Source organism: Hirundo rustica, chromosome 1, assembly GCF_015227805.2.
Source record: "Hirundo rustica isolate bHirRus1 chromosome 1, bHirRus1.pri.v3, whole genome shotgun sequence".
Lineage (NCBI taxonomy): Eukaryota > Metazoa > Chordata > Aves > Passeriformes > Hirundinidae > Hirundo > Hirundo rustica.
In genome coordinates, this window is record NC_053450.1 from 47,587,027 (window position 1) to 47,872,363 (window position 285,337).

Consider the following 285,337-nt stretch of genomic DNA (forward strand, 5'->3'; position numbering starts at 1 on the left):
GATTTCTGATATTTCAAGGCATGTCAGTTTGAGATTTCACCGCAGCAATGGGCTGTAGCGAGTTGCTGAGAGATTGCTGGGTTTACAATTTACCTGATGGCATGGTTGTTTCAGGCAACTTTAAGCGTGGGTGTTGCATTCGGTGTGGAAGGATGGATGCCTAAACTTCAGGGGCATATTAGAAATAGCAAACCAAGCAGTTTCCTAATCATCACAACCTCAGTTTAAGCATGTAATACCTGTGTCCCAGCATCTCTTTTACTACAACTGTATACTATTCAGCCTGTAAGCATCTCCAAAGTACTTTGAGCTTTTTTTATGACTGAAAGCACTACAGAGATAGAAGGTAATATAGAGAGAGATATATACGAAAATTTCATTGTGAGGCAGAGAGTTATGGCACAGGGAAGTCCAGAGCAAAGCACACTGCTGGCTGTGACTGCCCAATGAACTGCGAGGGCAGGTTGCATGATGGTGCACGCTTTCCTTCTGGCACATGGCAAGGAATACACACGCTGCACCTTCTTAGTCATCTCCCCCTCTCTTGAGTGCCTATTCTCATTAAAAAATGAGAACAACTCTTGTTATCCCTTGTAACGCCTTCAGAAACTGTATCTTAAGGGTTATTTCACTATTAAACATACAAACACGTCGTAAGACTTTGAAACTCTAGTTCTTCTTCCAAGACGCTAAAAATTCATTTGTACGCTTTCTGTATTGCCTAAAGTCAGTGCACCTTTAAGCTTTCAAAATCCCTTTCAAATTGCACTTTCTTTCCCGTTCTCCTCCCACCAAGAGAGAATACAATTAAAATAACTGAGGCTTCAGGAAAGTCCCCTCTTTTAACAAAGCTTTGATCAAACAGATACCAAGCATCTATCAAGTACAACAGTTGGGCGTATCTGTTACTCCCTTATCCTCCAACGAATATGTACATGTTTCTTCCAAAGGGAACGTATATTTCCACTAATACTTTTTCAGAAGTTTATTGTTATCTTTCTTGTGACTGGCACAAAACGTGTGTAGTAATCTTGTGCTATGCTAGGAAAGAACAGCACGATCCTCGCTGCCCTCTGCGCTTATACTCCCTGTCGGAGTCCCAAGGAGCCTCTGGCTTCCTCCCACAAGCAATGCACGGCACAAACGATAAGCCCCACATTTAGTGCTTCTAAAATACCACAGAATACTTGACTAAAGCCAGGACTCCTTTCGCGCCGCCTGCAGAGCGATGCCCGCTGTCCAGCCAGCGGCGGCCGGAGAAGTTCCATCCCATCCACTCCCTCAAGCTCGCTGCTTTGCCCTGAGCAGCATCTCGCTGTTCACCGCAGACCACGGGCCACAAAACACCCCCTCGGGCACCCCCTGAGGCACTTCCAGGTGCCCGACGGGACGAGCAGCTCCCACACGGCCGGGAGCAGCCGCAGCCCCGTGGCACCGCGGCCGAGGGGCGGTGTGTGGGCGTGTGGCTCCAGGAGCTGCCGGGACACCTGAGGGCAGGTGCGCGGGCAGAGGAGCCGCTGCCCGCTTCCATCCATCCATCCATCCTGCCCGGCGCTTCCCGGTCTGGGCTCCCGGCGCTCCACGCTCCCCTTGCATGCCCGCGGCACACGCCCAGCCAGGAGGAAACGAGACCGCGCACAGCAAGGTCGCGTCAGACCCCCCCAGAGGACACCCACAGCCCCGCGGGACGGGGAGGCGCTGCGCGGGGAAGGGGTCCCGGCCGCCCGGTTACCTGGATGGCGCGGCCCAGCGGGGCGGCGGCCGGGCCCCCCACCAGCTTGCAGAAGAGCTGCGGCCGCCCGCCGCCGCCCGCCGCCTCCCCGCAGGTGGCCGTGGCCCAGATGCGGGCGGCGGCCGCCAGGTTGAAGTAGGGCGGGTGGAGGCTGAGCCCCGTCCCGCGGGAGGCGCCGGGGCCCGGCTGCGCGGCGCAGAGGGCGAGCAGCGGCGGCAGCAGCGCCCAGAGCGCCGGGCGGCCCGGCGGCGCGGCCATCCTGCGCCCGGCTCTGCCCCGGCCGCCCCGGGCGGCAGCGGGGCAGGAGAAGGATCGGCAGCTGAGAAGGAGGAGAAGGAGCAGGCTGGGGGCTGCCTGCACCTCTCTCACGCCCTGCCGGCGCTGCGCGGCGCGGCGCGGGCTGGGGCGGGACGAGGCGCAGCCCCGGCCCCCGGGGCGTGCGGGTGCGCTGGACGGGGCGGGACGGGACGGGACGGGGGAAGGGTCTCGGGGCTGGCGGGGCTGCCCCAGGTGTGTGCCCGGGCGCCCAGCTCCGCGGGCTTGCCCGGAGGTGCCGCCCCCGGATCAGCTGGAGCTCTCTGAGCCTCCTCTTCCCCGCTAAGTGCGCGGCGAGTATTTTTGACAGACCGTGGAGAAGTCTCGGAGCATGCCGCCCTCAAAATCTGCGCGTTACGATGCGATGCCCCATTCCTGGTAGTGTTTATGGCCAGGCTGGATGTGACCCTGTCCAGGAGAGGGCGGTTGGAAAACTAGATGATCATAAAGGCTCCTTCCAACCCAAACTATTCTGTGATTCTCTGATAACTCCTGACCTGCCATGTCACGTACAGGGAGTAAAGTTAAGGTGTCCAAGCTTTCTCCACGAGCAGGGGCATCCCCGCACAAGGTATGCCCTGCTGCTCTCTGCAGGTCCTTAGGAAGACCCTGTGTGACTGTGCTGCAGAAACCGCAGTTCCTCTTGCCATATTCAGCGCTCTGAGGCTGCTGGAAACGGTGCAGCCTGGTCCACATTCCTGCAATGCACATCCAGTGCTCGCAGCTCCTTGTGGAATGTGTGTTCCTGCTCATCCAGGGCGGACAATGAGTCTCCTGTATTTTTGAAGCTATTTGGTACAGACTTTGGGTAACACAGGAACTGGGGGGGGGGGGGGGGGGGGGGGGGTTAGGGGGAAGGTTGGGGGGGGGGAGAAGGAGGCCTAAGAACCATGCCATCTGTATCAGGATTTGCACTGATTAATGGCATTGCTATCCTAAGTTTTGTACCTGTACACATTTCCAATCCTACAAACGCTCACACATCCACTGTTCGTTCCTCCTAACTAAATTTGAAGGATTCAGACAAAAGATATGGGTAGATACAAATGCTTACAATAGTTTAGGAGTGATTCATGTGAGTTGCAAACTATTTCATAACTTTATGAAAGCTTAGCTACATGCCACTCACCAGTGGCAAGAGAGATTCCTGGTGTACTGTTTCAGGAAGCACCAGCCGCAAGCTATTGATTCTGCCTAAAAGAAAATCTCACCACCCTTGTTTGTTTGGCTATGGCTTTAGCACACCATAGAGACATATCTGTGAGAGACAATTTTTGTGTCCTCCATAGTAAAAGTTGTCTTTCATAAATATAGCATGCTGTCAATTCACATATATCAAATTTCATAAGGCTTTTGGCTTCTAGAGCACCTTAAAGCACCCTTTTCCAGCTGTGAAATTTTATTGCATATGTAGATCATTTCACGTCATCAAATAGATTGCACTTTATAAGAAATAGGAGAGGTTTGAATACAAACAAATGTTCCACTAACCAAAATGCCGTGCTATCAGAGAGGACAGTCACTGGTCATTTCAAACTGTTTATTGAAAAACTGCTAAATTCAAAGTATATCCTGGAGTCTATTAGTTTTTATAAATGGAGATCTGGAAGAATCTGACAGAAGTCCAGAGCAAGCAAGCTCTTAGAAAGGCCTGCCCATTTTTTGGGTTTCTTACCTGAAACCTAGCTTCAGGAGATTCTTTGCAATCTCACTTTGAAGAGAACATTCTTGTGAGCTTTGGGTTGCTCACGAGAGATGCCCATTCTCAAACAGAGAGTATTAATTTATTGGTAAGCATCACATGAGGAAACACAACTTATATGGGCAAAAACCTGACAGTTTAGTAAAATAATGACATGTTCTTGGATCTGGTTCCCCAGAAGTTAAAAACAGGGATGAAACTTTGTAAACATTCACAAAATTAGCCTATGAGATAGAAAAAGAGAGGGAGACATTTTCCTGTTCTTTCCCTCATAAAATAGTGTGCATTTTCCTTAATGTATACGTAGATTTAAAAACATCTTGTTGGTCTCCTAGGTGATTTTTCTGTCCTTTTGTAAATCACTTGTGCCAAACAAGTGTTGTTTTTTGGTTTTGGTTGGTTGGTTGGCTTGTGGTTTTTTGTTGTTGTTTTTTGGGGTTTTTTAAAATTCAGTGTGTTTTCTAGAAATAGAGATCAAAGTGCCTAACCTTTTAGATTTTCTTGAAAAATCTCTAGAGACCTCTCTAAATATGTGGGCAGATAATATGACAAATGCAAAGACAATTTTTGCCTTTCACTCAAAAGTGGTTGGAAAAAATGTTTATAGGGGTGTTCCCAGCAGAGGTACTCGACAACTTGATTCCTATAAAAAGTGACCAAAAATTTTATGTAGAGACCCTGCAGCTAAGCAGAGCCAGAGATAATAATTTGTGTGAAGAAACAGAGCAGTAGTGTGGGTGTGTACATGGAAGTGATGATAACAGCATGGCCTGTTGCTAGCAGGTGGAAAACTGAAATTCTTCTGTGACTTCACTGAGTTTTGTCTCACCTTAACTAATGTAGAACTTCATCCTCTAAAAAGGTCACTATCAATAATTCATAGAATAATACTTCATCTTCCCCACATGTCTTTTTTTTTTTTGTAATTACTGGTTCCAGAAACACAGGTAAGAATTCATTAGCTGGCAGCTCTCTGTAATCAGCATTTGTGAGACAGTGCCCCTCTGCAGAAAACACTCTTCTTCAGCTATCTGCCCTTTTTTCCTCCCATTAAAGCCTTTACTCCTTTTTCCTTCAGCTTTTATAAGGTTTGCTTTCCTTATTTCTTCCTGTCTGCAAGGAATAAACTTTGTTAGTTGACTGATGTTGAGGACTTTATTGAATAAATGTGGGCAATTGAAAATGTTACTGGGTCAGTATTGTTATAACATAAGCAGATTACATTGCATTATTAGGCATTTACACTACTATGAATATAGATAATTCTTTCTGTTTTAAAATATGTTAATTTAAAATTTCAAGCCAAGAATGTTTGTTGAAAATTAGCCTTGCTGATGTAACATCTGTTTAACTCTCTTACTGATATGTGCAGTACAGCATATCTCATCTCATACTGCTGTTTCATATATGTTATGTTATGTTATGTACCTCCAGTGAAAATGAAACCATCAATAGATAGTCCCAGTGAGTAATATTTTTTTATTGCTCACTGAGTAATTAGTGGTAATATTTAGCTCCTACTTTACAATACCACATTGCCACACGTGGTGTTATGGGAATTTGCTCTTTATTTTTGCGATAATGATGAATCAATATCCTACCAGGTAGCCAGAAAGTCTCTCCGATTAGATAGTCCTCAGTCTCTACTGAATGATCATTAAAGATTAAATTGTGCATCTTGTTCCCCCATTAATGTTTCCTATCTGGCATTTATGTTTAAGCCAGTCTTCATAATTTTGAGGAGAGGCTCAATACTTTTCAAGAAGGCTCTTCCACAGACAAAATCTTTATCTTGTAAGCATGTTCGTAGCCTAGAGTGTAAATACCCAACCAGAAGCTCAAAAAACGATTCCTACTTTTATCATGGAAATAAGTCATTTATCGCATCCTGTCATAAATGCTTATGCATGACTAATATTCAGTTTGTGTCTATATGTAAACTTTCACTCATTTTAATAACAGCTTTTTGCAGTCAACCTAGAGTAAAATAAGGTTATTTGCAGGCACTCTGCTGTAATAGTAAAATGGTGCAGTGTGCTGTCAAGACCAGTGTCCTCACAGAATATCATTAAATAAGATGCATTCTGTTTAAGATAATTTTAGTCTCTGATTTTCTGACAAAAGTAGCTGTTTAATCTCTCAGAAATTCCTTTAGTATTTGAGGACCCTGCCATGTCACATTGAAAAAATAAATTCTCTTCTTTGTAACTGGAATAGAGGCATACAGAAGGTAGGGCTGAGGTCTAAAATGTAGTTCTATCAGCAGAAAATGTTTAGATGACTACTTAGTGTAGTCCCAACCTCAGTCATTCAGAACTGCACTTTTGTTCTGAGTTTGGTTTGAGTTCATTTTTTCTTTCTGGAAAGAAACAGACTAGGATTACACCATCCTCTTTCATAGACGTTTTCCGAATGTCCTTGTACTACGCCTGCTAGATCTTGTTATCCATCCAATTGGAGCCTCTCTGTCTCTCAATTGCCTGTCCTATCATCTCATATGATTCAGGTATTTCAGCTGATGCTTTTTGAACTTTTTTGTAATTAGATGGCTGCATAATGTTGCTGTACCATGCAACTGTGCTTGTTGCATGGTAGTTCAGTTGCTACCATTTACTTAGCATTGTTCTACAGCCTAATACGAGGTCTTTCTTTCCTTCTGCCAAACAGCAATCTCATGTGCTAAGGTTTTCCTGTACATTCTGCTTCCTAAGCTTACATGACATAGTCTTAACAGAAACCCACTGTGAATACTCTCAGTTTCTAAGGGCCCTCAAGTTAAATTGCAACATCTGAAGAGCATTCTCATCATAGCTCTTATAATTTTTCCTATCTTCTGTCTTTCTTTCCTATCTCCTGTCTTTCTTGAAATGTCCTGGTTACAAACAACTAACTAGTAAGCACTCATGGCTTGATGGGATTGTGGAGCAAGAAAGTTTAAAATGGCTTTGTGGTAGATTGGTATTTCATGCTCTTTCACTGCAGAGAAGTGCTAAGCCAAAAGAGGAGGGAAGGTGAATGTTTGCTACTTTACAACACTTTCCCCATTCATGGGAAGGCAAATTGCATTTTCCTGAGAAGGGAAATTACACTTTCAAGGCAAAAACATGACCTCTCATCTCTAGCCAGTGTGTAGAACTCATGACAGCCCATCCCAGTTTTGATCTTTTTATGTTTACTCAGTGAGTATCCTGGGGCTAGCGCAATCCTGGAAATGAGACACAACTTCTTTGCCATCCAGTTCCAATGAGTAAGTCCAGAGGAACACTCTGGGCTATGTAGTTAAAGATATAGCTAAGACTCCCTAAGCAAACTACACTTGACCATAACTCATGTTAACTACAGAGACTGATGGGTGTTTGTTTGTTTGTTTGTTTGTTTTTTCTTGAATAAACTTTTTAATGGACAACATTAAAATCCATCCACTTCATTGTTTTGTTTCTTAATGGGTTTCCTCTTTATTCTTGGCTTCCTGTACTTTTTAAGATAGTTTCTTATGGACTCAAAAGTACAAAAAGAAGAAAACAAGTCTTGGTCATAAAATGATGATGTTTTGTGAAGAGGCACATGCTCCCTTTGGTCAGTACCCGATGACTTGTCAGTCAAACATCTGGGGAAAACTAAAATGTCAGCTCTTGTATTTTTCACATCCTGTTTTTCTATTCACTGACATTGGTGCTATTATTGCTACTTTGGTCATCATAATAAGGGAAAAGAGCACACCACAGACTCTCTGCCACAGTACACCAAGCAGCTACTCATGGAAACCACTTCTTTGTAGACTGCTTTTCCTAAGAGGCTTTTTTAGCCATTGGTTAAATTAGATTGGCATTTGAATTTCATATTTTTCTCTGCCTGAATTGTCTTTGATCTGATTTCTAGTAATGAAACAGTGTTTTTCTGGCATCTGTTTCCCAAAAAGGTTTGAGGTAGTGTTGCTTTTACAAAATGCCTCAGGTTTACTTCAGTCTCAGCTCTAGCCTGACCATAGTGTCATCAAGTGCTTAATTTTTAAATAGAAGCTTATGTTTAAATGTGATAGGAAGCCAGACTTTCAGCAGTATAAACTGAGGAGACTCCAGTGCTGTATCAGTTTATTCCCACTGAGGATCAGGCAAAAAATGTAAGAGAAAATTCAAACAGATGTAGTTTAAGAGTACTGATTTATTTATTTTAATTTTTGTAACTTGGAAAATATAGTGAATTTAAAACTAATCCCTTGTGAAAGTGCCAAAAATTCAGTAGAGAATATTTTGCTATTTTTTTGAACACAATTACAGATTTCTGTAACACAGACATAATGCATCACAAAAATTCTCCATGGAAGAGAATTTATCTTGTTGTTGTTGTTTGTTTTGTTTTGGTTTGGTTTGGTTTTGTTAGTAGTAATTGGCTTCAGTCGTGTTAATTACCAGGAGCTTCATTAGGAGATGTGATTGTGCTTGGTAACTCTACTGTGGTATTATTTTGTCATTTGGGTATTTTATCATACAATTGTATGTGTATGTTCTTTAGCCAAATCCTTTCTTTTCAATTAGTGCACTGATTTTCTGACCAGCAGAGCATAAGACAGAGAAACTGAACTGACTGAGCTGTAACCAGTAACTCAAATTTTTTACCTGGCAAGACAAGTACTTTCCCTCTCGCATAGAGTTGACTCCCATTGAACTTGCTTGTGCCATGTCATCCATACCCTCAGCCCAAGGTCTCACTCCCTTCCTTTGAGGACCTCCACTCTCCCCAAGTGAGGATGAAATTAATCTACCAGGTCAGCTTCACGGGGTGGGGTGAGCTCTGAGGTCCCAGGGAGGCATCTCAGAATCTGGACTCTAAAAGTAATGCTCCACAACAGCTTCTGTTGTCCTCATACAGAGTTTTTGGGACAGAGAAGAAATAGCCAAACACACACAGTTCAGCTGGTCAGAATGGCTCATGTGAACGAGACAATGAGAATCTTACACTTCCATGCTAAATACAGAGCAGTTTTGTGGTTCCTGTGCAGGCCTAATGAGGTGTGTCCCCCTTTAAAAAATCTGTTTACTTAGGCTTAGGAGGATAACTAGAGTTTGGCCTGATTTCTTACACTGAGGTTTTTCTATCTTAGTAAATTTACATAAATCTTCCATTTACAAGAAATTTGTTTTATTCTGTGTGGAAAAAAAAAAATGGCAAGTCTGGGATAATCTGCTGTTTTTCCTACCTGTGGTAGCATATTGGATATTTCATGCATTGTTCTCACACTCATGTGACACCTATGTTTTCAGATCCACAACACTTCTCACAGGGAATTTATATACAATAGTATACAAACAATGTCTGGTAAAAATGGACGTGATGTCATTTGATTTGAATATGCCTTTCTGTTTATAGAACTCTACTAGCCATCAAGTATAGATTGTTCATGGACTCAATCAGTTTCATCTACGTGCAGCACTATCCATTAGCATTTAAGCGGCAGGTGCAGGGTTAGAAAGATTGCAAACTTGAACACAGCCTCACGTGCTTCTCTCTGGCTGAGCAGATGGAAAATAGGTAAACAATTAATTTCAGACTGAGTCATAAAATCAGCATATACAGAGAGTAAGTAGGGAAAGCAAAAGGAAATGACAGATGAAGAAAACATACAGTCACAACCTGTACACAACCTATATTGCTGTCTTAAAGCAATATAACTTGAAGAGAGCAAAATTCCAAGACTGGGAGGAGAAGGATTAAAAGGAAAAAAAAAGAAAAGAAAAGAAAAAAAAAATAGTGTGATGTACCTGTACAGGTGGTAATATAGAGATGTTTAAGCTGAGCTGTTTAAAGGTTGGAAGGCATTTGTACTTCAGTAAAGATGGCATGCTGGTGCTTATACTGGACTAGAAGCTGGTCTTACATGGTAGTTGCTGTCCTTGCATCAATTTCCTTGACCTGTCTCTTCATATCTGTAACAAAACTCATCAATTTGCTGTAAAAGAGGAAGGAAAAGAGCAAACACATTGAAAAATTCAAGTGGCAATTTGTGGAATTTGTTCTCTACTACTTATTCAAGTGCAGTGCTAGCTTCTCTCTGACTCCCTGGTCATTAGCCCAGGCATCAGTTCGCAGGTTCACCTGAAGGAAGTAAAAAACACTCTTGTGGTGCCCAGCAGCTATGTGTCCTTACAACAGCTTATACCAGGAAATTTGGTAGGAAGTTGGATGTCATAGGAGGCCTCAGCAAAAAGGCAGTGTAGTAAAAAGAAAGTTTCAAGGTAAGACTTCCTTAGAAGGATGAATGAATACAGTTTCCAACATGTTGGATAAACTATTTCTGTTAATACATAAACTTTTCCATTTTAAGGTCCACTTTTGTAAATCCCCCATGCTATTTTAAAAAGTTTATGGGACACATAAATACTTAGTACAGTTTTCCTGATAAGTCTGCAAGATTTATTTTCAAAGTAACTTTTACTGTTTCTAATATTTTCCCTGTTCATTTCCAGGACTACCTGCCAAAATAAAGAGTAACTCAAAGTACTTTCTTCATGTACTAGTTTTTGTAAAATAGACCTGCATTTTTTTTTATATTATGGAAACAAGGAACAGGCTATGTAACTATTTATTCTACAGTTTAGCTAGGGAAAGAATAATGGAAATGGTAGACCAGATGGAAAATCTTTTTGTTTATAGACTGTTTTATCAAAGTTGTTGCTGATGATTTAAATGCATTTTCTTCAACATGAAGAATTTAAATTAACAGTCAAAAAATATTTAAAAGTGCAATATACAACTTGAAGACTGAAATGTTCCTGATAATTGCAAAAGTGAAGTCAATCTATTAGCTTAGTTTTCCTTAAGTTTTGCAATATTCCATCCTCAAATTAAAGTAGGTCCTACAGCAAGGAAATCAGCAAAACCAGGTCATGTTCCTTAAAGAACCACACAAAAGTGCTTCCCAAATCCTGAAATCAGGCTCACAACACAGGGTGAAAATGTACTGGAAAGGCATGACAGCATGAATTAACTTGATGCAATCCTATGAATTAATACTCGGAGTTGTCACTGTGTCGTAGGATGCACTGATTTCAGTGTTTCAAGTAGCAGATCTCCCTAATGCTAAGTTATTGAAATCTTAGTCTGTGGAGTTCCAAAAGGAGTAAGATTTTTGGCTTGAAATGAGCAGCATCTTTCTTGTTCATCAAGAGAAAAATTTAGGGGATTAGATACCACCTCAGCAGCAAGGCTGTGTGTATTTCTGTGGACTTTCATAGTGTCACATTCATGGATCTGCTCTGGTGCTTTCCTGTTTTAAAACTCCTTGTGCATGCCAGGGAAGGCTGGAAGTAAAATGCTAGTTTGTTAGAAATGCCTCTCATTTCTGTCACTATTCCTCTTTTTAACCAAAAGACAGTTTGAATAGCAGTAATACATTGCACTCAAATTAATATCCACCTCATAATGTCCTAGCATTTTGCGTGCAAACGCTGGCTAAGTACATAAGCAATGATCAACCCGAGACATGCAGGAGGTTTTCACTGTGGCTGTTCAAGTGTTTCAACATGAGATGAGCAGTGCCACTCCCACTGAAAGATGGAAACCCAGCTACTCAACCCTAAGTGCTGTGAAGGAGCCAAAGGGCATCAAACCCAGAAGCAGACAAGGATTCCTTTTGGGCTGAAGAATTATTACTTTGGGCTGAAGAATATTACAGGTGGTATAGCCTGCTGGATTAGGAATGATTAATACTCCCAGCAAGCCCAAGCACTCCAGGGTGTATCACTCTTGTTGGACATGTACAAGCTGATGAGACAAGCTGTTGTCAGTAGACACAGCATGCTTAGAAAGTATCACATTTATTGTGGATGTTATGTACCATGAATTTGCATTGTGCACCCTGAAAAAGGTCAGGCTCACCATGTCCTTGAAATGGGTTGATGAAGCACACGTACATGAACCCCACAGTAAACTGCAGTGGACAGGCCTAGGATTTCCTGATGGTTTGTGTCTCATTTGTAGGTGCTGCAGAACATCTATAAATCCTGGGCAAATAGTGAGACTTCCCAGATTCTCACTGGATGAGAGAGCACACACAGGGCAAAGGGAAGGAGCCATGGCACAAGACTTTGGCTACTTTTCAGGCAGGAGAGGGGGGCCAACATGGCTGTAGACAGGCATGGCACGTAGCAGGTACCTTATTATAATGCACTTTTTCTGTTTCAAAGATTGCACAGCAATTTAGAGATGTCTAAGCTAGCTGTAGTAGTAATAGCACAACAAAGGCTGTCTACATTTGCAAATACTGCAGCCCCACAGGAGTGAATCTGTAGAGCAAACGGTGCTGAGGACCTAAAGCCTACATTGAACCCATTTCATGTTGAGTTAGTTTTAATTCAGATTAGCTCTCCTTCAATCCCAGTTGGCAGCTGCAACCCACTGAGTCTGCTCCCAGAGGAGTTCTTTGAGGTTTGCATGGTACAGGATCCCTTCACAGTAAGAAAAGAGCACCATAAGGGAAGACAATCAGGAGATTCTCTTCAGCTGGATTCATCCAGACTAGAGTACTGAAGTGGCTGTCCCAGAGAGGTCAGCATGAACTGATTTTGCCAGCCAAGCAGTTGGACTTGCTGGTCTATGCAGATGTCCATGCTGGCACAGCAGAACTGCTGGTGGTGTCGGAGATTGCCAGCTCAGTTCATTCCACAGCACAGGGCAGAATTTAGCCAAGATGGAGAATTATTTTAGCAACATAAAAAGTCCAAAGATGGGAAAGAGACAAAAGTTTTAGAGCTGCTCTCTTACTCTGTGCTGGTATTGAAACTTGCTGACAAAAACTGATGTGCAAAAACCTTAGGCTGATGGTTTCAAAAGTAGTCTTTGTCTTGGTGTCATCATTTTGAGTTACAAGGCAAAAGGACGTAAGGAAGCCAAACTGAGAAGTTATTTTTAAAGATTTTGGCACAAAAGGCTTGCCCAGGCCCACACAGGAGGTCACAGGCAGAAACATACACAGTCATCTAAGAGGCGGTGATCCAGGATTTTGAAATCATGCAGAGAAAAGTAGAGTAGTAAAGAGGGTTTCTACCTTTAGTAAAGTAGAAATAGAATTTGCTATTCGTGGTAGCCAGGCTTATTACTGTTGTTGTCTGGGTAAAATCAGGTTTCAAAATTTGTAACTGAAACTGCTGAAGATTGCTTCATTATGCATTTTAAATTGCCTTTTTTTTTTTTTTTCATACTTTGGATAAAGTAATTTATTTCTAGAAAAACATAGAAACCTATATGCATTTTAAAAATATTTAAATAACTAAATATTAATGGGAACAAATGTCCAAGGAAAGAAGACAATGCAGATACAGCTGAAATCAATAACATTATACTAAGATCTCCACCATTTGCAAAGCTTCAGAAAAAAACTTAAGTTACAATCAGAGAATAAATGCCACAGACCTTCATCAATGATCTTTATACAGGGGATATTGAAAGCAAAAGGATCACATTATTGACATGCAGTCATATGGGAAATGACAAAATGTATTTGTCAATACAATATCTTCTGAGTTACACAGATGCAGTTGTGTGGCACGCCCTGCAGTAAAGAGCCCCAGAGTCGGGAAGATGGCAGGCAAATTTAACAAGGTTTTTGAGATGGGGGCAGAATCTCATGTCAGAGTTCACTGAAGTTACAAAACACACATTGACCATCTTGTCTGCTGAAATGTATTTATCCATTTCCATACTAAGCTGACAAAGTTATATTGCTCTCAAAGTTATATTCACATTTCTAAATACCTATTTGTTTATTGCTGTTTTTGAAAGCAGATAGAAATTAATGTCATCTTTGCATTAAAAATTGTAGAGGTTCAGATCACAATCTCTGAAGGAATATTTTTTCTAACCCAAAATTTGTGCTACTTCTCTTAATCATCCATATATAGGTGTGCTTGAACTATTCTGGCTCAGGTAAGGTTTTTCTGTGACTTACACAGAATGGTTGGATCAGCTTTTAAACGCAGTAATTTAATTTGTTTGTGCAATTCATCTTAGGTAGCCTTCAGATTTGAACAAAACAACATGACTTAGGATATTTGAAATAATTGCTGTGATGAAATACTAGGTGAGAGGAATGCAGCCTGCTGCCCTGCAGATGAATTCTGCCAAGGAGCTAACAAATCCCAGCCAGTCTGAGTATCTTGCAATCTTAAATAGCCTGCCAAGACTAAAGAATAGGGGAGAAGTGTAGCCCTAAAACACAGTATTCCCATGATAGTAACAGGCATTGAGTTTGCAGGGCCTCAGGACTAAGCCTTGCCAGGTTTGCTCTCTTTAACCTTTTCTTGACCTCCCCCAGTTTTGTTTTACATGGCTTATCTCTAACAGCAGCTTTTCTAATTGAAATGAGAATTAGTTTGGTTGTAATATGGAGCTGCAGACCAGTGAAAATAGAGTCAGAGGTAAAAGCGTGTTAGCAAATGTATAAAACGGAATTATACAGATCCTAGAGGGAAGAAGAAGAAGAAGAAGCCATTAACATGAACATCGTAGTGCCTGCAATGGCCAATTCCAGATGCTACAGCCCACCATAACATCCCAAACCACCACCACCAGAATGAAACCACCAACTCTGGAGATCTAGCAGAGCAGGGGAAAGGTGAGGATAACATCCAGAAAAGGAGTGAAAACTAGGAAGTGTATATAAGTTTTAACTGTAATGTTATTAATACGGATTTTTTTTTTTCTCTGTATAGACTTTTTTCTTTTTCTGCTATAATTGCATCTGATCTAGTAATGGTTCTTATGTTAGACTGTAAAGTTTCAGTTATTATAATTATAAATTCTTGGTTTTATATATATATATGAGGTGCGTGTCCTCTTTGTCCATAAACAAGTGTAACAATAGGCAGAGGTCTGCATCAAAAAACATTGTTTCTACATGCTTTCTGGGATAAACCTTCAAAGGATCACTAAAAAGGAACATACCTTATATATGTATTTCTGTATTCAGCTGTTCTGACAAATTACTGTACCTAAATATGAAAACAGAAAAGTCACAGGAGACCATGTGCAACTGAAAATGGATGCAATTTCAGATTTCGTGGGTATATTAAGAAAAACACTTTAAATTTTCTTTCCCTGACACCTAAGATAAATACAGACACCCACACCCCCCCCCCCCCAAAAAAAAAAAAAATTATATTGCTTTCATCTCCTTTTTTTGTTGTTCATCCAGAAAATTCATTGGGGATTTTCTGGTCATAAAATTTAATATTTGGGCTGAATATTTGGACGAATGTGAAAAGTTTGGCATGCTATTCACAATAGATTGAATAAACACAGGGATTTTCCAAGGGTGAGGTAGGGAGTGTGTACAGATCAGTAATATTTTCCTCTTTCAGCGGACAATCATCACTGTGCAACTGGATCAGAGCAAGGATGACTCTCAGCTATGCAATCGGCTGAGTTTATTCGGTATTTTTAAGTCTAAGAAGCAATCTGAGTGATCATCCAGGATTGTATGATCTCAGTAATTAAGGTTCACACCAGGCCATGCATCCTGAGATGAGCTGGCGCTATTAGCAGCTTTCATCTGCTTGCCTCCCGTTTGTTTTACTGTATGCACAGATGCACAGATGAACATTGCCTCAGGGAAAAGATGTGCAGAAACCCCTTCACTTGCAGATTTGTAGAATAAGCTATTTGGATCGCAGCACAAGTATTTTCTTTCAATGCACACGCATAATTTTCCCGTGAATGGGATTTATGTGTGCACATCAAAAGAGGAAAATCCCTAAGGGCTCAGTTTAAACCAACAATAGCAAAGAAATTCAGGAATCTCTCACCAGAGCATGCCCTGCTTTGCCTACTTTATATCACAAAGACTTTGAATGAAATTTGTGGCAGCCAGGCAAAACAGGACATGAATTGGCTTTATGGTTGTTCATTTTTAAAGGCTTAAAATTAAGCCCTTAAGAACTTACTGGCTTCCTAATGAGAGCACATCAGCCGTGGGAGATAGTATTGGCGATAGCTGGATTCTTGCAAGGTGAAGGAATGCTCACCCCCAGCAAAGGTTTGGGTGGCAGCACCGTAGGTGTACTCACAACAGTATCTCCTAACAGGATTTTCCTAGATATGAAGGGAAGAGGTTGTGAAATACAAAAGCGGTGCTGTGCAGGTGGCATTAGCACCGTGATGAGCCTGGGGCTGGGGTGAGGGTGCTTGGCGTTTGGACCATTTCAGTGCTGTTCCCGAGCTGCAGAGGCCTCATCTGTCGGTGTGAACCAGAGGCTGAGTGGTGTGAGTCCCGCCACCCTGGGGGCTGGCTTCTCAGGATGCTGCTGAAGCAGGGGCCCATTTTAAATACCACTACTACTACTACTACAACGACCAATTAACAATAGCAGCAACAACCATTGAACGATAACAATTAAAAGCAACAAAAACAGCGAGAACATATAATTTTCTGTAATTGCATAAAATTGTATGCCGATATGATTAGCATGCGTTTGAACAGAATTCATCCTATTCGGCTAAATAACAAGAGCAGTAATAAATAATAATAGTAATAATAGTAATAATAATAGTAGTAGTAGTAATAATAATAATAATAATAATAATAATGATAATAATAATAATTTTTTTAAAAAAACAACCAAATATTCCCTTCCCGCCCCAAGAAGAACCTTTAAAGAGCCACAGTAGTCAGAACCCCGTGAGCACCGAGTGGCGCGGGAGGGAGGGAGGGAGGGAGGCGCCGGCCCCGCGCCCCGCCCCGGCCCCGCAGCCCCGGGCGCGGAGCGGTGCGGGCCGAGCTGCGCGGGCGGGCGCGGAGCGGAGCGCGGCGGAGGCGGAGCGCTGCGATGTGCAGGATGTCGTTCAAGGTGAGCCGGGCGCCTCAAGGGGAGAGGGGCGGGGGGATGCGCCTTCGGCTTCCCGCTTTGCGCTTGTCATGCCGGCAGCCCGTGGAGTGCGCTGTCGTATCCGTGGGTTTGGGGATTGAGTTGTTATAATTTTTTTTTTTCCCCCCTTTTAGGAAAAACGAGGGTAGTGTAGGGCGGAAGGAAAGAAAAGAGTCCTTCCCGGGCTTTGGGGTGCCCGGGGAGTTCTGCGGCGGCAGGTGATGGAGCGGGCGCTTTTCACAGCTGACTGCCCCAAAAGGGTGCGTGCCTTGTGTTACATAAAGTGCCAGCCTCCGTGGAGCTTCACGCTGGCTCCGGCGTGGCCGGGCTCCGTTTTATAGGTTTTGGTGCAGTCCGGAGCCTCCTCCTGACTTTTCCGACCATCTCCGCTGGCGCTGGTTGTGTAATAGTTAGCAGGCAGTCTTTATCCGTGCTCTTCCTTTCAGGCTGTGGTGGCCACTGAAGCCTGGCTGGTTTGTTCCCTTTGCCAGCTGTGATTCCTGTCACTTTTTTGTACTTCTTCCATCCAAACCCACGCGAGAGCTGTCATTTCAAAAGATTGCCTTAAGGAAGTTTTTTAATCTAAGGACAGGATTAATAAGGTTATTCGGCAAAGAGGGAAGCAAGCAGCAATTTACTAATGGTGTTAACAGATAAAATTTATGATGGATGTACATCTCCTCTGTTAGGCACTTCCTGGATGCTGTGCTTGCCCTTCTCTTATTGATCAGCAGCTCAGTGCCAGTCCTTTGCCACATTGCTTGTGTTGCATTTTTTGATCTGGTGGATTATTCCCTGTACTTGCCTCACTCCTGTCGGGGTATTTCCCCCCTGGAATGCTGGTGCTTCAGCGGCACCATATCAGTTCAATGCTGGTGCAGCAGGTGGTTCTCACCTGCAGCTAAAGCCTTCCCGTGGCAGGGGGCAGAGAGCCTTTGCTCCAAGGGCAGCTCAGTCTTACACTTGGTGGTGAAATCATAGAATGCCTTGGGTTGGAAGGGACCCTAGAGATCATCATATTCCAGCCCCCTGCCATAAGCAGGGACACCTCCTGCTAGACCAGGTTGCTCAAAGCCCCATCCAGCCTGACCGTGGACACTTCTAGGGGTGGGGCATCCACAGCTTCTCTTGGCAACCTGTTCCAGAGCCTCACCACCCACACAGTAAAGAATGTCTTCCTATTATCCACTCTAAACCTACCCCCTTTCAGTTTAAAGCCATTTGTCCTTGTCCTGTCACTACAAGCCGTTATAAAATGTCCCTCTCCATCTCTCTTGCAGGCCCCATTTAGCCACTGGAAGGCTGCTCTAAGGTCTCCTAGGAGCCTTCTCTTCTCCAGCCTGAACAACCTCAATTCCCTCAGCTTGTCTTCATAGGAGAGGTGCTCTAGCCCTCTGATCATCTTCATGGTCCTCTTCTGGATTTGCTCCAGCAGGTCGACATCCTTATGTTGGGGGCTCCAGAGCTGCATAGTACTCCACGTGTGGTCTTACCAGAGCAGAATTGAGGGAGAGAATCACTTTCCTCGACCTGCTGGTCTAGATTCTTTTGACGTAGCCCAGGATACATTTGGCTTTATGGGCTGCAGTCTCTTGTGGTCATCCCCTTTTGGTCTTGCATTGGTTGTTCACCTAGTTACTTTTTTTTCTTAGTTTTTCTGTCCCTTCATTCTGTCTCTGTGAGTTTTTTCCCACCTTCATTACTCACAAGCATCACCCTTACAGCCCCATGTTCCTGGTGATGCCAGTTTCTTCTTGCTTTCTTATCCTTTTTTGGCCTCCTTGTTTATTTAACTTGTTCTTCAGGTCTTACTTTCTCTTCTGTCCCTATCAGCTCTTTTTCTGTGCCCTATTTCTCACACTGCATTCCCTCAAGTATTCCTGTTCAAAGTAGCTCACTGCTTTCCCCTCCCTCTGAAGAATGGCAGACCAAACCTCTGTTTGCTCTCCCTTTTCTGTGACATTTTGTTTGGCATTTTCTCTTTCTCTCAGAAGATCATGAACTTGGATTCTTACTATCTGTTTGCCACTGACTGTCCACATTTTCCATCTTATTATCCTACTTACCCATGGCATAGCGTTAATCTTTCTTTCTCACACAAATATCCACTCTTCTACCACATTTTGCCTGACTAACCCTTTATATATCAAACTACCTTCCTTTTTATCAGTTCCTTCATGTAGGATATATTGCTATCAAATAAAGAACTCTGCTCCTAAGTTGCAGTAGCCTTTTCCATCATGCTTGAGCCTGATTTCCAGTTCTTCTTAAAACTTTTTACTCAATTCCTTCTTCCCATTAGGACTGGTTTGAAAGAAAAGGGAATTTTCTTGTATTTTGCCAGCACAAGGAACAAGCCAGTGGGCAAACTAGCATTCTCTTTCTCCTTTCTTTTCTTTCTCTTTGCCTCTTTTCTTTCATCCGCAAGATTCCTGTTTAAGAAATGTACTCTTCCACCTCCTCAGTGGTCACCCCACTGTCACCTGCCCTTTCTCTGCAAACAGCAAGTCAGAGGTAGGGCAGGGAGCAGGAGCTGGTGGTCACAGCATATAAATTATACTTTCCCCCTCAATATTCCTGAAATGACACAGACACATTAGCACAATTCATTTTTTTCTGTATTGCTGCAAAGAAATGGCTTTGTCAGATATATAATATATATTTTCCTCTAGGCCATTTCTGAAAAAGTATTTTTTCTAATGTCAATACAGCATGAATATAATGCCAGCTTTTCATCTTTGGGCTTTCATAAAAGCATACAGACAATCAAAATTATTAGCACAGCCAGATTTTAAAATAAAACTTTAGAGAACTTGATAAAGTGAAGGAACTTTTACCTTGAAAGTTGCTGATGCTGGCACAAGTGACATAATGAAACAAGTAATTTTCATGGAAGCTATTAGCTAATAATTTTCAAATCTTTATTACATTCTGCTCCCAGACTGTCAGTTGTTTACTTAGAGGATGCTTTGGGAGCAGACTAGCCTTATGATAAGAATTACATGAATATTTTGTCCAATTAATCTCTTAAAATTCAACATTACCTCTCCCTAGGAAGTATCTGATGAGACAAGGCTGAGTTCATAGCCGACCGACAGCAGTCACATCCTGCAGCTATAAACCCATTTATTCCTCAAAAGTAATTCAGTTAATTGGATTATTAACCCCAAAGCACTGTCTTACGTTTTGCCTACCAGTGATGTCAGTGTTGCTGATGAAAATGAAGAGAACAGAGCTATAGATCCAGAGATATAAAATGCCACATGGTACACAATGAGGCTGTTCTTGTAAGGTGCCCAGATCATCTGAATGATTTTGCACTTTCATTCACCTTAGCAGGTAAAATAGCTCAGATTTGCATCTGGAGTTTTTAATCTAATTGCTGAGTCGTTGATGCTCTGAGTGTGCTGTATACTCTACTTTTATACAAGGAATCCCAAGCAACGCAGGGGCACAAAGAGAAATAAAATAACAAGAGTCTTAATAAGAGTCAGTACAAATGGGAAAAAACTTAGTTTTGTGTCCTTGGTGCACTGAAGAATTCTTCCATTCCTTGGGTCTGATCCAAACTCTAAGGACAGCTCTGCTGGAGAGCTACTGTAGGACTTACAGGGGAGAAAAAAGAGGTAGGAATTTATGACTCATAAGGCCAAAGACTTTGAACTTCTACTTCCCATCCAGGGTCACACTGGACATTTAGTTCTTTTCTCTTCTCACGTGAACTGGTGAAGGCAGGTAAGGAATTCCTGAATATGGATTCCAGTTCTTGCCTACCTGACCAGTGAAACTAGTGGTGTATGATGAGCCGTAATAAAATTCAGTCTCCTACTGTGCCCTTGTAGTGAGAACTGGGGTGGATTAAGTAAATCTTTACCTTTATGGATGTATTGCCATACTTCTAAACTTTCTAAAAATTCAAGGGATAGTTTGGGACAATAAAAGTTAAGGAATTTGATTGTCCATTCTGTAAGGTCTAAACATGATTCTTTTGCAATACTTTTCCAGGTAATTTCATAACAACAAAGCCGATAAGACAATATTCCTAACTGCCAGCTCTATAAATGAATATCTAGCTAATAAATCAGAGCAGAAAGGGCAATATGAACTTCTGTGTGTTTAAGTCAATTGTTTGCTTTTACATAAAAATTTATTGGTTCTAAGGGTAAAGATAGGAAGGCACTACGGTGCTGGCAGCAAGGAGGGTATAAACTGCTGTCTCTACTTTAATCAACATTATCTACAGATTCTCCAGGGAAATGCAATAGCTCTGAAAGGAAGATAGAATTTAGCTCATTGTGCTTGCTAAAATTTTCAGACTCCTGCCCCTGCGTGTGCTGGTACAAGAAATACCACTATCAATTTATAGGAAGTGACTTATAATTTGTAGAATGTTTGGAATATCTCATCTGAAACAGCTGCCAATTTTCTAACCTATTAAACGCAACCCATGGAAAGTGCTCACTATGACAGAAATGAGATAGATTCAGATTCATGATTTCTGTCTGCTGGTTTCAGCGAAGTTTATTGTCTTCATGTCAGTGAAGGAAGCAATTTAAACTGTGCTGTATATGTGCATTTTAATTATAAAGCATAAAACTATTGAATCCTGATTCCCTGCCACATTACATGTGCACATTGACATTTAGACAAGAAGTGCCTATGTCATTTCTGAAGCTGAATGATTGACTTTTATATCCACTTTGCACTCTGTTTGGGTTATCCTGAAGTCAGGGTTCGCTGGAAAGCAATGCCCCTGGGTGTTTTTGGCTCTGCTTTGGTATGGCTATTGGTGAAGTAATGCTTTACTCCTTTGTAGGTGGTTTGGGCCCTTATTAAAACATCAGCAGCATGAGCCTGCTCTAGGATATAAAAGTATCATTGCCATCACAGTGTTTCCCCCTACACTTCAGCCTTGACAGTGCTTACCTGTCAAGGCAGAATATTGGCAGCTGTCTGCATTGATTATATAAAGAGAGTAGGAGCAAAGTCCATGTCTTTTTCTCTGTCCTTTTCCCATGCTGGAGCAGTCATCATTCACTCCTACCCAGGAGATATTGCACATGCCCACAGTCACAGGGTGTTAATTCCAGGCAGGAGGTAGAACAAGCAGTCTGGGAGATGCATGAGCAACACTTTTCCTGTATTGGAACTTTGTGTGCAGAAAAGGAGGAGATGACAGGGAGCTAATCTGAAGCCCAAGGGGATGTCCTGCAGTAGGACGTAGCAGCAGGATGCTTCAGCCAGCTGTGGGCAGCCCCACCACAGAGGCAGACAATACAGGCATCCCCAAGTATATTGTTTTCTGTGATGCTTCCCTGTGGATCTGGCCTAGCATCATCATTTCTCATTACAGAGCAATCTAAGAGATACAGGCTGCCATGGACACAAGGAAGACTTGAAATAACATGAGGAAGAACAGGAAGACTGGTCTCTTTAATTGCAAAAGGAAATTAAATTAGCTTCCTTTCCATGCTCTGGGTTTGAAAGACCAGCACACTAAGCTGAAACTTTACTCACTTGAATCCAGAATGTATGTGGTGTGTATGCTTGCCCATACAAATGTGTATTTTCCAAAGTGATTTATTTCTGCTTTCTTTTTTTTTTGTTGTCTTCCCTTTTTTCCACCAGAAAGAAACACCACTTGCCAATGCTGCATTTTGGGCTGCAAGGAAAGGAAACCTGGCTCTCCTCCAGCTGCTGCTGAACAGTGGGCGAGTAGATGTGGACTGCAAAGACAGCGTATGCATCTACAGCCACAGCACTCATTTTGCATCACTTTCCATGGCTCACAGTGCAGAGGGTGTAGTAGGGATCTAACATGAAACATATGAATGTCTTATGGTACTTCAGGATGATTTAAAACCTTCTCCTGTCAGTAATCAAGCTTGAAACGTAGGACAAAATAGCATGATGATTTACATCAGTGGCAAGGGGTTAAGAATTCGCCAGCACTCAAAAATGTGTCTTACATAGTTATTTGTGGTGCTGACATTAAAAACAGAGATCCTAGCACCTCAGGCTTCTCTTTGCAAAGAAATGTCATTGTAGTAATAGATCACAGTGAAGAGTTGGCTCAATTGGGCCCAGGTAGCAATGATTCTGTCAGCTAGCAGACCTTCTCATAATTAGACCAACTGCTGGCCTCCTAAATTCTTCCTCCTCCACCTACTCTTTGGACTGGGCACCAATATGAAAGCACAAGATTGCCAAGCAAGAGAAGCCCAGACACACAACAGATTTCATGGGAATTTCCTTACTGTAATAGACATGGGTTGAACTTAGTTTTGAGATTAGAAATGGGTTGATAACACAGTTAATGAATAGGTCTTTCTATTCTGCCTACAACACATGGTGAGATACTTAATTTTGCTGAGCTGTGTCAAAGAACAAGGGGAAAAGGAGGTTGAGAAGTTCCAGGTTTCTTCTGTTTGGCATTGGGACTGAATGACATGGAGTCATGCTGGTGTTGGCAAGGCTTAATGCCACTTCCAGCCTGAAACATGAACTTGCTGCAGCTTCTCTCACTTTAAATACCTTCAAAGTGTAGGAGATTTTACAAGCCCATTGACTTTAACCTGTCTTTTCATTTTCATTTCATTTTGCCCCATAGGCAAGTATTTGTCCTACTACTGCTCTGGAGCTGGTGCTATGACTGTCCTTCTGACAGGGGAGGGAAGGTTGTTCAAATGGAGGCTTGTAGTAAACAGGAGAGAGATCAGTGTGAAAAAATTAAGTCACTACTGTTCATTTTTTCTCAAAAGAAGGCTAACTTTGGACAAGAGCTTTCACACTGCGCTGCATTAATAACTGTATCAGACATACACACTTTCTACACTAAATGATATTTGTATAATTGAGACCGCGTGTTTCTTTTTTGTAATGTCACCCATTCCTTCTTTAAATTGATCTGTTGTGGGAGAATGGTTTTGAAGGATGTGTTTCATCCTTATGCGTGTGGTTTTGGCATATTGTCCATGCGCTGCATACACATAAATCCTTCTTCATTCAATGGAAGTGACCTTATAGTGTCCTGAGGGAGCTGAACAGATTTTCTGTACAGAAAGATTTTCTGAACAGAGATTTCTGTACAGAAGGTTCTCCCTTACAATGTGAAGAGTCACTGAGTGAGTTTGCTCTCATTATTTGGATAGGGAATTACCGTTTAAATCACCCAGCTCCTTCTCCTGGACTATGACTCAGAGTTCTAAGTGACTCAGCTGAGTCATTCAGCTCCTGTGTCTGAGGTTATTCTTCTGGAAATGATGCAAAGAATTTTGGGATTCTCTGATTAAAAAGAGGGGGAAAAGGCTGTTTAGAAACAAAGCTCGTTCTTTTTATACTTGTTGCACTTATTTTGGGACAATAAGGTATCACAAGCTCCCTCCAGCTTTTTGGCAGAGATGCTGTCTCATCCAGACAGCCTGATTCATTGCTGTAGGTGTCTGTTGAAGGTACTGACTTGTTTCTCCTTACTCCCAGCTTGGCACAACAGCTCTGATGGTAGCATCTTACTATGGCCACATAGATTGTGTACGGGAATTGGTGTTGCAAGGAGCAGATATCAATCTGCAGAGAGAGGTAGGATTCAAACAGGGCTTGATTAAGTGACTGTTGGTTTGTTACAAATAATAAGAGTGTTGTCTGCTGATTGTTGCCAGTTGTTTCTTTGTCACTTGCTGTATAGTGTATTTATAACATGTATACTAGGCTCTGTTCTGAGGACATCAGGGAATCAGGTATCTGGAGTTTACAAGAGAAAACCAGATGCCAGAGGTACATTTATAATAACTCATAAAACATTTTCAGCAGATCTGGTTGGTGAGGGCCAGTTACATCTGAGATGTAAGCCCCAGGGTTATGTCATTTATGTATTTGCAGTTTTACTTTTTGGCACAACAATTTACAGATCTCCAGATGGGATAGATAAGAAGAAGACCTTTACCTTTTAACTTGCAGCCTGGTTATTAAAATGGAGTGGATGCCATTGCTAGCACAGGGATTATTTTTGACTCTGTATGTTTTGGAGTTTCTGCCTTTTAGTCTGAGCCAACTCATCTCTAGCAGTCACACAGCTTTTTCACCCGTACCCTTCCCTGCATCTCTGCTTGGCATTCAAGGCATGTCTTGCACCATGACATCAGCAACCGATTTTTTTGGGTAATTGCCTTTCACTCATACTCCATGCAGATGGTTGTAAGGATTGCAGTTGCTGGGGTCTGTACTGGCTGTGTGAAGAACAGAATTGCTCTGGGACAACCACTGGTTTTAAGAGAAGAGCAGTTTAAGGAGAGCATGAAGTTACATGGGATAGTGGCAGGTCATGCAGGATAGCAGTGTGCTCATTGCTCCAACAGTACCAGCCAATGTTTCTTACTTTCCTTGGTTACCTGGAACCAGAGCATTAATCTCATGCTGACATCTGCAAGTTACTGAGTCAGTGAATGCCGTGTTAGATGATGTAGGTGTCTTTGCACTTACTGGCCTAAACTTGCTCTAACCATGATTGTCCGTGTCTTTCAGTGGGGTCCTGTTCTAACAAAACATGGATTTAAACATGTCCCTTCCCTTAGGTAAACATTGCTTGGAAAGAAGCAACAAAAGAAAAAGTTAAGAACAGTTTTATGGAGCTGCTCTTGATTATCACTCAGGAAACACTGATTCAACAGGCCAACTAAAAGAAAAACACTGAAAGCCTCCAAAATCTCTCTGTTGCAGAAAGGAAGCAAAACAGATGAAGTTTAAGCGCTAAAGACCAATGGCACTGTTCTGTAACTAAATGCAGTTATTCTAACCAGTGCTCTTGTTCTCTGAAGTTGTTGTGAAGCTTGGGAAGTGAGAGTCCCATAAATTTGCCCAGGAGAGCAGGCTCTGAAATAGTCTAAAGGGGGCCTTTATTATTGTAAAGGCTCTGGGCACTGGAATGAATTTTATGTGTAGCTCTTATTTCCTGTACTTTCTACATGGGATGAGAGAGTCCAAAGTCAGGAAAGCCTGCATCTTCCTCCTTTCATTTAAGTGTCAGTTCCGGTAAGGAAGGGAAGGAAGGGAAGGGAAGGTGAAGGGAAGGGAAGGGGAAGGGAAGTGAAGGACGGTAAGGGAAGGGAAGGGGGACGGAAGGGTAATTTTAATTTTTCTTTCCTTTCCTTTCCTTTCCTTTCCTTTCCTTTCCTTTCCTGTCCTTTCCTTCCTTCCCTCCTTCCTTCCCTCCCTCTCTCTCAAATGGATGATGCTGGGCAGATTTTTCAGTGCAATGGGAAGAAGACTGAGTTAAGATACCTGGTGTCCTCTGGAGTCTTCAAATTCATCATGTCTTTTCAACTGATATTCAACTGATTTAGCTTAATACTTTTTAATTTGAGATGTCTATACTGTGGTCAAGTGTGTTATGTGTTTATTATTCTTTTAATCCTTTTTTCCTTTACAGTCAGGTGCAACTTCTCTGTTCTTTGCTGCACAGCAAGGCCACAATGATGTGGTGAAGTATCTCTTTTCATTTGGAGCCTCCACTGAATTTAAGAATAAAGTAAGATGATTGGTCTATCTTTGCATGCTGATACATTCTGACAGTCAAGGCTGGGTCTTTTGTATTCACGTGAAACATGACAGGGCAGAGTTAAGATGATGCAATTTCCTCACATGAACATTTTTTGAGTAGTGTGAGTAATGCAACATGTTGTGAAATATTAACTTTGGACTAGCTTTGCCTACCTAGACTTAGTGGCATAAGTTCATCAAGGTGCCTTGAAAAAGATATCAGTCTTTACTCATAAGCCATCCTCCAACACAAGATCAAAGGGTCTTTTTGTACATTCCAGGTAGGATCCTGATTTAGGTGTTTATGTACTCGGGTTGCATAAAACTTACATTTCATCAACGTTGGGATGTCTCTGCATGCCACAATAGGATACTGTCGGGCACTTTCCCCGACATTCAGGTGGTTTCAGGGTCCTTGGCTCCCCTGCACAGCTCTGAGCCAAGCGGAAGGAAGAGACGGAGTTCTCAGGTTTAGATTTTTCAAGGTTGCATACTTCGTTTATTTTTTCTTATCTTACAATTTTCTCGGAGTCCGACAAGATGTTTGCAGCTGCATGGATTCCTCACGTCTCCCCCCGAGCTGGGTTGTCCTTATCTTTTATACTAATTACTACGTATTTCTTGTTTACTATTTCTTACCAATGTCTATCACTATTACTAAAAAGGTCATCTTTACTCTGACCCAATCCTCACTAACTACTTTGTGCCACGTCAATGCAGCAATGGAGTGAGGGAAGGAGAAGGAGAAGAAGAAGGAGACAACGCCCCAGATTCTCCATCTTGTCCCCATTCACTTCAATGCTAGGAACCTAAAATTACTATTTTCTCACCCTGTGATAAGCTAAACTACTATTTTTTCACATTCTTGTGGCCTGTAAACCTTCTCTCAGTGTAGGAAGTTTTTCCCATGGACTGAAATCAAAGCCAGTGTCTCTCTGAGCTCTGGGCTGGGGTCCCAGACCCCCCTGCCCAGGTCCCTGACCCTCCAGGCAACCAAAGGAATGCCCTGGACTCCAACAGGATACATAAGAGTATAATGCTTTCAGTCCTCCCTAAATTCCCACTTTCCCATCTGGGACAAGAAGATGAAATGCACCTCAGAGGTTTTTTTTTCTTTGTTCAGGCAGGTTCTTTGCCAAAATCTTCTTAGAATAGCCAGAAGCACAGGTGGTAGGGCCTGGGTTCCCCACCCCTCACGGGGTCAACAGCAGTAAGATGAGCAGTTCATCACTGACAGCAGTATATCAAACCAGTTTCTTTGGCCCAGGCAGTATTAGCACCTCTGCTTTAAGCAAACAGGAGAAAACAACGTATTTTCATTAAAGATACTTACCCTTGACATGCTGGCTACATTTTGAAGCATTTCCATAATCTGGGGAGGAGGACACTTGCTTGTCACTTACCCTGGGATCCCAAGTGATGTCTTTGAAGAAGCAATAGTTCTTTACCCCACAATAATCAATTTCTCAAGATGTTTTAGTCTGTGATTTGAATGATTCTTTCAGTCCATACCTGTTTTCTGGAGTCCCTGGAAAGACAGGGTTTTAATCCTACGGGAACTGGTGGAACATCAAAAACTCAGCTCCTTATGCTCCAGGGGCTAAAAATCCTGATGTTTTGTGGCCAGAGTTCACACATGCCCCTAGAGTAGTATTCTGATACCCCAGGGAGCTGTGCTTGTGGTAAGCCACTCTCTGCCCACAGCAGCAATCAGTAATAAAAGCATGAATGAAATTGTGGCTGTTTAACACAACATGGAGTGCAGCTGTGAAAGTTGGCGATGCAGGAGGTGGCAGTGTTAAATACAACAGCTGTATCTTAAAGTACTGGACAATCTCATGTGGGACAAACGTATCGGGTAAGGTTGCACATTAAAATAAATGTTGCTTCTCTGCCTTTTATTTCAGGGTATGGGTGGGGGTTAGCAAGATTCAGAGGGGTCATTTTCTCTCACATTCAGCTGGCAAGTCAGAGGCTCAGTACCTTATTCTGTCTAGAGGGACAGTTACATCTTCACTCAAACTTTCCACAGCCTGTGAGCTATGAGTTTGTGAAGAGGTCAAGATTTGATCTAGGAGGTGAACAGCAGGCTTGAAATTGTCAGATCCTTCATGACAATATACAATCTTTTATGAAGCTTGCAGAATATATTGATGTGAAACACTAGGACACATAAAAGGGAGCAAAGATCTAAATTATAAAAGAATATTCCTGCTCAGCTGCTCCAAATGGCTTCCATCTTTGAACAAATGCAGAATTGGGGTCTACTGTTGCTCACTTTGAGACTTTAATTCCAGCCCCTTTTTCCTGCCTGCCTCTGCTTCTGAGCCCAGATCTGACTTGGCCCATATGCCAGTCCCAGTATATTTTATAAGCTGCTGGTTGCTCTTCCTCTCCAGGCCACAGTGTTCTGCTATGTCCAGACAAGCTGGTTGAAAGATAACACCAGCTCTCAGTGGATGTAACAATGGGAAGCTGGTGTGTGATGTGCATGTGAGATGGTTTTCCAGCACCGTCGCCCAGCATGTGCCTGAGCAGGAGGCACCAGTCAGGTGTAGTGCATGGACAGTCCACATCTTCCACTGGCCCACTAGTGTGGCTTTGTATCAGTTCAATCTTCTGATTTAGTAATGTGGTTTTCATAGCTTGGAAGGATTCCATTGTTCTGTTAACCGGTGACCAAGGTGACAGGCTCCTCCATCCCTCACAAACCCCAGAAACAATATAGTTGATAAAATACACCTTTTCAGATTAGGGACAAGGCATTTTCTCACTAAGAGACTCATCTGGGAGCAGCACTGGAAATGATACGGCTGATCCCGTTTTTAAAGGGCAGTGCAAAATTAACCCATTTGCAAAGAATATATATATTTTTCTATTATAAATTATGACATGGATTTGGAATGAGCACACAAATTCAATGTATCCTAGAAAACAGAGGCTTTAGCTAAGGGAATGCAAAGCCCAACATCTTTTTCATGCACTTATCAATAATTTGGGATTACTACATTTGTTACTCATATATGAGAATTCTGGAGAGCTATCTTAATAAAGGCATGCAATTCTTGTTAAGCCTTGCATCATTAGAATTGATATTTGCTATGGTAGGCAAGTAAAACTATTCTAAAATAGTGTAATAAAGTAATTAGCAATAAATGCTGATGTTCTAAATAGAATAAATAGTACTATTGACAAGTAATTATTGCATAATCATTACATATAATATTAGTCATTAATATTATTCTGCGTTGTCCCAGTCTGACATCCATAGAAATATTTAACACAGGTTGAAATTTTTTTCTTTTATTCTGATAGATGTGATAATCATGTGAGTTCTTCAAAAACCTGGTGGCACATTTTCCAAGCAGTACTGCAGGTTGAGCAGCATGTCAGAGGCTGTTTTTCAGCAGGCAGTGATTGCAGAAGATCACTTCTCCTCTGTACCATATTTAAGAGATGCTAAAAACAACGTACAATTCTAAGCTACTTTCAGGTGATGATGACAGAGGAAAGGGGTTGGCAAATAGACAGGGAAGTCAGCACTTAGCGTGGTCTTACCCAGTGCTGCTGTTCCAAGTATTTTCACTGCAGATCAGCAGCTGCTGTTATGTGCTGGCAGTGAGGAGAACAGCCTTTGGGGAGGGCAGAAAAAATGGTTTCAGGGGAAGAATTGCGGAGGTAGCTGAGAAAAGTCCAGCTCCTGTCTGAGCTGGAAGTATTTGCAGTGAAGGATTAATAGAAGCTTCATTGTGTCAGGAAAACAGGATATGAGCAAGAAGGGAGCCCAAGGCAATGTGCCATCTCTGAGAGGTGGCACTGTGGCCTCCTGCCCACTGCAGAAGGGGGGACAGCCCCAGGAGCACCTCAGTGCTTGCTCACGTGTCCAGGTCCCACTTGCTGCCCTGCTCAGAGTTTCCAAGAGGCTTGCCAGTACCAAAGACGCTGCTTCAGCTTTTTTCTTATCTCAGCTGAAGCCAAAAAGGAAAGAGGTAATCACGTGGCTAAAAAGGATGTTAAAACTCTGTCATTTACTTCTTCTTCTTTTCTATTTTTTTTTTTTTAATCCCCCACAATTTATCTGCTTTTCCTATGGTCTGTAAAACATTGGAGTCTTCAGCAAGAGCTTGCTGGAGTAAAGTGTAAGAGAAAACCAGATGGAAGCTCAATGGGGGCAAGAGGGGGACTGAGTTTTCTCCTTCTCATAAACAGTGGACCTTCACACTGTTTGACAATTCCTTGATTTAATTAAGTGCTGTCTTATCACATGGTCAGTGGAAAAGTTTCCTTCCCCCAGCTTCCCTTTCTTATACAAAGATGTATATCAGATTTTTCACAGTGGTGCCCCCAACTCAGAGCAGGCAGAGAAATCCCAAAACCTTCTGTTGAGTGTATTCAGCTTCATATGTCAGACAGAGAGCAGAGCAGGTCTCAGACCTCAGTTGTCTTCCTGATCAGGGACAAGATCTTTGAGCCCAGGAATTGTTACCCAGTTCTCTCTGCCGCAGTAAATATTTGATTCACTAGTGGACAGATGGAATTGGGGACCATCCAGTGCTCCTCTTCTAACCCCTGGACCCTGATCACATTGATTTAGGAAAACTTGATCTCTTTAGTCTGAAGGATCCAAATGGTGTATTTTGGAATTGTATTTGGAATCTTTCAAAAAAATCCTTCCAAAAAATGCATCTGTCTAAAATTGTTCACTGGGTTGAACCAAACACTTGGTCAGAAACTCCTCTTTGAATTAATTAGACATGTCTTGAGAGAGTGTTGCCATTCTAAAACCCCAGGCTGTCACATCTCCCAAGGTGGGATCACACATTGGGATTCCAAGTGTTGGACTTCAGCTCTGCTGTGCCAACTGTGGTTAGCTTTGCAGGCCTGTCTTTTATTTGGGACCTGTCACTTGGTTCCTTACAGGAATTATGATAATAACCAAACAGTCTTCTAAAAATAACAGGAGTTTGTGGAGAACACAAGAATTTTAGAAAACAAATGCCAGACCATAAAGCAATAAACAAACTTTCCCATATGCAACCAACTGAGCATGTCTATTTACCCTCCATACAGAGAACTTTAATATTTTAAATCTTCCTAAAACTTTTCTTTGCCTGCCTCTTCACAGAGAACTTTCAGTCTGGATAGCATAGTTTCTCTTTTTAATTCACTAACCTTTGTCTCAACTTTGTTCAGGGAAAAAGTCTTTGAAAATTTCTCTGATTTTTTTCTTGCTGTTGTTTGTAGCCCTTTGATCTGGTAAGTCACCACTTGAGCAAAGTGGCTTTCACCTGTTTGGAGAGAGGAAATAGGCTTAATGAAGCTATTAGCTTTTCCATTGTCTTTTGAGTGTGTATATGGTGTCTTTTAATCCAAGAACAATTGTGATTGCTTTTGTGTTTTGTTCAAGCAGTTCCCATTAAATTACGGTAGTTTAATTTGTCAGGAAAGTCTAATTTCTCATAAGAGAAACTTAACTCCACTGACCTAATTACACACTGTATTTACTGAAATAATCCAGAATTAATAGGCAATTCTTAGACTGTCACACAACAGCCTCACATCTCTGGCTTTGCTGACACCTTTTCTTTTCAGTGTTGTAGGCAGGAAGGGTGAATATGAGGTTTTGGGGGTAGCTATAAACAGTGCCTCTGGGTTAGCTCAGTCATATCAGAGCTTGAGTTTTCACAAGGCTATTACAGCCATTAAATTGCACCATTGATTAATAAATCTGATTTATACTTCTCATTATAAAAGATCCATTTGGTCACTCATGCTGTAACTTTTTTGTGGATATCTGTCTGTGTGGAAAATTTCAGACAACTTTGGAGTTGTTTCAGAGAGCAAGTCTAGGCCAAAGCACAGTCCACACTAATAACAGCTCTAGAAACCATTTATCTGAAATATTTTAGATATCTTATCTTGTGGAGGAGAGGCTTGAGACTAGGAGAAGGCAGGGGAAGAGAGAGAAGACCTGTGGTGGGGACATTTTGGGGTGTGCATCATCCTTGCACGATGGCGTGGTGCCATCCCAGGCAGAAGATAACTTCCTCTCCATAGCTGTGTCTGAAATACTGGTAATTTTTGAGCGGGGCACAGCACATTTAAGATGGCAAGACCCACGTTTGCTGTCTCAGTTGTTTCAGCTGGTTTGGAGTCAATCACCGGTGACGCTGAGGTGTTTCCCTTCTCCGCTGCCTCCCAAGAGAATGTTTCTACAAGCATGGATTGGTGTATGTGCCTAGGTCTCCCTTTAGTGGTGATGTGCTGCAACTCTGACTGCCTGGGATTGATCCTACCTGCAGGGATCGCTTCTCAAGCAGAAGTAATGCCACTTTTCACTGGTGGTCATGCCTTTGGTCAGACTCACACTTCCACAGTCAGCTAGCACCCTTTAAAATGCTTCCTCTCTACTCAGCTTCAGGCCAACAATCCACTGATGAGAGGCAGGACAAAACAGGGCACAAGGTTCTGGCCACAGAAGAGCAGATGATCAATAGACTCTGGAGCAGTGGAAAGGTGTGCTGTCCATCCATCGGTGGAGGAGTTTGGCAGGCATGAGGAATTTGGCTGTAAAAGGAAGAGTCGTGGAGGAGCTTGGAGTTGTGAAGGGAACAAATCTTCTAATGGCAAGGCGGGAGATGAAGAACAAAAACCAGAATTTTCTTAGTTCCTTTCCCTCCCTAAAAAAACTCAGAAGAAAAAATTTATGTAGTGACTGAGCCAAGCTGAAAGATGTACATGTCAACACTTGGCATTAAAGTTATGAAAGATTCAGTAGCGACTCATTACAGGACTGCTGTGAGCCAAATTCTGAAAAGCCTTAGAGTTTGTCTCTTTTTTTTTTTATGGTGATGTTCAGCCCAGCGCCTGGCCTCTCACGTGACTGTCCCCATTCTTTGCTTTTTCACAGGACGGAGGTACAGCTCTCCTGGCTGCCTGTCAGTACGGGCATGCGAAAGTAGTGGAAACTCTGCTGAAGCACGGCGCCAACATTCACGATCAACTCTATGTGAGTTATTTGACACACGCAGTATTGACAATGGTGGTGGTGGTGGAACAAATGTGCTGTTGCTTGGACAACAGCAGACACCCTGGCTCCAGCACAGACAGGCATTTGCCAAACGCTGCTGTTTTATAGTACTCTGTTCCTCTAAGATGTAGATTTTGTTAACTGTCTGCTTTTTATGATGTTGAGAGAAGTAGCACAGAATCAGAAAATGTTCTTTGGCTGCCTTTTGGCTCATGATCTGTATGGAAGATATGTGGCAAATCTGGAACAGACTTGTGCTATCCATTAGCCTTGGACAAAAGAGCATATCTTGTTCTACCGCGATTCACAGAAGAATGAGTAGCTCTACAGCCTCTGAAATACATTGGTTTTCTGCCAGAAAGAATAGTAAAAATTAAAATTTTTAAATACTTCAAAGCATTTTTTAAATTATCAGTTAAAATTTTATTATTTGGTATTTGTGAATCTCCAGTTTGCCAGTGTTTTGGGCAAAGTAAGGTTAAAATGGCTGAACTGATGTTGTTTAGTTGACTTTTCAGAAAGTTGGATTGAACCAATGAACTCTGGATTTAATTTACTCCAGTGAAGACACAGATAAGTTGAGCTTTTCAGCATTCAACAGAAACAAGTAACAGATTTTGCCTCTGCTTCCCACCACTCTTTCCTACCCCAGGGCACTCAAGACTGACAAAGAGGAAGTTGTTTCTCCAAGATATATGAGTTTTTTCAGCTGTTTCCATTGGCTTTGAATCTGCAGGATGCTGTTGCACTCCCAGTTCTTACTGGCTTGCCGGGGAGCTGAGAGCTGGTGACTGCAGAAGTGGTCATAGAGGGATCCCCACCTCAGAGCTGCCTCACCCCTCATTTATAAAGGTTGTTCCACCCTTGCTGTTGTGCAAATAGGAATTGTCTTTCTGATCTGAGGGCAGTGATTCATCCCTTTGCAGGGTAATCCCAGGGGCTGCCACTCAGTTTAAAAATAGCTATGCTGCCACACCTGCAGACTCTTACCCAGAGGTCAAGGCAGTAAAATAACTTCCTTGTTGTCTCTCCTGGAAATGAGCAATATTTGCAATTGGATTTTAAAATGTACTTTTATTGCTCTCAGACATTGGGCAAAGCCAGTCAGAAACAGTTGTGTAATAAAACAAGAATACAATCTCTTGGGAAAAAGTGTTGTCTAGTTCTTTTTGTGGGCCAAGCTGCATTTGGTACCTGGATGGCAGTTTCACTGGCAGCCAGATGAGAGGGATTTTGAGCATACATTTGGATACTCCTCCCAAAATCATCAAGATCAATGTTTTAATCTAAAATTGACTCATGTGAGGGGTCAGGAGAGAAACTAAACCGTAACTAAATAGCATTTCTTGCGGAAGTGCGTTATAGCCTCAAAACAGCATTCTCGTTACAGCATCAATTCAAATCAAATAGGTATCAGTGATGCAAGGTTCTCCATCTTGATTGATCCTACAATAAAGACCTTTTCTTAATATTACACAACCTTGTTTACTTTCTAAATTGAAATGTTCTCTGTCTCTGGAGGAAGCCTGCAAAGGCTCTGGCACTGCCAGAGGTTTTTTTTTTTCATATACTCACACAGCAACCAGAGAAAACAGCCCATCAGAGGGCCCAGGGACAGGCATTTATAGTTCCAGCAGACACCTCTTTTGTTTACCAGGACATTTGTCTTGAGATCAATGTCAAACATAGCATTTCAGTCCCTGGGGCACTATATTCAGCTCACACTTCACCAGGTCTGTGCTGCCTTTTTCAGTTAGAGGAGTAGCTGAGCACACTCCCTCTGCAGACAGCAGCATTCAGTTCCAACATAGTGATATATGCCAACAAGGTCAACAGCAGGCTTTCACTAAAATGCACTGTATTTTGTGATAAGCACCTGTCTGAGTTGGCATGAGAGGTGTACTTGCACATCTGAGATGCAGTAAAGGGGTTAATTCCTGTCTCTATTTAAACTGAAAGATTCTCACCTCCCGGGAAAACTTGCCCTAGCACATCCTGTCCTTATTGCCATGGATGTAGGATGGGTAAACACCTGTCCCACCCTCAATACAGATTTCTACTTATAGTTGGTTAGATGGATTACAATGCTGTTTGAAAATTTTCCATCAAAAACTTAATGAAATATGACTTTAATTTTTTTTTCCTAATAGAAGAAGTTTCTCTGAAGTAAAATTCTGAGAACATCTGCACGTGAAAGACATGTCAAAGAAAAATAAAACCCTGTATTTGTTCACAATTTATTCTTTCTCAAGCAGGAAAATTTTGGTTTCTGATATGGCTACGAAGTACTTTTAAATTGCTACATTACGAGTGAAGTCTTTTCTGCAAGATGTGCCAGAGCAGAAGCATGGTGGTTTCTGGGGTGGCACAGTAGTGTGGCACAGGCCTTACTCCTTCAGCCTCAAGGGCAGACTTCAGCTCCGGGGTTTGCAATCTTGCAAAGTGCCTGACACGTTTCCACCATGTATCCACGTTGCAGAACACTTCAGCATGAACATACAAAAACGAAATGAACCTATATTGCTTTACAGGAACTAATTTCTAGTTATGTAGCTCAATGTCTTAATGAACTAGACTCTTAGTATTCCAGACACAGGATTTAATGCTGAATTTGATGTATGATGGGAGCCTGTATTTGAACACACTGAATGAAAATGCTGCCACAGTTTATTATGAACTACACTTTGCATCTTGGTAGTTATTCCTTGGGCATGGCTGTATATCTGCTGTTACAAAGCATAATGACTAAAGACTGAGAACTTAATTCAGTTTGATTTGTTTCTGTGTGGGAAAAGGGCATCACTTCAAGGCAGTGTAAGACAGATGTGTTTGTTTTTAGGATGGAGCTTCTGCAATTTTCCTGGCGGCACAAGGAGGATATTTGGATGTCATCCGATTGCTGCTTTCTTCAGGAGCAAAGGTTAACCAGCCACGACAGGTATGATCAACATTTCAGGGCAGAGCTGGGTTCTAATTTTATAGTTATGAAAATTAGCACTGGAATTTTCTCCAGGCATTGGGTTCCTGTGGAGGTGTTTCATTGGAAGGCAATTACTGGCTGTGACAGCGTTTTGGGTTTTAGTTGAGATTGGTAACGTGATTTTGAAGTCAATACCTCAGACATTTCCAAAAGAATTGAAACTGAGAGCTCTGCTCTAGATCTACACATTACACCCTATGAGCCACCATCCCTGGAGGTTTTTAAAAGACGGTGTAGATGGGGCACTTGGGCACATGGTTTAGTGGTGGACTGGGCAGTGCTGGCTAAACAGTTGGACTCAGAGGTCTTCTCCAGCTTAAATGATTCTATGATTCTAGAGCTGATCAAACCACTGACTGCTCCTTTAAACAGGTCTGAACCACATGCATGTTTGGGTCAGGCACTAAACTGAATCAAAATAAAACCCTCCAGCTGTATGAAATGCTGATGTAAGAGTCTTGCACTACCTCTTGCAACTACAGATCTGTTTGTGTTGTACCACATTACTTTTGAGCCTATAACATCCCTGAGTTTTTTTGAAAACTGTTTGAAGAGCTTTTGAAAATTTGGGAGCTCTAGGAGGCAATACTAAATTCTATTTTTTGAAGTCTCCAGACCTTCAGACGTGGCTTTGGTGTCAAAGTTTATCTTTGACAAATGTTTTTATATTTAGTTTTACTTGTTTGTTTGTTTGTTTTACTTTGTGTTATTCCTGTGCACTCTGAAATTCAAGCATGAGTATTGCCTTCATCTCTGGAAGTTCTTGATTGATATGGAAAGCTTTTCTCCCCATTTCCAGCTAGTCACCCTAGTGGGCCTGATATTGCAAATACGTACAACCAGCAGCAGCTGTAAGCATGAAATTAGTTCCTCTGCAAGCAGCAGAGCTGCTGTTCGATCATTAAATGGGAAGTGTGAGCTAGATTTGTGGCTGGTTCAGAGATCCCTGCTAGGGGGTTAGGGGCTGGATCTGCTGTGCATCGCTGGATGCTGGAGTTAGGTAAGGGTACAAGAGGCTTTCTAGGTTTTAAACTAACTATGGGATAGGTACGTGGTATATAGAGACATGTATGAAAGCTCTCTTGCTTTCCAAATAAAAGAGTTTCTCAATTGTTTCGCTGTTTCTAAACAGCGACTCTGACTCTAAAATCAGTGCCTAAACAGCCAGAGGTGGAGTTGCACAGCTAGCTTTACACTCAGCACATAGAAATGTCTGGTTTTTCCACCTGCTTTGAGAGACCCTCGCCTGTGGTCTGCTGAAGCCCTGCAGGCAAGGTAGCTATCCTGGGTCTTTACTGCACATTTGAAATTGATGGGATGCGGTCTTGTCCTTGTAATTAGTCACGCATGTCAGCCAGGTGGCTGTGATCACTGACTGCAGCAAGTGAAAGAGCAGCAGGCAAGAGCAAAGGAGTGTGAAAACTCTAAATAACAGTGGACAACGTGGCATGAGACAAGCTCTGCCAGGTATTCTCAGTATTTCCTTTCATCTGCACCAAAAGCCTGACAAATCATAGCCTGGCAACAGACACTGATCTATATGCTTCTGCTGCATGTGTAGGTCTGTGTACCCTCCTAGCTGTGGTTTAAGGAAAGAGGATTAGTGTTTTAAGTGCCTTAACAGTTTTCCTGCTGCCCCTAGCCCCACCTCTGAGCACCAGAGCTGTGCTGGCAGCTACCTCCTGGATTGATGCCTTAGCTGCTCCTAGGTTGCCTCCACACTGTCTCCCTAGAAAAAGCTTAAGAAATGTTAAAAGCTGTTAATTAAATCTAAAGTTTCAATGCAGAAGGAGAGACCAAGGTAAGCATTAATGCCTTTTAAGTAAGTCATAATAGGGTTGAGGAGCTTTAGATCTGGCTGAACCCTGTTGCCATCAAAACTGCATTTGGCTATCTGTAATTATAATGCAGCTAATTCTTTCTGACACTATTTTTTTAGCTCTCTAATCCAATTTCTACAACACAACTTTTCACGAGGCATTTTTAGATCTTAGTTGAGGCAAAGACTTGTCTGTGAATGTTCCTCCTGGCTCCTCTGTTTCATCTCCAGCAGGATAGACCTTCTTTGCTTGAGGGTACCTCCGATCCCTGCTAAGATTATGCCTGGATAAGTGCGTGGCATTTGTATTTGGGCCCACTGTAATCTGAAACATTTCCTTAACAAATGGAACATTTTTAGTGTTTAATTAGTCAAGTAATGGTTGGATGGACTTCAGTCTCTTTCATACTAACAAATGGATTTGTATTCTGTTAGAAGGTGGTGTGTTGGTCATGAGGAATGTAGCTCCAGAAGGGGCAGTTTCGATGCCAGACAACCCTCACTCTCATTTACAAGCTACATTGCTCTCACTCTGGTAGAAAACTTCCAGACAGTGTTACCTCAAATACAGGGCTGCAGAATGCCAGGTGTGGGTTCATCTTCTCCTTCCTCATGGTGTCCAAGTTTTCCTCTCTACCTTGGGAATTTGGTGGCTTAATCCATGGACCTGCACACATGCGTCTGCCTTCTACATCTGCTGCTGTAGTGGGTACCAGTTCCCCCTCAGTCTGGTGTCCCACCTCCCATCCCATGGGGGTATTTCTGACACCACAGAGCGTTTTGGATGGTCCTGGCTGTTCATGCTCAAGCCCTTCAGCTCAGCTCTCACAAGACCAAAAAGTGAAGCTTCCTGGAAAATTTCTTCCCTGGCAATGTCCTTTCTCTTGGGTTGTATTTGCCTTCTGCTCTTGCCAATATTGAGGAGCTGGGCAGGAATTCTTTTGTCATCTTTATGTCTAGACAGAGCTGGGGGCAATGTCTGAAGCCTGCTACAGGAGATGTTTCTATGCTTCTTCAACTTACAAAACAAAGCTGTAAGATTCTTTGCCAATGCTGTTTTGGCAGTCTGTGTCACAACAGGCTTTATTCTGGCTGGCTAAGCAGATTCAAAGTAATCTGAAAATTAATTACTTTTTTTCTTAGTACGATATGCAATTACACATACATGTAACCCAGTAAATCTCTATATGGTGCACTTCAGCAAGCAAGCAATTTGCTATTGGCAAATTGGGTGTAGTAGTGCAAGTGGACTAATGGGCAGAGCAGTGGAGGAGATGACACTGAGTAGCCTGAGAGTAGGGGTTGTCTGCCCCTGGAAATACCTACTGGAAATTTGAGGGGCCTTTCACATCCCACCCTAATCTGGCCTTTTCTAAAGCTTCAAGCCATAAGCAAAAGCTGAGATTCAAAGCTGCAAGATGAAGTCATTAGTTAAAGGGTAAGAGAAAGAACATTAATAATCTCAGTCAGAGTATATTTGGAACTTCTGGCTGCTGGATATAATAAGGTGTTGTCCATATATACTAGCTTGTAAGCAAATGTGGAAAAAAGAAAACCTTACAAACTTATGGGGTATTTAAAATTATTCTAGGAATGTAGTGCTCTACAGTCTGCTGGGGGGTGGATGAACTAAGAAAGGAGAGTAGCTTTTGAACTGCATCTTTCCCTGTTCTCACTTTCTTCCTGACTCATCTCCAAGCCCTAATATCTAGGGGTTTACACATGAATTCTCATGTGAACTCTTAGTAAACTGTAACACCTGCTTTGCATCATTCACCAACATGAAAATGGCCAGAAATCTCATCTTCTCCATATACATATTACAGATGTTTGCATAAACCTGAGTGCTGGATGCTGTTTGCTTAAGAGAAAGAAGCTGACCATAGTCAATGCGAGCCCATCATTATCTTCACTATATTTCTTCCCTTCAGGCTAGGTCCTTCAATACAGACACTCCTCCTCACAATGTACTTCTGTCTCTATCCTATAGCTGAGGCGCTGAGGATAATGTCTGACAGCAGTGATATTACCCAACATTTGCATTTCCTTTTGCTCCTTTTCATTTACACCTGAAAACAGGGCTTGTTCCTACAAACTTCATTGTGAGTAAACGAAAGCTGCTTTGTTTCCTATGCTGAGCTTGTGTTTTCATTGCTTGTGTAAATACAAGTGTGGATTTGCACAGCATTGGTTCTTCACGCAGATTAAATTGTGTAGGCTATTGTGTAAATTGTATAAAATTTTCCAAGTTTTACAGGCTTTTTCAATGCACCTATTGCTGTTTTCTAGAGCCCTCTGCTGGGGGGAGATTAGAAAAATATGAAGTGTCAGCTTGATGGTAGGGAAAACACTAAGATAAATAAATTGAAGAAGGACAGTTTTTGCCATCAAACTAACATCACATACTCTGTATACAAGACAGCCTTAGTTATTTTTGAATCACAAAGAACACTGGTATTAAAAGGATATATACCAGAGTGAGTTCAGTCACTAATTTCCATGAGTTAATTTATAGAGAAATTATACAGGGGTGGGGAAAGATCATGTTCCTCACCATTTGAGAATATTGAAAATCTCAGGATGTGCATTTGTTCCTCCTCAGAATCAGAAAAAGGGAAGCTCAGATTATTATATCAAAGGAGGAAATAACTTTTCTGTTTCTTTGAAAGGATTAATTCACTAGTCCATGGAAAGCAGAGAACTGATTCAACATTGGGTTTCTGGGTTGCATGGCAAGTCATAGGAAGCTCCACCTGGCACTAGGAAGCAAGACAATTTCTTTGATGAAGGTGGCAATATCTTATTTAAAGTAAAAAGTTGATTTCTCCCGAAACTTCTTATTAAGGCTGTTTTTGAAGTCTCAGTTTAGTTTGTCTTCCTCTTTCAAGCCAAGTCTTCAGGCTGTGGGGGGTGGTGAGGGGAACTGGCAAGCCCTAAAAGGCAGAAGCAGGCCTTCTGCTTTGTGGGGCCTCTCTTCTGTGTTGAAGTCCATACAGGCAAAGCCTTTTTTAAAGGCTCACGAGAATCAGTTTGGCACCACATAACTGCTGGAGTCCTCCTACAGTCCGGAGAATCAGGCCATCTGGAATCAAAAAGAAGAAAAGACACACAACTAAATTCTACTTGCAATGAGAAATACTTCTAGTGCTTCAACTCACTTTTGCCCTTGGGAGGGAAATCCGTCACAAAGTTTAGCTTATTCTGCAAAAATATGCATTTTATTTTTTGAGGTCTTGTGCTCAAATAATGATTGCATAGGACAACTTTTCCAGAGCAGATTGTTTCATGCTTGATCCCTTGATAATTGCCTTGTTTTCTGGTGGAGTTTTGAAGATAAAATTTGTGAAATACTCACCTTCACTGTAAGGCAGGATGTTTTTACCAGATTCCCTGATGGTGGATTGTCACTGAGACACACAAAGCAGTCACACGCAGACAAGAGATTTTCGCAAGGCAGAGGTCCTTCCGATCCAGCTCCCAGCTGAGAGAGCAGAGAGAAGAAGACCCCTTTGTTTATTTCTTACTTTTTATACATTTGTGGGTCTAGCAGAAGATTGGCTTTTTGGGGTTTCCACCCCTCAGCCTCAGTGGCCAGACCAATTGTCAGTTACAATTGTTTTCAGGTTAGAAATATGCAAACAAAGGACAGAGAATGAAAAACAAAGGATCTGATTATGTTACATCTGTGGGAAAAGGTAGAAAACTGCTCTTAATATTGTACAATAACTAAAAAGATCTGACTCCATTTAAGAAAATCAAAAGGCTCAGAAAAACCAGGGTAACAGTGGGTAATGTAATTTAATACTGAAAGTTAGTGGTGACCTTACATTGCTCCCTAGCTTCTGTAAACAACTTTCACTCCCTATGTGCAGGCACCCAGCTGCAAAATCTGCTTGTGCATGCTGAGGTCTATCTGGGTCCTCTGTCCCATCTAATCACCTAGAGTTCAAAGTACACACGGTACTTTCAGCCCTTATGTTCCAAACTTCACTGAGTATTTTAGGCATGGCTGGTGCCTTACTGGGCTTTAATTGCACAGAGCAATGCACATTTCTGGCAAATTATGCAAGAGAAGACAGTAAAGGCGTCTCTACTCCACAAACCAAAGCAGTTCTAACTTGATGCACCAACATACCTCATGAGTTTGGACACAGCTTTGCATTTGTCCCTGTAGGATTTGACTGAGTAATTGAAGTACATCAGTTCCAGTTGGCTTGGGCAGTAAAACATCAGAGGGCACAGAACACTGAGGTGAAGCCATCAGCAGTCATGCTTTGTTTGCAGGACGGGACAGCTCCCTTGTGGATCGCCTCACAGATGGGTCACAGCGAAGTGGTGCGAGTGATGCTGCTCCGGGGAGCGGAGCGAGACGCCGCACGGGATGTGAGTAGCGCTTCCTCCTCTGTCTGCAGCTTAATGCCTCATCTGGGGGGCTGTAAGTCGGCCTGGAAGGAGGCTTGCTGCCTCCAGAGTCCATCCTGTTTGTCAGGTTGCAAAGTCCCATCACAGGTTTCCTTTTTCCCGTTGTGTCTGAGACAGCTTGCTGGAGGGACCTTCTGGAATAAGGGAATGGAAATGTCCACATAGTTGAGAGACAAAGATGGTGTCACTGGTTCTTTTTATCCTGAAGTTTCCACCCTCCAAAGGAACAGTCCTCCAGGTACCCTAAAACCAGCAGCACGTGCTGTGGAGGTGCCCCCTCAAAGGACATGAGCAGGGAAGACTCCTCTCAGATGCGTGGGGAGAGCTGGCGTTTCCCTCCAGCTTTTTCTTCCCTTCCAGCTTCCCCTGCAAGGGGAATGCAGGCAAGGCATTTATGACATTCCTCTTTTTTTAAAGGATGGTACAACTGCTTTACTGAAAGCTGCCATTAAAGGCTACAACAATGTGATAGAAGAGTTGCTGAAATTCTCTCCCACACTTGGCCTGCTGAAGGTTAGTAGTGAAACACAGATTTTTTTTTTTAGGCAGAACACAAGAAGACAAAGGGTCTGATGAAAGACGTGCCATTTATGATGACTCCAGTGGAAGATGATAGGAGTTTGAGCCAAAAAAGTCAAGACAAAAATAAAATTATCTTTTTTAGCCTTAATGTCACTCACAAATATTTTTAAACAAAACTGTGAATTTAATTCTTGGAATGAGGAAGCACATTGTGTCATAGAAGAAACTCTGCTTTTTGCCACTTGATTTTATTTCTACTGTAAATAGATTACTCTTGACTACAGGTTTAACATTATACCCAGCCTTCTATTGCATTTAGTCAGAAAAATAGTGTCCTAAAAGATCTGTTGTGAGCACATTCTCTACTTGATTTTGTTTTCCTCTGAATTCATAAAGTGGCTTGAAAAATAGCTATTTGGAAGCTGGTTTTTAATGGTTGACCTAATTTTATGTGGTCATAAATCACATACTTTCATAGCCTCTGTGCATGCAAATGATTGGCAAACTTAATGTACTCGAAAATGTAGGTGGCATCAACTTAGTTATCAATTTTGAGTATGAGATAGCTTCTACACATATTTGAACTGTCAGTTTGCAACCACAAACAAAAGGCCAGCCATAAAAACCCCCACCAATCAGCTGCCTGACACTGAGGCCATTAATCATCAGAGAGAGAAGATAAAATGCACAGATGGCTTCCATTACTGCTCGTGGTTCTGTTTCACTTGTTAATGACTGGTTTTGCCAGGCAGAAACAAGTGCTGTGTTCATGTCACCTCTGATCTATTGACAAGGGGGATTATTAAAAGGAAATACTGCTGTGGTAAAGTGAACTTGACTCTCATTTTTATTAAAGGATTTAAAATCACCTTCTTCACATCACACTAGGCTGCCAGCACCCTAAATCAGACCCTGTGCCACTGACGACCTAATCTCTTTCGTGCTACTTCTTTCTCACTCGTCTGTTCTTCGTGTGTTCACGGCCTTTTGCTTTTCTTCCCATGCATGGTACAAACACCTCCACTGGCATTTCCTAGAATGGGACCTCTGCTCTCCACGCAGCCGTCCTGAGTGGCAACGTGAGGACGGTGGCGCTGCTCCTGGAGGCAGGAGCGGATCCATGCCTGAGGAACAAGGTGGGTCCTGGCACACCATCCTCCCAGGCGAGGAGCGCGGGCGGAGCGCTCAGTGGTAGAGCCCTGTGTGCCATCGAGAGGGGCAGCCCACGTTGCTGTGTAGAATTCAGGGCATTACTAATACAAAAAAACCCCAAAAAACAAAAACCAACCAAACAAATCAATCCCAAATTACACACGTCTTTCCCGTATCTTACGTGGATCTGTTAGATTTTTGAATTAGTTTTGTATTTTTTCGATAACGGCAATTTTTCTATAGAAAACTTACCATGGTTTTATCCCGTGAAGTGTTTTAACACTACATGTTTGGTAATTTCTGAGACTATGTCTTCTCCTGACATGTTTCTGAAGTGTTTGCTGCTGGTTTTGATAAGGGTTTGTTAAGCTGTAAATGAATGGTCTGGCACTGGCTTCTGGTTTATGACTGGGTGAGTGAAAGTTTGTAAAACAACTAATCCAGCACATATCTTGTAAATACTTTGGTCATTTAATATAAGATCTATGGCTGTTAATTTCTGTATCAGTCCACTTGATGGCAGCACAGTTAATGCCACTCACACAGTAGTCTCTGTTAATAGACATTTTGGGTTTATACTGTAACCTGAAAATGTACAAGATTTTTCTGCTACTGATAACGATCTGCATCAGCAGAGTGTGCAGTAGAAGAAAATGTGTGGCTGAAACATGTCCTACTGATTTATTTTTATTTTTTAAATTTTTTTACACATGCCATTTGGCATGACAGAGTATATTTGCAGGACAGAATTACTGATTTTCAGAAGCAGCTTCATCATAAATACTTTGTGTTACTGAAATTGAATTCAATAAATTAAAAAAAAAAAACAAACCACAAACTCATGTTCTATTACCAACCTTACAGCATAACACTCTTTCATAGCAATTTAAGTCATCCCTTGGAATTTTATGGACATTACTACATAAGTACCTGCGTCATCTCTCCCAAAAATGGTCAGCTATGCTCTCCTTTACTTCTGTGGCAGAAGCATAGGGAGCCCAAGGGCATTTAGCCTGGACAGTCAGCACAAAATAAGCTGTCACTCACATTCCATTCTGGGATTGTTTTGAAGGCTTAAGTGAGACTTGAACACTGGAAGATGGTTTCCTAAGGTATCTTCAACAGTGGTGGAGTCAACACTAGGAAAAAAACACGTCATTATAATGACCAGTACGATCCTCTGTAGAGCGTAATGCTTTCAACCATGATTGGGAAATACTCGTTCATTTCTGCTAACCTCAAGGGTTTTTTGTTCCAGGCAAATGAACTGCCAGCAGAACTAACAAAAAACGAACGCATTCTCCGACTCCTCCGCGCAAAGGAAAAGCAAAGGAAAAGCTAATGCAGCCCTGTGGCAGATGCAGTTTGACAGAGATGTGCCCTGACCACAAGCAGCATGACAGAAATCCTAGGTTGGAACAGTTTGCAGAACCGATTAGCCTGTCCAGTACACGCTCCCTGAACGCAGCAGGCCCTTGCCACAGGGTCGCCACGGGCTGCGACCTCCGCCCGGCATCGCCGAACGCGGGACCGTGACGAGAGCAGGCGGTGGCCCAGGAGCTGCGTTTGCGCCGCAGCCCTGTCTGTCCTCCAGGATCCCACCAACTCCAACACCGTTTGCTCCCCATGCATCCCGGCACAGGCAAGCACCCCTGCTCCTTCAGACACGCACCCCCTCGCTGTCATGGCCACACCTGCAACAGTGTGGGTAAGGAGCACTCGGCCTTGTGCCAGGAGGACGCCCACGCCTTGCAGCTGTTTGGATGCAGTAGGTCATGGAGCAGCCCCATGACGCCCCTGCCCTCCCTTTGCTGACAGCGACCGTTCCTCTTTACCTCCAAGTGCCACGTGAGACTAGAGGTGAGATGCCACCTGAGCCATCACAACAGCAAAAGTTTTCCTGTCAGCCCAGGGCCGAGGTGACATTTTTGCTACTACATGAAGCTCCATAAAAACAATCAAGAGTATTACAAATGATGCCAAAAGCTACCAACCAAACAAAAAGCAAGGGGATGTCCTCTCGGTTGCAGCATCTTGATCTGCCAATCTGTCCAGCAACAGAAACACCATGGGGCAGTTGATTTTGCGATGCCTACGCAGTTTATGGGGATCCTTCCCCAACCTTATGCGCATTTTTATGGGTAGAGGAGGACTGGTTGCTGAGCAAATCAGCCCTGCCCAAAAGAGTATTTTTCCACAGGTGCAAGTACATCAGAAGCTTGGCTGTCAGGCACAACAAACTGCACAGATGCTACACGAGTGGTATTTGTATGTTCTGCACCCAGATATGTGACACTGCGGTTTAGTACCCACAGCTACTATGCAAAGCACTCATCCCCCAGGTCTGTGGCAGGAGCTAAGGAAGAAGTGCACAGTGTACAGGTGTTTCAACACTTGGTGAGAGGGTTACATGTAGCCATACCTGAACAGGCCAACTATTTATTGCAGACATGGAAAATGAAGTCTGAACAGTAGTTTTGGCCTTTGTTGTGGTTAAGACACTTAGACATGCTACTAGTGTCTGTGTGGGGAAGGAGTGCAAATTGCAGGTGGTTTGTGAGGAGCTATGTTTTAACCATGTTGCTCTAAGACACCCCATTAAAACCCAGTCATTTCTGCAGTATAAACAGTATACGACATGTCCTGTTAGCCACAAAAGCATTAGAGATTAATTTACAATGAGTTGAGGTAAAATGTCAGTTCAGTACATACATCCAGGCACTCCACCTACTTTCAAACCATGGAAAATTACTGAAGAATTGCTTTAAAAGTTGAAGACAAGGACACAGAATAATTCTTGCTTAAGAAATGTCTGCCTAAGATTCAGCTGAACTGCTGCACTTTTGCTTTGGCGAGTTAAAAGGAAATCTGTAGGTGAGCTAACACGAATGTAGTTTATGTATTGCAAATTAGCCATATGAATGATGAAATTAATAAAGTTGTTCTTTTTGTGAGTAAGTTAGGTAAATAGTCAGTGTTCTGGTGATGAGAACAGTACCAGGTGTACCTTTTCTTGCATGCTGGAATTCCTATTCAATTTCTATTCTGCATTAAATAGGAAAGCTTTAAGTTTTCCAACAATGTAATAAGAAAATTGTATTTGTTTAGGTAATTTATGCTGCTGTATTTTTAAATTAAAATAATGTTGTGCCTAACAAAAACTTGCAGATGAACTGGTACAGAACCAAAGAATTATGCAAGATGCTTAGAGAATTACTGTATCCAGGTTCTGCAAAAGACTAAACACTGAGCATGCAGAAATCTCAGGAGCCTTATTGGGATCTTAAATTGCACAGCATTACAAAGGACTGCAATCTAACTTCTTTACCGAACAACACTGGAGAGAGCAGGCTTTTTTGGAGCCTCCAGTGGGCTGAAGATGAACATACTATTTTGGAGAACAGTAGAGGGACTCTGGGCAGCCTGGCCTCAATTTTGAACTTTCACCCTAAATTTTCTACAAATCAACAACTGGCAACAACCACACTCTCAAGGTGAAAAGCCCTTTCATATCTGTAAAGGAGGTGAATAATCATTAGAAGGTCTTCAGTAGCTATGCAATAAATACTCTTAATATCAGACAGGCTGTAGTAATCATGCAGTCCTTCTAAAAGATGTGGAAGCATCCATTGTTGGTGAAGGTCTCCTATTTTTTCCTGATAGCAGAGCATAGGAGAGAGTACAAGGCAAGCCAACAGTGGTCCTGCAGCAGCTGAAGTAAGGAAGCTGAGAAAACAAACGCAGGTATCCAGTATCTACAGGTGGCCCTTCCTTTCTGCCAGGTGTATTTTCTTGGTAGAGGTGTCTCATCCCAAAAGGAGCAGATACTCAGCAAAGAGCCTCTTCAACTCTGCCTGTCCATGGGAAGATGCATGTCTGCTCCTCACCACTTAGAGTAGGTCTTTCCAAGTCCTGTGTCCAGCTGCCTCTATGAATGGTCACTGCAGCTGGGGATCTCTTGAAACACGTGAAGAACACCTGAGTCCCTGTGTCCCATACGGAGCATCTGCTGACCTGAGAGGATGCAGTTACCAGATTTTTTTTTTTTTTTTTTTTTTTTTTTGAGTCATCTTGTGCTATAATGGGCTTTTCCTATTTCTGAACAACAATTGTGATGTGGGGCTAGCACAGATTGAAGGGAGAGATTTGTTGGTCTCTTCTTGCTCTTGTTAGTGGTGGCTGATACAACACATAGGCTGTCTGGGGGGATGTGTCATGGAGAACTGGCACTGAAATCTTTCTCTGCCCGATTCAGGTTGAAGTTGAATCTAGCTTCAGCAAAGACACTGTTCAACCAAAATGAGACTTCTGGCATGGAAACCTTCATTTCGGGAGCATTTGTTTCATCGTGGAGCCTTTGGAGAGAGGGATGGTTTCAGTTTTGGGCTCCCTGTAACCCAAAGGTGCTTAAATCTGCCTGTATATGGGCTCTAAATTTGCAATACTGTTTATCACCATGCAATTAATGTTTTCACAATGAAACCTTAATAATTATTAGTATTTGTGTAGCTGTTGTTTTCTTTAAAGTGTTCAGTAAATACTGCTGTGGTTTGTTTGTTGTATTAAAATGGAAGCCCATTTTCCCTTGGTGGCTGAAGTGATTCACTAATACTGACAGTTGTTCTTTGCACAGTTCTGGTGCCTTTTGTGTAAGGTTTTCCAAGTGCTCTACAGACACCATTATCTTGGTAAGTTCCAAAATGCTTCACTGAGGTAAGCAAGGAAATAAACAATTGCATTCACAGACCAGTGAAATACAGCAGTTCTTCATCTGTTCATGTCAACAGAAAAGAGTAAATTTAGACATTTAGATTTAGAAATTATGGGGCACTAAACTAATTTCATAGATGACAGGATGCAGATAGATATAATATAAAGATGTGAAAGAGAACTGGGACAGAATAACACAACAAATGTTTCCGAGTTGTGTTTTGGGGTTTCTTTTCCCTTTAAAGTCATATATATCTCCATTTTACACCCAAAAAGAATAAGCTCCACTAGCACACTGATTTCAGGTTTGCTTCTCTGCACATTCAGAGCCAGAGGCTCAGCCTGTTGTCCCCTCTACATTTATGCAGGTGCTATTAGCTTGGTGACTTCCCATCAGCTGCAAGTGAGTACAATGGATGTGCAATCAAGCAAAAGGCCACATCAATGAGTCAAGGCAAAAATATAGGGCATTTTTCTTTTATTTCACTAGTGTCAAGTCATTGTGTGATAGGGATGAGCACAAGGAAGAGCCTGCAGGGCCTAGAGAGCAGTGACATCCCAGCACAGACATAGCAGTGGTGGAGACTCAGAGGTTCCAAAATACTTGGAGCACTTAATTGAGATTATCACTGCAGTACACTGTGCAGGGACATCTATTCAGTAATGATATGAAAGGCAATATTGTTCCACTTGACTTGCACAAGCTCTTCTTCTCCTGGAATGAAACCATCTCATTATTGATTCATCCACCTTTGTTTAGCTTATAAGAGCTGAGAGGATTAGAGCATGAGATCAAATATCTGCAGGTTGTATGTAATGCACTTTACAAAGATGATTATCTGCCTCAGAGTTAGTTGCAAGAATAATTCACACTTCCTTTTTTAGCCAGTCTTAGTGACTATTGGAAGATCCACAAGTTAACCAAATCTGGTGTCTCAGAAATTTCAGAACTGTAGTACAGAAAATGAGGTAGCACAAACCCCAGCCCATTTGTACTTCATTTGATATGAGCACTGAACAAACATAAAATACAGCCCTTGTCTGGAAGACTTGAGTCATTGGTATCAGAATATTAATGCTTGCTAGGAGCCTAACCAAAGGTAATACACAAGGCTCTTTTTCCCAGCAACAGGATATTGTACTGCACACCTGGGACTAAATGGAGTTGTGCCTTCTCACAGCAGCTCTGCTTTTGGCCCCTGGGAATGTCATGAGAGTTTCATACTGTTCTGTATTCCACCATTTTTTTTTGACCTGACCTTTTATGCATTTTATAAAGCATACATAAATCGATGTAACTCTTTGTGAGACTAATATTCTGCAACAGGAATGTTGCTTTACTAAAATATGTTTTTTCTATACCATTTCAACAAAAATATACTACTCAGATAATCTTATTCTGCAGACTTCAATGTTTCTTTGCTTTCCTCTGTATTCTACTCTTTTTACAATACCAGAATTATTTTCCTATTTACACAAAGACCACTTTGTTCTATTCCACTTGATTGTTACTGTTTTCCAGGTCTTCGCAAATGTGATAGCATTCACAAAAGGAAAAAAAAAAAAAAGAATGGTCTGGCTTGGGAACAGGAAAACTTAATTTAGCATAACATAACAAGGTTTATTTCAAAGATCCAGACATCACTGACAGACTCCCCTTTGGATTAATATCCATTAAGTAAGATCTCTCTGAAGGGAAGATTATAAAAAGTAACATAGGAACCAATGGAATAAGACAGTACTTTTAATTAGTTAAACATGTCTTGGTGGTTCTGTTGTTATTCCTAGATATAATACTGGCCCTTAACTGATATGACTTATTTCAGCTAAAAAAATCAATGCCCCATTGATATGCTTATTATGATGTGCAGTGGATTATGTGCATTATAAAAAGGAAAAAGTCTACACTGAAGCCCATATTTTGACTGTGTTTGACATCTCAGGCTTTTTGCCTAATTCCTACAATTTTCTATTGTGATGAGCTACATTTTGAGTACCTCATCATCAAAAATTCCTATAGCTATAACTCAATAAATTATCTCACTCCATTCAGAGAATATAAAGGGAAAGTACTGTGACTTGTTCATGGCCTAAATCACTACAAAGGATGATTTCTGGAAGTGAAAATCTCCTCAATTTTTCACATGAAAGTGTATCAAAACAATATCAAGAGGCTGAAGCTAGACAAATTCCAACTTCAAGATGTGGATTTTCAAGACTGAGGATAATTTTTTCAGAAACAAATTGTTGAGAGTGTTCCTTCATCATTTGAGTCAAAAAAAAAAAAAAAAAAAAAAAAAAAAAAAAAAAACCAAAACCAAAACAAACAAACAAAAAAACAAACAAAAAACCCCACAAAATGAAAAAAAAAAAAAAAAAAACCCACCCAATTACTTTTACTTTTCATTCTGAGAGATGTAGATCAGCTGAAACATTTTGTGTTTGATGCAGGAATTGCTAGATGAAATTATATGATATAGAGGACCTAACATTATGTGATCATAATAGTCCCTTTGATCTTAAAATATATGAATCAATACAATTTTTGCTTCACCTCCTCTGTGACTTAGAGAGATGCTAACTCTCATGTGACCAATAACAGGACCATATGCCTAGCAACTGCGGCAAGATGAAATCTGAGACACACCTAAGTTGTCTCTAGATAATCCATTTTGCTCTCACAATATTGAGAAGGCATTTTAACTTGACTAATGTTTTAATGTCCTGCTTTAAAAATCAAGTCAGTTGGTTCAAAACTGGCACCAGAGCTGCGTAGTGCTGTACCTTGCCAGGAAAAAAGGATCAGCAGAATGATCTGGGATGTGCTGTTGGGGAACATATCTAAGTGAGGAAGGAACACAGGACACAACTTTTTGCAATGGCAAATGGTTTGGATGCACAGATGGAGCATGACACTAACCTATAGTGCAGACCTGAAACAGTTTGTGTATATACATCACATGTATGCATACATCCAGTATATGGATATGGGCTCTCATAATCCCTTTGGAAAAGTGGTATCACAACCTCATGATTTGCTTGCCTGGAATGTATTGCATAAGAGGCAGAAGAATAGTTCTGCTTTCTGAAGACTCAAAGAACAGATTTTGCAGGTGGTGCCTTGGCCGCGCTACTGCATCAGACCCTATTCACTGGGACAAACAGGTATAAAACAGACAAAATGTCTTTGAATCAAAATCAATCTGTTCCCCAGGTGAACTGTAGTTCAGAAACCCACCTCCTGTTCTTCTTGACAAATCAGATTTTGGCAGTGCCCTTAGGCACTCGTGACAGTTCTGCCCACATTCTCCATCTGGACAGCAAATTGTCACCATGTGGCAGCACAGTGCTATAAGGGCTCAGTAAACTGATGGTAATACAAGTTATACACAGCTGTTAGTAGGTCAGACTTTGAATTTGTCAGCATATCAGGGCTTATGCACAGTGTCTGGCATGAGGACATACTGCACTTATTTGCTCACAGCAATAAGTGCAGAGTGTCTGCAGACTCTGCTGCAATAATAAGCTGCACTTCTACAGTGTTCTTCAACAGTCCAGAGGCTGACACCTGGTTTTGGAGCTCTTGGGCCACATATTGCCATGCAATTGGCAACTCTTTATAGCAAAGGAACTCGCAGTGACTAGATTGGGACCTGCCCACTTCATCCAGCAAGTTCATAGCAAAGCTATGAATAAACACTGAGTTGATCCAAGTCCTGAACTTTTGCTAGAATAATAATGGGTGTAATAAAAATTAGCATGTTTCAATGACTTCAGTGAGAAATGCAGAAAGGATTTGATTTAAGGAGTGACTATAGAACAGTTGAAGGTTAAATAAGGGCACACTGGCACAAGTTGGTGAAGCAAAATATGCTAGGGCAGATAAAAAATGATAAACAGACTTGATTAAGTATCACCTGACACACTACTTGCATGTTTAAGTGAGTACTGGCAGCATCAGACACATTGCTCTCAGCCCCCTCACTCTGATTTGATGCCACATGGTTAATCTGAAGCCAAGAGCATCTGACCAAAATAACAGGTACCTTGAGTTGTGTATAATTAAAAGCCAAGCAGGCCTCCACAGCTGAGGGAGGCAGACAAATGAGAGCTGATCAAAAGAATACAATTAGTTTATAACACCAAGTAGGAAACACCAGGTCTGCTTAGTACCAGCACTATTCTGGTTTAGCTGGAAAAACAGTCTTGGAACAAGCTACAGTGGTTTTGTCTGAGTGAGTCTACAAAAAACCAGAGGTATGAGAAACTGGGTGAAACTTCTCACTCACCTGTTGCAGCTTGTCTGCACACAGATTGCAAGACATCCCCAAGGAGAACATCCCGCTTTTCCATGTTCTTGTGCAGGGTGTTGCTCACCATAGCTCCCAGTCCTTGCAAGTGCCGCCGGGTGTTATTGCAATAGAAATAATACAGACTCATTATAAATTTTGGAGAATAAACAGCAATCGACATTTTAATTGATTTTGCTGCAAAACAGTCACGTACTGTGTTTCCATTGGTAGGCGCAAGTAACTCTACAGACAGATTGCCATCTAGAAATTGCAAGGTCATTACCACTAGGTGTTTAGCTTCTACTGGAAGTGGTAACACAGGTTTCATTTCTGCATTGAATAAAGGGATGGATACACAGCAAAGCCTACACCTCTGCAGGCAGCACTCCTGACTTTCCATCAAAGACACAGAACACAACTAAGTTATTTCACATGAGCTTTCCAGAAGGCAACGTTACACCATTCAGGGCATCCAGTGAGGGAAAGGACTGATCTGACCGTAATGGACAATGAAAGGACTTGTTCAAAGAATTAGTAGCAGGTTCTTCTTCCAGGCAGGAAAATTTTGTTTTGTATATACGGCTGAGAACCAGAATAAGTTTGCTTATCTGGTTTCCCATAAACCTTCCAAGTCCACAACAATTATGCACAATCCTGGGTTTTGAAAAAAGGGAACCTTGTAAAACAGAACTTGATAAATGTGCTTCTGAAGGAGCAGGTGGGAATGGGAATGTTCTCTTTTGGGCTGTGTGTATCACAGACAAGGCAATGAGCTTGTCGTCAGCAGGTTGACCTGGGTTAACTATTCAGGGCTACTTTTTCCCTGCCCACAAAGAACGAGATAACCTTAAGGTGACACAGTCAATGGTGCCAGCTTTGTCATTGGTAACACTCACGCAATTGTGCTTAAATGCCTATGAGCTCCCAGGTATAGCTCTGCATCTTCATCCCCCAAATCTGGCACAGAGCCATGGCCAAGACCAATGGCTGCAGCAGGACTGAAGGCATACCCTGCTCTGTTCACATGGCTGCCAGGGTACGGAGGCCACATAAAAACAGATACTTGCTTGAGTTTCAGCACCTGCCATTACACAAGATTTCAGTGTTTGTTAATTGGTCTTCATGCCTACACCACTTCAGCTTGCAAGTGCAAAAAGGCAGCACTCTGAGGGATTGCACTGGAGTAACACTGTGAATTTAGTCAGCCATCTAGAGATATTTATAAGAGAGTTAGATAAATATTGAAATATTACCCCTTCTCTCTGTGCTGTAGGTGGTAGATAAATGTGATGTTATGGACTTAATTATTTTCTGGTGAAAGTTTTCCTTGCAGTAGCTTCCTTCTTGCTTGTTCCACAACACTGTAAATTGGTCCTCTCTCATTTTTAAAACACATATTCACTATGCAATTTATACAGAAAGAAAATACCATTTTCATTCAGTCAGTTTTGCTATCCTTCACTTTTTTTTCACAAGCACAGAAACAAGGTTCTTGCATTTTTTTACCTTGCAGCTATGCAAGCTATGCCCACTGAATTCTCTGCTTAAGTGGAGTGCCTGGAAAACGTGGCAACTAGTTCTCCTGCTTCTAGGATCAGACTGCATAGTCCTGAATAAATTTATTATTTATTACATGAAAATTAACATGCAGTATATTTTTAACTACTCTAGCTTTGTTTGGCACTTGCCAAATGCCAAGCCCTGCATTTAGGGTGGAGTAATCCCGCAGAAAAATACAAGCTGGGCAGTGGCTAGACGGAAAACAGTTTGGAAGAAAGAACAGGGTGGTTGGGTGAAATGCTGATCATGAGTCAACAAGCTGCATCATCAGCAAGAGGGTGGTCAGTAGGTCAAGGGCTAGGGTTGTTTCTTCGGGACATGTCAGACCACAGCTGGAGTGCTGTGTCCAGGTTGAGGCTCCCCAGAACAAACAAGAAAAAAAACCCAAAAACCAAACAACGCACCAAAAAGTAAACAAACAAACAAAAGATACTGACATACTGTAGCAAAATCTATTTTTACTGCCACCCCAACAGCCGAGGCTGCTGGAGCTGTGAACTGCGTTTGCTCAGCCCAAAGAAGAAAACTGTCTCTGGGGTCATCTAACTAATCACTGCAGCTACCAAACGTGAGGATGTGGAGAAGGAGTCGTCAAACTTTTCTCAGTCAGATACTGTAACAGCAGTAAGAGGCAACGGGCTCCGGATGGAACAAGGGAAAATCTCTATAGATACAGAAAAAACATTTTACTCCAAGTGTGGTCAGTCAGCGGAAGAGTTTGTCCAAAGCAGCTGTGAAATCTCCATCTCTGAAGCTATTCATAGCCGCACAATTCCCTGCGCCACCTGCTCTAACCGGGTTCTACTCTCAGTGCAAAGTCGGATTACGCGGCCCCCAGGACGCTGCCAGCCCCCGAGGCTCTGACACCCAGACCAGTCTGCGTTTCCGTCAGCAGATGGCAATATCAGCTAAATCACATGTGTTATTCCAGCAGAGCAACGCGCGTTACCTGTCTGGGAAGGCAATAAAGTGTCGGGGAAGGCAATAAAGAGGTGGGGAAATCAGAGAGTGCATGCACTAGAATGCCTCGCGCCCTGCTTTTAGTGTGCCTCCTCCCAGGCAAGTCCCGAACTGATCCCAGAGTCCAAACAAGCAGAGCCCAAACACGCAGCTAGCTTTGGCAGAGCGCAGCCAGCACTCCCAGAACTGCTGATTGCGACAGCGGCCAGGCCACCCGGGGTCAGCGCGTCGGGAGCGGGCCGGGCAGCGGGCACAGCCCCGGGACAGCGGGCACAGCCCCGGGACAGCGGGCACAGCCCCGGGACAGCGGGCACAGCCCCGGGACAGCGGCCCTTGGCCGGCCAGCTCGGGGCTCCCGATCGTTGCAGCTGCACGGCACGCGGGGCTGCGAGACCAGTCCTTAGGAATCACGAATCAGTGACTTTGAAGCCAGATTAAAGCGCTTTTGCCAAATCCAAAGGTTTTTAAAGCGACTTTTGATATTTACAAACTACGCGATTAACACTCCCGCACCCGGGCGATGCCGCTGCCCCGCTGCCGCTGTAGCTTGGGCGGGATGGCCCGTCCGGGAGGGGCGCGGCTCTGCTCCCACACCGGGACAAGCTTCCCGCCGCGGCCCCTCAGAGCACCGACCCCCACGGCCGGGGCGGCCCGGGGCGGCCGCGGCGTGATGAGCGCTGCCCCGCCCGCGGCCGCCGGGGCAGGCCGTGCTGGGGAGGCGGTGCCGGGGGCGGTGTTTCTGGGCAGGCGGTGAGGGGGGACGTGGTACTGAGGAGGGTGTTCCTGGTTCGGCCGTGCGGGGTGAGGCGGTGCCGGGGGCGGGCCGGCGGTCGTGGTTGGCGGCGGCGCTGGGGCCTCTCCTCGAAGGGGTTGGCGGCTCCGCCCGGTCAGGCGAGAGCGGCCCTTCCAGACTGCGCTGGCGCGGCTGTCTCGCTGCCCTCCTCCTGTTTCCATCCGCCACTGCTCGGTCCTGCTGCCCACAGCGCTTGCCGGTCATCTGCTCTTCAGCCCGCGCCGCCATGGGGACTCCTCAAGGCAGCCCCGGGCGAGGCGGCCTCGGCTTTCTCGTCCTCCTCCTGCTTCTGTCGCCCGGTGGGGTGAGTCGGTGGCGGAGGGTGGGATGCCGGGCCTCCCGGCATCGTGGGGAGGAGAGGGAGCGGCGAGTGGGCAGCGGGATCCCGCGGGTGTTGCCTGGGGCGGGGGGGGCCGCGATGTTCCCCGCGGATCCCGCGGCCGGCAGTGTCCCGGGCGGCGGGGCTGGGTAAGGCGGCGGTGTCCCGCCTTAGGCCCCTGGGCTCGGGGCGGCGCGGAGCTGAAGCGAGGTGCTGCGGTGTACCCTCCTCGTCGCCGGTGGGGCTCGCCCCCCTTCTGCCGTGCCCCTGGGCCCCGTCGGGATGGGGCTGACAGCCGGGGGCACAGCAGGCCCGCCGAGGAGCACCCGCGAACTTCAGCCTCTGCCCAGTCCCCGTCCCCTGCGGTCGCGCCCGGCAGCGGCAGCCCCCGGGATGCCGCGTTCCCGTGGCGTGCCCTGGTTATGCAATGCCCAGTGCATGTGAGTGGCCACGCAGTCACATGCTCGGCAGAGGTTTGCAGATGTCCTCGGTGTCTGGTTCGCTTTGCTTGGAGCGTAACTTGCGCTAAGTGACAGCTTTTTGGAAGTAATGATCTGTGCGGAGTGAGTGCTGGTGTTTATTCATGTGCCAGTAGTAAGACAACATATTTTCTTAAAATCGAGGACTAGAGCATGTTGGACTTCTTGGGAGCTTCAGGAGAAAAGATGGTAAAACATTCACTCCTCTCAGACATGTTTTGTTATGCTGTAGTGCAAGATAGGAGCGGGATACTCCACATTCCTCTGGAGAAACGAGGAGTGTCTTGTAAGCCTTAGTGGTTGGCTTTCATTCCCTCCTACCTACGTTGAAAACATACTTTCTAGGTCAAGTTTTATGATTAGCCCTTTTTAAACATAGGAGTTTGTCATCCTGTGTGTGTGCTGTTCTCACATCCTCTTCAAAAAAACCCTTTTTTAAGAGCTTGAACGTAAAACGAGGAATTCATTCTTCTATTACCACTGGAGAAGGTGATTGTTAGTAGTGACTCACGATCTTCAGGTGAGGAAGTGATACTTCACACCTAACCAATGCACCTTTATGTAATGTTTTTTGGAGGGAGATGCCATCTTGGAGCAATGAGTTGTGTCCTAGGCTGGTAAAGAAATGACAGAATGCTTTCCTTATCAGGAGGATACTGTTGTACAGGAACTTGAAGCAAGTTCCCCAAATATTTAGGGAAATCATTGTAGAGGCTTTGTGGTCCTTCAAAGTAAGCATTGGAAAATTACTCTAACTGTGCAGGTCTAAGTTGTGTACTGCAAGAAGGCAGAATCTGCCTTTTTATTGGGGATTTTTGCCATTACCTCTTATTTACAGCCTGACATTTCACAAAGAGGACGCTTGATATCTTTCAAAGAGAAGCTGGTCCTTCAGTTAAACTGAGCCTATATAGCGTTAGATGCATGCTGAAGAGAAGCATCATGAAGGTAAACTGTTCCCTCCTTCAGCGTACTGGTGGTGTAATGGCTTTGTGCTTTCAGTTGCGATGTTTGTAATCCAAAGTGCCGTATGTCACGGGTTTTTTCTGTTTCAAAGCAGTCAGTGGACTGGAATGGCACTTCAGCTCCCAATCCTCCTATCACATTCACAATGATCTTGAAGTGTTCAGCCTGTATCTTTCAGTCTGAACAGTGCATGGTACAAGATTTCTGCCAGCTATCCATTACCATTTTATTTTCTTATGAATGCCCTAATGCACTAGATGGTATTCGTGCACGTAATGGCTGCTATTGCAGTTGATCTTTGTATAATTGTACTGAAACACAAGCCGTTAAATCACTGGCTAATCAAGGTTGGATACGGGTTTCCTATCAGCAGCTGGGATCCCAAACTGTAGGTTATATTTGATTTTCTGAAATCCCATGGGAAAGTGTTAATGACAAGTGCTGCTCGTGCCAAATGGCCTGCAATGTGGTGTTACCTGACCTTGGAAATGGAGTTCTGAAATGTCTGTTTGGAGCACCTTCCTTGTCGGGGATGGCAATGTAGCTCCAGAACAAGACAGTAACCACTTCACCTAAATTGCTGCCTGGAAAATCAGGAGTGACTTGTTCAGCCTTCTGGATGGAAAGTGAGGAAAGCTGCCCTAGAAGGGGAGAGATGACTAAAGGGAGTGACTGGTAGAACTGAGTAGTATCTAGCTGGGCAGTAGCCAAAGCATTCCAGGTGTTGTGCAATATTATTATTATTATTAACCTGCAGGACATCAGAGCTATTTTGGTGCAGATGGACTTAGTTGCAGACAGAGTTGCAAGAGACAGTTGCTAGCTGGGGGCCCTGCACTTCCTGGTCATGCTTGTATTCTTGCAGGTGGCATCAACTTGTCCCCACAGATACTGAATTGTTACTGTTACTGCAACTTTCTCTTCTTACTTGACTTTGTCTTTACTGAGACATCTGAAATGTGCTTGGATAACTCTATGACTGTATCTTGCTTTGCCTGACCAGGAGTAGGAATGCTCCTGCTGGTGAGCAGAGGAACAGGAGGAGCTTGGCACATAAGGCGTGGCTCTGAACTGGCTGCCTCTGAACAAGTTACTGAAAGAGACAGAGTAAGAACTAAACCTGTAAAGTTTCCTTTCGTCCGTGGAGCTCTTTCCCCCACAGGAAGGGTTGTGAGGTAATATGCAACTTCTGGGGCAGATCTTTGACTTTGACCTGGTCACCTGTTTCCATATTCATTCCCATTTATGAAGGGTGGTGTAGTGATTCCTTAGAGCTCTTGACCTAGTTGGCAAGAGCAGATATTAAGGGAGTGCAGGGGAAGAGCGTGCTCTTTCCTAGATGGTCTTCTTGCCCTGCAAGATCCCAGATGCATCATCCTAGATGAAGGAAAGGGAAACAGCTGTATTTGCTGCTCTTGCCTTTTCCATACATTAGTAAATCCTAGTTTGAAGAATCAAACAGTGTTCACTTGTCATCTGGTATTTGTAAGACCACAAACACTTGCTGTTTCTGTGTACAGCATCATCATTGTTCTTTGTCTCCTTAACAGCTCTGTATTCATTGGTGGTGGTGGCAACAAATGCTGCTGGAAGCATCAAAAATTATTGGTTTGTTTCAACCTGCAGTTGAAGAAACTTGGGCTGTAGTAAATGTGTTTATGATCTGTTGGAACACTAGTTCTCTTACAAAGTTCTATTAGAACTTTTGCAGAACGCCCATACTTGCACATGTGCAAGTTCTTTGTAAGGGCTCCTGGAGCCTTGGCCTGAGGTGAAATTTCTCTTCACACTGATTAAGCTTGCCAGAAATAGGAATGCAGTTTTCTGAACTCTGAGGATGTACTGAGGACTAGTGTACTGGCAAGTGGTTTCTAAGATATGCTAGAGGAAGGAAGGAGCAGCCTTAATCTAAGGTTATGTTGTGTAATGAAATACTTAAGAAAGTCCCATTTTAATGGGTGAAGTACTTAGTCATGTGATCTTAAAAGGAAAACACACAAAGAAACCAAAAACATTAACTGAGTACTGTGTTATGGAGTATTTTAAGTATTTTGCCTTGTTTAGAAGACAGTTGGGCTCAACACAGCATTTCTCTGTTACTTTTGGGGCTAGGCTTTCACCCACTTAAGAAACTTAATACCCAGGTGAGCAATTATCTGACCTAAAAGTGTGACCCTGAAAGCAGCGGCTTTGTTAACTATGACTTATTTACAACCACACTTACTCATCCCTATCTCACCCTACCCTCATAGGAGCGTTCTTCTGAAAGAATGGAAAGAGCAAAGAGCTAGTCTTACTCTGTAACTTAATCTAGCTTTTACTAGAGGGTTTTCAGGGGGAAGAACTGTCAGCTCTATCTTATCTGTGGCAGTAGAGTAGTTTCTTGTATCCCTGAATGTTGCCTCAACCATAGAACAGCCCTCTCCCATATTTTGGGGCTGACTCAATGGTAAGCAGGCTATTAACTTGTTAATGTTCAAGAGCTGTGTTGTTCAATTTAGGCTGTTGATGTCTAATGATTTAGTGGTTTTTTAGGCTTATTGATTTGGTTCAACCACTATAAATGAAACAACCCTAAAGGTAACTGGTACAGGGAACAAACTCACACTTTTGTTAGGGAAATCCTGCTAGGTCATGGCATAAATATAAAATCTTAAGCTATTTCTGAAACTGCATTCTTGGTGTTAATATTGAAACAGAGTATTCAGATTTGCAGTTCTAGGTCTAAGTGCTCTTCTAATAGTTTAAGAAAAGCTGGACAGATCAGTTGCCTTAAACAGGTTGAAAGTTTGAGTGGCAAACATTTTTTTCCCATTGTATTTGTTATTGGTGTGGAACTTCAGGAATGTGATTTGAAATTCTTTACCCATGGATTCAAATGTAAACTAATACTAGGCCAAACTTTGTCTTCCTTTGTCTTTCTTTTGTGGATACCTTTTGGTACATTACCAAGTGTTAGGTGCAAGTAAGTTGTTTTATATTCTGTCCTGAAAATGATGACAGAAAGCCATATAGGTAAATTTATAGACATGAGAGAGATTGTACTTTGTTTTGTATCCATGTAGCTATAACCAAGGAATTGCTGCCTTAAAACACAGATAATGTTTTTAAAACAATTGAACTATCAGTCAGACTGACATGATAGCTGAAATTTACTCAAGTTTTTCTATGCAAGAGGTGCCCTGATAAGTTTTTTGTAACTGGTAACTGCATTACTAGTTTTCCCACACATTCCACTCTGGAAGAAGCTAAGTCTTTCTCTAAAGAGCAGGTTTATGAATTTGTGTGTTTAAAAATTAAGAAGTGTTAGATAACAAGATGTAACGAAGCACAGAAAGTGTTTTTTTAGGAAGGATGATTACAAACCATTCTAGACTAAACACAGAAGCCAGCCTGATACTGAAGAAATAACTAATCCTGTTCTCACGGGCAGTGTGAAGCAGCTCCAAATTCCTTGCCCTTTTGCAAGAGTAGTGGTGAATCTGTGCTTCCTCTTGAAGAGACAGTTCACTTCTGGTACTGGTGCAAGCAGTAGACCAATTTTCACTGCTAGTAGATTGTTTGCTATTAAAACTGGTCCATATGAATGTGAGGGAGCGGAGTATTAAGTAGTATTAACATCTTAGATTAACTTGATGCATGAACAAATTTAGTTTGTGCACGAACAAGGTAGTTTTGAGAAACAGTCTACAAGTTATGGAAGTTTGACTTTTTGGCTTATGCTGGTGTTAAACATTCAGTATTTTTAAGTGCAATCTTAAGGGGTGTTTTCCAGCTTGTATCATAGAATATGGTAATACTTAACAGCTAGTTGTGGGTTTAACTAGAAGATGTGCTGCAATAGACAAATGAATTCGGATCTAGAAGAGTGGCACTTAAACTGACTTTTAGACCTGGGTTGCAGTGAGTAACTTTGAATTGGCCCATACTGTCCTGGTTAGGTTAAAGAGGAAACAAGTCTTGGGTTGGGTAAATTGGTGATGGTTATTGTCCCTAATAAACAACTAACTACTCCTGTGCTTTTTGAAGAACTGTCAGTGTTTTTCAGCACAAAAATGGATGTTATGGAGGCACTGTGTTTCTGGGTCGCTCTTGGGTATTGTCAGGACAACCATTCGGGAGCCTCTCTGGTCAGTAAACAATGCTATTCACGGTCAAGCACAAAGCACAGCAGTCTGTCTTTGCAGCAACAACATATGGTGTCTCTAAAATGCTCAGTCAAGGTTGTTCAGGACATCAAAATAGGTCAGTTATCTTTCAAACTGTACTAAGCAAACTCCTGGTCAGGGCTGGCAGAAATGTAGTAAGTGTTTGTGCGGTCTGCTTTCTGCTTGCAGCCCAGGTGGTAGGAAAAGTTTGGAGCTATATTAAAGCTTTTTATGTAAATAACTTGTTATTGTGTTAAATGTTTTAATTTTCAGAATAAATATTTTGGCTTGGTATATCAGATGTCTCAGTGTCAGTACCAAAACCAAAAGGCTTTCAAGGTGCCACTGCCCTTTTCCAATTTTTTTTATGCACATAATAAAAAAACAAAACAAAACAATTTCTGAATTTTTAATAGTTGCATATATTAAAATGTCTTAAATTAGGCTTTTTTTCTTAGCACTGCAATCCCATTTAAATGTTCCATGCTTAGGCTTGAAAGTGGTGATGGAGAGGCATCCTTTGAGATTGTGGCAATATAGGTATGGCAAGTGCAGAGCTACAAAGTTCTGTTTCAGAATCCTTTCTGTGCTGCTGTTTCCTCAGTCTTTCGCTGTAATGAGTTTTCAGGAGGGATCAAAAGGTGGCAGGAGGAAGTGAAATTGCACATAAGCAATGAGTTTCTCTCCTTGTGCACTGACTCGTGCTCGTCTTGCATGACCAAATTATTTTCTACATCACCTTGTACTTGAAGATGCTTTTCAGGTATTGATTTAGGTTTTTCTTAAGTAACTCTTATACTTGATCTTAGCTATAGGCAATGCACTTCCTGTTTCTGTAACGGTCAAGGGAGGGTGGGGAGCTGAGCTGAAGATAGTGGTGATGTGCATCATGTCAGAAACAACTGTGTTTGTTAATGGGTGCTTTATGTAGTACACACTGATATTTTAATTAGCAGGAAGTTATCTAATCTGGACTGCAAGTGGCTTTTGGAGTAGTAGCACACAAATTCTGCCGTTGCTGAGATATTTAGCAACTATTGCAATTAATCACTTGTTTATTAGGTACTTCCACAAATGTGTGTCTGGTATGGAGAATGTGGAGTTGCTTCTGGAGACAAGAGGTACAACTGTGCTTATGATGGGCCACCAGTAGCGCTACCAGAAGATGGCTATGACTTAATGCAGGTGAGCTTCTTTTGGAGGTTTGCTGTTAAAAAAATAATTCTCCAACACTAGAATTCTATATTGGGTTCTGTTGGACCTGTGCTATGACCTCTCATCCTAACCTAATGAGAAAGTAGACAGATTACCTCTGATTTCTCAGGTGCAACTGGGTTGAGGTAATTTACCTTGGTTTCTTTTCAGAGATATGTCTCCAAAATATGATGAGAGGCTGTCACAGACAAAGCCTTAAATATAGGATTTGTTCACTTTCTTGCATCTTTTCCTCATTGGTTTGACTACTCTTTACTGCTTTTTTGAAGAGTCTCCCAAAATATGAGTTCCACAGCTATTCCCTTTGGATCTCTAAAGGCCAAGACAACTATTTTCCTTCAGATGATCGTTCCTGATAAAGGAAGGTGCTAATTTATACTTGTTCAAATGGAGTAAATTTGGACAAAATTAGCTGTGCCTAGTGTGCGACTGCATTTCCTTACTTGGGCTATGGCTGCCAAAGTGAATGAAACACAGTCAAAATAGAGTTTATATATTTCACGCACAACATAGGATATTGCTAGATTTGCCTTCTGGTGTCTGATATTTCACTCTTTAAAGTTTTGAACTAATTTCAGTGTTAAACATTGATTAGAGTGGTGACAGGAGTGACTTCAATAAATACGTAGGTGAGCTAACTGCTGTTGTGTATTGTTTCTGAAAACTTTCTATACAGTTCTTGTATGTTACTCTCAGTTATATTTGTGTTAAATGTATTTGTCTCTTCTATAAACTGAACATGAAGTAGTTCTTCCAGGTCATCAGTGATTTTATGGCTTGCCTTCAGAGACTTTAAAATCTGATACTATCCAGAAGGAGTACTAGAGGATAAGCTGCAGGAATACTTTCAACTTGGATAACATGTGTTGTCCTCTTACCAATAGGCTCTCAAATGCCTTTATCATTCTATATATAGACTCTGGTGACTAAGGATCATCTGAAGGAGCTTTTCAAAAGGAAGTGCTGCCTTGAATAAAAGAAGTGAAAAAAGTGATTCTTCTCTCCCGTCTCTAAACAAAAATCTTGTTTGCTGGACTGTTTTTCTCCTGTGCATCTCCCACAGCAACAGCTACTGTGTTCTGAAATATGCTGACACAGAGCCCATGGTTATAATGAATTCTGAAGTCTTAAACATGCTTTTTCTTCCTTTCCTTTTGATCTCAATGTTGTTTGTTTTTGATTTTTGTTTTTGTTAAGGAACTCTGTCCAGGTTTATTCTTTGGCAATGTTAGCACTTGCTGTGATGTTCACCAGCTTCAGACTTTGAAAAATAACTTGCAGCTGCCTCTGCAATTTCTCTCCAGGTATGCTAATAAATGGCAAAGCAACTAGTTTTGTAACAGAATAACAAAGCACTTGTCTTCAAGTAGACTGTAGAAAAAGTGGTCATTTCATTTAAAAGATTATTGAAACAAACTGCTGGAGTGACTTTCTCATCCATAGCAGCAGGCTATAATATGGATTGACTTAGCTGGTAGAGTAAGCATTCTCTTAGCTTGTCTCAAGCTACTTTATCTAATGAAACCTTCAGAGAGGATGGCATTTGGTCGTCTTCTAAGTAAGACATTAAGAAGCCTAAGAAGTCTTCTGCTAGCAACGTTTACTTTCTTCTTCAAATTCTAGTAAAATTGTTTGAATCTGCTATTTGAGGTTTTATCAGTGATTTATGGTGCTTAAAGTTGTTCATCTGTAGTGTCAACAACAGTTGTTGTATTGATTAAAATCTTACAGAATTTAAATACTCTGTCACTCTGAGCAGAATGTTTATTTGCAAGACATACGTGATTTGACCTACAAAGCACCTTTTCCTCTTAATCTGATTGCTGTTCATTGGGTTTTCTACCCAGATGTCCATCGTGTTTTTACAACTTGATAAACCTCTTCTGTGAACTGACTTGTAGTCCCAATCAGTCTGACTTTTTGAATGTTACAAGCACCATGCCCTATTATGATCCCGTTTTAAAAGAGAACAGAAGTAGCATTACAGAGCTGCAGTACTTTATTGGAGATCGGTTTGCAAATGGTGAGTAAACAGTGTGTTAATTTACCTTGAATTTTGTCCAGGTAACAAGACCAGTGCTTTTTCAGAAAGAATTTAGAGGGGGAAAAATCTCTTTGGCTGTCTTTTTGAAATTTGAGTCATCACAAATTGACAGTAAGTCCCCCTTAAAACTTATGGAACACTTAACTTCTCCCTGGGCAGGGGACGTTACACTGACACTGTTAAATAACACTGTTTTAAAGGTTCAGCTGAGGATGAGCATCTATATAAACAGTTGATAGCTGATAACCCTGATGACTTTAACTTCAGAAAAATAAAGTTGTTGCCAAGTATTCAATGTCCAAAGCCTACCTGATACTAAAACAGTCTGGCAAGCATGATAATGAAGTCTGTACACTGTGTACTGTGATGGTTCTCTAAGAGGCACTCAGTCTTGAAATGGACTGTCTAGTCCTTTGTCAAAATCAGGTATTTCTAGAGAATGATACATTTGGTTTGTATTTTGATTTTGTAGAAAGCTTAAAGCATTAATTCAGTCTTTTTATTATTTTTGCAGTAACCTTTAATAAAATTGAGATGCTTGAAAGTCATATACAGCCTACAAGTTGAAAGTACCTTAAATGCTTTTCATAGCTTTCCCTGAAAATAATAGTAGATAATGTTTCCTGTCAAGCAGAAAAGTAGGTTCTAGCATAATGCAGATTTGGGTGGCTTTCTCAGAGCAAAATAGCTGTAGCAAAGCATTGCAACCTCGAATACTATAAATACAACTGAAAGCATTAGTTCACTGTCCTAAGATGTTTCTACTTGAAAACTGTAAATATGTTCCTGGAACTTGGGGAGTCTGTAATACTGGAAATGCTTGGAATGCTTGCTCAAATTATAATATTGGTTTAATGACTCTTCCCAGCAATGTACAATGCCTGCAAAGATGTGGAGGCTCCGTCGAGCAATGTTAAAGCACTGGGGTTGCTGTGTGGGAAAGATGTCAAGGACTGCAATGCAACCAACTGGATTGAGTACATGTTTAGTAAAGACAATGGACAAACTCCTTTCAGCATAATTCCAATCTTTTCAGGTAAGAAACTGAATAGTCCTTGCCTTTGAAGCTCCTGTCAAAGGCTGGCTGCTATGGCTAGAACATTGATTTTTAAACAGTTGTCCAGCAATGAAAGTCTGCAATATGAGATTAACTTACTATTTTTAAAAAAATTCTGCTTGGAAACCATACTTTGTGCTTTTTTCTGTACAGCTTCTTCTGTAGAAATCTCTAAAACTCAATGACGGACTGATCATTGGCAACTGGTTACTTTTATTCCTTGGGAAATGGACAGTGTCCTCATCCTTGAGGATTTCTTTAACAGGAAATTATTGTTGCACATTTCACAATCTGAATAGATAAGGGGGATGACAAATCATTGCTGGCATGATAGAAGTATGTGCTTATTACTTTTACAGACCGAAGTGTTATAGACATGACCAGACACTTAATTATTAGACACCTGTAAATAGTTGGTACCTGCTGTGGAAAAGGCAGTGGATTCTTCATCTGTAGGACCAAGAAATGCTGTTCTACATAGGGGCTTTGGGCTTTCATATAAAGGGTTAACTCACTTAACTGGGAAGGTCTGAGTTTTTCCTGGTAGTAAACTGGCTCTGCAATTTGTGATGTGTTGTAGATGTTCCTGTCCATGGAATGAACCCTATGAATAATGCTACCAAAGGCTGTAATGAGTCTGTGGATGATTCAACGGGACCATGCAGCTGTCAGGACTGTTCAATTGTTTGTGGTCCAAAACCTCAACCCCCTCCATTGCCTCCTCCTTGGCTATTGTTTGGTTTGGATGCTGTGTATGTCATCATGTGGATCTCATACATGGGCTTTCTACTCATATTTTTTGCACTAGTTTTTGGAGTCTGGTGTTACAGGTAAAGCATTCAAAATGCTGAGCTCTGCAAGTCACTTGTTTTTCCCCGAGAACTTCTTTTCCCTGGTCAGATACTTATGTCATGGCTACCTCAGCCAGCCAAAAGTCATGTTCTGTAGCAGATACCACATATACTTTCAGGAAGTGTTCTTACAGCTAAAACCACCTGGTAGTAGAAAGTGATTTCAGAAGTTGGTTTAGTTGATGCCTATCTGTTGTAGCATTCCTAGCTACAGTATGGTATACACTCTTCAACTTTCAAAACTAAGTATCAGAAGTCTGGAAAAACATGCATTCATAACAAAACAGTTACTGCCCTATTGCAAATTAAGTCATGAATACTTTTTCCTAATCTTCTATTTTGGAGAAAAAAAAAAAAAAAAAAAAAAAACAAACAAATGAAAGCTGAGCTTCCAGTAATTATATCATATAACCCTTGATCACGTTGCTGAAGCACCTCTTCTGTGAAGACAGGATGAAAGAGTTGAGGCTGTTCAGCCTGGAGAAGAAAAGGCTCTAGGGATTCCTTACAGCACCTTCCAGTACCTTAAAGGGGGCCTACAAGTGAGCTGGAGAGGGACTTTTACACGGGCATGTAGTGACGGGACAAGGGGCAATGGTCTCAAGCTGAGGGAGAGTAGATGTGGATTAGATATTAAAAACAAATTCTGTACCATAAGGGTGGTGAGTCAGTGGAAGAGGTTGCCCAGGGAAGTTATGGACTCCCCACACCTGGAGATGTTCAGGGCCAGACTTGGTGAGGCTCTAAGTAAACTAATCTAGTGAAAGGTGTCCCTGCTCATGGCAGGGACATTTGGATGATCTTTAGTTAGAATTAGATGATCTTTAAGGTTTGCATCCAACCCAAACCACTCTGATTCTGTAATTGTTCAGTTATGACCAGAAAACTGAAATTGCTCTGTAATAAGAATTAAGTCTGTGTGGAAGAGGATGGTGGGTGTGACAGTTTATGACATGTTCAGGTGCCTTACCTTAGTGGTCAGCATGAAATGGTTAATGTCTTTGAGATGTGTGGTTCATGTTTCTAAAGTAAAAATCTGCAAATATCAACTTAGGATAAATTTAGAGAGATTCCCTGTGTAAATGTTAGTGATCTTCTAAATGTGCCCAAAGAACCTATGCTTGATGTAAGTTGGAAGGTTTATCAAGACAGCTGACAGGGCTGTATGTTGTTCCAAAGGATCACAAAGCTGGAGATTGTTGTACAAACAGTACAGATGCCTTTTTGGACAAGCAGGATAACACAGCTTCTTGCCTTGCAGGAGGCGGCACTTTGTCTCGGAGTACACCCCAATAGACAGCAATGTAGCCTTTTCTGGGAATTCCCACCATGACAAAGGTATGTCTTGGATAAGAGCAATAGGTTTGTTACAAACTCAGCTGAAGTGCATCCTTTTCCTATGGATGGGCTCTGGAGTTACAGCTTTATTAGGCTAAAAGTCCATTCTTAGAGGGCCTTCAGCCTTTTGGCTAGCATCTCTCTTTTATCATGGTACTTACTCCTACTTTACTGGATGCTGAAAGCCCTGGGTGCACCCTTCATGGATCTAGCTAAGCTCTAAGGAGGTTCTGGAGGGCTTTGCTGTAGGGATATAGGGAGGGCAACATGATGCTAAAATCAGTTTGATCATGTTTTGACTCTTCCATGTATCCATTTAAAACATTTTAGGAAAAACCTGCAGTTTAACTTGTGTGCCAGCTGAGGTAGCTTGTTCTATTGCTTATATATCTTTTAGCTGCTTCTTCCTTTATTTGGTACACTTGCTGTTGTCAAAGACAACTTTACATTACATGGACAATGTAGGTACAAGCTGTTTTCTGCCCCTTGGTTTTGGTCAGGGATTAGTCCCGGGGTCTGACTGTCAGCGCAGGCAGGTTCTGGTGCTTCCTACAAACAGAGTTAGAATAAAATTTCACCTTTCTGAGCGGACTCCAAGAAAATGCTGCTTAACTGACTTCTCAAACATTTACTGTTTGTTTCTTGCTCTTACAGGAAACACTTCCTGTGGTGAAAGGCTTGGTGAAAGGTTTGAGAATGGCCTGAGGATGACATTTACATCGTGGGGGGCTTTCTGTGTCAGAAATCCACGTCCTGTTATCCTCTTCTCTGTGGTTTTTGTTGCAATGTGCTGCTCAGGCTTTGTATATATTAAAGCAACTACAAATCCTGTAGATCTCTGGTCAGCCCCAAGCAGCCAAGCCCGCAAGGAGAAGGAATACTTTGACACACACTTTGGGCCCTTCTTCCGTACTGAGCAAGTTATTATTCAAGCGCCAAAGAGCCACCCAGACACCTACTCACCTTACCCATCAGGAGAAGATGTACCTTTTGGGCCTCCCCTTACCAAAGATATTCTTCATCAGGTAACTGGGACTTTCCAAGAGCAAAGACCTAAGCATACTTAAGAGGCATAAGTTACTAACGTGGAGTAGTAAGTATAACTCCACAAGGAGTTGGCTTCTACCTGCAATGTTATGTATCCATCAGAACAGTCACTAGATATTCATATTAAAAATCATAGCCTTACTATAAAAGCTTTTTGCTGAAAACCTCTCTGTTAGAGAGAGACTTGCAAGCTAAGTCCCAGTTCATAGTATGAACAAGAAATAATGCTTTTGTAATGTGCTTCTATCGACATGTGCCTCTGTCTCTGGAAACTGGCAAGAATGTAGTGTGCACTTAAGTCCTGTCTTGCAAGGGAGTTGCTTTCTTGTGCTGCTCTTAAACTATGGTTTGGTTTGTTTTTTTTTTTTTTTTAAAGGTACTGGATTTGCAGGATGCTATTGTCAACATAACTGCTACTTATGACAATGAGACTGTAATGCTGAAGGACATTTGCCTGGCTCCTCTCGCTCCCTACAACAGCAACTGCACTATCCTGAGTGTACTCAACTACTTTCAGAACAGCCATTCCGTTCTGGATCACACTGTTGGGGATGAGTTCTTTGTCTATGCTGATTACCACACTCACTTCTTGTACTGTGTTCGGTGAGCAGAAGAATTGCACGTTTTTTAATCAAGTTGCCAGTTCAGCTTGGTTTGGTGTGGATGCTGGCTTTGGTTTACCTTATACATGTTTTCAGTGCTTCTGAAGAGTTCTGAACAGAAGACCAGTTTCTGAGCTTTCTCCTTAATTTACAGTTCACTTGGTTAGAAGGTACTCCTTGTCTTAAAGGCTATAAGGCAGACACCTTTAAAACTGTATTTAAATTCCAAGCAAATGTAGCACAAGGGCAGCGTACCACTAGCAGTCTTGTCTTGTTTGTCCTGATTTTCAGTTATAACCTGACAGCTTTTTACTGTTTTGTGCTATGCCTCAGCTGTCCAGCAGAAGCTAACAATAATTACTGGTGATCTCTTTAGGGCTCCAGCATCACTGAATGACACAAGCTTGCTTCACGATCCCTGCTTAGGAACATTTGGTGGACCTGTATTTCCATGGCTGGTGTTGGGAGGATACGATGGTGAGTGGCAAAACAGTATTGCAGCGTAAGTTTGAGAGTACATACCTGTGTGCTGTTCTTGGTGCTGACTGTGCATTCTCATTTAGCACAGGTGTTTAAATGCAGTCCAGAGAAACTGGACTTTTGTTAAACTTTGAGTAAGGGTGTTTTAAGTAAGTTTTCAGTAGACCAGTGTGGGATAGGAGGCAGACTACTCTGGAAGTGCGAAATGCAAGCAATCTGTAATTGGAACATACTTGTCAACAGGACAAATGTTTGCTCTGCTTTGGGCCTGGTAAAAGAGAAAGACATGAAATAGCTCAGGTTGACATGCTGGGGTGTGTGTGTATTTTGCCTTGAGTTAGAATAAAGTTTTGTCACTGGTCTGACAAAGCAGTTACGAAATAGTGTTCACAAAGGAAATTCTTTCATAATTACTCTGAAGCCAGGATTTTGTTCAAACAATTTACCTAATTAAACATAACTAGGTAGTATATTTGTGTTTAATATATCTAAAAATAATGTTTAAAGGCAAGCACTTATTTATTAAACTGTAGGGGGACTTGTATTTGCTTTGAGCAAAATCTAAATATGCAAGAGGTGTACAGTATTTAGGAAGCCACATTTCTCATTAGATGGAAAGTCATAAGCAGTGGTTATTTGGTAGCTCTTTGTCTAACCATGCAACAGTTTAATGTTGGGGTGTCATGAGCATGTTAAACAATGACTAGTTACTCTGGAATGCCATCTGGAGTGCTTATCAGCTTCTGTTCTTGTTTCAGTAGTGTGTTTGAAAACACGGTGTTCAGTGGAGATGTAGGGATGGGATTGCTTTGGGTAATGCTGATTTTACACTCATTTGTGTCTGCTATACTAGAATGTAAGTTACATTTTTTTAATGCCAGACTTTTTTTTCTTCTTCTATAGATGATAACTATAATAATGCTACAGCTCTTGTTATTACTTTTCCTGTCAACAACTACTACAATGACTCAAAAAAGCTGATGAAAGCCTTGGCATGGGAAAAAGAGTAAGTAGTCTTCTGAAATGCATACATGGCTTAATGCAGCTTTAAATGTAAATAAAAAAAACACCTGCACTGTACTGACAGTTTTTTGGTATAACTACAGGGATGTTTTGAGAGGCAGCAAAACTGGTTGAAAACAGACTGTGCTGGTCATAAGACCTTCACTTTGTCTGGCTCGTCTGATTTGCTTTGAGACATAGGTTCTAATCCTCCTAGTGACCATCTAGCCCAATAGTACTTGCCAATAAGTAACTTCAGAAAGGATTTGATATATTTTATTGTGGCTAGAATTACACAGGTAGACTCTTTAATTTACTGGCATTAGCCATGAATGGAAAGGTCGAGTCTACTGCTGTAGTTCTTTAACTTTTAAAAATGTCATCCAGATGAGCATCTAAGGCTTTCATCCCCTTCACCACCTTGAAGAGCTAGCTTACACAGACCGGCTGCTCTGGCTGTCAGTTCAGATGAAACTACCATACTAGAAAGTTTGTGACAAAATAGAAGCATGACAAACATCTGCCTGTATCACATGCACCTCTCAAGTTGGGGAACTGAAACAAGGGCTAATAAATTGTTCCAGTACTGTGACGAAGCTGCACTCATCTTTCATGTGTGTATTCCTAGGTCTGGCTTTGAGGAAAATTGTACTTAGAGTTTTGAAATAGTTTGTGCAAGGTCCTCAAACTCTGGAGAGAACATGGAAAGTATTTCGGCTTAGTGTATTTCTACTGCTTAGAGTAGAGTTCTAGGTACGTGTAGCCAGCACCTCTTGTAAAACTGAGTGGTCCCTCAAAGTATTGTCTGGCTACAGTGTGCTCTTGTACCACACAGATGATATAAATTTGCCATCAACTGACTTTCAAGTATTTCTAGTAAAGATGTTTTATCTTTTAAAGTGTGATCAACCTCTTGGTTTTGGTTTTTTTTAGGTTTATTAACTTTCTGAAGAACTATAATAATTCAAACTTAACTATATCCTTTTCTGCTGAACGGAGTATTGAAGATGAGATCGACCGTGAAAGCAACAGCGATATTAGCGTTGTGTTGATAAGCTATATTGTGATGTTCGTGTACATCTCGATAGCTTTGGGACATATCCAGAGCTGTAGAAGACTGCTGGTATGTGTATAGTCTTCATTGCTATAAAGACTGAAATTAGAGCTTGCTGATAGCTGTAAGTGACTTAACTATTTTTGCAGAACGCTGATGCTCAGTTTTTTATTAGAGTATTGAGTCTTCCTTGGGCAGGAGTTAGGGGGAGCCTTGTTCTTGTACTAGACAATTCATGTGTGCTTCAGCTAAGTTCTTTCACTTGATATTCAGTTAACATCAGCTTTAAAATTTGTAGCTTCGAGGTTGATTTTTTTTTTAATATATTTGGATCTTCAAAAAAACCCTAAAAAGTTTTCTACAACCTTGACTAAATGTTAGAATATGGCTTTTGCCTTTGCAACAATCTGTTCTGTGGGATGACGTGGCTTGTTTGGCTGACGTTCGGTACAACTTTTTTTAGGTGGATTCAAAGATCTCTCTGGGCATTGCAGGCATCCTGATTGTACTGAGCTCAGTAGCGTGTTCTATAGGCATTTTCAGCTACTTTGGAATCCCACTGACACTGATTGTGATAGAAGTAATTCCTTTCTTGGTGCTGGCTATTGGAGTGGACAACATCTTCATTATGGTTCAGACACTTCAGGTATTCATTCTTTCATACAAACTCTTCTGAAAATGCCTGTCATTTTTGAAGGCTATAAACTTGGAGCAGGAAGTCTTCTGCATTCCAGTGCTCAGCTCAATGTGAGCAGCTCTGGAATCTCAAGATATCTAATGGAAAAGTGCAGAGAATCTGTGTACACTCTACCTTCACAAAAAACCCCCCAGTTTATGTCTCTGCATTTTCTTACTTCTGCTTGATATCAAAGTAGTTGTAGAACTCAACTGTTATTTTGATCACTTGTAATTTTAGCATATTGTAACCAGTAGTCATGAGTTAAACTACATGCTTAAGACTAGAGACTTCTGACACTAAGTCTTAGTGGGTAATGAGCTTTTTAATTTGACAGGTTCAATAACCCAGCAAAACTGGCCCTGCCTCTGTCGAACGTGTAGTTTTATCTAAAGTACTGAACTTAGTACTATATTTTAAATTTGAAGCAAGACAACAAGTTATGTTCAGGCTACTCTTGTTTTAGACAGTCTCAGCTGTTTTTTATCTAACTCTTGTTAATGCAGGGAAAACAACAAAAGATAGTTTAGGATATTTTAAGGTTTTGGGGTTTTTTAAGCCATATGAAATAGCTTTATAACTTGCATGATTCCTAATTATAAATTATTGCCTTTAAACAGAGAGATGAACGCCTTCAGGGTGAAACTCTGGATAAACAGATTGGCAGAGTCTTGGGAGATGTGGCACCCAGTATGTTTCTCTCATCCTTTTCGGAGACTGTGGCATTCTTTCTTGGTAAGACTCCTGTAATATTTGAAGATAAGGGCCTTATCATAACTGTGTATTGCAAGAATAAATGCAATAGTAAAATATAAAAGCAAAGTAAGAACTTTTAGAGGCAGTTTAACTTAGTTGTTCATTGTTACTATCAAGTTAAACTTCTGCAGGGGATAGGCACTGGTGTACTTTAAGAATCTGGCATAGTTAAAAAGATCCAATTCTGAATCTGCCAAGCTTATCAACCTGAAAGACTGTAGGTTTTTACTGATTTGCAGTGACTGACTAGTCTAAATTTGACCTTAGGAATAGATCAAATAATCAGGGTGTATGAACTCCTATGTTGCATTTAGTCATCTTGCCAAAATGCTCCTTGGTTGGAAAAATGCCCCTATGACAGATTTGTGTTTGAGGCTCACTTTACAATGTTTTAGAGGTAAATCTTTTGGTACCCTACAAGTATAATCTGGCTTTCCTTCATAATGGCTTTGTTTATCTGCAGTGTAATTTGTTGTTGGATCAGCTTGCATTGGAATGTCTTAATATTGAAGCAAGATGTTGCCTGACAGCACCCCTTAACTGCCCTGTTACACAGTCTGCGCCTAAATTTGAATTGAGAAATGGCTTAGAGCTAGTCACTCCTTTGCGCAGCCTCAGTGCTGTTGAGCAGGTCAGGCAGCAGCTGTAGCCAGGCTTGTTTAGGCTCTTTTCTTTGTCCTGCTTAAGGCCACCACTTAAATGGATGTTTGTCTAGAAAATGCCCGTGCATTTCTAGGAGAAGGGAGCTCTCTTAACAACCTGGGTCACTTCTTCCAGGGACACTGTCTACGATGCCAGCGGTTCGCACGTTCTCCCTGTTTGCTGGAATGGCTGTGCTCATAGACTTTATTCTTCAAGTCACTTGCTTCGTGAGTCTCCTGGGCTTGGACATAAAGCGTCAAGAGGTAAGTGTAAGTGTGCCCATAACTGCAGTGTAATGGGGAAGATGACATCTGCAGAACTGCTCTAACTTTGGCATTTAATCCATTTTCAGAGTAATAGACTGGATATTCTGTGTTGCATCAAAAGCAGTGAAGAAACGGGTGGAGTCCAGCGTTCTGAGAGCATGTTATTTCTGTTCTTCAAAAATCTGTTTTCTCCATATCTGCTGAAGGATTGGATGAGACCAATAGTAGTATGTATAATCTGTTTCAAGTAAACAGTCATCTAAACTTGAGCAAAAGAGCAGTGAGCCTGAAGACCTAAATAGGAAAGAAAAATCTTTAATACAGTGAAATAGATGAAGCTTCTAGTATTTTTGTTCTCAGCATAAGAATAGAAATAAGCTTTTATAACTGCAAAAGTATTTCAGTAAATAGTCTTGATATGGATTGTCCAAAGCCCGGATTTAAGAGTTGCATTGCACGCAGTCAAATTACTTTAGCCTATGTAAAAAAATCAGCATGTGTTGGCTTCTGTACTGCATTAATCCCAGAGCATTGTTGCTGAATCTGTGATTCAGTTTAAAGTTACCATGCTTACTTACAGAAGGTGTTTGTAACTTTCACTGCTGATTTCTAAGAATAAATTTCCTTACAGCTCCAAAGGGATCTCTGAGTAGCTCTGTTTTACTCCCACTGTTGTATTAAGCCTGGGTGGCATATTTAAACTGGAGCCTCTTTCCATGGTTCCTGTTAGCTTAACAAATGAGTCCTATTGCCTGTTGTTTCTGTACAGTTCTCACTTGCACGGATTTGCTTTTTTTGCAGATAGCAGTGTTTGTGGGTCTCCTGTCATTCAGTGCAGCAGTTATGCACAATGTAGAGATTGGACTGGATCAGTCTCTCTCAATGCCGGATGTAAGCCTTATGATCATGTCACTGTTCAGCAGTTTGTGGCTGAATTGAGACCTAGATAACTTGTGCTACCTCAACACTCCATAATAGTAACTCGAAACTTTTCCTTGAAGGACTCCTATGTAATAGATTACTTCAACCACATCAGCAAGTACCTGCATGCGGGTCCCCCTGTCTACTTTGTCCTAGAAGAAGGACACAACTACACCTCTTTGGAAGGGCAGAACATGGTGTGTGGTGGAATGGGATGTAATAATGATTCACTTGTCCAGCAAGTCTTCAATGCTGCGGAAATTGGTAGCTAGTAAGTCTTTTCATTCTTGTCTCTGCATAGTTTCATGGAAGGGATGTAGCTGTGCAGTGTATCCTCCTGATTTGGCTCATCTGGTCATAAACTGACGTTCTGTTTTATTTGCTTTATATTGTGGGTTTGAGAATGGAAGGGGTTGGAAAGAGTCATGGCAGTCTTCTAGAGTGAGGATAAAACCTGTCTGGTCTGGTGGGATGTACTTGGGTTTGGAAAAGGGGCTTGATCCTTCAAGGAATCTTGGAATGGTAGTAAGAAAAACTCGTGAAAGCCTCTCAGCAGGATTATGATATTCTGGAAAATGGCTGCATGCTCAGCTTCTAAACCTGGTGAATAAAAATTCCTGCCTAGCCTAGGGAGGCTAGGCAGGAATTTTATCTGCAACTAGCAACTCAAGGAAGACTTTTTCCAGTGCCTTCCACTGTACTTCATTTCAGCCTAACTGAAGGAGGGGCTTTGCTTGAAGACTGAGACAACAAGGTGTGGAATAGGATGGGGATAGAGTGGGCAGGAGAATAGAAAGCTGAGCTTGGCAGTAGAACAGGATGCCGTGAAAAAGCTCCTGCTGTTTTCTAGCTTCAGTATTCTGAGCTACCTGAGCATTATGGCTCTTGGATGGGGTACTGGAGCATGGGATTATATGAAGAGCTGAGTAGATTTGACAAGAGTGAGCTGACATGGCAGAAGTTGGTACTGGAGAGATCAAGGCTTTGGAATTAAACATAAAATTACTGATGATGGATCTGTTGTGTTATTTTTATTAGCACAAGGATAGGCTATGCCCCATCGTCCTGGATTGATGACTACTTTGACTGGGTGAAGCCACAATCATCCTGTTGCAGAGTCTACAATACCACTGGAGAGTTTTGCAATGCTTCAGGTATTGGCATCCATCTTGTTGCTAGTGGATTAGCTTGGTTTATAAGTTTCACAGCCAAAACATTTTCTCATGATATGAGTCAAGTGGATACCTTTTCTTACTAAGTAGGAACCTCTTGAGTCGTCCTCTTAATTTATTTGAACTGCTGTTTGAGTGAGCTTAAATATTCTGCTGGAATGCTTCAGACTGAAAACAGCCTACCTAAACAGCCAATGTTACTTGCTGTAAAAATTCTCATCCTTCTGTTGGCTTTCTTGGAGCACACAAACTTGGTGCTCTGCTTTTGTTCGGGTCCTTCAGCTGGGTGTAGTTCTCACTGGATCTAATGGAGATAAATGCACAAGTAAGAGTTCTCTGACAGCCCTTGCTTTAGTAGCAATAGTAAGTATCAAATTAAGTATTTAGTTGATTTTAATATCAAATTAAGGACTACAAATCTTATGTGGAATTTCAGGATGGGTCAGTTAGTTCATGAGTAAGAATGCTTTTTATGGAATTGCATCCTATAGTAATGCAGGTCAGAAGTTACCAGTGTTAGGAAAAAGAGTACTTGACCTTCTGTAGATGACCTTCTTCCTGTGTTTCTTCAGTCAGCGATCCATCCTGCACTCGATGTCGACCACTGACTCAAGAAGGCAAGCAGAGACCACAGGGTGAAGACTTCATGACCTTTTTGCCAATGTTCCTATCAGATAACCCTAATCCTAAATGTGGCAAAGGGTAAGAGCCTTATTCTATAGGCCCTGCTTAGACGAACGTGTCAAAGATAATTTGCTCTGGATTTTGTCTGGAGGTTAGATATCTAATGTCCTCCTAAAAGCCATACAAACACTGACATCTCACCAATTCTGTCGTATTTTCTGAAAAAAGACAAATGCATCATCAACTGAATGGAACAGCAGCTCTCCCCTGTACAAAGAGAGACACTGTCTGTGGTCAGTCTGTTCTAGAATATCCTGTGCAATCTTGAAATGTATGGTGCTCTGAAGCTTTTATGGTTTTGGAAGCTGCTGCAAACAACTACCAGCTGTTAGCCCTCTAAAGAGCACCTACAAGAGAGCTGGAGAAGGACTTTTTACAAGGGGGTGTAGTGATAAACCAGGAGGCATAGCTTTAAAATGAAAGAGGGTAGGTTTAAATGTAAAGATGTTAAAAAGAAAGTATTTACTCTGAGGGTGGTGAGGCACTGGAACAGATTGCCCAGAGAAGTTGTATCCCATTCCTGGAAGGGTTCAGTGCCAGGTGGGATGAGATGTGAGCAACTGTATTCTAGCGGAAGGTGTTCCTGCTCATGGTGGAGGTGCAACTAGATGATCTTTATGCTCCCTTCCAACTCAAACCATTCTATGAATCCATAAGATTATGTTATAAAAACTAAGAAATTTCAATAGTGCTGACATCTGATATGTACCTGTTTTTATAGAGGACATGCTGCATATAATTCCGCTGTCAACTTTATAAACAACAAAACTGAGGTTGGAGCCACTTACTTTATGACTTACCATACTGTACTGAAAACATCATCTGATTTCATTGATGCTATGAGGAAAGCTCGGATTATAGCAGACAATATTACGGAAACCATGGGCATCAAAGAGAAGAACTACCGGGTGTTTCCTTACAGGTACGGTTAGATCTTTCCTGCCTTGGTGACAAGCACTTGAGCAATGCAGAAAAGGTGCTAGCTAATAATGTATTAGAAACCCAAGTTTTGTCTGACAGAATGTAATGCAGGGACTTGGGGAATTCTAGTAAAACTAGGAAGATACAATTTGTATCCATAGCACTGGCCTCTTTCTGCTGTCATTGATAACTAATTTAAATCCTTCACTACAAAGGTAGATCTGACTCCATTTTTGGGCATTCCCTAGCTTTCATAGTAGGGTTTAATAGTTCAAACATAAGCAGGTATGTTGACATGGGTAGCTGCAAGCTGTGGTGTGAATAAATTGACTTCAAATAAGTTATTTAAATGTAAAGCAAATGCAGCAGCAATATAGGAGTACCACACTAAAACTGAATTGGAGTTGGTATCTGTACATCTGGAATACTGATCTCTGCATCAAAGAATCCTACCTGTACTTATGGTCCATCTGTAGTAGCTCCTGGAGATATCACAGTGGATCTGAGCACCTACCTTCTGGAATCTACTGTAGCTGCTTATATTGAAATGTGGGAATTACACTGACTTTGAGACCACCATGTTTATTTGAAGTGTTAGTGAGGAGTTAACTCCTACAGAATGCTGGCTGTTACATGACATTCCACTGATACAAGGAAGCCAAGGTTCTGTTGGGGAGACTACTTTATCCTTAGCACAGAAGCTAATCTTATATTAGCATATAAAAGGGAAGGTGGCTAATGCCAACCTCTCTTTTTTCTACAGTGTGTTTTATGTCTTCTATGAACAATACTTGACAATTGTGCACGATGCTATCTTCAACCTCTGCATCTCTTTGGGATCAATATTTCTGGTGACAACTGTACTTCTTGGTTTTGAAGTGTGGGCTGCTGTTGTGGTTTCAATAACTATTGCTATGATAATCGTCAACATGTTTGGAGTGATGTGGCTCTGGGGCATCAGCTTGAATGCAGTTTCATTAGTAAATCTTGTCATGGTAAGTCAACAAGACCTCTCTTTGCTTCACTTTCCAAGTTTTGAACAGTTGTGTGTGCTACATATATACTTGTGATACTGAGCAGTATTTTCTTACTAAACTTTGACAGGCCTTTGAACAGTAGTATCTTGACACATCTAGAAGAAGAGAAAACGAGTTTATTCTGTTAACTAGTACTAGTACTAACAAGATACAGCAATTGAACTGAAGCTATACTGCAACTGGTCGAAGTCACTGTTGCTGTCTAGGCTAGGTGCTGGCTCCACATCAACACAGGTTGCTTGTGCTGAAGGGGAGGATGTGTAGGTTTGTCTTAAGGCTTCTGCTGTAATGACATTCTACAGAGTAGATCTGGGGTGTGCTAGCACCAGTATTATTCCTGCATAAGTGGATGAAATCCTTTGGGCAGAGAGAGCCTTGGTAAAGCACTCCAGAACTAGCTCCAGCAGGCAGCTATTGGTTGCACTGGCTTACCATATTTACTAGAGGTTTGTGGCAGGTCTGAGGGTTAGTGTAAACTGTTGGCCCATATTACAATTAGATGTATGTTCAGGCAAGTCTATCTACTAGATATGGCTAAAATTAGCCAAGTGTTCAGTTAGTGTTGTAAATTACTCATCAGCTGAACTGTCAGGATGTATATTCAGCGTTATTCTAAAGCAATGTTATTGCAGCTAATAGTTGTAAACTGATTCTAATGTTCAGTGTTCACTGTGTGCACTGCATCACTTTCTTCAACCTCAGGAAGCTTGACCTCTGAAACAATCTCATGTTCCACTTCCTGTTTGATTGTCTGTTAGTAATGACTGGGGGGTAAAACACCACAGCACCTCCAAAGCCTCTGGGAAGCAACACGCTAAGCTTGTAACTTCCTGTGGTACTTTAACCCTGGGGGCTGATGGCAGCCGCTAGGAATTTTTCTAGCTCATTCTACTCAGAATTCTGAGTAGAGACCTTGCTATCAAACTGCTCATCTAACTGATGTTTTCACATGTGTTTCCTTTCACTCTGCAGAGCTGTGGTATCGCTGTGGAATTCTGCAGTCATGTGACAAGAGCGTTCACAGTCAGTACCAAGGGCAGTAGAGTGGAGCGTGCAGAAGAAGCTCTGTCTCACATGGGCAGCTCAGTGAGTATCTGCTGAGGGGAACACGAATAGCCAAGTAACAGCCTTACTGTTTTAAGAAATGTTACAGGTGACAGTCTTAAGTCCATAAAGATGGCTTTGCTCTTTCTCTTTGGAACGCTTAAGGCTCTTACGGTCAACATAGTCTTCTACTAGTAATAGGGGTGATGACGACTCATTTTTATTCTGTTGTTACTACTGCCTAATAGTAGAGGAGAGCTAAATGCTTTAGCTGCACTAGTAGTTTGGATAAACCTCAAATTGTCCCATTAAAATGCAAGTGTTTCTCTTCCAGATAGTCAGAAGTGGCTATGAAAGGTGGTTGTGAATATGGGATGCAGTTGGAGCTTGTAGAGGACAAGCAGGGCTGTGTTTAGGCAGTACTGTCACATCACTTGTCTTAGACTAAGTGACTTGTATGGGGTTGGAATGGACAGCTCTTGTAATGTGTGTACCACACCCAGGTAGAGAACCTCACTGGAATGTGAGTTAAATTAAGTAATGGTTTTCACTTGTATCTGCCTCAAGGAAAAATTAATTAGGTGGCTGCACAAAGCAGAGTGGACTTTTAATTGTACTAAGCCTGTCCTGTGGGACCAAAAAGATGAACTCTTCTCCTGAGCGTATCTTGATTTGGTTCTAGACTGGCAGGGCAGGAGGTATGTTGCATATAGGAGCCTTAGATTACACAGAAATGTTACCAAATGCCAAATATTTGAAGGAAACTGATTACCTACATCTTTGCTTACTGCTTAAACACTTCTTTTATTGTCAGGTTTTCAGTGGTATCACACTGACCAAATTTGGAGGAATTGTAGTATTGGCTTTTTCCAAATCTCAAATCTTCAAGATATTCTACTTCAGGATGTATCTAGCTATGGTTGTGCTGGGAGCAACACATGGACTGATATTTCTTCCAGTTCTGCTTAGTTACATAGGTAAGATGTCAATCTGCTCTATACCATACTTCAAACAAAAATAGCTGTCTGTGGACTTTCCATGACACAGGAAGGTTTGCAGAGATGAAAAGCAGCATTTGAATGTGCCTCTCATCCAAGTGGCCTGTCCTTTGGAAAGCAAAGGCTGACTGGTGGCACTGCAGGCTCACTGTTGTGGGCTTGCTGAACTGAAGCAAGCACAGCTTGGCCCACATGGTTGCACTTTGCTGTGCTCTGTGAAGATGTTTGCTGCTGGGCCCTTGTGATCCCCAGAGAACAGCATGATCAGCATGTTTCATCCTGGGGACAGAATGGTGGGTGGAAACAATAAACCTCCTGTGGGTCACTGTTCCTGTATTTGCAGAAAGTCTTGCTTTGCAGTGAGGGTGATCCAAGCACTGTCCTCTTGAATTTGAAAATGCATGTGTATAGTGTAGTCTTTAAAGGCTGATTTTAAACTGAGCCTTACTTAATGGGCTTAAGACGGATGGGAATTCATCTACCACTACCCTTGTTGGGGCTGACAGCTGTTAACAGCTGAGCAGAAGCACATTTCTGAATGTTGAGCTGGCCCTAGACTGTAAGATCCTGAGTGCTTCCTGATGACTGATCAGCTGCATTGTAGAGCCTTTGGCTAACTGTGTTCTCTCACTCAGGCCCATCAGTAAATAAAGCTAAAACTCGTGCTGCACAAGAGAGGACCAGAGGTACAGAACGGGAGAGACTCCTCTACTTCTAGTTTTTATCAGTGTTCAATGGACTGCTTGAACTGTGGCTTAGGCCCAACTTCTAAGAACTGAAGCTCAGCAATATCCTACGACTATCACACTGTAACCACCACAGACTTGACTCCTGCACAGATTCAACTAGAAGATACCAGCTGCAGCTTTGGACATAGCTTTAAACTCAGGAAATGCTAAGTGTGGTGCAAGTAACAGTATTACTAAAACTAGATGTGTTAATACAATTACTAAAACACTTCTGTTTTCAAGAGGTTGCATCTTTTTCCTCCAGAAATCTAAACCAGCTGTAGTGAGAGTTGAATACCATTTTGTCAGTGAAACTGAGGTGATGTGTATGAGAATGGACTGCTAAATTACTGACACTAATTTTAAATGCAGGTCAATGCAATTTTTGTCTCTATTTTTAGAGGGAAGCCATCACAAGTTGTAATATTTTTAGTACTATTTGCCAAAATGTCTTGTATATACTTTATTATAAAATAGCAATTTTGTAGTTCAAAAATCTACTTAAATGCAATAAATTAAGTTTATACATTTCAGTGAAGAGTCTTTCAGAATGTTGTGGGTTTCATGAGAGCTTGTTCTCCAAAAACTTGTTTGAAGAAGGTGACATGTTCTTCACAGTGCTCACCTAAGGGAGACAAAATAAAAGCTCATGTTCACTTTACAGCTCAGAAACCGTGTACCAAGATTGTGTAGTTCACTTACCTTCACCTATTGGTACTAATTCTTTAATGTGTTTGAGTACTGGAGTTGAACAAACAGAAAGCATTGGAATACTGAGATATTTCCAGTCCTGTGACTGATATTCTCAAGGTGAAGCAGATGTTTGATCTAGTTCCTGGATCTAACCAGCAGATTCACAGCCATGAGAGCCCTTTACTGTCAAGATACAAGAGCATGGGGTGGGATTCTGTTCCTACAGAATGTCTGGTGCTTGCATGTTGCTGGTGTAAGTGATGTTTAGAGAGGCTGACCCAGCCAGTTTGGCTTGGCTTTTAAACGAAGAACTGTAGCATAAAACAGGCCTTGAATTTTTGTAATTAGTGGAAATAGACTACTGGACTCAAAGGTTTCCCAGCCCAGTTGTTGACTTCAGGAGAAAGCACTAATTGGAGATAATGGCTCTGCTAAGCTAAGCAGTGAGAGCAACTGCAAGTCAAACAGGTTCATCTGCAAGTTTATGTTCAGCTCAGCCTCTTTACTCCCGGGTGCAGAAGACAAAGGAGTAAGACAAGTTAATTTGGAATTGCGCTTAAAGGTGAGTATAAAATACATGCTAAAATGTGCCAAGAGTTTTATCACCTAATACAGGCTCAACTGCACTGGAACTAGATAAACCTTTGCTGCGTTTGCACAACTGAGTATCTTGGTCAAACTGTTTATTGCATACCTGGTGTGAAGCTGGGGTTTCCTCGTAACCGCTGGTTTCTTTGTTCAAAGAATCGGAATATGGTGTAGAAAAGCATCTCATCCTCTGCTTGTTTCGCTGCATCGAGGAATTTGCGGGCTGAAATGCTGTCGTGTCCTCCAATACCCCTGATGAATCTCAAGGCAGCCAAAACTTGGTGTTTGGACAACAGAACTTCCACTATTTCATCATTTGCTGTGGAGAGTCTCTGTGAAGTCAACCACAGCTGTAAGACAGTGCTTCTAATGCATGCAAATGATTGATGCTAGTTAATGACTTCAAGCCTGATCGGGGAAGCTGTTTGACCAGTCTAACCCACATGGGACATGGAGTTACTAGAGTCAGAAATGCTTACTTTTAACATGTCCAGTGAGAGCTGATGTGCAGGAGGGTAAATACTTTCCAGGGACAGTAAGAGACAAGCCTAGGGCAAAAGCAGAAATAACCTTAAAATTCTGAAGACTTCCCACCTCCCTCACTATCTTAATTGGAGCTACTTGTCTTACATACCAAGGGCTTTGAGTCACTGAGCACGTGGTACTGCAGAAACTGATGGAGCATGTAGAACAAGTTGTGTTGAACAAGGGTTTTGATGACCAGCTCATACAAGTAGTGCTGTGAATGTAGGAAGAAGACAATCAAAGGTATGTCTCTATATGTGTTTTTACAGTCTAAAAGTACATTGTATAGAACTTGCACGTATGACCAAGACTGGACTAAAACTAAGTGTAATTTCATGGAGTGGGGCAATGTACTTAGCACATAAGTGATTTACCTGAACTGCAATCTGGAACTGGTTGAGAGAGCGAATGTATTCCATCAAGACAGCTATGGTGAACTTGTGAGGTGCTTCCTAGACAAAGAAGGCAGTGTTAGATGGAACTTACATAGCTTCTGTTAATAACCCCATAGGAATAGGCATCAAAATACCCTAATCCTGACAAAGCTTCCTGCAGCCAATTTCAAGCCATCAGCTTAAGTCAGCTGATCTGAGACTGCTGCCAAATTACCCCATTAGCCCTTAAAATGAACTTACCTTCCTCTCTGTAAAAACAGATAAAACATGTGTGTACATATCAGACTGGTCAATAACTGCTTGAGTGCGGACAGGACGTTTCAGGAGTGGATTACTTCTACTCAGGCCTGTTTCTACCACCTAGGAGAAAAAAAAAAAGTCTTTTAAAAAGAAAACTGTGGTGTAGTACAGTTCCGAGTCAGTCTCAGCTGTACAGACTGTTTTCAAACACAACTATAAACTTGTTTTGTTAATAAGGAAATTCATATCTGTGGTCATGTTATATTAGATGCATCTTGTTCAGTGGGGCTTTCAAATTAAATTTAAAACTGCTTTTTAAAGCTATATAAATATAGCTGCTCTTATATAACTCAAAGCCAGGAGATGAATCTAGCTAACTACGCTGACACAGGTCCTCAGGCTTAGAAGAGTTTTGAGTATGTGATTGTACTTTTGAGTTAGTACTTGAATTTGGCACTTTAACAGAAGTAACTGAGATGTATCAGGACTGCCTTGTTATGCCATGATACAGTGTGCAGTGAAATCAGTGCTTTGGATACCAAGGTATTAATTACTGATTCAGAGTTGCTTCTTCAGCTTCTACCTTCTCTGCTTTCCAGCACTGGGGTTTGCTAACTCATCACTCTGGAGATGAGCTATGCAGCACCTGCCACATAAGTGTCAAGCAGGGGTTTTAGTGCATTTTCCATGGTTCACTTTCACTTGTGAGCCTCAGGCAGGCAGGACCTTTAGGGCAAGCCCAAATTTCCTAAGTAGAAAGGAGCATGCCTTCACCTTGATGCTACCTGAAAAGCAAACAGCATTGTCCTGTCTCTGTAAGCTGCTACAGCTAACATGGTTTACCATCGTATAGCTTTGCTCAGCTTCCAAGTACTTCTTATATTCATGATTCAGTTTGTCAAAAACAGTTGCAATCACGGACAGTGATCCTCTTTCTGGCTCACTGAGCACTGAAAAGATAAAAAAGAACGATGAGGAGAAATAACCAGGCACCTGAATATTACCTTTTTCAAAAGGTGATCTCTATTCTCTACCTAATTTTTAACTTTTAAGAAACACTTTCAATCATGTCAGGTGTATTTGAATTGAAGGGGGGGGGGGGTGGAAGTTGAATTTTTCATGCTGTTAAATTCCTTCAGAACAGTGACTGAGGGTAGTTGAGGCAAATGACTTCCTAAAGGACTACGGCAGCTTCAGAGGTGATCTCAAATCTTAGAGCAGCTAAGCTAACTTGGGTATTTATGAATAAGCAGTATTGTACTTTCAATATACAGAAAATACACTTGAACTTACTTTGAGAGCATACAGACAGGATAACCATTTTGCATTCTTTTCTTTGGAGAAGGAAATCCATTAGTTTCCCTTTATCTAGCAAGAGGTTAACGACAGGTTCAAGTTTCACCTGAAGGCTCCAGAGGTAACCTTGATTTGAAGGAGTAAACAAAGTCAATTGCCTTGTACAGTATAGACAGACAACTTTTCCACCCTTAAATAAAAACAAATTGAGATTGTTTTGTTTATTTGGCTTTCTAAGCCCATATTTTAGAGCAGCATTACCCTGGAAAAGTTGTAACAGAGATAGTTAATCCTCAGTTATCACCACCAAGAGCAGTCAATTAAGCAGATGTACCTATTAAGTTGTTTCAGTTTTAAGCTGCTTTGTGCACTGGAAGTGTAAACTAGCCATCCTCATATTGAATATTGTAGAGTCCAAGAGTTCACCACTTACCTTCACTTGCACTGATGATAATATCAGGTTGAAAGACAATCCAAGAAGAAGAATCTAAATGTTAAGGTTTTAACATCTATATTTACATTTATGCTAAACTGTTTCTCCTGAATTTACATTACTGTAGAGAAGCAGATCCCATTAGCATTTTTCATTTACTGTCACTTCTGCTTCTGAAGTTTTGAACCATGTTTTTGGAATGGAATCTTCAATTTTATGGTGCATCTATTCAATAATTTCACACACATCTCAAATAATCAGGAAACCTGGTATTAAACTAGACTTCAGTATTTACAACTCTGTGAAAGCATTATGAGGCTATTATGAAGCATGTTATTTTGTCCTGAAGTACATGTGCATAATCAGCTAAAACTGCTCTGTTAGGGAGTCAAGGTAATAAATGCTACCTTCTTCCCTTGATTGACAGAATGAGGTTCTTACTTTTGAGAGGATTTAAAGGATACAGAGTTTACACGGAACAGGAGCCTGACTTGTCACAGAGGCTGGGCCTGCAGAAAAAATAACATCAGGTGAAGAATAGTAGTACTCTGGCAGCTCTCCTAAATCAGGTATTTTATACCAAAAAGGTAAATATTGATTTTAACACTCTAGCATGTAGTCAAAAAGAAAGATCCATTTGTGGAGCCAGATCTACAAAGAAAATCTGGCACCAAGAAGGCAAACAAGTCCTTCAAAACATGGTCAGCCAAGTGAAATAATGCATGCAGAAATATTCCAGCTCTAGTATTTTAATTCTAAACACACAGACTCCATTTGCTGTATTTGGATGTATACTCTTTAAAAGGAAGAATGGTTTGTACATTCTGATCCTAACATTTGTTTAATACAAATCGCCATCTGCAGATTTAGCATACTTGTTATCAGATGTTACAGCTTTTAATGTGCAATCTTTCTGTATAGAAGCCCCTTTCTCTCCTACAAAGAGAAACTCACTGCTTTATCACCTGCTACTGAAACTATGCTCAGGCTATTTCTATACTCCCAGCTTGAGGGTAACTTCCTGTCACACTTCTGGGACTGGAGAACAGAAAGGCAATCCAAGGAGAATCTAAGCATTTAAGTCCTAACACTGATCATAGCATTACTTCTAAACTGGTCCCAAATTTGATTCTGAGCTTGTGCTGTCTTTCAGCCTCTAACTTCATAAATCACACAGTCCTGACTTAAGCTAGAAAAGCATGAAGTGCTTTTAAGCACCCACAAGCTTTGAGAGCCATGGCCAAAACATTCCCCAAACTCAACACTTTTCAAGTGTAAAAGCAAAGTACTATAGGAAACATGCACCTTAAACAGCAACTCTTCCGTAGTTGGCACACATTTGGAACACCAAATTCTGCTCAATTGCTTCTTACCTTCTTCCTTCCTCACCCTCTCAAATATGTATAATTGAAGTGTTAGTAACCAGCCTCCTAAAGCCTGAAGCACTCCTGCATGTGAGCTGTTACACTGAAGTACTCTTGCTAAGTGTTAGGCTATTCATTATATAGTGGTTCTACCTGCTACAGGTATTTGATAGGGTTGGATTGATCGAGGTGGAAGTACAAACTGATGGATGGTTGTGGACCCATCAAATTCTCCTTTTAGCTTGATGTCAAATATAACTGAAGTCTGCAATTAAAAAGAGGAAATTAGTATTGACTAATGTGAATCACCATCCATTTACATGCATTCACTCTGCTTTTCACTTCAATTTCCATCTATTATTCTCTGTTAGAATCATAGAATGGTTGAAGTTGGAAGGGATGTACTGGGTTGATGACATTTTTCACAGATCAGGCTGCTCAAGGCCCCATCCAACCTGGCATTGAACTCTTTCAGGGATGGGGCATCCTGTCCCAGGGTTTCACCAATCTCACTGTAAAAAGCTGCATCCCATCTATATCTATATCCATCTCCCTTTGGTCTAAAACCATTGCCCCTAGAACTGTCACTACATGACCTAGAAAAAAGTCTCGCTCAATCTTTCTTGCACAACACATGACTTTGCCACTGCATATTTAAAGATGATAGAAACTCTGAGGAGAATTGTCTGTCTTCCTCTGCTATCCTCATACTTCTACTATTCAGTCTTGTTTCACTCTAGTCACTAACATTTCTACCTAGGATGGACCACTAGGGAAAGCAGCTTTGCTTTCAGTGCCAGTGAAACTTCAATTACTGGTGTCTCCCAAAGGCAGAGTGAGTAATGTTTTCTGGGTTTCTATAGCCATGTTTATAGCTTGACTAAAACACTGGGGAGGAAGTGCTCTGGGTTAAATGCTAATGAGTAGAATTAACATGAAATATAACTGAAACATCAACTAATCCTCCTAAGGAGGTAAAGTGCCCCAGTTCTTGAAGTTATCCAAGAGAAGATAATACAAGAAATCCAAGCCTTTTCCTAAGTTAAGAGCAAAGTACCCCTTTAGCTTAACCACTGACCAAGCCTTACTGCTGGGACTACAGACAAGAAGTTTTACCTATGCTACCAGATGCACAAGAAGGTTTGTGTTCATACAAGTTTTTAGAGAGCCAGGCCTTCATACCAAAGGAGCAAAAGTTTGTGTCACAGAAACACTATCATTCAAATGTTTGTGATACGGTAAGTTTCCCAGGATTGATAATTTAGTATCAAATTTAACTCTACCTCTTTGTATAATGCCTTAAAAGCCTACCCAGTGCAGCAGCAAAGCATCATAAGAAACTGACAAGAAGCAGGAACAGTGTAAGAAAAAAGCAGGCATTACCAGCAGCCCTGATTATATGTTAGCCCACCAGGATAAAAGGATAAATTTGAATCTCTTATATCTCTTACAGTGTTATGGTTTTGTTCCTGCAAATACTCTGACTTTTGGCTAAGCTACGCCAAGGAAAATAAATTCTAAATTAAATTACTAGGTTATTAAAACCTGCCTCTAACTTCTCAAAGTTACGGCACAACACAATATAAATAAATCAGACCTCAGTATCCTGATGATGTACTACCACCAAGTTATCCACTACATTCAGTGCAAACTTCCCAGTTCTGTTCAGCTTTAAAATATGTGATTTCTTACAGGAGCCCTCTCTGTGGAAACAAAGAAATGAGAACTGGTCAACAAGCCTGTTTAGACTATAAAAGATGTCTTCTTGTCCTGGTTGTGCTGGGACCCCATTTATTTTCTTCCTAGGAACTGGTACAGTGCTGTATTTTGGATTTAGTATGAGAATAACACTGATAAGACACCAATGTTTTAATTGTTGCTAAACAGTGTTTACTCTAAGTCAAGGACTTTTTGGTTTCCCATGCTCTGCCAGCAAGCAGGTGTGCAAGAAGCTGGGCCAGGACAGCAGACCTGAACTGGCCAAAGGGATATTCCATACCCCAGGACATCATCCTTGGTAGATAAAATGGGGGAAGTTGGCCAGGAGGCACAGATCAGTGCTTGGGACAGGCTGGGCGGTGACCAGTTGTTATTGTGTCACTTACTTTGCAGGGGTTTTATTCCCTTCTCCATGCACTTTTCATTACTACTACTAGTTTTTACTTCACTTCATTTGTTAAACTGTTCTTATCTCAACCTATGAGTTTTACCTTTTTTACCTCCTGCCCCTCCCACGAGGGGTTTGGGGGAGCAGCAGGTGGTACTTAGTTGCCAGTTGGGGTTAAACCACAACACTGACACAGTTCTTTATTCTGCTCTTACCTGGGTAAGTGATAGAGCACTACTTCTGCTCCTGTACTGTTGGAAGTCCTTGAGTGATGCCTCAAATAGAGAACATAAAGCTGCCCGTATCTAATAAGACAACAAGATTAAAGCATTATTTTCAATTAAGAGCTCTACCAGTCTCTTCCGAGTCAAACATTTTATCCTAAAAGAAGAGATGAGACTACCTAAATTGGGTAATTATTTAATTGAAAGTAAAAGAATAAACAGTACTTGGTAATCACAATGCATGGCCTAGACTCATGCAAGTTAGGCATCTGTGAACGATTCCTCTAACAAAATATCAACTAAAAGAAGGAAACATTCTCCAAACTTCTGCTGTAATCCAGAACAATTTCGTGTAAGACTTCTCTATTTCCTTCCTCTCCCCCGCTTGCCCCAAAGGGTTGTTTAGAGGCTTTGTTCAAGGCAGTAACTGAAGTGCTTTAAAGCAACAGCACTGCTAAAACAAGAAACAAGTGCAACCATTGTTATATCCTTGTCTTCTCCCAGCATTCCCAAACGGTGACATCTTCCCGGGAAAGACTTGATGTGTGAGATACCTACATTGTAGCCATAGCAATATCTCTTTCAGAAAGGCTGAGCTTGGATGACTTGGGTGCTGCAGGTAACTCAATTTCAAATTTTGATAGTTTTGACATGGTCCCACCCTGTTAAACAGCAAAACAAGAATTGTCACGACCTGCACCAGAAAGGGATGAGCCCGACCGCTGTATCACCAGCGCCCCCGCCAGGCGAAGGGCGGTCATTGTCCAAAAGAAGGGGGGTTGTGCTTTCCTTCCTAAAAAAAAAAACCCGAAGTGATTCTTAACACGCACTTCTGTAACTTCAGAAGCTTTATCGTCCTGATTTTTATGACTTCAGCTACAAAAATATTTCTATTTTAATTCAGTCAAGATAAATTTGTATGCAAATCTCATGTACAACTGCTCTGGATATCTCAAACAGCAGTTCTCTTAACTTTTTTTCCCTCTTCCAGAGAAGTCTACGCTCCAACACTCAAATAACTGCTTCCTGGGAAGGAGAAAATATCACTGCCTCCTACCAGTCACAATTTCCTTTAGTTCCTGCCTTATACTTACAGCATATCCCTTCTCCTGCCTAAGGCTTCTGCTCTCCTCTTCCTTTTTTCTATGGAATTTATAGTTAATCAAGTTTTCAGTTTCCAAAGCTTCCACTGAAATTTACTTCCTATTCTTACAGATTAATTCTTGACTGTGAAGTCTGAATACTACAGAACTACTTCCTTTGCAATATCTCTATTTTCAAGTATTACTGTAGTGTAGGACCTTTCTCAGGAGATCTTTAAAAATTACCTTCTGAACACAAGATAAAAATTATTTAGTTTAAAATTACAACTTGACACAAAATGTGAAGGAGGAGGAACCATAACCTAAATTGTTAAAAAGAAAACCGTGAAAGGCGTAGGTTCCTCCCAGCCACCTAAGGGAACATAATTTCAGGATGCAGGACAGACCCTACACAAGATTAACACAAACCAGAACACCCATGTGAATAAGATGCTTTTTAATCTCTTCCCTTAAACTGCCACAGAAATCTTCCTAATGCATTTTCAGGAGCAAGACAAACGCTGTAGTTCTTTTCCTCATTTTTAAAATCACCTGACTGCATCATTAACTGAAAGCAGATTCTGGTTTTCACAACACACTTTTTCCAAGATAAAAAGAAAAATATTTTCCCAGTAACAGAAAGTGTTACCTACAGGGAAGAACACCAAAAGAAGTAACTACTCTAGAAAAAGCCCTCTCTGGCTCGGGACAACAGCTGTTTCTTAAGTGCTACCTTCTTTCTTTATCTCTTTTTTCATCCAGTCATATCCGGAAGGTTGTAATTATAATCACAAGAGGAAGACTCTTATGTTTTCTTTACCATACTACAAAGAGTAAATGTTCATATTGAAAGCAAATCATAAATACATATTTAAGTGAAAAAAAAATCTTTAAAGACATTTAAGTTGTAAAAAATTTAATCACCACCATTTTTCATTTTGCTTTCTCAAGGTCAACTGTCCAGCCTTGTCTGGACACACATCTTTCCAAAGAGCACGTAATAAAGAGTGAATTTCCTAATTCCAAGCCATCATCCAGGAGCTACCTTATAGATTTGCTTATTGCCATACAAGGATGTGAACACATGAGCCTCTTGGTAGAAATTCAAGCAACAGAATATTTGGATGAAGAAGCAGTTCAGGAAAAAATGAAAATGACAAGTTTGGAACATATCCCTTTACCTTGAAATAGAATGGCTGCAGGACATTGCCAAGGACAGTGGTTGAAAGAAGGATAACAGAGCTCTCTGGACAATACATGTACCAATTGACATTAATACTCTGATTCTTCAGAAGCTTTAAACTTCGTTTCTCTGGCAATACCTGGAAACACAGAATATTAGCATTATATTACCACCAAGATTCCAACAGCATAAATGGTAATGAACAGGAACAAGGAATGTTAAGCAAGAAGCAGTTAAGTGTAAAGACATTTGCCATGGTAGAATTAAAAAAAAAAAGTCAGAAACCTGACAATTACAGCTGAGGCCCCACTTTACTGTAGCTAAGGAAATAATACACATCAAATCCTAATGAACTCAAATGTGCTGTGTTTTCCCACTCATCCAGGTCCGGGTGCAAGTTCTGTGCACAGTGGAGAAAATACCTAGCTTGATAAAACTAGTGAAGTTTTATTAAAAAGATATTCTTACAATATTCTTGCTGCCTTCACTCCCCAGCTTCCTTAATCTTTTTTATTTTGAGAACTAAGTATGTAGATCAACTCGCTTCATTTCAAGGGCCTAAATATCCTCCCTTTAAAAAGACACTTCATTTGCTTTAGTCCTTTTACCTGCAGGGTTGACATTCATAATCCTTTCAGGTGCTAAATATATATTTTCCCCCTCAATCAGCAGAAAATAATGCTGCTTTTTCAGTTACTTTCTTTAGTACTAGTTGTTAGTAACAGTAATTATGAGAAACACTGTGTTTTAGCTCCAGGGTTGAAACTATTGGGAAGTGCATAACTTTTTTTTTAGGAAGTGTTTAAATATCCCTCCTCATGAATGTTAGAAAGGGTTATTTATTCATCAGACGTCTTTAAGAACACATGCAAAGGAAACTATACATTACACAAAGGAACTCAATGAGGTCAACAGAGGAGAAAACTGCAAGTTGCAGAAGGGTACTAGCTAGTCAACTACTAGTTCTTTTCCACCTTTTGAGCATCTACACATCTTCCCCAGAGCTGATTTGTTTTGCATGAAATGGTATTCCACATTAGATTTAAATACTCATTTCCATGCAAGCCAAGAGAATCTCTTAATCTAGAGTTCCCAAGGCTTAGTTGAGTACTTCTTTTTACAAAGTCTTGAAACCTGTAAATGATAAATTTGCCCTGTCCTGAAAATACATTCTTCTTATTTTAAAAATTGTAGTCTGCAAACCAAAGGGCAGAAACTGTTTTTTTAGCAGTACACTTTCCAGTTACAGAGACAAGAAAATAATGCAAATATGCTGCTGCAAATTTAAATTTTCAAATCTCTAAGCATGTCCTACAGGAGTTATTTATATTACCTGGTAGAATTCAATTCCTTGATCTGTGATGAAGACAATTTCTGTAGAACTCGTCCAGCAGAATCCTAGAATATTGGCATTCTTTGTCTTTTAACAAACAAGCAAACAAACACTCTTTTACTTGGAAAAGTTAACTGTTCAGGTAAGTTAATATTACGAAATGAAGAACACGAGACCAAAGGCAATTTAGGTATCCAGTCTCTGGAGTTAATACTTTTGGCAGACCAGATACCCAGCAAACATCCACTGCTTTTATAAAGCATTCCAAAACTACATATGAACACAACTACTGTACAGCCTGGATTTTTGGCAGCTTGTAAGATTTACAAGTTTATTATACAATCAAATTTTCTTTTCAACCTAGATAAAACTAAGTTCCTCTGCTTCAAACTCTATTGCCAATTCAACCAGTTCCTGACACGAAAAACAGGAAGAGATGCTGAGAGAAACTAAAATCAAGTGGAAAAATTTGCCATGACTTCACTCATAATCTACTACTATTACACTCAGAAGTTTCATTACCATGAAGGTTTTGCTAGAATTTTTAACTTAAACTCATAATCCTAAATAATGAAGCAGACAGTGTTTCAGCTTTAAAGACTACAGGGATAAAAGAATCTGTGCAAATCAGATGTATAAAAATTTACTTTAGCATTCTATTATCCAAAAATGTAATTTGTTTTAGTTAAAAGTTGGAAAATACCAAACAATGACAATGGTACTAGTTTCTAGTAAATAATCATCAAAAATTAGGATTATTAAAATATAGCAAACATAATATGAAAACTACTGATAGGTTACTATTACTAATTAGTGACATTAGGAAAGAACATCCACATAAACATATCTGGCACTAATATAACCACTGTCCACTGTTTCTGTACCACCAGCACTTCATCTCTTCTCATTACCGAACCCTGACATTTGTTGCTCCCTCAGCATTTCTGCTCCCTCTAGGAAACAATTACATTCACAAGACAGGGAAGTGGTTTTTTGTATTGTTAACATCTGTTTGTTCACTTAATTTCAACAGATAGTAGCACCTATGTATCTCATTTCCTCGATGTTAGTGTTTTGAAAGGTACCTCAATTAGTTCTCTTGTAGTCTCCAGCCTAACTAACATAAGATTTTCACTTAAGCATGTAAGCTTGGGACATTCAACTCACCTTACATTCCTGTGTATATTCTAGCTGAGGGCTATCTGGAATAAAGTTCAAAAAATCCTGCAAAAACATCCATTAAGTGTATTAGCAATTATGAAGCACAGACGAGATACATACATGAATACCAAAGAATAGGTATTGGTTTATCAAATTGTTTTGGATGTGATATATATACAGAAGAAAAACTTGACTTATGTTCCACCTTACCCCTGCCAGAGTCGGTTCCCCCTGACACTCTTTCTTTAAATGATGATACTAGCGAGACAACAATGCTGCCTGACCAGCCTCTCAGGATGATGGAGGAATTTTCACTAGCTGTTGTTAGCCAACAGACTTCTTGAACATTTGTCTCAAGGAATTTTACTCTCGAAGTAGAGGGTTTCCAGCTCCAATTCCCTAGCTGCAGGGTGTAGGTGTCTTACCACACTCTTCAAAGTTCTCTGCACAGCCAGGATTTTGTTCCCCAAGGAAAATTTGATGCACTTCACTTCTCCTTTGTCCTCCATCCTATACAGAAAGAAACAGAAGTTATGGAAATATAATCTAAAAAAAGACAATGACACAGAAAAAAAAAGTGTAATGCAAATACTTTTGAATACAGATTATTACTCTTGCCTGACTAATATATTCAAGACCCAGACTGACAGAAAATGGCAGATCACTCTTCAGAAGTCCTGAACACATCAATTACAGAATCATGGGTAAGGTCACACAAATTAGTACCCGAAATCACTGCAAATGCTCAGCTCTGTTGGCCTAGGACTGAACTGGAAGACTTATGGGACTATCCAAACCTGCATCTTCAGTTCTGTGACACCAGCATCCTGCAATCTGCTCCATTAATTCCAGAACTACTGCTAGTTGACACAAGCCTCCTTGCTTTCCCACCAGGACACAGTCTCTGCAAGAACTTCTGACGTTAAAAGGAGAGTGAGGCTGTTTTCAGACCATTAAAATAAATTTAAAAAAAATATTCTTACCAAGCATCAGTACAATTGGCACGAATAAGGTATATAGTTCCTCCAGCATATGTTATTAAGTCAGGCCAAAGAGAGAGACAGTCGAGTATGAAAATAGTGGAACATCAAGAAGTTTACTAAGTATTTTCAGTTCCTTCAGGACTGACAAGTGTAATCAAATAAAGAAGTAAAAAAAAAAACCAGCAACTTTCAGGACAGACCCTATGCAATATCCAAGAATAAACATCTTGATTACAAATTGCTTCATCCACATTTGGATTGATATGGAATAAAGGAATACTGCCTTACATATGCATAGCAGAGTACAAAGAGCCGTCACTCTTAACAGAGACATATATAAAATATATAAAATAGTTTACTGTTGGCAAATTCTGCAAAAATGTTTACACAAGAAATGGAAAACACAGAAGAAGCCAATTCAGACGAAACAAGGAACACAACATGAGAAACCTACATCTAGGTTTGGACATTGAGCTTGAATCACAGACATCACTTTCTAAACTGAATCCCTGGATAAGTCACTGCTGCTGTAGGAATCAATCACTCTCTCACATGCATAACGTGTTTTAATAAAAGACTGTTGTTTTAAAAAAAGAAGCCACAGCCTAATGACCTTTCATACCCAGAAGACCATAGGGAGAGAAAAGCATACCCTCTTAATTGTAAAACTGTATCTAAGAACAAATCGAAATATGATCACAACTACTTGTAAGTTTTAGGCCTGAATTACAGGGGATCAGGAATAAGTACCACATAATTTGAAGACTGCATCATTCTATCCCAAGATAAAGGTGCCTTACCTGAAGGAAATGGGATTTCTATCCTCCAAACCTTTAACAACAACTCCTGTAGCTCCACCAGATCGAACAGCAAAAACCTACAAAAAAAGTTTTGAACATATATTTAACTCCTTCAAAGTCATAACCTAACCTGCTTCCTCTTCTATAAGCCTCTTATATTACCTTTTAATTTTTTTTTTTTACTAGACACAATTTTTGTGCTGCAGATCTGCCAGTTCACATTGAGACAAACTGGAATTCCAAGTTTACTTAGAGTTGTCAGATTGCAGGGTACTGCAACAGTCTTGTAGGCATATTCTTAACTACTGGGCAAGTTAAATCAGTAAAAGTCTTTATAAGCCTTTATCTTGGTTTTGTTTCTTTTATATGTTCCTAAGTCATGTACTAGAAAAAGTATCAAAGACAGGAGGGCATTGTATAAAACAAAAAGGAACTCAGCTTGGGGATTGGGAAGAGATCTAATTGAACAACCCAGAAGCTTGATCCTGTCAGAGCACATTATTAAACAGTAAGCTGGAGATTTTCATGTACCTAAGGAGTTTCAGCCAACATGCCCTAGCAACTGAGAAGTCCTTTAGCCCAACTTCACATATATGTGTAGAAAACCTGCTAGATATATGACATATATTGAGCTGGAATAAGATAACAAAAAAACAAACACAAACAAACTAACCAAAAAAGTCATGCTGTTACAAACTTTACCTAGCTTGGAAAAAGAAAGTCAGGCAAATGCCTTACTGGTACTTGTTTTAAGCGCAGCAGCACTAGGCACACACAGATCAGGGCTCAGGGTGACAAGGACAGTGTTCTGTAATATCAGCCATGCTGCCAGTCTGCCATGCTCGGGCAGGAAATACATCTTATAATGTCAAGATTATAAACTGCAAGCAAGTCCACAGCCTTACTAGAATAATAAATACTCAGTTTAACTCTTAGTATTATGGAGATAGAAAATTAAGGCAATGCTCTCTTAATCTCTGCAAGATGAGTGGATTGCACCGACAAGTCTCTCATCTGGGAAACTGTCATTGAAATGCTGGTTACGAATTACTCCAGAGACACACTGGAAATCAAACTATTTTAGATAACCAGTAAACACTGAAAAATAAATTTACACTGGAAAATATGACTTTCAAGTGAGCTCTCAACAACCAGTTTCTACGTAGTTATATCACATCCACACTATGATACAGTGTCTCCTGATAGGGTATTTCAGCTGGCCCTCAAAGATAATGCTTAACAAGAAGAAATATCTGGGAAGTTGCCCAGTAGAAAAGGACCTGGAGGTGCTGGATGACAGCAGCTGAACAAGAGCCAGTGTGTGCCCAGGTGGCCAAGAAACCAACGGCATCCTGGCCTGTGTCATCAACAGTGTGGCCAGCACGGCCAGGGCAGTGATTGTCCCCTTGTCCTCGGCACTGGTGAGGCCACACCTCGAGTGCTGTGTTCAGTTCTGGATCCTTCAGTTCAGGAAGGACCCTGAGGGGCTGGAGCGTGTCCAGTGAAGAGCAAGAGCCAGGGAAGGGTCTGAAGTACAAGTTCTGTAAGGAACATCTGTGGGAGTGGGGTTGTTTAGGCTGGAGAAAAGGAGGCTCAGGGGTGACCTTATTGCTCCCTACAACTCCCTGAAACAAGGCTGTAGCCAGCTGGGGGTCTGCCTCTTCTCCTGGCAACCAGCGACATAATCAGAAGACATTGCCTTAAGCTACACTGGGAGAGGTTTAGGTTGGGCATGAGGAAAAATTTCTTCCCTGAAAGGGTGATTAGACACTGGAATGGGCTGCCCAGGGAGGTGGTAGAGTTACTATGGCTGGAGGTGTTTTAGGAGAGACTGGATGTGGCATTCAGTGCCCTGGTCTAGTTGACAAGATGGTGTTCAGGGAATGGTTGGACTCAGTGATCTGACAGACCTTTTCCAACCTAAATGACTCTGTAATAATTGTGAACAGAGTGCAACAGCAAGAAACACACCCCAGAAATACTGCTCCCTCTCCAAACACACACTGCTCATGTCCACACATAGGGCAATGCATGCCAGCTGTACGGGAAAGAAAGCTTCAAAGTTCTGACTCCGTGAATGCCGAGGTCGAAGGACAGTTACAGGAATTAAGCAGTGGAATGTATCCACATCTGTATAAGCGTCACGACAGCCCCTGGATCTTTTAGCCATACTGAGCTGAACTTTCAGGAGCCCATAAGGATATTAAGGAGAGCCTGCTTAAAAGCACTAAAGCCAAGAAACAGCCACTTGGGTCTGCGCCACAAGGAAAGCTGTAATTATTCTTTTTTTTTTTAATGAATATATTGAATTTCAGGAATTGAAAGGGGTGTGAAAGAGTCAGGGAAATTAAGCTAACAGCAAAGTGACAAAGTTTGCCAGTCATGTGGGGACACTTGGAACAGAAAGGAAAAGTGCTGACTCCGACGAATTCCAGGAAGACCTTACGGCAGTGAGAGTAACGCAGGCGAAATCCAAACTAATAAATCGGTAAAGGAAAAAAAAAAAAAAATCTACCGCCTCCAGCACGATGACAGGTCCCGAAGGGGAACAACCCGGCTCACGCCCGGCAGCCGAGGGGCGGGAGGAAACCAAAGCCGGGCAAGGAACCAAAGCCAAGCGGGCGAGCAGCAGCGGGCCGGGCGGAGCGCACAGGCCCGGCCGCGCAGCCCCGGCCCGCGGCAGGGCCCCGCCGCCCCCACCTGCTTGTTGGCCTCGTCGAAGAACACGCAGTTCACGGGGTTCGCCTTCTCGAAGTGTACGGGCCGCGCGCACAGCGCCAGGTAGCAGCCGCCGCCCTCCGCTCGCCCCTCGCTTTCTCTTTCTCCTCCTGCTGCTGCTGCTGCTGCTCCCGCCGCTCCCAGCGCCTCGTCCTCGGCGGGCGCGGGCGGCTCCCGGCCCCCGGCAGCGGCCATGGCCGACCCCCCGCTCCCGGCGGCCGCTTCCTGTTTACACTCCCCCGCGCGTGACGCGGCACGCTCCCGCCTTAAAGGCGCCGCGGCCGGGACGGGGACCGGGGACTGCCGGGGGAGAGCGGGAACAGGGATGTAGGCAGCGGTTCTCGACACCGATGGATAATCGGTATCGCTGAGCTTAACGAATGAAAACAGAACCCTGGGAAGCTGCAAATTCTGCTTCGGGAAAGGTGTGAATGCTGGCAAGGCGGTAAAAAAGAACCGCGTGGAATGAGCACGGAGTTACAATGCGGGACCATATTGCGAATATTTAGGAGTGCACATATTGGAGGAGGCAAATAAGGGAATTGAGGTGCCAGGGTAGGCTCTGACTCTTAACCAGTGTCACTTATCAGGGCACGGCTCTAGCTGGGAGGGTTTATTCTGCTTTTAAAAGCAAAGGTAGTGGATTTTAAAATGGTTTAGGCAAGCAAAGCCAGTCTTTAACCAAGTGTGGAGGCCGCAGCAGCAGGATGGGGCTTTTGGCCAAATCTTTTATAGTGTTTTTAAAACCAACCAACCAAAAAAAACCCCAAAACTTTTATGTGGAGAAAAATAAGGAAACAACCACTTCCAAGATCTGCCTTTATTTGTCTACAATTACTGCATCATCACTGTCACTATTGATCCTGTTCCTCAGCAGGAAACTGCTTTTTAGTGGCTTGTTGTAAAATAGTTCAGGAAAAATATTAATAAAGCATTATTGAAGTCAAAGTCTGGCTTGGTGCTAAGCATTCATGCTGAGCATGTATTTTAGTTTGGACAACAAAACAGCAATGGGATTTTTTTTGTTGATGTGCTGGCTAAATAAAGTACCTTTATAATTTTTACAGAGTAACAGAATTTATTGCTTGTTATCCAGAAGTTTAGTTAATGCAGGGTGAAAATTTAAGAAATTCTACTGATACTTACCCTTCTCCTACTTCTCTAAAAAACAGCATGGACTTCCTACAATTGCAGTAGAAACTGAGGTATCTTTGAGGGGAAAGCAGCAGACAAGTAAATAAAACTTGAAATAAATCTTAATGGCCAGTATAAAAACTCAGATTCAATTTGCCCAATAATAATCCTGGAACCTTTTATTTCAAAAGAGTCCAGGAAAATGCTTATTTTAGAAAATTCTTGTTTTCAACTACTTGAAAACATGCCCAGGTATCTTAACATCTCAAAGCAAATTCCTGAGCCAATTTTACCACTGGAAGTGAAAAAAATATATAAACAAAATATATATTATATAGTATATTATATAAAAATATATTGTATAAATAGATATAAATATATATAAATAGATACATAAAAATATATATCGTATATAATATATATTTGGGACCAGTAGCTTTAAATTAGATTCAAGGAAAATTGCTTCATTTATTTGGGGAGTTTGTTTTTTTAAGCCTGTGCTAGACAGATTTCAGCAAGAAATTAAAAATGACCGTAACAACTGAGGCTTTGGTCGAAGCAGAGATACAAGCAGGGGCCTATTTCAAAAAGTAGCTCAAAAAACACCTTCCCCTCATTTCCTGTTATTTCTGCCTTCTTCCTCTCACTAGATGCAGATAGCTGTAGCAATCAGAATCTTCTTGATGTAAGATTATTTTAAGGTATTAGCAACTGTTCTGAGATTTTTTTTCCCCCTAAGAAATGTTAAGAATATTAAAACTAGTTATAAGCCAAGAATAGGACTATCCTTTTTTTTTTTTTAAAGCCTTCTCATCTGAAGGAGATCTGGCTATCTTTGACAACAGCAGCTTGTAGCCTTCCTGAAGAGGTTAGCACAGCCCTTGCAGTACCTAGTCTAGTATTTTGGGAAACTGTTTCACTGAGAAATTTGGAACAGACTTAAGTATCCAAAAGATACAAGTTCCTTTATTTCAAAAATAAGGGGTAAATGCAAGATACTTGTCTGATTTAGAAAAAGGAAGAGGATCCAAGTATTGAGATGAAACTGGCAAAACCTAGGTTGTTTATTGTTCATGTAACCCACCCACCCAGTCATTTTTGTATTGTTGTAAGGAATTGGTGTAGTCCTACCCTAGGAATGCTCTAATGAAGCACCGAAGATCAAGGAAGGCCTCTGTGATGCAAAGAACCATGCAAGAATACCACCACAAGATGTTCAGATTTTACTTCACCACCAGTTTTCCAATAAAATGAGATTAAAAAGTCACTTTCACAGCACACTGTGAGAAGGTCACCTGTAGCATCACTATATTCTGCTTGATAAAGAGCAGCATCAGAAACTAGAAACCAGAAATCAGTTAAAAAGAAGTTGATTAGAGTTCCTTAATTCCAAACTATCCCACCACATCAAGTCATCTTTAAATGTACTTTTTTTTTTTTTTTTTGTAGAGAAACATCAGTAGATTTTAAAAAAAAAAAAAAAAAAAGAGACTGACATTAAGAATAGACTGTGGAAACCAGTATCAGTCATCATTATTTTTAAAGAAAGCTTGCTTTGCTTACAGGTGCAAAAAGAATACTCAGATTTGTCTAGGATTATCTTTAGGGCAAGAACATTTGATGCTCCAAACTGATATCCTGGGTAGAGACAGCATTATTATAGTTTTATTTTTGGCTTGCACCAAGTTCTGGAACCATTAGTGTATTAAGAGTGAAGCTACCTGAACTCTTTATTATACATTGTTGACTCATGATTTCCTGACAAGTCACCAAGGAAGTCCTCTACTGGTTGGAGTCAAATCTGTTTCCCATGTAATACCCAACAGTATTTACAGAGATAATTAGAGCCGCATTCCCTGTACTGCAAATGCAGAAGTCCAGACTTTTGCATTTATAAATATATTACTTTGCTAAATTAACATTTTCATATGATTGCAGTGCAGAGTTTGCCTTTTCATTTTGCCCTTGGTGAAGATGCATGAAAGACATTGTGTCCATACACAATGTTTAATTAATTTTTCAAGTTGCATTAGGAAAAAAAAAAAAAAGGGACTCTTCTAAGTGGGCTTTCCCACTAAATACAATATAGATGGACAATATTGGACAATATAGATGATTTTTTTTTTCTTTTAAACTAAAAGATATGTAAGCTCCGAATCATGCAAAATATGACCATCTGAGCTACATTAGTCTAAGCAACTGGGCAATTGGTGAAGTTGTCAGTCTGTTAAAAGTGGTAGTGACAGTCCATTCTCACAGTGCCAGCCTGATGTGTGGGACAAGTTAAAAAAAAGCAAACCACTGAGGCATCACCATATGCTTGCTGTGTTTTCCATTTTGGTATTCCCAGCCAACCACTCTCTTGCCGTTGGCAGTTGACATTTATCACTGCACCAACATAGTTAGAAGCAGTAAATTTGTGTTTTGTTTCATCAGCTGCTATAAACTCAGTGCTATTCATCATATATAGGTGGGTCTCCATCACTGGAAAACGTTGACAGTTTCTTTCCATGATTCTGCACGTGATCTTCATTCATCTTCTCCAAAGCTTCAATCTAGAGAGGCAAAAATAAAACCGTGCTGAAATCATAAAACCATGCCAGCAGCAGAATGTTTCTGAACAGCATTAAAAAGTAGATTTGAGGCTAGAGCACGTATGTAAAATGCTGCTATTTCAAAGATTCAGTCACATGTAACAGCTCAAATACACTGTGAAACATCTGTTCTCAACAAGTTACTAAAATGAGCAGCACTCCTTTACAGTTTGAAGCTACATAACTGAAATGCACAGGTCGCAGGGAGGACTAGATGATCTCAAGATTTCAGCTGTATTCTTCAAAGTACAGAAGTGTGACTTTCTCCACTGACACAGAGATTGTGGAACTGTGATACTGTGCTCCCTTTACCTCTTTCTTACGTTGACCATCTGCCCTAGGAGTCACCTAATTTCCAGCTCCCACCTACTCCATGCTGACTAACACAAACCTGCAATGTCATTAGCAATTAGGGAGAGTAGAATTGCCACACTGCCCTTACTTTAATTAGAAAATATGGAACGTTTGACAACTTGTTTTTTTTAAATCTGATATCAGGACACAGGTCCTGAGGAGTTACAGCCAAACGTTGAAAATTAAAAGCCAACAGTGACCAAAGATTCCTAAGATTGCGTATTTACATTAGCATGATTTTAAGCTTCAAGATTAAAAATGCTAGCCTAAACTTTAAATTCAAATAAGTTAACATCTAAACCATGAAAAATAGACTATGAAAAATAAGTGGTAGAACAATTATTTTTAACCCAACTTTCCTTTTGCTATACAGCCTTTAATGTATGTAAGGCAAGACAACAGCTTTTAAACTAAAACAGACCACTAAATTTGCTTTAATGCTGGAATAAAGCAACTATATTCAACATGAAGTCTTTTCTGCTTGAGAGCAGGGGGATCAGGAAGGGGGGTGGAGAGGTCTGTCAATCTGAGTTTCTGTAAACATTTGCACTAGGTTGAAATACTCAAGGTTTTAAAAAGAGACGCAGAATGACTGCTGAAATTTTGCTTACAGCAATCACGCAAACTAAATGTGGGAAGTTAAGGTATTATAATAGTTACCATAGCTAACAAAATTAAAATTGTTAGACAGAGAAAGCTGTACCTCTGCTTGGAAGTCTACTTCATTGTCAGCTGTAATATTTAAACCTGAGACAGCGTTGAAGAGTTCACGCTCATTAAGTGCTTCTGCCACGCCTCCTTTCTGGAAGAACTAGTCAATATAAAAAGCACACATTAAACACTTTACTACAGAGAACAAAATATTCCTTTGACTTCCCCCAGTTGTTACATTTACCCAAAATTACATTTTTGTTTTTGTTGACCCACAGATAAACACAACCGAAAGAAGTTTTAAGTTCTAGTGGGGTAATTTTACATTTTCTTCGCTTTCAAAGAAGGACACTATCAGCATGGAAAATGTGCAAGAGGAATCTTCTACATATCTCGGATATGTTGTATCTTAGAAAACATGCAGCATAAGAGAAGATTGTCAAAGAGGTCCTACCTGTGAAACATTCCTACAGTCTCTGAACAAAAACTCAAGTCCATGAGGATGGGTTGGTTCCACAGACTGACTGACATCAATGAGCCAGACCTGTAGTTACAGAGAAATAGCAATTCACTTTGTATTAGTATTTCACAGTAGATGAAATACTTTTCTCCCCCAAATTAAGAACAAACTCACCTTCCCATCATGCCAAAGCATGTTGTATTCACTCAGATCTGCATGGACCAGGTTGCACTCCCTATACAACTGCTGCATCATCTGCAAAGAACCAAATTAAAGAAGGAAGTGTGCAATGCTCCAAATAAACATTGCTAGCACGACTATAAAAAAAGCCAAAACAACCCCACCTTTCCTTAATCACTCACATAATTTACATAATTTTTTCCCAGTCTTCAATACACTTCCATTCAGGGAATTGCAGTTTTGGCAAACTGCCAGCAAACTAAGCTTTTTATCACTGAGCTTAGCTTTGGCAAAGTCAGAAGAGCTGCTCTGGTAAACTCAAGTCAGCTCTGCCAAGCAGTCCAAGTGCAGGAGACAGATAAGCATGTTCCCTAAATACATGTCATTTTCACTCCTTTCACACAGGAAGGAAGTCTCAAAGTTGTAGAGACTGAATCCTAACCAGTACACAAATTCAATACACAACACATCTGTGCTGCTCACTGGTCTCATTTGAGACCCAGACCATTCCTGTTACCAGGCTGTGGGGCTGGTTGCCTGGTTGGGTTTTTTAATAATGTAACACTGAGTGGACAGTTAGCAGGTGTGTGTTTGAACTAAGAGATAATAGGAAATTAAAGCATCCACCATGCAATATTCTCATTCACTCTCCAGTTTCAAGGGTTGCTGAAAAGGGGGCAGGCCATTCAAAAGGGAGAGTGCTTAAGCATTGTAAATTAAGTGTTTGGTAAGCCCAGAAAGCCTTCAGAGGATTTTCTAAACCACATACTGCTTCTATAAAAGAGGGACTACTTGCTCACAATTCTGCTGCGAAACATCTGTTTGTCATCAAATTCCAGTCTGTTTTCAATTCAGCTTAAGATTAAATTTAATTTTTTTTTTTTTTTCAGTGCATAATTTCTTATTGATTTTAAGTCACACATTAAACAGCAGCAAAGTAAGACTTTGGACTTTGGATCTTGAAAATTATGTAAGCATCCTGAAAAGTAAATGAGCGCTCATTTGTTCTTACAGTTATTCCCTTAAAAGAAAATAAAACCCAGAATTGGAAGAGGAATCAGCATCATCTTACATTAAGAATCTGATAGTAGGCCTTTTTCATATCTTCACTACTAAGTGTTACATCCTTCAGTTTAGGAGCTGGGACTTGATCCTGGCCAATGAAAGACATAACCAAGACGTGTTTCTTAAGGATAACCACTTGAGGACAAGGAATTCCTGCATTTTGCATTCTGTGGATCAGAAAATAGATAGTGATTAAGAAAAACAGAACAAAAGCTTCAAAGTCCCCGAAGTTCTAGTTCTTGCTATCTCATTTGCAATCTGAGAGCGGTGTAGGAAACTTGATCCAGAGTAAACAAAGTCTTTGAGAGAACTGAAAATTAAATAATTATATATATTACACAGGAAAATTCAGATTCTGAAGTTATAAGTGAATCTAAAAATGCTCACTGAATACTAATCACTTGTACAACTAGAACCTGTTAATTTCATGAACCTGTAAATTCTGCTGCAAAATTACTGAGGATGCAGATAGCTTATTAAATTGTAAAAAAATAGAGACTTATTCAATCTGTGCCAGGTTGTGTATTATTCTGGCCTAAAAGTCAAATACCCAGACATAGGGTATCTTCCTTAAACAGAGAATAGGAAACTGACAGGAATTTGGCAACTTCACTTCCTTTTTCTTTCTTTACCTTGTTAAGTTATGCATTTCTTTCTCAGCCCACATACGGATAATTTTTCGTGGATTCAATTTACTGAAGCGGTCTTTAAATCTGTAGTCATCCTTAATGTATTTGTCACGGTTCTTGAATTCATTGAGAGTTGTTTTAAACACTTTGATGGCACATTCTGAAGGAATCACTTTATCTTCAGTTGCACTGCTCATGGAAAAAGATAAATATGTAACAAAATTAACTATTCACATATTTACAAGCTAATGCATGGGTTTGGGGGGTTTATACATTGCAACATACAGCAATTTTTAATATAAGAGAGGATCTAGTTTTCTATCACATTTAGAAGCCAACTCAAGTTTATAATAATTCTATGATTAAACTTACATATGAATGTTTGGGTTTTGGCATTTTGATTATAAGTTGTTTATCAAATAGGTTACCTCTCCAGATTTGTTAAGGCACATCTTTTCTCCCCAACTCCAACTTTCTCTCTTGACATCTCTAAACACATTAGCTGTATTTGAATTTTATCAGTTCTTTCTCAAACATCACTGGTTTAATGTCAGTTAAACACAATGCAGTCACCAAAATGCACTCTAATCCTTCCAGTAAGGCAGGAAGGATTCAAGAATTGAGCAGCATCCCAACACTATTCTCAAAATAATCTGAAAGTAACAAAGAGACCTCCACTGAGCTGCAAATACAGAGCTGATAATACAGCAATCTCTATGGAAAGACAACCCTCAGGTAGCCCAAGATCCTCACAACAGTTCTGTGGTCTGGGGCAGGCCAGTGGAAAGTTTCTTCAAAAATCTCAAGATTTCTTTTTTATAAAAGGAGTACATATTTTTCCACAGAAAGGCATGATGGATTTGTCCTCATTCATTAATAGCCTCCAAGGAGGAAAGTGGGGATTGTTTTACTTTATGGTTGGTATCATTTGGTTTTCAGATTTTATTATTATCTGCATATACATGAATACAGCCTTTAAGTCTCAGAAATAAAAAAGGTGCAGATGTTTAAATATTTTTGTATTTTCTGCTTTTTAAATCATCTCTCGTACTTAAAGCTAACAGCCGTAACAAACAATATACTCACTTTCCTCCATAGGCATGAAAAACAACAGATTCTTTTCCTGTGCTGATGCAGCCTGTGATGGTCTCCAGCATCCCAGAATTGACCATTTTGTACAGAAGTAAACGTGTTTTAGGATCCACTGCTTTCTCCTACAGGAGATAAACAGAATGAATACTCAATTCAATAAAACAATTCTTTCTTTTACTATGAGTTTAGAATATTTATATACCACAAGAATTCAACTAAGTGGAAAGAATAACGTATTAATAAAATTTCTCTCAACTGACAGAGGGGAGGAAAAAAAAGCCAAACCAAAATAAACATCTGAAGCAAAGCAAATCTGCCCCAAGACTGATTTAATGATTTAATACTCTTAGTTTGCCATCAGCTATGCAGCACATAGAGTATTTTACTAATTGCACATATAGCCTGTGGCTCCAACAGCACTTTCTACAGTGTTTTCAAGAAATCTTTACAAATAATGAATCACAATATCCCAAGTATTATATTTCTTTGATATTAGTAGCAATAAAGCAAAGCAAAACACCCAAATTTGAAGAAGTCCACATCAGGAATTACCAGAGGCCCTACTCCAAACTCATCCATACAGTCTATCAAGTAAATTCTTAAATTATTAGGTCAGGTGGTCACCTCATCTTCCTGAAACTTGTTATGAAGACAGGTATTTGGAGCCATATGGTTCAACTGCAGAAGATTAGTCCTCTAGATGTTTCTATAAATAACTTCCAGGCAGTTTATTCATCACAGCTGATCCAGAGACAAGTTTAGAAAGACAATGAGAAGAAAACAGTAGCTGCTTGCCCTTACTTCGACATGGCTCTCACAGTAATGCAGCTCAAAGAGCGAGCCTTTTTCTAGCAGGAGCTGGCTGATATCATTTCCTTCAGCAATGTTAACATAATGTTGCTTAGCTGTTTTACTAAAAATGGAATGTTGCAAGAAGTCACCCAGCAGTGTTTAGCTATTACACAAGATAAGGAGTAGATAGATTTTATTAAAAACATACAGCAGTGGAGTGCTCCTTCTTCTCGTGGAGCCTTGCACTTCGACGTTCCTCAGAGTATGCATGCTGTTTTAAGGCATTGAAGACTTGATTTGACAGCTTTAAGTCCATCCCAATTCCATCCCCAACTTGGAACTCAGGTGCAAACTACAAGCAGAAATAATATGAATTTAAGCATTGTTACTAGCAGATGCCAAAAGCTGGCAGAAAACAACAGAAAATTCTCATTCTGAAATGGAAAAACTCAGGATAGATTTGGACCTATGTGAAATCCACTTTGTGCAATGTTGTCACTGTGATAAAAAAACGCACTGCTTTAAACTCAGAACTCAAAGTTCTGCCCAAATTGATATGAGATTACCCAACACCCTGCAAAAATAGCACTTGCAGCATTTCCTTATTTACAGGAGTTGCACCAGTTACCTTAAAAAAATGAAAGGTATGTACAACAGATAAACAGACTGAAAAGCTGTAAGTCAGACACTTGACTGAAAATAAGTTACTTGGCTTATCAGACAAAATTAGTTAGAGGAAAGATTACACAACATCTGTGCTTTTCAAAAATAGCTTTTGTATTTTATTTGCTCATGTGCCAAACTTGCTGGTAGTTTTGTTTTGCCAAAACTGTTCTGCGCAAATTCTTGAATTGCTCAATAACAAACTATTATTAAACAGAAAACCCACAAAACTCAAACTGCCAATAAATAACCAATAAAGCAAAGACTGCATTGCTTTCATTCAACAGGGAAAAAATAAAAGTCAGCACCCTACCCAGCAGCACTGGTGGACAAGCATTAGTTCTTTGGCTGAATTGCAGCATTCCAGTTTTACACACAAAATAAGCTTTCCTAAATTTTCACTTACATTTTCCATGCGAGCCGTGTTTTTTCTTCCACATACCACTTCATCATGTTTCGTAGTAATGTCCTTTCCTTTTCCTATAAAACCCCTTCTTGGTGTAGTAGTAGGTTTGTCTGCAAGCAGTGAGAAAAACAAACCAAACTTTACAACTAAACAAACATAACCAATGCTCACAGAAGTCCCACAATATCCACAAAAGTAACATAATTTTATTTATGGAACAGAGCAAGTGACTTCAATTGTATGATCTTAATTCAGTCTTCTCTTATACTAAGCATGACAGCTTCCTTGGCTATGCTACAACTTCTCTGTCTTCTCTGGGGTGTCAGACACGTTTCTGGCATGCTATGACAGGAGTATTCAGTATCATGTGCAGATGATATGTAACTATATCAACCAAACATAGACGAGAGATAAGCACATCCTACAATATTTCCCATGTACACTGGTTATTTTGCCAGATTTAGCCAACGAAGCCAATATATTGGCAGACAGAAGCCTGAAGTTACCCACCCAACCTCCTGCTGACACGTCCCATTGAGGTTATCTGATTTTAAAAGCAGCTGGTGTCTCTCCTTACATTAAAACAAGACCTAATTTATCTCTGTCATATTCTCAGGTCTACTGGCTGAAGAAATTGTATTGTTCAAAGCTGTCACATACCTGCTCTGTATGGATCATGACGGGTGTCCTGCCAATCAACCTCATCCTCTGAGCTGTCACTGTCATAGGGATGCACCTTCCGATAATTTTCAAAGGATATGGAGACTTGAGAAACAAAACAAATAAGCATGTATGTGATTATCAGGGATTTGCTAGTTTCTCACAGCTCTGCCAATTTAAGATACGTGCCAAGAATAGCTCTAAAGCAAAAATATTCCTTCTGATGAAGGTACCTTTGCTATCTCCATTGATCTTCTTCTCTTCACGCCGAAGCTGTGCATCGTATTCCCTGTCAAATTCCATCTGCAGCATCTGAGCTAGCATTAGATCACTAGAAGTGTCAATATTTTCTCCTGTAATGAATGGTCCTTCAGCAGCACTACATAAGATAGAAACAGGAATTTTTAAAAAAATTAAACACAGCAATCTAAGCAGAAATGCTGCTTTATCCTACTTTCCCACTCCATACAACAGACTTCAGCCAGAGCTGCACAGAAAGGAATGGATCTCAGCTGTCTGCCTCCTCTCCAAGCCAACACTCAATATTAATAGATCATGACTTCATTTCTCTTTGCCACTCATTTACGATGCAAATTTTACTTAAACTTTTGCTTGTTTACCATTCTGCAAGAAGCATTAAGCTCTATTTTTAAGATGTCCTTCAGGAAAAAAAAGGAGGCATACAGGTGTATGCATGTGTATACTTATTTATATGGTTAAAACATCCCAAACAGTGTTGCTTTGTTCTGCTTCACAGGAAAGACAGTCAATATTTGTACAATTTTAGAACTACTAAGCTCTTGGTCTTTGTTTAGAGCTTTCAAGTAGTGGGACGATACAGTTGATATACCTGATAGTTCTCAAAATAACATTGTACACTGTTGACAAGAGTTCCTAAAAGGGTAGAAAAAAACATTTCTGACATTTCTCTGAATATAGCTTACAGACTGTGTTAACACCCCCAGAAAATGCAAAGAAAACCTCAATAAGGAAGGAAGAGCAATAGAGAGGAGAATGTAAGGAAGACTTTTAGCTGGGGAAGCCATCTTTGCTGAAGATCTGAAGAAGCAGAGTATGGGGCAACAGGCAAATCATTTACTATGTTGCTGTGCACTGAGCACATTGTAAGAAAATGCACAAGAGAGAGAAGATGGCATCACAACTATGGAGATCACTAATCCAGGACTTAAAACTTACGCAACCACTTCAGGAAAAGCAGCATTTTCTTCTTCTAGCTGCAATTCTTTTGCCAGCTGTTCACTCATTACATCAGCAAGAGAACATGACATTGATGTTGTGCTAGGGGCTCCCCACGGACACTGTAAGTAAACATTTTATTCAAGTCAGCAATACTTGCGCAGTGGCAACACAATAATCAGGATAACTGGCTATCGCTGGCTCCAAAATGACTTCGTGTAATCTTGTAAGGGCTTTTCTACAGATACTCGGGGAACTTCTCAAAGAGTAGTTTCATAAACTCAATAGGGAGAACTGGGATTGAAAAATTGTTGATTGTCGCTTACTAATAAAGGAAGTCAGTTTGTCAGTGTCGCTATCCTCTGGAGACAGGGGTGAAGCCTTCCCAGGAGGTTTGCATACAAGCAGACATACAACCTACGTAAAACTTCTCTTGGAATAAACCCAACAGCAATGGCTTACGCACAGCTTCCTCCCTCGCTTCTAGAGCCCTGAAAGGTCAGCCATGGTAAAACATGCCCTCAAAACCGCAGAGGGACACACACACCTCGCTCGGGGAGGCGGGGACTGGGCAACAACAAATCCAGGCAAGCTGGGACTCGCTGCCTACAGCCGGCATAACCGAGCTCGCTCAGCTCCAGCTGCCTCGGAGGGAAGCACCTCACTTATCAGGCGGTCACAACAGCTCTCATCGCCAAGGAGATAATTGCCGGTAGCCGCAAACCACGCTCGGGTCGCTCTGCCGAGGGCCCGTGACCCTGGTGGTGCTGGCACCTCCCCACAGCGCCCTTTTCACGGCCTCGGTCCTTCTCCGGCTCGCTCACCTCCGCGGAGCCCGGAGAGCGGCCCCGCGGTGCCGGCACAGCGCTCACCTTGCTCTGCCAGGCGGGGCCCGGCCCGGATTCGGGCGCGGCGGGGGCGACTCCCACCGAGTCCATCAGGCACGCAGGGGCGGGCGGAAGGGCGGCAGGAGCTGGGTCTCTCCGCGGGGCAGCAACGCTCCGACTGCGAAACCTTCCGGGTTCTCCCCGGTTCTCCGCGGCCGTCAGGCGGCCCATTGGCCGCGGGTGACCCGCCTTTCCGGTGATGTCACCGGGGCGGCAGCGGCCTCGCCGGCGGCGTGCGGAGCCTGCCGGGGCCGCTTGTGGGGCTAGGCAGTGGAACCCCCGCCCGGCCTCCCTGCCCGGGGGCTGAGGGGCAGCGCCGGGCTGCGCTGGGCTGGCGGTAACGGCAAAGGCAGAAATCAAATAGCTGGCGTTTGTTTTTATCTCGGGAAGTAACCAAGGGAACGGTGGGAGGGAAAAAAACACCAATAAACCGAACAGTAAGGCAGCGGCAAAACAAATGGATGAAATGGAGTCCAGAGAAGGGATACGGAACTGGTGGAGAGTCTGGAGCGCATGTCCCATGAGGAGGGGCTGAGAGGCTGGGGGTGTTCAGCCTGGAGAAAAGCAGTCTCAGGGGTGACCTTATCGCTCTCTACAAGCCCCTAAAAGGATGCTGTACCCAGTTGGGGATCGACCTCTTGTCCCAGGCAACAAGCGACAGGACCAGAGGACATAGGTGCGGCAGGGGACGTTTAGCTTGGACATTAGGAAGAGTTTCTTCCCAGAAAGGGTGATTAGACGCTGGAATAGGCTGCCCAGGGAGGTGGTGGAGTCACGGTCCCTGAAGGTGTTTAAGGGAAGACTGGATGTGGCACTCAGTGCCATGGTCTAGTCAGCATGGTGTTTGGTCATAGATTGGACTCCATCTCAGAGGTCTTTTCCAAATTGATTCTGTGAAGTGAAATAGTTTGTATTTGTTTTTCAGGAAGTTACTGAGGGAACAGCTATAAAAATACAACAAATTAATCAAACCGTAAGCAAACAAATTAATTTGATTCAAATCCTTTAGATACAAATGTATCTATACTGTAAATACTATGTTTATGTACTATAAATACAAATTTAAGTACTTTGTATGTGACCTGCTGCCTTTTACATCTCAATTTAGTATCTCAAAATAGTATTGTGACTAGAATGCCCTATTTCCAGGATTGCAGCAACGGGATAGTGTTTTGCTATGACACATTAGGTCTACTTGGGCAAGTTTCCTTAAAGGAAGGAAGCGATGCCTAAGAAATCTCCTGTCCTGGCTCATCACCAGCTGCTGAAGGTATCTGTCTGCAGTCAGACAAATGCACCATCACAGTCACTGTTGATAATCTGAAAACCAGCTCAGGAAAGCTGGGTGGCTGCAAGGGCAGAAGTGGTAAGGGATTGTGTAGCCTCTGTGGCATCCCCCAGCCTGCTGGGGGATGGTGTAAGTAGGTATTGAGCCTGCCTGGCAGTACGGGCTTTGCTAGATATAAGTTCCCTGTTTACGTCTAGCAAAGCCCGTACTGCCAGGCAGGCCCAATAAAGGCCATTCATATCAATTCTCAGCCATGCAAGAATCAGCTTAGTCGGCCAAAGTTCCTCTTACTTGTCCTTAGCAACCTGCAATGGCGTACACATTACAATCTCCTAAGACTGTTCCAGAGTTCATTACCCCAGAAAATTCCCAGCTAAAAGACAAACCGTTTGGAAGAGGGTAGGGACCCAGATTGTAACACAACCTGCAGACATGACACAGGCTTTTGCCACGAAGGCACTATAGGTCATAGAATCATTTAGGTTGTAAAAGACATTTAAGATCATCAAATTCAATGGTTACCACAGCACTGCCAAATGCTGGCAAGCATGTTTTTTTCTGGTGATGCAGTACCACCATGTTTCTTACCCTCTCTGCACTTAGCCCTGGTCAAAAGAGATGATTTCTTTCCCTTTGCAGCTGCCTTTTGGGGTATGAAGATTACTGCCATGCTCCCTTCTATCTTTGTCTAAAATTAACAGTTTTATATATGAGCAGAATATCAAAGCAATGTCCTGCTGCCCTGGGAAAAATCATTTTTCTTGCACAGCTGTACAAGCACTGATTAAGAAAATGGGTTTTGGTAGGTTTTGATTCAGAAAGACATGAACAGTGACTAAATATTCCTATGTCTTGTTATTAAGTTTTTAATTTTCAAAAATAAGTCTTCTATTTTAGTCTCTTAAATATTTCCCAATTAGGCCTTGATCCCATGACCTCTTATATATATGGATCAAGCTCTGAACTGAATTGTGTTAAGAAGAAATGTTCTGTGAAATGATGTGTAAGCAAAATTATTTGCAACACATTCATACCTCCCAATAAAAATTGTTAAAAATCTAGACAGAGCAGAAACTTCCTTTCATATTATCAAAATAATTGCAAAGTTCCATAGTGACTACTTTGTATGTAATTCAAACCAGTCCTGATAAACATTAGCAGAAATTTATATCTTCATTCTTAATCCCTCTGTGTAAGTAGTCTACAAGAATTCAAACCTACCTCTGTATTTGACTGTAAGAAAATATATCATCTTTGCCCAACTCTCCCACTTGTACTAAGAAATACTGCAAAAAGCTCAGAGATATAACTGTAATATTTTGCATGAAAATGATATCCCACTGTAATAAAAAGTCAAAAGTACTCTTACTGTATGCTTAAGTTAGTCTTTGTAGATATCCATAAACTTTACTTGCTCTTTTTTAAAAGCTTTACAGGCTAAATTTGTGGCACAATACAAAGTGTGCCTTTGTTTGCCAAAACCGCATTTGACATTTGTATACAAACAGGTGTTTTGCAAAGTGGAAATGCTGTACCACTTACCTGCCATCTTTAACACATCCATTACAGTGATCCTGTGAGCCTGGATAGACCAGACATTTCAGCTCTGGAAATGGGTGTCTGTGCTGGACCACTGCTTTACAAACCAGATAGGATCACGTCTGATGCACCAAAATACTTGAATTTATCTTGGTGCAGGTCAGCTTTTCAGCTGTTGCACTCTGTTGACCTTGTCTTTTGAGGCTAAACATAGCAGGTTAGACAGGCTCATTTTATGGCCTGGATTTGATCACTTAGTGCCTCCCTCCCTAGTTTAAGCCATGGTCATAATAAGGATCCTTATTTATGCTGCTTTGCTCTGTCCTCTAAAAAGAGGGTGTACATATACAAAGAGGGCCCTGTACTTTGTGTTGAGCAAAGTCAAGGTAAGAACTGCAAAGGTAGGGCCTCACTAATACCAGGACTGAGAAAAACAAGGCTAACCTAGGCCGTAATAAAAGATCACCCAGTAACCATGACCTGACAGGGCGTGTCTTTCACTGCTTCTCACCTGCCTGGGATATTTATAGTTCACATGTCAACAGTGAACCCCAGGATCGTAGAATAGTTCGTTGGAAGGGGCCTTTAAAGTTAGCCATGTAGTCCAGCCCCCTGCAACAAGCCGGGATTTCTTGTCACGTGTACGAGTGGGAGCTTCAGACAAAGTTTATTGGAGAAGCCCTCCCACAGAGCCATGAAGTGCAGGAAGGACACCCTTGCTTTCTTGAATTCCCTCTCAGAGAGGAGCCAAGGTGCAGCTGGGTCCAATCTTAGCCTCAGACTCTCAGTTGTTTAAGTTTAAGAAATTATAGAGGTGTGATTGAACCTTTTGTACAACTTTGTCCTGTAGGATAAATGATGGCAAACCAGATCTATTTATATAAAAAAGAATGATTCACTATAATAAGTTAATTAGACAAAAACCTCTTAATCAGAATTATTTACTCCACACTATGGAAGATAGAACTACTAGGATAGGATAGTACAGTGCACTCTATCAAAGCAACTATATTAAAACAATTCTATTAAAGCTAACAAAAAGAAATAGTTAATAAAGCAGAGATTGATGTTACTCAGCCATACCAATGACCATGGGCAAAATCTCACTCACTCACTCAGCCTTAAGAACTAACTTTGATGGGTGTCCCCACCCAAAGGAGGACGCTTCATACACACTCCAAGAAGGGATGTGTTAGAAGAACCCATATGAAAATGGACTGGACTTTTACAGTGTAAAGTGATTGACTGCCAGTCATTTATATCCAGGTCAGCTTAGCAGCTTGTCTGTCAAATCTTTATCTCACCGTCAGGATGTAAATTTGGGGTTGATGTGTCAGACTGGTGTTACCATCATTCGACACCAAAACCAGCTTGATGCCTTCTCTCAATCCACCACTGGACTAACAGCCTTGTTAAGTAGGGCATTGTCCGTGTTGCTTGACCACATTCCAGGGCAGAGCATCCTGCTAAACATCTTCAACTAGATCGGGTTGCTCTGAGCCCCGTCCAGTCTGGCCTTGAGCACTTCTAGGGACGGTGTATCCACCACCTGTTCCAGCGTCTCACCACCTGCACTGTAAAAAATGTCTTCCTTACATTTAGTCTAAATCGGCCCTCTTCCATTTTAAAGCTATTTCCCCTACCACTACGTAACCATGTAAAAAGTCCCTTTGCAGCTTTCTTGCGGGTCCCCTTCAGGTACTAAAAGGCTGATGTAAGGTCCCTGCAGAGCGTTCTCTTCTCCGGGCTGAACACCCCGAGCTCTTTCAGCCCGTCGTCACAGGAGAGGTTCTCCAGCCCGCCGGTGATCCTTGCGTGCCTCCTCTTGACTTGCTTCAACAGGTCTTTCCCGTGCCGAGTGTCTCGGAGCTGGACGCAGCGCTCCAGCTGGGGTCTCACAAGGGCAGAGGAGATGGGACAATGTCCTCTCTCCCCCGCCGGACGCGGTTGGGCCGCTGCCGCCCGGGCCGCGGCGCTGCCGGCCTCTCCGGCCTCTCCGGCCTCTCCGGCCGCCCCGGGCCCGGCTCGGCCGCCGGGCGGCAGCAGCGGCCCCGCAGAGGCGGCGCCGCTGAGGCGACGTGTCCCTGCCAGGGCCGATGGCCGCCGCCCGCCGCGCCGCGCTCCGCGCTGACCGATGTATTTGAAGAGGCCGGCGGGCGGCCTCGCCTTCTGCCTCTTCTACCTGGCCTCCAGCTTCACCAACAAGGTGAGGGCGGGCGCGGGGCCGCCCCGGTCCCGGACGGGCCGGGCGGGGCGCGGGGAGGTGCGGGGGCGCTGGCTGCCGGACCGCAGCTGCGGGGGGCGAGGGAAGTGCCGGGATCCAGGAGCAGGAGGAGGAGAAAGAGCAGAGACGGTGCCCTCTGCTTTCCCTGCCCTGCTCGGACAGAGCCGGAGGACCAGAGCCGGACCTTCCCGGACGGCAGTACCCCAGGAGTGAACCAGCCCGTGGCACTCCAGCCCGCCGCCCATCCCAGTGTGCCGCAGAAAGCGCGGATAGGGTGCCCGTTCGGTTTTGCTCAGTGTGTGACATCTTCACCTCTCCACGACAGATGAGTTCTGTTGTTATCCTGTTTAGGGGAGCAAGGAGGTCGACATCACGTCATTCCAATGAATGAAGTGTTAGAGACCCAGAAGTTATGCTGCACTGAAAGTATCGCTGATGCTGTATATATTTTATTATTGGGTATTTGTCAACTGCGCTAATTCCCAAAAGAAGATCTGTTAACTGGAACAACGATGTCAACTATCCAACGGGAAAATGTGACATATTCAAAGTATAATTTTAGTATCGAAGCAAATATTAACTTTTATGGCAACTTTGTTTCTTTGACAACTTAATTAACTAAGAATTAAGGACAAGAATTTTGTTTTCCACTGCGTTGCAATCTCTTATTAGATTGCTGAAGTGTCTAAGCAGAAGAAGTAGACTGAAGATGGCCACATTGTGAATCAAATTGTATCATTTAAGCATAGTTTGAAAGTAGTTTTTTCACGCCGGGAGGGGGAGATAGAGTAACTGCTCTGTGCTATCCTGTTTGTCAGAGTGTGTATTTCTGGCGCAGATTTCTGAAAGAAAAATAAATATATCCGGGAAGCAATCAAGGTATGAATATTCTGAGGGAGGATTAGAGAAAAGCAGCATTTCAGAGGTGGAAATGATTCTGTGAGTCTGTGAAATCTTTTCTAGGCATTGGCGAGTGGTTTCTGTTCCAAGACACATTTGCCATTAAGGATGCCCAGAGGTAGACTGAAGTCCAGACATGAAGCAAATTTGTAGGGGAAGATAATGCACCTGATTTGACAGACTGCTGGGAGCAGTGAGTAGTTAAACAAAAGGGGCTAAAAGAGCTGCCAGGTTGCATCATGGATTGGGAAGGGTATTTATTTGGCTTAACTGTACGTGAGAGGAAGTCATAGGGGCATTGACACAGGGCCTCCATTTTCAAACTTGAATGTAGCTTTTAGTGTAATGAAGTTAAAAATAACCAGAATATAGACCTTTCAGTTGTTGCAGGTGGTGTGCAAATGCAGTCAGGGGTACAGACATGTAGGTATATAGTCCTGATTTAAAATGCACTTGGCAGTTCTGACAGGTGTATGCATGAAAGGACCTGTTGTGAATCAACATGCCTTGTCTCTGTATACCAATGCCAGCTTCATAGTGACACCCCACAAACCTGAAAACTGGACCTTGCAAGGTGCTCAGCACAGTTTTCTCTCTGCTGAAACCTTTCAGCTTCTCCTTTTGTCCTTGACAGCTTCTGCTGGCTCCTGGAAGGAACAGCAGGTACCTTTCATTTTCTCTGAGGAAGCTTCAATCATTCTTCTCCTTTCCAGAAGTGGTATTTATATAATTCATTATGGGAAGTTGTTAGACTTGGAAGACACGTATTTGTGCCTCACATTTGCATATATACATATTTAGTGTGAAGAGACACTGCCATCCATACATGCAGACCCAGACAAAGCAGGCTACAACAATGACACAGATTTTGCTTTTTACCCCCATGTATTACGTCTCTGATGGGCTTTATGGGCTACTTAATATTTTACACAAAATAGGATGTAAGCAGGATGTTAAGTCTGTAAAATACATTAGTCATAAGGAGACAATTATGTTAAGATTATTGCTCTTGGTTCTGCCAAAGATTTCCTCTTTGGTACGGTATGATTTTAATTGACTGGTTCTTATGGCTTTTTGTTCCTGTTAATCCTTTTCCATTCAGTGTGATGTATGTACTATGCTCAGAAAGTGTAATTCAGGTGCCAGCCTTCTCCATTGTTCAATGTGTCCACTCCATGCCTCTTGTGCTTTAGTGTCTATTACCTTCCACAGTGACTGAGGCAGCATCCAGCAGTTGTGGCATGGAAAGGGTCACAAAGGAGTGGTTTAGGTTACTCAGAGAATCACCAGCAAATGGATGGGCAAAAAAAGATTTAATATTAAAGTGAAATTACGATAAAGTTTGTTGGCAAGGTTCACTCTACTACCATCAATACTGCATTACATCATTATTATATTATTACATCTACGACATCATTATTAGATGGTTAAAGCAGACAGAGAAAAATCAGACTAAAATTAATCAATCTAAAAATCAATCAACCTAAAATTATCTACGTGGAAGTAAGGATGGGAAAGGGTAAGGATAAAAGAGAATAAGACACTCACATTGAGTCACAGCATTCATAGTGGACCCCCTTGCCAGACTTAACCCCAGATTTGATCAATGGTTTAGTCTAAAGGTTTTAACGGCACTTAAACATAGCAGCTCTTAATAAAAAGCTTAATTTAAACAATTTAACAAATGATTCATATAGAATTTAATATAGGCACAACAGTGACTCAGAGGCCTATCATACTTATTAATCAAAGTATCATTCTATCATGCTCAAGAATCAAAGAGGGCAACATTCATAATGAGTTTGCTATAGCATATCCACATTCACACACACTCAGACCTAAAGAAACCTGTTCAAGTTATACCCAGGAAAAATTCCCCTCAGATTCAGTGAAGTACTCTTTTTGGATGTCCTTGTGTCCTTCTTCACCAGCAAAGGGTTGGGTCTTGAGAAGTGGATGGTATCAGCCCAGGATCCACCATCGTCCTTCAGAGATTTTCCACGTGTAGCAAACTTGGGGGTTCCTGGCTCTGAGAGGTGTCCCACTCCGAGGGAGGTTGCTGGTTGCATCCTGCTGTGGTCCAGAAGAGCTCAAAGGGTCTCACTCAGGACTGCTGTTTATTGGGTCACAAGAGAGTTGGGCTTAGACAAAGTAATTTTCATTCCTGGCCTCAATGTGGGTTGGTAACTGTCTTTGAAAGTTCAATAACAAAAATGTTGTTCCACTTGGGTTGTTATACAGGCAAGAAAAATAAGTCTCCAAGGCTGTTTGTTACAAAGCTCGTTGGACAGCATGAAGTTTCTGAGAGCTGACAGTGTTTCTGATAAGTGGAAGTGGAATTTAGCCCAAATGCTATTCATCAAGATTGAGGCCTATCAAGCATTTCAGAGATCGTAGTGCAGCCCAGTGAGGGAAGGGGGAGGAAATACACCACAACAAGCAAAATTACTAAACTTTTTTTTTTTTTTTGTCTTTTCTACCTAACTAAAACAAAAAGAAAAGTTTTTGTGTATGTTTTGTTACTTGTGATTGTTTGTTAATATTATAAACTGTAAGTGTTTGATGTCCATAAATTTGCTATTTGTTTTACAGTATGTCCTGTCTGTCCTGCAATTTACCTACCCTACCCTTTTTCAAGGGTAAGTATGGTTTTAAGAATTGTTGTTTGAAAAGTGACTTTAACATCTTGCTGTTCCATGCTGAAGCTAGCTTTACTGCCTCTTGTCCTAACTGGCTTTTGCTGTCTAAAGAACATGCTTCATGAAGCCTTAATAAAGCATTCATTTAATGTGTCTTTATTAATTTTCAAACATCATAGAAGTGATGTAATTGAGATATATAGAGTCCATAATTTCACATTTTCCTTAAAGTCCTAAGCTTCAGCATAGAAAAGTAACAATTACAGTACAACCTCTCTTCTCTGGAAGAGAGGAAAATGTGGAATATGTGTAGTTAAGGTGAATTCTTTTGCTGTGCTAGAAAACCAATCTTAAACCCATCTTTAGGCATTCACAAATACCATGTTGCTTCTTTTCATGCTTAGCCTTGGTTGTAAGTCTGCATCACAAGTCACTATCATATATCTTAATGACTGTAATGAGAAATTTAATGGTTTGGTAAGTGTCCATATATACCATCAATGCTGTTGATGAGACATTTAGTGAAAATCTGGCCTCTTAGAGCCAAGACTTCCCCCATTTTTGAGACTGTTAATACCTGCAGACACTGGATATCTTTACTCCTTTTCTGCTGCTTAGCATGGCTTACATTTTTGTCTGACTTGCAGTCTCAAGACTGCAATCAGCTCTAGGAATAATTGCCTTGGGAATCTCCACTTACTTTGAATGTATTCAGCTCAATTAGATATGCAGTGAATGCTTTCTTCAGTTTTGGCACACACCGAGAGACTGTCTCTTGCACAAGGCTTTTATCGTATGGGAAGAAGAGTTTGAGTAATTTGTGTAAAATAGATGTAAATCAACAGAAAAGCATATTTCAATGACAAACAACTGCCTTATGTCATCTGTGTTACCACAGTTATTTTCTTTTTCTATTATTTGGAAATGCATTTCAGCATCTTAATATTTTTCCAGGAGTTCTGGCTTTTAAAAGTGACCTTTCCTTGAAATTTTTTTAAGTGGCTCAGATGCACTTTCATTTAGACCTTTGATGGATGAGCAAAGAGGAAAAGAATGTAATTCTCAGTTCATGCTGTTACTGTTCATTGTCCTTGGTTTTGTTCCCTGTATCATCTAAGACAAAATTGCATAGTCCTAAGCATCTGAAACAATCACAAATTTCTGTCCTTAAAACCTGAGACAAGAGGAAGTTCTTCACAATAAAGCTGATGGGATTTCACCACTGGCTTGGGTAGAGCATAGTCAAACCTGCAGCAGAAGTCAAGGAAACTGGCTTTTAAGATCTCATATGCTCTTCATCCAAAAAAAAGTGAAGTGAGCAGTGATAGTGGCATTGAATCCATTCCACATCCATGTGGAAAATGAGATCACTTTTCTCTGACAGTGTCCAACTGTATGAGTACTGCATAGAGAGAATATTTGTTTATTTGTGTATGTGTGAGAAAGGTTTTAAATTGCTTAAATTCATTGCAATAATGGGAATAATAAATAAGCCCACTTCTATACCTGTTATGGATGTTAATGTCATTTAACACTGTAATCCAATATCTCTGTTTGAACTGTGCTAGATGTTCAAGGATTTTCACCCAAGAAACATGGAACACCTCTCTGAAAACCACTAGCTTAAGGAAGAAGAAAGCTGATAACTTATTTTAAAGTGCAAAAGAAATCAGTGTGCATTACTTGATACTTATTCTAAATTATCTGCACATATTATTTCCTAGTGTCATTCTATTTCAGGTGGCAAACATTGGTGGGTGGACTTCTGCTTCACATCTCCTGGAAGCTGGGCTGGGTGGAGTTAAACTTGTGTTCAAGGTACTGTAGGTTCAAGGTACTGCCAAACACTTGTTTTCTGTAGATGGATTACAACATAGTTAACTTGGTCATAGATGTTATTAACTAGCTAAAATAGAGTTTGATGTGTGGGGGGGTGTGGGTGTTCTGCTTCACAGATGTCAAAGAGAATTCACATTTTAGTTAAATGGGTATTTAATGACGCACACCTAAACTGACTACTAAAATAAAGTGAATTTAATTTAACTTTGGTAGGACAACAAAAAGCCCTTAGTGAAAACAATAAGGATGTCTTATCCAAACATCTGTCCATATCCATTCCCTGGATTGTTTCTGAGTATTGTAAGAGAAACCTTGGTAATGTTAGTTAAGAGCATTGACACAACCTTCCACAAAACCCTCAGGGCTATGAAGCCTACAAATGTGATCTGCCTTTTTCTGAAGCTGTGTTCATAAATGGGGCTCATTTGCCTTTTCCTGACTGATGTTAACCATAAAACTCCAAATTGAATGGTGCTTTGTAGACAAAGATCATAACGTTATGAGTGTGACATCACAACTCAGAAGAGTTGTCATGCTGTACTCTGCCCAGGTGGATCCATTCTGTAGTATGGAATGCAGCATCTTTTTTATTGTGCAACATGGTTTCATTTCATCTTCATCTCAGGAGATACTAAAAACCTTCCTGGGCAATGACCTGAGAAATGTGACGTGACTCTGAGGCTGGGAGAATTTGGACTAAATGACTGCCAGACATTCCTTCTAATGTAACTTTTTCTCAGTGATTCTCTATTGGCAAGTGATGACTGATGAACTTTCTGTTTGAGATTCAAAGAGCTGGCTTGAAAAATTGAATCTCCTCCCTTCGAAAGAAATCCTGTGACTATGTCAAAAAAAACCAAGCTGTGTTCTGTTTTCATGTCCATAAAAGTGATTACATCACCACGGAAATATAAGTGAGGTCATAAATGAAAACAGAATTCAGTTTCCTATTTTATAGCTGCAATAAACTGAGGATATCATAAAAGTTGTCAGTGACTTTGGCAGAGACAGGATTAGGGTCCAAACCTTGCTTTACTGGCAGCTGCTGATACAGATATATATTATTATCAAATTTATATTTTTCATGCAGATTTTTTCTTCACAAAACAGTCTAGAAGAGTTCAGCCATCAGTAATGTCCTCTTATAGTTCAGCTTTTCATCACTAGTGATTACTTCGGCTTCAAATCATGAAATTGAAGAAGTTGAATCTTTTTTTCCCAGCTTGGAAAAGATACTTTCATCTTTTCCAAACCTGGGAACACATTAAAGAAAATAGAGGACAAGAACCACTTGCTGATGTGGTTTTTGAGATTGTTTTTATCTAAGAAAGGCTGGGATGAAAAATTAGTTCATCTTTTGACCCTGGGGACTTGAGGCCACTAGATGTCAGCACACTGTAGGGAAAGGGGTTGAAATCCCTCTTGAGAAAACTCTTCATTAGCTTAGTTAATACAGAATACCTGCTCTAGATTAGATTGAATGGAACAACCAGAATTAATTGACATACTTTGGCTATAATTCATCCAGCTATTTAAGCATGAGTTTAAACCTGCCTTTCTTCATAAGGATTAGGCACATGCTTTAATGCTTTGCAGAGGTGGATTTGTAACTCATCTCCTGTCTTAAAAAAAAAAAATCAAATCAAAGCCAAAACAAAAAAACAGCCTGAAAACCGGAACATGGAAACCCTCTAAACCTCCAAAGCACTACCAACCAAAAACTCACCAGCAAACAAACAAGCATAATGTGCAAATGTGATTTTAATGCTACCACTGGCATATGGATGTTTCTATCCCCCCTTACAAAATATCTCTCTGTTGGTTTGAGGGGAGGGTTTTGTCTATGTGTAGGATACTTAGGAGTGTCATAGCCAGTCTTCAGTCTCCTCGTGCTTCAAATAATAAACTGCTATCCACTTGTTTGTTTATGTCCACAAAGTCTCCATTTGTCTGTCACGTGGACTGATCTCATATACTTTTTAAGGCAGTTCAGGTTATCCCAAAGTGTCTCAGCAGAATTAAATTATTATGTAGAGATCATTGCTCTTTTTCTAAAGTCCAGAATACTAACCTCTCTATAAAGGATGTATTACTTATGGTAATCTCACTCGGGTTTTGTGGATAACCTGCTTTGCCTCTGCTTCCCCCCAGGACGTACTGTAAGGGACTTTCCATCATTGCTTCGAAGCAGCAAATGTTGACTGCCTGCAAAGCTTTTATCCAAAACAAGGGCTCTGTGGAGCAGAGAGGAACATGCAACATCTGCATAATGCTTCCAGTCTGCTGCCCAGCTTCTGCCTAACCCTTGTAGGCACATAAGTCTGATGTGTTCTGATTGGCATTTCTTGTAGTACTGCATTTCACCTACAGCTAAAGCAGCAGCTCAGAGGCTTTCTTTAAGTGTTGTTTGGGGGATCCTACCCATTGCCTATCGTGGGATTTGGATTTAGCCCTACAACAACCACAAACTCATCAGTTCTTTTCCTGTTTTGCATCTACATCACTGTATTGCCAACATGAGAAGCTGCTAATTGGTTTACATAGGAGACAGATTGTTGTTGCTGACACGTTACATCAAACATCCGTGCATTCTTTTTCAGTCCTGAAATTCCCACTTGGCAGCATGAAATTCTACCCTTACACCATGGAAAAAGCATCTGAAGTCCTTTTCCATTGCACTTCACAGAACTGCATTGGAGATGAAGACATATTTGGGATTCCTACAATTTAGTGGTGGGGAACATGAAAGAGTGATATTTTTATGTTCTAAATGGAAATTTGGTTTTCATTGTGTGTTCCTTTTATCTTCCCAGACCTACTTTCTTTTCTTCCCTCCCCCTTTCTTCAATCTGCTGCTGTTTCAATAGTGCAGGGGTATTTTTGTTGGTGTCTGATGTGAATTCATTGGTAATGAGGTATGACAGTATTAGATCTTGGTCTTGATGAAATTCCAGTTAAAGTCAATAACCTCGAAAGAAACAGTGCTTTTATAAAAATTTATGGTGACTAGTCAAGAAAACCCAGAGCAAATATTTATGCCAGTGAAAGGATCTAAACATTATTTTTGTGACCCTGGGTTTTTTATCTTGGAAAATTATGTACACGTAACAGAGGAAATGTGATAATTACGGTTTTTCCCTTGTCTGTGATTACATTAATCTTAATGAAGATAAACCACTACAATGTTTTATCTTCATTCATACTGTTCTGATTTCATTGTTTAGTGGTCTGTTTTCTTGTGTTCCATGAAGTGTGATGATGTACCAGTATCTATAATTGCATTTCATATCTTCTATGTTAATTGGAAGTGTAATGCAAACTAAGGAATGACAAGCAGTTTGGTTTTGTTTTGAGAACCAGCACTGCCCACTAACATTTTCTCCACTTTCATTGCATGGGGCAGCCGTGTCTTCAGTCCTGGGAAGCCCTTGATTCAGGCCTTTACCTCCTGGCTACTCCTTTCTTCCTTTGCCCAAAATCTTACATTATTCTCTCTGAAATTTACCACCTACCTGATCCCTTTTTTCCCCTTAAGTAACAAGATCAAAAATAAGAAAATTGCAAGTTTTGAAGCCCCTTCTCAGAACTGTAATCTGACCCTACTGCAGTAACCATGGCTAAAAAAAAAACCAACCTATCAGATCAATCTGATGACTTCATTCCTCCATTAGTTGTCAAACTGCCTCTAGGAGTTTGGCTTAGTCAAAGGAATATCATTAGGAAATCCCAAGAGATAGGCTTCCACAGAGACAATCTGATCTTTAGGAAGAATCTCTTTGTAAATCTGGCTGAGAAATGAATGTGTGGGTGTCCAAGTGTATTTGTACATAGTGAAAATGTGTGCTGTCTGTGCAAGTGAGCCATTTTATGCCTTCATTTGTCAGGTTTTGTTCCTTTCACAGAACATCAAGGAAATTAGTTGAAATGTCTCTCCTTTAATACCAATGGGAGTTATTTCTAAGGGAGAAAAAAATAAAAAACCACACGATTTCGAGGGAGAGGAGCCAGGGAAAGTGTAAAACAAAGAAAATATATCTGCAGCTAGTTCCTTGCTTGGATTAGACAAAATGAATAATTTCTGGCTTGGACTCCGTAGTAAATGGGAGGAATACTGAGCAGTTGGCTACTGACTTTAATACCCACATGTTTGAAATTAATGTACATATATACATATTAGTACATTCTTTGCAAGGAACTGCTGCTTTCTGTGTGTAAACAGAATGTGGTGAAATAATGGGATTTTAATTGTTTTCACAGGTCTGAAATCCTGTCTTGGCTTCCTGCATCGGTACTTTTTGTGGGCATTATTTATGCTGGCTCCAGGGCACTGTCTAGATTGGTAAGAAATGAACCAGTAGAAGTTAGTTCTTTATTGCCTCTACTTTGTAAACAAAGAACATTCCCTTCATACGTGGTATTTAATGCTGTTCCTGGGTTGAGGGAGAAGGAGGGAGGAGAGGTTTAAATAATAGATCCATTGTTATTGCAGCAATCTAATCCTACTAAGTATCAAAAGGCACCTGTGACAGTCTGAAGCACTCAGCATCTCTCCAGAGTACTCAGTGTTTTGTTTAACTGATCCTCAGTGGTCTGGATTGTACGAGTAGGGAAGAAGCTGAAGAAATCAGTAGCTCTAACTTTGCAAAAAGGAGGAATGGTGTTGTGGGATCTCTGGGAAATCCTTCCAGGAAACTGATGAAGACCATTTCAATGAGTAGGTTTTGATTCTTCGCGGGATTTGAAAAAAAAAATAGAAAATTGGAAAGAGATTATGGAAAGAGTTAGATTATCCCATTTAATGTTTCATTTGCATCACAATAATATACTAAATGTTTACAGAATGTCAAATCTCCTTCCATGAAACTTGAATGCTTTATGCTAAAATTATAAAGTCTTCCTTAAAAAAAAGTAAAATATATTGGTGGGGGTGTTTTTGTTGGTTGGTTGGTTGGTTGGTTGGTTTTTTGGTTTGTTTGTTTGTTTTTTAAATAACAATATTTTGCTGCTGTTGTGCAGTCTGCAAGCCCAGACCCTGCACTAGTTCCCTTCTGCATTCTGCCAATGCATCTTAATGTAACTCCACAGCCAGCTTGCTCTTCTCACCTCCTCAGCCCTAAGAAGGATCAAAAGGGACATTTTTTACCAGATTCTGATTATAGAGATTCCTTGAAAATCCCAGTAGAGAGACAGAGCAGAAAAGAACAGGAGGTCTCTGTCCTGGTAAGCAAGGCTGGGGACCTTATCTTGGATGCAAATAATCTTGGGAAAGCACAGGCATGTGCTCAGAAACCCCATGCTCCCTGATCAGTTCTGCCTCAACATGATTGCATTCACTTCCTCTTGCTTCCTTGTCAAAGGAAGTTGCATTGGGCTTCTTTGGTGTAAGGTAAGCAAAGTCCCCTAAGGAAAGCCCTGTCTGTAAGCACCAAGAAAGCCTTGGCAGCAGCATCTTTTCTGCTTGCTCACCTGGCTGGTGGAGGAGTTAAGAATCACATCCTCTGTGTGGTTTCTTCTTTGTCATCCTGAAAGTGACCATATTTACCTCCTGTTCTTGCTCTGGTCATTCATGAGTGAACTGCACTGGAGTGGCAGAAGGGCTGTAAAGGGTTTTGGTTTGTATCCCAAACCTTTCTTAATGTGCATCTCGCATTTCTTAATTGTTGTACATGAGTGGGGATTTAGAGATCTAATTCTGTGGCCATTTTACAAGGCAAGACAAAAGGACAAGCAGTCTTAGGCCATAATTGTTATGTGCTGCCTTGTAGTGGAGCTAAATTGAATCCTACATAGAAGGTCTACTTACAGTAACTTTGTGTACAATAATTTTATGCCACAGTGAGAATGAAAGTGGACTCTCCCAAATTCATGGCTGAATTGGCTCATCTCAACAACATATTTTAATTGTGGGTTTATTCCTAAAGCAGAAATTATGTATACTTTTATTATCAAATCCAAGGGGACCCACTTTCAAACACTCCTGTATACTGGCAAAGCTACAGCTTTAATCTCTGTTTGTGCCTCTTCCTAGAGATGCTGGCAATCACCCCAGACCAAGGATTCAGGGCTAGAACTGGAGGAGGACTGCGTAGCTCTGGACTGATGATTAAAAAAAGTGTGCAGAGCCATGAGGGGGGATTTTTGCAAAGTCTATTCACCCTGCCTGCCCAACCAGTAAACCTTTTCATTAAGCTCGCTCACAAATTTAAGAAATACTTGCATCAGAGGCAATAGACATATGGAGAAAGTTAACTGGGCTAGTCAAACTGGAGCCATTGTTGGCTCCAAAATACATTTGGAAGAGCCAGAAGCAGAAGGGAGGAAAGAAAAACCCAACAAATTGGCTTTCACAAAGGGAAGAATGTAAATTCTGCTGTCAACTTTCCTTGTTTATGGGTATTTCTTGTATTTCCTATTACTGAGTCAAGCTCAGAGTACTTTTATGTTAAATATTTCTGGGTTTATGTTCTCAGTTATCCAGCAACAGTGTTGAGAAGTGGTTTTCAGTACCAGTGAAGCCAGGTGCAACAACTTCATGCCATTTGTGTTTGTGTGATTTTCATTCTTATTTTGGTGCAACTGTTGTGGCTATGGATCCACCCCAGCTGTCATTATGGGTTAAAATGTGTAATGAGCAATACTTATCTGGCTTATCTGGCTATCTGTTAAAAGACAATTACAGCAAATATGCAAAGTCACATTTGAGAGATCTTTGCTGCTTATATCACCTCATAATTAAAAGTTTGGACATCACTGAGAAATTAATTCATTCTCTGCTACTGTGATTTAAAAACCTTACATGAGTGGGGAAATACTGCTTCCTAAAATGGCTTAGTCTTTAGATTATCTTAATCAGAGCAGAGAATTGCTTCTGTTTCAGCTGTCTGAGAGACCATGGATCTGATTTGGAGGAAGTATTATGAACCACTAATTCTGGTTGGGTTTGCCCAGGGCAATGGGTGTTTGATTCATTATTGTTATCATGGGGTTTGTTCCTTAATGATTTCATGTTGGGATGGTGTCCAGACACTTCAGTGGGTATAATTTCAACATCATTTGCGCATGAACTATTGCATTTCTATTCTAATTATGGGCAGCTCTTCCTAGCAGTTAACTGAAAGCAATCACCTAAAATCATCTTGCCCACAATTCTGTTGCTAGGAGTCACACTGTACCAGCAGACAGAGAAGGGACAACAAACGAGAACCGTTTACTGTGGAGGCTGAAGATCCTGGATCAGAGACGGAAAACTAGAGGCAGAAACCTGGAGCAAATCTCCCTGGGGTAGCTGGGTACAAACAAACTGAGCTCTCAGCAGTGGGAGACAGCAGGTCTGCAGGGTCTGCATTTAAAATGCCTGTGCCCACATGCTAGTGACTGGAACGGGTTAAGTCTCTTTTAGGTGATGTGGCGTGGGCTTGCAGCTTCAAGGACAAAACCCCAAACCACAGATATGTGAGACAGCTGTCTCTGGGAGGAATGCTCCTTCCTATGTGTGTGACTGCTCTGGGTTGATTTGGGCATTTTTGTTCTCTCTCCATGGCAGCCAATCCCGGTGTTCCTCACTGTGCACAATGCAGCAGAAGTCATAACCTGCGGGTTCCAGAAGTTTGTGCAGAAAGAGGTAATTGATCTATTAGTCAAGGTAAATCCTGTGATAGAACTGCCCCTGAACAAGATACCTGATTTCTCTTAATACAGACATTAGTGCCATGTACTTTTCTAGGCTCAGTGCAATAGCTACTCATTAATGAGACCCAGAGAGAGCTTTTTGCTGTTCACAGGTATCTATACTGATGTTTCCTTTCCCCCTTTAGTTGATGAAACACTGCAAATACACATTACCAGTCTGATCTCTGTTTTTAAGACTGGCTTGGTCCCACTTGTTTTTTCCCTTTGAAAATTAATATTCACTCTCTCTCATGCCCCACATAAAAATCTCATTGTTTGAGCTGAGAGAAACGAGGGCTATGCCCTCACATCTAATCAGTATAACAGATCTTGTGTACTGTATGATTACAGGTAGGTCACGTCTCATAAAATGCAGGAGGAATGGTGCATTTTTGAATTTGTTTTGAATGCTCGAGATTCTACCCTGATGAAAGTCAGGAGAATAAGTCCTGAACCCTTTTGTAAGAGCTGGGGTATTTTTTTCTCACAAGTTGTGTTGGGGAGCCTTCTTTTTAGGCTTTTTTTGAAATGTTTTTCTAACAGACTACAGAGTTGCTGTGTGAAGTAACACTGGGAAATCATTCATCACAAAGTTGTTTCTACAGTGGCCTCTGGCTTGCTGTGAAAGGCGTCTTCCATTCATTATAACTGTTTTCTGTATAGAAGACAGATAAATGAGTGTTTACTTCATCTAACAAACAGAAGAGGTCACTAAGATTATGCCTAAGGGACATAGCAGTATGTACCATGGCATGTCCCTGTGTCATTGTCCTCTGATTAGTGCCTTTGTCAAAGTGTTTCATATTTTCCTTCTATGTCACAGGCTTAAGGCTCCTCTCTTTAAAAACAAAAGCGCTGCAGACAGGGATAATGCAAACACAGGCCTAACTGAAAGCTTCTCAGGAATAATATAATATCAAAGAGTTGGTAAAATTTCATGAGTTTATATCAAGACTGATTTGTATGAGGTAGTACCTAGCTGTGAAAACTCAATATTTGAGTACATATGTTACACAGTTTTGGTATAATTCAAATCAAGTTTGAGGAACAGGTCTAAAGTTCAAGACTGGTTTTAGGTTTATTTGCTGGTAAGTAATCTGAAAATGTAAATCAAAGTGAAGTAGGCTGATCCATAATCCTAATTCTTCTTTATCAAATTAAATTTGCTAAGTAGTGCTCAAATTTTGAATGTTGCTCATTGAAGTTTTAACATGTGTGATGCAGTAAGATCAGCTGTCATCACTTTCCAGTTTTTTGGAAGGAGAAAACACTGTTTTACTGGTTTTATCATTAAATTTTAATATTTTAATCATACTTTCTTTTTTTACAGCAGACCTCTCATCTGAAAGTCTGTAGGTAAGCTTTTAAAACTACTCAGATTCAGATTCAGACTTGTTTTGGCTCCAGCGTCTGTATTTGCTTCAGATAATGGCACACCAAAACAATGAAGAATGTAAAGCACATTCCTGAGGGCAGTGAGCCTAAATTGCAACATGGGAATAATTAAATAATTTTTTTAACAATTGCTTGATTAGCTTGATATGTTTTTTCTCCTTACAAAAATAAAATGAATGAAAAAACAGTGCACATAACAATGATTTTGGAAAGGTTTGGAAGTTTTGAAGTTCCAGTAGGTAATCGTAAACAGTAAGAAAGAAGATAATTATTGTGTTAGAAAAGTAGCTGAAATTTCCCTTCCTTAGAAATGAAAGGTAAATGAGATCCATTTCTGCTAGAATCATTGATAGCAAGGTAGGGCTCAGTCTCTTCTGCCATGTCTCAAGTGAAGGGACAAGAGGAAGAGGCCTTTAATTGCATCAGAGGAGGTTCTGATTAAATATTAGGAAAAAAGTTCACTACAAGAGTGGTTTGGCATTGGAATAAATTGCCCAGGGCAGTGGTGGAGTCACCATCTCTAGAAATGTTAAGAGATGTCTGGATGTGGCAAATGAGGATGTGGTTTAGGGAGATGATGGTGGCACTGGGTTGAGTTGGACAGATGATCATGAAGGTCTCTTCCGACCTTGATTCCGTGATATTAAGCTGCACAAGTACCAACCCTTGTTTGCCCTGGTTGTTTAGGCTTCAAAAAGGAGATGGAAAGGGACAAACAGAAGGCAACCAGTAATATATTAAAATTTCGATTCTGTGCCCCCACATCCCCTTGAAGAATGAATATTTGCTGTCCTCCACATCCTGTAATCTTTTAGTTATACTTAACAATGGATAATGTTGAGTTATTATTTAGTGTACTTAGAGGCATTATCTTCCTAATTTCTTCCTGTTGTTTCCATTGTCTGACTAACTGTGGCCTTGTCTTCACCACTGGTTTATTGTCAAGGATAACATTTTTAAAATAATCTTTATTCTGTCTTTTCCCATGCCCTTAGAGAGTAGGAAAAGAAGCTGCAAAACCGAGTCTATGTTAATATTAATAGTGACAGTCCACAGAAATTCCATAGCATTGTATTCCATGTAGCTTGAAGAAATACTGATTCAGCCACAGGTAAAGAATTTATTTAACCTAAGTCAGTGGTCTAGGAGAGGACTTATGCTGTCCTTAAGACATTTCCAGTGTAATACCAGTCATTTCCACCTTGCTCTGTGCCCTGAAGTAACAATGTCACTTGTAATGGAGTCACATCTGCCAGAATTCTTGTAAAATGAAATTCATCTTAATGAAATAAGTTTTTGGTAGCCATTCAGCCAGAAATTGGCTAATTTTGCCTTTCTGAGAAAACACAGGGAAGCCAGATGACTAATGAAATAAAAAATATTCTCTACCAAAGAAGTTTTTTTTATCACTTCTGAGGTGCTGCTTCTCGTCTCATAAAACTTTGCTGTGTACAAATTGTGAAAAATGCAAGATGTAAAAATTTTGATGGCAGAAATTACTCTTAAAATATGGAATAACAAAACTAAACAAGTGAAATGTCAGTGAAAAATTGTCTGGAATTGCCTCTATTTTGCTGAGAGTACAAATGCAAGTTGAAAGCTTTTGGTTTTGTGGGATTGGTTTTTTTTTTCTTTTCTCCACAGTGTGCTGTTCCTCCTGGCAGCAGCAGTATGCCTTCCTTTGTGTGACACACAGGTGAGCTCTGCTTTGCAAAGCAGCTCTAGCTATGCCTTGATGCTTGACATCTTGTTAGCATATGAGGGATGCAGCTTTTACTGGTAAGCTTGAGCAGGATTCCTGCAAGGCAGTTGTAAATGTTTCCTGTTGCTTTGTTATAGTCTTGCTGGGTTTACTGTGTTTGCATCATGGTAAAACCTCTGAACAGGGTGGACATACGGCTACTTGGTGAAGGAGGTGGCTGGGGAAACCAAAATTTTATTTCTTAATAAGGCTTACAGCAAATCACTTAGGTTTGAATTAATTGTGTGTACTTTCAGGAAGTTCCTGAAATAGTTTTGTATTCACTGTACACCTGAGAAAGAAAGGAAGTATCACCAGGGACTGCCCCATCCAGCAAAGATCTGTTCATTGGAGATTCTCTTTTGGAGATTTAGGAAAGCTGCTTCTTTGATTTAAATACCTCTGAAGTCAGATGAGTCTGGAACTTGTCTGGACACATCTGATCCAATGTGGCTTTTGGAAATGTTGCACCTGCCCTAGCTCTCATAGTCCATGGTGCAGAGCAGGATCTCCTGGTGCATAATTCATCTCACCTGACCGCAGACATCTAAAATATGCCAGGTGAACTCCTCTGCAAAATGTTTGGTTTTCCCTACTGATTGTGAAGAGGGCCTACTTTGCTCAGACAAATATCCATTTGAAGCCCTCTTGGATACTCTGTTTAGTTGGAGCCTTGGGGAGAGACTTAGCATCTGCAGAGGCTCAGTGGGGACAGGAGACAAGACAAAAATCTTTGTGATGGTCCTCTGCCTGTCTTGCCTGTCCCTGATTGCCATTACAAGACTAAATAGGCTGGGGTCCATATGCTCAGACTGTTTAAATTGATGTACACAACTTGTACATCAGGAGGAAATAGAAGGAAGGAAGGAAGGAAGGAAATAGAACATTGAAGGAAATAGAAATTATCTTTGCTGAGGCAAGCTGAGAGCCTGTGTAATTGGCATATGCCAGATTTCTAAGTGTGAGAAGATGAATTTCAGTCTTTCTTGTCCTCTTTAGTCATTTTCCCTTTCTTTGCAGCACAACTCCCACTCGCTGTACTTGCTCTGCAAAGCTAACTGCAGGGAAATTGCAATATGTATGTTTACACGATCGTGCTTTTATTTATGTAGACGTTCTTTATTACAGTTTGATCCAAACGGATATTTATGGGCTCTAATTCACTTGATCTGTGTTGGTAAGTAATTTTTTTCTTCCAGAAAAATAATTAGGAAGAGTGAATGTGTTGGAGAAACCAGCACTATTAAGAAGTTACTGATATTTGAGACTCTATACATAAGAAACACTTGGAAAGAATGAAGATCAGTAAATATAGGAGAGTGCATTCTTTTTATAGCTTTTATGTTGAAAACAACAACAGAACAAACTGCATATTGCAGTCTGTTAACAGTGGATGAGAAAATGCACATGCAATTTTAATCAGCACTAAATTTTCCGGGGATTTTTTTTGATGGTTGCCTACTGAGAGAAACTTCTTTCTGAGGGGAGAAGAAACATGAAAAAAAACCCAAACAATAACTTGTACTTGGAGCTTTGTTGCACAGGCAGATTTTATTTTAAAACTGACAAAAATGTACTAAAATATCATGGGCTATGGTCCCAGAGGAAGGATGTTGAAATGTTGGGGATTTTTAGGCAATCATATGAATTTTTAAAAAAATTTAACTATGAGTTGCATAACCTATAAGGTTTTCTTTTGTCTTTTTTTTTTCAGAACAAACATTGATTTGGATAAACTGTAGTTGTTCCCTGAAAAGCTAGACAGTCAGACACAGAAAATCTGAGAGCAGTAATACTTAACTAAATTTTTGCCTTTTGTTGGATAATAAGGGACTTATATTTGATTCCTATCTGTCCTATATACTGAGTGAGTGACTCATTCATATATTGTCTTGTCTGTAGATTAGGGATGATTCCTTCTTTATTTCTTCTATTCATAATGTAAAATCTACAGGGCAGAGGTAATGTCTTTATATGTATTCCTGTCTAGGGAGGGCTAGAGATCCCCATCTGAAATGTTGTTAATGTACAAATAAGAAATAATTTTAGGGTGGTTTTTTTTTTTTTTTTTTGAGAAATATTATATGGTAAACATTTGCTCATTGTTATAAAAGTAAAAGCTATGGATTTTTCACTTCAAATTCTTGTTTGCTGTGATGAGTGGTGGTCTTGCTTTCTCAAAGCCAAGGGGTCTTATTTGTAAAGCAGTGCTTAGTCACGGAGGTAGAAAATTGCATAGAGAGCCTTCAGAATGCTTCTTCTGTGCATTTGAAATGTGTAGGAAGTGCCAACATAATGTTTATGCTCAAAATATAGCTGCCTTCCATTTCTCTTGGTTTTGAGAGTTGTTGATATGGCTATTCAACAACTCTCAGGAGTTATTTGTGTAATTAGACTTCCTATCAACTGAAATGAAGGTGCTACAAGAAAGGGCAAACAGATGAACTAACTTACTGTATAGTAAGTCAAGACAGAGCATTACAGAAAGGATGTGTGTTCTACCCTTCAGCTTGACTAATGGAGGCAGAATTTAGGACATCTGTTTCACAGTGTTCTGCTGGATTTACTTTTCATATCCTGATTTTCCCTGTGAATCAAAAATATTACCCCAAAACCTTGAAGAAAGGGTCTGAAAAAATAGAGCCTGAAGCTGTCATTTCTTCCTTGAGTGCTCAAATCTTTATCCAAGACAGAAATGGAAGCTAACAAGAGATTGATGGGTGGGTCAAGAATGTAAAGGACCTGGAGACCCTAGAGCTGAGAGAACTTTGAATAAGAAGGATGGGTCAGAGCCAACAGCTCTGTGTAGATGAACATATACATCATAGAACTTAACCCCAAAATGGTTTGGGCTGAAGAACCCGTTCTGTGGCACTTCTCTGGATGTATCTACACACAAAACCACACACACACACACCTGCCCCCCCCCCCCCCCCTTCAATCCTTTGTTGTTGCTGTGAACTAGATGTCCTCAGAAGGACTAGCAGAACCACAAAGCACAATTGTGCTCAGAGCTGATAACACTTTGAAAACCAATAATTTGAAGCAATAGGTTCATTTTACTCATGGTTTAGGGCTCCTTTGTGCTGTGTTGTTAAACTGTAATTCAGAGGGGTTCCATATCTGCTAGTACCACGGTCAAACAAACTGTTGTTTGTCAGAATGACTGCATGAGATGGCAATTACACATGTCATTTCAATTACAGGGGCTTACAAAGTGTTTCACAAGTTGTGGAAACCTGGATCTTTAAGGTAGTGTGTTTTCTTATTCTTTTATAAAGAGAGATGACTGTGATGCAGGGAGCTCTGCATGATCAGCGGGAGATGGGCCACTCCTGGTTAATCATTAATGACCTGTCTTGCAAGACTAGCCTTATTTATTGTTGGTAACAACAGCATGTGGTTATTGATAGCTATGCTGCTAACTGGAACATTGAATTAATTTTAAACAGTGTATTATCCAAGGGTGATGACTCAGCCCCAGAAAAAGATCCCCTAATTACTGGCACAGGTGTTAAGAGGAAATGTTAGTCTGTGTTCAAGTGGAAAGCTGCATGGTTTGAATCTGTCAGTATCTCCCTTTGTGACACAGTCTCAAAAGTGTTAAGCAGCTGGTGACTTACCACAGGATGGGAATGACTGGGTACCTTAAACACCTTGAAACCTTGCACTAGTACCATGTGCATGTTAGAGCTGCAACCACTCAACAGAAGCCTTGGGATCAGGTGGCATTGCATGTTCACAGAATCTGTAATCTGGAGTTATCTTTATGGATGGAGATGGGTATGTTGACACTGCATATGATGTATAATATGCATTGCATGGATGAGCTTATGTATTTCAAAACCATTTTCCATCTCTGGTTAAAGGGTCTAAATTTTAATCAGTCTCACTTTATCTTCACTTTAAATGAGACTCCTACTGACAGTAACAGCAGAAATAATGTGTGAATCCTGTGTAAATTAATATGTGGGTAATTGATGATTATTGATTTGTGTTGATAAAATTATTACTATATTTTATAATGTATATAATTATAATGTTAGTATTACCCAATATTAACTTTATTATATATTATATAAATTAATACAATATAATATTACAGCATTACTGTATATTACTGATCTGTTACACCAAATGAAATGCATTGCTAAAAAAACACCTTTTTTTTCTTTCCCTCCTCTCCCAGTGATCTGGACCAACAGTACATCAACTATATATTCAGGTAAAATGAATAAGTCTTTGATACACCATAGCTGGTTTTACGTGCTATATGTTTTCATTTTCAACCATGCCTTGTTGAAGAAACGTACAGCTACTATTTAAATGTATTTATTTAGCAGGACATTTATTGAAAAAACAGTGCTAAGCTGAATGGCTTAGCAGCTGAATTTTTTTGGCTCCAGCTGTAGATGGACATGCCAATATACACCTGAGGAGGTAACGAGGTGTTAATTATGAATTTTTAAATCACCACGTGCACGAGTGATCTATCCCTTCCAGAAATAATATTTACTGAGTAACTCCCTGGCAATACCCCACTTCAGAAACTAAAACTTGTATAAAATTGCCAGAAGAGGAGGTACTGATTACAAAAGTACTGTGTGCAAAGAACGTGAGCAGTAATTGATTGTTCAGAGTGCCGTTAGTGGAATTGAGTAATTCTGACTTCCAGTTGTTTTTTTCTGATTTGGAGATATGAGTGACTTGTTATTTTGTAGCTAGTGAAAGAGTCTGAGTCACTGACCATATTCCCCTGATTTTTGAAATCCAGTCCTTTCTTCAAAGAGCTACAAACCAGGACATTCAGTGTGCATGGCTTCTGCTGGGTTTTTGTGAGGCTTTATTTCAAGTAAGGCATCTAGAGACTTGATTCAATTCTCCCCCATCTGAAATCACACCTAATATATGTTGGCCTCTTTTCTTGAGTTCGTACTTAAAGTCATTTGGGAACCCTATGAAGTATGAATAATAAATTCAAAATTCCTTCTGTGGTCAGAAGAAATGAAAGAGAGAACATAAGCTGGGAATAAGCATAACAAAAGTGAAGCTGTGCTAGTCTATTTGATTAGGTGGATATATGCTCTTGTCTGACCACATGAAAGATCCTTGATAGAAGTATATCAGGGACAGCAGTGTAGGACAGTTGCTTCCCTTCAATTCCCATTTATCTTGTGAGCATCATCAATGTGATAACACTGTGTATCTCTTTCTGTCTTAGTTCAATCAAATCTCCTATTTCCCTAAGTAAGTAATTCAGGCCTCTGCCTTGCCTTTATGATTCACCAGGGCCTCATTAATGGACAATATCTGGATATCTGTTTGCTTGAAGTAGGCTCTTGTTTAAGTCGGTTGTTGTTTTCCATCTACTATGAAATGCAAAGCAAATCAATTTCATACAAAGAAGGTAGGTATGTTCATTGAAACTTTGGAAGAATTAGTCATGGAATTTGCAAATATGCTGCCACAAGCGGAAATAACCTATGAAGTCTGGAATGAGATGTGGCTACTTCTCTGTGTTGAAGGGAAATCATGAACCAAGCAGTAAAATCAATTGATTTTTCCTTTGGGAGCTGCCTGATTGTCTCTCAGTTGTCATTTTAGTTGAAAATTGCATCTAGACCTGAACATTTAAATTCAGATTTTGGCTGAAGGTCTTAATTTTTCAGCTTTTATTGATAAGTCAGGGCTGGGCTGCTTCTCTGTTAGTTCATGATCTTGTTCTTTGAAGTCTGAACTTGTGTCCAGCAGAGAGCAGGAGTCCCACATTACATGGAAAGTATGATAATTTATCTGGAAGCTTTTCAAAGGGAGAAACTTCTCGCTAAGGAACTGTGAGGTGCAGTGGTATATGTATTTAAAACAGTTCTTTTTACAGAAAGCAGACTAAGAAACAATCCAGCAATAGATTTATGCAAATAGGAAGATGGCTATTTTCAGCATCTGTTTAAGAGCAAAAATTTGTTATCACAGCTTCAAAGTTTTTCCCCAAGAAGAGGCTCAAAGGTCAGCATAGCTTACAAGATGACGGTGCAAAGTGACTTTCTGGAAAACAGATGGCTTAAGGGAGGTAGCAAACTGGATACTTATTTGCTTGGTTTGGATCTGTGTATATGTTTATGTATCTGTCTGTATTTATATTTTTATGTGTGTGTGTGTGTGTGTTAGAGAAGCTCACAATTTATAGCATTTGGATCTCATCTTGCCTAGGGAAAAAAAAAAAAAAAAAAGTACCATGGACAATGGGAGAAGTGATGTCTGAATTCTTTTAGAGTTTTGTCAAAATAGCTAATGATGTTTGAAAGGGTGTAAAATTTGGCAGAAATTCTGCAACCTCTATGATGCATCACCTCCAATGTCTAATGGGGCTGAAATCCTTCTACTGCAGTAGGCACAGGCAGGGTTTGTCTCTGTGTGAGACCTCTGCACAAGTAGTTATCTCGGAGATCACTGCTGCTTCCCAAATCCAGATGAAGATGTTTGAGAGCCTTGTGGAGGTGTGTAAATACAGCTTTACTGCACAGACCTAATTTTTGTAGAGAACAATCAATACTACTTTTAAATATCACTGACTGAAGGAATGTTCTCTGAATGAGCACATTCCTTTGAACACACTCCTCACAGGCAGCTCTGGCTCAGAATTACTGTAGACATGGATTATCTGTATCAGAGGTGCTCAGCACTAAACTTTGTGATTTAGAAGGTGTTAAGGTATATGCTGCTCCCTCTTCTGAGGCCTTCTCAAGGACTGTTCTGTCCATGGCAGGGTCACAGTTCCGCCTCCAGGACAGGACAGTTTAATGTGTACTGGGGGTTTTGTCTATACAAGCATGATTGTATGATTCTGTGATTCATGAAGGAACTCACTAGGGTGGTATCAGTGCAACTTTCTCCTCTTAGCATTATTATCAACAGGTCTTCAAAGTTCCTTATTTTTATCCTAGGCCAGACAGATGACATGCAGCTGTGTGGGCACAGGCAGGTAGTGTTTGCAATCATCCAATCTTTTAGGTTGAAGAAGACCCTTAAGGTCACTGAGTGCATTTACCAAGCTGTACCAAGCCCACCACTGAACCTTGTCCCTAAGCACCACGTATCTCTTAAATACCTCTAAGGATGGTGACTCAGACACTGCCCTGGGCAACCTATTCCAATGCTTGATTCCAAAGCCTTTTAGTGAAGAAATTTTTCCTAATGCCTAGGAAAAATACGTAGGATTATTGTAATAGAGGCTGTTCAAAGTGTTTCTCAGTTTAGTACGACAACACAGTTGTACTCTACTGAGTGTAGAGACTGCCTGCATAGAGCAGATTAAAAGATCTGCCTCAAATTACTGGATGTTAGAATTTACCATGTGTTAGAGTAAAATAAATAAATAAATAAATAAATAAGTAAATAATTTATATATATATATATATATATATAAGAGAAGGCTCTGTTGGATGCTTCCAGAAGTGCAACTGAAATGAGCAGTCTCCTAACATATGCTGTCCTTACACACCATGCACTGTTTCTTGTTTTAAAATCTGGAACAGTTTGGGAGAAAAGAACACCCTAAGTAAATGTAGATGAATGGGAACTTTCCAGAATCAAACAGATCTGAAGAAATATTTGCTGATGTTGAAAGTCTGGCATTCTTCTCACTTCGTCACTTCCAGCATGATTATTCAGTGGCTTTTAAAAAAGGAGCCAGGCCAGGAACAAGTGTAGGAGGGAAAGCAGAGCTGTGCTATGCAGAGAAGGGAGGGGTAATGTTGCATCTCAGTGCCCAACCCTATCCAGTTCATCCCTCTCCCTTGTGTTTAAGCATGCAGGACAGGGAGGAAGAAAAAAGGGTCAATGTACTTCCAAGATCGTGCCTCTAATCCTCCAATCCTCTTGATCCCACCCCCTTTTCATACTCAGAATTGTATTTCTCTGCACTCTCACTTCTGCATTAGTGTTCTACTTCCTAGTGTTTCGTTGTTTTTTTTTCTCATAATCTTACATTTTCTTTTATTCCTTTCTGTTCCCCCACTTTTTATCAAAGGAAGAGCCAGATTTCTTCCCCTTAGCTGGTGAGGGGTAGCATGAGGGCAGGGGTAGTAATACCTGCCTGGCATGTTGAGGGATGTCGGGGGCTTACCCCAACATTGAGGTGGTTTCAGGGTCTTTTGCTCCCCTGCACAGCTCCGAGCCGAGCTGAAGGAAGAGACGGAGTTCTCAGGTTTAGATTTTTCAAGGTTGCATACTTCGTTTATTGTTTCTTATCTTACAATTGTCTCAGAGTCCGACAAGATGTTCGCAGCTGCATGGATTCCTCACGTCTCCCTTTGAGCTGGGCTGTCTTTATCTTTTATACTAATTACTACGTATTTCTTGTTTACTATTTCTTACTAATGTCTATCACTATTACTAAAAAGGTCATCTTTACTTTGACCCAATCCTCACTAACTACTTTGTGCCACGTTAATGCAGCAATGGAGTGAGGGAAGGAGAAGGAGAAGAAGAAAGAGACAACGCCCCAGATTTTCTATCTTGTCCCCATTCACTTCAATGCTAGGAACTTAAAACTACTATTTTCTCATCCTGTGGTAAGCTAAACTACTATTTCTCATATTTTTGTGGCCTGTAAACCTTCTCTCAGTGTAAGAAGTTTTTCCCATGGACTGAAATCAAAGCCAGTGTCTCTCTGAGCTCTGGGCTGGGGTCCCAGACCCCTCTGCCCAGGTCCCTGACCCTCCAGGGCAACTAAAGGAATGCCCTGGACTCCAACAGAGGGAAACATAAATGTCTCAGAAGTATGTTATAGCTCCTCTTGGGCTTTCTCCTGTGCTGAGGCAGATAGAGATATTTTACTTCTTGTGAAGAACCTGCAAAAAAGTTTTAGTGCATCCCAGCATGCGTCCCTGTCTGAAATTTGTTCACAAAGGCATGCCCAGATGGCCCAGCAGCCATTGGTGAGGAGAAAACAGATACAGGAGCATTTCAAATGGTGACTAAACGACACTGACAAAGGTATGAGGTAAAGGCTCTACTCTGTGCAGCTGAACTACATCTGGCTTCTGGAAGAGCTGCTAATCCGTCACTTTTGTGAATTAAAAATGCTGCAGTAGATATTCTGCAATAGGGGAGGGCAGCTTTGTAGGCATGAATTGCTGTTCTTGCTGACAAAACCTCTTTTTAGCCAGAAAGGAAACCACGAGTGACCCAGCCCTCAGTATTGAGTACCGGGGAAAAAAGACAGGAGCAGAAAAATCCAGCACAGGGAATTTGGTTTTGCTGCAGCCTCATATCCAGGCTGTCCTGCTAAAAACCTCTGAATCCCTAATCTGGTTTTACAGCATCATCGTGTCTTTTTTACTGATGCTTCATTCAGAGCAGAGCTACAGAGCAGCTGTAATGCCATCTAATCCATTTTCTTTAACCTGCCCTGCACTCACAATTAAGGTTTTGTTTTCTCCTGTTGTTTTGTTTGGACCAAAATGTGGGGCGTTAGAGCTATCAATTCAGAAGGAAGTTTCTGTCTGACTATTTCCCAGTCTCAGTGGGTTTTTGTTTAAAATATAATAATTCAGAAAGCAAGCGGAGAAACATGGTTTAGCCCTACTTCTCGTCACTGTTGATATAGTTTCACCTGCCCTATCAGTCTCTTGTTTTCTCTGTTATTCAGTCAAAAGCAGTAGACCTTTGCTTCCTTTTCTCTCTTTGCCAGGAAACTGAGGAATTGGGCCCGTTTATTGTGAATTACTCTTGGCATCCCTTTACAGGGAGGGCACCCATGTGTGGAGAGGTGGGGTAGAGCAAATTACCTATTGTAAGTGATCTGCTTTGCCTTGTTCAATACCTTTGTGGCAATAACATCTTTTAAAAACATGTATAAATATTGAGAATGTGAACATACTGTGCCATGTGATGCCTTTCAAAGACTTTTAAAATGTGAAGCTGAAACTCCTGCCTGCCTGTCCCCCATAAACACTTTCCTCCTTCAGCCTATTGTGTTCCACAGATGATTTCAGTGACAAGCTTCCCCCCAGAGCTTCCTTGGCCATGGGATTTCCGTGCTCTTTTTGCAGTTCCTTTTGCTGCAGGTGACCCTGATTGATGCTAGATTGTGAAAATCTTGCCAAGGGCAGGTCACCAAAGCATGGAAGCTCGGTCACGTAGAGAGCTGGGACCAGCTCTGAGTGAACAGATTTGAAAATCGTAGCTGTGTTAACACTGGAAAAGGGAGTTGGCCTGGAATGCTTGAGCATTCATGACATTAATGAATGTCTTTTTACCTCTGTAAGTGCAGTGCTTTCTGCTTATCAAGAACCAAACTCTAGAGATATTATTTTCTTCTTCTTCCACTTGTCCTTAGTGTTTGTCATGGATGTATGTTCTTGGTAACTGGAAAAGGCTATAGCTCTACAGGTATGCATGATTATCCCATCTCACAGTGCCCCAGAATGTTTCTGTAGCCTTCTAGCCTTAGAAACAATTTGGAATAAAAAATTTGAAAGAAAAAAAAAAAAAAAAAAAAGAAGAGAAATCTACAAGAAGAATCAATAACACTAAAAAAGGGTGAGGTCTTTGTATGACCTCAGAAAATTTAAATGATAATACTTCAGATAAAGAACTGGTCACAGTTGGTTTTCTTGTTCACTTGTATCTGAAAAGTGTAAATCATTCACACTTGTGAATCATGTGATTTTATTTTCATGTGTTTTTAAACTTGTCTAAATGCAATATTCAGCATAATATGGAATAACAACCATACATTGCAACTTTGGTGGTTTAAAAATGGGGCAGTAGGAAAAACTTCTTCACTAGGAGGGTAGAGTGGCCCTGGGACAAGTTACCCAGAGAGGTGTGGAATCTCTTTGCTGGTAGGTTTTTGAGACATGCCTTTTTGAGACAGAACCTGAGAGCATGATCAGATATTCCTGATAGTCCTCCTTCAGGTCAGAAATTTTATTAGGTGACCCCAGACATTCTTTTCCAATCAACTTTTGTTTTCTTTTAATTGATACTTGTGTCTCAGATATTCTACTTTCACCAGGAAAAAACAAACACAAACCTGAATATTTATAGCCTTCAGCTGATGTCGTAGATTCTGTAGTATCCAATTAATTTTTTTTTTTTTTTCAGTGTAGTGCTGTTGGCCTCTGCATCCCATCCGGCAGGTAAAGTGAACTCAGTTCTTCCTTTTTAGGTTTTCAGGTTGCTTTTGCTTTCTATGCATGTTTTTAGAGACCAAACCCTTAGGATTTTTGCCCTGAATATGACCAATAGTATGTTATCATACTATTATGTATGTAATACATAGGAAGTAATGTAATGTAATATAATACAGTAGGAAGAGGAGAGAAGGGTATATAACTTGGTGTAAGTTGCATGGTATTTCCCAATACCATTCTTAGCTGTCCTTTGCAAACAAGCAGTATGGGACAGGCAACGAAGAACAGTTTTTGAGGTGGTGCATGGTAAAGAACAGTGATTCCCTAAGTCAATGTGTCCTCTTCAGAGCAATGTCCCAGCAGTCCATATAGAAGTGAGTTTCCTTCCCTGCATTGTCCTCAGTGCTCTGCAGAGTTTTGTTTTGTTGCTTTCATAACACAGATCCCATTGCTTGGGCCCATGGCAGGATTTGAAGTAGCAACACATCAAGTGGTAAAAATGGAGCAATTTATTATTTTATGGTGGCTAATATTCCTACCTTCTGGTGTGTTCATATTTAGAAGGGTAAAGATGATCATCTGTTGCTTTCATTAGACATTTGTTCATCCAGAAGAACAAAGAAGGAAACATTTAAAGAAACATAAATTCCCCCTTTTTCCTGGTGATGTAAATTGGGTATATAGGAAACCCCCACCAGGATAGACATACGTGCTAAGCCAAACAGTCCTGCATTTCAAAAAGTGAAAGATGGAGCTCCATGCAAATCTGTAGAGCCTGAAGGCCAGAGTACTCCTGGAATTGCTACCAGGAGCAACCAAGGCCCAGATTCCTAGAAATGCAAGTACTCAAGAGCTCTGCTTAGACCTCAGAGAACTATTTAAACCTCTCAACATGCTCCCTTGCCAGCGGGGGAAGCAGCCACTGTATGTCTGTGTTTCCTGTTGTTTCAGTAGGAGCTATCACACGCTGTGTAATAAAAGAAGTGGATATGATAAGTCTGTCTGCTGGCAACAGTTGCTTAAGCAGGACCTTTTGAATACTGGCAAAGAACACTCTTAGGTGTCCATTTTCTCTTTTTCAACCAAAGGCAAGAACTAGCTGGAAGCAAGGTCAGAGAGAAATCATTAAACACACCAGAAATGTGGAAAGCATCATAAATGAAAAGTCAGCCAGCTGTAAAGGCTCAAAGGAATGTTAAGCTAGTAATGTTGATGTAATTGCTGTTGCATTGCTTGTAACAGTGGGTAATTTTTTTCCCGCCATGTACTGAGTGTATTGCTTTGTCCCTCAGGTGATCTCTTCAGTGCCTTGGATTTTCCATTCCTGTACTTCTACAGATTTCATAGCAGCTGCTGTGCCAGGTAACCTCTCTATAACAGGTCATGTAAATGTTTTCAAAATAAGAAATTCAATTGACTTCCAGCCTATACTCTCAGTTAAAGTCTTTGTAGCATATGAAGCATTACTTATACTAGTTTCTGCTCCCATAAGCCAGTAGAATTGCAAAGAATAAATCTTTGAATGTCTGTGGATATGCATTTGATGGCCTGAAATTCAAATGTGCTGAAAGTGTATGTGTTTCCTTGAGTGAGTCCGTTCTGGTCATGAGAGTTCCCAGCCACCAGTAAAATAGTGTTTACCCAATGTAGCAAAGCTTTGATACATGGCATCTCTCAAATGCTTCTGAAGTCAGATTAGCCCAAACTTGCTCTTTGCAGTGATTACTAAGTATTAGTCTTCGGTAGTGTATGGGTATCCATGTATTTATTTGCCTGTACATCTTTGTTATTTGGCAGAATGCTGGTTTGGGTAAAAAGGAAAAGCTTTAACAAGTGTTCCATTATTTTCAGTAGTAAAAGTTCACTGCATATTGACATAATTCCCACAGGACAACATAAATATGTTTCCTAGAGATCTTAATTTTTTAAAAAAATTCTGTCTTTCCCCCCAGTCTTTTGCCAAAATAAAGTATTTTTTAAGAGGGTGAAAAAGATATTTTCATGCTAACTAATGGCAAAAATATTTTCTGCTAGCAATTTTCTGACTTGTATCTGTATTTTCTGTTGAAAGGGGATATTGAGAATGATTTTTAAGTAATTTCCAATGTACATAGGTTTTTGTTATGTTTTTCCAAGTGTGATCTATCCACACTACAAGTGACTTGCAATTAGGTATTCTGTAAGTAGGTGAAATCTATTGTTCTTGAAGGTGAGGTCTAACAGCAGGTACTAATATATATCTGTCTAGCCCAGATATTTTTCTCATTCACTTCATTAGAACTTTACCTCTGTGGTAGCTTCCCACTTCTGTCTCCATGGGCTCACCTTCAGTACATGTGTAATAGAGAGCACTGCACACCACAGGAAGGGGAAAGGAATGGTTAGATGGAGAAACAAACATGTCAGCTGCTCTCTTACATTATATAATCTAGTGTCTTTGTACTTATGTGGGATTTGGAGGAAAACCTATGCAATGTAAGGTAAGGGCAACTCATGCAACTAAATCTATTGCCTCTGCAGAATGTCTGAAGCATCAGCAGTAAGGTGCAAAGCGCTGAATTTATTTAATGAAATAAATCGGTGTTAATTGTGGCATCAATATTTTAGGTATTATAATTTGCAGTTTCACATTTTTATCTCTTGAGTTGCACTAGATATCTTCAAATTTCCATGACTGAAAGTCCTTCACAGCAGGGCAGGAGATTTGGAATAAACTTAAGCTATTGGACTCTTAAAAATATGGGCAGTGTTGATTCATTGAACTCACTCATTTCTCAGAGCGGAATTCTCTACTGCTCAGCACTCCATCCTCTGCAATAAGTTGCTGAGTTTAGGCCTATCTTTTGTCATCAAAGTAGCATCTGTTTTCTTGGCTTCAGACTTCACACACATCCCAAAGGATCTTGTGTTATGGCTCAATGCAAAAATTCCCAACGCCTTCTACTCCTGGGAAGTTATCTTACCCTGCTCTTTGGTGCCTGTATGAACATGCAGCTGAGATCGATCTTGGCCACATGTATTGCACAGGCAACAGCACTTGGCTGATACACTGGAGACCAGCACAGAACTTTTGACCCGAGGAGCCACCATTTTCCACCCTTCCTGCTGTTGTAGAGAGGGGACCAACTGCATGGCATCATTATCCAGAGCAGCATACCCTCTGTGAATACCAAGGCATTTTTTGCTTCACCACCTGTCTGCTGTGCTGATCCTATCTCCTTTCCCGTGCAGCTTCCCACAGCACTTTGTAACCTCTTATGCCTCACAATAATTTGTGTCTTACACATTTTGAAGTCCCTTTCTGTTCCCTGCTTGTGGGTTTACGCTGTTCCACTGGTTCACAATCAGTGGGTTGTACGTACGTCACAAGTGAAACAAAATACAGAGCCAAACATCATAAACTCCAAAAAGTGTGGTGAGATGTGGAATAGAATTTCCTTAAGGGTAGTCTTGGCTGCAAGAGTGCTGGGAACTGCTGTCCTATAGGACTTGAGAATCAAAATTCTCTTAATTGTTAGCAGAAAACTTTGGAGTACCCTGTTCCCAGCACTACTGAGCAGTCTATTTGTTATACAGTAGAGATGTATTTGACTTCCTAATTGGAGTTTAGGCTTCATGAAGTTTAAACAGCTTGAAAGCTTCAGGCAGAAACTTTCCAGTGGTTACTTTTTCAGTTCGAGGCTCTGTGGAAGTGAGTTTGTTGCCAAATATGTGTGGTTCCTGCTGGAATTAGCATTGCTGTTATTCAGAGCCATTTCAATGCCTGAAGTTAATATTTCACCTCATGTTTTCAATAATCTCTACTTTTCTGATTATGCAAGTGCATTAGAGACCAGCCATAAGAATGTCAGACTTACTTTATTCAGATTCTAGTCAATGACTGAACAAAACCCTAGATGTACTGGACGTAATGTAAGCTTCCTGTCTACCAGCTTTCTTTCTCCAAATGGGATTAACACTGCAGTTCTTCATTAGGAAACCCAAGATTCCTGTAAGAGGTTGTTTAGTTGAAATTAAGAGATTTTATTAACAAGCTTTCCCCATCCCTTGCAGTGGACTGTTGGGATTCTTTCTGATGTTGCACACAGTGAAGCTAAAAAGCAGCACAACCTCAGGGCAATATGCAGCCTGGAGTTTCCTTGCAAAGGTAAGAGAAAGACCCTCACGGGAACACAGTGGAACTGCGCATCTCCCAGGAGAACTGAAGAATTTCTGCATCTCTCTCTCACTATTTCTCCTTGATGCTTCCTTGGTCCTGTCTGTGCAACCTGCACATAGAGCTGAGGCAACAAATAATCAGGTGTGTAATATCCCAGGATAATTACCTGAGATGAAATACTGCGTGTGGACTGAGTCTAATGGAACTGGGATGATTATTGCAGCTAGGGGTTTGGACTACTGAATCCCAGTAATACAAGACTGTGTCTTGGAGAATACTCCCTCTGTGAGTGCGTGCACCAGCCATAGTTTGCAGTGTGTCTTTCCTGAACCAAGAGTTACCACTAATTCCCTGAAGTTCAACACCAGAATTCTCACTGTTTTTGTTGCAAGAGAGAGCTGAGGATGTCATTTGCCTTGACATTAGCAGGGTTTTTGATGGCATGTCCCACAATATTATTATATAGAAATTAGAGTACTACAGTCCGGAAGAGCAGACAATGGGTTAAAAAATGGTTGGAGGATCAGGTTCGGAAGATAGAGGTTAATGATTCCTATTCTAACTGGAGTCTTGTGACTAGTGGAGTGGCACAGGGATCTGTCCTGGCTCCTTTACTATTTAGCATCTTTATTGAAGAATGAGAACTAAGAGAGTGCACTCACATTTCCAAGGGACACCAAACTGGGGGGACGTGCCAATAACACTGGAGGATAGGGTTGCCTTCCAGAGAGATCTGGACAGGCCAGAGGAATGGGCCAACAGAAATCTTAAAAAATTCATCAAGGGCAGATGTGAAGCCCTGCACATGGGAAGGAAGAGTTGGTGGCAATCACAGAACCTGAGGACTGCACAGTTGGGAAGCAACTCTGTGGAAAAGGACCCAGGATTTTGGTAAACAGCAGGCAGGACATGATGCAGCATTGTGCCCTAGCAGCTAAAAAACCCCAAAGTAACCTGGACTCTACTTATAATAGGATATATGGTAAATTTGTGGAAGTGATAGTGACCCTCTCCTCAGCACTTGTTAGTCAACATCCAGAATAGGAAGCCTCATTTTAGGCACCTCAATACATGGGAGATATTGATAAACTGGAATGAGTTTGGCAGAAGGTTGCCAGGAAAGTCAGGGGGCTGGATCACTTGCATTTTGGGGAGTGGCTGCTGGACCAATCTTGTTGACCCTGGAAGAGGGTCATCTCTGGGAGCACCTAAGAAACCCCAGCCACCCAGCAGCTATGGAGAAACCACCCAGAAGACAGATCCAGGCTAGTCACAGTGCTGTGCAGGGGTATGTAAAACTAAGAGGTTCCAATTTGGTACAAGGGAAAATTTTTTCACCCCAAGGACAAGTCAGGCAAGGGCAGAGGTTGCCCAGGAAGGCTGTGCTGCTTTGGTCTTCGAAGGTTTACAAGAGCCAACCGGATAAAGCCCTAAGCAATCCAGTCTGACCTCCTGAAGTCCATTCCTTCTGGAATTATCCTATGATCTGTGGATCTGGGCTCCGGCTGTACCTGATTTAAGATATTAACAACTCGGTTTTTAAATTCTTGTTGGAGAATGGAGTCAAAAGAGCTTGTCAGGCTCCTTTTCTCTAGTTAGATTTTACTTAGTTTCATCACTTTCAGCTAGGTCGTCTGAATACCACAACCTTCCGGTGTGGTTTGTGATCTCACCTTTCCTACTACAGTAAATGAAGTTGTTACATTATCAAACCCCCCCCCCCCCCCCCCCAATCCATAGATGTGCATAATATGCTTCTTTAGAAACTGTAGTCAAATGAGTCTGTTTTTTCTGGGGATAACAAGAGTGGAGTGATATGACTTGGTTTGTGCTTTGCAAGCTGTTCCCCACTGTACAAGTCACATGGTGTTTCTCACTAGTTTGAAGTTCTTCCAAATATTCTGACTATTCAGATTTTAGCACCTCAACTTTCTTCTTGCTCCTTGGTAACAAAGTCAACTGATATAAACTTGCTCTTGAGTCTTTTTTTTTGTTGGTTGGTTGGTTGTTTTGTTTTTCTTTGGCAGGGTTTTTTTTGGTTGGGGGGTGTGGTTTTTTGTTGTTTTTCTTTGACTTTTTGTTGGGTTTAGGGGGTGATTTTTTCTTTTGTTTCGGTGGTTTTTGTTGGTTGTTGGGGGTTTTTGTTGGTTGTTGGGGCTTTTTTGTTGATTTTTGTTTAACATTCTGGGTTGGAGATTGGAATAGCTGGCTCTGCTAGTAGGTGTTGTGAATGAGGGTAAATGGTTTTACATATGGTATTTATGACCTACTGGAAAAAAATGCAGGCAAAGATGTGTTGTGAAATGTATTTTAAGCGGATTTGGGTCCATCCCAGCTGAAGTGGATCAGAGCCATAAAGTCTGGACTGGATCAAAGATTTCCCAGGGTTCAAAGGTTTCTAGATTTGTGGAGGTTTGGCCATCTCTAGACTTAAGTGATACAAAGTTTGTTCTAGCCACCATTGTCAATGAAATTATATGCCTTCATAGCAATTAGAAACTTGTCCTTGTGTCACTGGGAGAATTTAATCTGTTCTTTAGCCTTAAAAGTGTGTGCTTTTTAATGTACATGGTTTAATTATCTTGCTTGGAAGGTTTTTGTAACAGAGCAATTAGCTTTTTTCCTGTTGTAGCTTCTAACCCAGTGCTCAAATTATATGTCTTATCTTGAGTTTGAAGAGGGCAATAATAATGAAGACATGAGATCTGTCTGTAACACTAAAAATTTTATCAACACTAGCAGTTTCCCTAATGTCTTGCACTAGTGTTTTAAAGCTCGCTATCTGACTTATTTTAGGGTTCTACTATACCCACCCAAGGATGCACGAAGAGCCTGGAGGAGCTGCTGCTCCAAGTGCTGAAATGCAGCTGATTTGGGGTTAGACATCAGCAAATGCTTGAAAAGTTTGGAAGCACCATACATCAGTTTTAGAACAGGGATCAAAGCAGAGACAGACACAGGGAAAGCAGAGACAGACAGGCAGAAATCAAGAGCTGAACAAGAGCTTGCCTTAAGGATAGGGGCTGATCTACCAGCTCCCAAAAAAACTTTCCCAAGGAGCTGTGTATCTACAAGGAACTATAAATTTATGTACTGTATAGTTAAGATTTGAGTTCCATCTGTCTGATCAATACTGCTTTCCTGCGAATGTTTGAAAATGTTATAACTACATAGTGATCCAGCTCAGCATTGCCCAGGTATGAGGGCTGTGTCTGTCACATCTTAAATCATCATAAGCGCAGAAAAGCAGCGTTTAACTAGCACTGTAAAAATCTGTTTAAGTCTAAGTGTCTGGTTCCCTTAAAAAAAAAAAAAAAAAAAAAAAAAAAAGGATAAAACATAATGATAGAAAGTATTTGTATCTGGACTTTCAGAATGGGATCAATTAGGGAAAAAAAAAAAAAAAAAAACCAAAACCCTCTGGTCACAACAACAGCTTTGCGTTCCCACATGAGCATTTTTCTTGGATTGAGTAGTGCCCTAGATCATCCTCTTAATCTCTGAGACTGACTGGAGTTTTCACCAGCAGTTGGAAAGGAGCAGCGTTTGAGGCCAGAATATGTTTATCTTGCAAATGAGCCAAGAAAGGAGAATGCTGTAGTCCTCAGACAGCAGCACAGGCCTCTAGGGAGGTGCAGAGAATCGGAAAATCTGTTTTCCATTTGGATGCTTTGTACCTATGTGACTGATGAGCTGGAGCTGAGATCGTTGTCACAGCTTCATTTCCAATAAATTAACCGTGAGATCTGATCGGCTCGGCTTTGCACATCCAAGGACGCATTCTTTGTGAAGCCCACATATTTGGCCTCCCTGCCCTCTAATTTTTCATTCACTGGAGCTGGGTCGTAACTTGTTGCTATGATCTTTACTTTGGCTGCGGCAACTTAATCAATGCATGAGGGTTTTTAATTCTTCCCTGTAATGATTTCTGACAGCTTTCATGTTCAGAGCATTGCTTTGTGCAGAGACAGATGAAGTACAGGTTTTGTCTGTGTATAAAATCCTGTGTGATAAATATAGTGAAAAATGCTCTCTGCACTTTTTCTGTGAAAGCAAATAGTATATGAGTTAGTCATATCTGTATACATTCCTGAGAAATGCAAAAAAAGTCAGTGATCTGTATAAAAAAAATGTTTTTAAGAAGTCCAAGAAATATGAAATGCTTTGTCATAACCTTGCACAGATTTAATCCCCAGAAGAGCAAGGACTTGAAGCTGTACTAAGATTTCTTGTTTTAATCAGGAAGCTGTGCTAGTATCATGGGTCATGTGCTGGGAAGAAAAAACTGGAGATGCTCATATATACAGACAGAAGCATCTGGTGAGAATGCTAATGAGTTCTAACAGTGCTGTCAGTAAGTTTGTTTTGATTAAGGTTGCCAATCTATATCTGGTGATGGAGCCTGTTAGGGTCTCTAAAAGTTAAGCAGCCAAAATAATTTAAATCCTTAATAGAATGGAAAAATACAGCAAGATTTGGGGTACTTATGAATTCATATTCCCATATTGTGTTATCCTAATAAACTTGTAGTAGAGAATTCAGCTTGTTCCCGGTAGGAACTTTTTGAAGGAGCTTGTTATAAACAGGAAGAACAAATGGGAAGGTCAGTGGATTTTGAATTCTCTTTTTCTTCCTCCCTCACCTGAAGAAAGGAAATTGAATAACTGAATTTAAGTTGCACTGGGGTTTACTGATTTTCCTGTGTATGGGTTGAAAGGAAATACAGAATAATTGGATCAGGAGAAATGCAACTATTTTCTATATAAACATCCGAGGCACTATTATGTAACCTATAATTTATCTGAAGAGTGTTGGAGGCTCCCTAATACATAAAAGCATCCTCTGACAGCTGCTTTGGTTCCTTGTTTGTTAACTTGAGATGTGTATGCCCCAGGTCATCCTGTGTTTAATGCTGGCTGCCAGATATTGCGAAAGCAGCTTTGCAGGAGTGTCTGAAAGCATCTCTTATCTGTGGGTTCTGTCTACCAGCTGTACTTATACCCCAGCAGGTTTAGTCTTCCCCCCCAATATATAATGGCTGCTCAGAATCCCTCCTGCTATTCAGAATTACTCCTATAGTCTTGGATTTTATATTTTATATCTGTGGTTTTGCTTCTTTGCTCCCCATGGTGTCTAGAAGAGAATGGATAGACTAGATCCCTCATCACGTCAGTGCAAAAGTAATTGATGATATCCCTCTTAATGGTTGGAAAAGTACTGATGTTTTTATTAAAGCAAAAATTCTCTTTTTTCTGCTTTTCGAAAAATGGAGAGGTCACAACTGCAGATCTTCTGGTGCTCCTAGCCTTGTTATGCTCATGTCACCTCTCTTCACATACAGCATTTCACATGAGAATTTTATCTGCTGTAATTCCAGGGGCAAACCAACCAAGAGAAACAAAAAAGAATTCATGCTTTTCCACATTGCCGCAACCTTAAAATTTATGCCAAAACATGTGCTTCAATTTGTATATCTCTTAATTCCTCTCTCACTGCTGCTTATCATGCAAGTGCTAGAAAATATTCTGCTGGGGGCTATTTACTTGCAGGAAATTTATAAGCTTCCTGCCATGGGTACCTCCTGAAGTAAATGTCTCTCCCTTGTTCTTCTCAGCCTTAATGGAACAGGATTCTGGAATTTAAAAGTCTGTTTAAAAATTTTATATGTATATCATAACCAGGACAAGAATGTGTTTGGTTTCCTGGCACTTGCCCACTTGGTTATATTGTAGACTGGGTTATTTGCATGCTGCTGGCTCAGGCAAAAATGACAGCGATATTCTTGGCTGAAAATTCCATTGCTTTCTTGGCTTGGACCTCATAAAGCTTTAGGCAAAAATGTCATAAACTCCCATTGAAGTTCCATAAACACAGTGTGCGTTCATGCGGCGAAGATCCTGCACTTTGTGCGAGACTGTCTCAAGATCTCTGCTCACCCTACCTGGCAAAACTGTGCAGCTGCAAGCCAAAACCCTGCGAGGAAGGCAGAATTTTGTCCTAGACCCATCTGGACTCTACTGGTAGGAGTTCTTTGTGGCATCAGTGTGATTAGAAGTGCATCTCCAACCTGAGAGAAGGAGGTTCTGTGACCCTGAAGTTTTCAAGGATTCCAAGAAGGGGTTCATGAAAGTACGATTGAATTTGTTCCATCTACACACCTTGTGCACTGTCATGCGTGTGGATGTGCACACATATATGGATAAAGACAAGTGAAACTGTAAAAATCCTTATTTCCTTGTGATTGGTCCTCATTATATGAAATATGTATATTTATTCTTGCTACACATAGTTGATTCCTGTGAGTCACCATGGGGACTCACAGGAATCAACTCACTATGCAAATACCTTGGAGAAGAAAATGTGTTTCTCAGCTGAGCTTCAAGCAGGGAAGGCAATCAGTGTGAACTTCACTGCATTGTAAGGGTCTGTAAAAAAGACTAGTTGCTGAGACCTTAAAAATACCGGTTTTCAGGTAGTTTCCATGGAGACAGCTTCATAGTTATGTTGTGGCAGCCAACACTAATTACACCATATAATTGCTGGGGAGACATCAGTCTCCATAACAACTTCATTGTATGCTACATGGCCACTAAGATAAGTGACACAGGCTCCCTGGGGCACTGTTGCAATTTGAGGAAGCTGTCTTGCAAGAACAGCTGAGACTAGTTGGAGATTTTGAATTACCAGATAATGGAAAATTTTAATATTGTGAGGGTGGTTTAAATGTCTGCAATTGTGTATCCACTGAAAAAGCCAGCTACACAGCTTTGGGGCATGACATGGTCACACAAAGTTATGTGTTGTGGCTTGGAGGCGGTATGGCAGCACAATTTTCAGCTGTGCTTAATATAATAAATCCAGTCTCAGCAGACATTAACTTTGAGCCCTAAGAGATGCTCTGAAATAGTTTGTTTCCTTTTATCTATTATGATATCCATTTGAAGTGTGTGTTTGGTACTGGCATGTTCTTTAATGTAAAGTTAAGGCAGAACCATGAGCTTGGAGTATGTCTTTAGAAGATACTTTTTCGTTCCTAGCCTTGCCAAAACATTTCTATATGCTTGACAGTACAAAAAAACAGTTCAAAAGCAAATTTTTTTTAATCTATCAGAATTTTAAATTGCAGAGAATGCAGGTTTATTTGTTCCTTTGCATGATAGATTCCTAGCCTCCCATGTTTTTATTTAGTCTCCTGGAGTTACTAGCATATGGAGAGCTGAGACTGGGAAATGAATCATTATTGTGACAAAGAGAAGTCAAAAGAATGAGAATTGTTTTGGAAGCCATTTCCGTTGCTAATGCACTGATGCAAATGCCAAAATTACATGGGAGAACTGTGCACTCTGTAACATACTAATGTAGAAGGCTCCAAAGCTAGCTAAGGCTGAGCTTCCAGAAACAAGAAAGATAAAGCCACATTCTTCTGCTTTGCTGGTTTGCTGTTCTTTTCAGAACAATCCCCTGTTGATTTTTAAATACCTTCATTGGTGAAATGTCTCCAGGCTGTCTCACAGATCTTGAGCCTTGACCTTTATGACAGGCACTGGGTGTCCCCCTTCAGGTGGCTTCCTTTAGAAACTTCAGCTGCTGCTCTTTGAAGCAGGTCTCTGTGTCTTTCTCTTGCTCCCCAACTCAAAACAACTCTTTGCCAAACCTCAAGTGCATTCATTTCTCAGTCCAACTCTGTACACCTGTTTAAGGATTAGATTTTGACTTTCAGCAGAAGTCAGCAAGCAGCCACAGAGCTCTAGGGAAGGGAGACTAAATGGGTTGTGTTCTGTTCCTGAAATGTGGTACTCAGGGAAGTCACACAGGCTTCAGACACTCTCAGGAGATGACTCTGGGCTGTTCTTGACCTATACACAGCCATCATGGAGAGGAAGAGGGCAGAGTCTGGCTTTCTCTCCATGCATGTTGCTGTGGATGGTTGTTCCAAGGGGCCAGAAGGGAATGGGTCTGCCTTGCAGAGGCTTCCCCGACTCTTTTCAAAGGAAATGGGAGGCCAAGAGTATAGTCAGCTATAGTCACTTCTGTCACTGACTTCCCATGCATATGACACACAGAGACTGCTGAGGCCCACAATGTATAACCTTGTGACATTGCTCATGAAAAACATTGCTCAAAATTAATCAGCTGTATAAATATTTTCTAAAAAAACTTTTTTTTTTTCAAGTATCACTTTTTAAAAAGTTTCTGATGGAATATTTTGACCTTTTGTAAAAATTAATGATTAGAAAGCCCTGGAAAGGCTGTCATTTTTAAATGGAAAAATAAAACCTTAAAGAAAACCAATTCTCCCTTGCAATCCTCAGCATAATAATAGTAATAATAGCATGTCACTTTCTTTCCATTACATCATTACTAAAACAGCATAAACACACCAAAGAATGACAATACAGAGACTGTGTCTCTGTTATTATTGTTGGGTAGTATGGAAAGGGGTCAGTAGGGAGATTTAGTTATCTTCTCTGGGAATTGTTTGTTTATGAATTAGGTTCTCCCAAAGGAGCTCTGAGATGGGAAATACAATAGGAAATGGACTTTATACATGCATAGAAATACCAAAACTGTAAGTGTCATCTGGGAGAGAGGTTGATGGAAACTTGCTATTTTTGCCAACAGATTTTCTTTAAAAAACCCTTGATTACGCATTCCAAAGTTTCCTATGCTATTTTGATACTGCTGATATCCTCCACAGAGTTCTGAATTAGTCATGACAGAAAAATGTTTTACATCAGATAATGTTGACAAGGAACATAGGCACTTCAGGTGTGTCTATAGATGGAAAACTGCATTGCATTTCTTTTCACTAAAATATTCCCCTTAAGCTGGGCATCCTCATTGGTTCTCACAGTCCAACTGAACCTTTTCAGCAGCATTTGGGCTTTCTGTACATAAGAAAAGCAGCATGCACAAGGTCTGCTCTCTTACAGCAGTGACACTGGGGGCAAGGAGGGATTTGAAGATGTGCTCAAGAAACACACAGATCCTGAACTGACAATAGCCTCAGTCTACAGCGTTCAGCATGAGACCTTTGGGTAACCTAGCATGGAAAGAGCAATCTCTGAGAATGTGTGCAGCATCCACTCAACACCCCCCTCTACAAAGAACTCCAGATGTGATCAGTCTTGGGCTTGTCCCCATCTGGGTCTTTGTGTCCGTTGTGGCAGTGACTTCAGAGTGCACAGCTGGTTGGGTGTTCTCCTGCCTGAGGCCTTTGTGGGAAAGAAAAGTTTGCTGTTGGATTCCCAGGTTGCTCACAGGGCATTTACTCCTTTCAGGCTTCTGGTCTCTTTTGTGAAGGTATTATCTAGTGGTACATGCTGTCTGCTGGAACCAGCTTTTTCTTTTCTCCTGCATGCCAGCTGAGCCACCTCTGAGCTGCTGCTGTGCCGGTCATGGTTCACCTGTGAGGAGCTTGGAAGTGCTGCAAGGCAGTTATAGTAACCATTCCTGACTGATGCCCACTCATGGGCATCCAGCACCTGGGAAGAACATAGGTACAAGCAGATGCTGAGCTCATTCCTTCCCAAGGAGCCAGCTCCTTTCTTGCCAGATACACACAGCAAGCTATCAGTTTGGCTGTTAAATTCACCACTTAAATGTGACAACAAAAATCATGGTTGTTTTATCTGAGTTATCTTCATGATCTCATGAGGTGAAGAATAACCCAGAATGCCAGAAGCCTAGCTCTTGCCGAGCTTAACATAAAATGAAGTGTATTTTATTATGGTATTTTGTGGCAGCAGAGGGTTAGTACAGCTGACTGCTGCCCAGTCAAAAATCAATAGTTCTTGAAACAGATAGAAAAAGTAATTGTTTTACACAGTGCACCATATTACTGATCAGTAAAATTCAGTGTCTCAAAGAGAAGATAATACCGAGACTGAGTAAAAGTAAAGAGAGGTGTATGTTTTTTACAGGCTTGGATCTTCTTAAAAGGTTCCAGGGACTGAACAATTTCCGTAATAGTAGACATTACATGGATTTTTTTTTCTAGGACAAAAAGAGAAAGATTAATAAACTGCATGCCATGAGATGTAAGTTTTGTATCATTTAAGGTCAATATACAAATACCTCCTTTTCTCTGATGTGCACATTAATGCCAGACTTCCTGCATTAGGAAAAAATCATAAATTCTCCCAAATTCTCTACCATAATCCAATACTTGATTAAATCTTATCTTAGTCCAATCCAGTGTTTGCCTATGGTCCAAGCAGGTAGAACACTTTACAGTTGTTTTTATTACTGTTGAAATGCTTATTCCATTGCACAAATATTTAATAATTCATAAAATATGAACTAGATGATGAATCACTTTGCCCTGTCAGCTTCTGAACTTAGAGGTTTCAGGTGAGAGGCTAAACGTCAGAAGACATTTAAGGCCTTTGCAGTAATGAGGCAGCATATAAGCAAAATAGAATCCTTGACAGGCTGAAAAGATACAGGAAAAGTACTGTTGAGCATTAAAATGCATGAAGCATCTACAGGAGACAGGGAGTGTTGGGTCTTGAGTTTGGTGAAATAGCAAGAATGGGCAAGATGCTTCTTGGCAAATTCAAAGAAAATCAGATTTGTTTGGTATAAAGAAGCCTTCTTGTGTCCCCCCCTTAAATGACTTTTGTTGTCCTCACTTGACAGAGCTTCAGCTGCATGGGTTGTGCCACTTATTTGCAGAACTGACCTGAACAGATGTTGTCAGGGTGGTGCATGTGCACACACCTGTTTGAATCATGATTGATCGTGTTTCCATGTCAGCAAAGCACCCTTAGGGACAGAGATTACAAGGATTGTGCAGTCTGTTCCCTTTGTGTCCTTTGAAATGGAACTCTGAATGTAATAACAGTGTCTGGATTACAGATGGGCACATTTAAGAGAAATATTTAAGAAATGAGCAGAGGTATTGTTAAAGTTGGGTTCTATAATATAGCTACTCTATAGGCTGAAGATTGATGTCACTGCTTGAACTCTTAGTCTTATAAGGGGAAATAGATGTTTTAACCATTATCTCCAATAGTAGAGGGCAAATGATTCTTCTTTTTGCTTTGTCTTTGATCAGAAAGTCAGATCTTTATGTCTGAGTGAAGGTAGTGTGAAGTGGCTACTTGATGTTCAGAAAGAAATTCCTACCATGATTTTCAATCCAATGTGGTATTTTCCAAGGAGCAAAGAGTTTTTATTTTCTTTAAATGTCTCCTTTTTTTTTTTTTTTTTTTTTGAGGAAAGCAGAATAAATTATAATGTGTTTGTAATAGTTCACTCCTATTTCATCAGTCATGTATGTTTATGTATTTCTGTGGTGTGTATATATATAGTACAGCTTTATATATAAATGCATATATAGATATATTTATATATTGATAGCTGTAGATCTTGCTGAAAAGGAAGACCTTGTGTTGCCTTTGATCATTGTAAATATGACCATGATATCCTGTTTCTCATAAGAGGAGAATTTTCTTGCATAGATTCTATTATTGACACTCCCTAATCCACATATCTTTCTTTCCTTACTGTACTTTAACATTATAAGATGTTTCTGCAACATAAAATAATCATCATATCTTTGTGGTGGCTGTTGTAAAGTTTAAAAAAGAGAGCGAAAGTGGAGAGACAAGAAAATTAGGGCCAAGAGTCAAAATAGTTATCTATGAGCTATACCTAAAGTCTTGGTATGGCTGAGAGCTGTAAGATAGGTGCCACATACCTCAAAGAGGTGAAGGCAGAGGATCCTCTAGAAGTGATTCAAAGGTGAGAAATTAAACCTTAATGGTTCATGTTCTCCTGCAGCCAAACTGCTGATGAGATGCACAGGGTGCAAGCACAATAGCTTGGCCACTTCTGTCTTATATGGAATTAAAAATGATGAAGTTAGACAGTAGTTCAACAATTCTTTTGATGTTCACATGATGCTCAAGGTTAAAAACTAATTATTGTAGCATATTAATATGAAAGGATTGTACATTAATCATGTATTAATCTGGTAAGACAGGATGCTCAATGACTTTAAGAAAGCTTTAAGGATGCAACCACCTGTTGGTCCCACCTTGCACTTGCAGGATCAGCATCATGGTTGTACTGGTCATCAAATCCTGGAAACAAAAGGAACTTACAGAAAGCAGCACAGAAAAAAATCTTCATAAATGTGACAGAAAGTAGAGGATGCATACCTAATTCTTATATACTGGAACTGCATATATGTTCCTAGCCGCAGAAATGCAGAGGATTATCTTTCCTCTAAACACATACTAGTGCTAATTAAGAAATCTACTTTCTCACAGCAGTCAAAAAGATAATATATAGAAATAGTCATCTGCAGTACAGAGATTATTGGTTTAGGTATTTGTAATGTAAAAGAGGAAAACCACCTTAGAATATCTGATATTTTTTTAGAGGCAAGCATTTGTCCTGCTTTTGTTTTGAAAATATTTTCAAGAGCAAGTTGTTGATTGTGTGTCATTTGATCTACCCTCTCCCTCTGTTTTTATGTTCTATATTCTAAATGTAACATGTAGGTGATGTTAAGCTTTGTAAGAATCTATTGCTATGAAAAACAGATAGACTCATTTATAGTAGAACTAAGCTTAGCCATTTGACTGCTAAGGCATGTTGAAACTCTGGCTGCTTTTCAGTCGCAATACATGGAATTAATTGTGTTCTTAACTCTGGGAATTTACCATCGTTGCTTTTATAATGCTAAAAAACACACAATAAGAAGGAAGGTAAAATATAAAGAAAGGGCAGAAGAGAGTTACCAAAACCTCCTTTGAGAAAAAAGATGCTTTAGAGAAGATGGAGATGAGTGCAGGCATTGAGGCAAATATGAAATGAACGTTCTCAAAGAAATTTGCAGCAGCTGAAAAAACTTCCGTGTGACTGGATCAAAGCTGTGTGGATCATAAAGATACTGCCTGTCACCGTTGCCATGGTGCCACTGTTGCCATGGTGCCAGCATCACCGGGTTTTCCTCTAGGGAACAGCTTGTATTTCAGAATGGTTAAAGGGTTTTCTTCCTTCAGAAGAGAGGAGCAGAGTCCTCCTATGGGCAGTGTGCACCTAAGTGTGCTGTAATGCACAAACTCCTGCTGTGGTCTGCTGATTTCATATTGTCAGTCTCCAGTTAAGTCTGCCAGGGGATGAAATCCCTCAGGGCATGTTTGCACTTTGGTCAGGCAGAGGGTAGCACTGCAGATGTGCTCGAGTTAAACTAATGGGCAGAACTGAGAGTGAAGCCTGATGTGCTTTCCCCTTTCCTCCAATCTATTTCACTTTGAATTGTTTCTTTCCCTTGTTTGGGCTCCTCAGGTTTTCAGGCAGGATCATAGTGGTGTTGTTTCTCTTGGGAAGAGCCATTGTTTTAGAGGTTCAAAGTTAAAGCTTCATTACCTCTCCTTGGAAAAAGTTGTGTGGCTGATTGAAACCCTTCCTTGTCTGTGGATTTATTAGTAGTGCTCCTTCAGGAGCTGCATTATCACCTGAAGCCCTTACATTAAGCAGCAAGTTTGGTCTTGCTTTTTGATTGGTAACAACAGACTCTCAGAACAAAGTTGAAAATCTCAGACTTTGTTTCACTGTATAGATTAATACAACTAAATGAGTATCTAGGGAGAGGAGACTTTAAAGAAGAGTTGGTCAGAGGAATTTTGCCTGAATTTGCTATATCTTCCTTTATCAGAGATTGACCTTGGTATTGTAAAAAAGGTTTGTGAAGAGCCTTTGAGCTTCTAATGATTTCACTAAAACTTGTGTCATTGCAATAGGCAATATAATTGAAAGCTTCCAGGGAAGTTTTTATTTCTGTGGTAGGTCATCCCTAAAGCTGACCTAAAATTAAACAGTGACTATTACTTGGATTTTGGTCTGTTTCTGCATGCAGGATTCATTCAGATGCTTAATTCTGCTCACAATGGAGAACAGCTCCTGTGTACAGTATCTGCAGCTGTTAAGGGTGTTTTATTTTCTTTGATGACCATAGGAAAAAAATAGGGGTTATTTTCTACACACTTTGTATTTGTTTTTTTCCCTGCCCTAATCGCCAGCAATCCAATCAGACTTGACATTAGTTCTAGTCCCATCCTGTCTTTCTTGTGAGGGAGGATATGTACCATGTTTGGCATCTTTAACAGGGATTTTTGCTGCCAACTAATGGAAGATTTCCAGTGACACTACCAGCCTTTCACAATCAGTGAGCTTACAGGTGGTCACCGATGCCTCTCCTTGATCATTGCTGACTTTCTGCAGTTTGAAACCTCACAGTCAGCACCTGCTCTATAAAAATCTCTCAAGTCTGGATTAGTTCAAAAAGACTTGCCAGTACATGCTATACCACTTCAGTCTGGTTTTGGACTGTGGAGATCCCAGTCCCTCAGTGTTCTTCCATGTATTTGTCTGTCCCAGTCAATGCTTTCATCTGTTCATCTGGTGCTGTAGCTGCTGGATGTCTGTGAATGAAAGTATTCTTGCTAAGGTGCAGAGAATTTACCCATCTGGCAGTGGCATCTTAAATTTGGATGAAGGAAAGCAGAGAAGGTCTAGATGGAAATGGTTGGTAGACCATCTGAGATGGAAAATGTATGTAAACAAAGAGAAATGGTATTAAAAGCTTAGAAAATTAATGTCAATTAATGAATACAGAGGTTGGCATTAAAATGTTAGTTGCTCTTTTTTTCTATTCTGAAAACTTCAGTACTTTTTGATATATTTCCATTCCTGGCATAACATTTTGTGTGCACGTTACATATGCTTGCTCTGAAGTAAACATATGTACAAAAGAGACGTAACTCTGAAATCTGGGAAATTATTTCAGTGAGTCTCCCTCAGTGAAAAAGTATGTGTTGTTATTGATGTTTGCCTACTGTAATTTTTATCTTTTTGGTAGTACTGGATTATCTTGATGTAGCTGTTTTCAGTGGCACTAACAATGATCCATTTCCCTGATGATTTTTGATGATTATCTTAGCAGCTGGTTAAACCACGCAGAAGAGGGACAAAACAAATATTATGTCTATAAAAAGCTTGATATTACTTTAATTCCGACAATAGAATGAAAACAAATGTTACGTACATCAGAATCTTTTTCCTGATGTTTTGAGAAGATGACCCGATGGTAAATAGAATTATTTATTTTGAACAGTGAGTGAACTTGATGAGCTGTTTCAAGAACACTCTCTTTGGGAAAAATATGCGTTTTTGTGAGGACAGAGGTTTTGGCAGTTTGGGGAAGTGAAGTTACAAGGATTGGCTCCGTGTACACAAGCTAAAGAAAATTTTTGTAAAGTATTCTGTGTTCACAGTGAGAACTCTGACATTTAACTTCTTAGCAGTTTAAAAGTTTCAGAGAAAACATAGTTTTATATGGAATGTACAAATAGAGTTGTAATATTAACAAATCATGGTCATGTCAGAACCAAATCCCCACCATATCTTTCCATTCCAGATAGAAAGATTAAATCAGAATCTAAATTTTGAAAATGTCTTCATCTGTGTTCTTGGTTGTATAAACAACATGTTCCTGAACAAGTCAGAAATGCTAGATATTCAAAATCTACGTACAGCCAGCTTCTACAGCCTGAAAATCTTTCTCTGAAGTGATTGTAAAGTCAGGGATGAAAGGGATCCACGATAGCTTGGTCAAGAATGACGCTTTTATCTGGCCAGTGATGTCTGGTTTGAACCGATCAAGATTGGACACTCCAGAGGCTGTGGTATAACCACAGCTGGTCAGTGGAGAAAGCAAGGCAGCAAAGAATGCAGAGTTCTACATTCCTCCATCTCCCAGGATCCAAATTTGAGCATTGCCAAGGACCAAGAACTCTTAGGATGCCATCTCCTGTCTTCAAGCCTCGTATCAGATTTATCAGAGTTTTCTGATGTTAAATCTTCAAGAAAAACAGGGAAGCTGCCTCAATAGTTATCTTGCCTGCTCTTAAGGTCGACAGCAAGAAATTCTCCAGTCTTTATTTTTTATTTTGTTATCTGTAAACAAAATTAATCTCTTATTCTAAAATAAACTATATTTCCCCCCGTATTTTCTTAAAACAACATTTATGAGACAAATTTTACCCTCTCTTTAGAAATTTTTTCTTATCTGACCATAAAGTGATAGGCAGAAAAGAAGAAAGCATTCATGTCACGAGTTGTGCAGTGGTCTGACTATCAAAGTTCCTTGGGAATCCTTTAAAGCGCGTGGTAATTGTGCCTCCCTCCACTTGGGAATCACTAAAGCAGCTTTAGAGAAGGCAGATGTATCGGGGCACAGTTTTTCCTGTGCCTACTTTTTTCCTGTGCAAAGGTGATTTTATGTGCTGAATTTGTCCCTACTGTGCAACAAGCTCTTCCACACATTGGGATGTTTGTGCTTCGTGGATTTTAGTCTGTTACCCAGCATTTCAATGATGCCATTGTGTTTCTAGTTGCCAGTAAATCAGCCTGGTAAGGGGCGAACCTTGGAGCTCTGGAATTGAATGAATCTCTTTGGATCCTGAAGCTGAGTGCTGTGTTGTCCTTGATGGGAGCTTGTTAAATGTAAATGGCAATATAAGCAGTGTGTGGAATGTTTTATGGCACCTTGGCCCGTCTCTGGCTCCCAGAATAATAGGGACACCTGAAGTATTTTACCTTTTATATGGGACCTGAATTTGGGAATCTCCTGTAACCAATAAGTCTGAAACCTCCAACTGGCTGAGTTGCTCTCTATTTTTTCTCCTGGTTCCTGTTCTTGTACTAGAGTATTTATGTGAAGAATACCGGAGTATTTATGTGTTTTGTTACCTGACTATTCAGGTCCAATGTCTTGTGTGGAGGAGATCAACCCGCTCTCCTCAGACCTAATCCCAGATAAGTATCCATTACAAGGATACACTTATTTCCTGCAATGCTGATACACATTGTAAAGAACTAGAACAGGTTTTGGTTGAGGTAGGAAGCACAATTTGCAATGCCAAGATTTTCGTTAATTTTTAAAATTATTTGTGAATAGCTCAGTGATTTGAATTACAGAAATAGCTGGGATCAAGGCAAATAAGTGTTAATGAATTGTCCCTTTAAAATGGGTCTTGTTTTCACAGTACAATGGAATGACACAATAAACTTAGACTGATTTATTTTAAGTAAAAATCCTGAGGGGAGGTTGTTTCGGGTTTTTTGTTGTTGTTTTGTTTTGATTCGATTTTTCATGCAAGGAAGGGTTTGAAATGATTTCTCAGGAAAAATTTCAGCTCACATGGAAATGTTTTGTTAAGTTATGCTGTGCTTGAATTTTTTTCCTAACCATGGAAAGCTGTGTCAGAATTTTGTAAGAAAATTTCAGAGTATGAATGCTTTTAAAGTAGCTTTTGTAATACTGACTGGTCACAGTTCCTTTAAAAGTAGGCAGAGTCCATGGAGCTATTCCTGTTTCCAAAATAGTTGGTGCTCAACCATCCAGCCTGTATAATTTGATAGAATTGGTGACTGTATGTCAAAATCTTGGGGAGCTTTGTTCAAAATAGGCATATTATAGCTAATTAAAATGTTCCTTTCCACCTCTTAAAGATTCAGCATCAAAGTATATTTGGAAATCATTAACTTTAGTTTGCCCTTTAACTTGATTTCTTTTGTCTTGAAAGCTCATTCCTTTTACTAAAGCATCTGAATGCCTAGGAGGACAACTGTGACATTTAAAGTGAAGAAAGAGAGATTACTGCACTTAGCTTGTTGTGAATTTTTTTTTTTTAAGGCCATTCAGAACATCAGTGTAGGTGGGGGCTTTTTTTCAAACTAAATGTGCACTTAAAACACTTCAGATAATTCTGAAATGTACTTAAAGGAAAATTACATTTCTACTGTGTCCCAGGATTTAGATTCTTCCCCTGGAACAAATTACACTCTTAGCTTCTCTGAAAACATGCTTTTCATTTTTAAACAGCTTCTTCTTTTAGATAAACCATCAAAGGTAGACATTTTAGCAACGTGTTTTCCTTTTGGTTTGTTTGTGATTTTTTTTTTTCTTTTCCTTACACACACTTACTTCATGCGCTCTTCCAACCCACATTTTGTTTGTCTTTGGCACTGAGAGACTCTTACATAATTTCTCAAAAATACAACAGTGTTCAGCTATAATAGTCCAAAAGGCTACAGCCTGCATTTTTGCAGAGGTTTGGGATGATCACAGTAGAATGGTGTATTGTTTCTGGTAGGGTCTGTTTTCGGAGGTTTCTTGAATGCCTGTTTCTCTGCTCTTGGCCTCTTCTCAAGTTTCTAATAAACAGGACTCAACGAGGGAGTGGGTGGCACAACTTTAACTTGTGCCACTTCTCAAATACAGCATTTCAGTTTCTTTGAGTGAGCTTAAGGAAAAGACCGCTCTGTACATACCATAGCTGTCATCCTTTGTTAGTTTCTATTACATGGTCAGTAATTGGTATTGTGTATTTTTATGTAATAAGTTAGCATTAACCTAAAATAAGCTCACTACAGTTAATTGCACAAGCATTCACACCAGAGTAAATGAGAAATGGTTCCTTGTAGGTCAGTACGTCTGCTGCACTGTTTGTAAGGGGAGAGCCCAGCCCACTAGAAAAAAATGCAATTTTATTTTAGAGCACTGTTTTTGAACTAATGGTTCAGCCTCACAACAGATGGTTTTAGGTAAAGTGCCTGAAAGGTTCAGCTCCTGAATAGTTAACTTCCACTGTTTGGAGCAGGTGTCAGCTCTCTCTGGCTGCAAATTACTATCAGACAGGCCACTGAACGTGCGCAGTTGCAATATGGTCTTGAAGCATAACTCTCTGTTTGTGACTTGTCCTTGTCCTCTGTCAATCTCTTTTGGGTATATATGTTAAGCTGTATATTTGCTTACACATATAGATAGAAGGCTATGGGAATAGATACATATCTTATATTTTCCCTCGGAGTAGGAGCTCACTTTTTCTGTTGGCTTAGAGCTATACAGCATTGCCTGTGTTGTACACTGCTGTGGCTGGCAGTGTGAAAACACTGAAGTCAGACAAAGTTTGTATCAGGAGGTGTGTCTGTCGTTGCACTGGTACCAGTAATTTGGTTGCTAAGCAGGGATGGAGTGGGTCTGCAGTCATGTGTTATCCTGCTTGGATCAAGTCTATCTCCTGCCTCATTTCCTCTGACAGGGGCTTGGACTGTAGGCACATGGAGAACAGTCATGGTGTGAGTTATGGTAATGTCTAGGAAGAAAAAAGCCACCTGCATGCCTGAATCTCCCTAAAGTAGGAAACATCCCCAAAGAGACCAGAGGAGGTACTCCTTGTGTAGTTCCCACTGAACACCTTGGCTCCTGTGCCACTGCATGGTCTCACTGCTGCATTTAGGTTGCTGGCCCCTCTCCACCTAACTCATAGAGTGGGACTGGAGAGAGGACACACAACCTTCTCTTCTTCACCTGCCACTCGTGCATGTGATCCTGCACTGATTACACTCCAGGCAGATTCAGAGCCTGCCTTTTAAAATATGGCTGTAACAAATGTAGCAGGTATTGACTGACACACTCTAAGTCCAAGCTCTGGTGCACAGAATCTGCTCTGAAATGGCATTTGCTTCCCTACTGCACATGTAGTAATGCTTTAACAAGTAATAGATTACATAACGAAGTTTCTGCTGTCTCCCCTGGGAGTCAAGTAGGCAAACAATGATTAGGAAATCTTAGCTGATAATTGTTTAAATATTTTGTTTCTTAATTTCGTCTTTTTCCTTGGGCAATTTTGTACTAACCTAAATAGTTCCTTTCATTCCTCAGTGCTTGTGCTTCCCAAATTTTTGTAAACCACTACCAAGTCTTCCTTTCCCACAGGCATTGCTTATCCTAACTGTTGACTGAAAATCAATCCCCCCATCTAATGACTCTGTCACTGTTCTTTGAACTCTTTCCATTTTACATTATCCATCTGGCAGCAAAACATCCAAAACTGCTCGCAGGCTGCAGATGTGGTAGCTCCGTAGCTGCTGAGGCAGGGATCTGTTACAAACCATTGTACATCAGGATTTAGCTGTTTCTGGGATCAGTACTCGAAAAGTATAAAGTCATTTTCCTCTAGTTGCCCTGCCCAGGACACCTGGGGGCAATGAGAGATTTGTAACATAAACCTACTGAAGTTGTGTTGGTTTTTTTAAACCCTACACCCTGTTAATTTTTGTTTGCTCTTTATACACCTATAAACACATTTCAAGCTCTTGTCCTCCTCAGAAATATAAGGCTTTCCAAACCTGGGATCTGACTGCTCTCCCCATTCTGCTGTCGACAAGTAAAAGCCAGCTGGGATATGTGACAAGGGATCCCCTGCTCTGGTTCCCTGCCCTGCTTCTGCTGTGTCCTGGGTTCTGTCGGAGTCACAATTGAATTGGGATGTGTGACTATCATGCTATCTTCTCCAGCTGAAAGAAGAAGATATGACTGCACACATGGAAATTAAATTTCAGCAAAAGTATTTTAGTTTTCATTTGTGATATCACAAGTTCACAAAGTGATTTTCCTTCTTTTCAATTTAACAGGTTATCACTGCTAGCTTATCTCCGTTCTTCTTTGTCATGACTGCCAATGTACTAACAATTTCTTGGTAAGTGCCTACACGAGCTTTTTGCGTAACAGTAAAGATGCATTTTCACACAGTGCTTCATGTGGAAATATTTTAAATGTCAAGTTCTATTTCTGTCAGTATTATTTTGCATGTAAGGAGAACCAGGTGTGCAGTGATGGATGCAATACAGTAATAGAATAGTGTTTCTCCTGCCTCTGTGGGAGAACATGAACATTTTGGACATTAAGCCTCACCACAATTCACTCAGCACCTTTTACACTGAGGCAAATGGATCCAACAGGCAAATAAATGGCCCATTCAAAGTCATGCTGCAATTTAGTGGCAGAACTGGAACTAAAACACGGGAGTCAAGGTTTGCTGACGGCGTCTTTTTAACCAAGAGGGTACATTCAGGTTTCCCTAGCACACTGAGCACTGTGAATGCATAAAATTAAACCAGAGAAAAATAATGATAGTAAGCTTTTTCCAAAGCTGTATCTGGATTTTGCAATGTGTGGCCACACAGTACAAATCATCTAACCTGAATTTTTTAGGTAGTAATATAAAGGATTGGGGTGCAAACTCCTTTGGTCAAAGGCAGTGAGTTTGATTTATGTTTGTATAGCACACAGTGAAAGGGAATCACAGGGCATGGCTGATGCTCCTAAATGCTTCTGCCATGCAAATAACATCTCAGTGTGGGGTTAGACATGTGTCTCTGAGGACAGGTCTGTTAATGGAAATAAAAATCTACTTACTTTTGAAAAACTTTAAGCTCCCTTTTTTCCATTCGATTCATGATTCATTTAGTTTGATTGCCATCCTAAAGATTCAGCTCTGCACTGAATGGAATTAACATATCCTTTCTTCAGGTTTGATAAGGGCCTTATGGAAAGGAGAATCTCCAGTTCAGACTGGCCCCATTTACTTATGTGTGAATATGCATTCCTATGTGTACTTTAGGCACATGTAGTCTCAAATGCTAAAGCAAGGTGTGCATTTTCCTTAGCTCTAGGAAATACAGGAGGTCTGTGCAGTCAGACTTAACTGGTATCAAAGCACCTACAACACTCCTAGTCTATGTCATTAACTTGCTGCCCTTCACCCTTTCAGTTTTACATGTGTTTGTGCAGGTCTGTCATGTGTGTGCTAGAGGTAGGCTCTGATTATGCACCTGTATTCACTGACATGTGCACTAAAAATTAATGTGTACCTTTATGAATGTGTACCTTTCTTGAAGTGAGCATACGGAGCCATACTGTTGCACACATGCCACATGCTCTATATGGACTGAAACTTCTATTCATGATGAACACATCTGTATATTAAAAAGAAAATTTGCTCTAGCCATTGGGCCACTTTGAGTGTGATAATTCAAAACCAAAACAATTTATTTTATTTATTTATTTATTTAAATTCTGTTAGTGCTTGTGCCTTGGCAGTGCCTTGGCTTATGAGCAAAGCTCTGGAAATAGTTTGTTGGATGATAGCAGCTGCACAGCACCCATGAGAACATTAAGCACTGAGGATTTTAGTGTTGCTCCAGTGTGGTCATGGACAATATCATATGTTAATTTTTGAATGATGGGCAAATGCAGTTAGCTGTCACCCCACTACAAACAGATGCCGGAGGATTTGCCAGATGGTAAATTGAAGGTAAAATCAAGGGTTGGCATTTAGCCATGGTTTTTGCTCTGCTTCGTCTTGAAGATATAACAATGGTTTCCATTTGCCTAGTAATTTGGACTACGTGGGCATGTGGATGCCCAAGATTTCAAATCCTTCAGGAAGGGATTCTTCTTTGATGTAAGATATGTGATACTAAAGAACAGTTCAGGTGCAGGCATCTTTTTACAGAACAAGGCTGGGCAGTTTACTATCTTTTGTACATAATTCCCAGTCTGATTTTTAGAATTGTGTGTCAGACATAAGTTTATTTTTGAAAGTCTCAGATAAAAATTTAGGAAACAACACATCTATAGAAACAGGAAGAAAATTTCTACGGCTCGGTTGATTTTAGGTTTTCTGTATGTAGTGTTTCAGGGTTTTTTTTTCCTTTAGGATTAAGAATATATTATCTAACTTTAGCTTCCAAAAGAATTAATTCATAGGGTGTTTTTATAACTGGAGCTGAAATAAGACATGGAGGTTAACCCTCTCCAGAAAAAAAGCACTCAGAAGTTGTTACCAACTGCAGGTGACCAGACTCAGTGGTTTAGACCCTTTTTGAAAAGCTTGCAGCCCTTGCAGCCTTTTGCTCCTTGTTGGTAATTCCACACCAAAGCTATTCTGTGGACTGTCACAGACTGTCTGTAGCACCTACTTTCCAGGGCTGTTTACTGTGCAATTGTAAGATGTTGTGCTGTAGTTATACAGCATTTTTTTGCTCTTGGGAACAAGGGCAATTATGTGGTTTTTAAAACAGCTCCCCAAAGCTAAGATTCAAGTGAATGTAATGCTATTAGACCAAAGAGCCTTCAGCTTTACATGCCTTTTTTTTTTTTTTTTTTTTTTTTTAAAGGGGGAAAAAAAAAAAGAGTACTCATAGAAATGAACTTAACAGAAGTTTGTTTTGTTTATAAAGTTCAGTAAGGAGCTTTTGTGTTTCATAAGCTAATTAAGCCATGGGGCTAAGATGAAAGGTCAGTACACTTAGCTTTGCACTGTAATAAAAGGGGAGAAGAGTCGGCATCTTACCATATTCCTGTCAGCTGTGAGAGATAACAGAGGAGGCTTGGGGATTATTAACTCTTGCATGCATTGAGTGGGGTGATGGCATGTTTCAGTGAAGGTTTCTGTAAAACCATTCATCCTGACTTGGGGCCCTGCTCCTAGGGTGACTCTTGGGGAGCAGCTTTAGTGCCACAGCTGTGGAGTGAGCAGCAAAGGAAAGAAGAGCTTGGGCCCATGTGCCTTTTTGGCTGGGGCAGCTCCTTTCACCTCACCAAGAGAGGCAAACACAGGAATTTCTATTGGCCTCACTGTGCCAGTGGGATCACCCCAATGCAGAAAAATTTTCCCTTGATTTCACCTTGTCCACAAAACCCAGGCTTTACATCTCCTCCTGATGTTGTCAAGTGGCAAGTTTTCAGGACAGAACACAAGCAGAAATTGCAGGAGGGAATCATTAGGCTAGTAAGGCTCAAACTCTCTTGCCTCCCTTCCCTGTTCTTGCTAGTGTAGGGGTGTGCAGCTGTTCTTGTAACTAGGGGCAACCTTCTCCATTTAGATTCCTGTCTGTGCATTTTCACTGAATACCACCAGCCCTAAAGCACAGGAAAGGTAGTTTCTGATGAGATCGTTTAAATAAGATAATTTGGGTTTCAGCGTTTTCTTAGCATGACAAATGAAAAAAATCACCTGGGTTACTGTCTCTAGGTTGTGATGTGTTTAGATAAAATAACACCTTTTATAGCAAGTAGAAGGACTTGCATGATGCTAAATTTGTGATATACTTTGTTTACAGCCTTGTGATCGGTGGACTTGGAGAAGCATTGCTTGTTTACACTGAAAGGACAGGCACATAAGGAAGAACCAGATCTCATCAGCTGGAAAAGAGCTGACTTGCAGCCTAGAGACACTATCATGAAAAAAAAAAGCGGCAGCAGGAATGAAGAAGTGCAACTAAATGTGAGGAAAGGGATCTTTTTTTTTTTTTTTTTTAATTAGGAAAAGAAGCTATGCTATTAATAGTGCAGGTAAGGGAGCAGCATAGTTGGCAAAGATGTTAAGGAGCCTTTGCCTCAAAGCACAAGACAAACTGTATCAGATTGATGTGGTAAAGGAAAAAACTGCACTGTCTCATGCTGATGGCTCTGCGTGAGCACCACTCAGTAGCAGCTTCTTGCACAGGGAACTAAACTCAGGAAAAGCAGCATTCCCCACTGGGTGCCCCCAGTGGTTTTTTTTGTTTGTTTGAAGCAGACAGCAGGTCATACCAAACAATGTCAGAGCCCAGATCCTGCCATAAATTCAGGATCTGGAAGGATGGATTTTGCCTCCAACTGTTCTGTAAACAGCAAGCTGCCACACACAGGTCTCTAGTCATCATGTTGTCTGAACTGACACAGGGACTGAGGCCAAGGGGCTTGTAGAGATAATCCCCTTCTGGAACTGTGGCAGTTTGACAGCTTTGCAGAAAGGGAAAATCAGCAATAAATCTCAATATCTGTAGTGATTGCTGTTTGTGAATTTTTTTTTTTTCTCCCATTCTCTGAGATTTCTCTTGAACTCTTCCAGTTTTTGTCAGCTGGAGGGGGTGGAGGGACATGTGCTGTTCCCAGCAGTGGTTTGTCTCTTAAATTATTGCGAGAGGAAACAAAGAACACGAACCTTGAATGAATGTCATAAAAAGTGTAAGGAAATTAATCTCAAGAGTTCTTAAAATAATTTCACTTCTGGTTGCTTAATGACTGATAGAAATTAGTCTTGATATATTAGAGCCTGCAATCTATGTGAAAGTAATATTAAATAATGAGTTTATATTGTGGGAAAGGTCTACACAGTAAAAGGAACTTGATAACAAAGCTTCAGTGAGGAGAGGGACTTGTCTTACATGATATTTGATATGTAAAGTGTAGTCTCTTAACCTAAGTTGATCAAGTTTCCTTCACAGTCAAAGGAAAGAGGGTTGCCCTCCCAGAGATGATCCTTCTTGGACAGATTGCTGTGTTAGGAAGTGCATATCTCTCTGTAGGCAGAAACTGGGTGACTAGTCTGGACAAGATACATGGTTTCTACAAGGCTACAGTTACCAGAGGCATATCTGCTTCAATCTAACAAATTCCACCAGATGGGCTTGAAAATATGGCTTCATTTAAATTTCAAATAAAACACCGTAGGTTAACAATGAAGGTAAATTTTACAAATTATTGCAGTCAATTTCTGTGACTGGGGAGATACAGATAAAGATTAGGTGGTTTTCAAAAAACCCCCAAAAACTGCAGTTTGAAAGATAGCTACTCTGGCCTACATTGTGCCTAAGCTTATCTCAGTTTATCACAAAAGATGTCTTTATGTGAGCATGTTGTCTGTGTATGTTGGGTCCCTCTCTGACTTGAGTGAGCCTTTTTTTTTTTTTTTTTTTTTTTTTTTTCTTGCCAGGCGGTAGAATTCAGTTTTGGGAAGGGGGAAGAGAGGGACACACATGAAAAAATAAGTGCCTAAACTTGAGCACTAGTCCTGAAACCAGCATGAGCCACATGGGAAGCTGGGTCCAAACTCACACCCAGTGAGCCATGACACAGCCAGCCATGGATCCTCATGGCATTCCAGTCAGTAAATTCAGACAGTGCTGGCAGTGATGGCTGCAGCACTCTGGCTTTCCTCAGAGAACTCTCTCTGCCAGCCGGTTGTGGCAACGCAGTAGGATCCTTGCTGTGCCACCTTTCTGCTGACTTTGAAGTGACCCTAGAAGACCTCATGGAAGAGTCCCTGCGTGATTATTGCCGAGGTTTTGCAATCGTAGCTGGAACCTCTGCTGTGGGAAAAGCTCATTGTGTACCTCTCTTCTTGCACAACTCACAAGGATCGGCTGCGGTCTGTTTTTATTTTTATTTTATTTATTTTTTTTTTCTTCCTCTGTCTTGCCTGTGCTGTTCATAACAATGTACCAAAGCAGAACACCCATTCACTTTCGTGCTGGTGGTCTCACAGGAAAGGCAGAGGCCAAACCAGCAGCCAGCATTGCTATAGCACTCATCAGAGAGCATCTTGGTGTGGCTGTAGGAAGCTTGTTTGGCTGCAGCAGGCATTTGTGTTGTCTGGGCTTTGGGTGAATTCAGATAGTGCATTAGTATCCCTCTACATAGTAAGGCAACTTCCTTTTTATTTAACTTACATGTGTTAAACAACGCTGAACTGTTTAACCTCTGCTTGCATTTTTTTGTGCCTTAGTACAATGTGCTTGCATTTCTGAGACTCTGCTTGAGGTAAGTAAAAAATGTAGATTTAAACTGATTGCTACATAAGTGAATCAAAGAACCACAACTAGCAGTGAAGTTGGGCTCCTCTGTCAAACACCATTGGTTCAGTTCTCTCTGAACCAACCCCAGCTGCTTCAGGTGAGGGTGACATCTGCAGAGCAGCACGAGACCCATCAGTCTTGCTGAAAACTCAGAGTAGGGTGGAAACAGAACTCGGTGGCCTTCAAAATCCATCTTTGTATATTTAGAGTTGTCTTAAGGTGCTAAAGGCATGGTTTGGCTTCCTCTTGCTCAGGCTGTGGCAGAGGGAGCAGCAGAGCCAGGCTCCAGCGTGGCATCTGCCTCTGGAGGAATCCTGTGAGCCAAGGGCTGGGTCAGTGCTGCTCACAGTGAGCTGTCCAAGGGGCACTCTGTGGTAGGGCAAGAGGTGGTGGGAAGAGAGCCCTTGGGGGACCTCTGGCTGTTGGAGCAAGTGGTGTCTTTCTCAACACACGTGTGCTGGGGTGGGGATGCCAGCCAGGAATTGGTGACCTGCAGCAGTTGCAAAACTCCGAGATGGCATCTCAGCTGCCAGTGCAGAGCAGGTCATACAAACCTAAAGGTCAGCTGTGGGAGGGCACCAAGAAGACCCTGGCCCCCACCACTGCCCCTGGGAAGGTCTATGTTCCCACCAGTGGCACCCAAGGGAGCAGAGACACAGAGCTGGTTGGGCTCCCTGGTCCACAGAGCCCTGGGTGAGCAGGCAATGGCAGCAGAGGAGAGATGTGGGCAGGGCAGGCACTACTGGATGCTTGCAGAGATTGGGGACTGGAGAGGGTGGGGTAGAGCAAACCTGATGATTTCCTGAGAAAGCAGTGCCCTGGTCTTTCATTCAGCTCTGCCACAGAAGGATGGATGCTGCATAATGAAGAACACGCTTCAGGGTTGTTAAAGTGATCTTCAAAGCAGGAAACTGCAGAAGTTCAAGCTTAAAATGGCTCTTGCAAGACTAGTGAACAGTTATGTTAAGTAATTTAGAGCAGGAATATGCAAGGGTGCACCATTTATATCTAATTGACCGTTTTTTCTGTCAGACAAAAATACAAAGTGCCTAACACACAGCTCTGAGGAAGGAAGGGCTCCTTTAGGTTGCAGAGAAGCAATGACATTGATTAATGCCTGAATGCAAAGCAGTGGGTCTGTAGCTCAGCTGATACAAAACACTCCAGATTTATCAGTATTCATCATTTAAGGAATTTACTGTTCTTGGGTTGCCAACACATGAGACTAGAGAGAAAAATTGGAGTGTGCTAGTCTTTCTGAGAGGCTGTCCCATCATAGCCATTTCACATCTACTGGTTTTGATCAGACCACTGACAGAGGTGGTCCTGAATCATGTCATACCTTTTGATCCTACCTTGCTTACACTTTCCAAGAGTCTTTTTTTTTTTTTTTCCTTATGAAGTCATTGGGACAAGGGTTGTATTATCCACTGCAGTGGCATGACTCATGCATGTGGCTGGCCTTCAACATAAAGAGCATCGACTTAAAGCCAAGTGCCATCAAAAGAAGACTCCAAGAGTAAAGCTGCTGGATATGGACTACAAATGGATTACCAAAATGCGGGCTGCAGGGATTCTGTTTTGAAACTATCTTCTGGATCTGGTGGCTGTAACATAGCTTCCAGCAGAAAATGTTATTAAATTAATTAAATGAACCTGATACTTAACACTGAAGTGAATCTGTTGTTGCTTCTTGGTAATTGCTTATTGTGTTGGCAGAGAATCTATGCCAGTCTTTCAACAGAAGCTGAAAATCTGCACAGCAAGTGATCTTAGCAAAAAAAACGATAGAAAACCCTTTAATATTATTTTTAAAAGAAGCTCTGGACCTGTTAAAATATTTGATAAGGGATAGAACTCTGATTTGCCATTACTCTTTGTAACATCTATGTCTGAGTTGGTGGATGAGTATGTATATATGTGTGTGTGTGTGTATATATATATGTTCTTGTTTCCCACCCTCAAACAAGAAGATCTGTAGAATTCAAGAAATGTGATGTCAACGTAGCACATGCTTTGAAAAGGATGCTTTATTGAGTATTGTAGAAAAGTTAGTTGCTGGGAGCTGTACTGAGAGCTGAGGAAAGGTTTCCTCCAGCTCCTGTAAGCTAAAGGAGATGGTGGGTTAAAGAAAACTCCATGGCAAATTTGCCTTGCCCAAAGCTGAATGAACAGCTTTCAAACAGATCATCTGCTACTGTGAACCAGGCAACAGGCTCAGTGTGAAACTTTAATCCTTTTCCAGGGGATAGACACAGGGACAGGCTCATTTGATTTGAAAAGAAGGCGTGGGTGAGGGGAAGGAGATTGGGGGCAGGACTGAAAAAAATTGAGGCTGAAATACTTTTGTACAAGGCGATAAAATAGGATGAGATTTGCTTCTGAAAATGTGTTTCTTATTCATAGGTTGGGGGGGGGGGGGGCTTTTCTTCATGGGCTTGTTATTTTGCTTTTTTAAAATTACGTTGTATTACAAATACATGTCTGTCCCAAAAAGGAATTAGAGAGTCTATGAAGGTTGTGTAACTATTTCCATATTATTTGCCCAGTTTGAGAAGCTTAACCCCTTTTTTAACTAAAGTGCCATTGTGTAAGCCTTGATTTCCTCTAGAAAATAGACTGGGTTATGTAATAATGCTGGTAAAAAAGTTGCGCTCTCTTCTTGAACACCAAAATGGGGAGTCTACCTCCTCTTTAGTATCTGTGATAGAAAGGAGTCACACCACTCTTCTGCCTTTTAATAATTGTCTCAGCTTCCAGAGTAGGTGGGAGTAGCCAGCTGGCATGATAAAATCTTGATTTGATGGTATACAAAACCCCATTGAAAGCCATACTGGGACGATGATTAGTAAATTTTGTCTTTTGTTCTGTCATTAAGATTTGAAAACATACAGCCCAGGACTTGTTCAGCTGTGAACTTGCTGCCCATATAGAGAAGGCTGTATATAGAAGAATATCATGAAATGGGTGTGACTCTCTCTCTGTGCCTCTGCCAGGCAATGGGTGAAATCCCATAACTGCACTCATAGATGTGACTGTGGGACACCCTGTGATTGCTCCAGCTTTTCTGCTTCCTGTTTGCCATCAGCAGTCATGACTCCTGACAAACCTTTCATGACTCCTGACAAGCAGGCCTTGGAGAGGGAGGAAAGCTTGCACATTCATGTGTGAGCCTGGTGAAGAAGTGGTTGCTCTGCCCTAAGGTTCACATTAGTTCAAGCATTCAAGGGCCAATACAGCTTGGGAATCAAAGGCCAGGCCCATTTTCCTGTAGGAGTTTGATCCCTGTTTACATTTAAACTTTGGATTTCTCTGCCACTGTTGATGGGGAAAGCTGGTGCACCAACAAGTTTGTTTATGCTGGAGTTGCAGGCAACCAGTGCCTTGTGATACCATGTAAGAACAGCATCTGCCTGGAGCAAGCTGGCTGAATAAAACAACCAGCACAACCCTTTTGAAACTGATAAGGAGAAGGTTTGATGTTGTTTGCAGGAAATGGTTATTCAGATTGAAACTGGGTCATTAGGCAATGAGGATGGAAAGGAAAAATGGAGAGCTGGGAATGCTGTTTGCCATGCATAAGCACAGAAGAAGTATCACAGATTGCAGTTAGACTAAGAGGGTTGGAGTTTCTGCTAAAAGGTCTATGTTTCAGGCATGAAGTTGTTGTCAAGCAGAAATGCTTTGGAGATTTGCAGATGTCCACTGTAAGGACTGTGTGGCTGTAATTAGCACACATTGCAAAAGCAGAAAGCATTCATTGACTGAGGTGGGAAATGCCCTGAGGCAAATATTTCTCAGACCTTCCTTTGAGAGCTGTGGAGACCAAGCTAGTCTGGCTAATCGCCCCCTCTAGTCCTGGCTAGAGACAGGAACCAAAAGGAATTTTTGCTGTTTCTCTGTCACATATCTTCTGGGACACCAAGGGATAAGTTTGGCTTCAAACATGGAAAATATCTCTATGGAGTCACTTCTCCCTTACTGATCACCTAGAAATTGGTCTGTTCTTTGCCTTCTCAGGAAAGAGGTCTCTGTGCCAGTTACCGCCACAATTTGCAAGTTAGCAAATTAAGTTCCCTCAGGTTTGGGCAGACAGAATAAGTTTTAATTGAGACCCTTCATGCCCATAAGTCTGCAACCCTGTGGGCAGTCCAGTGCCAGGAAAAAGATTATCAGCATGTTGCCAAGGATGCTCAGCATGATCAGCCCTTACAGTGAGTTTCTCCATTTAAGATGAACAACAGAAGTAACAACCTCATTTCAGTGTCAGTGAAGATCGAGCCGGAGGTACCGCTGTTATGTGACTCTGCAGGCGTTTGTTGCCCTGGATCTCACCTGCCAGCACTTGAACAACCTGGTCTACTTGCGCAGGAAGCTTCAGCAGTTAGTAGAGAACATCCCCATAGCTGTAGTGTAAGAGACACAATAAATTTTAGCAGGCAGAAGCAAACAGCATCCAAGTTCTTCTCTTCTCCATTCTGCTGCTGGCTGCCCCACTGCCAAAGCCTGAGATCTGCAAATCACTCCCACAATGGCCACTCAGAAAACACAGTTGAACTTTCTTTCAAATGTTATGTTCCTTTCGGTGAAGTTAATTGATTTCCCTCATTTGATGTCTGCAGTTATGGTCAAAGAATTAGGATGTAGGATAGACACAGAAGCTGAAAATTTCAACAAGGCAGCTTTTATTTCTTTATTATAGTTGTCTGTTCATACTGTCTTCGGCATGGGTGCTCCTTGGTCTTATTATTGATGATGAATAAGAACAGACTGTGCAGAGACTAACACAGATGGTTGTAGCCTCAAGACTTGATGAGCTGTTACCAAAGAAAATAAATCTCTACTTTGAAGGAGAGCCTTACACAACAGAATTTCATGTGGTTCAGCTGTATTCAAAGGGGAATATTAAAATTGCTGAGCAAAGAATTGAATGGCTCCTGTTGTGAATAGCCGTCTGTATGGGTAAGTTGCTTGCCGCAGTCTCTCAGATGGAAAAAACTCAACTATAGTGCTTGCTTTTGGGTTAAAACAAACAAACAAACCCATAAAACAAACCCTCTGTGATTCAGAAATGTTTGGAGAGAAGCACTGTCGCTCACCAGAGCAAATGCTGAATTGCAAAGGCAGCGCCACTGAAAATTTTGACAGAGGAAGCCTTAACCTCCTGCTACAGAATTAAGTGTAAAAGCTATAGAATAACTTCCCCTTTCCCTTCAAAATCCCTCTCATGTTTTTTCACTCTTCTTGTTTCTGAAAACATGAGACCAAGGCAACATTCTGGTTCAAACCCCTCTTTGAAATCATAGAAGTCAGTTTTAAAGGAGTATATACAGTGGAAAACAGCTGAGATGGCTGTGTAACCTCTTGCTGCCAGCATCTGGGGCTCCAAGAGATCATGGGAAAACAGAGTTTTTAGACTAAAGGTAACTTGGGTCTAGTACTGTGTTCTGCATCATGAGCTAATAAGCCAAATCTTTGATGCAAATTAAATCTGCTGTATCAATCATGTTCCTCTCTTCACTTTGTATGGGCTTCAGGCTGGATACAGCTCCTGTAAACAGATGGCTGTGCTGATGGGAATGTCTTAGGCTGTGACTTCAGCTACCAGGAGGAAAATAACGGAATATTATGTTGCACCACCTCCCAGTTCATGCAATTGTTCAATACAAAAGTAAAGGCTGGAAAGGTTTTGCAAGTGTTTGCATTTCTTAGGGAAAGGAGAGAATGGAACAAGCTCTTAATCATCTTGGTCTCTCTGAGAGACTCCATGAACTCACTTCATGACAAATTCTTTCATGGACTAGAGATTTGGCTGTCTTGCCTTAATAGGAAGGTACCAAGTAGCCCAAAATATTTTTGACCTCTCCAAAAATATGTTCCTGCTATAGAATTCTATCATCATTTTCCATGTAACAGTTTAAAAACAAACAGTAAAGCAAGACCATGGCATGAGATTGCAGCTAGAGCGTTCTTTAAGGTTTTGGAATTGGGGGGTGGGTGGCGGGTGGTTGTAGAATGCATTAAGTTTCCATTTCATCACACTGGTTTCATATTCTCCTGTATTCTATAGTAGTTTTATATAAATAGCCATAGTTACAGTGATGCTTTTACTTTATTGCTGCACTGTTAACTGCAAAAAAAAACAAAAACAAAAACAAAAACAAAACCCAACAAAAAAAAAAAAACAACAAAAACAAACAAAACAAGGACAGTATTGTTATTATATCAATCAGTGTGTTTAAAAGTTGCAATTCTGCTTAGCTTTACTGGAGTAGATTGTTTTCTATGTGTCTTGATGGGCCTCTCCAATGTCTGATCAGGTGTTCAGTAAAGGTGACTTCTCTAAGCTGTTTATTCTAATGAAACTGCAGAATGATGTCTCCGAGATTCCTGCCACTTTCTCAAATCAGATGGGTGTCATCAGATATGTCTCACACCTTTAAGAGGTGAATAAGTCGGATGGTTAGCAAATGTAACATCACAGTGAAAGTGGTTTTATCCTATGTGTTCAGTTTTGAACTGCCTGCTGGTGAGGAATATTTTAATTTCGCAGCCCTGTGGCCTTGTAGAAGTTTGTGATCCCCTCCTTGTGACTCAAGGTTCTGCTTTAGGTCAGAGACTGCCATTTCTTTAATATTTGGCTGCAATTATTGCACTGCCACCATCAATTAAATTCTCCAGATATTTTTCTTCCTGGTCTCCTGCAGCTTTAATCTGAAACTTTCCATTTTCCTGTCCATGGACACCATCACAGCCTGAACAGGGTCCAATTTTCCATTAATGGACACAGCAGGCTTTTAAAATAAATCAGACAAAGGGTGGAGTCTGCAGCTCCGGATGCGCCATGTGAAAGAGTCAGCTGAACCCAACTCCCAGCACTGCATCAGCTTCTTTCTATTTATCTTTGTGCTTATTGAAATAATAAAAGGTGAAAAAAAAGGGGGGGGGGGGGGGGATATGGAAAATAAGATGCTTAAACAGCAGCAGTCAAGAGAAGAGCACATAACAAGGAATAAAAGAGGACATGAGATCTAGTTCTTAATCCATCTGCATGATCCATAATTTAAACTGTGATCTGAAACGTGTTCCTTAGAAAGTACATCTGAATGCAACGCCTCCTATGCTCCACTGACAGATGCAGGTCTGACTTGGCATATTTCTCAGGTTTGAGGAAATGAAAGGCTATGTAGTAGACAGAAAAAAAAAAAAAAAAAAAAAAAAGGGGATTTTTTTCTTTATTTTTTTCTTTATTTTTTTCTTCTATGCGGGTTGTTGTCTTAATTCACCTCCATTCTATACAGATACACAGGCTGCCCTGGTAGGCAGATGGCAGCCTGCGGAGTCTTGTGCTCAGAAAACATTACTGAACCTCTTGGGCTGTTGTGGGAGATGAGCACTTTGCAGTTCTGGCTTTGGTTTTTTGTGCACTGTCACCTTGGCCCGTGGAAACACACCAGATGTTGATATCATAGTCTCTGATGCTCATGGGAGGATGTTGCTCTGGAAGACGGCATTAAATATTGAGCTTTCAAAAACATGCTGTGCTTTTGGAAGATCTGCATGTAAATGATGTAAATGCCTTGGGGTTGCTTATTAAGCTGCAGTTAGTCTAGCTTTGACTAGAAAAATTGTTCACAACTAGAAGAAACTCACATTGACATAACCTACTGATGTTTGGAAATGTGTTGGACTTTGTCCACCCGAAATGTGTGAGTCTGCTCTGATGTTTTGCTGAAACACTTGCGTTCCATGAGGAGCCCCAGTGCCCTGGGTTGTATGGTGGGAGGCCAGAGCTCAGACTAAGCCCTCTTCAAATAGCTCACTTTAGACCTTGAATGCAGAAGGAAGGTTGCTAATGGTTGCATTTCAGTCATGCTGTTCATTCAGCACCCTCTTAGTTCTTTCACAGCTGGTGGGAGAAGAGAGGCCCACTTCTTAAGAGATGATGCTGACAGTAATGATGATGATGATGAGTTGGTAGTCACTGCTTCAGTTCTCATTTCTTCTTCCTTTTCCTCTAGGGATGTTCACGTGGACAATTGTGGTGATGATCTCTTTCTTCTTGTCAGTGCTGTGGGTTCCTTTTCAAGGGAAGCTGGATAGATGTGGGTGGGTGCAGAGCCAGGTCTCATCCCAGCATGCAGCTAAGAGACAGCCAATGTATTCAGGTCCACCATGCACTCTTGCCCTGCACCAAGGACAGAACTGCATTTTTCCCAATTAAAAAAGACTGCATGAGGCAGTTTAATTGACAGGTGTTAATTGCTTCACAGGCTGTGCTCTCAATCACAGATGCAGGGCAACGTGAAGAACGTGTCTGGGGTTCAGGCTTCTGGTTATGGATGTGCTGGCAAGTAAGGAGGGATTGGGGAAATAACATGCTCTAGACCATTAGTCCAACTCAGGCGGTAGCAATTCAGTCATTTTTGACTGAGTGGGATGAGAGCAGTTTAGAAATAAAAGCATCTTATGTGTCTTTTTAAAACTTCCCAGCTACCATTTCTTCATAAGGTTTTTACCCTTTTTAACAAAAATCCCACCCCAATATTCATGCTTCTTTGCTTGCCAACAAAAAATACCACTAGAAACCACAGCCTCCTGTTATTTTCCACATATTTATACTTTTGCAAACCATTCCTCCTTCCCTCACGCAGCCTTGTCAGACTGTTCAGCTCTGCAACTCTTCTGAATCTGTTCCTGGCGTTACCTTCCCTCCCCACCCAGAGTGGCTGTTTCGTTAAGAGCATGTTGAATTGTGAAGGGCTGGGGGAGGCTGTCACAAGTGTGCTGCTCTCCCAGCCAGTGACTGCCACGAGCATTCCTTGCAAGAAGGGAGCGAACCAGCGTGAAAGTCTTGTGCTTACTGTTTGGTGAGCTGGCTCTTTTCTTAGCACTCTATAAATAGGTTGAGATCTGCCATCTTACCTCCTTTTAATTTTAATTTGGATGCATATGATGATTGGAGAAGTGTGAGATAAAGAGCTGGACCTGTGCACTCTCAGGGATTCCTGATACACAAACACATGGGAAGAAATCTAGGGACCAGAACAGGGTTCTTTTAGTCTCCTGGTGTGGGAGATTAAAAGCTGATGTCATGCCTGTCATTTTTGTGCTGTGAAACATTACCTTTGTTTTTTGCAAAAACCCAGCACAGTTCAGCCCTGTGGGCAACATAAATGGTACAGCAACAGGTGGCTTAAGTTAGTCTAGATGTCTCCAAACCCTTCCTTGCTGGAAGGCTTCAGCCTAAAGAAAAGTTTAGCTCAAGCTCTAAGATCGAAGAGAAAATCCCAACATTCCTCTCCTAAATCAATGAACAGAATCCATTCCTGGTAAACCAGTCTTTGTTTTTGAACACAAATGATTTCATACTGGTTTGTAAATAAACCCTTCTGCCGTCCTTTTGCTCTCCCAGTTAACTCTCAAGAGAAAAACCCCTCCAGCTGTTGGTAAAGGGACACAGTGCAGAAGAGGGAAACTTGCCCTTTGGGTAGAAGAAGGGAGAGAATGTTATAAAGGCTTGCTCATGGATGTTGCTCCGTTGAAAATTATGGCAGTTTAGGTCTCGTGTCAGTGGTTCTAAAAACCTGACTTGCACAGCTTCTTCCTTGGTAGTCGTACCCATTGATGTTAACGAAGACATTCCACTACACTTGCAAGCCCCTGGGAGAGGATTGGTTTTCTTGTCTCGACTTTCTCCTTTTAGTATCTTGCTGAAGTAAATTCCAGAACTTTGTTAAGGATTGCTGCTAAGGAGCACCAAGCCCCAGAGTTCACTTAGGGGAAAGATTTCAGTTTCAAGTTAGATGAAATACTGACATGAATTCTAAAAGGTATAAATTGGTCACCAGTGAAATCTGACTGCAAACTGGAAGACTTCTTCAGGTTTGAGGAATTAAGACCTGGAGCATCTGCCTAAACAGTGTAACAGGGGCAAGGGTCCTAGCTGGCTTAAGATGAAGTTTAACAAGATTATGGAAAGGAGTGTAGAATAAGCTAGACGAATGTGTAGGAAGGGCAATTTATGATAGCAGCCAATATTTAGTGTTTGCTGCCCAAGTCAGCAGCAACTTCTTTGGTCTACCCCTGCCTTGCTTTGGATGTGTGCAGGCCATTTTCTACGATCACAGTTCTAGCTCTTTCCCAGTACCATGCTAGAAGCACAGCTCCTCCTGTCTCCCTGTTGGTCCTGTTGGTATTTGCTGCTGGAGTCTGTGCAGGGTGAAAGTTTGTTGGTTTTTTTCAGACACTGAAAAGCTCTCCTCTGAGCTCATCTGGACCATCAGACTCCAGGCTCAGGTGGGGGTCTCTGCCTGTTACAGGTTCACATGAGGTCAATGGGAAGCCTCACAGTTTCGGATTTCGCAAAGGCCTTTTTGCTTTGCATACAACATTCTGTGAAAGGATGCACCTGATGGTTTTCTTCCCCTTTTTTCTCCCTCTTCAGTACAGACTTTACAATGGGAGATGAACAAATTAAGTTCAAATGTGCTTCCCACACTCTCCTTCGTTCCCAAAGGTGCAACCTGGGACAGATTTCAGTCTCAGCTAGTGATGTTGGCATTGTTACTCCGATTGCTCAGTCTCTCGCCTCGCTCAACTACTTTTACCTTGGTTGTGTATTTTTACATGTTTATTGTGGGGCCTGGTGCCAAAATCCTGTAGCATCGTGGGAAGGTGCAATCATCTCTTAGCAAACCACTCCTCACTGCTTCCACACAAGTCTCATGCTCTATATTTTAGGAGGCTGGAGCAATTAGCTGAAGCAGTGTCATTTAGATATGTTACAAACTATCCAAAATAAGCCATTGCAAGTTAATAAGTTGTTTAGGAAAATGATTGTCAAGTATTTTTCTGTACGTTTACATGTTCTGAAGTCTGCATAAATCATGCTAATGTTCCTATTGTCACAAATACGATCTAAATTTGTGGGTCTCTGAATTCAGCGATGGGTAAAGGTAGGGAGGCAAACCTTTCCATAACTTTATTAACATGGAATGAAAATACAAGAGTTTGGTGAGACCACCTAGATAGGCACTGGATTTTTAGGGGTGTCATAGGTGTAAAAAACATAGCTTGAATGCAAACACATTGGGTGTGCAACACATGAACGTCCAAAACAGAGCTTTCAGCCTCCGAAGAGGAAGCAGCTGCTTGTGAACTGCAAGTGGAATGTGGGCTGGTTGTAAGCTTTACCAGCACCTGGACAAAACCAAAGTCACGTATTCCAAGTTCTCCTGTGAACAAGGGGTCATGAGACATGGACAATGCTGAAGAGCCTGCCTGTGCCTCATCCCTGGCTTACCAACAGCTGGGACTCAAGAGACCCTGCTTCTGGCAGCTCCAGGTGCTGCCAAAAAGGAAGGGCTTAAAATTCCAACAAACCCAGAACAATGGTCTAGGAAGGAGATTATGATCTTGAATGGAGGGAAAATGTTTGAAGTGAGGGCTCTGCAGGGAGATGAACACCAGGAGATGGCCAAGGTCCTCTGGCAATCCCACCACTGGCTTATTAATAAGCAGCTGTGCATCCCAGGAGGAGACAAAACCAAACCGCTTTTCACATACACATGAGAGACAGAATCATTTTACATACTGTCACTGGTGGAAAAGAGTCCGTGTTTTTAAATTTTTTTAAAACTTTTATTCATTTTTTTTTAGAAAAGGAATAAACTCTGCATGGTAGAGTGTACGGTATATAATTTCAAAACAGAACAAGTTATATGGAATGGATTATTTTCCCAAACTAGTTAAAGTTGAACCTAAAATCATTCATAAATCAACACTCATTGCAATGTAAGACAAAGGAAAATAATCAACTTGTTTTTTGTTTGGTACAGATTTTCTCTACCTCTTCAGCCTGAATTTTCCCAGGGTTGGGCAGAAAAGGGGGGCAAATCCTACCCGTTGTCCTAATCACAATTGTACTGACCACAGCTTTGTGCTCTGAGATCTAGCAACATATGGCTTTATATGTTCCTAAGCGAACAGTGCAACATCATCACCACCTTAAGTGTTTATTCCACATTCAAACTGTAACTGAACATCACTCTGAAACCCTTTTCCACCCCCAAAACAACAGTGGTAACAATGAAAAGCAGAAAGTCTCCAGCAATCAGATTTCATCCCAGAAATCTGTGTAAACTGTAGATTGGGGTTGGGTAGCAGCACAGAAGGCAAAAGATGTGACAGCTTGATTCAATAGCATCTCTAAAGACTACTGTAAGACTGTCATTCTTTAGTCTGCATCTTGCAATCACAATTTGCTTTTTCCCTGCAACGCTATAAAGCAATATAAGAAAAACATCAGACTCAAAGGTAGAAGCCTTTGTGGAAAGGTAAAGCTTCTGCTTAGCCTTGAGTGATCGCTATTAGAAACAGATCTCTGCAATCAGAAACAAATTTTGAATGTATATACACAATTTGGGTGGAAAGGGATACGGCCAAGGGTGGAAGCCCTCCTTGCTGACCCACGGACTGTTTTGGATCGTAGGTCCACACTACACCCACTACCTTTTTGGTCTGAAAAAACCAGCAAGGCAGCCAGATGCTCCAGGTGCGCTCCAGGCTCTTGGCTCACTGTTCCTTGGCTGTGTGGGGGCCAGGAGAAGGAGGAAGAGGAGGAGGGAGTAAGAGTGCTGTCAAGGGCTCCCGTCCCCTCACATTGCAGCTGGCTGAGTGACGCGTGGGTTGCAGTGACTTGGGACGTTACACTGGGAAGGTTTAAGTGCACACTTTTCTCTTCATCCCCTCCTCCCCAATCCTGTTGGAATGTATCTATATCAATAATCAGGTAAGTATTAACAATATCTGTAAGCTGGCACAGACACCCTCCCCTTTAGAATGGGGGGAGAGCAATAATATCAAATTCCCATTTGTCCCGGCGTGTAACCTTTCCAGGTCCTGTAGAGCAATTGTATGCAGGCTTTTTTCATACTAGAATTAAAAAGGAGTCAAAGCTGGTAAAGAAACTGGATGTTTCCTGGCCTAACTGAAGGAAATAATAAAACTGATTAAAGTAAGAGTGAAAGAAAGTAAGCATTAGTGTGTTTGCATCATCTGGTATGTCCCACTTCTCTATGTTCTGCTCACAGGCCCTTTCCATACTCTGAGCAAGCACTCCCAAACTTAGAGAGGTAAGGCTTCAGCTGAAATCTCACAGTTGAGACTATTATTTATTTTATAATTACCACAAATGTAATAACTTGACTTTAGCTTTTGATCCATGTGGGGCACGTTGAGGGCAAGGCTTGTTAAGTGAACCAGCACAGGAGAAGATTGGACAGGGGTGGAATCCCACATGAAAACTGCAATTGAACAATGTCCATCAGCATGGCATTAGCATAGTGTGGATACAGCATCAGGAGCTTGGATAAAGCCTTTAAGCTTTCTGGGTGTCCAGTCAGAACCAGGGAAGCTGCAAGAAGTTTTACCATAAAACTCCAGTACTGCAATGTCTAAAGGAACTGAATCTCAAAGGGCACAGATTTTAGGTTTTGCAGTCAATCCTAATTAAAACCCCAAAACTATAATGTGTGATGCCCCTGCTGTTGGAGCCTTAAGACACCCGTTATAGTGCTGAGCCCTACTCTTTTTTTTAATTATTATTTTTAATAAAACACTGTTTTAAGATAGAGCACAATAAATGTGCTTATTACGCACTCTAACATAGAGCACAGAAATACAACACTACAGAGTGCAAGTCTAACCATCTCCACAGTGGGAAAAGTGCGAAGGTTAAAAATATGCATGTGGCTTAACACAAGATATTTTTAAAAAACATGACATGGAAATCTTATACTAATGCTTTCATCTTTACCGCAAACATGACTGAAAACTTAAGGTCAGTTGCTGATCCTCCTCTCGCAGTAGTAGTAGTGTAATCCTTTCAAAGGTACAATGTTGGAAAGATCAGAGAATAAAAAAAACCCAAGGGTCCAAAAATGATCCCATTTACCACTTTTCCAGTAGTTAACATTTTTCAAGGAGTAAACGTGTAAGGTCACCTTGATCTTCACCATCAGTAACTGATACACTTGGAAACAGCTAAGCCAACCACCCAGACCGAGATCAGTTCGCTGTCGCACACGCACACACACACACGGATACGCACACAAATACCCCACAGGAAAAAGTGCACTTTCAATTGCTGATACAAAAATAGATTGGCACATTCTTTTTGACACAGTGAAGATATCTTCTTTAAAAGCTTTTTCACTTTAAGGAGTCCTCTTGGAATTTGCAGCAGGTCTGTAGAAAAAGCGCTACGAGAATGCACTCAGTGGGCTTCCAGGGTTTGTGTGATGGAGAGAGGGGTGGTCGTGGAGGCTGCCCTTCTAATTTTTGCCTAGTTTATAGCTGTAGTCCCTACAGGTAGGGTCAGTTGCCACCCAGTTTCAGCACGTGAACTATTTACCAACAACTCAGTCTTCACCTGCTTTGAGAAAATAACGATACACAAATTCGTCAAAGCCAAGAGTCGATGCAGTATTTCCTGTAGCCAGAAAAACTGTTTAGGGGCGGGGGGAGAGAGAGTGAAGTGTTAGGAGTCTGATTTTGCATTTCCAGTAGTAACTGCGGCTCGGGAGAGCCGAGCGGGAACAGTCGGGAGCCCCTTCCCCGCAGGGCAGCCAGCGCTAGGAGTTCTGCACCAAGCGTCTGTAGTGAGGCATCACTTCGTGCTCGGGAAGGTGGAGAGCAAACTCCAAGGCCACCAGCACCGGGAACTCGAAGGCAATCAGCTCTCGCCTGTTCAGCCGGAACTTCTCTTCCAGTTTCTGCAACCACAGCCGAGGAGAAAAAAATAAATTAACAAAAATGGATCGAGGGTTTGCCTTTCTAGGGCTTTCCCCACAAATGACGTTATTCAAAACACGCATGCTGCCGTCATTGAACTTCTGTCCTGATCGACTTGCGTGGCTCTAGGTTCAGGAAATCGGAGCTGTTTGAACTGGATGTACCGAATCCTTACTGTGAAGGTGAACTCACAGAGCTCAGCCAGCCACGCTATTTCTGACACTTTTGTCACTTCTCTCATTCCACCATGAACAGATACATCTTCTAACGATCACAGTGATTGCCACGGCAGCGACAGGAAATTCCTGGCTTCATGCAAACATCAAAATCACTTGTGTAATGGAAGGCATCCACCTTGCAATTGTCCACAAATTTCCTGCACTGCCTGAAATCACTAGTTTTCCTTTCAGCATTAGATGGTGCTACAATGCCCTGTTGGGCAAATTATTTTGCCACAATTCGATCTTAATACCTCAGAAGCAGAAGGTGCCACAAGAAGTGAGTAATAGAAGCTGCTATCCTCGGGGGATGAGATGGGTTTTATAGTTGTTTTTGTGCTGTAATGTGCTAAACCTCCCATATGCTCTGCTGTTTCCACTGGATTTGGATGCTACAAGTAGGCAACCAGTTGCTCAGGGATATTCTCCCTCATCCTCCTCTTAGGATCTTCCTGGCTTGCTGCTTCTCTGCCCACTGGGTCTACTGCAAAGTTCAATGTCTCATGGATGGGCCAACATTTCAAGATAGCAGGAGAGGCCAGATCTTCCAACTCCCACTTGGCTGGTTTTTGTGGGTTTTTTTTGGTTTTTTTTTTGTTTTTTTTGGTTTTTTTGGTGATTATTCAGAGGGCTTTCTAAGAAACTGTCAGCCCAGCTCTGTGACCGTGGGAGGAGGGCATGAGGCCAGTCCTGCCCCCCTGTCCACAATCCCGTGTCTCTTCCATTGAGTGAGCTGGTTGGAGCCACAAACCAAGACACCAGCCTAACTTTCTGCAGCATTAAATCAGATTGGTACCTTGGTGCTTGCAGAGGATTATGGCATAACACCCCCATGTTACCTCTTTCATGTGAACTGGGCAGAAGACCAAACACCTTACTCTACAAAAAACATCTGGAGTGAGCTGTTCTAATGGGAACACTTCCTTAGGTTTTCTTGCCCCAAAGCTGAACTTGATAAAAGAAATACAAAAATGTCTATTGGACTCCATCTGAAATAAGTATCTGCATTAAAGGAGAATCCTTACTGACACTCTTGAAAATATAATTAAAAGCAAAATTAATTTCCTGAGGGTTCACCTGTTGCTTTCTACTGACAGAATGATGGTCAGATCCACCTCAAACCTCAGAGTATCTGACACCAGAGCCTTGTACCCCATCGAACAAGCTTCCCATAGCTTGGCAGGGACACTGATCGCTACTACTTCCACAGAAATGTGTAACAAAAAAGGATATTTAGCTGGCTGTACAGCTGGAAGCCTAAAGGAGAGCACGTCCACTGACAAACAGGCTTGCATAGACCACACACTGGCACCTCACGTAGATGGAACACTGGAGTCCTATGGATACGTACATCTATAAGATGCTTGACTTCATGTTTTCTGAGGTCACTGCCAATTTTGGCTGCTAAAAGAACACAAGCTCCAGCACAAAGCTTTCTATTCTGCTTGTTCAGCTTCCCCTTGAGAGCGAGCTTCTCAAAGTAGACAAAGGCCATGGCCACTGTGGGCTCTTCAAAACCACATTCTTCTTGAGCAAGCTTGCGCATTTCCCTCTTCAAGCTGAGTAAAGAGATCAGAGAAGTAAGCTGTGAGATGAGTTCTAAAGCATTTCTCATTTCTCCCTAAGAGCCATGCTTTCAGATCTCTGAAAGCATGATCCTTTTGACTGTTTCCTGTTTCCTTTCCATTTGACTAAGCAGATCCTGCTTAGTCAAATGGAAAGGAAAACATAATTTACTGGGCAGATATCTTTATGCTGTTTTGGGGGCACATTTCTTGGCACATTTTTGCATCACCTCCCCCTCACTGCCCCCAACAGATAATTGCGTCAAACTATAAAAGCAACCAAAAAAGCTCCGGCAACTTTAGCAACAATATTTTATCAGAGGACCTACGCTGCACACCATTTGTTTAGTAACAATGTTTTGATTACTGGTGCTCTGTATGCAGCTTTTGCTGCTGGCTATGGTTGGTCAAATCCAAACTGACAATTCTGTCCATGTAATGCAGCACTGTCTGGTTACAGAGCAGTGTGGCTCAGCGTCCTTCTGGCCACTAGGGTCAAATGAAATTATCCTTACTTCAGTGGAGCAATATGTCTAGCCTGCTACACCAGAAACAGCCAACTACTCTTTTAGCTTCTGTCAAAAGTCAGCACTTCTCTTTCCTCACTCTCTTTTTAAGCCAAGTGCCATGAGCTCAGAGACCCTGTTGTGATATTTTTCTGGGTATTTTAATATAGTGCATGCCCAGCTCTCATCCTCATCCTGTCAGATGCTGTGTTTGACACCTGACCAGCGCATGTCTGCACATTCCTCTATCTGGTTTACTCATCCCACTAATCAAAGCAATCTGACTTACTCTGCACCTCTGCTGGTCACTGCTCCTGGAAGATCAACCAGTGCTGTGCTTCCCCTCATGTACAGCAGGAATGGCACTGACATGTGAGACAGCTGCATCGCGTTGCAGCCTTACTGAGCTTTGCAACGTACCTTCTTATTTTACTGAGGGTGAGCTTGATGTGAGGGAACTTCTCTTTAAAGGTCTCGTTCATGTCCTTCTTCAGATCTGATGGCTTCACGTAGTCTATGACCGTGGTCTGTAACACGTCAAGAGAGAATTACTCTTTTAGTTTGCAACAAAGATCAATCAATTCCCAGAACAAGGAATACTAAACAAGTGCCAGTCAGTCCTAATGCTTTCAGCAGACAGGAGAATTAAGTCTGAACTAAGGCAACTATTTATTTGTGACCGACAAAACAAGTGACCTGTGCAGCACAAGCCTTGGACAATACATACCTCATTAGCATGCTCCAAGTATTGCTATGAATGAGTTTAAGATAAATGTGGCTGGACGAAACCTACCTGAGAAGTCTTGTAAGATAAAAAAAATTCATCTCAATAACCGATATGATGACCAGATCTTGGTGCATGCCTCCATGTGGTCCTGAGTCCCGCTGTGAGTTTCTCTCAAATTGATTCTTTAAAGAAACCACTGGTACATTTGCTTGACTGCTGAAGCATACATTTATGATAAAATAAGTAATTAGCTTATATGGCAGGCCACTCAGTAGAGTGGAAGGCAGTAATGCTGTGGTAAGTTAGGCAGTAAATGCACAAGAGAGTCAGGACAACATTCAAAGTGTACAGTCTACTTCTTTTGAGCTTCCTATTCCTTTTTGTTACAACCTAAGGAATCTCCCCAAATTGCAGAGGGTTCTCCTGGCTGACACAGCACCTGCATTTGTGGGTGCCCAGCACTTTTCTTATTTCTTTAGTCTTTGTTCATGTAGCATTTTTCCAAATCCTCTGTCACCATTCACCTGGCCAAAATCTATCAGTTCAACAACAAACCGACCTTTATTTTGGGAACATCAATTCTCTTCCAAGCTTTGGCAGATCTTTGCATTGGATAGAAGTGGAGAGGAGTCCCAGCCTGGGCACCTGAGGGACAGCCTGGTCCCCAGGCATCCATCTCCCTGCCAGCTTCAAGCATGTAAGAGAGCAGCAGTGGATAGATAGTGCAGCACATTCTCCTGCTCATAAAACAATACTTCCCTTCTGATTTCTGGTTTTGATTAATCTGAATTATGGCAAAGAGCTGTTAACACCAAACAACAAGAGGTGGAAAGATGAAAGGGATGCAAAACCCTTGCTGCATGTTATGCCTTTATAGAAGGTGGAGCTCTGCCGCAAAACATCCTCATGGGAATTGAAATCAGCCAAGAAGACTGACTGAATATGCTTTCAGGCTTTTTTTTCTATCATTAAAATAACATATGGAAGGGCTTGGGGAATACAAAATGCAATGGCTCTAGAGAGAAAGCAGAAAATTCCCTTTATCCAATCATGTTGTTCTCTGTTTCCAAAATAAGCATGAAGGAGAGTAAAACACACCTAACTTACCCTGCACTTTATTTAGGAGATATGGTACTGAATTATTAGGAATTTAAAACAGAGCAGAGCCATGTGTTTCCCCTGAATAGTGCCCAGCAGTATTTGAGGCAAACATAACAGAGAGAAAAAACCCAGGTTTTTGGCACAGGGTGTTTATATGGTCATGCAAACGTTTTAAAACATGGGCCATTCTTCAGCCACACCTGCTTCCCTGCACGTGTATGGATGAGTCTGACTGCAGGTTCAGGCAGAAAGTGCAGTGCCCCTGAGGTTAAAAATTCATCAGCTGCCTTGATGCTGAAGCAGGCAATGTGCTGCCACACCTGAATAAAAGGAAGAGAGGAAAAGACGGAGGAGAAGTCTTGCCCTACCCAGGATCAGTGGGAAAGCCTTCAATGGAATGTGTGGGCCTGCCTGGTTTTAACCCTGCTGAGGCTGGAAGGATGTATGTATGCACCATGCAGCTGTGGCTCCTCACTGCAGACAGCTTCTCACATGCTTCATCTCACCTGGCAGGGCTCAGACCTCTAAAGCAGAAGAATTAAGATCTTAACAACTACCCCTTATCCTTTCTTTCCCTGGAATGTTGCAGCCTGCCTGCCTACTCCTTGCTATCGTTGTTATAGGATCATCAGCAAGCTGGGTGCTGCTGATGTACAGATACGCTGGGAGTTCAATGTAGTAAAGATTTCCTCTCAGTACTGCTACAAGAGGACACTAAAACATGCCACATCTAATTTAGACCACTGCTGTCTGCTACTCAGGGTATAGAAACATGCGTTCATGCTGCTCTTGCTTAGAGAGCCAAGAGACACTAACCAGATCCATCTTATTAAATGTAAAGATGATTTTAGCTACTACCAGTATTTTCAGTTGTCTTGGGCAATCCTACAAATAGTGAGCTCAGTGTTACCGTGCAAAGCTACCTGATACCTTATTTCACGCTTCATTACAAACCTAACTGTTCACTGTTTGTTCTCCATTACCACAGAGCTCCCAGTTTTATTTTAATTAACTTGCCTTTAGCTCTCTCCAGGTTATCTTCTTCTCTTGCTTATGTGCACAAAAGAAACCACTTCCCTACAGAGAGGGCACAGCAGCGGAGGGATGGCCCATCCATCCTCCGGGCCCTGCTGAAGGGCTGCACACAAGCTGTGCCAGACAGCGAGTTTCAGCTGCTTTCACCTCCAACAAGGGGGTGTCAGGGTGGCTCTGGGGGCCACTGTGCAGAGGGGGAGCGAGCCCTGGGCTCTGCCGCTCAGCAGCAGCAGCAGCCCCCTGGGATGCACCTTTCCCCATGGCTGCTCTGCAGGCATTGACTTGTTCTACCTGGGACTCCTCCAGCTTGTGGGAGGATTGCCAGAATTCAGCTAAATTCTCTCTGGAAGGAGAAAAGCTCTTTTTAAAAATTTCATTTAAAGCAAAGGGCTCAGAGGCTTGAGACTAAGCAGACAGCTTAAAACTGAGAACAGTAAAGAGGTACGGTTATTTTTAAACACAGAGATTTGTCAATTCTGTCTTGTTGATAAGGATCTCCTCCTCTCCAACTCTGAATACTGCCGCTTCCTGCGAGACAACAGTCTCTACGATACAAATCACAATAATGAAATCCAGATGAAAGCTGGTGTGTGCTGGTTTTGATTCATGTAACAGGATAACGGCAGCATGTTTGAACACACTGGCTCTAAGGCAGCTGTCTCATCTTGTCAGTGCCATGCTGGAGAGCTCAGCTAACTTCCCATATTCTCAAGAAAAAGATTTGGGTAAGATTTTATTTTTTGTCCCTTGTTTTTTTTTCCTTCATAGCTGCTGCAGAAGCTGGACTTTGAGCAACAGGATGCCGTTTATCTAGCTGGTACCTACAGAAACACATCCTGTGCATGCAGGACGCTGCCCAGCAGAGAGGCAGGCAAATACCCCTAAAGAATATCTGTCGAGAGGTAGTTTAAAAGCAGTGCTGGATTAGCATCTGTTAAGTGATCAAATCTGTTACCCTTTCAAATGGTTTCTGACCAGGCACCTGAGTACCCCTGTTGCTGGGGCACAGCACTCACCAGGCTACACAGAAATTGTGGTCCCCAGCCCTGACCCTGCCCAGGGCACCTTATGCCCCCTGCAATCAGCTTGCCACTGAGCAGCAACCGCCACTGCTGCCCCTGCCCACGAGTAAGGGAGCGGAGGAAAGCTCTGGGGTGATCCAGCAACCCACAACAACCAGCTGGGATCTGACAGGGGAAGGCTTGGACACAACATCATCCTTCTCTGCTCAGCGTTTACCCTTCTCTTGTTTTAGGCCACTGCACTTGAGCTGCCTGCGTGTCCCACATGAAGCTGCCATGTGAAGAAAAACACATGACTGTCTGTCCAGGACAATTTTGGTATTGCCTGGGTCAGAGCTCTAATCAATACTGATGCTCCAAATTTCATGAAGGGTTTGCAAATATTTCCCTAGAAGGAGCACAGCTTTCCTCTATCCAAACACGCTTTCTTACACATAATATTATTCCCTACCAGGCAGGCACTCTGTACTCCCAGAGCTGTCAGACACATGAACAAGGCACTGGGAACTACTAAACTGTCTCTCTCATACTCTAATCTCCAATGTTTTTAACTTCTGTCATCCAGAGCCGTCTGTCTTGTTTCTCACAGCTTATTTGCACGGAACACATTTCAGTTCAGCGTTCAGCAATGCTCCTTCGCGGGCTCTGTTACGTTCTCTGTATACAAATCCGTGGATGTATATTTCACTTTGGCGATGGAAGCTGCACAAGACAAATGAAAGCCTCGATATATGGTAGCTGACAGATGCCCAGACAGCATGATAAATGCTTCGGCCCCAGTCTCTACTATGCACACTTTTTGCATGGCTGGCAGTTTGGAACTTGGAGCTCAGCTCGTGTGTTATTCACAAGTGTTTTCAAGCAGCTGCTTTCTCATAGGAAAGCTGTATATATAGTTTCATAAATACGAGAGGAGAGAGAATGCCTGAAATGGTTGGAAAGACTGGCAGGATGAAATATTGTTGAAAATAAATCCTACTTTGGCATGCAACCAGTAAAAGATCATCTAGCCTTGGATGCCTCTATCTCTTAGCTTAAGAAGGATAAAATCAGGATAAAATAGGTGAATAAAATGAAAGATGTATGATAGGCTCTCGTCAGCTGTTGTTACTGTGTACCCCTGATAAATCTACTTCACAGAGAGCAGACGGAAGACTGATACCTGAAACAGACTCTTGGTAGGTCACTGATAAGTTCTCAGCCACACAAGAAGTGGAAAGAAGTCAAAAACTCTGCACTCTCCAACTACTTTAATGCATCCCATAGGTGACCAGCTACATAACCTATCAACTGCCAGTAACCTAACTCATAAACTTACGGCTTATGATGCATATATATGGGAAATCCTGACAGAGAAGAGACTTTAAACTCTGATGAGAAATGGGAGTGATTCTGAATTATAAATAAAATTCTAAAAAAGGAAAAGATAAGACTAAAATAAGATGTTTCTGTTGTTACAAAGTTATTAACATTCAAGGACCTTAAACTGAAAGATTTTGAATTTCACAGGGCAAATAGTCTCAAAACTGCCTCTTTGTAAATAAGTACAAGGATAGAAACCAGTCTATTTTATATTTTTAACACTCCAGAATGATTCTCATAATAGTTGTTTATTGGAGTCTCAGCCAAATATAGCATCAAATGCATAAAGCACAGGATTTATATATGATTATCTACCACTGCTATCCTCTGCTCCCTGAGACTTTTGGGTACAAGGTCAGCAGTTGATAAAAAAGCAGTCTGGAGACACTTAATATACAGCTACAGAAGTGGCTCGAAGAATAGGGTGACATCGCTGAAGGACGCTGGCTGTAGTGGAGTCTGGCTGACCTTGGTGCTCCTTGTGAAAGGCAGAACGAGGCAAGGACAGACCAAATGCATTATATCATCACGCAGGGCTTTTGCTAGACCAAAGGGGCAGGGCAGCAAGCAGCTCTAATTTTAAAATCCCACCGGAGGACTAACTTTAAGTAACGCAGCCCGGCCATGCTCACCGCTAACACAGCACCTGGCAGGTGCAGGCTGGCAGACAGGCACTGCAACAGCTCTGCAGACTTTTGTGACATGCTTCTTCTATTAGTGGGGTGGAGATGTCAATTCGGTTTTGTATAACTAAACCAACACACTGACATTGTAGTTCAGTACCCAAACCTAACTCCACGTGTATCCCTTGAACACAGACAGATATTTCAGGGATGAGACTACAGAAGGCTCACTCAAATTCATCGTGCTGCAGATCTGGGCTTTCCTTCTGCTGCTGCAAGTTTTGGCAGCACACAGTGACTAGCTAACATGCTCCTGCGTTTTTGTGTTACCAACAAAAGCAAGACTGCAGGATCAGCCTCAAGCCTGTTGAGAATGAGTTTTCCAGTTCAGCACCGAAGGAGTTCCTGCTGGAAAAAATGCAGAGAGACCAGGGGGGCACTGATGAGTCTGTACATATGCTAGCCAACGTGAGATTCAAGGAAAAAAATTACTGCTTAGTCTGGCAGATAAAGTTCCTGTTCTAGAGAGATTTAAGAATCTGCACAAATTCCTGTTTTAGCAGTATCAGCCAGGAAGACATCTGTTAACCATGACATGATGTTTCCCTTCCCCCCCACCCCCCAGCATGAATTTTTTCTCTCTCTTACTGTTTATATTACGGCAGAGATTGCAGACTCTCCTACAAATACAACCCAAAATGAAATAATTTCTCCAGGACAGACTAGAGTTTAAATACAACTAATACAATGAATAGAAGCCATAGAGTTTGTATTGGGAAAGTACTGAAGAAAACTTTCAGAGTTGTCCCCTGACAGGCAATTTGTGGGTATTACTTTTAGAAATGCAGCAGGGAAGTGTATGCTCTGTTAAGCCTGCGACTTCACAGCAAAAAAATCTCGAAAAAAAAAATCAAAAAACAAACCCTACAAAAAAACCCCACAAAAAACAAAACCCAAACCAAAACAAACCACAAAAACAGACCAAACCAGAAGCACTTCTGCCTTCCCATAGCTATCTTCAAGGAGGAAGCTCAGCTCCTCCTTGAACACAGCCAAGGACTTGCAGCTAACACTTCTCTCCAAGAGTCAGGGCTAATTCAGCTCAGTAAAATTAAAAGATTATAAAGTCAACGTCAGTGATGATCAACTCAGGCTCCACAAAAACTGAGCACGCAGAGTGCTAGCTGCACATAATTCTGAGTAAACTCCAAGCCAGACCACACATTTTGTCAGTCTTATGCCTTGGGATAAAGCCTGCAGTGTTTACTGATGCAGCATTCACACAGACCTCAACAGAGCTCTCCCAGCAGAGAAATCCTGCATTGCAAAGCACAAGCCAGGCTCATGGGAGTAATATCAGAGCGTACAGCTCTATCCCGCAGGCAGTGACGCAGCCCGGCATCCACTCCTCTTCCACACCTTCCCCCCATTAATTGCTCTGACATCCATAAGGAGGGGTGAGGGGAATATCTACGGGCTTGCAGCTGTCAAGCACTAACGCTAAATCCTGGCCAAGTAACGAAATTTTAATTACAAGCCGCAGCTCTCCACGCACAAGGAAACGCTGGGTGCTGACATCAGAGCCGCTCTCCGCTGCTCGGGCTCCTGCAAGAGGCAGCAGTTACAGCCACATTCCAGCCAGCACCAGCGGCTGCTCCCGGCCTCTGCGGTCCTCTGGCAGAGGTCTGGCGCTGCTGCAGGGGCAGTGCACGGTCAGGGGAAGACCACAGGTCTCTCGCTGGCCCCAGACTGCAATTTGCTTTAATTGCAGTGTGCGCTGATTTTTATATTTGTGTGTGTGGGGGAAGAAGATGACTTGAAATTATAAGCCTATTACGCTCTTGCTCACACTGATGTGAACTGCAGGGAGAGGGGGAGGGAATGCCAGTGGAGTCAGGAAAGTCTAAAACAGATGTGAGTAAAATCTCCTACATAGCCAATATGGCCTTATATTCAGCTCTATGCATGAGCCCTTGCCCAAACTGAAAAAAATCCTACTTAACCTGCAAGCTCCTAGGACACTCCAGCACTACCTTTTCTCCATTCTCTTGGCTGAAGTAAGCACCAGCACCTTATAAAATCTTTCAGCTGAGCACTGAAGAAAAACCATCAGCCCCTTAGTTTCTTGAAAAGCCGTGCAGCTCCTGCTCTGCATCACAGCTATGCTGCTTCGTCTGTGGGCAGGCAAAACCCCGGCCAAGAGAGCCCCTGGCACCTGCCTGTGATCCCCTGCCATAAAAGAAACAGAGCACTTAATTGTCCTTCAACCCAGGATTAGTGCCTGCCTTCAGAAAGGGAGACAGGAGTCCCACAGACCCTCAGGCAGTGCTGAAGAAGTGATGTCTGGAAGGCAAATTCAGGGAAAAAACCCAACTGTCAAATAAGACATTATTTCAGACGCAGCAGTGATTAACCCCTAGAGAGAATTAAAAGCAAGGAGATCCCTGTCAATGCAAATATACCCTAAAAAAACAATGGCATTGATTTTAACAACTGTCCTTGAAGTCCATTTTGCACCTTTAGGGCATCTAGTCATACCCTTCGTCAAATCCCCAGGCAGCCCCTTTTTACAACAGAAGTACAAATACACTTTGAGATGCTATGGTCCACCAAGGTACAGAGAAGAATGGCACTGCATACCCACTCCTGGATGGAGAACTTCCTTGCAGGATGCCATCCTGGCTGCCCCATTTTGACTCACTTAACCACGTCCATGAGAACACCAAGTTAAAAAGAGATCAAAGATCTCAGGTGATTCTAGGGGACTTGTGCTGCCTGGCGGACACTCGCAGCCTGAGGAAGGTCAGAAACACAGCCATGACTGCTAGAGCTATGTTCCCTTTGGCTAACAATGTCTTTCACCTTGAGGGAAGACAGTTCCCTATCCGTGACAGTAACCATATCAAAACCTGACAAATATTTTCCCACACAGATGTAGCTGCTATAAAAGGTTGTCACTTTGTGGCAGCCAAATAATAACTCGCCAACCCTTAAAGGAAAACTGGCAGCAAGTAAGCAGAGGACATTCTGGACTTCCCATTTGAAAATCTAGAATAAAGACAGCCTCAGAACTCAATTAAGCCTCTGTGTGCAACAGACAGAACACTCCTGCTAGCAAGAAGATAATCTTCTTGAAACACTTAGAGCTTATTTTGAAGAAGGAGCACCCAAGAGGCAAGTTACCCCTGGTGTGGAGGTCAGATGAGAACATACAAAGGCAAATAACTGCACATTAGCAGTTTCTTAAATAATGCCTTCTGTTCCAAACTAAACAAGAACATGGACAACACTTTAGACCTCAGTGCTTCAAATCCTATCATACCTGTATAGAGATAAGAGTAGTAGGTCACTACTTGGGGAGAAAAAAATAATCTTTGCCCTACTGCCTAGTATTATTCTGGATGTATAATCCAGCCAGACACATGCTCACATGTGTATGATTGCACTGCATCTTGCAACAGTCCTGCCAAAATAATCTACAGACTTGCAGCAATCAAAAAAAAAAACAGGCTGCAGAAGTCTCTCACCACAGAAAACATTCAGTCAGATCACAGGCCATGGAACAGTTATGTGTCTGTACTGTTAAGGGTTTGGATACAGTGAGAAATATACAGACTCTGCTTGTAATTGCTGCAATTAAAGGAAGGACTATCCCATGGTGAAATAAATACCTGGGAAACAAAGCTGTTCAGAGGAGTGAATGATTAACATCAAAACACAGCATAGCTTCATGACTTCAGAAAAACCCCAATGGGCATCCTCCTATTTTGTAATAGGTGCCAGTTTGAGGAAGTATAAATTTTCCCCTGAATGCCAGAGAATGAGTGCATTGTTTGAACAAGCCTTTCATCTACAGCATTTATGAAATACAGTAGTAATAAAAGTGTTTGCTTTTGTAATACCTCCACGAGTTTGTTGTAACATGTCTTGAGAAGTAACTGTCATTTAGAACAAAGCATTCTGAACAGCTCTTATTAGTAGATTAAAAATAATAAGAGCTTTCTTAAAATACAGCCAAACAAAACCTCAGCCTTCAGGATTTTGCTACCGGAATTTCTCTGTCCTACACAGAATCACTTACCATATATGAAGGAAATATTAAAACCCGCTTGTGTTTGCCACATGGCCACTGGGGATCATCTAAAAGATTTGGGTCGTATTCAACAAAGTCTCCCAGGTCGCTACCTACAAAAGAAGAGTTCAGATACAGAATTCTGGAAGGAATTCATTACATCAAGAAATCTCTGGACTGAACAGAAGTGGCAAACGAGTTCACAGATAACGCACGATATTATCTCCATTCAAGATTTTTTAAAGAGAGGAAAAATTGCTCAAAGTCTTGACAACTCTAAGTATTTCTATACTAATGAGATTTGCCAAGATATAGAGGACCTAGAGCTTACGAATTACCTGGTAAATGTGAATCTAGAGCTTGGAGAACTGCAGAATTGTATAAAGCTCCACAAAGACTCTTATTCCTGACAACAAGTTTTCATCTGTTCAAGCAGATGTTTTGATTTGCTTCATTTATCATGCCAAAATATTTTAAGCATATAGTGCTTTGGCTTATGTTTTGCGTCCGGTTTTGTAAACACAGCCCTTTCTAGCCTAAGAAAGGTCACAAGCGGAATTTACACCTTCAGCTTATGACTCCTGTGTTGCCACTGTAAATTTTCCATAGCAAAGGAAGGTAAGGACAAGCCTGATGCAGGAGGAACAAGCTCTGCTGATGACAGGAGGAGGCACGCCTGGTGCCATCGGGGCTGTCAATACGACCAACGCGCTTGTTTATTTAACTTCCATCCTCCACAGGCAAGCTTTCTGAGCAAATACGGAATAAGCTGCGCTTCACCCACAGCAGAAGACTGTATTTTACTTAATTTAAGCTAATGGGGGGACTAAAACACGTTACTCCTTTGCAATAACTGCCTACCATCAGGCTATCTGAGGATATTAAAACGAGCTACTTGAGAAGTTACCTGCATCAATGCTCCCCTGGGTGCTGTTAGCTCTTCCCAAAGAAAGGCTACGATGGCTTGCATTGCGAAATTGGGAGAAAGATGAGGTGGAATCTATCGTGTTCCTCCGAGTTCCCAGAGCATTGGTGGGGAATAGGAACTGTGTATAAGAAACAGTCTAAAAAAAAAAAAAACCAAAAAAAAAAGGGGTCAGAATGGACAGACAGTTACTTTCAGCCCAGCCTGGACGCAGTGGGAAGCCTACTAACTGGAAGTAAGAGAAGCCAAAATAATGGGGGATTTTCTGGATATAGCAGTTAGGGACAGATGAATAAAAACCATTCACCTACATTTGCTCCAGTGCAGTCAGTTTATCCATGCAAAATATGCTTTTGCAAAGGCATCAATTCTTCAGCAAAACAAACGCACACATACACACACAAGCTCTAATACACTGGATTTACAAAATCCTACTCCAAGGGTCAGATTTAAAAATATATCAGTTTGGTCAGGTTTTTTTTTTCCTCTGGGCCTTCTCTGTAGCACATTTCAGCAGCTTCTTTACTGAACTAGCGTCATCTATATGGGTCCCTCAGCACAAAGCTGCCAGAGGCAAATCACTTTAACACTGCTAAATCGAAGCCCTTTCTCTGCCATTCTTCTTTCTCAGGACTTTGTCTGGCAGAGTCTTATTGATGTAATAAGTGAGCTCCAGTTCACAGCAATGGCTGTGGGAGATCATTTACCAACACCACCCCCCGCACATGGACTAAGTGTGAATGAGTAACTTGTGACAAAATTATTTTTAGAGTGCACTGATTCTCTGCTTGTACCCCTGGCCAAGGAAAAGCTATGCCTTGCTTCTCGTTGGCTCATTTTCCAACAATAACATTGCATTGAAGAAAAAAAAAAACCCTAAGTTTGAGACTCTAGACTGGTTTACGAGGAGGTCAGAACAGGTATCAAATAAAACATGTGAGCTTTCATTATTTATAAGCAGACAGATTGTCCTCAGGAATTTACAGCCTGTGGTCTGGCCTGACACCTGGTTGGGTGAGCACAACATGTGTAGCAGCATTGTCCCAGGGCCTTTAAATCCTTTATATGACAGCAGACTGAGTAAAACTGAACTGTAGAAAGTAAATCAGGCTTTCAGGAAGAAATGTTTTCTTCTATGATTAAAACCATCTCTCCTCTACATATTTCTTTAAAATCGATCACTTCCCTAAAGATTCCTATTTTCTTATTCTATTCAAGTGAATGAGCTCCTGGGTTTTGAAAGACTCATCGGATTTGTGCCACTGTCTTCCTGCTCTCTGGAAAAATATTAAGCAAAATGTTATTAAATACAATTGAAAGCAAACAGAATTACAGCTACAACTCTCACCAGAAATTATTCTCGAGCTCCTGACAATATACCCTGCAGTGATACTTCCTGCTAGAGCCAGGGGAAGGCTGTGTAATTCAGTAATGCTTTACACACTCAGATATTGCCAGAAGCAAATTTCTTCAAGGATACCCAGTTGTCTGTGTTGACAGCTTGGGCAGCCCTCGTGAATTTCTGCTAAGCTTATTTAGAGTTGCACATACTGTGCTTTAACTACCGTGTTACACTGCATGTTAAATTTGTGCTTGTTATTAGTTAAGCCATTTTTCCCCCTTATAACACAAAATCTAAGGGAGTAGGAACTGAAGCATCCCCACCTTCCCATCTGCTCCGAGCTCCACACCTTCAAGACCAATTATCTCTTTCAGACACACTCCAGTAGAATGGCACTGGCGTCCACCATCCAGCTTCATGTCCCTGGGAAGCAGAAAGAAGAGCAGAAGCAGCTCTCAATACACGCACCTTGTTCACCTTCCACCACCAAATGCTGAAATAAGGTGCAGCATTAGTCCAGACATGCCAATGCAAAGCACAGACCAGACAGCTTTCCCTATGGGAAGCACCCGAGTTGTCTAAAACGCTTGACAGAGAAACCCCCCACTTTGTTCACGGCTGCAGCTCATACCTCAGCCTAAGGTGCACAGTAAGGTTTCCCATGGCTGGGTACCTCTGACAGAACCTGGGAGGGGCTGGAATTCCTTTACACTTCAGGTGAGGTACAACAATCCAGGCTGAAAACTTGTCTGCCCTGCCTCCGGCAGGAATACAGAGCACATACCCCCATACCCGCATCCCTCTATGTGAAACAGAGACAACTTCCTGTGGAAGATTCCAGGAAGGATTCCTGCTCCTCCGAGAACACAGGAGAGTGGCCAAAGCCCAGTGACCCTTCTGCTGGAGGCTGACAGGAGAAAGGCAATTTTCCATGACCCTGGTATGGAAACTTGGGGATCTACTTTAGAAGGACTGACCCACCAGGCATCTTCCATTTGGAGATAAATGAGATGCCTGAGACAAGCAGGCTGTATCTCATGCTTCAGCCTCATGATCAAAACGTGAGCACAGCTAAAAAAGACTAGGAGCAAATCTGTGCTTCACAAATGACAGCTGTATAAAACTCCATAATATTTATCTTTCACTGTTTTCCTGTCTGATTGCTGCTGGAGTCCAAGTGTGCGCTCAGAACTCCACGTGGGAGAGATGCTGACGTGGAGGCCAGGAGAAGCCCTGCAGGCTCTTCATCCAGTTGCAGGCTGGGCTATCTCCTGCTGTGACATATAATGCAGCCTCTTTCCTTGTCTCTCCTCTCCAACCTATCACACATTTTATTTCTCTGAAACATGGCTATCCTGAGTCCCCAGTAAGTCATGTACCTCACTGCTGGAAAAATCCAGCACGTCTACCTTCTGGAAAACATGCTTCAGTGACAAAGGAAAAGACTGTATCAAGTTTCTACTGCCAACAAAGTCCTCTCAGTTTCTTGACTGGAGTTCACTTAGCACAGTGTCATATTATCATTCTTGTTTCCTGATATCACGTTACTGAGGGGTTGGACTCATAATTTTGTAAAAATAACTCTCTGTCAGAAGCATGGTATTAGCCTCTCTGCTCCTGCGCAGAAAGTGCTTAAGGGAACTACTTCTCACAGAGACAAATGCCAGATTGTAACTATTTCAGAAGGTCTTACCTATGAAACAAACACACAGCCTGAGGAAGCCCCTGAACCCCAAACTGAAAACAAGTATCTGAACTACCTGAAATCAGAACAGTGTAGTTTCTTTCCATCCAAGACCTTACAGACACAGAGCAAGGAATAATGCTGTTACAACTCTGAAAACATGTCATGGAGAAATTCTTCCATGTAATTAACAGACACAGATAGATAACTCTGCCATTCATCAAATGGAAATCCATCACCCTCTGAAGAGTCAGCAGCTTTAAAAAATAAAAAGCAGCTCTGAGGACCAGAAAGAAATCAGTGCTTTTGAAGCAGGGAGCAGGGTCAGCTGGCAAGTGCGAGCACACATAGGAATGATTCCTGGACATTAGCTGAAGATCAATGGATCCTCCATTTCCCCCTCTCTCTGATGTTTCTAAAGAGGATCCTCCTTTCAGGACCCTGTGAACAACACTGCAGTAATTCCCCGTTTTGCAAAAGCTGCTTGGAGGTGCTCCCCATCTCCAAGTATGCTCTGTATTTCTAGAAAGTATATGACTGCTTGTGTTGTAAAATGGAGTAATAAAGTGTTACTGTTTGGAGAGAAATCTGTCCATAAAACAGAGAATTAAATTCCCTCTCTTGAGGAAAATCTTTGCTAAACTATGTGCAGTTTCTTATGAGCATTTAAATGGAAAGGCTCATCCTGGCTTATACACATCCCCTCTCTTGTAAAAGACCTTGGTTAACACCTCATAAGGAATTCCTAAGCAACTTTACTGTATCCTTTCTGAGCTCCCTATCAGTATGATAAACAGCAAGCTAATAAAATGGTTTGCACGACAAGCCTTTATTTTTTTTCCCTCACTCCTATTAAAGACAAAGAGCTCAAGAAGGCCTTGGCAAAGCTCTTGCTGGGAGAACAAGCCCAAAGGCTGCCAGCCCACTGCTGGGGAGAGCCCCACCCAGCCCCAACATCCCAAGAATAACTAGGAAAGATCTGGGGGGGGGGCTTTCCTTTAAACCTCTCCAAATGGGTGAGTTGTGCCTGGGGAAGGGTCAGGACGGTTGTTTGGGTACAGCCATTGCACCAGTGTGGCCATCCACTGCCACCAGGTTTTTTAGGACACGTCCTTACGCGGCACCACAGTTCAAAGCAGGAGCATATGGAGGACAGGTACTTCACAGAAAAAAACAAATCAAGCTTTCACTGTGTTTAAGTTATTTAAATTACTGATGGGACTGAGGAACTGCAAACCGCTGTCCAGTAGTAAATGGGGCTTAGAAAATCCAGAGAAGGAACAACAGTCCTGGCCAAAGAGGCATTTAAGTAAAGAAAACTTCCTTCCTCCTCTTCCTCAGTTTTGATTTTCCTGCTTTACTTCCGAAAATGCTTTTTAAGAAACTTCAAGGAATTCAAGCAGGCACCCAAAACCAAAAATAAACCATGGGAACTTAATTTTACTACCTTCACTTTATCTGAGCGGGGAAAGCTTGAGAAAATGAGAAGATCAGGGATAACATTTCCTTAGGAGGCAAAAAACCAGATCCCAGTTTCTGACAAAGTTTGGGGAGTCACCCTGATTTACATCAATGTCAAGCTCTAGATATTCTATTCATGGATACCATTTCTGGAAGACTGAACAGCGTTAGAAACTACCCACAAAACTAAACATATTATCTCAGTTATCCACGACTGCAGAGTGTTGAGGAACACATGGGGTCCAAGTAGCCGGGCTCACAAGCTGCAGACTGAGATGCATGTTGAAATGCAGAGCTCTGGGTAGGAGCCTGAGAAGAGAGGCCCTGAGCTTCCAGACTTTGGGATAACAGAGGGCGTGATGGTGGGTGACACCAGCCAGGTGAATGGACAGGGGGAGCACAGGAGAGCTGGGAACTGCGGCCTTTTGGGTGACAAAGGAGATGAAAACCAGTGAGCCAGCAAGGTGGATGGACACAGGGAGGGGGGCAGGAGCCAAAGACTCGGGAGGAAGAGGAGATTTCTGGAGACTGTGAGGGTATAAAAGCCATGGGGTTCCTTGGTTGGGGATCCCCCTCAAAGGCACCAGCTCAGGCTGTTTCTGTGTTACTGCACTGTGAATAAATGGCTTTATGGATTGAGATATCTGAGACTTTACCGTGGGAAACCTGGGGTTGAACTGGTGAGGAAACCTGGTCTGACTGTGTGAGTGGGGTGTGTGAGAAGTGGGGACCCACTGAGTCACAGGAGCCACCCACAAGGTGGTGGCTTCAATCCCAGCAGAGAAAGTCTCTGGCATTGGAGTGTGACCAGCAATCTCTTGAGCAGTCAGACTGGTAGTCCTTAGCAAGAGAAAAAAGGAAAAGTTTCTCCAAATCTAACAGAGTTCAGAGATTTTCTTGGAACCATACCAGGTGACATGGGATTCCAGATTTGTTGTCAGATGGTGAAAAGTTTTACTGAGCAGATAGATAAGGATCAAAACAAGCAATCTCATCGTGTCTTTTATTAGGCAGGCCAGGCTTAACAGAGTATAAACTGGATGCTGTTACCTTCGGAAGTATAACACTTCTTTAATGAACCAAATGTTATGCTTTGACGTGATCTACAAAGTCCCATGCAACACTCCTGCTGGGCACTTGCTCTTTAAATGACAGTAACAGTTGAGCACTCTAACCTGTGAATAATTTAGGAGTCCATGAAATATTAAACAGACTTCTAGATACATGAAAAAGCCTGCTTATTGCAAAAAGGAATCTGATAATTATTGTTTAGAGATGTCAGCCTTCTGTGCCCATATTTTATGCTTAGCTATTCCCCCCGCCACTGCTTCATTCTAAAAGCAAAAGAGGTTCATGAGACATCAAGAAAAGATGCTGTTCTCATCTGTCAGTGTAAATAATTTCTACTTATCATCTCTGTTTATAGAGACAAGGACAATGACAGCTCTGGAAAAGATGCACTGCCAGTCAGACCAGCAGCAGATCTCCCGCTGCCTGAGACTGCCTGCTATAATTGATCAAGAGCTTTCAGATCCTAATGCCATTAGTGTTGCCAGAACAACTCCAGCTGCAATTTACAGGGAGAAGGAGCAAAAAAACTCCTGGAAAGATGGCTCTAATGGGCCAGCCTCCTTTTTCTCTCTCCAAAGAGATTTAGCTGTCAGCGTGCCAGCTCTTTTCCTGATGTTTTGCCCAACACAGAGTAAAAGTCCAAAACTTAAGCTTACTAGGTTTTAGAAATTTATTGGTCAATTTCAATCTAAGGGAACAGGGTAACTCACAAGAATGAGCAATGGTGGCTCTATAAAATTCATGAATGAGATGATTAGTTGTGACATGCCCTGTTGTAGAGAAAAAAACCTTCAGATTTATGTCTTTCTGTAAAGCTAATATGTGCTTGGTTTCATTCTTTGTTCAATTTGTGAGAAGAAGGGAAAATGGGCAACGGCAAAGAAATGCAGAGATATTTCAGTTTCTCTGTCACAGGCTAAAATCAGATAGTTGCTCTTCCCCAGGTCTACAGAATGATAAATGCCCAGGAAAAGCACTCCAGATTGATGACTTAATCAAAACTGCCTTGCATACAAAATGTGTTGGGGAAGAACAGCAAGGAACTTGGTAACAAATCTGAAGGATGTAACAGAGTATCCTGCTTTGCTGTCTGCTTGCTGCTACTATCCATATGGCAGTTTAGATGCTCTCATTTCTCCTGTAAATATTGCACTCTTTTCCACACTCAGTAATCTGCCAAATAACTGACGGCAGCAAGAAAACCACACACGAGTCCTTCTTTTCCCCTCATTTTGCATATGACTTTCTTACCCAGTTTAAACACTAAATATGAACAAAGATTGCAGAGTTTAGGTAAAGAAGGCTGCTGGGAATGCCAGCTCTGTGGACTAATCAATCACTTTGGTTAGATATTATTTGGGGTGATGGTATTGAAAACCTATTGCTCCTGGCATCACTGAATATATTATTGTTCTGGCCAGCATTTAGTTAAATTCAAAGTTAAATTCAGCAGTGAGTTATCTTTAGAAACTGGATTAAGCTGGTTAGTAGCATTTCTGAGAAGGACACAAATTCCTTTCATCTGGTGATTTGCTGCTTTACTTCAGAAGAACCGTCTGTTTCCTGGGCTTCAATCCATTTGACTACTCATGCTGCATTATTTCCTATAGCTGGAGGCAATGATGAATACCTGTATTTTTGTTGAGACAGCAATATTTAGCAGCTATGCCTGCTGCAGATAACTTTCTAACCACTCAATGAATTCAATGAAGAATAAAAGATGAGGTGAACTGGCCAGCTTTATAAGGATGTGCACTATCTGATGCTCTGAGTTTTCTGTCCTGTAGCTCATCACCTCCAGCCCTGCTGTCAGTCACTCACTGTGAGCCCAGGTCTGAGTGCTCCATGTAAGACTAACCAGGCTGCAGCACTGCATTTGTGTCATACTGCCAGCTCTCCTCCTCCCCCAGGTCTTCCAGATTCATCTTCTGGACAGGACTTCACAGGAACTTGGAAGCTCTTAAAAGAGTTCTTACAACATCACAAAAAACATAATCAGAATAGGTACAATTTCATCTGTGGATGCTTTTGCCATTGATAAAAACGAGCTTAAAAAGTGCCTTTTCCAAAACACGTTTTTAAATCATGAAGCATAATGGTGTGTGCCAAAGATAAAAAAACAAAGCACGCATCAGAACTGTAAACCCAACTAACTGCGATACCTTTTATTCTTGGGGTGAAAAACAACACAGTACCTTCTTCCTCCTTTATTACACCTCTAACAGCGACAGACAAGCATTGCCATTGTCCTTTTTTGAAATTGCTTAGACTATACTAATGAGGACTGGATTATTCTCACTGGCTGCAGACCATTTTTGCAGGCCACCACGTCCTGCCGGCCACATGGAGCAACTTTGACAACATCTGTGAGCACCACCAGACTTGTACCATCTCCTTGGAAGCTGATGGAGAAGCGGTGCCTAGAGAAGCTTCAAGAACAGGCAAGCAATGGAGAACACGCTCCCTTCTCCCCTGCCCAGGGTATCTGCTTTTTCCAGGGCAGGCAGAGTTGAACCTGGTTCTTCTCCATCCTGGCTGGGACCACACGGTGGGTCCAGAGAGGCCCTGCACACACCATGCTGGGGAGTGGGGTGGGCAGAAACCGTCAGGAACGTTCCCGGAGAGTCTGGCTCTAACAGCTCCTCTTCAGGGACCCGAGTGCCCGGAGCATGACCTGCCTAATGGCTAAAAGGATAATATCTGCTGTGTCTGATCCCCGGCTCCTGTCTCAAAGGGCTGAAATCCAATTCACCTCAAACCATCTGGAGCCCATCTCCAAATGAATAATTCCTTCAAGTCTTATTTAATCCATCTGCAAATGGCTTCACTCTTTGGTTTGCCATGACACAAATCCCCTCTGAGGGCCCAGAGCGGGTCAGGATGTGGGTGCACGCTGCACACGCCTGTGCTGAGGGGGTGTGTGGTACGACAGCTACCTGCTGCTGACCTGAGGCATCTTCCCCTGTCCTGGAAGTGGAACAATATCAAGGCTCAACTCGGTTTGCTGTGAGCTTCCACAGCGATGACCGACCTCTGACAGAGGAGGTGTGTGCCACAGCAGCTCAGGGGAGGCACAAGGTGCACCTCTGATAAAAATGGGAGGTCAACACCTCCAATTTTCTGCCCACCTACAGAACTAGATGGGGATTAACGCTTATCTGTGCCAAGAGAGATATGAAGTGGATACCAAGGCAGTCTCAACACCATTTACGAAATAGATCTTACATCTTTTGGAATATTATATTTAAAGAAGAAAGAGCAACCCTTTATCCACGAAGGCTTCCAATGCATTGAAAAATGAGAGGCAACTGCACAACCCAAACATGCAGTACTTACACTCGCCTCTAACTTGTGCATCACAAAATTACTTTGTATGTCATAAAGCCAAACATTCAGGCAATCTTTCTCTTTGTCTGTTAAGTACAGAGGCAATAACACTGTTATAAGAGTTTTCACTTCACTACTTCACTCCCCTTAGCTACCATTAAACACTGCCTGATGGAGTCTGATGACTTTGGACTGTAACATCAAGAGATACTGTGGGGCAAGGAATGCCAGCAGGCAAGATGCTCAGTGCCTCCTTCAGCTCCTGACTTGCAGTGAAGCTTTCCTTACATTGTTTTCACCTGGCTATATCTGCTCTCACACTTGCTCTGCTGGTCTAGATAGAGGAAGAAAAGTAAGCATTTAGGAAACTTATTCCAGGAGCACCTCAAGCTTCATCCTCTCATGTACAACTACAGCTCCCTGCCCAGATCTCCATTTGTATTGGTACAACCATGTAAAAACATGGTTTGGAGGTTTTTGGGGAGGGTTCTTGCTGTTGTAGTTTGACCTCTGCATGAAGGGCAGGCAAGTGAGGGCCAGAGTCTAGAATCCACTTCTTGCACCTCGTTGGTGAGGGGTGATGCTGCCCCATCCACACAGAGTACATTGAGCTGTGACTTCAGAAAGTGCTTTTTACCATGTTTTCAAAATGGATCTGTTCCTGCAGACTGCATCTACCAGCACTGGTAGAGTACAGCTCTTCTGCACTGCCGCCTCGAGTACGACATGGGCTGGCAGCCTCCACAGAACAGCTGCGCCTGGAGATCTCCTCACTGGCCACAGAGTCTGTGAGCTGCAGAAGCAGCAGCAGCTCCACTACATGCTCTTCTCACATGGAACAGTTCCTCCTGCCTGCTCATCCATCCTACTCTCCCACTCCTGCCAAGGCTTTCTCCAGCTCAAATTTCAGATGGGTCAATGGCTCTCTGCAATGACCTGCTTCTTTCCATTACCTATTCAGTGATATTTGCAGAACACAAACCAGCTGGGACATCTTACCAGGGACAGACACCAGCAATCCAGGGATTCAGAGAAAGCAAAGATAAAGATGCTGTCATTACAGTACTTCATGAGAGTATCCAGTGTCTCTCCCCCCGCCTACTTCACATCCAAAATGTGCAAGCAAGCAAGCACTGTGCAGCCTGAACAGTGTGGCTACAGTTTATGCTATACTGCCTCATCTGTTCTTTGCACCAGCTGTTCCTGGAAGGAGGTGCCACTGAATTGTTTCTCTCTTCCTCTGATGCTCTGGAAGAAAGACAGAGGTCATTTTTTTTAAATCTTGGCTTTTTAGCCAAGGGAACAGGGTTGGATTGTTGTGCATTGGCACTTGCTACCTTCCCACCCCATGCCCTTCTTGCTGTGCAAGCACAGTACAAGACATGACATGCTGAAATAATATTTAGTTTTGCAGTTGGGCTCATTACTGCTGTAATTTTGCAGGTATAACCAGTCATCAGAATTTCAAAATATGTTCAATTTTCAATAAAGAGGCAATTTCCACAGGATGATGACCATAAAAGAATGACAGTGTACTCAAGAACAAAGAACAAATCTGCCAGTCTGTCAAGAATTTGCCTGATGTGTCATCACAGTTTAATTAAGGGAAAAAATTTACTGTAAGAGAGAGCAGACAGAGTCAACCCTCTGACAAAGGTGCTTCCTTTCCTTTGTGCATTAAAAATAATCGCCCTTTGTTTCGAATTACTGGTGCACAAGGAGATTGTGACAAATCATTCTCCAGAACTAAATAGATGGCTGGAAAGTATGAGCCAAATTTGTCTTTCATACAGTGGATAGATTTGACTGTAGATGGTTTGTGGATCTTTCCAACCCCCCTCAGTGTATCAACTGACTATTTCCCACACATTTTGTGCTCTGCAGTCACTGAGTTAACCAGAAGGACATCTCACGTCTCACTCAAGTGGGCATGGTGGCCATGCTTTTCCCCCCTGTCCCAGGGTCCCAGAGCTGCTGCCCACCGGCACTGCTGATCCCCGCCTTGCACTGCACCTCTAAAGGCACCCAGCTGGCCATCAGAGCCTGCCAGGCCACATCTTCCAGCCAAATCCAGTTTATTCCACTTCTGTGGATTCAGTGGAAGAGCTAAAAGCTCTCTCAGTCTTTGGAGAACTACCTCATTCCAAAGGAACTTTTCTATCAGAGTTAGAGTGTCTCAACATGTCAGGGGATGTGTGGCAGCTGCTGTGAACCTGTATAACATTATGGCCAAAATAATGTTTTCACTGACTGAATGATCTGACCAGTGACTGAAAGAATTAACTCAAAACATATTCTGTTTAAATCCAAGTATTTATAGTTCTCGAAATCTAGATACAGTAGCACCGTGTTTGCATGGGATAAAAAGAAATCTAAGATGGCTTATACAAAAAGAGTCGTGCGGTCTAGAGTACCTGTTTTGTCAAAGACGAGTGAAGCCAGAAGAAACAATAAAAAAGTGCATTTTTTCAAGAACATTGATTTCATGGCGTTAGTTTTCTCCAGCTTCATAGTCAAAGATACACAACACATATAAATAAAGTGGGGACTGAGAGCCGTAGTTTTAACCTGGTAACGGTCCACAAAGCAAATACACCTGAGAGCATTTATCTCTTCTCAGAGCAGACACATAAAAGCATTAGCCTCCATCATGCTGTTGTCTGTTATCAGGTCTACATGCAGGCCCAGAAAGACTATGCAGTACACACATAAATATACATACCCGACTTGGGTACAGTCTCGATATGGCAGCACTGAAAATATGCTACAGAAGGATCTTCTGCTGCTGATAAGGACTATTCTAAAATATAAAAGAAAATAAAAGAAATCAAAGACTAAAATTTAAAAAGCCCACCACAATAAGCAAAGCAATAGATGTTACCATTGAGGCATTTGCAATCATAAAACTTCCAAAACGGAAGATTTCCCCGTCCTCTTTTAAATCTCACGGATATTGTGCCACAGAGTCTTTACAGAAGTGCTGAAGCCTATGCCGCAGCAAACGAGCAGTGAACGAACAGCAGAGCCCCCTCTACAGGCTTTCTAGAAAGATTATCTTGAATATGTGACTTGGAATGCAGGACAGATGCTTTCCTAGTGAAGGAAGTCCACCCACAGAGGCACGGGACCATTCTGTCAATGCACTACAATGGCTGAAAGTCAACAGACAAACCCAGCAGCAACCCAGGTGACACACGCCAACAATCACCACTGAGACACACTCTGGCTGCTGGTTGTGACCTTTCTCTGCTAAACCAAAGGACTCTCTTGATTGTCAGCTTCTTGTTCCTGAAATAGGCTTCGTCCATCACTCAGGCTAGGTTTGCTATTACCTTAAGTTTTCAGATCCTTTCACTGTTTTCAAGCTTCCTCCTTGAGTCTTCTCCAGTTCTGCACCTTTCTCGGTCTCCAGGCGTTATCCCTGACTTCAGAAGTTGCACATCTCCCAGTCTTACCTTTAAGATCAGTGTCTAGCCATGACACTCTGCCAGGCTCTGTGCTCAATAATCACATTAGCCTTCTTGGTTACGACATTGCATTGACAGTCAAGCATAACCAATCCCACAGTTCCCTGCCACTTCTGTCTCAGTCACTGTCAAGGCTGAATCCCTTCTCTCCAAGCATGGCTTGCCTTTGCTCCTCAGAGGCAGATAGCCGAAATTTGGCTACATGAAATCATACATCATCTGCCTGCAGAGAGCTCATCTCAGAATCCAGGACACTCTCAGAGCAAATGTCTCGTATTTCTAACCAGTCTCCAAATCTCTGCAACATCTGCAAAGTCACTGTGTGATACTGTCCTGGTTTTGGCTCAGAGAGCGTTCATTTCCTTTAAATCAAATAGCTTGGAGCAACCTGTCTGTTACACAGCCACACTGTTGCCTACTCAGCCCTCAGGCTCTGACACAGTAAGCAACATCAAAACCATCATCAAGTCAAGACCCACTTCTCATAAAACAGAGTAGAATGCCAGCAGCTAAGTTAAAGTTTTGGGAGATGCAGACTTGTAAGAAGCCAAGAGAAGCTTGGTCAAGAAGTAAGATATAAAATGCCAGTAAGTAACTGCCTACAAATATACCCTTCTTCCTTATTACTTTCTGGACACCGAGAATTGTACCATTGTACAACTGATCCCCTTTTCCCTCTAAAGTTGGCTAACAGGCTGCACCATGTTGAATTCCTCTAAGACAGAGTGACAGCAATTTCTGACGTTTTCTGACCTGGTTAGTGTTAGAATTTACTGATATTTTACCTTTCTAAAAATCTCCACTTGTGGTGAAAATGCTAGGACCTTCCACTACGTTGGCTGTCAGGGCTATTGCACCTCCTTACTCCACTCTCCAGCGTTGATTTTTCTGACATTGTGTCCCACAGATCTGTCTGTGAGGATTTAACCTGAATTTTTCATCCTTTGTCCTGCACTGGTCAAAGCTATACAGCAAACCCTAGCAAGCTCTTTTGCTCTTTGCTGTCTGAAAACCAGCACACGCACCTATGAATCTCATGCCAGTTACCCTGTTATTAGAACACTGTTTCCTTAAGGGACCAGCTTAGTCATCGTTCTTGGAAAAGGTTTAGCTCCCCAAGAGAGCTGCTGCACATAATCCTTGGAAAAATGCAGAATGATCAATTTTCCTTCTCCTGGATTACTCCATTATAGCAATCCTATTTTCTTCCTTAAAAGCCCGCTTGAAAGCAAAGAGGGATTTACTCTTTAATGAAGAAGGTTTTCTAATAATAAGCATGCATACAGCTTTAGGAAGTTCTCCTGCAGCAGACAAAGTACAATTTCATTGCTGTCTGAATACTGTAACCCTCCTTACCTAAGGGGAATGTCTCAGATCCTACAAGATGGTCTCACGGTGCGGCAGTGAGTTACAGAGCAGGGAGGAATAATTTTTCCCATTTGAGAACAGCAATCCACAAGCAAAAAAACCCTGGCATATGATTAATTTTGTGCTTGCCATTGCTTACTGCTGAATGGCTGCTACTCACAACAGCTTGCTTGTTCACTGGAAGCCTTGTTTGCTGATGTATGAAACTTGGCACAGGCTTCGAGGCTGACATCAGAAAGCATCTTTGAATTCGGAAAACCACAGTACCCACTAAGCATATTATCCCCCTCCCTCTGGTTGCTTCTGGAAATACAGCTCTTTCACCAACGCCCTGCACCTCCCTAAAAATACCACTCAACTCTTAATACTTAAAAAGAAAAACAAACTGGTGCTTCCATGTCCACAAGCAAAGACAACAGTAGGAAGTTACCACAGAACTGTGTGTATCAGAAGGCATCAGACAAGAAAGGAAATAAAAAGCACCAGCCCAGCCTTTTTTTTTTCAGACTTCTTTCCCTTGGGACCCAAGTATTGCCTCTTTTTCCATAAACCAGCAGATCCTCTTTACACAAAGATCTCCCAGGCAGAGCATGAGAGGAGCCCGCAGCTTCCACTGCCAGGATGCCACAAAAACTCATCTGCAAAGCGGCCGAGGGAGAGTGACGCAAAACAGCTTTAGGAGCTGGACTGGAAAGGAAGCAGGGAAAGCAGTGGTCAGATACTCATCATGGAGGGATAAAACGGCATTTTATGTAAAAGTCTGATGACATGCACGGAAGCAAAGAAAATTCCTGAAGAATGGTTTGCTGCAGCAAAAAGCCCAAAAACCTGCAACAAAGTATGCTTTGGAGAAGAAGTTGTGGTGGAAGTCTACTGCTGTTCAGGAAAATCAAATTATTGCTTATGGGGGAAAAGTATTTTTCTGGATTTCAACTCTTCAGCAAAGGGCATCTACGATCCCGCACACCTCTGAAGGATCTATCTCAGAAGCTGTGTGAGAGTGTTTACATGCCTTGATTCCAACTGGCCACCTAGACATGCTTAAAACCACTTCACAAAAAGGTCTGCATTCTTTAATCCTCACATTTCACCAAAAAGTTGTACTAATTACTATGGTCAGAGCAACCACTAATTTGCAAGAGAATCTTGACAATGTGCAAAAGGCTATAAAAGCTAATCTTCCAATTTCCTTATGAAGCGTATACTGCAAAAAACCTTAATGAGCACAAAGCTCTCAACAGAATCGGTAATTTGTAAGGCTTGAGGAATAATGTCTGCTTTCCCCAGCATCTGTCTAGGTTTGACGGTGTTGCTGCCATCAGGCAATGTGATACACACATCATATATACCATTCACGTGTGGAATACTGCAGCCTCTCTTCTCAGTCCTGGTTGATGATTTTTAACTGCCAAGGCCCTGTTGCCCTGCACACAAAGGTGAACACACAAACCATGGATGCTGTCATGGTAGAAGCCCTCATTTTGGAGTCTCAGAAGTTCAAGAGTGATTAGAAGGTGGCTGAGAGTTATTGTGAACTGTGAGGGTGCTGCCAATCATCAACCTCTTAGTCTGCATGTGTGTGCAGAATTAAGAGAGCAGCAAAAGAGACATTGCATGATGGCGTTTGGCCTTCGCTTAGACGTGTTTGCTAACAAAAAAATGAGAAAGCAATGGCATGGGGGTGGGAGAGGAACGTTGTTTTACTGCTTTTTATACCTGCTACACACAATAACCCTAGAGTGTCCTTGGCCCATTCTCACCAGTTCAGCTGGCTCAGGCTGCCGTTTCACTGCCTCGTTTGTGCTAATCGTCTGCCTCCGTGTTTATGGAGGAGATCACCAATAAACCTGCTGAGTAAAATGGGTAAAAGCATATGCTGGCAGCTACCTGGGCTACAACTATGTCAGGGCTGACTTGTCTTTGTCTTGAAATGGGAAAATGAATTTTGTGCTGTTTTACAAGACTGCTTTTCTAACTCCTTTAATAAGCCACGACCTATAAATCCAAAGAAACCGGTTTAACCAGTGATCAGAACTATCAACAGGAAGCCTTAGGAGGACTCACTGACTAAGTTCCAGTCTGTGTATTTTTCTGTATGAGGTTTTTCTCCGTGCTGAATAGCTGAACTCTTATTTTAACCAGGGTGGGTCCTGCTTTGCTGCAGGAGCACCCAAGGGTGGACCCAGAGCATTGTTGCCCAACACGTGTCATCCCTGAGGCTGAGAGGGGAAGAGCTGTCAGTGCCACAGGACAAGGACACGTCGCCTTACAGGCTGAGAGATGCAAACAAGGACAGCTACAGGAGAGAGGAGCCCTGAGCTATCACTCACACTGCCGTTTTCTTTGCTGTGACAGTCAGAAGCCAGTGAAACAGTTTCTGAAAGTGCTGGCTATTTTAAAGCCCACTCAAGCAAATTCACCACCCAAAAATATATTCAGTGTAGATGCTTGCAAAGCTGGGTTCCTCACCTTAAGTGAAAGACTGACATGCTGTCAGGGGTTTTGGAGGGAGCTCAGAGCCTGACTCCAGCCCAGCTCAGCACCTGCATCCTGCACAACCATGCACGAACCACCTTGGACAAGGAGCCCTAGGAGGGTTTTCTATCCATTCCAACCCCTGTGCTCCTCTGTGTCACAGGCAACTGGGGAGGACGCTAGCTTCAAAGACCTTAAGGTACTCAGAAACACTGTTGATTTTAGGATGAATACATAAAGCAGGTCCACCTGTATTTCTAGAGGTCCTTTTCATCCAGAATGCCTATTAACTCTAGGGACTACATTCTGACCCCTAGGAAAAAGAGAGTCTGCACTCAAAGTACTTACTGCTAGTCACAGGGATGACACAAAGTGTTAACTCTGCATTTTATTTTTAGCTAGTATAATTGTGACTCTATGACCAAAGAAATGAAAACTATTGCCAAAACTGTGTCCCTCATTCGTATTGTATTTGTGTTCTAGATAAAGAGATTCTTATTATGATTGTGGAAATATTCTGGAAAACTGTGTCTGCTGATAAAGATAAGAAGCCAACTGAATAACAGAAGCTTTCTCACTGCTTTCTTAGCAAGAAAAATATTCAGTTATACTGTCAAACATAATGACTGATCTTTGAATTAAGGTAAAATGTTGCATATAGGCTACAAATACTTCTTTGCAAAACATGGAGAAAGGAGTTTACAAATCAAATATTTATTCATTCTTTTGCAGGCATTATTTCTATCAAGTTTACCCCTAGATATTATATACACATCCCAGAAATTGTTCTCTGGGGAATTTGCATAATACCTCGTAAGTATATTTTGCTGTAAGAAATTCCCAGAGCAAATATCTACTTACGTACAAAATGGACTAAAATTAAGGGACTGCTTTTCAGTGTTTGATTCCACATGTGTTTGTTATAAAGAGAATAATCAGCAGCTAGTCAGACAAGTCAACAGTTCTGCATGTGTCTGATACAAAAGCTGGGTCTAAAAGCTGTTTCTAAAATCTCTCAGGGCCACCTTGTACAACATTTATGTTGGTTACTACCTTTCACTGCATCCAACTGTATGTGTGAGAATAACGGTGAAGAAAATTTTTTTTGAGCCAAGTAACATCTATCAAAATTCAATTCATAAAACCCATAGTTCAATGCAGTGTTAGAATTTCTACTGACGTGGTTCCACATCTGATGGAAATCAAAGGCTATGGGCACAAATCAACCATGGCAGTTTTATGAGAACAGGCACGTGCAAGGGTCAACTCTCACTGGGATAGTTTAGTCTACATGCAACCTATTCAGGTGGCCTAGTTCAAATCTACTCAGATTTGGAAGAAGAAGAATAAAAAAATCAGGAGGCACACAGAGAAATGGTCTTTGGAAAAATCAGAGAGGACAGGTATGTTCTTTATAAGCAGAGAGGAGCCAGTTTCCCATCTGAGCTGCATGCTATCGCAATAGAGAACCCATTTTGCTGATGGATACACCTTCAGCTGATGGGAATATCCTGCCTTTGCAGTAAGCCAGGTCCCAGCCAATGGCTGCTGTAGGGGTCCCACCAGTGCCTATGGCTGTAACCTGGGCCACTCCATATCCCAGTTCAGGGCGTGCTGCAGACACAGGGGCACCTCTCACACATCCCCTGGAAGCCTCTCTCCCTACATCTGCCATGGAAAGTAGGATCCCATGCCTCACCTTCCACAAACATCCTTGGCTGTATCCACTAAGAGACGTTGGCAGTATCCTTGAACCATTGCTAAACTTGGTCTAGGCAGGTTCAGCCGAGTGCCCCTCTCACACTTAGAACCTGGCAGTACCCTCGAAGAAACGCAACCAGATTACGCCTAGTTTACTCCAACACCATCACAGATTTTCCTTTTATATAGGTATTTATATTAAAGAGACACAGGTCTTAAAATCTATGGGCCAGCACTTCCATTGACACGTACTTCCCTGGGCATGCACTGCAGCCTGCACCCTCAGAGGTTATTTGAAAGACCATTAGGAGACAGGTGGTGGGTGGCAATGGCAGTGCTCTTGCAGGGGGTGCTGATCCTGCCCCTTCCCTCACACCCCAGGATCTGCCCCTGCACGGGCAGCCTTTGCATGCACAGTACCTGCCGTTTCTGGTATCGTGTTGCCGCATGTTCTTGATAAAATGAACCTTCTTAAAGTTCTTTGGTCTGGGTGATCCTGAGAGTGTCCGACATCTGAAAAATAAATCAGTTGCAAGGGAGGGGAGGGAGAGGGAAAAAAAAAGTTCTCAGTTCCCTGCTGTACCGCCAAGAAGTCTACACAAAAGCAGGAAGGAAAGACGAGACAAATGATTCAAGTCACCCTGTGCTAGGAATCAGCAAGAACAATAAAGACAATAAGTCTGGAAACGTGACAGCTCAAACAGAAAAAAAATATATTTAAAATAATAAGAAAAGGCAAAATTCCCTTCCCTTCATGCCAAAAAGAAAAAATCGTAAAAAAAATCTCAGCAAGGTAAAACTTCCAGTAATCTGCCATGACAGCTTAGCCCAAGCTTTCAGTAGAAAAAAAAAAATTAAACCAAACTAGAAGCTAGTAAACATGCAATTTTCCCCACTCTCACCAACACCCACGCATTTGCATGCTCCTCAGCTATTGATTAAGGAGCCACTGAGGAAAGTTCTTTCTTGTTCTAATTTTAGAAAGATTTAAAATCTCCTATTCATAAGGACAATTCCTATTTGATTTTAACTCTAAATATTACTTTTCACGTTCCTGACAGTATACGAAACAACCGAAAATAAAATAAACTACCCCAGGAAAAAAAAATAATCGTTCTTCAAAACATTAAGCCTTAAATCTATTTTACATCTGAATGCGCTTTATAAGTTGCAGTTACAGAAAGAAATTGCCAGAGGGAATAGAGATGAGACAAACAGCAACATCCTTCCCCCCTGCCTTCCACCCTTGCTCTTTCTAATCAGCTGAAACCACAGCACATGTGAAAGCGTTCTCTGTTTCATCTCAGGGCTGTTTCGTGGCAGGGCGAGGCAGAGCTCACAGGCACTGGAGACGCGTCCTGTGCTCGCAGCGCAGCCAGGGCTGGACCACAGCTGCTGCATCCTCCGTGACACCTACGGGAACAGCGTCCTCTCCCTGCCAGTGCACGGGACCAGCACGGTCCCTCGGTGCTAAGCTTCCCAAATCTATCTTTTCCATCCTCTGCCCTGCACAGGCAGAGTTCAGCAGCTTCTCAAGCCCAAGAGGTCATTATGACTGAAACCACAGACCACTGTGCCAGTCCCTACCGCTGTACCCAAACACCATGGTGCTGCACGGGCACACCCCGAGAGGGGCACCCCATCACTCTGCCGGTTCTCCCTTCCTCCTGCTAGTGAAGGCCTTGAGATTCCCTCACCCTCTGATTGCAATTAGCCTTGTTAGCTTCTTCACAGGAAAATGGCACCAAGAGAGACATTCTACCACCAGTTCTGCAAATTAGCAAGTGAAAATACTGCCTGGCAAACCATACTTTGTTTATATCTTTTACTAATTATACATGTTTGAATCACTTATGGGAACACTTCATAACATGCTGGTAAGCATGCAACAGTAAGCTTTGTAAAAATAATCAAGTTTTGGTAATAAGCCAGTTGGTACAGCCTCTGCTATTCTTTGCTTCGAGGTAGGGAGAGACAGCCAATCTGCATAAACAAGGCTACAGGCTAAACACCAATATAAACCAGCTGAATTACAGGCCCTAAGATAAAGAGGCAGTCAAACTTAGGCTACCGTCTTGCAGAACAGCTGACCTGGAAGCATTCCAAGCACTGGTCAGATTACTGACCAGCCAGTTAAGCAGTTGCTCCATTTTCCATCACCCCAGAGGACTGCCCAGTGACTAATTACTGTGGTCTCCAGAGAAGGAAGCTGTGGTCTCCCAGATACACAAACCAAACTGCACTGAGGCTGCCAATGTAATGAGGATGGGAGCAGATTTATTAGCGGGGTGGCAGTCACAAACCTACCAGCCAATGCTGGTAATACAGTAATGCTGGAAACCGAAATAAGCTTGCATGTGCTGAGAGAATAAACAGTAAAAATTCATTAAAAAAACTATCCTTCAAAAACTTACTGTATTAAACCATCTGTACATACTTTTAAAATATCCCACAGATGTTAGGGTACTACTGACTAGCGGCTAGTCATTCATTCTGGTGATAACTAAACTTTTCTATTAATCAAATCTGCCATTTTAATTCCTGACGTTTCATCTAAATACTGCCTTTTTGTTTAGTGACCCAAAGCCAGGGAATCTGCAATTCACATCAGCCACCACCTCGCAGGGCGTGTGAAGTTTCAACACCTTTACTCACTATGAAGAACGTATCTTAATGTGAAGACCCAGCTACTGTTCAACATGAGGAGGGAGAGCAAGCCTGCCCATGCATGTGCTTTGCAGACAAGAAGCCAGAGAGAGAGAGAGAGAGAGAGAGTAAATAAAATGACCTCCGCAGTGGGGCATTTTCCTCGATGTCCTCCAGAGTCTCCAGAGAAGATCGCTGGGAGATCAGCCGACGTCTGCAGAGAAAGCAGAACACAAAACATCACTGCTGATTAGAAGCACGAGAAAGCCCGCAGAGCTTTTATTCAGCAAAGATCACAAACTCTGCTTCACCAGCCAAGCCATACCTGTGGATATTAATGAATTCTGTTCCGTTCTGCTTATCTTCATCTGAATCCACCCAGAAGCAAACTTACTCCATACAAGCTGCTACAGCAAAGCAGAAGTTGCAGCTTTGCAACAGCTCCTCCTCAGTTTGTGCTCCCCTTCCTTCAAGGGTTTAACACCCATCTAACACAGTCCCACATGCTGCAGTACAGCTGGCAATGCTACAAGTACAGAGCTTTGACAAAATAATGCAGACGTAGATCCACAGAGCCTGCCTGTCCCTCGTACTGACACAGGGGACACTTCTCTTTGACCCTTGCACTTTCTGCCAAGCAAGTGCCACTTGCTTCTCCACGATATCCATCTCATCACTCTTGTGACGAGTGTCTGAAGTGAGATGAAAGACAGTGCCAGCAACACTGGTCATAAAGCAGCAGTTTAAACAGAAGCTCTGACCATCCCCATGAGCAGCGCAGGTGAGCTAAGCTATTCGGAACCGTTTTCCTATGTCTGAGTCACATCCTTCCCCCACCTTCAAAGAAATAATTATGGAAATCTTAGTGTTACAGGTTTTCTGGCTGTTCTATCAGGCAGGGAAGATGCTGCAGTACAGGCTTTGTTTTAGCAGCCACTGCTACTGCACAACCTCCAAACACCCCGACAGCAGCACAAAGCAAGGACTGCACCCAACCCTCCAAAAAACCACCGTAAATACCATAAATGAATGTGTAAGACACAGCCCACCCGCAGGCACATAAAGAGAAATTAAGCTGGCAATCACTGAAATGACTCTGCCGTCGATGGGCGTCAAAACAGCTGCAACAGCCAGCAGAGCCATGGCACTGTGCCCCAGCACCCAGCTGGCAGGAGCTATGCCAGCACCCATCCCTCCCCAGGGCCATGGCTGAGGCACGGAGCACCCTGCCAGCGCCTTCGTGAGTACGAACGATGAAAGTCTTCAAAGACTATCGCTATTTCCTGCCCAATTCCTACTGAGCTGCCTTACTCCCTCGATCTGCAAGCAAAGTTTCAAGAACGTAATGAGCGCTCCTATATGCTTGGAAAGGTGCTCATTAATTTATTTCTGGGCTGTATTTTCACAATAAATTGTTTTCTCTGACGCCGGTGTAAGCAGTTTCTAATCCTTCCTTCAATTCCCTTGCCCCTCCAGTCGTGCTGCTACTACTGCTCCGGCAGTCGTGCTGCAAATCTGATTACCAAAATGTTTTTCGGTTCAAAATAACCCTGAGGTTCAGCGATTCCATTTGTTTTTAATTCAAACACCAAATTTCTATCACTGACCCACAGACAATGCATTTCAGGACAACTTGAATGTGCACGCAGCTTTTTCTGTCTTCAGAAAATCATAGAAAACCCCTCAAATGATTTATAGATCAAATAAGTGTGAGCCATAATACTCTTAGGAAAAATATGCAAACCTAAATCCCCTCAAGCTTTGTCTAAACTAGGATTTTAGAAGATCTGGTTCAAGATAGGATACACCTTTGGAATGCTAAAAAAAAAAAGAAGTCTACTGTAGCTTCATCCTCCCCAACAGTCTGTTTCAGGATGTGCTGGCATAGACAAAGAGACCGAACACCCGTCTCCTGCACCTATGGGTGCTCCCACGGCTCCATCCATAATCAGAGAGGACACAGAAATGCTCTTATTGGGAGAAATTCAGATCAGGAGGAGCCCCTCCTCCTTTTTCAGTTTCGCTGATCCATAGGCAAAAGCTGGAAGTTTCAACTACCGCTACCAGTGGTAGGTGACGTGGCAGATGATAGCTGTTGGCTTTTTAATACCTCCTTATACATCATTAGCTTAATAACACAAATAATGGCACGATCCTATCTTGTGGTGTTACAACACCAGAAGACATACTTGGCATGTTGTTAGTCAAGGAGAGATAAGCAACAGTACAACCTTGCCACCTTCTTCATATTAAATTTATCAAATTAGTCACGCCGTATTTCTGTAGGTGCCAGGAGCTTGAACAGCACCAGCTGCATATTCCAGCTGCCACTGAAGCCTTTTTCCAAGAGTCTCCTTGCCCAAAGTTATGCCCCATCCTAAACTTCATTGCCGACAGTGTGTCAGACACGGGTTTGAAGATCCTACGTGTGCACCTGTCATTAAGGCAGACGCGCTGGGTGGCGGGAACACACGCAACTGCATTTCACCTCAACTGCTCACCCAGGTGCCTGCCGCAGCCCTCTGGCTTCCCTTGCTGGTCTCAGCTTCTAAAACCCAGCACCAGGGATGCTGCCTCCTGATTTTTGTTTGCTAACCTCAGAAGCAACATGGGCTGGATGGGAATCACTGCCACCCCTCTCGGCATGAAAGACCTCACACCGATTTTCACCAGTACCGATTTTGCAGCGTTTTGGGCACCTTACACAGCAAGTGAGTCGGCACAAAGAAGTGGGGAAACTCTTTGTTCACCCAAACCTGGGAGAGGAGCACTGATACCTGAGCTCCCTCTCAGCTAGGGCATAATACAAGCATAACTCTGGATAAATCCATCTAGGAAGAAAGGAAGAAGACACACATAAAAGGTACTGACACAGGTAGCAGTGAGAGCAAGGATATCCAGCCCAGCCCCCAGCCCAGCTGAAAACTGCCACATCTTTCCCTCTCCCTAGAATTATTAGTTTTAATCACTTCAACTCCCAGCACTGTCAAAGGAGCACCGGAGAGGTGCATTTGGAACGACTCTGTTGAAATCAGTTCATACTGTCCAGGAATCACACCCTCTTTTCACTGAAGAAGCTCAGCCATAATGAAGGATGTGCAATTACTCCACTTTATCTTAAATCTTTATTTCAAGGCCTAATTAAGATGACCTAAATACCAGTATTTTATAAGCTTTCCACAGCTGGATATTATACTAGAAATGCCAACTAATGAACCTACCTGCTGTGAACAAAGTCACATCCTGTGCCACACACACACGACAGAAAACAATTTTGAAAAAGCAAAGCTTTTGAAAGAATCTTCCTGGGAATACAAGAAAAATCAGTTTTTCATTGACTTCATTAAGAATTAGTCACCTCAACTGGTGTTTAGTATTTAAATTAATCATCTTTGTCTCTTCAGGCAAGAAGCCAGGGTTTGTCTATACAACTCCTAAAAGGGTTATTTTTCAAAAATTGATTAGCATTCTATAGCAGCTGGTACATGTAGACACTTGCACTGAAATAACCCAAACTGTTTTATATCATGTATCATCATCATTCTGCTGTAAAGCTGTGTTGATACCTATTTTGTATGAAAATGCCCTATTTCGATAATAATTATGGGAAAATTGTTCTATTGTGGAGGAAGAATATATGCAGAACAAAACAAAACAGCACTATGTGACTCACACAGGATTCAGGCTTTGGGATAAGTCTCTAAGCAGATGCAATTTGAATATAAAATGCTTTTAAACTTTTGAACAGTAAACATCAGTCAACTAACACACTAAAATACAATTGCCCTTAATAACCAAATAAGATGTTTCAACAAAAATGTTATTTTCTGCTAGTCCACAGAAAGCCTTTAAAAACTCCTAGTTTAATCACCACATTCTCGGTGTACCACATTCACCCTCACTCCCCATAGCCAATGCACACGGAAAATGGCAGTTCAGCACTGGAAAGATGATGACCTCCTCGTTCTAATGACTGCACCCTGTAGGACAATGGTCACAGTCTCATGCAACTTACAGACTTGTATTGTTTAAAACCCACATAATATCACTTTCCCTTAAACACCTACCTAAAATGTTTTTTGTCTGTTTCCTTGCTGTTGGTTCCCTGTGCATGTGCCCAGAAATAACCATTACCCTGCAATCAAATTCCAAGTGCAGACCAAAGAAAGAAACCAAAGAGACATTTGATGCCATGGTATTTTAAATGGCTGTTTTCTAAGATACCCATGACCCTGCTTGCATACTGGATTTATCTTTGACTAGCTGTCTGAATCTCTGTGGAAGTTTCTTAAAAGCTAGACTGTTGTCTTCATTTCCCCTCTCCAAAGTCAGATTAATACACAGCTCAGTTGCAAAAATGAAATAAAATACAAGGGGAAAAAAAAAAAAAAAAAGGCACTAAATACAAGGAAAAGTAAAATAAAGCAGGTCTGTAACCAAAACAGCCAACAGCCAAAGCAAGCAGACTGCAAATATATTCACTGTAACCACCCCATCAACTGTTGGAATATTATCTTTGCTCTCAGCTGCTGCAAAATATTCAGCTCAGTTATGTTAAACATACAAAATCTTAAACCACATAGACAGGAGGCGATTAGGAAAAAAAAAAAAAAAAAAAAAAAAGGAGCTGCAATCAGAACGCTGGATAAATTCATCGAGGTTCATCCAGGAAGGAAGGAAGGAAGCCAACGATAATCCAAGAGATAAGGGAAAATAAATCCATGTGTAATGACTTTCTAGCACAGCTACAAAATCAGGAAGAAAAAGCTGCATTTTAAATACAACTAATTTCTGTGAAAGTTGGGGATGTAATGTTCCCCCTGCTTCTGTTAGGATTACAAACCTGCAACAGCTGAAGCCAGCAGCGTGGATGCTGCTGGCTCCCAGAACAAAAAACACTCCTTCACTTTGTCTGGAACAACTGCATCCCTTCAGAGATGCAGTGACATGGGACACACAAGTGTTAATCCTCTGAACACCTGCTGGCTGCATTAACACCGATGGGAGGACTTGGGAGGACAAAGGCATTTCCAGAGCTGAAGACCGCTGGCAGTTCCCATGTTCACTGGGCTACCTCTTCCCTTCAGGTGGCCAGGCAAAATGTGCAAGAATCATGGGGCAGGAACCTCTGGGCTATTACCTTCTGATCACGGTTGTGTTTATACCAACGTGGCTTGGAAGCATCAGAAAAGCACAGGACTGCCTGACACTTGGAAAATGCTGGATTCTTTATTTCCACTGTGCCTTCATCACAAAAGATGCACCCTACACACAGAAACACCACCCTGGATAGCTGCAGAAGGGGAGTGGAAAGAAACTAACTGTATAAAACTTACAGTGATTGGGAACGAGACCAGGATACCTGTAAGGACACCTGAGGGCCTGTCTAGAGGTGTAAGTGAAGGGTGTCCCTCTGCATCCATCCATCCTCTGAAAGGTGCCAGCTCCAGACTCAAAGAGGTCTTGCTCAAAAGCCAACCTGCCCTTTGCAAGCACTCCCTGAGGAGCTACCAGGACATACTCTGGTCTTGCAGTTCCCACAGGTCAATCCAGGCAGCGAATCACCTTGATCCTCTACGGGAACAGCAACACCAAGGCTTTCTTTTTCAGCTTCATATTGCTCCTTCCAGCACCAAAATAGCTTGAACAGTAGAAGGAGAACAAGGAGACTATTCAGTGAGATCTAAGATCTAAGGCTTCCATGTAGTAGAATTAAAAAACAAACAAACAAACAAAACAAACAACAAAACAAAAAACCACAAAAACCCACTATAAGTAAACAAATTCATGTATGCATATCTATGTACATTATATATTACAATATTATGGCTACAAACATATCCTGCAGGCTAGTCTGAGTTTTGAGTAAGTTATCATTTGCCATTCTCTTCCCAAACGCCTCTGAAGTTGGATTTGGGTATGAAGAGAAGTGCGGCTGCTGGCTCTCTCCCCGCTCCGGGGCAAGGGGAGTAGGTATAAGCAGAGCTACCAGGCACAGGCCATGCCCTGTCCCCAGCAGCTCCAGCCCCTTTGTCGCTCCAGGGAAACTTAAATGCCACTTCTCTCCGACTCCTCCTCAGCCTGCTGGCTAACGCCTCTGCCCGAACTCCCAGGCTAAGCTGCGACAATTAATACACTCTTCTGAAATATTATACAAGACATCAGCTGTGAACGAATCCCCATTCACTTCCTGACCCCTGACTTCATGCCCCAGCATGAACCCAGATGAAAGACCCGCTAATGAGTCACCTCTCACCCTCCCTCTGAAGTTTTTACTGGGACTCTTATGTCCCAGCTCATTTTCTTCCTATCTTTTGCCAATATTACAGGAAGACAAACACAGGAAAAACAAACCCTGAGACTATTGAAAATTATTAAGGGAAATAGAATTTCCAGGAGCTACCCAGAGCGATATAAAGCCGTTTTTAATTGTGTGCTATCATAATTACGCAGCAGAGCCATTATCTGCAAAGAACATCAAACTCCATTTAGGACTTCCACACTGTGCGGTGTATTGTCAAGGCTGCCCCCAATGGGAGTTAAAAGCATCTGGCACATGCTGAAAATGGGTTATTTTGTTAATTCAGCAGCCCAACCCAAACACACAGAGAACGTACCGAGAGCCCTCCATTTAGCTGTCACCTACGTGCAGGCAGGATACCAACGCAGTCTAAGACCACAGCTTTCTGCAGTGGGCTGTGAAGAAAAACTTTGAAGCAGAGATCCTGAGTTAGCAGGACTCTCAAAAACCTGCTTTCTTGGGATATGCACTACAAGGAGACAGACCTTCAAATCTAATGATAACTGGGAGAATAATGCCATGTCAAATGTCTCAACAGTCTCCATCAACCTTTTGGGCACAAACAGGAAGATGGACAGAAGCAAAGAGATGACAGGAGAGCTATGGTATGAACATGGCTCCGTGCTACACACTCCTCCTAAACCAGTGGTAACCCCTGCACTCAGTGCCTCACCTATATGGTCATCCAACTCCTTCTCCAAGTCTCATCCTCCCACAATATCCAAGGCAGAGGCTCTGAAGTACACAGTACCTGAACTGCTGCCTCCTGACCTGACATAACGTCTCAACATGAAAAACACACTGCTATCCCAGAGGTAGAATGTAAGAACTAAGTAAGAATGAGGAAAGAAATTCAGAAACAATGAAGAAAATAAACACAACAATACTGAAGTATCCCACTGACCTTTCACAATGCAACACAATGCTCTGTTCACATATTATTATGTAGCTTTACACATGTGATCCTTCAAACAGCACACAAAATTCTAGCACAGCCCTGTCCCAATGCCTCAGAGGGACCATCTGGGTCTGGTTAAATCAAATACAAAATCAAGATTACCAGCACTCCAAAGAGATAAGGAGCTTTCACTACAAGTGCTGAGTAGTAAGCTATTCATTGACAAAGCATTTGTACAGTGTGAATGGGCAATGCAACTGTGCAGAAAAACAGAAGGTATGGTAGAACAGGATTTTTGCACTTTTGGGCATCATGCACAATTTAACTTGACACACTATTACTCTTTCTAGAAGACATGATTTCAAGAAATCTCTAGCAAAGGAAAAAACTCCCAGGGTTTAGGCTAGGGAGAAGAGCAATCACCACATGTTGTTAACTCTGGGGAACATTTAATTTTCACCTTCCCTGGTAGGATTCCCAATTCTCCAAAGATGTATCATGTTTGAAACCTACCATCATGGTTTAGTGGTGGATTTGGCAGCGCTCATCAATGGTTGGACACAATGAACTTAAAGGTCAATCTGAATGATTCCATGATTCCACGATGCTATCTCCCCTCTGCAGGAAGCTGCATCTCCACCCAGTCCTCATACTGTTGGCTCTGCCCAAGCCGTAATGAGGAGCCACAGCTGCAACTCAGGAAGATTCATTTAAAGACAGCAGAGCTCTCACAGATGCCAAAGCACCAAAAATCTACGTCCTGTTACCTTTAACCAATGATTTACAGATTCACTGTCTTCACTTTACTGACTCTGCAAGAGTGTGATAGCTTTCAGAAGGCTTCTGTGCAGCGATTTATTCTGAGTACGCCTGAACACTGCCATAGCTATATTTTTCAGAAGAGCCATTACCTCATAACCTAACACACATTATCACCGTAAGACATCAATGGACATCAGCTTAATTAGAGACACTCAAAACCGGGAAAGAAGCAAACAACAAGATTAATCATCTGACCTTATGAAAACAAGGATGCTTGCCAAAGCAGACACAATAGCACTGTAAAGAACATACAAACTGTCCATCTTTATGTCCTTTTGTTGCAGTAAAACCCACACCCTAACAGCCTTCATTGGATTAACGCGAATCTACCAGATTCTTCATGTGTCGTTTATCCCTGACAAAACACCGTGCATTGCAAAATAATGAATATTTTGTTCTGTTCAAAAGTAGTGCTTCCCCTTAAACATCACATCCCATGAAATGAAGCATCGACATTTAAACCAAGTATCTGAGAAAATCACACACTGCCAAGAGTGCGTGCAAGGCTCTAAAGTATCAAATGGAATACAAAATGTTGTATTCCACAACACCCAAAGTCCTGTAATTAACTAAGAAACTCACTTGCAAGTCAAAACTATATGCAGTAGATACCAGAACACATGGAAACACAGACAGGCACTACTAAGTCATCTGAAAAAAAGACTTTAATTCCAGCCTGCATACATAACCATGCAATTAAAACTCCAGCCTTTTCCTCTTTCGTTTGAGGTGCTCTTTAGCTTACCTACAGCCCAACCTCATATTCCTCTCTTGCTTCCAGACACAGATGTGCTCCCTGGGGGAACATATTCCACGATCCCACATCTTCACATTCTTAGACTTAGAAGAGATCCGAGCATACAATTAATTGCACTGCTAAAAAAATATATCCTAGACACTGTGAATGGTCTGGATAAAGTCCTTGGCAGAGAAAGAAAAGCCCCCTGCGTGAGCAGGGCACAAAGAACAAACAAATAGGAGAAAGATTATTAGCATAAGGCATTTCGGGCATGAGAAATGAATGTCGGCACAGGTGGCGGCAATCTGAGCGTTTACTGGTGCATTCTTAGCATTTAGTTCTGGCTACACTTGCTACACATACCCTTGGGATCAGGCATTCTTCCCACCATCTCACAGCATACCCCAGAGTCAATGCCCTGCTCTCCCTGGCCATTCATTGCTGAAGACCAAGCCTATGTATATTGTTCAGAGATCAGCCATCATACTGGACAGCTTAGACATACTAACTTTTTGATATCTGTGATAAGGTGGGACAGTCCAGTGCCATAGTTTTAAATATTGTTACATCTACAGGAATTAATGCCTTGTTACTTGTTTGGCCATGCACAGTCAGTTTCAATGCCACAGGCCTTTGAGTTCAAAATACTTATTTACATAAAATATTGCATTTGCTTATGCTTTTTAAAGAAACATACCTGCAATACAAGAGACATGTTTCAAACACAGTACCACAAGATCCATTATTAGGATAAAGGCAGATCCTTACTGTCCAGGAGAACTGCTTCAATGTACCAACAGGCTTGTGGACCTGAGCCTGGCACGGGGAGAGCTCAGGTCCCCCCTGCTTGTCTCACTGGGGACAGATCCTGGAGCCACTCAGCATTTTTCCCTCTGGGAAAAGCAAATATCCTCCTCTTTCCCCTATCCCTGCCACCATGACTGGGCACGGCATCTTCCTGTTACTTGGCCACTGGGTTTCTGCTGGTAACAGAAGGTGAGAGCATTTTCTTCTCCCTCTGTTGAGGTTCTTTGCTCAACATGTCTTATGACAATTGGCTCATTCCCAGTCTGAAGTTACTCTCTCCTGGTACAGAACTCTAATAAAAACTTAAACATTTTCAAAAACCAGTTTACTCCATTGTGAACATTTAGTTCTTCAAGGTGGAAGACTAGCTACAGACTGAACACCACGGTTCAGCCTATCACGGGTGCACAAAGACTAATGGTGGTTTAAAAGGTGACATTTAAGAGGTTGGATCTCCACAAGGAGCCCTCACTTCCCCCTACTTCCAGTAAGGAAGTATTGCAGGAACTCTCATACCACTGGTAACATTTAGTCGTGCAGCTGTATCACTGCTCTCTTTTAAGGTACGGTGGGTACAGTCGTGTCCAATATTTAGAGAAGCTGGCCAAGAAGCCTCCCCACCTGTTTTCACAACAGAGAGTACCCAGCAGTCACCCTAATGAACATTTTATTGACTTGGCAAACGCAGCCTACATCTGCAGGCTGAGGAGCTGCCTTTCCCAGGATCAATACGCCCCCAAGAGCACACGTGGCAACTGGCAGAGGCCAGAGGCTAGAAAGCACCTCCCTAACTCTCCGCTGAAAACAGCCTCTCTCCAGGGCACCATCCCCACTCACTCGGGGAACACACGCTGCTCTGCCACCCCACAAACATCTGCATATGCAGACTTGAAAGGTTCTCAATTTTATAGCCTTTTATTTTCTTATGTTCCCCACGTACTGTCACAGTGCTGGGTTATAAAATGCGATTGGAGCAATCTCCTGCTTAGTAAATTACGTTAATTATTGGAGAACTGAATTTTTGTGGGTGCCAACAAGTTGGCTGGCTAGAAAATACTCAGCAATGAGATGTCAGATTGTCAGATTTCAACCAGTTTTTGGGGGGAGAAGACACACTAAAAAACTGAAAGAAATTTGGACAATGCCCTTGACAACATGCTTTAACTTTTGGTCAGCTCTGAAGTGGTCAGGCAGTTGGACTAGATGATTCTTGCAGTTCCCTTCACAATTACAAATATTTTATTCAAATTTACTCTAAAAGCAGATTCGTTACACATCAAAAGTGAGAAAGCTGGCCAACAACAGTTTAGGGGACTGATATTAGAATGCAGCACGAGACACAATTTTCACTTTTTCCATATTCCCCTGCCTTGGTTTCCTCATGCTGTACCAGAAGAATCAGAGGCAGCAGCTCTGGCAGAAGCGAGAGCAGGCAGCCTCCTTAAAGCACCCCTGATTGCTCTACCAAATAACCCCAGTGATGATTCCGGACTTGTTCAGTGCCTTGCCAGCACACCCAAAAGATATGTTGCATTCATATTATGCAATGAGGAAGGGTAGAGGTTGGCTGACCAATCCCAGTGTTTGCAGTTATCCACTACAAATGTGTATTGAGCCCTCAGTATGATCTAATCTATAGTGCATATAAGCAAATAAATAGATAAAGCAATCATTAAAGCAAAATAACCAACAATTAACTGTAGTTGCAAAGCCATCTCCTAGCAGAGATGATTAATTGAGAACGGGGTCACACCCTGACCTTACAGGAAGTCTGGAGGCCGAGCACTCCCATCACAAACAAACAATATAACATTAAGCTATGGTGAGTTTATATAACCTGTACATTACTTCAGACATCTATACACCACAGGAGGTGGGGGCAAAACGTCTGAAAATTACTGCAAAGTCCCAGGATGGGCAGTCTGGTAGTTCATCTCCCTCCTCCTGTTCTGAGGCTCAGGAGAGGCAGGGATGGCTTCCATAATCCCTCATTTGATGAATCCCCTTGTCAATAGCTTTACTAAAAAAGCATCCAGAAAGGCATAAAACACCACTCAACATTATCAAGTCTTCCCAGTAGTCAAAGCTGGCTGCCTGAGGTGTCTGTCTCCAAACACCCAGGAGCAAATCACAGCACCAGACCCAAAAAACACCTGGCATGGGACTCTGAGCTGATGTGGTGGTTCTTTCAAAGCTGAGGTGTCGTTCACTGGACTTAGTCTGAAATGACTTAGTCTGAGTGATTTCCAGGGTCTGGAAGAGTAGTGTTGTGGCTCTAACTGTAGTCATGCTAAGTACGACCTTAGGTAGACGTTGGGATGGCAAATGCCGTGACTGCAGATGTAAAAACATACTTAATTCTTCTTTAACTGAGACCCTTTTTTGTGTGTGTGTTTTCTCTTGCTGGTGTTTAATTTCTTTATATACGTGTACTTTTTAAATGGCTTGAGGAAGAAAAACCACTATGCAGAAATGGATATATTTGATTTTAAAGGCTCTGCCTATCTACATCTACAAATCAATCACATTACCATTTCCCTGGGGTGAACAGGCATACGGATAGAACCTATGCGGATATGAGACTTTTAGTTTTTCTGGTCTGCCCCATCCTTTCTCTTCTCAAAATCTCTGCACTTCCACCAGCAGCCTTTAGAGACAAAAGGTCTGTGACTTTTTTTCGGAGTTGCACTACTGCCTAGTCCTCCCTTAGTCAGAGGACTTTTCTTGGTAACATAAAACAAGGCACTTTGTCATCTGACTCAGTGGCAATTTTAAAGCTCTGCAACGAATTGCAATGAATTTGCAGCTCATTAGCAATGAATTAAGTTGATGAAAGGTCACAAGGAACCAAGGACAATTTTTACAAAGCATCTCCAGGCAGTTTTTCCAGACCATCAGCTCTCTTTTGCTAACCCAGGAACACATCTCACACTCTTTAGAAAGCCAACCGTCTGCTTCTCCATAAAAAAAATCCCGAAATATTGCCTAATGAAACACACAAAGAGTCCTTCTCATGCTATGGGAATGCATTTCAGGATTCTGCTCACATGTTTTTTACTCAGGCATGCTTTGATGTAACAGCAGGGGAGAGAAATTTTGAAGGATTTACAGATTAATCAGCCAGAGCAAGGATGTAGGTTAGGACTATGAGAACCGTGCTCCTCTGGGATATTATCTGCAGCTCAACTTACCCAAGATGAAACGAAACGCGCTTTGGGAATGCAAATGAATTAGGATGTCACAAAAAGTAATTCAATTTGCAGCAGCAAGGTTTTGAATTCGGTTAGTTACCTACAAGATCTTTATTTAACTGTAAACCCGGTACAATACTTACTTATGATTTCTGATTTGAAATTAATTTTACTGCTATTTTGAAAATCAGGCCTGACAACTACTAACAGATTTTCAGGCCATGTCTCTATTATATGTATGTGTACCTCTACGCCCCTGCACACTTACGGATGCTCCGTAATAGATCTGCACAACAGTGGGAACTCTCACACATAAAAACAAGGGTAAGACTTTCATTCATTTCACCACTGTGGAAGAGGTAAGTGGAACAAGACAGCTAATTAGTCATTCTCCATTTCAATCCTCGACAACCACAAAGAGAGCTTGTTTTTTTACTGCAGGCATTGTCTTACATCAAACAATTTGTAGATAAGAAAAATCAGTTCTCTTCCTGAAGGCACATAAGCAAGTATTTTGATAGAAAAGATGAAACAGCATTAGAAATTAACTGTAACACTTCTTCCCTTCCCTAGCCACCAGAGTATGTCCATCAGGACACATTGCTAATATACAACTGTATTATCCAGACTGACAAATTCTGCACAGTCTGCTGTTTTGGTACTACAGAGCACAAGCCATTAATAGCTGACTGCCTCATTCAAATGAAACAAGACAATTATCAGCTGTAACTTACACAATTAATAATACTGCTGCCAGCATTTTCAGCAGAGACTTGATTCTTTTATAGCTCATTTGAAGTCTTTAGGGAACATGTTATTAGTACATCTGTCCTGCTGTAAACATAATTATCATGCAAAATTCCATTTATCATGCTGATCAGGAAGCACTTTCTATCAGCCTTTCAGCCTGGGAACACTAATAAACAGGCAAGGGAATTTGCCCCAGCTAGGCGGGAGCACGCTCACGGCCAGGACCATTGCCCTTTCCAGCTGAGCCTGTGACGATTTTCTGAATAAGCATGAGACTTGGGTTGAGCTCTGACTTTGGGGTACATCATGTTTGAACGTGGGGTACATCCTAGTGGACACTGCTTGTTCGTATCACCAGTCGATTTTGCGTTCTCCTGTAATTCCTTGCTCCATCTCCAAGACCACACTCGTAGGTAGTTCAGGCTTCTGGAGCTGCTGCAAAGGAGCAGACAGCAACTGGATTCACCATGGTCATGGCCCTTAATCAGCAGCACAAATCAAGTCCATGTCACAGACAACAGGCGACATCTGCTTCAACAGAGCATCACTTTTAATATACAAAACTGGGCTGGGGCCAGGTGTAAACAAACATCAGTTCAACAGATGTGGACGAACAAGGGGCTGAATTTCGGCTAAAATGGGGATGAGGTTTTAAAAAGTGATCAAAACCTGATACCTTACATGCAGAACAGCCCACAACTGCGGGCTTGCTGTGCAGAGGAACTGTCTTCATGGACAACTCAACCCTCAGAGACCTGCCGAACGTCGTGACATCAAAGTAAGATTAAGCAAAGTAAAGGTCAGCCCCTGCACAGACCTCCTGCAAACTACAGCTTCAAATTGGTTTAGAACACCCTCATTTACACTAACAAGCTGATGCTGTGACCAAAAGGCACCATGCTGCTTCAGCCATCTACCACCCCCTGCACCACACCAGCAGAAGGTCTCCTGCAGCCAGCCAGGTAAGGGAAGCACATAAATGATTAGTGATCAGCTTCTGTTCGGTTTTGTGAGGGAGGAAAAGATAGGCTGTCCTCAATGGGATCAGCACAAAACAACTCTCAAACACAGGAAGTGATTAACAGTTCCTGCATCCCAGAAGGCTGCTCCCATAGCTGCTGGCTGTCCTCACACCTTCCTCCACTGCAGCTACGGGTACCACCTTCAACTCAGCCAGTGAGCAGCATCTAAAACAGTCACAGGGAATAGGCTGGACTCCTTCAAGCTCGACAGATAGAGATGTCAAAGAGGCTTGTGGCTAATATTGATCACATCCAGTCTTTGGAACGTAACCATTTTTTTCTATTGGTTGAAACATTCTTTTTTTTCCCCGGTGTTTAAATACTGCCTGAAGGACGTAAGGGACCTGAGGATGCCCTGAGGTTGATGGAATCATACTGCTGCAGCAAAGGGCAAAGGAGGAGGAGACCAACTCCTGATGATATCAAAAACCAATGTTCTTTCAAAGAAAAATTATTTAACTGCCGATAAACATGTGATAAAGTTACGGGTTTTTTTTTAAATGTGGGAGAAGTTCATAAATCTAACTCAAGAAAATTGCTACAGCAGGCTGACATTGGTACATGCAGAACAGCTGCATGATCACAGAAAGTCCTAAGCTCACTATGTTAATATACTGAGCCCTTATGGATTGTATTTTAGGCAACTTATCTCCAGATCATTCTGATGTTTCATTTAATTGTATTAAGACAGGATGACTGTGAGAAATGAGTGGCACAGTGGTTACATCAATTACTCTCTTTAAATTTAAGAATCATGCATAACCAGATTGCTTAATTTCTCCCATACATCTGCATTTGCATATCTTTCTTCTCTGAAGGGCTTTCACAAGCTGAAGTTTTAATCAGAGGACTATTTTTGATCCTGATTCTCCAAGCTGAAGTAAAGCTGCTTCATGACCTAATCTGATGGCAAATGTACCATCATTATACAGTGGTTTCTAACAAGTTGTACAATAACTAGTCATAATTGTTTCTTATTTTTAATCACTGATACACCAGGTGCCTTGTGTCTAGTTAGAGCTATCGATCTGCAGACACTGGTTTAACTCAGACTGACAGATGACTTCTTGGAGCAAGCACTGCCTGGGGTGAATAAAATACCCTGCAGGGCACTGTCTGCACATCAGCCCCCTCAGACACACCCCAGCACACCAAAGCTGTGAGCCAAGGCAGCCCTACCTCCTCATACACCCAGCTCTGATTTTCTGCCTTTATTTTTGACACTAATCACAGCAAAATCAAAAGATCTCCCATTTCATGGGGAACAGAGCACTTTGATTTGCCTGAAGCCGATGTTTCGCTTAGATTATTTTTTTCTTTTTATATACACACAAGCATACATATTCATCTGCACTTATGATATGAAAGATACACACTCAGGAAAACAAAAGAATGCTTCCCACTGTTTGAACATGCCTCCTTTCTGAAGAATTTTGCTTCCTGAAAAAAAAGTTCACAGTTTCCTCTGCTTTGGCTTAACAGCTTCAAATGTTGTGCTTCCAGACAGAGAGAAAATCTGCTGGGCTTACCCACAGCTTCCCCCACTCTGCTCCACATTTAACAGGTTGCTGTTGTGACCACAAAAAAGACGGCAACCGCTGCTAAAACTTTAATCTTCCCCAAAAGTCGTAATCTGTATATAACAAATGCAATGAGCTTTCTCAGTGACACACTTCAACAATGTTTAACAGGATTGCATAAGCAAAGTTATATTTAAATCCACGGAAAATGCAACCCAATTCTCCACAGTCTGCTCTGGTGATAATTAATGGCAGATTTCATTAATATTCACTTATCCATTTTTTTTTCTTGTAGGATTGTGTCCTGCTAACACAAGGACAGCGAGAAGGATTGTCTTCTATTAAAGAAGCTCTGTTAAGCATCACAGATGACATATGAAGCGTAGCCATGCTGTTCTCTATCCTCTATTACCCCTCAATTTTATTCTCTAGAAATTGTTTCAGTTGGTAGTTCGAGGCTGTAACTAGAGGAGGAGCAGGAGGTATTCTGCCACTGCTGTCAGGAAAGCCAGTGGAGGACAGAAAAGGAAAAAAAAAAAAAAGTTTCAAAGTATTTTGCAAAGTAGTCAGACACTTGGAGGTGGCAAGGTTTCACCAGGGAACACCAAATTATCTGTGCTATTCTTGAACAGGAACAGTCAAGAGACACTTTTTCATGTCAATGAAATTTCGGTTTCCCAGGGCAACACAAGGATGACACCACAATAGCCTGCCTCTCTAGGGCAGGCTTCAGGAATGTCGACCCCAGATCTGCACTTAATGCAAATGCAGGAAAAATCGCATGAAGGCCCAACCACTCTCAGAACCCACATCTCACCACAAAACAAGTTTTGAGCCCAAATCTCCGCAGCATTTTGAGATCCTCCCAGCTATGGGGGAGGACAGGGAAGTGAAGAGGAAAGTGGGAGGAAGAAGGAAACAGCTGCTTCCCTTTCCCAATCTGGTATTTCTTCTAAAAGCTTTGATCTCCACTTTATACATAGAGTGTAACAGGAGCTACTTTCTTTTCCTCTGTTCTGGAAAAAGACGGATGAAAAAGCCTTACCCTCCTTAACTCTTGTAAGTCATCTACCCCATCCCTGCCAGCTTTGCTGGGGAGCTGAAGCAGCATCTTTGCTGGGCTGCAGAATCCTGTTCAAAGACAAATGTCACTCCCAGCATTTAGTTTTAATTCCCATTTGAAGCCCAGTGAACTGCTGAAGAGCATAACAAAATGTCCATTAAACTTTCCACAGAACCAAATCTTAAATTTGAAACATATTCATCTTGACTTCAAAGATGCTCACTCTAATTTCTGACTCCATAGGCAAATGATCTGACAGACCACACACACATTAAAAAATCAGAAATTTAAAGGAAATTCAGTAACACCAACCTCCCAAGCTATGGACTGGGAAGCTGGCCATGGAATTGCCTAATTTCATGAATATTCAGGAGGAGGTACAACTTTATTTCAATTCACAGATTACAGCAACAACTGGAGAGAAATTCTTATTTATAAGGCTCACGAGTTCAAGGGACAGCTGTTTGTCCCATCCCGACATTACGTGTTGGGACAATCCTGCAGTGCCACTGCTCAGCTTGCAAGGTACTTTTACTCTTGTCAGTAAATGTGTTACTGTCAAAGACTGTTATGTCAGCCACACCCAGGTATTTTAATCAGACACCACACAGCTGGATTCACACCCCAAAGCTGGGGCTGCGGGCAGCTGTCAGCCCCACAGCCACCACAAAGCGAGCAGCTGCTGCTGGGACAAGTTTCAGCAAGAGCAGGCGGTGAGCTTCTCGCAGGCACTGCTGTCGGTATGACCACAAAACAGGTAACTCTGAAAAAGCTCCAAACTGGATTTGAACATCTCAATCCAGCAGCAATCCACCCCATCTCACGACAGGTTAACAACCTGCTGGGGATCTGGCACGTCCCAGAGCAGGTGGCTGGTTTCCTTGAGACAGGCGATGGTGCCCCTGGGTCACATCCACAGAAGAAAGGCATTTGTGAAACAGAAGGCAATTGCCTTGCTGAAAAAGAAAAGTAATAATAAAAAGAAATAAAAACAGAAGTCCCTCCTGACGGACCTCAGTATCATAAGTTTCTGGGAGAAGAGAATCAAAGCTGTGCACACAAGCAGGCCCTAACCTCAAATACCACTGGATGGGTGGAGGATGTGAGAACAGAGTCAAGCAGCCAGAAGGATGCACGGTCCCCCTTGAGCCCCCTTGAGTTTCTCTACACCTCCTCCTATAAACTGAGGAACCACACTGCTGACCATCAGGGTGTGGTGGCTTGTTTTCCAGTTTCACATCTACCTCACCCTGGCTCCTGCTGTGAGATGCCAGCGCAGCAGTAACTCCCCAGACAGCCCCCCCTGCTCCTGGGGCACAGGAGCTGCATCTTCCCTTGAGAGCAGGACCAAGGCAGACACTAAAAGCAGCACTGCAATGGGCACAGTTGTTCCCACTTCCATGGTGACATCCAGCATTTTCCTGAGAGCCTCATCTCCATGAAAACATATACACGAGGACTCTGCACGGGCATATGCTGCATTCAGAATTCATTGCTGATTCTCTGAAAGTGGAAGGCATGAGAGACCTGTGACTCTGTTTAAACAACAAAACCAAAGCTAAAACATATTAAACATTCATGAATTTCTGTGAATCCTTAATGAATCTTATTTTCTGCCTTCTGTTGTGGAACTCTTTAGGGGGTACATATTTTTTTTTTTATCTTGAAAGCTAGAAACTTTGTCAAAATGGCAGAATGCAAGGGGATTACACTGAGCATCTCCACCTCTTCTCAACAATCCATTAACTTTGAAAAGCTTCTACCACAGATTGGAAGACTTTGGAGCTGGAAATACTGGATTAATTTACTCTGCCAAAGATGGAGAGGAGACACGGGACCCTTTATCAGGTTATGTGACTCAGAAATGTTGCTAGTGCTTCCAAACATCATGAAAAAACATATTAAAATCTTATGCAGAAAGAAAAGAAATACAGTTTGAGTCCCTGAAAATGGATAATATCGATATGGCTCCCCTACTCCATTCAATCAGTTAAGCTGTGTACTTCTGAAAGCTGAAAAAGTTCAGTGTGGGGTGATAGGAGAGCAGAGGCAGACCTCTGTGCTGGCTTAACCCAGCAGTTATTTGAGTTTAAGGGGGGTACTTTAGGTTGTGAAATAAAATCTTGGAATTTTGAACATATTTGCTTCAGTGATCCTCTGCTTTGGGGCCGGTAATCCCTTTAATTGCCCCAAATCACCTAGAGGCACCTCCAGGCAGAAAAATCTTTGTTCTATAAAGCGGCATTATGCAGAAAACAAAACCCTTGAACGTAAAACCAGCTGAGGAGAGCTTGATAGCAGCTCATCAAGTCTTCTTAGATCAAGTATATTAAAAATAATACATAAGCATGAAGTGCCTTGGAAAAAAATCTCATTTTGATCCCACTTTGGATAAAAATGACTTTTTGTCACATTTCAGATTTAGCGTCTAGCATTCTCACAGGTTACATTCAGCTTTCAGTATTACAAGAACTAATTGCACACATTCATTTACAAAAACATCTCAAACTTTCCCTCTAGGATTTTAAAATATACCAGCCTAGTAGTGCAAAGAAATCACTCACACCAATAAATTGTTCTGTCCTGTAAAAACTCACGCACTTCAGTATTCTTAATTAAGGTGCTAACTGCATGACTAATGATGCACTCCTGCACAAACCTCAGCTGATGGGGCTCATGCTCTAATCAAACTACAAAACCTCTCACATTTAACTATTTTAGGCAATGTTTTTATGAGCCAAAGGCAACAAATTACCTGGAAAAGTAAGACTGAACATTATCTGTAAGTGTTTGCAGGATCAGGCTCTATTTTTATACAGCCTTTTATCAATAACACAAGCGAATTTTAAACATTGCCTCTTTCAAGAGATGGCACTAAATATCATACACGGAAGATTTACTTTTTAACAGCCTTGAGGGTGTGTTAAAACACACAAAAAATTATCTTTTAAAAAGGATTAAGACGTATTTAGATGGCAGAGACATGAAATGCAGACCGAACAAGTCCAGTACAGATACTAATCATGTGAAATGGATAACCTCGTAATATCACACATCTTCGATCATCTGACTTGTGTGTCTGTCTGCATACTCAGCATCACAGCCCCAAGCTGAAAAAACACAGACAGAGAAGAAAGAGATTCTTGTTTCCTGGTAAAGCTCCTTGCATTTAAGAACTGAATGCAGGGCAAAAGGCCCATTCAAAATGTGTCACAAAACACTTCACCACAGACCTAGGAGCTTTGTTGTGAGAGGAGAAAGGAAAAAAAAAAAAAAGAGGATTTTGAACAACAATATTGACTAATGGGATTATGGATATACAACAGTTTCTCATTCACAACGCCCTCCCGGGGAGCTGAACACAAGCTCAATTTTACCTGCGCCAGGAACAGTTACATCATTTTATGGCAGATATTAAGCCAACAGCGTACAGACCACAAAGCTGCTACCAAAAATACTTCATCTTCCAAGGAGGACATCAGAAAGGTAATTAAAGAAGCAATAATCCTCCACCAAACATTACATTTTATCATCTGTAAATGTACCTCTGTAAATATCTCTCTCTGCTTTAAGTAGAAGCCCATGAAACATACGGCTTTGCAGAGTATTTTTGGTGATTTAAAGCTTTCAAATTATATATAATGTAATATCTGGGTAAGTAATACACAGAAAATAGTATCCTGATGACAACGGAACAACACATGAAGACAAACTGTTCAGCATCCTTTCAAACTTGCTTGCATACAAAATCTTTTCTGTATCTGTATGAGAAGGGGTATAGAGAAAGAGGCCCTAGGAGTGAGTATTCCTTCCCTTCTTTTCAAGATACGAACTAATTTTTTACCTAACCACAATAAGCATACATGCTTTGAAGGTTTTTAAGGAAAAAAAAAAAAAAAAAAAAAAAAAGGAAAACAAATTTGAGAGAAGAACTGCTGCAGTTCTAGACAGGAAAAAATGTGTTTTAGCAACCAGAAAAACTTACTTGTGCACCTCACAAAGAATAAATACAGCTATGAATACAGAATAAACATCCTTGATTGTACTAATAAGAACAAATACAATGCAGACACACAGCTACTGATTGAAGAACAGCACATCCAAAGCCTTCACAGGGACAACTCCAGCCCCCTGCCACGCTCCAACAGGCGCTGCGCAGCCTTGCAGACTGCCAGGACAACGCCAGCAAGGAAAGGGACGGTCAAGAAATGTGAGGATCAGCACCATGTGCCTGTGCTGAAGCTTTCCAGGGCAAGAAGGCACCAGGAGGCTGCAGCAGTGGGGAGGGGAGCAGACATGAGGTCTGCAGCCAGTGCTGAGGCTCCCCCACAGGCCTTGTTGTGGGGCAGTGAGCAGCGCTACCAGCAGTGGTAGTTGGGCTCCTCGATCCTGACAGCAGGAAACCATCTCCACAAACTCAACAAGTAAAATGAGGGATGCAAGTGCCAACAGAGCAGCACTCAGCTACCGGTGATTGAGCAACAAAGAGAACCGTGAAGGTTTCCTCTCCTGGCAGGATCTGCTAACTGCTGTTTGGAAAACAGGAGATTCATATGCCTTTATTTTTCGTTTTGAAGCAGCAGAATCTTAATAATCTGTCCAGATTTGTACGGAACCAAAACCACACTTCTGTTGGTGTCTCCTCGACTGCCCGTGAACCCGCAGTATCTTCCGTGCTTCCTGCAAGTTTCTGCAAAGGAGGAAGGTTGAACAAAGTGCCACTATACGAGGACCATGGCCCCCACAGCAGCAAGGAAAAAGAAAAAAACCAAATTATGCAAAATTTGTACTGTTTTCCTTCTGTCACCCTTTGCCTCCTCAGACCTGAACAATAATGAGCTTGTCTAACATGGAGGAAAGAGTGGAATGGCTTTGTGCTTGGATGGGTCAGAGCACATAAATACAGAGGTGTGCTTGCCAAACACCGCTTGCATCTGGCTGGGATAAGGCAGAAACACAAAGGTGTTTCTCACAAGGGTGAGAAGCTGGAGACAGCAACACCAAGAGAAGACCACCACCCTCCCCCTCTGTGCAAAACCTTGGTGCAGTTCCCCCTGCCAAATCTCTGGGGGGATACAGCATGAAGGCTCATTTGGGAGCCACATACATAGAAGTCACAGGCAAAATTCTGCCTTATTGCTTCCACTGAAAGTGAAATCAGCTATACTTTGGACAAAAGTGAGGGGTTTTTTTATTTCCTTTTGATTAATAAAATGAACCCTCCTTGCCAGACTACACAAACAGAAACCACTACTTCCTCAGTCACTGCATGTTCACATCTAAAAAAAGCCCTGGACAAGGGTAAAACCATGCTGGGTATGACATCAGACCTCTATACTGATGAAGTTCACAAACTGCCACCAACTTGTGACACATAATTTTGAAATTTTGGTTTTCCTGTTTCACCTTTTCCACTAAACAGACAGGAAATATGTCTGTTAATGTGAACAACTGAATTAAAAAAAAGTAATATCCATTTTTGAAGAATCTACAACATTACAAAATTAGAATTTAGAGAGCCCACAACTGACCAGTAAAAAGAAAACAGATCCCTCCCCAGTTCACCAGGGACATGAAGTCAGGTTTTCTCTACCATAACCCTTCATCTTGGGAAAGTGGTTGTGAGGGTCAGGAGTCTCTCAAAAGATAGTTTCTTCTAACATATGAACATGACACAAAAAAACCCTGAAAACCAACCAAACAAAAAACCCAAACAAGACCATGTTGAATTATTCCTGGGAAATCATACAAAACAAAGAACTGCAACAACTGCAAGGTAAGTGCCAGTTACACAAAAGACGGTGCCACCCTTGACTGTTGCTATCACATTAATTTATCCAGTAAGATATTCAAGATACGCAATCGCTCCATGGGTTGGAAATAGTACTGTGCACTTAAAATAGAAAAGACAGGCCTAATCCTGTTCTCATTTGTACCTGAGCAACCCTGCAATTAATTCAGAGGTTGCTCGTTTTCAGATGCCTTGATCTTTGCAAACAGGCAGCGGCTTACAAGCGCTTTTTCACGCCAGCCTCTTTGCTCTCAGCCCATCCTCCCCAAGGGAGTGAATTCCAGTTACAACCCACACCCTCCTGCAGTGCCCTGTTGCACTAAACAGGTCTTGGGCTTGGGGCTTAGCTCCTAAGGAATACGGAGGAGCAACGGCATTTTGTACAGCACTGAGCACGGCACCGGTACTGCACTGGAAAAAGCATCCTCGCTCCTGCTGCAACGCAACATCTTCCAGGAGAAGGAAGCCTGCGAGCTCACAAACACACTGCGAGAATATACATTTCCATTCACATCATCTATTCAACCTTCCCACAGAGCGCGAGGACAGCGACAGAAAACACCGCCTTGAAAGCGCCTCTTTAAGGGTGCCGGCAAATTCGTACAATTTGCGGTTTTTATTTTCAAACGCGTCTGCTCAAGGTTGCTCCCTGTTGCACCCTCGCGCTATCTTTGACTTGAATAGCCTTACATCAATAAGGAAACTAATGAACAAAAACAAGAAATGGGTATTTCTAATAATCTCTTTAAAACAAACAGAAGCAAAAGCCTTGGACAATGAAGTCTGTTCCTTAAAACAAATGTGTGCAGACACTTGCTAGTTGCGAGGCTGCTCTCAAGTTCTGCAGTACCTGGAGTGCCTTCTAAAACAGAAGAATATTTTATCATGAGGCAACTCATGCACATGGAAAAATATGGATTTTCCAAATAAATCTCAGTGGTCACAGCGGAGGTATTGACAGTGGCACTTTGTGTTCTGCTGTAAATAATTCTGCCTTTTTAAGCAACCACCTCTGAGCTGCCACATCTTCTGGATTAGTTTATGCTAAAAAATGGGATTCTACAAAGCAGCGAACACCACCAGTTAAAAAAATCAAACCCGATTTTGCTTTAGGACAACAGCCTCGTAAAATTAAGGCGGTTCCAGAGTGCTGAAGACAGAGGGTTACTTAATTCCTTTTTTAAAAGTACAAACACAATCTTTTGTGCTTTAAAGGCCACACTTCCAAGGCTATTAATAGCAGAGAGCCTTCCACACCTTTTTACATAGCCTGATGCAGCACCTGCACGACCCAACCTACGTAAGCGATTAAACTGCACTTCGCACTGTAGCACCTGAAAGCTGTTTTGCCTCTCCTCCTGTTATCCAAAAAACACCTCCATGCTTTGCAGTCAGAAACGGTATCATTCACTTAACTAAATTCAGGCAACTAGGGAGCGTGCTTTTAACCACCAAACCTCCTCAACTGTGCCCACGTCCCAGGTATCGAGATGGGTGTCTTCATTTTCAAGTAGCTATCACCTGATGAGGACTTCACTCCCTACTGTGCACATCCACCACACCCCACGGACACGTGGGCAACGCTTCTGTCACCCTGCATTTGTCTGGGTGTAGCTGATTGCACCCTGGACTGGAAAAGGAGGAAATTAATCTCCTTTTATGTTGGATCTGTAAGTACTAACAGAGGTGCAGAAGCAACAGGAAAATAAAATTTTGACAAAACACAAGGAATAAAGTTGCTGAGTTAAAAACCCAGAAAGATATTTTCAAGACACATTTCAGACCGCAGCTGACATCTAGCTTCTGCTTTATGCTACACCCTTCAGGCAGGCTGAGTACAGCAAGGTGGGGAGTGCAGGTTCCCAGAACCTCGTGTCCTTGTGAACAGGGAGCAATGAGAGCTTTATGAACTGCAGGTATGGGCTGTGTTTGCGGATACGCAAATGTGTGATCCCAGCGGGCCTGAAGGCAAAGGGCCTTATGTGACATTCACCTCCTGGCTACCCTTTCTCCGTCCCTATATGCACTGGGGGAACTGCATGAAACCAGGCAACCCTCCAGCTGCCACAGGGGTCCTCCCTGAGTGCCAGGGGCATCCCATCTCCTTGGGGCAGTGAGGCTCTGCTCTCCCCTCCTCCAGCACCAGGCACCCAGGAAACTCAGATTCAGCAGACCTCTTTCTGAAGCACGCTGGTGAAGCTGTGCTGCTTGCACCCTTCTAAGGGCACACCATGATGCTGGGGGTAGAATCCACTTCTCTGCTAGCAGCTGCAGTGGGCAACAGACTGCTCCAGCGCTGTGAGATGTCTCTGTGAAATGTAATAATATCTGACCCTTCAATTGTGTGGAAATCTATGCCACTGTGCCAGCACGCACACCTCCTGTCAAAAAGGGAGTGAGCTCAGTTCGGGGTCTCTTGTCTTCACCTCTCCCATTTCTGGTATATAAACAATGGTGCTGGTAATGCTGGAGCCTTTCACAGTGGTCCACGCAATTTCCTGACCAGGAGTTCCTAACCCTGCTTGCCACCTGTAGTGGCTCTTTCTTCCTCCTGGAATGGGAAAGGAAATGATGCCCCACAGAGGAGAGAAGATAGAGAGAAACCTGTCACCAGCCTTTCCACACTGCTGAAGACACAAGCTACAAGGACGGCAGCAGTGCCTGTGGTTGGTACCTACTGAGGCTGCACTGGCACCACCACCACATCCCAGTATCACTTCTCTGTCCCTTGTGTACACAAAAAAATCTGCAGGTATGACCTGCACAGTCATGGGTGAAGGCACACACACAGCAGACAGCACATGGATGGCAGAAAAAAACAGCTTAGTGCAAGCAGGCTGCTAACCTAGTGGCACTGATGAATTCTTGGTGCCCAGCATCCTACCCAAAGCCCAGGGAAAGGGAAAAGCAAGATCAAGAGCTTCATCCCTGTTTGTTTCACACAGCTCAGTTCCAGCTACATGGTGCAGAAAGAAGTCATCATAATGTCACCTTGCAGATTTTTCCTGTTACACAATCAGGGGATTTTTTTTTTTTTTTTTTTTTTTTTTTGGCAGGAAAATTTATGCTTCTTTTGAATGCCTTTACCTATAAACTGATATGCCTGTATCTGATTTGCCTCGACAGCATGTAGATTTGAAAACTTAATCATATTTACCTTGGTAATATGATTACCTCTAGAAGCACCAAAACACAATCCATTGTTGACTGAAAAATTATGATAAACTTCTCTAGCTTTCCATTTTTTAATCCCACCAATACTATAGAGTCAAATCCCTGATATTGCAGAGATTTACTTACGAGCAAAACATCATACACTGGTGTGTGATGTAACTGAGCAATTTTACATATAAGTAAATACACAGCCCAGGCTTTTCAGGATCCCTTGTCAGAGAGGACATACCCTCCTCTGTCATCTAAGACAATGAGTGAAAAACATATTTCCATTGTGGTGAGTGAATCTTTCCCCAAACCTCAATTTCACAAAACTGATAGCCTGATCTATAACAACACAGGGGGAAACACCACTGCTTGCTAAGAACATGCAATTGTGCTCTATATTCATAGATGAGGTGAAAGGTTATTAAAAAAAAGAAAAAAACAAATACTTCTTCTGAAAAGAAGATAGCCTTTGCTTCACTTCTCATTCACTCCTCAATTTTCCACAACAGAAAACCCTCCTTAGGCAAACACCCTGAAACACTGCTTCTAAAAGCAGTGCTGGCTTTGAAATACATCATGAGAACGGAAAATACATTTAGCATTGATGACAGGAAAGCAGTTGGTACGACCACAATACAGTAGCCCTTGTAAAGGAACCACACAGTTCCTTAAATATGTATCCCCCTAAATCTGCATATTGCAGAAAAGCAAATCCCAAGAGCCCTTGAAATCTCCCACTGGCACATCACATTTTCTCCAACTACAGTTAATTTTTCTCCTTCTAAATGCTCTACCACACTCTCTATCCTACCCTTGCAAGAAGAAAAAAAAAAACCAAACACAAAACCACCCTACCAAAAAAACAAAAAAAACACCCAAAAAACTACCCCAAAACTTCTGAAAGCCCTCCTCAGGGAAACAAATACCATTCCTTAAATTTCTCAGCATGTTATTTGCAAACGACAGGCCAGCAAGCAGATACTCTCCATAAGCCAAATGATGTCATTTCCATTTTCTAGAAAGAATACTTCTCACAGCAAACTGGCAAGGGCTTTTTTCAGCTGAGTTGTGAAAAGAGCCAGCTCTGTGTCTTGCTGCACCTGCTGCGTTGCTAAGTCTGCTATCTGGTGGCAGCCCCACAGCCACCCACAGCACTTCTGGGTCCGGAAAAGAGTTTGTGACAAAGGCTGAGTACACCCTCAGAGGTACTGGCAAATGTTCAGGGGTGAATTCTGTGGATATTTGCATATAGGTTTCTGTAGACACCAGCTTGTCCCATTTGCAAATAGAATCTGCTTTCCCACACTTCTCAAGGGACAAGCTGGTACCTACAGAAGTTTCAGTGTGTCCAAACATAAAACCCCAAACTTCTGCATTTTTAGGTTAAATTATAAAGAGGAGCCTTTTCACTTGTGTAGTGGAGAACTTGCACTACCAGAGAGAAAGCAGCTTGCAGCTGAAATCAGATGGAGAAAAAAATTAAAGAAAATAAATAAATCAAGATTTGATTCTGCTTCTCATCTTTACCTTCCATCATACTCTCTGCACTACTGAGTCTCCAGACAGCCCACCTGATATTTTCATTTTTGAAACAAGGAAATCACAGAATTACTAGAGGATTGTTGTTTTGGGTTCGTTTGTTTGTTTTTGTTTTTTTTTCCAGAGAGCACACTTGGCAATCTCATATTTGTGTTTTAGGTGTTTTGAACTGCTCTAAGCTAAGTGGTATCTCCCACCAGAAGAGTTCTCAAAGTCATAATAATTGCAGTCTAAAGCATACTTCACACACAAAAGCTATCATCAAACTATGATCTGCCATTATCCTACTTATCTACCGTGGAACTATATTTTTGTGTTGGTCTGGAGGGCTAGTGACTCTCACAGCTGCTACCAATCTTCATCATTTCAAGGTGCTTTCAGCACTATTACGGTGCAGACGAAAGTTGTGTAGCAGGCTTCTAAGGAAAAGATCCAGTTTGACTGCCTGCACAGGAACTTCACTGGTAGAGAAAAGGGTGCAAAGAAAGATCAAGTAGTGGAAATGCACCCACCACATAAGCAAACGTGCTGGAATTTGCTCCTTCTTCTCTCCTGACAGCTAGTGAGGGCTCACCGCACACCGGCCAAGCACCTGTGTGGTGTAACCACAGCACCTCCCATGGCAGGGCTGGACCTAGAAAGCTTTGAATTGGCAGCCAGTGAGGGCAGCCAACACAAACATGACTTTTCACGGGATACCAGCTCAGGTTTCTTCACAGGGGTTAATGTGCACCCACCCAGGTATATCCCTCTCGCTTGTCCAGCTCTAAGGCTGCCTCACTCTGAAACCTGCAGAGTCCTGAGGTTCTGGCAGACACAGCTGCCTCTCAGCCTCTGTCCCTCTGTGAAGCTCTTTAATTAATTCCCTGGTACTCATGAACACCATGTTCTGTCCCAGTGTTCTACTCCTCAGAACTGACAGCAAAGGCTTTTTTTCCTTGTCTGATGAATATCAACCGTTTTTATCTGACAGAGATGCTCACTAAATAGTATAATAAGAGCCTAAAATATGCGAGAGCAAATTTCTGTGGGATTTGCTTTAAAATGCTTGTGTACTAAGGGAACAAGGCTGCTGCATCTATGGTGTCTCATCCATGTGTCATCATACTCCAGTGACCTCTCAACCACCAGTCAACTTCAACTAACACCTGGAAGATGACCCCATTTCCACCAATTTCAAAGGAAGTAACAGAGGGAGGCACAAACACCTGTGTCCTGAGCAAGGGAAATGGCTGGCAGAGACCAGTGGTGGTGAAAGCCGGTCTGTGTGACGTGGGGCTGGCACAGCTCCGAGAGCCCAGCAGCATCAGAGACTGCCCCTGCACAGCTCTAGGCGAGTGTGAGGACCCAGCCTCTCAGCGTGCTCCTGCTGAAGGACATGGGTGTGCCCAGCATTCCCCACAGGACTCACAGAGGAGCTTGGACAGTGTGTGCTGCTACTGCAACAGCCCTCATTACCTGAGTCTTAACCCTGCTGTTGAACATTCCCCCCCCTTCAGGGTGGCACAGGAATTTAGCCTCCTAAAGTGACAGCTGAGGTCAATAGGCATCTCCTTCTTTAGAGCCAGCAGCTATCGGTGGTGTACAAGGTCACAGACCTAAGAAAAGACTTTGTTTAGCATGTGCACTTCCCATTGACTTCTCAGACCATTAAATCGCTGTTTTCATGCTATGCTTGTATACATCATTCTGAAATTCAGGCCGCCCAAAGGGCTTTAGGGTCAGTGAATAGCAGAGTGTCCAAGACACACAAAAGGGCTGATGTGTTTCCAGTGGCTCACAAACCACCTCCTGATGCTGGGATGACCCCACGGGGTGGATGGTGCCCTCAGCTCTTTGTTCTGCTCCCTTTTCAGGACTCTGCCTGCAAGACACTTTTTTCTGAGAGACTCTCCTTTTGTCTCTTCCATGTTCACTTTGGAGGCATCTTCTGCTGTGAGCTGAAACTGCACTGCCTGCCTGCCCAAGGCCATGGAGAAATGGATTCTGACCTCTCAGCCCTCCACCACAAACACTTAACAGGATTCAGCCCCTAAACAGCATCCTGAAGGCTTCCTCCAGCATTAACAACTCATGGAACTTCACAAACCCTACAAAAGTTAAGCAAGTCAACCACTTCAGCATCTCCCTTCATTGCCTCTCTCCACAAGATAAATACTGAGGTCAAATACAGCTCCATCCTTCCTAATAAGTAGACATAAATTGAATTTTCACAAACTTCACTAACTGTAAATTAATTTTAGAATTAGTCAGGAAATGAGATTTATTGTACGTCAGTAAATTCTGAAGAAAAATCTGTTTGGACCATGATAACCTCAAGTGTCCTTCTGAGCGGACCTCTCCCCAGTGATTACTCAGCAGATACTCCCTCCTTGCTTCCCAGCACCTGCTGCTCCCAGAAGGAATTCTCCTGCCCATCTGCCTTGAAACCTGACATGGTGACACAGACAAATGCAACTGTAAGCAATATCTGAACTACAAATCAAATCACCAGTTTGCTTCCTCAGCAAAACAGAAAAAAAATCCAAACCCAAACAACACGCAAAAAAGCACATGTGCTTGTTTCTAACCACCTGGCCCACTGGAAAAGGAAACTTCACATATGGAAACAACAATATTTTCCCCAAAGGAAACCATGGCAACAAGAATTCTAGGTGTACACAAAACCAGGTACCTGGACCATCACCTAATCCACAGGATGCGAAATTATTTTAAAGCAGTGCTGCTGAAGCCTGGTTTCACAGAATTTCACTAATTTCAGATTATGCTATTAAAATGAATTATAATTTCACATGAAAGAAACCCTGGCCCTAGTTTCTAATAAACTCACCTATTCACCACAAATTGAAACAAACTTCTTCTGCAGCAAGACAGGAGCCTTTGGCAGCAACAAGCCATCTTCTGAACAAGCTCATTTTTTGCCATTTACATATAATTACATACTAGCCTCCAAGCAGCTAGAAGCTCCGTGTTCCTTTTTTGTATCACTTGTTTCTTGTGAATACACATAGAGCACAAACCCAAACCACATTAATGATAACCTTGTTAAATATAAACTAGTACGCAATTATGCAAACTGCTAACACAAACAAAAAAGCCAGGGAACTCTGATTATATGTTCACAATGGTTTCTGAAAACTAAATAAAAATAACAACATAAGGCAACCTGCCTCGCTTGCTACTGTAACAGAAAAAGGTTCCACGTTATAACTTACACTTCTCAGCACAGAGGACTAGTCTGTCAAACAGCTCCTCAAACTCAATTTCAAGCTCACTCACTGCAAGGAGAGCAGAAGGGTGGGAGGAATGGCAGCAATGCACACGTGAACAACCAAAAAAATCTGATTTTCCTCTCTGCATCATCCTGAAGATGAGCTAATGCCTGTCCCTGGGCAGGTGCTGTGACTTTCACTCTGTCACCCTGAGAAGGGCTGGCTGTGTGCTGGGGACTTGGCTCCTTCCTCTCCATTAAGAGAGCAGCAGAAGAGCTGCTCAAACCCTCTGTTCTTGGGCTAGCGCCAGCCCGGTGCATGCCTGTGATTTCACTTCTGTACAGCCAAGGGTGAACCCAGCAATCAGAGCTCCTACCACACCTTTTCATTAAGAAGATGAGGTGTTAACATTCTGTACAACTTCCCTGGTCTGCAGCTGGCCGTTGCCCGGTGTTTAAAAAGATATACCTTTTCCAGAACAGAAACAGATCTATTGAAAGCAGGCCAAAGTCTGCCCCGGGCTGCACTCATGCAGCATCATGACAGCCAATAAAGGCAGTGGACATCACCCAGAGCTCTCCCGCACCAGTGACAGCCTTAAGCAAGTGCTACAGTGGAAAGCCTCATACTTGTCAGTGGAGTAATGCAAAGTCTCCACCGCAGCTGAATCTAGCTCTCAAGAAAACAAAGCAGCATGAGAAAAACCAGCACTTTCCTTGCAGCCTGCAACACAAGAAAATATATGGCATAAATGACAGCCCTGTAGGACTGGAGGAGCATCCTGGAAAGGCTTCCTTAGGTGATGTCCCTTGCCAGGGACTTGGGCTATCCATTCAGTTTGTTTGCAGGCTAGCAGCGCAGCTGAACTTGCAAGACTCTGGATTTCTAGGTTGTAAACAAGAACAGTAATTACCTTTCCCTCTTAAACTCCACTCTGTTCTCATGTAACAAAAACAAACAAACAAAAACAACAAATGAAAAACAAACACATAGGTTGTGGAAGGAAACATTCAGAAAGTGGCAAAAAGGAGCAAGGGAAAAAAAATGACTGGAAGAGGAAGGGCTAAGTGAGGTGATACTGGTGAGATCTAAGCATCCTTCCCAGAACAAAGCACAGGATCAATGCATGCAAGGAAGGAAAACCAAGCACGATCCTTGGAAAACCAGAAAAGTAACACTGGAATCCTGCATCAATAATAATCTCACTAAGTAGAAGGTCAGGAAGAATCCAGTCTCCCAAATGCTAAGCTCAAGAGCAGAAAAGCAATTCCCAAATCATGGTCTGTGGGTCACTTCTCCCCCACAAGTGGGCGGAATGTGGACACTCTGGGGGCAGAATCACATCACAGACTCAAATTCACGAGTATGAGAGCGTGTGCGTATGACATAGCTGTGCAGTTGATCCACGGAGCAATTAGAGGGCTGTCACTGCAGAAAATGTTTTGAGAGACACATGACTGGGAGAAGAAGGGTGGTAACCCACCAGCAGGCATTCCGCTTGGGAAAGTGGGGCTCCCTCTAAAAAAGGGGCTCAAAAAAGCTACCACATGGAAGGAGAAAAAAAACCCCAAAACCAAAAAAACAACCCAACAGTGGGGCATGCAGCTAAAATAACTTTCTCCTGGAATACCTCCAACTCCTCCAAGCTGGTTGGTTTTGAAAGGGACTTTTCTACAGCGATCTATGCTCAATTACCCTTATAAACCCTTGCAATAACATGTGACTCAAAGTCTACCTACTTGTCCAAGGGAGAAACAAGGAGGGAGTGTGGCAAATGGGGAATGTGGGAGTGGCTGCCGATGTGGGCTTGGGGAACACAGTCATTTCCTCCAGTTTCTTCCCTGCTTCTTCCCCCCCTCGGTCTTTGATATCTGAGTATGTGGTTGAGGAAGTGAAGGAAGGTGATTTTGTATCCACAGGCATTCACACATTTTTACATGATTGCACCTTCTTAGCCAGAAGTCTCAGCTTGAGGGCTAAAGCAGGTGAGGCTGCTCCTTTGGGAATTAAAAGGCAAAAGAGTACCCGGCGGCAAGAAACGACCCGGAGGAACACAAAGTGCTTGGAGATAAAGAGCTTATTTAGGGTAGTGAGCGAGACGCTGCTTAAACCACGCGCTCGCACCGTAATCCGTGGATTTCGGTGCTAAGATTTCCTTCCCGCTTGTGGGCTACCAGACCTGGCTACAGCTCACTTGACCCAGAGCCGGTTCCCAGCCCGCTGTCGATGGGACAAGGCAGCACGGCGGGCTGCATCCACCCCCAGTCGGGAGAGCAGGGTGACAACCGCTGCGCAGCTGGGCTGCGGCGGGGCACGGCGGCTGTGCAGCCGCACGCCCGCACCGCTGAGCGGCAGGGAAACTTTCAGCCACTCGCGCCCCGGCGGGACCGACCGGACCGACCGAGAGGCTCGGGCACCTCCGCTGACCAGCTCTGCGCTCTCGCACATCCCTGCCGCTGCTCCCCCGGCCGGACGGCAGCGGAGCCGGCCCCCGCCCCGCGGCTTCCCCCGGCCGCCGTGCCAGCCCTTCCCGAGCGCGTCGCCGTGCCGCGCATCCCTCATCCCCGCGTCCCGAGCATCCCTCATCCCCGCGGCGCGGCTTACCGGGACCGCTGCAGCTCGAAGGCGGCGGCGGGGCCGGGCTGCCCCGGCTCTCCGGCGCCGCCGCCCTGGGGGCTGGTGCGGCCGAAGGGCGCCGGCAGCACCCCCGCCGTGAAGGAGTTGAGGCGGCCGCGGCTGCCCGGCGCCGCGGCGCCCAGGAAGGCGGCGGGCGGCACCTGCACCGCGGCGAACGCGTCCTCCTCCTCCTCCTCGTCTTCCTCCTCCTCCGGGGGCTCGGCGGGCGCCGCCGGGGGGCTGCCCAGCCCGCGGCGGCGGCTGCGCCTGGCGGGGCCGGGCGGCGGGGCCGTCGTTGCCCGGCGGCGGGGGCCGCCCGTCGAGGGAGATGCTGGTGAGGAAGGAGAGCGCGGCCTGCCTGCGCCGGGGGTCGCTGCGCGCCGGCGGCGGCGGCTGCGGCGGCCCCGGCGGCGGCTGCGGCGCTTTCCTGGGGCAGGGCTCCGCCGGCGGCGGCAGGGGCCCGGCGGCGGGACTGCCGGGGCTGGCGGCGGTGGCGGCCGCCGCCATTGTCGGCCGGCTCCCCCTCCCCTGGCCGCCGGCCGGGCGCTGCCTGTCGCTGCCGGCCCGTCAGGCGGGCGGGCGGCGGGGCATGGGCGCCGCGGTCCCTGCGGGGTGCATGGGGGTGTCGGGGGGTGCGCTCCGCCCGGCCGCGCCGCCCGCCCGCTCCGTATTTATAGGTGCAGCAGCCGCGCCGCCGAGCGCCCTGTGCAATAACACGGCAATCACGTGTGGGAAACGGGGCGCTGGAGGAAAACAAAAGCCCGGCCAGCAGCCCGGAGGAGGAGGGAGAAGGGTGGGTCTCGGCGAGCTCCCTCCTTTCAACCTCTCTTCTTTTTTTTTTTTTTTTTTTTTTTTTTCCTTCCCTTTCACCCCCTTCCCTCCTCCTCCTCCACCTCCTCCTCCTCCTCTTTTTCCCTTCCTGGATGCGTGGGGGCGGGCGGGAGCCGGGGAAGGTGGAGTCTGTGTCCGTAGTACTAGGCACATGGCCCTCGGAGCTCGGCACGGACCGCCCCGGACCCGGGGCTGCGGCCCGGCTCGGCCCGGCCCGTCTGCGGCACCGGGAGCAGAGCTGGGAGCGGCACCGGGATGCAGCCGAGCCGTGCCCAGCGGCCCTGGCGCTGCCCGCTGGTTTTCCCGGGTGGGGGCTGGTGCCCGGGGCAGGCGCTGGTGCTTCCCGGTGGGCTCGGAGGACAGGCGGGATCGGGGAGCGGCCCCCGGGGATGCGCTTGCACGCTGACGGTGCGTTCTGCGAAGCGGCAAGCCTGGGCTGTCCCGGCCCCTGCTGCCCCTGCTGCAGTCTGAGGCGTGCGAGTGCCTCTGTGCGTGTCAGTAACATCTCACGGGTTCCCTAAACCATTAAAGCAACCTCCTCCCCAGCCTTTCCCTCCGCTCCCTCCCCAACCCTTTCCTCTCCCCTGCACCAGAGAAAGCACATTGACGTTGTCCTCTCCCAAAAGGGCATGTAGCCCAAGCCCCAAGTATCTGCGTTCGTGTCGTCCCCGAAGTGATGGCTGTTGAGCAGCTGGCTGCAGGTCTGCGCGCTGCCTCTGTCTGCAGCTGTGGATTGCGAAGGCGGGTGGCCGGTCCCGCCTCAGCATAAAGCTCCTTCATTCCTTCATCACTTTATTGTGACCAGCTCAGCCGTGCACCAAATGTGCTTGTCCTGTGATGATAATTTCATTGCCGACTTATGTAAGGGTTGGATAACAGATACATACAAACAGAGGAACATATGGTTGTCGCAGGATAGCAACACGTGCTGTCTTCGTAAAGCATTACAATGGCTTGTATTACATTCCAGTTATAGCTGGTGGATGAGTCACAAGCCGTCCCAAACTGTCACAAAATATTGTGATGTCCCCTACAATTTTATCAAAACCTTGCTAATTTGATGATTAAAAAAAAACCCAAAAAACCAAAAGGATTAATCAGAAAGGAGAACTTAATCCCATTGTTAGAGGAAGCTATGGACCCAGGTATCTCAAAAGTGGTATTTTGAACATTCAAAGATTTTAGAACTGAGCTCTGGGGCTTGGATTTATTTCTGAACCTTTGGTCTCTACTAACACTGAGTACCACAACCCCCAAATTTAGGCACCAAGTCTCTGGGGTGGGCTATTTTTGTGGTAGGGACGCTGCACAGGCAGCATTCTGAGCAGGAAGCAGTGAGGAAGGGAAGGGGAAATGATGGAGGAAAGAGATGTTTTCCAGATCACACTTTCTTAGAGACATAGGTGAGTGCTATTTTGAGATGGACCTTCTCATTTCAGTCTGTTCTCTTGAGGTTTACACCAATTATTTCCTTCTTATCAGAAGGTACTTCTGTGCCTGTCCCTGTGGCATGTCAAGGATGGATCGTTTGGATGGAAAGTGGGTAGGCCAGAGTGCTAAACTCTCCTCCCCAGAGAAAAGCCTAAGTGATATGTCCCATCTGTTGGAAGGATGCTCTGTACCCCTGTGGTTGCAAAATGGTTCCTTCAAACTTCTGTTTTGGAGAGGAAGGCTGAGGAATTTCAGGTCTGCCACCTTCCTTTGATGGCAATGCCTTTTTCTGACTGAAGGCATTGTCCTTGCAGTGGCAACCAGCAAGATGTCAGGGCACTGATGCACTTGGCTCCTGTGGAGGAGTTCCAGGCTTCTTTTGAGACTACTTTTAAAAGAATTCAGGAGTTTTTGGAGGAGGACTCCTGGGTCACAGAAAAATGTCACAGCTCTGTAGCCTGGTAGTTGGTACATTATTGAATGCTGACCCCTGGTCCAAGGGCTACTACCAAATGGTAAATAGGTCATGAAACTCAGGCCTCCCACCTTAGAACCGAATGAGATATACACTAGGATATTTTTTTTTCCTCTTACATTTCTCAGGGCCAGCAACAACAGTGTGTATTTTCCTCTCAGGCTCAAAAATTCTGTGTGGCAACCAAGTGCTAATGTGTGTTTCCCAAATTCTGCTTCTCACGGTACGCAGGTCTGGGAAAGAGAACCACCACCAAAATGCCAGATGGAGTTCCAGGGTTTGGTTTAACTTAGGACATTTTTAGTGAGTGCAGAAGTGTGCACTCCTTTCACAAAATTGCTCCTGTGATGGGATAAATTGCTTTCTGTTGGAAGCATTATTTTAAATGAAGCCACAACTTCTGTTCTAGAGCTCCTCTACAACTGACCCTGAGGGAAATGTTACCCCTTCCCTTGTCCACATGTGCTTCCCAATGATTTTGGCACCTGAATAATTCTACAAAATCATTTTTTACAGTCTCTGTGATCAGGAACACTTATGTGAGTGGTTGAGCCTATCAGCTTCCTTGCATCAAAGTTAGAGTGGTCAGGATCGATTGTAGGTCTTTCCTGGCCTGGCTCATCCAGATGAGCTCACTTTGTCACTTTGCAAAGTGTTTGTCTGTGCCCACCAGCCTAAATACTCACTGGGACCCAAAGAGATGCTCATTGTCTAAAATGCACAAGCTGCCTCTGGAGGGTACGGGCTTTTCCAAAAATCACACTGGAGCTTGGTTAAAACATCCCTTCTACTGCAAGTGAAAATAAACCCATTTGAGAAAGCCACATACAAGAAGAAAATTATTTTTTCAGTCTGAAGCGAAGCTATTTTTGATAACGAGTGGGGTACTGCAGTACAAAGATAATTGGCACGTTAGAAGTACCCAGTTCTCTAGACCTATTTATACATTTAGTAGCAAATTTAAATGAATGTGCACAACATAATGTGAATTTTTTTTCCAGTTCCTTATGTCCTCTTGATCTGTGCTTAGCAAAACTTCAGGTGATCGTATGAGCTATAGAAGTCCTGTGTGCTGGAGGATATGTGAAAATGTTAAACAAATTGATTTTGCTGGTTGAAACTTTTTTGTTTGATGGGGAAGCAGTGGTTGACTAGAGGAAATAGCAAAGTTGAAAGGAAAACCAAAAAGGCACATTCTGGAAGCTTGCTTCTGTGACTGTTTTTTCAATCATTTCCTTCTCCAAGTTCTCTTCCAACCAACCAGCTCTACCCAAGTGCGAGTAAATGTTTTTCTTTCAGAGGTCACAGGCTTATGTAAGCAGTTAGATGACAAGTGGTAATGGGAGTGGTGGAGCATGATGGCTTTTTCACCCTGTATGCCAAGACCTGCATGAGAGGCTCATCGGTTGTGGGTGTTCAGAGGCAACATGGAATTTGGGGGGCCTGTTAACACAGGTGATGGAGAGCCTTTCTTTATAGAGATAGGAGGGCATTTGGACAAAAATAAAAGCTCAGCAGTTTAACATTTTGAGGAATGGGATTGAAGAAACAGTCCCTCTACATACCTGCCCTCAGAGGAAAGTTAACACACGTGTGGAATGCTCATGTTGTCTTTAGGTTAACTGTTGTGGGTGCAGTCCTGCTGCAAGGCAAGTGGGTGGCCAGCAGGATGTGAAAATCCAGCCCGAAAGGCCATAGACCTTGAACTAAAGTTGGGTCCTGAGTAGTTTGTCAAGCCAAACTTAAAAATATCTGCAGGTGAGATGAAAACTTCGCCCAGAATTTGAGTTAGAGGCAAGATTTGTGTTATACTGAGAGTTAACTCTGTGGGAATAACTGCTCCTGAGTCACCAGTGTGAGTCACCGTGCTAGTTCTTGAGTGGCCTCTGCACAGTGCTTGCCTGCTTTGGGGACAAAAACAAGTTTCTTATTGTCACTGGTATTTGTTAGAGCTGCAGGACTTAGGCAGCTGGGGGAAGAAAGAGTAAATGCAATTGTTCCTTGTAACTTTGACAGTCTCGTCTTCTGACTGTCAGGCTCAATCAGGTAATGCTGCTTTGCAAAGCTCAGCAAAGATGTGTGGTGATAATGCTCCTGTAGGTGAGAACAGAGATCGTTATTTCCAGTGGTCTTGGATATCGCTATCAGATCCCCATGGTCGGGTAGGGTTCCTATAGACTATGAGTACTCTAATCTTGCTGTGCAGGACTTTGGAGAAATGATCCAAATGCAGTCTTTATAAGCATTTTCTTTTTCCTTTACTTTGCAGAAGAGAATTGCACTTCAAAAGGAGAAAGTGGTTGTAACATTGGAGAAAGATTTGGAATGTGAATTTAATAATCCTTCTGTTTAGAAGGAGTGTCTGGCAGAAAAAAAGTTGGGGGAGTTTTAAAAATTTCACTGAAAGCCATAGTTAAGAATGGAAATTGGATTAAGGCAGTACAAATTCTTTACAAAAGACTAATACTGCATCTGGATAGCAAGACCTGTTTTAGTGCCAGGCCCAAACCTTCAGTCTGTTGTAAATTTAGCCTGATTCTCGGAAATGCTAAGTGCTTGTGCTTCTCGCTGGTGATTTTTCGGGAGCCTGAATGTCTTGCTTGTTAAGGGTCACTTTTGCTAATTGAAATGTAGAATTTTGACACTAAGAGGAGTGTCACCTTCTTGGAAAAGCAGTGTTCCTTGGGTATGATTGGTTCAAGCTTGCTTCTGTATGCAGAACCTATTTTTGCTTGCATCATTCCAGGGTAGGTGCCAACATTGTCAAGTTGACATGAAATGGAATTAAATACAGTAGTGGGAAAGTGAGACAAATCTGTGAGCACTGAACATCATGGTTGGAGAGGTGTGTGTGGCTGTGGGGCAGGACCCACACACAGAAGCAGGTGTCCTCAGCAAAGATGAAAGAGTGTCTCCTCAGATCAGCTGAGGTGTGGATGGTCAGGGTACCCAACCTGCCAATTATCTTGGATGTCAGAGGTGCGGCATGCGTGGTGTTTGTGTTTGTGTTGAAGAGTTCCTGAGATCATCAGTAAGCTGGTAGTGCACACACGGGTGGTAAAGTCAATTTGATAGCTGTTTGTCTCTTAAAGAATTTAGGGCAGTCTAGTTAAGTCAAAACTGGCCTCTGTATCATTACTTCAACTTATTGCACCTTCACTAAGGACACTTAGTATTTTTCATTGCCAGATCCATGCTAGATCCGATTCAGGCCAAGCATTTCTTGGAAAACTGGTCGAAATGGTTATGCAAGCTCCAAGGGCAAGACCATGAAAAACATCACTTTGCCCACATTAGAAATTCTTATGACCTCTCCTTTGAAATACCTGAGCATCCCCACAGGGAGATAAGAATTCAGGAGGTGGGCTTCTGTCTCTGAGGTGGGGCTGGGGAATGAAGAAAGGGTGCCCTTCCTGTCAAAATCCACCCACCTTTGTCCAGTTTTAAGCCTTTTGAATCATAGCTCACATATGCTTGCTAGGGACTTATTGCTGCCTGGCAGCTAAAACTGCCAGTGCCTGTGAGGATATATCTCCATGGACTGAACTTCAAGCTTCCACCTTTGCTGAAGGGGCTGAGCACATGCAGTGCCCAGAACTACGGCATCGCTGGGAAGGATGTTCCCAGCTGCTCTGGGGCACACTGGAAGTGGCTGCTGGACCACGGGTGCAGAGTGGACAAATGGAGTGGAGGAAGGATCAGCCTGTTCGTATGTGGAGAGGGAAGGAGCTGCAGGAGCAAAAAATACTATCCTTGGGTGGGATGCATGCACATGCCAGGGGGGCTGAGGGCTTGCACATATAGTATGAATTCCTCCCCACTTCTTTCTTGCATCCTTGAATTTTTAAAGTTCCTCATTCAACTTCAGCTGGCTTTGAGATTTTTTATTGTTGCTTTTGTTTTTTCACTTTGTATGCTATTGGATCCCTAAAAGACCCACACTAAACCAGAAGCTCCCTTTTACTGGGTGCTGCTAAAATGCTCTCCCATGCCTCAGTGGACTTGCAGGATAACTAGAAAAAACAAGGAAGGTGGCGATGTAGGAATTGCAACTGGAATGTGGCTGTTGCTGGCTCCTACTGGCTCCTACTGGAGTGATTAAATGGGCACAGGGCCACATAGCTCCTCCCTCCCTTGAAAAACAAAAACTGTGGGCGCTTGTACAGAAAACAACCCCTGTTTCTGTTTGTCCTTGTCTTCCTGCAGTTTTCTTCTTTGAAATCAGAGTTTGGGTTTTAGTTTTTTTTCAGTGTCATAATAAGCTAACATAGGCGTGAGGTTCAAAATGGAGGTTCAATCTTTATTGAAACAAGAAAGGGGCAAATGTCCTGTTTGCTTGGAAATCACCTTAGGCAGTGGTGTAAATAAAAATCAGCTTCTAACTGCAGCAGAACAGAACGACTCGTTGCTAAGAAGAGCTGTTTTAAGGTTTTCATTAAGTGACAGTGATGATTTATCCTGTCCTTTACCATTCTGATGCAGTTTGGAATCAAGTACAGAATCACTGGACATTAAGGTTTCAGAGGGAAGCCTGGAAGAAAATCCATCTTTGTCACAGTGTCTGTTAATTTTTAATCGCCTCGGGATAATTTTAAAACAGGCTGCAGGTTTCTGAAACATTAATGTCGGCAAGTCTTTTCAGTTTGCTGGTTGCTGAGGGTAAGAAAACCCTCCAGCTGGCAGGACAGTCAGACCAAGGAGCTGGATGAGGAGGAAAATGCTGTTGACACCTTCTCAGACACTGTCTTCAGTGAGTAAAAACATTAAATAAATAGGATCTAAAGTTCCCAGAGGGACATGCTAGTGGAGTGTTTCAGAGACTCTCCTACAAGTTCAGCTTGACTGGAAATATTTAATATCCAATAAAAAAAAAAAAAAGTTCAAAGGATTTGTCTTTTCTCCTCATGAAAATATTCAAGGAGTGTGACTCCAAGGGGAGTGAAGGAAGCAAACGGAAAATTTCTGGTGGCAGAAGCTGGGTTTTTGCGTTCAGCTTCATGGCGTTTTCCGGTCCGCAGGCAACACGATATCCCATGAGCACCGCGCTTGGTTCAGTCCAAAATTTCAGGGAAGGTTTCAGAGTCATTTCAACTTTGGAAGATCCGCAGTGGGTAGTGCTCATTGCAGGTTGATGTGGAAAGCTTGCAGTCAGAGTGGAGGAAAAAACCCTGCGCCTGCATCCTTGTGGTCCGTCACTTTTGGCCACCTGCGTGGGAGTCCCAAGGGTCTGCAGCCACTTTACCTTGCCCCCAGGATAGGGCACAGATCCTGCCTTGATTCCCTGAACGATATTTCCAGCTAAATATTTGCCACTGGCAAATTTCCAACATGATAAAACGCAGCCAGGTCAGCTCTGCCTCTGTTCCAGGGTGGTCAGAAAAGCTGGCACAAGTGACTGGGCTCCTGAGAACGAAGGTGGAATGGCAGTGACTTTGGTGGCAGGGGAATATGGGTCCAGCCTCAGCTGCAGGCTGGATGGGAGGAGGATGATGGGCAGCTTCTCTCTCCCCTCGCCTGTGAGCTGCCAAAGGCTGAGCACCTCTGATCTGGCATGTGCCTGGCTGCAGTTCTCATCACAGCCAGGTCAAGTCACAGGCCTGCCATGACAGCCCTCCAGAGGTCTTTCACTGCTCCCCGCAGCCCTGGCCCACGGCTGTGCTGCTGACGTGGGGCTGCTGCCTCCACTTCCCAAATCCTGCCGCTTGCCTTCATGTTGCAAGGGGAGGGAGTCCAGCCTGCTCTGGAGGAGCAGCAGATTTAGCTCCAGAGGAGTGGCCGTGGGTGCCCCAGCTGCACGGTGGGGTCTGCCAGGACCGGGGGCTGCCAGTGGCGTGGGGATGTCTTGCTGCTGTTGCAGGGGAAAACATCGGCTCAGTCCTACCCCTGATAACCACAGCTTGCCACATACATGTTTTACATAGCCTGGTAGCAATTAAAGCTGCTAAGAATCGGTCCAAAAATGATACATTTGTGCTCTTGAGTGTTTCGGCAGGAAAGTTTTGTTAGAAACAAATGGCAACTACATAAATGGAAAGGCAATCCCCTGCCAAGACAGACCCAAAGTCTTCTGCTTTCTCTGCTCAAACTGAGTAGCACCTCCGTGTAATAATTTTCATGCTGAGATCAATGAGGCTGTTAAATAAAGAAGCATTCAAGTATAGAAGAAAGTAAGGGAAGAGAGAGATGGCATTCAACTTGAAAGACTAAAATTCAAGCTTCCTTGAGCCCCAAGGAAAGGATAAATCCATTAAATTGTGAAGAAATATGACGAGGAAAGAGTCACACCTGGAAAGAACCTGTCTGATCCATCCTAAAACATATGACAAAATAGAACTTAGAGGCCAGAAAGGAAACGGAAAGAAATGGCAATGTAGCAGGAGGTTACAGCTCTCCTGGCATGGCATTTGGTACATGCGGGTGCATCTGCAGATAACTCTTCTGGGATGTTTAACACACTAATAATTCCTTCTTCCTAACTAAAAAGGAATAATTTATTTCTAATTTACTGCAATGTCTGGTTTGGAGATGGTTGGGTTTTGGGCCAGACCCTCAGGAAAAAGAAAAAAGAAAAAAAAAGGAAATAATTCACAGCTACAGAGCAAAAAGAATTAACAAGATTTTGGTTCTCTGTGTGTGTGCATGCATATATATATTTATATATATCACTTTTCCCTGTGGGCATGTAACTCCAACTAGATATAATAGGACATAATACATACGTTCAAACCAGAGTAGTAGAAGGAATACATAGCAAAATTATTCTGCTGGATGATTTTGGAAATGTTTGAGCTGTCTCCATGCGGCCAGTGTGACTGTGTTCCTATGGGAACAAGCTCCTTCAAAGCAAGAGGGTTCTATAGCAAGAATACATAAATCCTAGCTAAAAAACTTGGTGTTTAGCGCAAAATTAAATATTCTGTAATTATGAAGCATTCTGCAATATTCTAGTTAAATTCACTCATTTTCAAAGCTACTTGAAATAGTTCTTTTCTACTCTGCCAATGAGGCAAGATGCAATCAGTCACATTCAAACCACCGTTAGGACTAATTAGGACATCCAAGGTAGGAAAAGCTTGTTCGCACCCTCCATGCAACCACAGTGTCACTTCTCAGAGCTGCAGCCTAGTGATGCTATCCCCTTTGGAAAGCACCTTACTGCAGGAGGATTCCCATTTACTTTAATGGGAGTACTGCTTGATTCAAGTACTGTTCTGTGGGAGGGAGAACATTGAAATCTGACTTTATGCTAATGTTTGCCTTAAATGCAGATCTCTTCTGAAAAAGAAGGCCTTGCTTTGTATATTTTAAGTGTTTTACAGTGTCTTAATGTTGACTTATAGCGAGAACAATACTCATAGAAGAAAAGCCAGGAACTTCAAAGCTCTCTGGAATATTATAAACACGTCATGGGATGGGTGAGCAGCTGCTCACGGGTTGGGTGCAAAGGGTTATGGTGAATGGGGTGACATCAGATTGGGCAATCACCAAGTGTATGGAATTTAACAAGGGCACGTGATGGATTTTGCATCTGGAACAGGGCAACCCTGGATTTATGTATCGACAGGAACGAGACTCTGCAGAGTGACACTGTGGAAAAGGGACGTGAGGGCCTTGGTTGTTGGCAGCCAGGAGGGCTAGCTGTGTCCTGGGGTGCATCAGGCACAGCATCACCAGTTGGGCAAGGATTGTCCTGCCCTGCTCTGGGACAGCCTCATCTCGAGCCCTGTGTGGGCACCACAACATATGAAAGCTACAAAGCGATTAGAGAACTTCCAAAGGAGGCTCCAAGGGGAAGGACCTAGAGGGAAAGTATGAGAAATGGCTGAGGTCACTTGGCTTTTTCAGCCTGGAGAAGAGGAAGATGAGAGGACACCTCATAACAGTGTACAGCTTATTCACAAGGCAAAATAGAGGGGCAGGTACTCATCTCTTGTCTCTGGTGACCAGGACCCAGGGGAGTGGCATGAAGCTGTGTTAGGTTGGATATTAGAAAAAAGTTCTTCATCCAGATGTTGGAACAGGCTCTCCAGGGGAGTGGTCACACCACCCAACCTGACAGAGCTGAGGAAACATTTGGACAATGCTCTCGGGCACATGGAGCGATTCTTGGTGTGCCCTGTGCAAGGCCAGGAGTTGTACTTCAATGATCCTTGTGGGTCCCTTCCAACTTAGGATATTCTGCAATTCTTGAAAAGAAGAGATTCGGAGGAAGAAAAACATTCCTCTGACCAGTTGATCAGACACCAGAGAGATTGCTGCAGCTAGCTGAATACTTACTTGAATCTATATTCTGAGTGTTCATTCCCTGATCTGGAGCTGATCAAAGATATCTGTGCTTTACTTTTAACTCCAAGCTGCTACAATTGCCAGCAGATTAGTTTTTGTGTCTGTAAGTGATATGAGGGAAACAGAACTTCACCTGCAGTTCTTTGCCAGCAGGTAATGAATGAATGGAATGGAAGTTAGAGGGAGACTGGAACTCAGATTTGAAGGCAAGATTGTAAGTTGGGGGAAATCACAGTTAAATGGAAGTCCTATACATCAAGAGTAGATCTGTAAATGAAACCTCAAGTGTGGTCTCATTATGTTCCATCTGGTACTAGGAGTGCAGAAGTACCTGCTTTCTAATGGAAAGAAATGAAACAAAGATGTCAGAGCTGCGTCTTCCAGTCAGGGTCTTGTCACTCCAAGATAAGACCCCTCTTAACCACTGCTCAAATGTTTTCTCTAGTTCTGTTCTTAGTCCTGGTTCATCTATATTGTCTCTGCTGACGTAGCCCTGGTTTGCCTTGCTGCTGCTCTTGCATTAATACAGTTTCTCTTGCACCCCACTTGAGGTTCTGAGGGGCCAGGGTGAGACATGAATGTGCTACAGGCGTGGGGACCATTTGTGAGTGCCATTTCCCCTGCCACCCTTAGGGAAGAGGGTGGTGAGGAGGCCCGAAGAAGAAAACCCTAAAGCTTCCTAAGAAAACTTTATGTTTAAGGCACCAGTAAAAGCATCCAATGAGGTGTCTGGTCATGATGTGGTAGGATTGACACTTGGTGTTGAGAAACGTGAAGCACATTTCGGGAGCTGTGTTCACTGATTTATGTGGTACTGGTGGTTTTGGCCACCTCAGCAGCTTACAAGGGGCCTTGAGGCCACCTCCCTGTACAGTTTCACATGAGTGATTGTGTATTTTGGGAGGTGTAAGCATGTTTGTGAGGAAAAAAGTGAAGAGGAACAGGCTATAGAAAAATGTTTAAAAACGGCAGAAGTTAAATTAGTGTTGAAATTCCTCTTTCTAACGTCAAGAAATTTCCCGGTTCAGATTTCAATGCTGCTCTAAACAGTTACAACATGTTGTCACCTCTCTCTATTTTTGTTCTTAAGAATGCATAGGAATTTTAAACTGTCTGACACCTAATCAGCATTTCGGTGGACCAAATGCAATATTTGATACTATATCATGAAGCACACTCTGCCCTTGGAAAAAACAGTTTGTAGTTTCTGTCTTCGGAACAACCTTTACAGCTCACAGGAGAGGCACACAGTGAAAACGTGAGTGTGTCAATCCTTTCTAGGCTTGCTAAGACCTGAATTTGTTTGAACAGCCATCTGCTATTCTTGAGCCTTTAGTATTTGCTTGCCAATAGAACAAGATAGGTGGGGGATGTGTTGTTTTTATTGCTCTGTACAAAGCATACCTGGGTTGCAGAGGGAAGCAGGAGGATGATGGCCCATAAAGGTAAGAGGAAGGCAAATGTACGTGGGGTAATCGGCTCCAGAACTTCAAATGCTCAAAATCAGCTTGCAATTGTTTCTGAAGTGGACATTTCCAAACGGCATCAAGCCAAGTAATTTTAAGCCAGCTCTGTGGCTATTTAAAGAAATACGTTACAGAGCATTGTGTGACTCCCATGAAACACCATTTTAATTGTGCCTGAATCTGTGCCGTTTTGCCCCACTGTAGAGACAGAGCAGTGAGACAGGGCACTGTAGTGCTCAGTGCCAAACAGAGTGAGAGCCAAAGCTCTGAGAGTAACAAATCACACTCACGAACCATCTTTCTTTTCCCTCTCCGCTTTGAATATTCCTTTACAAGTGTGACAAAATATAAATTCAATAGCCTCGTGTGGGTGAAACCTAGAAAGAACAAATCCCCGTGTGAAACCTGCGGGTCCATTTGCAGGATAAACCCTGCTTTGTGCCGGGGTGTCCCGCTTTGAAAAGGGAGTTTCCGCGGACAGCACCAGCGCGGGTCACCAGCATTTCCCTGAGGGTGTTTATTTAGAGGGGAGGAGGTGCGCAGGTGAAGAAAAAATGGTTCGCGAGAGAAACGGGACGTGGTCCCTGAGCTGGGCATTGCTCCCTGCTCAGACCCCTGCCCTCCTGCAGCCTCTCCTGTGGCAGCAGAGCGGCACTGCGTGCACAGCCCATGATTTCAGCAGGCTGTTAGAAGTCCGTCACAGCGATCCTTAACGCAGTGTGACCGGCTGACGGCTTTTTTCCTTCCGTGTTGACCGTACGAGGAAGAAAGCACAGCCGTCGGATGCAGGATGCGGCGACGCTTTGTCCTGTGCTGGAGCACGGGAGCTTCATCAGGACCGGCTGCCAGAGGAACATAATCTCTGCCCTGTCATTCTTCCCGACCGCAGCCGATGGAGCTGCTTTTCCAGCTGCTTTTTCCAGTGAATTTCCAGCTAGGATATAGAAATAAACTTCTCCCCGAAAGCTTCTGCCTTGAAGCAGCCGCCCTGTATTTGCCTTTGCTTTATAACTCTCTGTGATCTTCACTGGGTCTCTCCTCTCCAAGGCTATCCCCTGTGCAGCTGAAATTAACCCAGTCTTAAAGAGCACTAATATCTCACTTCAGTCACATTATGACACTGTTTGAAGGACTTAGAGGCATCCTGCCACTCTGACAGTCTTCTGAATGCCACCCATCAGGTATATCATCACCCCAACTGGATGTTCTGCTGTGCCTCACAAATATTTTGCAATTAAGTCACTATGCAAGAGGATTGGGTTTTGTCTTTGTTTTGCTTTGTTTGTGTTTTAATCATCGTTATTTGCACCCAAAATCTAAAGTGCACGGTTAGGGCACCTATGGTCAAATTTCCTTTAACCCCTGCCGAGGGGAGAAAATTGAGCCACGGCCATATGATCTGAATATAAGCAAACAATCTGTTGTGACAAACTCACAGGGGGATAAAAAATATCATGATTCAAGGCAACAACATTCTCAACCTGAGATCATCATTTTCACAAAGGCAGGGGGTAACAGCTGCTTGTTCATCAGAGGATTATATCTTCCCGCTGTTACTGCTGTGACCCTAAATAAAACCTCTAATGCCAGCGCAGCGGCATGGCTGGAGGACACAGTGATGGCAGGAGTAAGTCCCTCCCTTCTGCTCTGGGGAGGTTTCTGTGGACAGTGTTGTCTTTCTGGAGCCTTAACTGAATTATTTTTTCTTGTTAGTTCCAGAACTTGGAGATTCAAATAACCTCCCTCCTATCACAGATCCCTTTCTAAAATTGTAAGTGAAGTGTTCCTGTCCTGCTGAAAATGTAATTGAGAGGCATATAAAAATGTAGTGTTTAATTCCAAGATTTTCCAGTATTTTGATTAAAAACCTCCTGGATTCTAAAGCTTAGGTTGTGCTAGATATAAAAACACATGCTCATCCAAGAGCACAACATGAATGAATGCGAGCATTAAATTCTGCTGACCATTCACTTGAAATTTTTTCTGCCGCATGTGATTCCAGGACAAATATTGATTGAATAACCTCCGCGTGTGTGTGTGAAGTGTGGTCTAACACCCAGAGTGACCTTTCTCTTCCGTGTCTAATCACCAGTGATAGCTGCAAGCTTCCTTTTATATCAGAAATCTTGTTTCATAACGCAGCTCCCCTGCTCTTTGGAACCTGAGTTTCTCCATTTGTTTGTTCAGCCAGCTGAGGTCTGCTGGGCTATTTCTCTGTTTGATTTGCTTGTTAGCTTTGTTGCTGGCTGGACTGGCCCGGGGATGGTTTGTCCAAGGCTTTTGTTTTCTTTTCTGGAAGCGCTGGTGCGGGGTTTTGTTCTCGGCGGGTCCGGCGGCGTGGCCGCACGCGAGGTTTGCCTCGCTGCCCGCGCACACGCGTGGGCTCCGAGCGTCGCGCCGGCCGCTGCAGGGCTCACCCAATGGCTCTTCCTCCCTCTTTATTAAAGCACCGGCCGATGTTTTGGCGTGCTGGTTTTTTGGGCCACGGCCTATCTCTTTCCCTGTCTTTCCTCACAGAGGGGCTGAGCCCCTGGGGCGGATGGAGAGAGAAGAGAGGTCAGGGCTGGTGTTTGTTGGGACTGGCTGAACCAAAGCTGGGGAAATACAGGGTGCCGCAGAACAAGAGTTTGAGTGAGATACCTGCTTGCTCGCTCTCTCTTTCCCCCTCTGTCTCTCTCTCTCTTAGAAATGCTCCTTATTAGAGGGAAACAAGACAAGTCAGATAATTGTCCTTATAGCCACTTTTCACGTTCACAGAGTACAGTGTATAAGGTCTTTTTGGAACATGAATCTCACCTGAAGGCTTCTCATGGAAAACTTAGGGAAGCACTGCAGTCTCCACTCATCCTTCTCCATACTCAGCCACTCTCCTTGTCTTCAGGACATGAGCTATAGTAGCAACAGGAGCCTGGATTTCGTTGTCATCCCTTTGTGCCATCGTCAAAACTACAATAGGCCTCCAGTTCCCATCAGGGATGCGTGCATTTCTGTGCACACGTTGCTCCCTTCCAGCCTAAGAAACAGTATTATTTATTCTCATGTTAACTAAAAATACTCATATTGGTTTCTCCTAAGAAACCAATGGTTCTTGCTTCTCTACATAAATATATATAAATAAACATGCACTAAATATATATTGATAAAAATATACATCTATATACACACACACACACATATATATATATTCCTTCCCTCCCTTTTCCTTCTCTTCTCACAGTCTGAGCAGTCCCAATGAGAGGGCAGTAACTTTCCATCACAAATGCTTTTCCTGTGACTGTTTTTGTTTTCTAAGCCTGCCATATGAAAATAGACATAATATTTTCATTTTGGTTGTCTGTAAATAAATAGAAATTTGACTTCCAGAATGTGTTCCTAGAGCAAATCAAGTTGTTTTAAGATTACTCCCTTTCTAAGTAATACTTGTGATTTATGTGCAGATCACCCCCTAATTTAAAAGTACTGTGATGGTGAACAGAAATTGCTGTTACACAGTGGTTAATTACAAGAGTTTTAGTTTTGGTTGGTATTTGCTCCATTAGTTATTCATACTGCAAACAAGCATTCCAACAGCTTTATGTTATGTTCTCTTAGGGACGTGATCAAAACCAAATTTTTGCCTTCACAGATCCAAGCCTGTGTCTGGAGCCATGCACGTGCCAAAACGAGGAGACGAAGGGCTGTAGGAAACCCTCTTCCTCCCCTGCCTGTCCTATCCAGCTGGTAGTCTGGTGAACAGATTTCAGCTGCCATCAGGGCTTCTCTGGGGATTGCATCCTCCTCCTCAGCATAATGGCAGGAGATTGCTTTCCCTGAGGATTTTTCAAGGAAACAGTCCATACTTTTAACATTAGCTCAGCTGGTGGAAAGCACCAGTGCCCCAAGCTGGCACTATGGTTGTCAGGAAGTAAAGTACCTCTCTATGAATGAACATTGCACCTCCTGAGGTCCTCCTGGGACCTCCAGGTGGGTCACAAATCATTGTGATACTGTCAGCTTCTGCTGGCTGGCCTGCTCCCTCTCCTTGGCTTCAAGTTGTTGCTGCATGACAGCTGGACTACATCCCCTCTGCTTGAGGGACCCACAGCGAGACCTAGGAGCAACTCCACATCACCTGACACTTGGATTTTTTTCTGCTGTGAGCAAGCATTACCGAGTCAGGCCCAGAGCACAGACAAACTCAACACAATCTGAAAGGGAATTATGGAAATATTTCCTTTAATGTGCATTAATTCCTTTAACTGGAATCCTGCTATTGACTCGCAGCTTTAGCTCACTCCAAGCTGCACAAGCATTTGGCAGGATGGCAGGATGCTGGTGAACCTTGGTGTTGAGGCATATGAGATGGCAGAGTCCCTTGGAGATCCTTTGTTCCCTTCTACTGAAATATCTGCTTATTTCACATGGGGAAAAGCCTCCCTCCTCCATGGAGGGTGAGAGCAAGCTGTATATTCCAATGATGGTCCAATGAATAACCTCTGGTACAAGAAATCTCTGAACTACAGGAAGCTGGGATGCTGTGCCACAGGAGGAACAGCTTGCTACACTTTACCTGTGTTCTTTTTCTAGACTCTTTCTTCCAGTCACAGGAGTGGTTTAGTGGAGCTTCTCTTCCTACTGCTACCTTTAAACATGTGGACCAAACCTTGAAGCTGCCTTCCATTCTTAAAATTTCAACCCAGGTGAAAGGGGAGGTTTGTCAGGGTCCCTCTCTGAGTGAGGAAGACTGTCCCTGCAGCGTGCATGGATGCTCAGTGTGGAACAGAACGTGCCAGACCATTTTGCACTTGGATCACCATATTGACAGCTTACTTTGACCTGGGTGATTCACTGTCTGTCTCCCTGGCACATATTTTAGAAATCCCTGCTCCAGAAGTACTTACCTGCTGAGAGAGCAGAGTGAATATTAGGTGGAGGCCAGAGAGATCCTTGTTCCTTTTCTTACGGCATGCACAGTCAGAGGCTGTGGTGTGTAATGAGAAATAAAATCCAAGTCTTAGAACACTTTCCTCCTATCCCTCCCTTCTTCCTGGCTTAACTTCACTCACAATTTATCTCCCTCTTTCCGCAAGTGGCGCAGGAGGATGGAGAGAGGGGTCTGTGGTTAGTTCATCACACTGAATGTTGTCTGTGCTGCTGCTTCCTCCTGTGTTGGTCTCAGAAGCTACAAGTGCCCTCCTGCTGCTGTGCAGCACCTCCCTCCCCTCCCTCCCTCCCTCCCCTGTCCCTTGTGACTCCCTGACCCCATGTTCATGGCTGCTCTGTTGTCTCAAGGAACTAAACTAAGAAGAGGGAACTGCTTATCTAAGCATAGGAAGAGATGAGGAACCATAGGTCTTTCTCCTTCCCAGTCTCAAGGAAGAGAGTTCAGGCAAGGTAGAAATACTCTGGCATTAGAGAGGAGATTGGGGATACAGGGACAAGCCAGGGAGATGGGTGTCTTGTGAAAAAGGGGGGAGCAGTCTGAGGTGTGCAGAGTGCTGCAGAATGAGACAAAAGACTTGCAAGGAAAATCACATGGTGGTGTTGGGCCCTGGCAGTGTTGTTCTGGGCTCCGTGTTGCTCCATGCAGCTGGCTTCTGTGCTATGACTTTTAAATTACTATGCTCCTCCAAGTTTGAGTCTTTTCTTTATCATGAGGCTGTTGGGTGGAATGAAATCCTAGCTCACACCCATCTAGGCACTGAAAATGTCAGTGGGGGCTGAAAAGTGGTGTTTGCTGAGGGGCTGTGATGTTGAGATGTACTCCACACTGCTGGTACAGCTGCTGGAGGCAGAGGGTGTTCCTGCTTTGTTGTGGCATGGTCATACCTGCATGTGGGAGGTGGATGTCAGTACAGGGTGATGCAGATCCTGCAGGCAGGACTCTGAGTGAGCTTTCTGCCCAGCAAAGCACTTGCAGAAGCACAGCTCCAACTGAAGCAAACAGGAGATGACAACACAGAGAAAGAGGAGGCCAAGTGACATTGTTTGCCTAATTTGCAAACACCATCAGGTAAACCCAAGTTTGCCCCTAGGACACCTCCAAAACAGCCCTATGGAAGTGACATGTTTGTTGCTTCCTTTCTGTTGTTTAAGTTTGGGGTTTTTTTAATTTGTTGTTGTTGTTGTTGTTGTTTTTGTTTGGTTTTTGTTTTGGGGGGAGGTGGGGCAGGGTGTGTGTTTTGTGTGTGTGTGGTTTTTTGTTTGGTAGGTTCAGTTTGGGTTTTTTTTTTTGTTTTGTTTGTTTGTTTGTTTGTTTGCTCTTGTCTATTTCATGGAAAACAGTAGAAATCAGGAATTAATGCTTCCTTTTGTTGTTGTTGTTTTGTTGTTGTTGTTGTTGTAACCTAGGGCTGCAATTGAAGCCGCCAGCACAGGACCATGTCATAGCCCCAGCTGTGCATTCATCTCCTTTGACAGGACTGCCCTGTGTCAATGCACAGCTTCAAAAGTGGTTCCTTTTTAAGGGAAGGTGAGAGTGTGGACCATCTACCCACACCTAGCAATGCTTGCAGACTGAAACTGTCTCAGCTTGGGACCAAAAGGCAGACAAGGAGATAAGGCTGACCTGCTTCCACTGTGTCATTTGTTTTCCTGGTGGGAGGACATGAGGCATCACCTGTACAGTTTCCTGTCTCTGCTCTGTTGCATGGTGGGTCAGGTGTTCCAAGCAGCGGCACAGCCAACCCAGCCTGTCGTCCTGGCAGGTGCTGAGAAGATGTTTCTGCTTGATACCACAACGCAGGAGTCTGAAAGGGAATTTTAAATGTGTCTTGGGGATTTTAAAGGGTTTGAAAGCTTTCCATCACTCTGCTTTCAGAAGAAGGGTTTTACTGTGCTTATTCATGGCTTTGATGCTTGGAGCAAGCACATGCTTGTTTAAAATTAGGTCTGAGTTCCCGGGCTTGTAGGAAATACTCTCTGCTTTATTTTGCACTGTCTAGTGCCCAAAGCTAACCATCACTGTCCCTGTGAAAAGTCTGAGCTGTTGCCACACCCAGGGTGCTTCTTGTTCATGCTGAGAGCTCTCTTGGAGTATAAGCAGTCAGAGACCATCTGTGCATGGGCTGGAGAAACTTATGTAAATATTGCTGCTTTGGGGCTGGTATTTAGAAGGTGCTGGGCTAAATGATTTATTAGTGTGCTCAGCCCTGACACTGAGAGTGTTCTCAGGTTGGCTTTTATCACTGACACCTCCTTATGGGGTCTCACTGGAAAATTCCTGGTAACTGGATAGTGGGAGGACCTGCAGCCCCAGGACATGTATCTTATGATCTTGTGCTGGAAGCTGTGCAATCCCTCACAGCATGAGAGAATGGAACCCACAGGCATGGCCATCCTGGAGGCATGGCCTTGCATTAGTTAGATTTGATGGGAGAAGCTACAACCTCTACATTAATAGCAGCTAAACGTTTTTCCCTCCACAATTTGTTCCTCAAATTTTTGCATGGTGGCTGTGCAGCAGTCAGAAAATATTTTTCCCTGTACAGGTCCTTGAGCAGCCACCAGCAGAGACATGGTGGAACCCATGTGTCTGTAAGCCTTCCCTATATAAGAAAAAAAACCAAAAACCACCCCTCATTTAGAAACCCAGATAGTCTAAAACTCAGGAAATATCAGACTTTAGGCCACTTATTAATTCCTGCTGCATTCAGTAGAGCAGAGACCTGGACATGTGGGATTGGAGGTCACTGGATTCAGCAGCCTAGCAGGTAAAAATAATCTGTAACAAGGCTGAGCATGAATTCCAGATTGGCACACACATAAACCCTGTATACATGTGGCCACATGCCACAGTCCAGTGTCGTGGTTTAAGCCCAGCTGGCAGCTCAGCTGCTCACTCACTCCCACCCAGTGGGTGTTCTGTCACCTCCAGGAAAAGCCAGACTCAATCACACCTGATGGTGGCTTGGGAAGACAAACGCCGTCACTCTGAGCATCCCTCCCTTCCTCTTTCCTCCCCAGCTCCATATGCTGAGCATGATGCCATATGCTCTGGAATACCATACCCTTGGTCAGCTGGGATCAGCTGCCCCCTCCCATCCCCTGGTGCACTCCCAGCCTCCTGGCCAGGGTGCAATGAGGAGCACAGAAGTCCTTGACTCCGTGTAAGCGCTGCTCAGCCAGAACAAAACCATCCCTGTGTTTTCAACACTCTTCTCAACAGAGATCTGAAACACAGCCCTGCACCAGCTTCACTGAAAAAACCAACTCCATGCCAGTCAAAACCAGCACACCTAGAAAATGCAGCACTTGCACAAGCAGCACAAAAGTTTTAGTCCCGTCCCCCTCTGTGTCTGATCCACACGAAGGCACGTGTGTTGGAAATACAGACAGACACACATGTGGGCAGGAACTGTCCTCACATATCCATCCATCCAGCACCTACTGGCACCTGGGGGGCACACGGGCCCCCAGAGGGCTCCAGCCCCACTCACTCTCAGGGGCAAACACACACACACACACACAGGAGGCTATGAACCCCTCCTGTAACCAGTCATGGACACCCAGCCCACCTGGCAGCTGGCTCTGGATGGTCTCATCAGTCTTTGGAGACACACACACACACTCACACTCACACACACGCATGCAGACAGGTCTCACAGTGAACCCCAGACCTCACACTCTCCCCTGTGCTTGGTCTGGATCAGTAGCAAACTCCTCCAGCTGTTTTGCGGGTAGGGATGGAGAAATATCCGGCCCAGGATATTTCTGCTTTGAGATCTGTCTCCCAAGCCACCTATTCCATTTGCCTGCCAGCAACAGTAGGGAGCCTCCACCCAGGGATGTAGCTGGACACAGTTTAATGAGCAGACAGGACAGATGGCAGCAAGGGCAGACAAGGGCACTGACTGGTCTCTTATATCCCTTAACTCTCACCTACTCATTATTCTCCAAACCTCCACCATCCCTCCCTTTTGCCCCTTCTGACTCCTCGTTATAACACCCTGTAAGTTTGTTGCATCCCAAGACATCGTTGCCCTGCAGCCCATAATGTGCCAAACCCCTCAGGTGAGCCTCTCCTGTTGTCTCACCATGATGGATGTCCCCCTTGGCCATGGGGCTAAGGGTTCCCTGGGACAGTCCTGCAAAGGGCAGGGAGGGATCGTGTCCCCAGTTATCAGGGTCTCCCTGCCTTTTGTCACACACCACCGCTAGGGCTGGCATATGAAAGCCTTTTTGCCCTCTCATGTTACTTTGAAAGCTTTGCTTATGTAAAAGCAGAAATGCATGCAACCTTTGGGTTTTAGGGGCTGCAGCTTTGTTGTTACAACAACCATGGGCTTGGTGGTGAGATCAGGGCCCTCAAAAGCAGTGCAGCAATGAAAATAGGAAAGGGAAATGGTCTGAAAACACAGCCGAAATACCTAATTACACACACATAGGTAGTAAAAGAGGAAGATCTCAGAAGTGCTGGCAGTAGGCCAGGAAAACACTGGAATTTCACATGTTGAAAATTCATCAAGCCTTCTTGATATAAAGTTACATCAAGGCCACTTCTGAGTGATAAATGAGTCTGTATTATCCCAAAGCCTTAAAAATTTGAATAGGCTAGTGAGCGGGAGCTTGGAAATCCTCTCTGAAATATTCTTCCCTTCAGCTTCAGCCATGACCAAGGAATAGCAGGTCTTTTATAGTTTGGGGGGTTTTTTTAGCTTTCAAGAAATGAGGGAGGTGCAGTGTTGGAGTCCAGGGCATTCCTTTGGCTGCCCTGGAGGGTCAGAGACCTGGACAGGGGCGTCTGGGACCCCAGCCCAGAGCTCAGAGGGACATTGGCTTTGATCTCAGTCCATGAGAAAGGCTTCCTGCAGTGCGGGAAGGATTGCAAGCCACAAGAGTGTGAAAGATTGTAGTTTAGCTTATCACAGGGTGAAAAAACAGTAAGTTTAGGTTTCTAGCATTGAAGTGAATGGGGGCAAGATGGAGAATTTGGGGCGTTGTCTCCTGCTTCTTCATTCTTCTTCCCTCACTCCATTTCAGCAGTGATGGTGGCACAAAGTAGTTTAATGGGGATTGGTAGAGATGACCTGTTTAGTATAAGTGATAGACATTGGCAATTAATGGTAAATAAAGAATATGTAGCAATTAGTATAAAAGATAATGACAGCCCAGTTTGGGGGGAGTCGTCAGATGCCCGAGCAGCTGCAAACATCTTTGTGGGGCACTGAGAAAATTGTAAGATAAGAAAAATAAACGAAGCATGCAACCTTGAAAAATCAGAACCTGAAGGCTCCGTCTCTTTCATCCGTTTGGCACAGAGCTGTGCAGAGGGCAAAAGACTCTAAAACGACCTGAATGTCGGGGAAAGCCCACGACAGTGCAGAGCAGCCGATTCTGCTTGAGGACCACAGAGACAGCAGCCACACATAACTACATTATTTTATTTTTCTACACTCTGTCCTTGATATTTTTCCACTTGCATGATTTATTCTTGGCTACTGCATAGCATAAATCTGTACAAAAGATGTAGTTCCCTTTGTCTGAGTGCTAAAACCACAGCAAAAGAGGCAATAGGATTTAAAATTCAGTAAGCCAATTTGAAGCATTTGATTCAACAGCCACCAGCTGAATGATGGCACAAAGAAAGCTACCAGAGTAAGTTAATACAGATGGGTGAGTTTTGAAAGTGGCAGTAGAGTAGGCCAGGATCTGACCAAAATGGTCTTGGAGCTAATGTTAATGTGCTTCTTTGAGAAAAATGAAATATTTTCCCACAGAACTCCCTGCACATGAGCTGCTCTCTGCCAGTGCCCAAGCTCTATCCGAGCTTTCTGCAATGGGATGTGAATTCCAGCACCTCGGTTTCTGATTGCTGAGCTCCGCCACGTTTTGGAGCATCTTGAGTCTCTTGCTCTTTGAAATAAGATCTCCTTTTCCAAACACTTCAAGTTAGTCTGAGTTCAGGCTGAAAGCCTGAATCGAGAATTGTGGGAGAGATGAGGAATTGTGAGGGAAAAGATTTCACTGCCAGGAACACAGGCCCTTGATGGCCCTTGGCAGGCAAACATCAGTTTTGTTCCTGGAAATGTATGTCCCGGAAATGGATCTAGAACTTGGAAGAGTTGAGCAAAATAAAGCAGGGTGCTGCCTCTAGGTAGCAAATTAGGGTGGCAGAAAGAAGAAATGTTTGGTTTTGGGAGTCTCCTGTGAGTCTCATAACTGCATATAGAAGGCAGTTCCCTCTAGAATGACTCTGTGCTACAGCTCACGGGCGTCTTTGCTGGATGTAAAAGAGGTGCCATGGATTTTGGGGACATGGGTGACAGCCCCTAGAATAGGTCTTGTCAAGTCTACAGACCCGTTTGGAATAATAATTTGTAGTCTCTCTGGGTAACAAATGCCTTAAATCTTACTGTTCCTATTCTCGTGTCCTTCCTGGGTCAGTCCTAGGATGAGAAGATTCTGCAGAAGTTTTCTTCTGAGAAAGCCCATGAGAGCTATTTTTATATATACTGAGTTGGAAACTGTTGACATCGCAAAGGGAAATACATTTTAATAGCAATTGTTTCAGTGCCAGTTCACATTCGCTTTAACATAAATGCCTTTCTATAAATGAACCCAATTCTGTGAGAAGATGATACATGCAGTAACTTCAAAGAGTTTGCACAGCCTGGACACCACCAGACTCCACAGCACACACCTGTCCTTTAAAAGAAATGCTGGACACATTTAATGGCTTGTGAAGTAAGTCATATATTTCCACAACATTATATCAGAACAACATGGCCATTAACTGTCTTGACAAAATTTTCACAAAAGCCCCCTTTGCTTATCCTTAGGGTGAAGAAGAGCCTTAACAAAATCTTGGTGAGTGGCATTCTGGAGGAGCTTTACCAGTAAGCGCCACTATTCCCAGACCTCCCTGGATCGATACTCTGTGTCAACCACAGCGGAAGATGGAGCAGATGAGACATAAATGCAATTCTTTCTTAGGAATGCATTATACTTTTCCAGAATTGCTAAGAAAATATTCTCTGTCAATACTCAGAGGCTGAGGAATAAAAAAGGCTTTCTGACACCCCCTCCCCCCATAGCAGTTAACTCTTCCAATACAATTTTGAGAAGAAGAGAATCATATTTCTAATGATTTTGTGTGCTTCTCTATTACTGACCAAAAAAGAAGTAGGGGGAAGTAAGGCTAAAAAAAATATTCTTTACAACTTTTTACGTTTCTTTTTTTTCCTTGCTAAAGTGTCAAATTGTTAGGATTAAACTTCAAAAGTCCCATTGGTTTCTCTGAATGGTTTGCCAAGCATTTAATGATCTATTAGCAATTAATGGAGTGTGCTTGGCAGGCTAGCAAGCTGGAAAGTATTCATTTCATATCCAGCAAGCAAAACACTTTAGAAACACATAAAAAAGAGCACAGTGATTTGAGAGAGGGTTGTCATGATGAGTTTGAGTTTCTTGCCTGCTTCTATTAATTTGACAGTAATAAGTTCAATTCTGGGGCAGAGTGAAATACTTCAAGAAGTCTAATATTTCAAACCCAATTATTCTTGATTTCATTTAATGGAAATTTTTTCCATTGTGTTCCAAAGTGCATGACTACTACAATTGGAGATGCAGGATATTTCTGTGGAATAGAAATAAAAAATTAGTTTTTCTGACTTGCAGCTATTAGTGTCTTTGTTCTAATTATACTCATCCTTACATTTGTGTGAGAGAGTACCTGTATTTTTGCAAACTGGCTTAACTAAAAGAAAATTTGAATTAAAATAATTGCCTCTTCTAGGACATCTATTCAACATTAAAAGAGTATCAACTCATTATCTGATGCACATTATCCAAGATAATGTTCGCTTTTTTTTCATTTTATGCTTCTTTTCAATTGCAGCTTAAATTCCCAAGCTTTCTGAAATGGTGAGTCATTAGGAATGTAATTTCAAAGACTGTATTTAATCTCTTTATCTTTTCCCACAACTGATTTACCCAAGGGCACAAGTAAAGCACACAAAACATATTCCTAAAGGCCCCTAAATTGTTATTTCTTTCTTATCTAGCTTTATTTTATTCTCACTTTATTTAAAACTGCTCTAAAAAGACTCATAGACTTGGTAATTATGACTGTGAGGGAATTGAGCAGCTTTTATCACCGTATGGATTTGAGCTGACGACTAGATCTGAATTTTGTATCCTTTGTTTCTTGTTTCACGTGTGTCTGATCCACAGCACTGTCTCCTGTCTGTTCCTACTGGCTTTGGAATACAGGCATATAAATTTTTGTCTTTTGTATCACTACATTTTTTTTTCTTAAAGCATTCTCCACATGAAATTGTTATCTTAAGTAGGAACCATGCCAAGTAAGGTATTAAGTAACTGAAAATAAATTAATTCAAAGCAGTTATTAAAGTTAGTGACTATCAAAAAAACCCAAACAAACAAACAAACCCAAACAAGACAAAAAATAAAACCCAAACCAAAAATCTAGCTGATCTCTACTTTGAAGTTTCAAGTCCTGAGTAGACCACTTAGAAATAAGAAAGAGAGGGAAGGGGAGACCTTCTGTATTTCCAAAATGTTGTTAATATTATATTTATTCTGGTACAGTACCTGAAAAATATTAATGTGCATCATCACCACATGTGTGTAATATCTTTGTAGTGGTGGAATGATGTGGAATACAGGTAGACATGGAATTCTTCCTGCAATTATTTCTGGGGATATTTTCCTCACTTTTCTTGTCTGGATATGTCACCTGTGTCACCAGTTTGTACTGAAAACTTTGCTGGTGCATTGGTTAGTTCCAAATGTAGACACTTACTGGTGTAGAAAGTACGTACTGAATGTTACCATCCCCATTTGGTAACATGTTCTAGTTTGAGGATGCTTTCCCAATAAATGCACACTTTTAGCTTAAATTACATTACAGAATGCTTAGATTTCATTACAGAATTAAAAAAAAAACCCTCACTCCCATGTTGATCTTAAGCTTCAACTAATTTTCCTAACGAAATGCTGAACAGGAGCCCTGGCTATAAGTGAGACTGATAAGCCTTGTTCATGGCTGGAATGCAGACAAAACCCACCCAAGGACAAGCGGTCTTCAAATGTCCTTCTCAAAGTTCCTGCTGGGCAGGGTTATCTCCCACCACTGCTAAGTGTGGGAGGCAGACCTCGCTGCCCTTGACTGGAGGCTCTCCTCACAATGAATGGGATACAGTAACTCCTCTCAGACCAAAGGAAGTCCATGTGGCTCTGCTGTGACGATGCTTGCACCTCAGACACTGTGCCCAGGATGCCAAATGTCTAGCCAAAGATGTATCCTAAAAAAATATTCTGAAGGGGAGGAGTAGCTTTTAAAATGGGGTGAGACACAAGACAATTGCAATTCAGAAAAAAAAAGAAAAAAAAATCATTGAGGGAAGATTTATGTATTTTTAGAGGAATCATAACTTTGAACTTGATCAAAATGAATTGTGTATTTTTATAGCACATCCTTGTTCTAAGATGTAACAACCCAGCCTGTGCTGTCACTTTGCAACCTGTAAAATAATTCACAGAGCACAACGCCGTTTTTGTCATCCGCAGCACTTAATTTTTTGATATGGGGTCATACAGGGATACAGATTGCAATGCACAGACTAAAGCAGCGAGATGAATTCTGAGGAAAACACTCTACATTTCAGGTTTTATTGAAACAAAGTAAGCCTAAAGTAAGCATGGTTTATTTTCCAATGAAGTAAACCTTGTATTTATTTCTGCAGTGTCTTGCTCCCTTTCCTTCATAGTTAGGTATTCATACTCGTACACAGGGAACACTCCTGGAAACTTTATGCTCTGTGCAGGAACACAACAAAGACAGACTATGTTGAGACCGAGCAGTCTTTCTACACTAAGAGACACAGGACAAAGGAAGTGTCAGCTTCTTCCAAATGCTCCACAACAGATTTATTTGAACACAGCAAACCCCTTCCCTTGAAGGATCAGGGCTGATGTTTATTATTTCTAAAAACAACAGTCCCCTGACACCCCATGATGCAACACCAAGAACCTCATCACTCTCTTCTGCTCTCTCCTCTGTTCTTCCCTGGCCAATGATTTTTCTGCTCTTGTAGTATTTTTTCTTTTTTTCTTTTGACAGGAGTTCCTCATTATCAGCAAACAGACAGTGTTTTCCTTCTGCTTCATTAGAGACAAGGCGTTCATCCTTTCTGCATGAGAAAGGCAAAGTTCAAAAGCACAACTAATTAAAAGCAACTAGC

At 42.3% G+C, this 285,337-nt stretch overlaps 6 protein-coding genes across 8 annotated transcripts; 3 read left to right on the top strand and 3 right to left on the bottom strand.

Annotated features, from left to right (window-relative positions):
- Positions 1-16,507: 16,507 nt before the first annotated feature.
- On the top strand, positions 16,508-49,554 carry ANKRD29 (ankyrin repeat domain 29). 2 transcript variants are annotated; one of them, XM_040087229.1, is made up of 10 exons: positions 16,508-16,588; positions 22,235-22,345; positions 24,086-24,184; positions 26,031-26,129; positions 33,051-33,149; positions 36,010-36,108; positions 42,254-42,352; positions 42,809-42,904; positions 43,951-44,049; positions 45,324-49,554. In XM_040087229.1, the coding sequence occupies exons 1-10, from the start codon at positions 16,568-16,570 to the stop codon at positions 45,405-45,407; spliced, it is 906 nt and encodes a 301-aa protein (XP_039943163.1). In that variant the 5' UTR covers positions 16,508-16,567; the 3' UTR covers positions 45,408-49,554. The 2 variants fall into 2 exon arrangements, with proteins under 2 accessions (XP_039943163.1, XP_058275862.1); XM_058419879.1 differs by lacking the exon at positions 24,086-24,184.
- Positions 49,555-56,434: 6,880 nt separating this feature from the next.
- On the top strand, positions 56,435-83,499 carry NPC1 (NPC intracellular cholesterol transporter 1). The gene is made up of 25 exons (XM_040077000.2): positions 56,435-56,684; positions 63,355-63,477; positions 64,705-64,811; positions 65,355-65,530; positions 66,420-66,587; positions 67,189-67,438; positions 68,721-68,797; positions 69,452-69,822; positions 70,221-70,447; positions 70,823-70,923; positions 71,830-71,932; positions 72,862-73,051; positions 73,446-73,628; positions 74,279-74,393; positions 75,192-75,319; positions 75,409-75,549; positions 76,124-76,213; positions 76,324-76,514; positions 77,282-77,397; positions 77,988-78,117; positions 78,821-79,021; positions 79,784-80,015; positions 81,030-81,143; positions 81,916-82,078; positions 82,735-83,499. The coding sequence occupies exons 1-25, from the start codon at positions 56,607-56,609 to the stop codon at positions 82,815-82,817; spliced, it is 3,858 nt and encodes a 1,285-aa protein (XP_039932934.1). The 5' UTR covers positions 56,435-56,606; the 3' UTR covers positions 82,818-83,499.
- On the bottom strand, positions 83,261-100,147 carry RMC1 (regulator of MON1-CCZ1). Its single transcript, XM_040077012.2, has 20 exons — positions 99,935-100,147; positions 97,235-97,311; positions 95,877-95,961; positions 95,458-95,514; positions 94,291-94,377; positions 92,956-93,096; positions 91,251-91,354; positions 90,684-90,773; positions 89,959-90,064; positions 88,515-88,626; positions 87,462-87,506; positions 86,998-87,051; positions 86,562-86,690; positions 86,112-86,218; positions 85,269-85,388; positions 85,008-85,085; positions 84,743-84,847; positions 84,588-84,656; positions 84,215-84,440; positions 83,261-83,452 (listed from the first exon to the last, which is right to left on the bottom strand). Exons 1-20 carry the CDS (start codon positions 100,145-100,147, stop codon positions 83,373-83,375), a joined length of 2,085 nt encoding a protein of 694 aa, XP_039932946.1. The 3' UTR covers positions 83,261-83,372.
- A 1,883-nt stretch (positions 100,148-102,030) lies between these two features.
- On the bottom strand, positions 102,031-112,925 carry RIOK3 (RIO kinase 3). Its single transcript, XM_040077510.2, has 13 exons — positions 112,702-112,925; positions 111,830-111,951; positions 110,866-111,011; positions 110,633-110,737; positions 109,973-110,082; positions 109,112-109,255; positions 108,106-108,233; positions 107,023-107,208; positions 106,398-106,557; positions 105,320-105,400; positions 105,140-105,229; positions 104,738-104,845; positions 102,031-103,641 (listed from the first exon to the last, which is right to left on the bottom strand). The coding sequence occupies exons 1-13, from the start codon at positions 112,885-112,887 to the stop codon at positions 103,540-103,542; spliced, it is 1,668 nt and encodes a 555-aa protein (XP_039933444.1). The 5' UTR covers positions 112,888-112,925; the 3' UTR covers positions 102,031-103,539.
- A 4,683-nt stretch (positions 112,926-117,608) lies between these two features.
- TMEM241 (transmembrane protein 241) lies at positions 117,609-173,948 on the top strand. Of its 2 annotated transcripts, none has more exons than XM_040085798.2 (15): positions 117,609-117,749; positions 121,260-121,306; positions 123,047-123,124; positions 127,403-127,484; positions 130,689-130,766; positions 132,144-132,169; positions 133,853-133,904; positions 135,078-135,126; positions 137,156-137,201; positions 138,139-138,174; positions 145,062-145,096; positions 146,383-146,452; positions 149,144-149,237; positions 169,746-169,810; positions 173,238-173,948. In XM_040085798.2, the coding sequence occupies exons 1-15, from the start codon at positions 117,678-117,680 to the stop codon at positions 173,296-173,298; spliced, it is 891 nt and encodes a 296-aa protein (XP_039941732.1). In that variant the 5' UTR covers positions 117,609-117,677; the 3' UTR covers positions 173,299-173,948. The 2 variants fall into 2 exon arrangements, with proteins under 2 accessions (XP_039941732.1, XP_039941740.1); XM_040085806.2 differs by having other exon boundaries at positions 132,147-132,169.
- A 14,934-nt stretch (positions 173,949-188,882) lies between these two features.
- Positions 188,883-258,170, bottom strand: CABLES1 (Cdk5 and Abl enzyme substrate 1). Its single transcript, XM_040075773.2, is given in 11 exon segments — positions 188,883-190,513; positions 192,102-192,309; positions 193,242-193,348; positions 202,773-202,876; positions 203,671-203,827; positions 205,354-205,453; positions 215,296-215,373; positions 222,005-222,097; positions 224,373-224,444; positions 257,652-257,911; positions 257,913-258,170. Coding segments are annotated over 11 exon segments (1,578 nt in total). The 3' UTR covers positions 188,883-190,372.
- Between the last annotated feature and the right edge of the window lie 27,167 nt (positions 258,171-285,337).

Excerpts from the sequence above, each read along its gene's own strand:
- RIOK3 (XM_040077510.2), bottom strand. The coding sequence starts at position 112,887 with ATGGGCCGCCTGACGGCCGCGGAGAACCGGGGAGAACCCGGAAGGTTT. Across the intron at positions 109,256-109,972 it reads ACACGGCTCGCATGGAAAAT|TTTGCACCTGAGTTCCAAGT; the intron begins GTAAGTGAAAAT and ends TTCTGCTTGTAG. Across the intron at positions 107,209-108,105 it reads TTTCATGCCTATGGAGGAAA|TGCAACTGAAGATAAAGTGA; the intron begins GTGAGTATATTG and ends TTCCATGAGCAG.
- NPC1 (XM_040077000.2), top strand. The coding sequence starts at position 56,607 with ATGGGGACTCCTCAAGGCAGCCCCGGGCGAGGCGGCCTCGGCTTTCTC. Across the intron at positions 73,629-74,278 it reads TTATGGTTCAGACACTTCAG|AGAGATGAACGCCTTCAGGG; the intron begins GTATTCATTCTT and ends GCCTTTAAACAG. Across the intron at positions 76,515-77,281 it reads GCTGCGGAAATTGGTAGCTA|CACAAGGATAGGCTATGCCC; the intron begins GTAAGTCTTTTC and ends TATTTTTATTAG.
- ANKRD29 (XM_040087229.1), top strand. The coding sequence starts at position 16,568 with ATGTGCAGGATGTCGTTCAAG. Across the intron at positions 24,185-26,030 it reads ATATCAATCTGCAGAGAGAG|TCAGGTGCAACTTCTCTGTT; the intron begins GTAGGATTCAAA and ends TTTCCTTTACAG. Across the intron at positions 36,109-42,253 it reads AGGTTAACCAGCCACGACAG|GACGGGACAGCTCCCTTGTG; the intron begins GTATGATCAACA and ends CTTTGTTTGCAG.
- TMEM241 (XM_040085798.2), top strand. The coding sequence starts at position 117,678 with ATGTATTTGAAGAGGCCGGCGGGCGGCCTCGCCTTCTGCCTCTTCTAC. Across the intron at positions 117,750-121,259 it reads CCTCCAGCTTCACCAACAAG|TATGTCCTGTCTGTCCTGCA; the intron begins GTGAGGGCGGGC and ends TTTGTTTTACAG. Across the intron at positions 146,453-149,143 it reads CATAGCAGCTGCTGTGCCAG|TGGACTGTTGGGATTCTTTC; the intron begins GTAACCTCTCTA and ends CATCCCTTGCAG.
- RMC1 (XM_040077012.2), bottom strand. The coding sequence starts at position 100,147 with ATGGCCGCTGCCGGGGGCCGGGAGCCGCCCGCGCCCGCCGAGGACGAG. Across the intron at positions 90,065-90,683 it reads GTGCTCTATCACTTACCCAG|AGAGGGCTCCTGTAAGAAAT; the intron begins GTAAGAGCAGAA and ends TTGTTTCCACAG. Across the intron at positions 84,848-85,007 it reads AGTTCCAGATTGCAGTTCAG|CACTACTTGTATGAGCTGGT; the intron begins GTAAATCACTTA and ends CTACATTCACAG.